Source organism: Motacilla alba, chromosome 1, assembly GCF_015832195.1.
Source record: "Motacilla alba alba isolate MOTALB_02 chromosome 1, Motacilla_alba_V1.0_pri, whole genome shotgun sequence".
Lineage (NCBI taxonomy): Eukaryota > Metazoa > Chordata > Aves > Passeriformes > Motacillidae > Motacilla > Motacilla alba.
Genome location: NC_052016.1, coordinates 64,998,924 through 65,246,406, shown reverse-complemented (window position 1 = coordinate 65,246,406; position 247,483 = coordinate 64,998,924). Strand labels below are relative to the sequence as shown.

The window sequence follows — 247,483 nt, the reverse complement described above, 5'->3', positions numbered from 1 at the left end:
AACCCTTTGATTCTTTTTTTGTGAGCCTAGTGGACATTCAGTGTTCAGGCCAGAGTCAATGCTGGCTGCTATATTATAGTGACCATTGCACCAATGTCAGAGATGATACAGTTTCCTATTTCACAGCAAAGATTGTGCCCACCCTTACTAAGAGGATCAGGCTGAGAACATATGTTCAGTCTCTAGCTTCCATGACCTCAGACGCTTTGTGCCTTTCTTCGAAGTATTGTTTAGCACATGACTGCCCTAAAACTTTCATAGTTAGCTTATCAAATAGCTGAGAGGGCTCACTCACCTGTATTCTGCAATATTTGCTATTCCTGCAAAATTTATGTCATCTGGAAACAGTTATAACACAGTATGCTTGCTTGCTTTGGAATTAGTGATGATAGTGGAGAATAACAGCAAATCCCTTTAGGATCTGAAGCTACCCTTTAAAGATAAGACACCTTTCAATCAGTGGAGTTTTAAACCACTGATTATTATCTTAATTTTTTAATGTTCTAAATTCTCAGTTATCCTGCCAAGAGGTACCAGATCAGATGCCATATAGAATATGCACATGTATCCACACTTGCTCTGTGAGCTTTTCATTTAAAGACTTCATCCCACACTATTTGCAGCTCACAGAATTCACAGAATTCACAGAAATCACAGAATGACTAGGTTAGATGGGACCTTAAAGAGCATTGAGTCCAACCTATGCCCCAACACCTCAACTAAACCATGGCACCAAGTGCCAGATCCAGGCTTTTCTTAAACACAGGCAAGGATGATTACTCCATCATCTCCCCAGGCAGACCATTCCAGAACTTTATGACTCTTTCCATGAAAAACCTTTTCCTAATACTCAACCTATATTTCCCTTGATGCAGCTTGAGACTGTGTCCTCTCCTTCTGCCAGTTGCTGCCTGGAGAAAGAGACCAACCCCCATCTGACTACAGCCACTTTTCAGGGAGTTGCAGAGAGTGAAAAGGTCACCCCTGAGTCTCCTTTTCTCCAGGCTAAACACCCTAGCACCCTCAGTCCTTCCTCACAGGGCTTGTGTTCCCAGCCCCTCACCAGCCTCCTGTCCTGTGAGCCTCAAGCACAAGCAACACACCTGCTCAGTTACTGTCTTGTTTCCCATTCTAGTCTCCTTAGAGTGCTGGAGAGTTGGATTCATACTGACCTTGTTCTTCCTAGGATCACATCTCTCAGCTATACAGGTGAAAGGATCTCTACTATGGAAGGTAAAAAACAGTTTTCTGTGGACTTTACTGCTGTAAAAGGGTTTAAAAAAATCAATCCTGACTTTGTGCCCTGGAAACAAAATAGAATATAAAACAGGAATAGAATTGTATCCCTAATCTTTGTAACTTTGACAACATTCAAGTAAATACATTGTGTATATCCAGTCTCTTTGAATCGTTTTTATAAGGTTGAAAACCCCCAGGTTTTACTCCAGTGCTATCCAGTAGTGTTAAAATAAATACTATATATTTTCACAGTAGTATGCTGTGCCTCAGATAACCAATCTAGACTTTCTCAGGTTAAAAGCTTCCCTACTGCCAGAAGAGGATAATGTCTGCACGTTTTGTTTTGTATAAAATATTCCCTTTATCCTCTATATAACTTGAACCTGCCATTTTTAGTAGGACTCAATAGGTAAGGGCTTTGAAACTCTCTTGGCACCTCTTTAAATGCCACTTTATACTGTCATGTTGTAAGAATCCAGTCCTTTTTCTTGTACTGACAAAAAAACTAAAACTACTTGCCTGCTCATGATCCTAGGCATTTTTTTCTATTCAAATTATCTCCCTGCTTCCTGTATCCTTTTTTTAACCTCTTTCCAACATTTCATTTACAGCCAAGGTGAAGCTGTTGATCAGTTGCTTGGGTAACCAGAGCCCATATTGCTACACCAGCCATAGAAGGACAAAGTTCCATGAGAGCTTTTTGCCTACTACTTTCTGGAGTAGGTTGTAAAATAGCCAATTCTGTGAATAATCTAATTTAAACCTCCAAATTCAGTTCCGTATTACTGCATGAGGTTTCTTTAAATCCTTGTTGCAAAGATTTGCAAACTCATTCTTTAGGTTGTTAAAGTAGAAACTTTTCTCTCTGTCAGTGCCTATGAAATAAAAATTTGGAAATCCCATTTTATATGTATATATAAAGTATACAAATTTTGTAAAGATTAGTTAGTCCTATCCTCCTGCTGCTTCTATTGTTTTGAAATCTGGATTTGTTTTGCAGGAAAGTAAAAAGTGAAATCACTTTGTGTGTGAACACCATGCCAAGGACAGCGATAGTTTTTAAAAGTGTGGTGATAGACGAGTAGTGATGCAAGATAATGCCAAATTGCACCACCTACACCGTACCACTTGACACATGAAAGTTATTTTTGTAACATCCTGGTGAATAGTAGCTTGCAGTCTCTTCCCTTCTCCTCTCCCTTGAGATCCACAATTTCTTGTGGAGGATATTTCAGTTCTCACCAAAAATGCAAACAAAGAGACAAAACATCAGTCATGTAACACAAGTCTACCCAGACTGTCCTTGTACTTCTGATGAGAAGACCACTTTTTCTCTTAAAAATATTCTTTCCACAGTCTGTTTCTATGCCGAACAACCTGATATAAAACCTGATATAAGTTAGAAATTCAGCAAGTCAGGAGGGGAGTTGTGTGGGTGTCTTAGCAATAGCGTTATTCTAAAAAAGAAATCACGCTCACATCAAGTGATGAAAAGCAACCCTGCTACTTGTGGGAGCAATATTAAAGACCACTAATTCTGTTTAGTTTTGGCCTTTAATGAGGTGGGATGCTCTTTATTGACAACTGGTTGGCTTGAGTTTCTTCAAAATTGGATTGAAATTCAAGTTTCTCTGAGAAAAAAAAGGGAGAAAATATGATTTGTATCAAAAGAAAAATAGAAACAGGTAAGAATAAAAAATAGTTTAGTATATTAAGACTGATTGGAAGTGGTTTCTTCAGAATTTTCCCAAACAATATGTCAATTAACATCTCACAAGCATTATCTTTAAAGGGAAAATTTGGCAAGGCAAGGCAACAAAGGGTACAAAATAGTTTATATGGAATTTGTATTATTGGTGAGCTGGGTGACAACACAGTACTCTGTTGCATCAAGAAGTGTTTTATTGTGTAGCATGAAGATGATGAGTTTTAACAAGTGAACATATTATGATGAAATAAAGGTGTTGCATTAATTTAATGGAAGGAGATGTATGTTATTCTCCATATTTCCCTCAGTCTACAGAGGTGCTACCAAGAACTCTGAGAGAAGGTATCACGAAAAAGAAATTAAAATAGACTGCTCTTGTTGGAATTACCTGTTGTATTTATTTATCATTTTTCAAATATTTTAAAATCACATTTGACAACCTATAATGGCAAGGGAAGCACCTTAGGACTACTAAGGTGTTTGTGCTCCCCTTTCCTCCTGTACCTGGGAGAGACTGCAATATGCATACTTAAATTAATGGCTGAAATTCAAGGATATGAATTTGTTGTGCAGGTCATTTATTTATAGCAAGCTGGCCAACGAACATGGCTCGAAGGGGTTGAAAATGCATTCTACATGCGTGAAAGGCAGCAGATGGATTTATTGACTTCAGATGCAGTCAGAGGACACAAAGTGACATTTATTCCTTAAGAAGCAGACACCACAGAATTTATCAGTCTGTGTATCTACACTAACGCAACAGATTGTGACTGAAAGGTTTAGCCTCCTTACGCGCTTGTGTTTAATTTAAATCTGTTATTATTGTGTTCAATGTTTATGTTTCTATCCTGCTAATCCGATTTTTTGCTTTTTTTTGTTTGTTTTGTTTTTATTATTTTTTACAAAGCACCCTGAATATGAAGTCTGTTCCATATTAAAGATTACTGACTTCCATTTGTCCTCCACCCCACTGGACTTTTTTTATTCCTTCAGGAAGAAAATCTAAGAACTGAGACCTCGTAGGTGTGATGTACAGCAAAACCTAGCAGATGGATGTCAGACATAAGCTAAGAAAGAACACAAGATAGCAAGTTTGGATTGCCCATTGTCTATCAGAAAGTTGTCTGGCATGATGCCTCTTCTGCCTTGCATGTCTCTCTGATTTTCTCCTGTCTTGAACAAATAAAAATGAGTATAATAACTTTTTTTGTTCTTCCTGTACTGCCTGGGCTTGCACAATTCTACTGTGTATTTCTTAACTATTTTTCCAGTTTTCTTCAAGTGGAGGTACTCTTAAACCTTCATTTTATCACTCTGCAAATCTTTTCTACTTTTTTTTTTTTCAAAATAGTTCCCTCATTTTTACTAAAATTTTCAATCAGATATTTCCTTGAGTTTTCAGAATAACCATGATCTAATAGAAATAAGCAAACAGAGCACCTCACTCTTAGGACTGAGCACAAACTATTTACAGTGCCTTTTATGGATGCCGAAAAATCACTATGCAGTACTGTAATCCATGCATGAAGAAGTAATTTCAGCTCCATTGCCTTCTATGGAGCTGCAGAAATGATAGTCTGATGGTCCTAAGAGTGTGAAAGAGTGTGTCTTTCTTATTTTCTCTTTATTTTGGTCTTCTTGTACTCTCTTGCTTACTTGAGGTGGAAAGGAATGGTATGGTTGAGTGAATTGGAAAGCTGTATGTGAAAAAGAAACCTATATACTCTTTTCAGTTCTTTGTTGATGGGAAAGCTATGCAGAAGCACAGAGCGCAGCACCACAGCACTCTCTCTGCTGGACACACACACTCCTTCTCTGTTCAGTCCTGTCTTCCCTTCCCTTTAACTAGCCTTCAGTAGACTCTCATTTGCATTTTCCCTCCTTTGAAAAGTCGTGTCCTTCCTGCTGCTCAGTTCCGCCAACATACCTCTCCTCATTACTTCCACTTCCCTTCCCACCCGGATAAATATAGCTGAATAACTGCGTGCCTCGGCCACTTTTACACTGTAGTTCCAGTCCCCTGTGACAACTCTCAGCAGCTCAGTCATACACTGTGCTCTGGAGAATTCAAAAGCACCAGCTACATGGAAGCAGGGGGAAGTGTGAAAGGAGATGCCACTCTGCCTGAGTACAGAAGGGGAAGAGTGCTGAAATCTTGCCTTTTTATGGCAAAACAAGGGTCAGAGCGATGGGACTGATCTTCCCATGCACACCTATGGCATGAACCAGATTTGAGTGGATGATTGAGGTCTTGCACCTCTCCCCCTTCTACACCCAGCAGGAGAGTAGATTAGAAAATAAAAAATAAGCCTGATGCACCCTTGAGGGAAAGTTAGCTGCTAAAATCAGTGATGAAGTACCTCTCTTTTGCTGTTTGTCCTCATTTCATTTGCTAAGTGAGAATTTTCCTGGGTCTGTGTGGTGTCTTAATTTAAAAATGTTCCCATTTTTTTGGCAGCTGCAGCTTCCTCAGCTTCAACGATTCAACGTGTAAAATTGCTATCAGCACTAGGCAGGCTCTGCATGCTTTTACCCTGTCTTCTTGGAGGGAGAATTATCAGGTGTCTTATCCCTGTAACTGCAGATTACTCAGGCTCCTGAAGAAAGTGGAGGCTATGGACTACTGCGGATAACCTGTGAAAACCGCTTCACTTCAAAGGAGTCGTAGCTGAGATAGTATGACACAAATAAGCAACATGTTTGATCTCATAGTAAACAACCAGCTTATGAAAATAGTCGTGGGGAGGGAAACCATCTTACAGCTTCTGCTGTAAGAAGACCCATTCAATATAATTAGGTAGAAAACACCAGCTCAGGGCAAAGCCTGCAGCTCTCCTTCCCAGCTCCAGAAAGTCTCTTCTCTCTCGAAGCCACAAGACTTAAAATAGGCTGGTAGGGCTCGTCTTCTTCACACTCCCACAGAAGACGTGTGAAAGGGCTGCTTCACTCCTTCAGAGGCCAAACAGAAAGATTGCAACAACCAGAGCAGAGTTTCTGAGGCTTCTTGAAGCTATGGCACTACTTTTTTTTTTTGCCATTAGCCTAGCAGGTTTGGGAGAGGGGGAGGGGGAGGGATGTTTTGCCTATATTAACACTAAGGGAGGTTCTGCAAAGTTCTGAATGTCAGTGCCTCGTTTGTCCCTGAATCTGTTGTAACCCAATGCAAAACAGGCTATTTGTGTGGCTTAGTAAGGAGCCAAATCATACAAGTTCTATTTATATGCCTAGATGAGTCTATGAAAAGGGTTAACTGTATCCCAAATACTTGGAATCATTAATCATTGCATCGTTAATAGCAGCAGCACCACTTTGCACCCATTCAGGCATCTGTTTTTCCATTGATTTCTCAAACAGAAAGTCTTTTATGCCCTGTTCAAAGGGTTTGGGTGTTGGGATGTTTTTCTGCAGCCTAGTACTGATAGTTGCTGGCTCTTAGAAAAAACACAGACCTGGTATTTAGATAAAAGTCTGCTTCTCTCTGGGACTCATGCTATAGGATTTGGCTGTCTGAAGCCAAGAAGGAGAGATATTTACTGAAGAGCTCTGGTGCATTGAGAAGCAGGATTTTGTGCTTCGCCCAAGAAAAGAACTCTACCTGGTAGTTTAAGGCATACAGGTCTAGAACAGATATTGCTGATGTAAGGAGCAAGTTTTCCTTCCTATGGCAGTTGTGAAGGGCATACTATGTGAGGCAGAAGGACAGCTGGAGCATCTGTAGCTCGGGTTGCATAATGCTTTCCCCTGTTAGGGATACCAGGGCCTTGTTTGAAGTGAGGTCTTTAAAAACACAGCAGGGGAATTCCTTAAAGTGTAGGTGATCTGAACACAGCTTTGCCACACCAGTGAGGGAAAGTATGCAGAGAAGACCAGAGCCAATTTTGTTTGTCAAGTGAGCCATGTTCATGCTGACTGACTTTTCTTCCGTTTTTGGATGGCAAGTATAAGGTAATAAGCCACTAAAAAGAGTGATGAAAATTATGAGTACCAAGAAATAGCAAGTGGTTTCTCATCTACTGAATATCTGGATGTACCTGTAGCTGGAATGAATCAGGAGATAAAAACATGTGATGAGGCACTGGCTCAGACTAGGCTTTTGCACAACAGGACCATATTGAGTTTGCACAGACTACCTTAATTTTGGCATTGCCTACCTCTATGACTGCTTCGTTTTGTAGCCTCAACATTCTTTTAAGGCAATTATTCCACCATATGCAGTGCACAGCTCATACTAGGAACTTGTGCAGCTTATTTGTGGAGGCACAGTCTGTCACAGGAAATGTTGAATACCATGTGGGTTAAGGAACATTAAAGAAGAGTCTCTTGAGGGACACATGGGTGGTATTCCCTGGAAAGCATCCCGAAGTATTTTTAGCTATGTATTTTCTCAATGTAGGATGAAAATAAGCCAAAAAAAAACCAGGCAAGATTTATCCTATGTACTGTATGAGTGTATGAGAGACTCGGCATTCAAAACTACAAGAGAATGGAACTCTTTAATCTCCAAGTAAAAGAAGAAAAAGACCATCACATTTCCTGCATATTTTTGTTAGGTGGTGCTTTCAAGGGTCTTCAAAGATTATCCAGTAGCACTGAATTTTGTGCTTTGAGGAGTTGGCCTTTTACTGTTCTATCTACTTTGAGGTTAATGACTCTTCATAAAGACATCAACATTTGTCGATTCACATAATAAAAGATGTGTGAAGTTCAGCAGATCAGGCATGAAGCTCCCCTTTCAGGGCTATTCCATGCCCTGAAACAGGTTTTTTAAATTAATTTTCAAAATGTAGAGAAATGACATAGAACCTGACCTGGCTATCACAGAGATATGTTCATCTGCCTCCATGATGATAAGAGGTCTCATTCCAGAATTATATTACAAAGATTGTGCTCATTATCTGTCCAGAATTTTTAAAGTCCTTGTTTCTTATGTTTCCTACATCATAAATTCTGATACTGTAATCCCAGACTGACCAAGGCATTCTTCCTTAAAAAGCAGTCCACCAAAATCCATTCCTGCACGGACCACACTGGCGTTTGTATTGCCTGGGTGTTATGGAACACTCCCTCCCAAGCTAATTTCAAAGCAGGTCTTTGTCACTGTAGCTTCTTCTGGCTTTTAATAATAGTATGAACATTGTGACCCAACGTCCAACCAACTCACCTTTATGGTTTCCAAAAATTTTCAGCCAGTTGACAAAGAAGTTATTCATTCTTTTACATCATTCATTTACTAAGACTATTACCATCCTTCAAATTAATTGGTGTGCCCAGCTCACACAGCACCCTCCCAAACCACAGAACTCAATGTAGGTCAAACTGGAGGGAATTTAACCTCTTCTAAATAATGCTCTACATCTAAAGACACACAACTTGACTTTGAAAGAACAAGTTCAAAGTAAACCATTCTTACCTCCAGCTCTTTTCTTGAAAGTGTTCCTGTTATGGCTGAAGAATTTCCTTTCCTTTTTTTTTCTTCTCAGAAATCACTGTCAAATTCAAAGGTATCCCAGGGCTTGGCATTTGTTATTGGAGAGAAGGCACAATGAGATTGCTCTTTGGTATCTCTATTTATACTCTCAGTCCAACTTGGCTCTCAAGCTGTGGGGTTTAACAACACAGTGAATTATTTTTTGGTAACTTAGTGTCAAATCTCAAAGCCACTGTAATCATAAGAATGCATTATGTGGGTGCAGAGTTATTCCACTGATTTGTTAACAATAAATTGAAGAGAGAATTTTGTCCTAGCAGATTAATGTAGATTTAATGTGGAGCAAGTAATTCTCTGTATAGGCAACTTTAACCTTATGCTGTCTTCCTGAAGCCAGCATAAAATAAACATAAAATTGTAAAGTGAATGTAAACACTGTGCTGTGTGCTCTAGCTAAACCAATTGAAATGTAATCATATGCTCTTGCCTGATTTTTATCAAATTTGTACTGCTAAATGATGTACAAGTGTGTAGAGCTGGTATTTAATGATCACAGAACCACTGTCTGAGTAGCCTACCAAAAACCACAACTCTGCAGTTAGAGAACTGAAGACATTTCATCTTAACATCTGCTCTTCACTGAGAATTACAAACACCCTCATCAGTGGAAGCTGTCATGTCTAATAAAAAGACAGCTTCAATCATTGCTATCTAGGAGATCATCGGGAGAATAAGATGGAAGATGCAGAAAACATGCATCAGCTATAGCCTTCTTAGTACTCTGGTATTTATTGTGACTTAGACCTCCTTTAATGACAAAATATATTGCTTTTGTGACAGGATAAGCATATTTGTATGCCTTTATTTGCTCTAATAAAATAGATTTTTTTCCCTAACCTAGAGAAAATATATAGTATTTCTGTGATTATAAACTCAAAAGATTCCCTGCTGATTATCTGGTCAGAAAAGATTATACACCATATATGCTACAGGACATTTTACTTGCTGTGGTGGGCTGACCCTGGCTGGATGCCAGATACTCACCAATACTACTCTTGCTCTCCTCTGCAGTTTGGCAAGGGAGAGAAAATATAATGAAGGGTTCATGGTTTGATATAGGGATAGGGAGAGATTGCTCACCAAATATCATCATGGGCAAAACAGACTTGAATTGAGAATATTAATTGAATTTATTACTAGCAAAATCAGAGCAAGACAGTAAAAAGTAAAATAAACCTTAAAAACACCTTACCCCCATTCCTCCCTCCTTTCCATCTCTATCTCTTCTCGCAATGGCTCAAAGAAACAGGGAGTGGGGATTAGGGTCAGTTTATCACATGTTGTTCCTGCCACTGCTCAGGGAGAGAAGTCCTTCCCCTGCTCCAGTGTGAGGCCCCCCCACAGGAGACAGTTCTCCACAGACTTCTCCAACGTGAGTCCATCCCATGGGCAACAGTTCTCTACAAACTGCTGAAACGCGGGTGACTCTTCCACAGATAAAGATATGTATTTTCTACAAAATTTTTATTTCAGTACAAAGTTTTGCATTTTTCTGTTTAGAAATACATTTGCTTATGTTCACCTCACCAGCCAATCCAAATAATTTGTTTCAATGATTTGCCATTTTCATTGTTTATCGTCCCTTTGGTCTTTATGACATCTACAAATGTTATCATTTAAAGCCTGCCTGTCTCTAATTCCTTCTCTGCTTGTTTCCATGGGATTCAGATGCTTTCATCTTAGAAACTGTTGCCTAATAAATCTGGCTGACCAGGAGCTGCTCAGTCTCTTCTAGGTTCATCAGATTGGTACTTTTCCATCCAAACCACAAACATTCCCACCTGGCACAGTTTCACCCACCAGGTCGCAAACATGAAACCTCCTCTAAGTTTCACAAACCTCACATAGGAAAAAAGTTGCTTGTAAATCGTATCACTGTTCTGACATTGTAGTAGTACAGAAAAACTTAAAGCACAAAGCATCTTCAAACTTTGTCCTTAATTTACCCTTTTGCTGTTCACCTGGTCAAAATGTATCTGCTAGTCCCCTTTGCCTCACTCCACCATTCCTCACAAGGGAATATTTAGCTCCTCAGGTATTTCACAGCCTGGTGGATCTGTTCACAGTGACAAGAACAAACAGATCTGTCTCCCAAGCTGCACAGCATCCCAGCAGGATGGACAAACCTGCCTTTCCCAGCATCCCACACCCTCTGTGGACTGGGCTGGCAGAACCCACCAGCAGTCACAATTCTTCCATCCAGTGACGAGAGATTTCCACGACTGTTGGAAAAATCTCACTAGTCTTATTTCACCACACTGTGAAGTAAGATTTTAGGACCAACTAGGTTCTAGGGAATATGGTTGGTCCTAAAATATCAAGGAGAGGGTGGAAGTTTACATAGCTGAATATGCTTTTATTTGGCAGTAATGGAGATTGGTAAATTCTATTAATAAACTCCTTAAAGCTGCAAGTCCCTAATAGTAGCACATACTTGTTCATTACACCTCACTGTAGTACTAAGAATATAAAAAATTTAACTGTGCAAATCTTCACTAAGAAAATAAAATATTTTTCCCTAAAACCAAATATTATTCACATGCAAAGTCTGTGGTAAATGACACAATGATGTCCATGTTCAGGACCCATTAACATCAATCTTTACCCCTGCACATTTCAGCTTTTCTAATCTAAAACATACAGAAATGTCCTTTTTGTTTAGTTTTTCATTTATCTAAACTAGGCTTGGTTATATCTAACCAATGTTAATTTGGAGTTCTCCCATTCCCTATGGCTATTTTGTGGATTAAGTCTACTTCTTTAAATTAGAAATATAACTTATAAATAAGGTTAAAGTAACAAAAAAAATTTTCTTTTCTGGTAAGTCATGTTACACCCTCTCTTTATTAGAAAGCAAAAATAGCTATACAAACAATCTGATGGGATCCCTTGAAAGTAATGTGGGAAGACTATTAGAGCAATGCCAGAATTTCAAATCCACATTAAGTTAATAGAATCTATGAAAAACTTTGTGGAGCGATTTGTCCCTGAGATAATTGAATTTAAATTACAGGATTTATAGCAAGAATTACTTTAATCTTGTTATACTTGACTCAATTGCTAAAAGCATCTGTTTTACTTAATATTGGTCTTTGTGGAGTTACTAACATATTTTATTTGTTACTGTCAGAAAAAATGTATCATTTTAGAAAAGTAAACAGGCACATCATTCTCTACTGTTCTCATAGTCATCTTCCTTCCTTCCTTTCATACCTTATTTATAGAGCAGATATTTCTCCTCTGAAATCTGTCAATTTGCAAGGTTCCTCACTGAAACTGTGTTCTTTCAGCATGGGCTAGAAGTGAAATAAATGGGACAAACTGCATCCTTGAAAGTAAACATATACCTCACTGGTTTGGCCTCAGAAATACTCTGGTTTTCAGCACTACATCCACCAACTCTTGGGGAAACTAGTTTTCTAGTTTTTTTTTTCTTTTCTGCTAGGACAACAGTATTGGTCTCAGTATCCCCTAGCCCATCTCCAAAGAAGACCAGGATCATGGATGTGAGTCCATCGTATAACTTATTCAGATTGGCCCCAAGAATGCATTCATACTCACCCACCACATTCACACATCCAGTTGCCTCTTCCTTTCATTTGTGCAAGCAATAAAACTCCTCTGGGAAAATTCTGTCTCTTTCTTCTATTAAGCAGGGGAGTTGGAGAAAAAAAAAAGATCTATTTTAATTTTTATTTGAATATGTACCTTGATAGACTTAGAGAGGAAAAATTACCAAGGTAGGAATGTTACATACTGATTTGCTGTAATTGGAAAGCAATGTTGTGCTTATTAGAACACAATAAAATAAATGGCTCCATCTAAGTGCCAGGCTATTGGGTGAGATAAATTCTTTCTTTTTTCCAAACAAATAATTTTGCCACCTGTTTTCTCCTTTTTCAGTGTTAGGAGCAAAGCTCTTTTCTCCCATTACTGTTTTTCATTAGTTTTTTTAGAGATTGTTTAACTAAAACCTCCACTTTAGTTCTGAGCATTTCAGAAGTAGTATATTTATTAATTTTTCTGTGATTTTAAAGTATCACATCAGTAACCTTCTTGCTTTACTAGTAATTTCTTTTTCTCTTTTAGAATAAATGTTTGTCAGAAAGTTGTATCTGCAAGGTCTGAATGAGTTCAAAGCAACGGATACAAAAGTTTGTGCCAGGCATCCCAAAGTGGGCAACCACAAATGCAAAGCTCCATCAGAGGTGTTTGGCTCATATGTAAAAACAAGACTAGAACACGTCCTGTGTTTAATTATTTCAGGTCTTGTATTAGGAAGTGAAACCTTAAAAAAGGATCAACAGAAGGAACTTGGGAATTACTGATCCATCACGTAAACTTATATTCCCTACAAAATAAAAATAAAATGTTTCTAATTACTTACAAGATAACAGGGAGGGGTGTAACTAATACAGGCTTTTCAAGGACAAATAATGTCAAACAAATCAGGCCTGTGGATGGGATAGACTCACTGAAGCGATTGAAACTGATGTGATATTTTCCTAGGAAACCCTGTTTCACCTGAAATATTCCCTGGTGCAACAGATCTGAAAAGATGCCACCAGGAGGAAGTCCTGCTTTACACACAAACAGGAAGGATATCTGAATACCCTCATCAGTGGTCAGGATGATCAATCAAGGAGTATGTCCATCACACCTGGGCAAACCCAGGCTGATGTTATTTAAGGTGAGGCCTCAGCTGGAGCATGGTGTCCAATGGGCGCTGCATTTCAAGCAAGCCACAAGCAACATCTCTGAAGTGTGAGCTGAGAGATCAATGATGAGAATGAAATTAGGTTGGTTGAGGGTAGAAGTGTAGAACCTCTAAACCCACCAAAAGTTATTAGTGAAGACCCATGGACCGATTTCCACATATTTATGGGGAATGAGATACAAATTGTAGGCAGCAGGTTTAGGTCATTTACTAACTACATCCTCTAGGAAGGATCTGAAGTCCTGGTCATCAGGGGTTGAAGAGATTAGAGTGAACCACTCTTTCCAAAGGTGTTTTTATGAAACGAAGCTATTGGTTCACCAAATAACCTTAAATTAATTAATTAGTATGTGGCCTCAGCTAGGAGCACTGGCAGAGGTGGTTAGTGAAGGTTAGCAGTGGTTTGAGCAAGCACTACCTATAGCCATCTGTGCTTTCCTGTAATTTTCCTTCTGACTTTCAGGGTATCTGTGACTTCAGCAGAAAGTCAGAGCAGTCAGAGGGGTGGGATGACTAAAACACCCTCTGTCCTCCCCGCCAGATGTCTCAGAATAAAGTCTATAAGAAAAATGCCATTCAACAATGTTAGTCCCTGATGTTTGCACTCAGAAAGAGGTGTTGAGGTGGTTCTCCATGCCAGCGGAACAAGCAGGAGGTGCTGACACTGGTGGGGGGTGGGAAATTTAGAAGGGGAAATAAAGTGCTGGGAGGAAAATGAAGTGGATGGTGGATTGCCCTTCCACAGCTCTGCTGCTGCTCCAGTAAAACACTTTTTCCCAAGGCTTTTTTTCTCAGTGGCTTCTTTCTTCCTGAAGCACTTAATTTAGAAAGTAATTCTTCCAGCTACATAAATAATTTCCCACTTGTAAAACCCAAAAATCAATGGAATTGTTTAAAACCATCCTGTTGCTTACAGGTGCTGAAGCAATTGTTAGATTAATGAGAGGAATAATAATAATGAAGAAGAATGCACATGTTGGAGGAAGTCCATGAAAGAAAATTGTAGGCTGAAAACATTTCTCAGGTGCCAATGTGAGTTCCAGGCAGTAGGCCCTGTACACTGGGAGAAGTGTAGAATTTGTTCAATGTAGATGCTCTTACAAACAGGAAGTAGTGGATTTCAAGGAAACTATCAGGATGTTACTGAAAAAAATATACCTTTATTTTGTAAATGACCCATTTTGTAACTTCAGTTCTATCTGAAGGATTACCAGAGAGGTATGTACATTTTGCTCTGCTTTTATTACATTTTTCATTTTAATGACCCAGTGCAGGTTGTTATCACCGGTCTGGCTGGCAGGAACTACCCAACTACCATGTTGATGAAATCATACCTTCAATTGTTATGCAAAATTATTTTTAAAAAAAGGCCAACTGACATGTTTACAGTGAAGAGAATGAAGAACAACATTTCCTTGAAGAATTTACTCCAATTAGGTTTGATACTATATGCCAAGTAAAGATGAAAGTTTCATGTTAGCATAAATTGATGAGAATTAGTGTATATTTGATATATCATGTATGCTAAACGTAATGCTGGAAAAATAAAAAAAGAAAATAAGAAGCTGGTGGAAAAATAAAAAAAGAAAATAAGAAGCTCATTCTTTTAGTGTCTTTCTACCTCAGCTTAGGAAAAAAAATTTGAAAGCTCCTTTTTCCATCCCCAGAGAAAAGAAATTCTTGAAGTGGTAGGGACCTTCTTGTGAATGTCCAATCACAGCACTGGAATCAAAGTTCATATATTTAAGTGTGTCCAATATATCCAAAATATTTTGCTTAGAAAATGCAGGCTATTTTCAATTCACTTCATGTTAAAAAAAGTCAATAATGAAACATTTGATTTGTTGTTCAAGTTTTCACTGAGTCATTGAGGGCAGGGAACAAAAAAGACAGAGGGAGAGGAGGCAACTTTGAACACCGCAGATAGACTAGACTACTACCAAGAAATTAAACCCCTAATGTCTAGACTGAGTTGAAAAAAATGGAAAATATTTAAAAAAACCCCAAAATAATCAAAATAAACAACATGACTTGGAACAAAATAAAAAAATCAGAATGAAATGAAATTGACCCCCAGGCTATGCTGGAGATGTTTTGATGCAGTTTGGTAGACCTGATGGGAGAACCACTACTCCTGCTCCAACTGCCTCCAAGGGTTCTTCTCCCAGTCCAAGGAGAAGGAAAGGAAACAGTTGCTCACTCCCTGTTCTAGCAGGCAGCTCCTCTACCCCTCACAAACATATCTTAGGTGTTTTTTTCCCCATAAGGATCAGTTGTCACATCCTTGCCTTGGGCCTGACTTCAGTTCCCTTCGTCCTCTGTAAATGCAGCAGTGTACCCCCAAACAAAAATACCCCAATGATCCTGTGTTTCTGACATCTGTCTTTAAATTCTTTGTTGGCTTTGACAGAATTACATTTTCCAGCAAAATCCTTGTCCTGTGATTTTCAACCAGTTCAGCCAAGCAGCAGAGAGATCTCAGTCTCATCAGGAACTGTGCTCTTCGACTCAGTGAGCAGAGGGAAATCACACAGGGCAGGGCTCCTTAGCAAAGACAGCAATCTGTCACCCTGACAGAAAGAACTGAAAAATCAGATTTGGCATTCAGGAGCCCAAAAGAACAGGGCTGAGCTGAATTGCATTGCATAGGTTGCACTTAGACCCAGCAGGATCTGTGCAGCAACTGATGCCTGCCCGTATTCAACAAGACCTTGAAATACACCTCCAACCTAAGTAGGTTGTTATAATCTTCTGGGGCCTATACTAGCTTTCCACTTATGGAAACCAAGGTTTGAACTCCAGGGAATGAAATGAGGTGAGCACAATTGCATATCTAGTCACAGGTATAAGATTCAGGACAGAAGAAACAGAAAAGGTGGCTGGAGGCACAGTGAGAATCTGAATTTAAGGGCAAAAGGGGTGTGAACTAAAAAAGTAACTTCAAAAGTCTCAGAGTTTTAAGAGACTCAATTTTTGTGGTTCAGCAAGCAAGGGAATGTGAGAAACTACATATGATATGTATTTCATGGCAGGTGACTTTGGCCACAAAGCTCCAGCATGACCAAGGCTAAAGAGGCCAGATGTGGAGAGGTATAAACAACCACCATGAGAGATCCTCTGGTGCATCATGAGGAAAGGAGGGGAGCTGACTAATGTTACTCTGACACTCCTTCTTAGTATAAAGCCCTTTATAACACGACATTCCTCAGCAGTCTATCACACTCAGGGAACAAAGGGAAGGAGACCAGACATCCTTGGGCAACTGTTGCTCACCATTAGCTTCAGAAAGCTGCCTTCCAAAAACCAAAATGCTCTAAGTCATCTTGTTTTCTTCCTTTTGAGGTTACACTCTTACCATCAAGGCAGTTCATCAACTCACTGCTGATAAACTTATTATCAACAAAAATAGTTCCTTTTTCTGCATCTGGAAGAAGTGCAGCAGTTTCGGTTCCTCAAATGAGGTGAGCTGCTGTAGCAATTCTTTGGGCCTGGCTCAGTGGCACCATCTCAACTTCATGGGAGTATTTTAGTTAAATAAGTAGATAAGTAGATGAGTAGATTCTTCTTTTTGCACCAATAGTACTCCTACATCTTTGTAAATAGATGGATTTTGCAAAAGCTAAAACTCGGATGTCAGTGTGCTTTTTTTTTTGGTATGAAAAAGCTTTAAAACACAAAGAAAATGTGAATACATAAAAAACCTTATTACAAATTCCTTTATTTTTTTCTTGTGAAATACAATTTCTTGTCAATGTTTGCTCTTACCAAGTAGATGATCTGAAGATAACTTGTTGTAACCAAAGTTGGTAGCTGCAAATTCAAAAGGGCAGGCTGAAAGTAGAGTGAAGAGCACTATTATTTTGGATGGTGACTAAGCTTCATTTTTTTCTCTCTTCTGCAGTTCTGCTTTTTCACACATCCCACTATTCCACAACAACAGGGAGGAAAAGATGAGTTAAAGTGTTGAGTTCAAAGGAGATACTACATCCACTTGAAGGGTTGCAACGCTCGGGCTGGTGTTCAAGGGGATGCTGGTATCTAATAAATGGAGAACATTGAAATATACACATTATGTATTAATAAAAGGTGTAATGGAGGGCAGAGAAATCCTGCTGCTCCATCAGGTTGGCGCGGTGGCCCTGGAAATTAGCACCCCACTGTGTCAGACACGTCCTACACATCCGTGCTGTCTGTTCCACCGTGGCCGTGCCGCGTCCCAGCTCCCGGGAGTTTGTCTTAACGTGCCCGTGGGACCCCCGGCGCCGCTGAGGAGGAACGAGGTGCCGTTTCACACCGAATTTGACATCCAAAGGGTGTCAAAAGCCCAGCACTGCGCTCTCGGAGCCTTTGCGGAGGAGTGGGGCCAGAGGGCTGTCCCAGCACCAGGGCCTTGAACCTGGCCCCTCGTGGCTCGGCTCGGGGCAGGGCGATGCGGGAGCAGCGATGCTCCCTGCGGGGCGCCGCGCAGCACCAGCCGGGCCCGTCGGGACCGCAGACTCCGCGCCCCGGGCCCGCACCGAGGCCAGCCGGGCCGGCCTGGGGGCCGGGGACGTGGCGTGTCCCCGCGGGGCAGGAGCGGCTCCGGCGCACCGAGGGGGTTTCTCCCCTCGCCGCGGCGCATCCTCGCCCGCCGGCCCCGCCGCGACGCCGACAGCAGGAGAGGCCGTAAACCGGCTTAGTCCAAGGCGATTTGCCCGTGATCCGCCGGGCTTGCCGGGCGGGAGGGGCCCGGGCGTGCGGGGCGGCCGGGACAGCGCGGCGGGCGGCGTGCGGGGGGCGGGAGCGGCGGTGATGTGAGCGGCGCGGCAGCTGCAGGCCGGCTCCCCCGGGAGCCGGGGCTGAGCCCGGTGGCCGTGGGAGGGAAAGGAGCCGGGCGGGGAGGGAGGAGGGGGCCTGGACATAGCCGGGGGAGAAAAGGGAGGAGCGGGGCCGGGGTGGGGGGAGGACGAGCGGCGGCGGGGAAGCGCTGCCAGCCGGAGCCGCGGCGGCGGCGGGAGGGAGGCGCAGCCCGGCGGACCCAGCTTCGCTGCCCGTCGGCGCTCTCCCCGCGGAGGTCGGGGATCTGCTGTAGGGTGATGGAGGAGCATGGGTACCCTTCCTATAGCGCGCGCAGCCCCGCCTGGGAGGAGCTGGTAGGTACATGCGTGCCTTGCCGTTGCACAGGCGTTTCCTACCCTTTTTCCTGCCTGTATTGTTCAGCCGGGGGGTCGGGCTATCATCCTTATCTGTGCCCTCCAGCCCCCCCTTCCCTTCTTCCGACCCCGCTCCACGCCAGAGCCCTGCCGCCGGAGCTCGTTCCCTCCCCGCGGGGAGCGGGAGGGTGGGAGCCTTTCGCCCCCGCCGTGTCTGGCCATTTGCTGACGAGCTCGTCCCTCTGGGAGACGGGGAGTTCATTGCCCTCTCTGAGTTTCACTGCCCGGGTGGAAAGCCTGGGATTAGCACCGAGAGCCTTGCCTTCAACTTTGCCGAGAGGGGTGGGTTGGATGTTGACACCGTTAAACTCCTTCTCCTAGCACAGCAAAAGCAACGTGTCCAAGCAGCGTTGGGAGGCAGCTTTCAGAAAGAGACGCACACTTTCCCCCCCTTCTTCTTCTGGAGCTAGGCTGGGAATTGCTCCCATCGCAGTGGCAGAGCAGGACGGGGTTGGGGGCACCCTGCCGTCACCCCGGCGTGTGGGGAAAGCGCGTGCCTTTGGGCCGCCGCGAGGGAAGGGGAGCGCTCAGACTGGCCAGGAGGAAAGCTGCGGCGAGGTGCCTTTGCGGTTTGTTTAAGCAACTGGAAGACCCTCCTTCCAACCAAAGGAAATCATGTCACCGGCATCCTCAGCAGGCGATAAAATCAGATTTCCCTTTTCAGGGCAGTCTAGTCCCGCTCCTGGGCTTTTCTCCATTGTGCAAACACACACATCAGGCAGTGAGAGCTAAAAATAGGCTTTGGGTAGCTGCTTGGGAGATTTCAGGCTATCTAAGAGGTCAAGGCTAGGCTGCCTCTGGCCCTGAACTTGGCGAGGCAACATGAAGCACGGACCCGTGCCACTGCCAAGCTCCCCTTTAGACTGCTGTACCATATTTTGCTAACTCATTTTGTTGGTCCAGGTTTTACTTGTAAACACAGTTTTAAAGAGCAAACAGGGGAGACCCATTCTTTACGTGGCTTGGTGTGCGCACCCTCAGGAAAGCAGCAGTGGAGCCCTGGAGATACCCACAACGAACTAAGTTCGCTCCCTTCCTTGTTAGGATTTGCAGCCCTCACAAATATATTTTTACTGTCCTAATATTTGTTGTTAAGTTGAACATCCCCCTTCGCTGCCCTCTGCAGTCCTCAAGCCCCGAAACTGTTGCTGGAGATGCAGCTGTGATAGGGAAAACAGCTGTATGTGTGTTCCGGTAACATGGAGCTGACATTGAAGGGATCAGGCAAGGGAAACCCGAGATTTTTGCCTGGAGAGATGAAGACATCGTGGGAGGAAGGCAGCGAAGTCAATTCCTGTGAATGCGTTATCCTATTAAACAGTGACATTTAAATTGCTGCCGTCATCCAAAACTCAGCTGAAACTCAGGAGGCAGATGGATTGCAGCCCCTCTCCGCTTGGAAATGCGGAGTCCTGGCTGAAGCATCCAAGCCCGTTTCCTTCTGTGCGCACGGCTTAGATAAACAAGGAGCACATCTTTTTTTTCTCTCCATTTCCCCCTCCCCCAGTAAGGGCCAGGATTTGGGTCATGTTTATCATTTCATTGCTGCATTTGTTAAAGAGTACATCCATGAATGCAGTTTTAAGGTTAACCACTGCACCGATTTCCTTTACAAGAGTCCAATTTCAGCTAATCCACTCAATCCTTTACCTGGTAACCTGCTGGTAAAATACATGGTCTTTGTGGCAAGAGCCACATTGTTCTTTCCATCTGCTCATAAGCAGGCTTTTTATCATGATGGGGGCAAAGGGAGATTTAGGTGGAGACCTGAATGATGAAAGGGAAAACATAGTATACTCTCTCCCCTGCTCTTAAAACATGAAACAAAGAGCAGTAAGATAGGGAAAACTAATTTTTTTCAGGTTTTGAATCTGTGAAAGTTAATAACCTAATAACCTATGCAAATTGTCAGATTATTGAGAAATGCTCATCCCTATTGCTATTCTTAGAAATAAGTTATGGACATTAAATGAAGTGACAAGTCCTTTGCCAATCAGGGTTGGACTTGTCTGTATACTACTTCAAATTTCTATAAAGTCCTTTCCTTAACTCACACCACACTTTTTAATGGAAAAGCTCCTCCTGAATTCAGTTGTGTAAGACCCCGTGATGGAGCTAAGTAAAAGTGACTTAAATTGTAAGCTTCACCCTGCATTCTTGCAAGGGAGGTTTGGTGGCTTTGTAGTAAAAACGTGTATAACACATGACTTACAAAGCTCTAGACACAATTTTCATATTTTATATGAGACCTGAGTCTTGGCTTTACCTTACTTTTGAAATGCATACATAAGTCCTAACACATTCACAAAGCATCTGTTTACTTTTATTAGCTGCCCTGGTTTGGACCTTTTCACTTCGAAGCATACAACACAGTTTAGTAGTTTCCCTAATATTGTAACCTACAGGTTACAGGATTCCCTTGGCTAATCCCAAACCAGCCACAAGTGATGCAGTTACTTTCTTTAACAGTGGTATGGATACATGTTGTTATATTTTGGCTTCCTCTTTGCTAAGTAAGGAAGTCCAGAAAGAATAGTATCACTAATTCAATCTGCAGAGGGAGTTCAGACAGGCAGATCTGAAATAAACTTGTTCAGAGTGAGGAGCCCAGTTAAAAACCATAGCTCACTAACCACAAAAATTAGGAAAGATTTGATAAAATCTTTTAAACATGGTGAATAATGCATTGTTAACCTGACACACTATTGACTCAAATTCCCTCAGAAGAACTTTCTGAGGTGAAGGATGGAAAAACATTACCCTTTAGTTTATAGATGCCCAAGTGACTTAGGAAAATATGTGAAAATGCTTTTTACAAAGGGAATGAGTTTTAGGGCTGAAATCAAACAGTGCAGTAATCTGTATAATAATCTCCAGTGCAGCTAGAGTGCATGTGTATTTAGATTTTTTTCTATATTGCATATGCATTTTAACGACACGTGTCCTATTGGGACTTAATGTGGTTGAATTAAAATGTTCTCACAGTGTACATATGTATATTAAATGTGCACAATATCACAGTGTAAATATGTGTGTATTGCATAAAGGGCAGTTTATCAGCTGATATTAATTGCCGTAGCACAAATGATGTCAGCAGAGCTGTTTTTTGTTGTTTGAGTATCTTCCTTTAAATGCCAACCTTTATGATTTTCACTCCCTTGCTTCAGTTAGGAAATTTAAGGTCATTACTAAGAAGTGTGAAAGTGTTAAGTGAAAGACAGAGCATGTGCAAATAGTGTACGTGTTTTTAAGGGCTGCATAGAGTCCCACATTCTTCAAGAGCCCAACTTGCAGAAGTCTAGTGGTACCTCTTGTGCCAGAGTATTTGTAGCTGTGGTCACTGGGCTGAAAGGTGCTATCCAATATTTCACATATTGAGTCTGACATTGATCACCTGGGAGAAATCCAGCTGTGAAGGGATAGAAGGGATGAAGTCAAGTTGTAAGTTCTTTTTGAGGCGAACTTCATTGCCACCTTAGGCAGCTTTATCTGGGTAGAGGCTGGAACTGGACCCTGATTATCTATTAATACCTTTGAAAAGAAGAACAAGTGGAAATAGTGATATCTTTAAAACTGTCTTTGTGCCTGGGCAATGTATATATTTGTAGAAACAACTTTCTATGCTAACGTGAGTGAGTAACTTGTGTATTTTCAACAATGCTTAACACTTGGTTTCTCCATTTTGGAGAACTCTGTACACATTACACAACTGCAGACTTCAGAGCCTGTAATTTCACAGAATCCACTATGTACTTCACAGAAACCATGTTCCCATATTCTTGTTGAAGTGTTTCTCGTGGGACATTTCCCATCATTTGCAGACTTAGGTTATTGCTACTAAAACCTTCACATTAAGTAACCTGAGAGAACATTCCTAGTACTTTTTTTTTCATAGCACTCTGAAGTTTACCAAGACACGAAGAAAGAGACTTGCTTGGAAGTGAAAGGCTAATGCTTTCTTTCTGGTAACCACACTTCTGTGTTTGGATAGTCAGGAGTGAGGAAGAGCACACTGAGGTAGCCCAGGTGAAGATGCATGGTGCCCTCTGCGTGGTGCAGAAAGTGTGCAGCTATTAGTGCTCATAGTTAAGCTCTAAAAATGAACAGAAGTTGAAGAATTGTATTTATTCTAACAGTAACCACTATTGTTCATCCAGCACTGTTTAATTCAGTTGAATTAAATGTAGCCAGTCTTGGTTGTGCTCCGTTAGCACCAAGTGTTTCTCAAATCACAGTTACTATTATGTGCAATATGTTAGGAAACTATATCTTGTTGTCTCCTTGCAATAATCAAGTGACATTTACCTTCAAAAGAATCAAGGAATTACAATGAGACATGTTCTGGCATAATTTGCTATTCCTGAAATTCAGATGGGGAAGAGGAAGAAAGGAGGGTGGAAAGACACAGTGTCCAAAACCACTGCTTTTACAATCTTTCTTCCTAGCTGTGCCCTAAATTTACCTACTGAGAGCAATGCATACTTGCATTGAGCATACCTGCTCAAGTTTGATCCCATGTTTTGAAATATGGAGAACTCCCTCTCAGGTGACGAGTGAGATAAGACATAATTAGTCCTTAGTTTCACAATCATTTTGAGATATTAATGATAGGATCTAGGCCGTATTAATATTTTGATAGAGCATGTAGGTAATTTGATCAAAATGTCTTTAAAATAGAACTTTTGAATCTTTAAAATAGATACTTTGAATTTTTAAATGTTATTTTTAATATTTTAAAAAATATAACCTCCACAATTGGTCCTATGTGGAGGTGGGTAGTAGAATTGTATTTGAAGTATCTGCTGCAGTAACACAGAACTAAGCCACAAGAACTCCAAGGCTTCATGGAAATATTGCTTCCCCCTACACTACTAGAAATAAAAACCCCAATAGAAGAAATGGGCTAAACTATGAAAACTCAGGACTATTTGAAATTCAGACTGTGGCAAGGTGTCTGCAGTGTAGGATAGGTTGTACAGTTGTTCACTTTTCCTCATTAAATGCTTTGTATTTAGGTACTGTGGCATTATATTAGCATGTTAAGAGATGTTAGTGCCCTTTCTGGAAATATAAATAGAATTGTGGGAATATAGAAGCCACAAGCATTGATTGCTTTCTTATGCCTAATCCGGTCCATGCAGCTAGGGTTTGTGTGTTTTATTTAGTATTGCTGTGATTTAAACACTTATTTTGAACACTGACTACATACAAGCCACAATAATTTCAAAGTCCCACAATTCAGAACATGTGGTGACATTTCGAGATTGTGCGAGCTGCCAGATCTGAGATGAAAAAGGAAAACTGACCCTTTCTTTCCTCAGAAGTAAGGGCTGCTCTTTCACAAAGATAAAAAGGAAGAGAATAACAAGAAAATTAAGCTATTACCAGAAAATCACTGGAAAGCAATAGATGCATTTACTAAAACCGTCCAAGGCTTTGGCGCTGACGGATAGTTACCGCGGGGTTGACTGGCTGGAGGAATAGCCTACAGATATGGAGCCCATCGCATCAGATGCCGTCCGTCCAAGTCCCGAAGAAACATCCTGCGCTCCCCAGGGAGAGCGGCACAGCCCCGGCCGGGACAGGGCAAGGTGCCGCGCGGCACCCGCCCGCTTTCGCCGTCCCTGCGCTCGGAGCCCGGCATCGCCGCCCTCCGAGTGTCACCGGCTGGCACAGCGCGCTCGGGGGGTGCCGGCCGGGGGCGGGCGGCGCTCGCTCCGGTGCCGCGCCGGTACACTCGAGGAAACCCTGGCAGGTGCGGGGGCGCCGGGCGCCCTCCCCGCTCCCAGCTCCCCTCCGCTTGTTTCGCCGGCCGGACTCGCCCCGGCGCTCACCTGCGGGGCGGGCACCTCATGCCGGGGGCGGCCCGGCCGGCACCGGTACCGGCGCCCCCTGGAGCCGGCGGCCGCCCCGGGCCGCTCCCGGTCGGCAGGGGCGCAGGGGGCCGGGCCCGTGCGCCCGGCTCCGCCCGCCGGCGGGTGGCCGTGCCCCGGTGGCCAGGAGCGGGCGGAGGCGGGCGGCGCGGCCCGCGGCCCCGGCCCGTGGGAGGGGGCGGCGGAAGATGGCGGCCGGGCGGGCGGGCGGCCCCGCTCCGCGGCGCTCCGGCAGAGCGCCGGCCGCCACCGCCCCCGTCCCGCCCCTCCGCGCCGCCTCTTTCCCCACCCTCCCGCGCCGCCTCCTCCTCCTCCTCCTCCCCGGGGAGGGGAGCGGCAGCGGCTGCCCTGGCTGAGCCGGGCTCGTGTGCTTTCTCTCGGTAGGAGTCCGGGAAGATGGCCGGGGCCGAGTCGGGGATGAGCGGCGCCGGGATCCCGCTGCAGCCCCAGCCCCAAGCCCCGGCGGCGGCGGCGGGGCCGGCGGACGAGTCGTCGGACAGCGAAGGGGAGCACGAGGGCCCCCAGAAACTCATCCGGAAAGTGTCCACCTCGGGCCAGATCCGCAGCAAGGTAAGGGGGGCAGGAGCCGGCCAGCCCCGCCGCCTTCACGGCCGGTTTCTCCATCGCCATCCCAAAGCGGGGCTAACCCGGAGCTGGGGACGGCCGCTGCATCCCGCCCGCATCCCCGGGAGCGGCGGCGGGGGGTGGGGGGGGCGGGGGGGTTGTGAGACAGCCGTGCCTCTTCCTTCCTTTCCTCTCCCCTCCTCCCCGTCCAGCTGTTGCGTCCACATCTGTCCCCGGCTGGCAGGAAGAGCCCCCCGGGGCTGCGGCGCTCCGCTTGGCCGGAGGGGAAGCTGCCTGCCCCGGCAGCCGCCCTGCCCTGCCGGGCGTCCTGGGTGTGGGGGAAGCGGCGGGCTGCCTCCCTCCCTCCCTCCCTCCTTCCCTCCGGCTCCTCTTCCTCGGCGGCGGGCACCGCTGCCGCGGGGATCCCGCCCTGCCACCCTGCGGCGCGGGTGGGCTGGCTCAGCGAGCCCTTCCTCACCCCTTTCCATACCCGCCGCCCACCCTTTTTAGTTCTCCTCCGGTGCCGGGGACCGCTGCCGTGCGCCCCGCCAGAGCGGCAGGCACCGAGCCCGCGGTGGCACGTCGGGCTCCTCTTCGGGAGTGCCGCCAAGGAGGGAAAGGCGGCTTCCACTTTGAAAGGCACCTCGCGGAAAGAGAAGTAAACTTCTATACATCCTCGCTCGTGGCACTGGATGCGTAAAGCAGCTGTCAAAATTTTAGGTTAATGCAGCTTTTTTGGCTGTCTCGGGCTGCCGAAGTTGTCCTAGTGGAATCAACTTTTTTCATGGATGGTGTATCTATTTAATTTTTCCCCCCTTGTAAAATCAACAAGCAGGCATTTGAAAGCATAAACATAATGAAACAGACTTACTTGCTGTGTAGAAGGATCCCATGACTTTCTACGAAGCGTGGCTCACAGTCAGTGATGGGGTCTGCGCAAAACCCCCTTGGAGAGAGCTTATTGATGCAATGACATGAAGAACAGGGTTTTTCTTGGAAATGTCTGTTTTGAGGGGCAAAGTGACTCCACGCAGGCCTGAACTGATCACACTTAGGGTTTGATTCCTACACAATAGGTCATGTGGTGTTGTTTCCTCTACAGAGCACCCATTAAAGTTAGCAGTTAGTGAAGTCCTGTCCGGTTGGTGCCGTTCTTCCCTTGGGCTTTTGCTCCATGCACTACGTGCAAAAGGCAGCCACTTTTAAACAGTGATTGTTAAACAGTAATGTTACTCCGTTAGGTGAGGTGGAAAGCAGTCTTTTCCTGAAACTTCCTAAACAAGATGTGTCATTCCATTTTGCTGCTAAATGTTAATTTTGCATTTACAGATGTTAGGCCTGGCTTACAGGTTACTATAGTAAATAATATACAACTGCTGCATTGTGTTGGAAATGTAGTTCTACACAAACTTTCAGCTTACCACCCTTTTGTGTCTTCAGAATGTTTCAAAAGTTACAGAGCACGATGCCTTTATTAGCTGTAGTGGTATTAAATGCATTTGAGTGTTTGCTCTCAGAGAGATTGATACTTGCATAAGGAAAACATGCCTGTTTTGAATGTTATCGGGACAGGTTGCCGAGATTGAGATCCCAGCCAATTCTTGCCAACTGTTAGAGATGGGTGGGATATTCTGTATCTGAAGGTTCTGAATGAATGCTGAGCTGGGATCGCCTGAAGATCTAAGACCGCTCTGCAAGTCTTGCTTTTGCTTATCTTAGCTTGAGTCCCAGTTCTATTTCTGTGAATCAGATATATATAGGAAAAACTGACTGCTGACATAATTGGAGTTAAAATGTTGCTTTACTGGTTGCAATTTACAATAATATGCAACTCCAAATATAAACATCTTCCTTTCAATTTAATTAAAAGTGATATATCATTGTTAAAGATGAGACCCCTGTTAAATAATTCAGTAGCACTTTATTTTATAACTCACAATGCATTATTTAAAAGTAGCTATATTTAGACAGACAACTCCCATTTAGTTTAAGGGTGTTGTATGTTTGCTGTTGTAGTAGTTGGTGATCAGTGGTTACATGAAACCACTAGAGCAAGGAACATCAGGGAGCTGCTCTTTTACCCAGCTAGTCCCTTTCATTCAAATTAGATTTGTTAAGCTTCACTTACTTGGTGGATGTGTTTGTAAGCTAAGGTTTTAATTAAATGGATTTGGTTTGTCTTACATCTAAGAATAGACTTTTGAAAGAACCCGAAGCATGTATATTACATTTATCATTGATGTTTGTGGGCCATTTAGGACTGTGCTATTTTTCTCCAGAGGTTGCTTATTTACTTACTTGAAGCATTTCAGCGACATGGTATTGATTCCTTAGCTCAGAGCTATACCCAAAAGTCTCCGCTGGTAATTGTTTTTGTTTTACTTAAGGAAGATGTTATTTTTAGATGTTTTGGTACAGTTGATCATTTGTGAAAGCTACCATATGGTGATACTTTGCAGACAGAATCACTCAGGAGTGGATTTTTTTCATGTGTGTATAACAAGATTTAGGAAATATATGTACAAGAGCAAACCCCTTTCACTAGCACAAACAGAAACCTAAAAACTTTTAACATCTGCAGTTCTCAGAGGCAGTTTTTACTCTTTGCTCTTTTCTTCCTAAATAAAACCAGTTAATTGTTTAGCTGAGGGCAGAGAGTGAATAACAGAATGAGAAGATGAAAAGCAAGAGTACTGTATTGGCAGATGTAATTACACCAAAGTTTATTGTTTGTTTGTGATATGCTAATGATTGGTTCACAGTTCTATTTAGAAGACTGTTGTTCAGTTTTGCCGTAGCTTACCCACACTGGATAGCAACTTCCTTAGCAAGCTGTTAACTTGATTTCAGTGCAACCACTTTTACAGTCAGTTGCTAAGAAAAACAGATTGGTGATACGGCTGGACATCATTGTAACTTCTGTTATTGGTGCAGTTTTAGTTTATGCATATCTATCTCTGAAATTTTTAGAATACTTTAAAGCATATCTGTGTCAAAATGGGGCCATTGTTAATTACCCCAAACAGAAAACTTGATGATCAACATGTGTTTGTGTCTGCCAACTTGAGGAGTAGGGAACAAGTAGTGGTGTAAAGGACTAAAGGACTATTCTTTAGGCTGTGTTGTTTGTTACTAGGAACTGTTTGCTAAAGCCCCATACTTGGCTGTAGAGTGACACTGTAGCAGTAGGTACCTTTAAGGGAATCAGGACCAAAACTGATTAGGACTTCTGTGAGATTAAAACCAGTATCTTTAAATGTCGTCCTGGAAGCTTTTGCATCTGTGGTTTGTATGTGTTCCATGGAGGAAACGCTAGTGAATAAATAGGTGACAGGTATCCTGTAAAGTTTGAGTATTTTTGAGCCAAAATCCCTAATAGAAACAACTCTTGGTTTTGTAATGTTTACTCATCTCTTCCCCTCATTTTGGGAGACCTGAATATTTAGCACATAAGACATGTCTTGGTGAAAAAAAAAGCAAAACAAAACAACACACATTTTAGGAATATGCGTTTTGGATTTTTGATAACTTTGGAAAACTGTAGTCAGACAGTTTTGAAGTAGTATATATGATGATATTGGGTTACAAGCAGGGTTTCGTTAGAGATTGAAGTAATGGAAAGTTCTCCATGTGTGTGTTAAATTTGGCTTCTTCATTTTTAAAGATGCTGGTTAAGACAGGCAGAGTCACTGCCTTCCTTAAACAGATGACTTCAGTTCTTGGGGCTACAGCCTGAAACTGCCTGTCATCAGCTGGCTTCTAGTTGCTTTAAAGTTAATCACTGTAGTGCAAAAAGCACATTCCTTAAAAAGATGGCCTTTCTTCAGTTCTTTATAGCAGAAACATGTCGAGAAGGGGAATTTCAAATTAGAGCTCACACTTTTTCTCTTTGAATTCTCCTCACCTTGAGGATCAGCAGAAGATTAATAAATGAAACAATCCCTTGGAAGTATAGTTGTCAGATGAGCACAGTTACAGCTCCCACTCTTGTCTTGAGTACTCTGCAAAAAACCTGCATATGAGGAGTAACACTTTTATCACTGACCTAGCTTCCTATTTTAATGGCTCCATCTCCAGTTAATGCAAAGCCTCTGTTGGATATGTGTTTTGCTCTCAAATCTCCATTGAGTATTTGGCCTGTGTTTATTTTTGCATGAAGCTGACATTCCGGAGCAGAAAGCACAATTTAGGAAATGCAAGAAAATGTGATGTATTGAGTAAGATAAATAGACTTGGCAGGTATGTGGGACAAAGCTTTCTTCCTCTCCTTCACCCCCAGTGGTTTTTGTTAGTAATGAAATTGCTGTAACATGGGAGGTATTCTGAAGCAAGACTGTTTTATAATTAGTGGAGATAATATAGTGTTGTTTAGTTAAATTGCAAGAGTTGTTACTAGAATTTCCTTATCTGAGTTATTTATATATTTTGTTAAGATCTTAAATCATTATGGAGTAATAAAAGTAAATTAATTAAATTCCTCAATGTGGTTTTGTTTGCCTTCGCACCAGCCATTTAGGAACTGAGCCTTCAAAAAGTTTCTAACCTTTTCCATATGGTGACTTTTGACAGTGCCAAGTCCCAGCAGTCACTTCCTGTTTGTTTCTGGTATACATTTCTCTCAGTTTACCATAGCTTGTTAATTCACCTAAATGTAAAGTGCTGTCAGTGATACCAGTGTTCAAACGCATGAGCATCATTCTTTGCAATGTGACCTGTTTTACCTTATTTTAATGGTTCCCAATTTACTCAAATAAGTAGTGGTTCATTCCTTTCTGGTTAAGGAAACATGATGTTTTTTAATGCACCAGAAGTTCTCAGGAAAATGCCATGGTAGCAAAGTTTAGCCCAGTGGACATCCTTTATATGCATTAGGATTGTGTGACTCTGCACAGGTTCAAAATGCACTGTAGTTCTGTAATGTGTTCTGCAACTGCAGTAATATGAATAGTGTCACTAGCAAGTGTCACTAGGAAGTGCACAGCAATCGTCCTCAAGTTCTTGGCACCTGGTAGTGTTCACAGAACAGACTGAAGGGTGCTACAGGATATCTGTCTTCAGTATTCGTATTTTCCATTATTTTCATCCTGCAGTTAAATTTATGGACTGTATATCCATCCTTAGTAAAATATCTCAGCAACTTTTTTTTTGCCCACAACTGTTGTAAAATCTGGCAATTTTTTTTCCTCTCAACACACCCTGGGTACTTTAACCTATTTTTTAAAATGAAATATTCATTAATGTGTATTCCTGATACATGCAACATACATATCTATGCACAGGGCAATATATTTAAGTTTTTATATATATATATTTTTATATATATATATAAATATATATATAATTCTGTTCTAGAGTATGCTTGGACAAAGCAAACCAGTTTCTAGCAATAAATGGTGTGCAATATTTGTTGCTTCTCACAATTGCTGTGTGTCTACATAAGCTTTCAAAATAGTCCATTAAAGGAAAGTTTCAGGCAAAGACATGATAGTTTGGGGAAGTTAAAAATGGCCGAACACACTATGTAGAAGTACGCAGGGTTAGAATGGAAAGAGTTACACTATTTAAGGCACAGTGGTCATTACCACTCCAAATTCTGACACATGTTTGTATAAAACTGAAATGAAATCTGCTAAGGCATTTTGGTGATGCATGTATTGGCAAAGCTTAAATTGCTAGCTAAGTACAAGAAAGGAGGAGCTTGTAACATTTTACAGTAGGGATTTGCAAACAGGTCTTCAAAGAATGTTGCTTTTGAGGTTTTTTTTTGGTGTTTGTTTCTGTGGCGTGTTTTGCTTTTTTTTTTTTTTTCCTTTTTTTTTTTTTTTTTTTTTTTGGTGGAATCTTTAAAGTATTAATGTTATTTTGAACTGTGAGATAACATGAATTACCCTTTTTTTCCCTCCCAGCCAGCTGGGTGAGCTGTGAAGGTGGAAAAAAGATAATCACACTTTCATCTTGTATTAAAGATTTTGGTTATTTTATGTTTTGTTCCAAGGAGCTGGAGAATGCTTTTCTGCAAAAAAGACTGTGTGAAACACTTTGAGTTATTTTGTACTTTAAGGAGAATTTCTGTTTTTCAAGAAGCAAAAAAAGAGACTTATTCAAGAATAAATGATAAGTGGGAATCCCTTTCTGAGATGCCTTATCTTGTGGACTTCATGTGCAGAGTCCTGGAGACATAGAACAGCCATGCCAGAGCTCAAGAAAGGACTATTCTATAGCTGGGTCTTTATCCATGTAAGGCCGTATAGACCATTTGCAAACATTTTGAATTGTTTCCAGCAGTTACGTCAGAATGCAGGATGCAGCACTGTTGTATGACTGCTGTATGACTACTGGATGACTAGCTGGACTAGCCAAATTAGTTTGGATATCTAAAGCAGAGTACCTAGAATTACAGTGGTTTTGTATTTGAAGTAGTGATTAAAAGAGCAGTCTGTCTGGGTATCACAAAGCTTTTTCTGGAGGGAACTGTTGAAATTCTCTTGACCAGCTGAAGACAATAAAAGGCAGCTTAGACCAATGTTCTTGCTCTGGAACACTCCAAAAAGCTATATATATATTTCTTTTAAAACAATGTTCCTCTGATTTTCTTTAAACTCTGACCAGCCATGCTTCTGGTAAGGGATCTATAGAAAAGCATATATAGTTTGTAGACCTCGAAGGTAATGTGTGGATTCATTGATGCTCAGAATATGGTGTTTTGAGTATAAAAGAATGCTCTGTAGTCATGCTGTTTTGGCTGTTTTCCTCTGACAGGGGTAATTAAGACATAGTTTGATGTCTTGTGAGAGCGCTTCAGTAGCTTACTTGCAAGGGAACCACAAGACCAGTATTTTGTTCTGGTTGGCCATTAAATTTTTGTGATTTTTTTATTATTTGTAAAGTAGGGGGAAATTATGTCAACAATTGCTTGAAGTTGTTGACAGCATGGCTAGTTTTGTTTGGTGTTTTTGTTTGGTCTGATATTTTGGTATCTGAACTTTTCCTGTATTAAGAGAGAGAACTCTTTGTTTCATCTTTGTATTTGCTACCTTTTTACATTGCAGTTCTGTCCTTTCCCCTCTAGCCTTGAAAAAATCAGGTACATTTTCCAAAATCTTCTTTTAAAAACCTAAGAACAGGGTACTAAATAGCCATGACTTTTAATTTGCTAGCAATGGCACAAAAAAAAAGAAAAAAAAATGTCTGGCTTGGGGGCATCCCTAAATTATATTCTCTATGTCATACTGGAAAGAAGCCTCGTTATTTCTTAATGTAAACGCTGCATTTATCACTGCAAACAAGCTTAATGCTGACCCAAAATAAATATTGCATTGGTATGCTGAAAATAAGACCACCACATTAGATGCTATTTAAAATGAATTAAGAGATTTATTTCTACTACACCATTTGTGCATGTACTGAAACACTTCAGTCACCCTGTGCACTTTTATGTGACTAATTACTTCTTAACGTTAATCTGGTGCTTAAGTGCTCGTCAGATGTGGGTCATAAAAATTTTGTGTATAAAGTCAGATCACAGTTGACTTAAAAAACTTTTACCATGTAGGAATTATCCTGATATATTGCACAATTAAGAAGAAAGAGTAAAAGAAAATATTTTTCTAGCTAAGTTTTTTGTTTGAATAATATCCCTGTTTAGGAATATTTCACCACTTAGATACTGAAAGCACATTAACAAAACCTGAGCTTGTACTCTTGGGAGAGTTAGCATTATTGTAATGAATTCAGCAAGCTTTTACATTTGATGAGAATTTATTTGTTTATTAGATGGGCAGCATGAGATTTATGATGATCTGGACAATTAATTTCCTTGCCTTTAAGCGCTTGGAGTTTGCAAATTGTGTGAGATCGCACTACTTTATTGTCACTTAGCAACCTGAATAGGGTTTTGAAAGTGAGTAGTAGCTTGTGGGTGGCAAGCGTCCCTATGGGTGGAAAGCAGCAGGAGCCCCTCTGTGGGCAGCCCCCAGGAGGATGTGTGTCCTGCGCTTGCCAGGGTCTTTCTAGATGTGCTCGCTGAGGGGAACCGGCTGTGCCCTCAGTGTCGTTTTGCACTTCTGGCATAGTTCCATGCTGGGAAGATCTGCTGAGGTTTTTCATGCCTGCAGAGATTTAAGTGGTTCTAAAGGACTGTCATGCTGCTCTGGTCAGTTATGTCCTGTTGTGTGGTTGCTTAAATTTAGTAACTGAGCTTGAACGGCTTCAGTTTGACTGCTGGTAGTCCTTACTGCTGCTGTGATCTTCTGGAGTGAGAGGAAGGTCAGTGGCTTCTCTGCTTGCTCTGGTTCAGCTAAGGATGTTGGAGAGGATCAGCATGGCTATCCAGCAGGCCCAGATGCCCGTCAGGCAGACTTCTTTCCTCCCTGTGCATACTCTCCGTTGACCGTGAGGATGGGCACATACTTCTGTGTTTGTTTTAACGCTCCCATAGAGACATCTTGCTTTGTGTTCTCTCCCTTCTTTCCTGCCTGCTGCTGTCATGGTTTCTTCAGGAATTTGAACAGACAAGGGGTGACATCCCTTTTCCTTTTAGTCTATGCCTCTGCAAGATTTCTCCCAATAGTTCCCACAAGGAGAGTAACTGCCAAAGACCATGAAGTTTGTTGGGTGTGGAGTCTTGGAGAGGGTGCAGATATATGAGTTTGCTTCTTTTAATAGATTCACCCTTCACTGCCTCCTCCTTCGGTGGTACTGATCAATCCTGGGAGCAGATGGTTCACTGTGGAGCTATTGACTTGAAAATTAATGCACCCTTTTTGCTGATTTTTCAGCTATTGTCGTTTTTTGCCTGAAGCGTCGGGGAGCTTCACATGAGTTACTCTCTAGACAAACATTGATTGGCCTCAGTCTCAGAGATCTATTAAAGTGAATAAAAGAGAGCACAAAGGGTAAAAGGGGGCTTGTGAGTCAAGGATCTGAAAGAATATAGTAGTGTTCATGGTGTAAACAGTATTTTTTAAAAATGATTGTATATAATGATACATTTATAATATGTGGATTCTGCCTGGGATGAATGCAGAAGAAGGGATGCAGATCTGTGATGGGGAGCTAGTGTGATTTACTTGGGTGTGAGGTGAAGAACCAATGTTTCTGATTAAATCTGAACTTTCAAGGAAGTAAAAAACATTTTCCCCATTTGCATAGATTTTCATTACAGACAAAACCAGGAATAACTTTCAGAACCATCTATCTGATGTTAAACTTTATTTTCTTTCTTTCTTTATTTTCTTTCTTTATTTCTGAGTGAAGTTGTTCAAGCAAAATGCTCATATAATGTAGAAGTTTGCATTACAAGGGTTTTACAGGGGGAAACCAGAATTTAGGAAAACCTCTTCTTGTGGCTCCATGGACTCTTGAATTTTTTGTAGGTTTGTTTGTTTGTTTTTAAAAATTTGATTTTAAATGAATGTTGGGCTAATAAACATGATTCTGTGGTGCTTCTAGAAGCAAAGAAAGAACTTTTACCTGTACAGAGTCCACTGGTTAACATTTTATAGCGAGAACATTGACCAAAATGTGCCTCAAAACTATGTGCAGATAAGATAAAATTTATAACTGAGATGGTTTGCTGCTAAGGCTGGTGGTCTCCAACCCTACCAATCCACTGGCAAATAATCTTTCAGAAATTTAAAGGCAGGTTGCACAAGTTAGGGTCTGTGTGTCTATCCTGTCTACTAGATGACAAGTTTTTCCCTTGCCCAACTTGGTAATTCTATAAAAGGCATTAAAAGAATCCTTCAGGCTTCAGAGGGTTGTCAGGTTTCTATCTGTGCTGCTCATGCTGCATTGCAAGACTCTGTTCTGCTTCTTCTTCAGCATTTCAAAGGAACTGAAGATACTAGTAAAGTACAGAACTTCTGATGAGCTCCTGTCAAAAGGAAGCTATTAAATGTGCTGGCAATATTAAGCCCTATGTTTAAAGACCTGTCTTTAAAAGTGCTTTTGGGTATTATCTCATGTTACCTGCTGTTGCCACGTAAATGCAACTGCTGTGAATAGCTTTTTTGTAAAAAAATCCCCATAATTTCTATTCTAGCTTCCTTAAGCTTTGCATTTTTCCACACTTGTGATCATGTGTGTGCTTCAGATGATCTTACTTCTTGCATAGAGAACAGTATTTAGAGCCTAGTAGTTCTGTGCGTGTGTGTATATGCATGCAAATCAATTCTTCATATTTTTTTGCTTACACTGTTTAGGGTAACAAAAAAAGAATTTTTTTTCATATTTGAAATATTTGGTAGCTGTGTGCACCACTGAGGAGATAAAAAGAGTTAACATCGTGGGTTCTACTCCTTCATCAACCAGGGATCTGCTGCCAACAGTTTTACAATGGGCTCATATTTCAAATTACCCTTTGAGATTTTGATAAATCTGTGTCCCTGAGAGGTTGTCTCACAGTGAGGTTTTGGAAATGACAGGGAAATCTTGTATTTTTCAATTTGAGTAAAAAGAAATAAAACTAAGTCATAGCCAGGGCAAGAGGCATATGAGCTTCTGCTGAATTTCCTTAAAAATGATTATGCCTTTTCTTTGAAATATACCCCAGGGTTATTTGTAGCTGATCTACAGTTTAAATTACTGTTTGTAAGTGTGAGAGGTTATAGAGAGGGACGTCTTATAGAAAAAAAAGTCTATGAATGTTACAGGATCACAAAGATAATCAGGGTTGGAAGACACTTTGAGAGGTGATCTGTCCCAGCCCCATGCTCAGAGCAGGGACGTGTACTAAGCTGTGTCTCTCTGAATGTCTCACAGATCAATAGATTGTGGTTCCTGATTTATTACAAATTAGGTATTCTCTCTTCCTTTCACACAATTGATGAGGATAACCTGTGTCTGCTGAGGAAGATTTGTCAGTATTTAAAGGCCTGATTAAATACCTTCAGGAGCAAAAACAAAAAACCCAAAACCCAACAAACACCCCCCTCCCCCCAAAAAAAAACCACCCACTAAAACAAATTTAAGAAAGGTCTTAAGGAAGGAAAGTGCCTTTCTTTTTCCCTCCCATAACATGTGGCAGGAGTGAAATGATGTGGTTGCTGTCTATTTATAGATTCAGTAATGTGCCAGTGTACACTTATTGCACCTAATTAAGAGTATTCTAAATAACTTGTTGTTTGCTTTAAGATACAGCTATATGATTGCAGATCAATGGCATGGAATTATGTCATGCCTTATCAAGGTCTAAAGTCTTTCTCCTCTCTCTAAATTAAACCTCCCTGTCCTGATTGCTTTTTTTGAAAAGTCTCCCTACTATGACTGTGATTTATTTGCTGTGAGACTGTTTGTATGCTGATTTAGTTAATATTTGAAAGCTAGATTTTGAAGAGGGACTCAGGGCTTGGAAAAGCTGGGATGTGCTGTAAAAAGAAATTGCAAGAATTTAAATAATTGTCCCCTTTTATTTTTTTTATTTGTTTGTTTGTGGTGTAATGCTGTATCACATTTGATAACCTAGGATTTGACAAAGGTACAGTTCATCAAGATGCAGTTGAGGGTGCCTGGATAGTGCTACATCATTTTCACCATTTTTCTAGCATCACTGGGTCTGGCCATGGAGGTTGATATTCACCTCTTGGAGGTGGTGAGAAATGACTCAGAAGTCATGAGTATGGTACAGAAAACGACCCAAATAAATGCAGCAACAAAATGCGTGGCACTGGGACTTGATAAAATGTAGACTTCTTGACTTCTTGGTCATTCATGTTCTGGTTATACTTTTAATGCTTTCCCTCTGGTAAGTTTTTTATCATGGAAATGGTTATCAAGCTTTTCAAGCTGTGCAGTTCAGTTGATAGACTATGTCTTTTGTTTGAACCCAAGCTTCATCTTTCATTTTATTTGACCTTCTACTGCATAAACTTTGTCGGTTGTTGCTAACACCACTCATCAGTTTTACCACAGCATATGATGATGGAGAAATATTTCAGCTCTTCTCCCCAAGGAGTTAAGCAATACTGAACCTCTGATTCTTGGTGTGTGCAGAATTTTGTCATGGATGGAAAAGCACGTGTGTTTTTCTTTCATTGGAGAGATATTTAGTGTAATTGAAACAAAAATAAATTTATAATAAGCTATATGACAAAAAATATGCAGTATCCACAGGAAAAAAAAGTAGCTGGTAGCACTGAATTTTGCTTGAAAAATTTGATCAATGATTAGGGCCTAAGAATGTATGCAGTGTTGTATTAGAAACACATCTAAAAGAACTTTTGTTCTTTAAGTAGTACACGGTGTATAAAATTATTATTCATCTTGATAGTTGCAAATAAAGAAAAATGTTCTGACACCTAAGGTTTAATGGTGGCTTTTGTTTTAATTTCTAAATTGCCTTATTCTTAGATGGAAAGGTTGACAATCACTGGCAGTATCTTACATTAGACTTAATTTTTCTGTTCTTTAGAGCCTCCTAAATTTCAATGAATCTGCAGTTAATTTTTACTCTAGGGAACGGAGCTTTCAGGGGGAATTTCTCTACATGCTATCTTAAAATTGCTTATTCTCAGTTTTAACAGACCTAGTATGATGTTTTTAATCAATAAAAATAAAATATTCCTTTTATATATTGGCAATAAAATGAATTCTAAACTGAAATAAAAATGTGATCTTGCATGTTTTATTGCTCAGAGATAATATATAGTGAAAGCTCATTTGAGAGTATTCAGGAAAAAACTCTGCTCATCATTGCAGTCTCTTGGCAACCTGTGCTGGGTTCATTGCATATAGGCAAGCAGCTGCCTAAGCATTGGTGGGAGGTTATCTTTGTTATTTTCACAAGTTGCATAGAGGAGAGTTTGATTTGAAATGTCAGCATCCTGGGATTTGAACAATGGGGATAGATCTGCTTAACGTTCCTAAAAGCTTCATTGTAAAAGAGTGCAGGATGCGAAGGGCACTCTGCACATTTCGTCAGTGCAGTTGAAATGGAATCTAATGTGTGGAACAGCTTCCTTTTGAAGGTAGATCAAAGCAGAGGCAGAGGGTTGTTTGCAAACAAGAAAGTAATTTAAGAACACATTTTTTGGGGTAATGTCTTGGAGTCCTGGAAGTACACATCCCAATGAATGCTTAACTGTCTGTCTCAGTGACCTCTAAGTCTTTTGGGCCTTGACATGGGCCTAATGTTGCAAATGAGCAGGACTGCTCTTACAGCTTCTAAGGGTGTCTTCATGTGTCATCACAGCCAACAGAAGCTTAAGTGAAGGCTTAGTGAAAGAGAGGGTGTTCAGTGCGTCAGCAAGGAGGGATGTAGTACTTAAATCACTCTAATGTAAGTCCCTGTTTCAGACAGACAACCGGACACACAGAAATAAGGAGTATCTCTGGAGTAGAAGAGTGAGAAGTGTGATTTTAGTGCTTTGTGCAGAGTTCTTAGTATGCGGCTAACATGCGCTCATAGGAAACAGATCACACTGTGAAATTTTATAGCAAATAAGCAGCAGGATTTAAGTGCCTGTAGATTTTGCTGGCCGCTGCACGCTTGTACCCAGAAGTACCATGGGGCAGCTTGCTCAGGAAAATGACCTGTGGGAGTTCTGTGCCCAGCTACATATCAGGTATTGCCTGTTGTAATGGCTTGGTGGCAGCTTTTCTCCAGGAAGAGAGGTACTTACAGGAAAGGCTTTATTCTGTGGGTGGATCTTAACAGGGACAATATTGCCTTTAGGGCAGTGTTTGTTCTCTGAAATTTTTCATTCTTTTTCTGTAATCCGTAGCTTCTGAGACACTCCTTGTTTGTTTTCCTTGTTTTCTTCAGGTGGGTCTCTTCCATGAATTTAGTATATTTGTATTTGCTACTGTTGGAGGCCAAATAAGCAGTCACATTTTTCTATCTTAAAAATCCATATACCCCTTTCCATCTTTCAGGAGTGAAATGATGATGTTCTAAGATTTATATGTGTTTTGAGGATAAGAACATGTTTTGATTTTAAAACATTTATTACCCTAATCATTTGCTACACAAACAGGGAAGGTATAGTAGTCTCATGGGACCTGCCGTGAGTGGGCTGTTTGAAGTTGTTTTCTGTTCTTGTGGCTTTTCTTTTCTGAAACAGCTGGATAGCTTCAAAGGGCCTGTGTTACAATGAACACCAGGGAAGGGTGCTGGGCCACAGTGATGATCAGATATGGCAGAACACTGATCAACAGCTACTTTCTTGGCTGGGACGAATGTCATGACCTATGGTGAAAGGAGCAGTGTAGGAATCTGTGCTCGGGCAGGATCTGTGCCAGCCTTTTTGGGTGTAAGTGGATGCTCTCACCTTTCTTTTTACAGCATGTACTTCACAACTACTTTTCCAGTAAAACTGTGCCGCTACATGTGGTGGTGGTGGTGGTGATGATGATTATTGCATCATGCTTTACCACTTTAGCTGATAATGTCAAGGACGTTTCTCTCTGGAGAAGAGCAGTGCCCAATGAGGTGCCCTTGGTAGCCCTAAATGAACTGCTTGCCTTCTGGATCCTGTGCAACTCTCTTGGGCTTTGTTCCTAACAGAGCTAATTAGTTGGGGTGTTACGTCATGCTAAAGCAGTTATCTTGATTCCAGTTCCGACATGCTTCATTTAGCAATAGCTCACATATCTCTTCAAAATACAACTTTGTATTGTTTAGGCCAGTCCCAAAATACTTAGGAGGAGAGATTTATAACAGGGTGGTCAGTTCTGCTTCCTTATTTCTTTGGTCTTTGCACAGTGCTGAATTAGCTCCTCATTTTGTGGAGACTTCTACACTGCTTTTGCAGGCCTGTTTTCTACTCCTCCTCTTTTTGCTTCTCTTTGTTTGTGTCACAGCCAAACTCACCTTTGTTCATCCTAACCAGTCCTTGGTGTTTTGCTCCCTCACTCAAAATAATGATTGCTGGAGGAGTACCCTGCCTTCCCTTCTCTCTGTGCTTATTTAGGAGTGTGGTAACTGGAAGATTACATGAGGAGGGAGAGGGTTTTGTGTACTTCCACTTGACCAGGAGAGGAGAATCCAAAACTTTATGTGTTCTGTGTAGGAACAGTATTTGCCTTTTACTGCCTGCATGGTACAATGAAGTACCACTAAGCAGTGTGCAGCAACACTCCAGAAGCATCTTGATAATCACATTACTTCATTCAGGATCTGAGATCAGTGGAAGCGGAAAATGGCAGGAGGGTTGGACCTAGATAATCCATAAGGTCCCTTCAACCCAAGCTGTTCGAGGACTCTACGATTCAATGAAGAACTGCTGTTTTCAGCCTCTTCTTTTTTTTTTTTTTTTTGTAACCTATGTCCCCAGTAAAGAGTTAGTGTAAAGTTCAAGCAGAAATAGATTCAAAGTGCCCTAGTCCAAGTAGAAATGCTGACACTTTGAGGTGGTCTAATTAGGATCAGAACTTCCTTGGTACAGAATTTTCCAATGTGTGTTTGTTGCCTTTTTATTTGTTTGTTTTGCTTTTAATTGTCCATTGACCTAAGAAATACAGTTATTGTCGCTAACAACACTGTTATAACACACAGTGACAGAACCCAGATAACTCAAAATTGTGCTGACACTTGATCCTTTACTCACACTATTGTTCCATAATATTTTTTCCTCCATGACATCATGAACTATGAAAGTGCCAACATTTTTTTTAACTGCTTAGCCTTTTCTTCCTTCATGCTATAACCTTTATGTTTAAAAATAAACATTTTCCTTGTTTTCTTTAATTAAAAAAAAAAATTAGTGTACATTTCAAGAGGAGACTGGTGGCCATCTGAGAATGTTTAACATCTCATGGTGCTTTACCACCAAATATTCCAAGCAGTTGTGACATACATTTATCTGCAGGGGTACAGTGACATTTTTCTCAGCAGCTGTATCCATGACAACAACTGGGAAGGTCCATGCTTCCCCTTTAGTTTTCAGAATAAAGTGAATTCTTACCTTCCTAATGAAAGGTCCAGAAGCAAAAGCTGTGCAATTTTAATTGTGGCATATTCTCTTCAGTCATTCAGTAATGACCACACCCAAGTGTTTTAGTATCAAGAAGTACAGAGAGAAGAACAAGTGTCTGTTTCATGACCTGCTATAACCAAGGAGGAATTGTGGAAGTATTTGAAAAATGAGGGTACTCAGGAAGTTTATTTTATTTTCAGTATGGAAGTCTGTACAAGGTATGTAACTTAAACACTTACGATCAGAGATATGCAGAAGAGTGTATCATTTCGAAAGGCGTTTTTCTACCACAACAGAACCACTCTCCCTGTATGCCTAACAATCAAAGTTGCTTCTGAGTAGTGCACTGTATGTCTGCCAATGTCATCTTTAAATTCAGTGAACAGTATGTCAAGTAGTACAGAAGCAGTCGTTGGGTCAGCTCTTCAAGAACACTCAGCACCCAGCAAATCCAAAGTGACTTATTTGCATGCCTAAATGGGACTTGCTGGTACTGAATGCTCTTGAAAATTTGAGAGTGTTTAAATCAGTTTGTTATCATGAACAGAGTAGAAGATGAAGAATAAAACAAGTAACTTTATTTTGCCTTCAACAGAAATCTGAGTTCAAGGACAAGGCTAATATTCACATCTGGTTAATATATGGGCTGCCAAAAAGCAGTAATTTCTTAGGAGATGAGATTTTGATTGCTGTGAAAATGAAGGTATGAGACTTATTGCTTTGGGAGACATAACATCCATTTTGACACCTCTTCATGGTGTCAAAGAACAGCATACTTTGTAGGCTGTTCTCACAAGTAGGTTCTGGACCTCCAAGAAGAGCCAAGTTATACCAGATTTTCAGATCACTTATTGCTTTAGGAAACAAGAAACACTATGACAGATGGTAGAAGTATTTAAATTGATTTATTCATAGTTACCTGTACAAATACTGTCTATTTTTTCCTCAGATGAATGAGAATGTGAGAAACAGGAAAGGAGACAGTTTGCTTACCTTTTTCTGTGTCTTGCTTCCTGCTGAGGAGTGCAGAGGGGAAGGGGAATTGGTACCTTTAGTTTCTGTTAAATTGCAGGAGGACAGGGAGGCCACAGAAATGACGGAACGAGATAGAAGGGCTTCTGAAGACATGTTCAGTTGAGGAAAACCCTAAGAATTGCCAAACTTCAAAGAGATTTACCTTTACCTCTTTTTAGGTGGCTAGGGAGAGGTTTGCATGCAAAGCTTTTAAATGTTTCTCTTGATAGTTCTGAATTTTCACTATTGATAGGTTTATTATACATTGTAATGAAGTATTATTTCCAGGGTTCAGAGTTGTTTTTTGCCTTTTGCTATGCTCACCTGGAGGAAAAGGAGGTGAAGGCTGGCTGGCTAATGGTTCTGTTATGCCACTGAGCATCAGTTCATTACTGTTTAGGCTAAGATCAAAAGTTTTTCCATTCCCAGGCAAGAAGAAGAGGCAGCTATGGCAAACTTAGGAATCCCAAAGGACAACCTGGATCCTCCTTTACAGAGAAATCATTCCCCAATGATTTCTCATCTCATCTTCCCTTGTCTGGAGAGGCTGTTACAAAGTCATCACATGGAAAATCTGTCTGTTTAACCATCAGGGCATACACAACCCTGGCTTATCTGATGATTTGTGAGAGAAGTTGGAGGCAAGATAGAAGCCCTTGGGAAGGGGAGAGAGAGCCATATTTACATGGGTTTTGGAGTGGAATAAAGAGAGGTCTTTTCTACCTCATTATGAAGCTTCTGAACTGTTCCATGATCAAAAGACTTCTTGCTGGAAATGGTGTTGGGATGATGTCTGTTTTGTTTTGAGCTCCCAGACTACCAGCAAAAGACCGCTGTACATCTCTCCCAGTGATTCAAACCCCAAACCTTTAATCTTTTCTTGTGAACAGCTTCTTGTGAATTTTAGTAAATGAAGTAAATGGAAGTTCTTAATCTTGGTAAATTCATGGGTATGATAGAGAATATGACCCTCTTATCCTTGCAGGAAATGAAGAAAGCCTTGGAAACAAATTAATTGAAGAAACAATTAAAAAGAGATCACTTCTGTTGCATGAGCATAGTTGCCTTTAAGAGAACTTTGATTTTGATTTTGCAAACAAAAGTGGCAGGGTAAGAACTGGCTGCCCTTTTTGAAATCTCAGTTGCCCAAGTGGTTTATTATTGTGGGACTTGTGAAATGTCCCTAGTCCACAGACACCTTCTATTGGAAGTGTTTAACCAGAAGAAATGTATGTACAGTAAGTGTCTATGAGTTTTCAATAAGATGACTCCAGAGAATGACCTTTTGAATGCAGCACGTTGGCTGGGCATCTGCCAGACATTTAAGGTTCCTTTCTGTTTCTCAGCTATGAGTGGCATGGTTGGAGGGGTCAGCTTCCCTTTTCTGGGGGGAACTGATGGGCAGCACCTGTCACAGTGAGTCAGCAGGCCTGGACTGGTGTTGGATGTGGCATTCCCGCACCTGTCAGGAACGGGTGCCAGCTAACCTTTGACAGTGTCAAAGGAAATAATGATTCAAGAATAGTGGCACACTCTACAGTCAGTATTTAACTGCTGTGTCCTGAGTTAGTGCCCCGGAAATCTCCTCCCATCCCTGTTATCGGGAGCGCTGTGCTTGCTTCTGTTCCACAGCTTCGTTTTCTTTTAGCTTCTACATTTGTTACATCATTTCATTGCGAATGATGTTTGGTTTATGCTGAATGCATACCTGATGGAACTACTCATTTGAGTTCTTGGTCTCTATGCCAATAAACAATATGCCTTGGCAGCACCCAGCATTTTTTCCCAGTGAACATGTCAATGGCTTCAGGGACTGGATGGCAGTAAAAACTCATGGATGACCTTGAAATAGGTGTATTTTTAATAATCGCTCCGCTTCATTGGTTTTTTTTTTCACTTTGTAGCTTTTTGTCCAACAAATTTATCAAAGCCAGAACCATAAGTTTTCTGAGAAAAAACTGTATGGAGCCATAATTCAGCAGTTCAATGAACTTCTTAGTTTCAAACCTTAATATTACTTCAGTGAATCAATTTATCACGAGAACAGGCTATTTCACTAGAAAGATCTGAAAGAGGGATAATTAACTCTGTAGCTGGTTCTGTCTGTCTGTCTTTTGTCCAATGGAGTCTGGAGGCAACTTAATAGACTATAAAATATTTAAAATTTAATTATCTAAAATTGCTTTCCTTAATTCCATTCACTTTACATGTTGTAACACTGAATTAGTATATATTCTGTTCAGAGCTGCTAATGAACTACATTCTCTTTACCTGGTTACTCCTAGGCTTCTCTAATGAAGTAATGAACTAATAACCTTCGGAGTTGAGTTACAGCAGATGTATCTGGAAAGGTGTCTGGTAATAATAGTGATAATAAACAAAACAGATCATCATCTCTTCTGTTACAGATAACAAACAGTGTAACAGTGGAAAAGAGTCTAAATTATGTGTTTTTTTTGGGGGGTTTCTTTTAGACAAAGGAGTCTATTTTTTGATATATATAATTCTCCAGCTAAACCTTCTGCCATTTAGGTTCACATTGTCCACATATCATGTCCATGCAACATTTATTAAGAAGTTTTTTTGAATAATTGCTTCATAAATGCAAATATTAATACATTTTTCATTATCTTTTATAATGCTTTGCCGTCAAGAAATTGCTTTATGATGCAAATAAATATAGATAATATCTGTCATCTGAAATGCTTTTAACCATCTGTCTAAATATAAAACCATAGTGCTTTTTGAGGTGAAAATAGATTGTCAGAAAAGCTATATGAAAAAATAATTAAAAAGCTATTTTGCTAAAGCAAAGTGTTTTACAAAAAAGTTGTGCAATATGTACAGCTAACAAAGTAATATAGAGAAAAGCAGCTTTTGTGTTGTGAATGGGATTATCTCTTCTATAATCTCTAGAAGGAATAGCTAAGATGGATTCATATCTTTTCGTTTCACTAATACCAAGGTTAGTCTTCTACCTTGTTACACACACTCCCTCTATAGCTAGTGAAAAAAAAGATGCTTCTCCAAAGCAATTACTCTCATTTGCAACCCCCATATTTTGGGCTTCCCTTTTATTTTTCATTACTTCCTTATATCGGGCCAGATTTTACTTTTTTCAGTCAGTAATGGGACTTGCTAACATGGAGCCTGATGGATGTCCGGGATTTCTGTAGGATATTGCTCCTTCCCTCATCCCTCTTCACAGTAATTTAGTTTGGGTGTGTAGTAGCCATTCCTTCTCTTCTGCTGTAATGTACATACCTGCTCCAAGTAGTTGGAGATGATCTATTCCACTTCCAAAAAAGGTGACAGGTTTGGTGCTCAGTAGGAAGGGAGTTACCAAGTCCTACCTAGCATTTAGGTCACCTCCTAAAATGCTGTATTAATTACCTTAGAAGAGCTGGTTAAATAAGAACCTGAACAAGGTAGTTGGGTATTTGGATAGCAAGAGCAATTCATTCACAAATAACTTTCTAAATGCTCACAGTCATGTTTTGACTCCCTGTTCAAGGAAATCTCACAGATCTAATCTTTCTCATGCCCTTTCCCACTACACAAAAATGACTTCTAATAGGGTAGTTCTAGCAGTTTAAGACTGATGTGTAGAAGTAGTGTCAAGTGTTTTGTGATTTATTTTGTTAATATCTTCGTGGAAGTTATGAATCAAAATAACACAGGAAAGGGAATTGCATTTTCATTTACTAAGTGTATCAATGAATTGAATTTACACAAGACTTAGGAGCTTAGCTGACTTCTGCAAAGGCAAGCACTGTATATTAGGCATTATTATTGTTATTTGCAAAACAGGGAAGATAGATCCTGTAAGGAACACTGGAGCAATTTTACTTTCCTTATGTATAAGTAAATAGATAATATGTGTAGAAGAGGCACATTTAATGAGAACAAGGGCAAGTGCCATTCCTTGGTGCTGGAATATAAATAACTGTTTTTTCTTTATTAGAAGGTTGCTTTAATCAACTCCTAGTTTAGACAAGAAAAGATATGATTTTTTTTTCTTAATGCAGGCACTAGTTTAAGATGTTAATAGAAGCTTTTAGGATGTGTAGACAAGTTAAGATGTCGTGTCAAGTGGTTGAGGTGACCTGGGAAGGCAGAGGGCTTTTGTTCGGTAAATATTACAGTATTTTCACTTCTTCATGTTGCTTCTATGCTTTTTCATACCCTTCCTTCACTCCAGTGCATTTGGACTTCAGTCACTTGTGTCATTGCATCCACCCTCCTTTTTTCTTTCTATGTGTCATTAACCTCCTTTTTCTGTATTTTGGATTCCCACCTGTGTCACTTAAATTTCTGTCCTTAAATTACCCATGGAATAGAGGTCATTGCAAGGAGGCTTTTTTGGGAACATGAAAGCTGCTGGGAGATGAGCAGAAATGCTTTCTTTTCTGTGTTTCATTTATTTTCTTCATAACCCCCCCATCTCTTACCTGACCCCTGGACAGGCAGTGAGGATGAGCAGGAATGGCTGCTCCCTCCTTCAAACTCCTGGATGGCTCCATCCCATGTTTCCCTCCAGTCTGAACCACGCCAATGCCGATAAGAAATGCAGATGTTTAAAAATATCTCAAATAGCTGAAAATATTTGGAGTGTAGCTTTTTATTTACTCGTAGATGGAAATTCTCTTTTCCTTCAAAGTGTTGTGCTCATGGAACATCCCAAACTGGATGCTGAAAATATTGCTTTATATAGCAGCATTTCACTCTGCAGTTTAACCAATCGGGTGAATTCTTTCTATATTAGATTATGTGGCGAGTGATAGATCTGACTGAGAGCAGTGGCATATAAAAACCTTGAGAGGCAGAATAGCCACAGTACATACTTGAAATCTTCTGTTTTGCAGATTTGTGGGAAAACTCCTGGGAAATAAGAGTTAGACTAGACTTTTGGTTTTGTTGAAGACATAGCTCTAGAGAATCAGTGAAGCAGTAAGTATTGTAGGAACATTAAGCTTGTTAACTCTTAGGTGTGTGTCTGTAAAACCAGATTTCTCTATAAAGGCAAATGTGTCGTAGAATGATGGATTTTAACTGAACTAACTTGAGAAGTAACATAAATTCAGTAAACTTTTGCAGTGAGCAGAATTTCTTCTAAAACAGATGTGTTTTATAATCAGATGTGTTTTATATGTTGGAAGAAATCACACTGGTTTCAGTATTTCTCAGGTCTTCTGGTCTTATGTCTATTAATGCTTTATGTTTTGTTTCATTGTTATTTTTATTACATTTTTATATTAATCTACAGCTGCCTGTCTTTCTCTGTGTAATGCATGCCATTATCTGTATCTGATTTACCTTAGTAATATCAAGTGGATATTTATGTAGCACCTGTCTCCTTTTATTTTCTTTATTGGAGGTATATAAATGTCACTTACCTGAAACTATTTTAAGTTCTTTCTCATACTGTTTTCTTCTCAAACTTTTCATACTCACCAATAATAGCAAAGATCCAGAATATTGCTGTGCAGGAATGAAACTTACATCTTTGTGTTGCTGGTAGAGGTACAAAAATATTATCCTAGTTTTATTTTGATCCCAGTTTTTATGACAATGAAAATTGTTAGTGATACATATTTAGTGTAAAACTTTGTATAATGAGTTATTACAAGAGAAATGCTTCATGGTTTGTGGCTGCCTTCATACTAATTTGCTTAATTATTATGTCAATTAAAAATACGTTTTGGCAACAGTTAGATCATCAGCTTTCTCTTGAATCTCTTTACACAAAAATCAAATACTTTAAATCTTACTTTGCTGAAATAACTGTGTATTTGACATTGTTGGAACAGGTATTTAGAACCTGTCAAGGAGAGTATTATACTATGTTGCTGAATACTTACTGATGTGTGCTAGTAGATAAATTGGTAGTTTAAAATACTTTATTTCCAAAGCACAAAGAAGCAAGATAAGTTGCCTGTTGAACAGATCGCTGCATTCTTCTTTTACCCATGCTCCTCTTAAATGTGACTATTAAATGTCAACTCTTAGCATTGTATAGTATTAAACAATTAAATAGGTTTGGTTTCCTGATGTCTATTATTATGCAGATTCGGTCTGCATTGCTATGAAGCAGGCATGTCCTCTCAATATCATCATCATCATCAAAAAAAATTCTTTAAATTAATTTCATTAAAGGTTTCTAGTAAACAACTGCAAAATACTAAACATAAAATTAAATAAAAGAAAAAAATTTCCCGTCTCAGTCTTGACTAAGTTTCCCATGTGAGTACTAGAAGAAATACTGTAAAAATGGGAAGCCCATTGGAATCAACATATCCCCACACGAGGAGGGGAAGGTTTATATTATCATATCTCGTTGTGTACTGTCATAGATGAACAGACAGACTTCCCAAAGATTAAGGCACATTAAGCACATGGGTTGTCTGTGTGACACTTATGTGGTTATGGAAGATCTGCTTGCTAGGATGTAGAGTGAAAATGCTGGATAAGGAAACAAAGGGAAAACCTGAAATGAATCCATCAAAAAAGTGCACAAGTAAATGCATTGCATTGTTTGCAGGAGGGTTTGGTTAGTTCAAACCTGTAGCAAAGTCTTGAAAACTATCAAGTCCATTATACAATGGAGCTTTTCCTGGTCCTGTGTTTGATACATCTGCCTTGCTAAAAAAGCTACTCCAGTGTACTTAACTAATGAAGTTGCATGACTTGCTTATATGTTTGAAATTCCATCTATTTTTTCTTCATCTCAGCTTCACTGAAGAGCATTTTTTATCAGAAAGCTTACCATTTTTCCATGGTTTGGGCAGAGTTTTGCAAAACCATTAGGAATTGCACTTTCCTCTGATTTCAAGTGTGGTTTTGCAAGTTCTTTTTCTTTTGTGTCTTCATTGCAATGTTTTCCGCTCAACTACTGGGGTGGTGAAGCCATACTGATTCTATTAATTATTGGTATCTGCATTCAGAGATGAATCTTAGAATCATACAATATTCTGAGTGGGAAGGGACTTAAAAATTAATGCCTCCCATGGTGCTTTGCTTTGAGGTTTTTTTTTGTTTGTTTTCTTTAAATTTTATTTTATTTTGGTGTTGCCATTTGCTTCTCTTAATTATGCTGGTGCAGTTTTGTGATTTTCTCTGTAAATGAGATCTTTGACATGATCTGGGATGAAAATAACTTAAGAATTATTGTTATTATTATTATTTTTAAGCTCACTTATTTCATTGATCCAGGCTGAATCACCATAGCTGACAGAGGGGTGGAATACAGGTCAGTGTATGAGTGATGGAAAATAGGAAGGAGAGGGTGAGCATCTTTAGGCTGAGTTTGCATGCAGGAGCCCACCTGCTGTGCAACAAAGTAGTCTCTTACCTTGTAAAGAAAGAGAGAGAGAGAGATGCCTCTGAAGGCCTCCAGAGGGAGATCCTGTCCACCTCAGCTGAAGTGCCTCAGTTTAAAGGGGATTGAGAGTAAAGCTTGTAGTATTATTAGGATTACCAGTAAGTTCCATACCAGCTGCTGCAGCTCCATCATTAAAAATGTCTAAAAGTATGTGGATTCATTTCCCATGAAAAAAATCGATTTAAATTTCCAAGTCATAATAATTTTTATTTCGACCTTATGATGCTAAATTTCACTCCTTATATTCAGATATTCCTATTTATAAACATAAAACTGCATGTCCCTAAATATATGTGAAACAGGGAAAATGTTTTATTTTTCATCTGTGCTCTATGTTGATATCCAGATTGCTATTTAAGGAAATACACTGTAAAGTAAGGCAAAACAGCTAAAAATAGGACCCACTAACTAATACACACTCATCCAAATAGAACATGAGGAAAACTTCCGTTGAGCATGCTGGAGATTAATTTTATATTTAAAAAAATTATGTTAAACTGGGGATAAACAAAGCCTTTCAACAGAGCAGGGGAGCTACACCAGTCTGTTAGTTTAAAACTAGCAAGGAAGTGGGGAAAGGAAGAGGGAGGTTTGTGCAGCCTGTGTGGTGAACTTGGTCTGGCTCAAAAATAATTGGGGAAAAAAATTGGGAAGCAGAACCAAGTGAGAGGAAAGCTGGGATGTTCTCTTAGGGTGTGTCTGTGTATCTATTGTTTTCATGTCATATCAGCCCAGTGGTGAACTTAGAGTATCTCCAGGTGAATTATTGGAATTTGGGAAATAAATTAGAGATTTCGTGGTGCCTTCAACTGCACTATCAGGACAAATACTTTAATTCTAGTTTTTATATTTTTGGTACACACGTTTTTTTAATCCTTTTTTTTCCTGTCAAAACAAATGTTTTTGTTTAGGTACAGCATTTTCTGCTCACTGGTGTTAAGTATTTTATTGGATTATTAAGTCTAATTTAAAAGGTCAGATAAAGGAGAAACAATCTATTTTGAAATGAGATGGGGGAAAAAGATATTAGCAAAAAAAGTAAATACATTTTGTTGAAAAGGCGGAAGATTAGAAGGAATGAGTAAGAGAGAAAGGCATGATCTGTGCTACCAGTGTTGGTTGCTATAACCGAGCAAGTTGAAACAGACCTGCAGTGTACCAGGAAGTGAAGACCAATTATTTGTAGAGCATGAATTATGTGAGAAGGAGAATAAAGTCCAATCTTTCTGCTTCATTTAACCCAAGTGCTGAAATTTGTACAAAGGCCTGGTTACCCTGCCTTTTTGGGTCTATCACTAGAGTAAGGATGAGGTTAAAATTTCCATCAAAATAAGGTAGTATTTTGGCAATAGAGTAGATTCTAGTATCTTGGATTGTGTAGTTAATTTAAATCACAGTTTAATAAGTGTACCTCCCTATTTTGGGCCTCTTGATAGTGTAATGTGTCTCCATCACTAGGTTCAGTTCTGCCTTTAGGAATACGAACAGTTTCTGCAGTACAAGAAGCACAGAACCACAGAATGCTTTGGGTCGAAGGCACATTAAAGATCATACAGTTCCAACCCACCACTGGATCCACTAGACCAGGTTGGTGAGAGCTCCTGGCCTTGAGCACTTCCAGGGATGGGGCATCCACAGTGGTACTGAGCAGCTGCTCTGGGTGGAGGTATGAGTCCAGAGGAGGGCCAACAGGCTGATGTCTGTCCTGTATTGGGAGCCCAGATCTGGATGCAGTATGAACAAAGGGAAGAATATTTGCCAACAGTGTAAGTATCTTTGCTTTATTTTTTTTTCCAGAAAACTACTTTTGGAGAAGTTTTAATTTATACATTTTTATAGGATATTCAAGGGAACAATTTTAGCTTGTATGGAACATAAAACAGAGGAAATAAATTCTCTTAACTGAGAAAAAAATGCAGATTAGATGACTGTTACGCATCAAGCAGATGATGTTTGGGGACTGGGGTGTTCTATTTCCTATTAGTTTTGTTTTGTTTTTTTTTAATTTAAAGCCTCTCCTAACCAGATTACCAAGCAGTGTTTCCTTATTCATCCAAAGGAGAACAACTGCATGCATGGGACTATATATAAAGTAACTCTTGTTTCATATTGCACTGAGACATTTTACAGTGTATGAAATTCTGATGTGCAGAGCTGAGCCAGTTGACTGTGCTGATCAATAAAAACATGAAACATGAATTGCTTGAGAAATAATTGAGTGTTTACAATTTGTAGAAAAGAAAGTGATGAATGCAAGCAAAAAGCAGTAACTTGTAGGAAATAGAGTAGATCACTCTGGAGACAGGCAGCTCTTGCTATTTGTTGTGAATACTCTGGTTTAATAATTATAACTCATGTTAATTCAGAAAGCAGGTGTTACGCTGATGAGAACAAATCCATTGTTATGTTTTGCCAGTTCTGTTGTGAATTTTTAGTTCAACTTCAGTAAATAAAGTCCCAGTGCAGCTAGTGGAAACCCTGGGGTAAGAGTCAAATGAAGCCCCCAGATTCTGCTCAGTTTCCCATAGTGCATGACACAGCTGGATGAAACTCTGCATCAGTGAAATGGTGGTGTTAACCCTTCCATTCCCACAGACTGGGAGCACAGCTCAAGTACATAAGATAAGGATCGTCCAGTGAATTGGAGATAAATTGGTACTGCACCCAAATCTACTGCTTGGTTTAATTTTAAAAACAATAGTTTATTTATACTGTTCTTTAACTCATCTTCTTCACCTACTGTCTGTAGTGGATGATGAAAAGTAGGGGGTCAGCACCTGACATGTGGAGTAAAAAGCCTGTGTTGTCAAGAAAAAGGAAATTTAAAAATACGGGGAGTGACATGTAAGGGTAGAATCTGAGAGCCTAATTATTTGAGGTGTAAGTAACAGTTAAAACTGATGCTCCTTATTTTGAAAGCACTTTCATTTTTGACATTTTTCTTATATGTTTTGATAGCTTTAAAAAATTTAAGCATTGAATCAAATAATAAAGCAATTGAGTTAGAGATGTAAAGAGGCCAGTGAGTAATCCCTGTAAGTAAAAAAGGGTAGAGTTGTTTCTGTGCTTCAATTGACTTTCAGATATTCACTTTCATAAATTTCTAAGCTATGGCCTATGAATTAATTAGTGCTTTTGGGGACTTTGGAGACAGGAATACAGTGTAGTAGCTCTCTTAATTTCCATGCTTGTCAGCATTGAGCAGCAGTGTGAAAAAGAGGACTAGGAATAAGAGTGGTTAATGTGCTCTGCTGTGGAAGCGGGCCACAGTCCAAATTAAATTAATCACATTTTGTTTATCTATGTATTTATTTATTTATTTACTATCTGATTCTCTTCATCCAAAATTTGCCTTATTCTTGGGATGCAGATTTTGAGAATGAGATGTAACTGAGATTTTGTCTCTGTGTGCATGTATGTAAATTAATTTATATGCATATTCAGATATACAGAAATATATACCGAATAAGCATAGCTGTGCTGCTTTTGGCTGGGATAGAGTGTTTTTTGGTGCCCAGTGTGGAGCTTGAAGGGTTCGAGATGACAACAGATTTGATAGGAGAGTGCTAGATTGAATTTTTAGTTGTTATTGCTGTTTAGCTATTAATTGGCTTCTATGTTTGCCATGGGGCTTGCTGGCCTGTTAGAGTCTAGTGCTCCTTAGTGGCTGCTTTTTGCAGTGACTGTCATGGTTTACCCCCAGCCAACAACTGAGCACCATGCTGCCGCTCACTCGCTCCTCTCCAGTGTTTAAAAAAAGACTGGATGTGGCACTCAGTGCCATGGTCTAGTTGAGGTGTTAGGGCGTGGGTTGGACTCTGAACTTGAAGATCTCTTCCAACCTAGTGATTCTGTGAGAAAACTCATGGGTCGAGACAAAAACAGTTTAATAGGTAAAGCAAAAGGCGCACACAAACAAAACAGAACAAGGAATTCATTCACCACTTCCCATGGGCAGGCAGATTTTCAGCCATCTCTAGGAAACAAGTGTTCCATGACATGTAATGATCTCTTAACACCATCATTCTGAATTTCTGCCCCTTCTTCCTTCTCCCCCAGGTTTCTGTGCAGAGTGTGACACTGTAGAGATCATCCAAAGGATGGCAACAAAGATGGTGGAGGGCATTGAGGTCACTTGGTCTGTTCAGCCTGGAGAAGAGGAGACTGAGGGGAGACCACATTGCAGTTACAACTTCCTTGTGAAGGGAAGAGGAGGGGCAGGCACTGGAACAGCCTCCCCAGGGAAGTGGGCATAGGCCCAAGGCTGGCAGAGTTGAAGAAGCATTTGAATACTGCTCTCAGGCACACTGTGTGACTCTTGGAGATGGTCCTGTGCAGTGCTGGGAGTTGGACTCAATGATCCTTGAGGGTCCCTTCCAGCTCAGCATATTTCTGTGATTTTGTTACATGTTATGGGATATTCCTTTGGCTGGGAGGGATCAGCTGTCCAGGCTGTGTCCCCTCCCAGCTCTTCGTGTGCCCTTAGCTCACTCATTCTTGGGGTGGCATGAGCAGCAGAAAAGCCCTTTACGCCGTGTCAGCACTGCTCAACTGTAACAAAAACATACCTGTTTTAATACTCTTTTCAACAAAAAATTAAGGCGTAGCACCTTCCTACCTACTGTGAAGAACATAAACTTTATCTCAGCCCAAACCAGGTCATTAGTTTTTATAGATATTTTGAGATTTTTTTTTGCCTTATAAGCGTACATGGAGCCTTCTATACACATATAGACTGTACACCAACATACATAACATGTGTCTGTGTGTGTATATATCTGTGCATTCTAAATGTGTGCATTAGGCACTCATGGAAATGTTTAGGGAATTTAGGGGTGTTAGGGTTTGTGACGTATTTTGCCAGCAGAGGTGCATGTGAGGTTTTTTTTGTTCTCTATTTTCACCCCCAAAAAAAGTCATTGAGATGAATCGACATGTAGTGGCATCCCTGCTTTATCTCAAAGAGAAGACTGTTTGGACATGATTGTTGGTTAGAAAGGCCATGTCTTCATTACAGCTTTTAAACAGATGTGTAATTGGTGGATAGGGTTGACTGCTTTCTGTCAGTATTCTGTGAGTCACTACAGATGAAAGTTGACAGCATCTTCTGGATCATGGTTGTTTTCCAATTATCCATTTCCAGTGTCTTGCCTTTCATTTAATTAACCTTTGTTTTTTTTTTTTTTGTATGTGTATGTGTGGTTAAGACTGAGTTATTAGAGATCTAACTGTCCCCTTAGTTACTGAATTTTCCTTGTAGATGTGTATCTATGTCTATATATATCTATCTATATAAATCTTATATATAAGAATCTGCTTAGCTACTGTTAAGTAATAATCAATTTTCCGTCTGTTCTGGAGGCTGAATAGCTAGTTAGAAATGAGAATTGAAGTTAACTTTTCTTTGAGTCTGGAAGTGAGAGAGTAAACAGAGTCATGGCTTCAAATGATCTTACTGCATTAACTGGGATCCTGTCAGTTCATTGTAAGAAAATATTAAAACCATTAAAGTGGGTCTGAGGGCAAATGCATTTTCTTAAACAAACTGCTGATTAATACTGATATGAGATCCAGTGATGGAGTCAACTGAGTAGGATAATCAGACTGATAAATGGAAATTACCTTTTCGTATATCAACTTGATTGGTTAGCTCAAATAATTTTAAGACATGTTTTAGAAACAAGTCTTTAGTGTAGTATTTTGTGAAGTCATTAGTACAATGTTCCTCATAACTCATACTAATCTTCATAGTTTAGCATTGTGCCTGCTTTCCATCTAAAACACCTTTACTTCCAACCCACAATCCTTTTCAAAGCCAGTTGTGTGCTGAGTTAAAAGATATATAAACCATAGTCTGATCTCTGGTTCAGATTTAATCTTAAATTCATTGTGCAGTGTATTCTGGGTGGTGTGAGAAGATAATTGGTTTTGTATATTTTTGATCATCTCAATTTTATTGTGCTCATAGTCGGCTGAATGATATTACTCATATTCTACCTTGATTTTGCTCCTTTATTTTGATAACTATTATAGGGAAAAAAACCCAAACCTTTAAAAACTTTATCTTTGCCTGTTTTAGTTTGCTGAGTTAAGAACTCAGTGAGAACTCTGTAAGGCACTATATACACTTCAAGCATTGGTCAGAGATATTAAACACAAGTTTAATAAGTGATCTGTTTCTCTGTTATCTGCTGTATTAATTTTGTCTTCTGTGTTACATTTGTATGTGTACAGCAGCAGACACTTTCACCTAACAACTGGTAGCATCTGGAGGAGTCATCCATGTAAAATTAATGTTACTTTTTTTTTCCCTAAGAAAAAACACCTGTTTAAATAGCTAGAATATTCAAACAGACTTATTTTTAAAATTGATTTCTACTCACTGCTGCCCAGTGATCATTCTGTACATCATTCCTTTGATCGGAATGTTTTTTTATGTCAAATTGATGTTTTGGTGAAAAGCTGCTTGTAAATACAGAATGACATAAAAATGTAAATTATTGAATGTTAGAAAAAGCTATTTTTAAAACTCTGCTTTAATGTTCCAGTGGTTTACTTTAAGGAACAAACAGTTCATTTTTAAACATCCTGCTAGATGCAACTTTTACCAAATGAGCTGGACTGGGATTTTTTTACATGTGTCTCTTCATTGCTCTCATACCTGTCCTCATACCTTCCCTTTTGGGCGTACAACTGTATTTCCAGCGTGTGAGGGTGTGTGAAGGCTGACAGATTTTTTAAGCTTGCCTGCTGTGATCTGGAGCATGAGATTAAAGGTTGGCTCCCAGCAGAAGGAGTACTTGACATTCTTGGCTTTATTAGACATATGACTGTACATTTTGAAAAGAGTTTAAAATGGCATAGATTTAAATATTCAATCCATCAGCGCATTTGCTTGGCCCATGTAACATTTCTAATGAAGAGAGAGTGCAAGAAATCAGAGAATGTATTTTCAACCATTGATCAAGTTAATCTTAGATTTCCAGCTCTTCAGAATTATTGTTATTGAGACTCTTAGAGCAGTATTTTTTTTCCTGAAAAATAATTCAGATCTATTTGGGTTTTAGGGGTTCTTTTTTTTTTCTTTTAACATATTAGTAAAGAATTGTTCTTCCTATTCTCATATCTTTGCCTGAGAGCCCCTTAATTTCACAATTACGATAATTTGAAGGGAAGGGGTTTACATATTCCATTCCAAGGGAGCTCCTGCCTTCCTTAGCAGACACCTGTCTTTCAAACCAAGACAATTTGATTTAATCACTGAAACATATATAAAACAGCATAAAGTAATTTTTACTTCAGGAAGGTCTAATGTAGTTCTGCTAATTCTGTGTATGTATTTTTTGTGGATGACCATTATATTCTCCTCTTCCTGTTTTCACTTTAACCATCAAATGTGGGAATTGGTACAGTCACTCCCTTCTGAAAGTGTAGAGACCTCAGATAAAAACAACTTACAGTGGTTATCAATCTGCTGAGGCATGACCACTAAGATACCTACAAATACTATTTTCAGCTACTTCAATCCCAGTATTAATACACTTTATTAAAGAGGAAAAATGTCAGAAATAAGTGGTTTGAGTCTGATCTTTCCTATGGACCATTTCCTTATTCATCTTCAAAGGGAGGAAGTAGCCAGGCAGTGTAGGAGCAAAGTAGAAATGAACACGTATAATGTACATGCAAAAATCCCAGGAGTCAAATGTAATGGTGAATACCTACAGTGGGTAGTAATAAATAAAGCCTAGATATTTTTATTTATTTATCACTGTTTTGCAGTGACTCTAATCCCTGCACTGGGTGCATCATCAATCTTTCTGGTAATTTGCATGCAGACAGAATTCTGCAGAAACAAGTCATCTGCTTGGATTTTCACTGTCAGGACTGACTTTCATTTGCCTTGATCAAAATAAATCTTGAAATTTACTGTAACCTAACCTCTTGATCTAAATGTTACATTTATAATTAGCTTTGTGTTTGTGAGTTGGTTTGGGGTGGTGATGAGGGTGGCTTGTGTTTGGTTGTTTATTGTTTGCTTGTTTTATTTTATTTGACTAAGATACGGTATTTTTCATGCAGAGAATCCAACTGACATTTAAGCATGAATATCAGATATTGGAGTTTGTAACTCAGAGAGAAAATTGGCAAAGTAAAGCAAACAATAAAAAAGGCAAGGCAGAAATTAGTCTAGACCAGCAAAAATGACAGTCACAGCTAATATTCATCTTTCCTAATATTGAGCCAGTCACTTCCACTTTATAATCAGCAGAGAGAAATGGGCATCATTAGGATGATGTCTGGTCTGGTTTAGACACTTCAGGATAAAGCACATAAAATATTTCTATGATATAAATATATCAAAGAATATAGATATATATATGTATGTGTATATGTATGTATGTATATATATGTGTGTGTGTATATATATATATATATATATGAGATTTATAAATATATCAAAGAAAAGTGTTTTCTGACCTTTTCTCCACTGTCTACCCAGGCAGCCTTGGGGGATTGGTTGTGATAGATCCCGCAGTGCTGCCTCCTACCTGCATCCTGTTTAAAGCTTTTGCAGGGAGAACAAAAGGGTATGAAGAGCGGTGCTTTGTCCACGCAGTCCGAGGGCAAGATCCTGCACCTGTGTTGGGGCAGCCCCAGATATGAGTAAAGACTGGGAGAAGAAGTCACTGGGAGTGGCCCTGCAGAGAAGGACTTGGAGATTCCTGTAGGTGAAAAGCTGGACATGACATGCTGGACCTGAGCTAACAGGTCCAGAAGGCCAACCACATCCTGGCCAGCATCAAAAGTGGTGTGGCCAGCAGGTCGAGAGAGAGGCTTCTCCTCTGCCCTTGTGAGACCATACCTGGAGAGCTGCATCCAGCTCTGGGGTCCTCAGCACAAAGTTGTGCACCTTGTACAGTGGGTCCAGAGGAGGGCCACAAAGATGGAAACCTTCCCTACAACAGAGCAGGCTGTGAGAGCTGAGGTTGTTCAACATGCAGAAGACTCCAGGGGGACTTTATTGCAGCTTTACAGACCCTTAAGGGGGCTTATAAAATGGAGAGAGAGGGACTTTTTGTAGAGGCAGATTGTGACAGGACAAGAGGCAATGATTTTAAATGGTAAGAGGGCTGGCTTGGATTAGATGTTAGAAAGAAAAGTGGGTGGTGAAGCACTAGTGCAGGTTCTCCAGAAAAGTTGTGAATGCCCCATTGCTGTAAGTATTCAAGGCCAGATAGGATGGGACTTGGAGCAACCTGATCTAGTGAAAGGTGTTCTGCCCATAGCAGTGGGATTGAACTAAAGGGTCTTTAAAGTCCCTTCCAACCCACTCCAGTCTATGATCTTTATCATATTGCTTCAAGTCAGGCCTGTGGTACAATTGCAGGTAGGATTCTGAGTTGCAAAGGAAGCAGCCTAATGACTCACAAAATAAAACTCATTAGAGAAAAAAGTTGTATAACTTTCAACAATAGGGAGAAATCTAATGAACTGATGACGTATTTTCTGTCTTTGTCATGTTAGTTGAGTTCATCCCATCTTCCAAAAGGAGATTCAGCTGTACTCCTCAGTACATGTTGAAAGCACAGTTAAACGTCAGCTACTTTTTTTCTTGGGTGTATTAGTCTAGAGAAAGAGCCTGTGTCTCTTTTGTGACTGAATATTCTATTGACTAAATTATTTCTCTGCTGCATGTGAAAAATGACAGATGATTTCCTCTTGCATAGTGTTAGATTTTCTTTCCCATACCACTGCTGGGGAATATTTATGAGAGGGGTAATGGACATACTAGTCCCCTTTTATTGTCCCCGTCATTACATGTGGGCCACTGATTACAATAGGGGGAACAGCTGTGTAGCATTTCTCCACATCCACATTGTGTCTGGGTCCAGCTGTGTCACTTCTGTGCTCTCCAATTCCTGTTGTGTGGAATCATAGAATGGTGTGTGTCCAAAGGGACCTTAGAGATCATCTGATTCCAACCCTCCTGCCATGGGCAGGGACATCTTTCACTAGATCAGCTTGTTTGGTGTCCCATCCAACCTGGCCTTCAACACTTCCAGGAATGGGGTATCAGCAGCTTCTCTGGGCAACCTGTTCCAGTGCCTCACCACCACCCCAGTAAAGAATATCTTCCTCATATTTAATCTCAACCTATTCTCTTCCTGTTTAAAGCCATTCTCCCTTGTCCTATTCAATTGGATATTCAACAGCACAAATTTAATTTTAGGGACAGCTGAGACCTTGGATTGCAATTCTCAAAGACTTTAATTGACCAAATCATGGCTGTATCAGAGACTGCCTTCTGTCTATGCTTAGCAAAATAAGTTTAATTCTAGTAGCTACTCAGACATTGAGAGGAAAGTGCTTGAACTTCAAGAGTAGTTTCTAGGCTAAAGATGTGCATTTTGTCCCCGTCCCATGATATGAGTAGATGTGCAGGGGAACACAAATCCCTCTTGAATCATTAAAAACAGTGCTGTCTCTTTTAGGACAGTCTAATGGTGTATTGACATTTCAGAGCAGCGAATTCCCTATGATTCAGAGCCAAATCAAACCTGTTGAAAGCATTTAAATAATTAAAGTTTTGAATAAAGTTGTCTCTGTGTGGATGTTTTGTAATGCTAAGAGGATGATTTGACAGGATTACTGAAAAGTCAGTCAAATGCATTTTTGAAACAATTAATCATCATCTTCTATAGTCCACATTTTCTGGTGAAGAAAGGGTCCTGCTTTCTCACTGTGTTTAATATTTTGGGCTCAAGAACAAGAAGATTTCAGTGTCACATGTTACATAAAGTTTGGAGTCTTTGACTGTGTGACACCTCTCTGCCTTCCCCCTCTTCCTCCCTCCGCTCCTCCTGCCAAGCTGTTTGAAGCTGCATTGTAGAATATTTTCCATAGAAACCTCCATGGAGATGTCTTTGTGCAGTTTTCTTTGTGGTTCAACACTTGGGATCAAAATTTTGCTGGTTCTCGGTGGCAGCGGGTGCGCTTTCAGTAGCTACCAATTCCGAGATTGTCTCTCTCTCACAGCTGGCTCCCTCTGCTTTCCCTGCCTTATCTTTGGGCACGCAGAGGAAAAATCAACCATGCACAAGAAATTATACAGCCTCAGACAACTTTATTTTAATTGCACATGGTTGATAGGCCAGGAATAATATGAGATGGAAAAGGAAGAAAAGAAACATTGCACAGATGTGGCAGTATCATTCCAGTGAGGTGAATTTGGGATTTGTACATTATCTGGCCCACAGCTACTGCTTGAATTCAGACTGCTGCTGCCTGATGAACTACACTTTTAATTATTTTTTAAGGGCATCAAGAGTCTGCAGTTGATGTCCTTTTATTCTTGTCTAGGTTGTTTAACACTTTTCATTAAAAAATATTTTTGTACCTCTATTAAGTCTATTATTTATTGCAGGCCTTTGGAAATCAGCAGAGATAATTGCAAAGCCAAAAAAACTGCTTTTTCTTTGTCGCTTGAAATCCTAGAGTGTTTTTTTTAGCTAAGTTACAAAAGATTGAAAACAGATACTCTTTTTCTCTTGTTGCTTTTGTTGTCTGCAGAATTTTGGCAGCTTGTCAAAACACTGCCTGAGCACAAATATTCTTATCAAAATCTGGTTCCACACCTTCTGTCCGCAGTGTATGATGCTTTACTGGGAAGGAGAGAGGAAATGGCATCACTTGGAAGAAGAAAGTTGTATCTCTTCTTCAAGAAGGGCAGGGCTTTTTGTTGATGTTATGTTACAATACATGGTTAACAAATGGACAGGACTCCAAAGGTTTGGCAAGAGTGAAGGCAAGGTGCTGGGGCTGTAGTCTGAAAGTGCCATGTCTCACCATGTGTGTAGGGAGGCCAGAGATTACAAGGATAGGGAAGCTGATCTTGTGAATTAGATGAGCGATATCCAAAGGAAGCCATATATGAGCCTCACTTCCTCTTTAAAGGATTATTAAAACAACTTCAGCATGGATGGCCACTAAAATTGCAAAGTTGTCTGCATTTTGGGTGTTATTTATGGCAAAATTGGACTGCCACCATTTCTCCTCAGTACATGGGAACTTTACATGGGAAGTCCATCTGTGAACTACACAAATGAGTAGTCTGTAAAATTGTGACTGGGGACAAGTTTTGAAGTTCTGTCCCCAGCTCTATCAGTGATTCACTGCCCTTACTTATACAAGAGGGAAGTTATGTTCTTATTACACAGGGCAGATAAGAAGATAACGTGCACTGATGCTTGAATGATGTGATGATGAAAAGTGTCTTCTTAAAAGGAAATTAACAGTTCTGAAGCCAACAGAAAGACTTGGTAGTGTAGCATCCCCAAATGAGCAGGATAAAAATAAATAAATTATTTTCTTGTTCTTTGGGCAACTTATATTCTTCTCACTGTCTCACCTGCCGGAACCTGAGGCTTCAGTGGAAAGAATTAGTGTATCATTTTGTAATTGCAAATCTGTAAAAATACTTTTAGCATTTACAGAGCTAAGTAACTGCTCAGGAAAACTCTTCTGGTTTAGTTAGTTTCTTAGTGCTTGATTTTGTCACTTAAAAAATTGTTCAGTGAATATAATGTGACAATATTTTTGAAACAATGATAGAGCCAGTATAGATACTTGTTTCTTTGCTTCTCTTTCCTGTATAATTGTAAAATGTTTCTCATGGTCCAAATAGTAACATTTGTGTTGCTACTGCTGATTGTATAATCAGGGCTTTTAGCTTCCTGTAAGAAAAGTGGGAGTGGATTTTTTTAAAATTGTTTTGTGTAAATAGTAAAGTGCTACAGAGTATAATTAAATGTCTCTGCTGGCCTGTCTTACTTCAGGAGATAGATTCTCTATTTGTTTTTGGTGTTGTGGGTAGGAGTAGATATTCTGCAGGCTGCAAGGGGATTGTATCAAACTTTCTCTCAGGATTCTTTCAGCTAAAGCACTTTACCAAGAAATTCTAGTAATGATTTTAGTAGGAAAAAATTCTATTTATAGCTCAGCTGTCTCTACTTACATGTTTTGGTGAGGTTTTTTTGTTGTTGTTAAGTTCCTAGAGAGCTCTAGGAATGAAGGGAAAGTACATCTACCAAAGTCTTCCTTAAACAGACTTTTTATCTTCTGCTTATTCTGCAGAGAATACATACCTGTTTTTAGGCAGTCTTCTAATAGGGATAAGCAGCTTCCTGTTATAAACTCATGACCTCACTCTGTTTCATGGAGAATGGGGCTTGTAATCGAGTGTACACTGTATTGTAGAGTTGATCCTCCTCTTCTCTGTATTTAGTTAATTCTTAGAAAAGAAGTCTTTTGCTTAGCAAAAGAAAATTTCTGTGGAAGAGAGAAGATAATAAATTATTTGATTCAATCACTTTCTGGTCTCCCAGTGAAATGTCTGTGCTTGGGACAGTGCACTCTGAAGAATTGTTTTGTGAGGCAGTTCTCCAAGCTGCACATGTATATCCAAACCTGTTTAGTTTCTGAACCACCATTTATTGTTTGACTGGACTAAATTTGTTTATAAACCTCTTGGAATTTGGTTACTTACTGTATAATAAGAATTACCCTATGCCTGAAGATGCAGAGGGGGGAGAACATTAACTTCATGTCTCTTTATTTCCTTGGTGAACTTCTTTTTCTTTTTCTTTTTCTCCTCTTTTCTTTTCTTTTCTTTTTCTTTTCTTTTCTTTTCTTTTCTTTTCTTTTCTTTTCTTTTCTTTTCTTTTCTTTTCTTTTCTTTTCTTTTCTTTTCTTTTCTTTTCTTTTCTTTTCTTTTCTTTTCTTCTCTTCTCCTGCTCCTTCTCATGCTCCTCATCCTTCTTCTTTTCTCATTTTATGGAGTGGGTAAATAATTTTTAATCTGATTTGAAAGAGAATTTGATTCTTTAGATATGCCCTTGTCTGTGGCACCCTAACTGAACATTGGCAGACTTGTTCATTATAAAAGGAAGTGAGAGAGCAAATTAATGTCTCTCCCTTTAATGGTTTTCATATAATGACTTGTGAAGCATTCAGATTCTTTCAGTTCTCTTGGTTGAGTTAGAACTTCCTTTCAATAGAAATTTGGGCACTGAAGGGTAGTAGGGTAGCTGACAAACTACAGAGTGTGGATATGGGAAAGGAAAATGAAAGATGGAATACAAAAGTTTTAATTTTGTTGTTTGGTAAGAGAACTGGTCCTTTGGAGCGAAACCTTTGATAGAATTGCTGAGCCACAGAAAAAACCCAAAAAGTGTATTAATGATATATGTTTGTGATTAGGGTGATGTCTTAAAGCTTAATTTTTTTTTAGCAATATTGTGCCTTTTCTTCCTTTCCTTAAACACTTGACCCCCTTGTGTAGATGGTTTAATCAGCATAATTTAAGTACTGTAATCTATTGGGTAGACCTTTTTCAAATTTCTTAGGTCTTGCAGAAGAAAATTATTTGGTTTTCTGACCAAAGAGGTCAGGAAGATCTGCTTAATGAGAACAGAAAATTCTTTTGGTACTTCACGTGACCCAGGGTACAGGATTTAGACTTCTTTAGATCTCAGTCACATGTTAAATTGGTTATACATGACATACATACGTGAAACTTTAGTCAATAAACTAAAGCACAACTTTCCAAAGATGTACCCTACTCTGGCAAAATTGCAGAACCAGGCATTAGGTGCAAAGTAGCACCACTTCTAACTCTGACTTGAGTAACTACTTGAACTATCATTCATTTTAAAATATTGCTCTATTGTGGCTTTGCTTGTCATCTGCCAATAGGAGAAGACTCCAAGGAAAATCATTTAAATCACTGGTGAGATACCAAATTTTGTTGACGTAATACAATAAGTCTCTGGCTCTTAACAATCAACTGTACATAGTAGGTAAAGAAGATCATGCCAGCTCTTCAGTTCCTTCTTATAGTGCTTAAAATCCTTAAAATCTTTTGCAGTCTCTGCAGGCACAGCTTATACCTTGTGTTCCCAGGCAAATATGTAGAATGATACACCCTATAGTGTATTTTGTTTATATGTACTGTTGACATTTCAAAATTTAATTGAAAAATCTGTTCAGATACTGCTGGTACTGGCTATTGTGAGAGTCCATTTTTCAGTATGACCTTCAAATTCTTAGAATCTGTATGTACCCCATATTGCTTTTTTAGAAGTCACGTTTCCATTTATATTTTTCCCAAGCAAAGTTTCCCAGCCACTTTTACAACCATGCAAGACTGACTTCTTGTCTTGTGATGAGCATGTCATGAGGGATTGTCAAAATGTTTTAGAACATGTTGCTTTTCCGTACCCATGGGTGTTGTATTTTTTTGTATTTTAGTAAGAAAAATAATTTGACCATTATTCTTTGGCTCTTTCTTTACCCTTCTTTTCAACAACAAGGCTGATGTTTTTCTCCTTCTATTTCCCTGATGTTTTTCTCCCTGTATTTCCCTGACTTTTCAAGTTTATTGCTGATGTTCTGTCACGAATTGTGTCATGTTGCAAGCAAACATGAAGAACTGATGTTTTTTTCCATTCATTTTTGGGAAGGTGAGTGAAGGGGTTTGGAGTCTTCTGCAGCTACTGCTTGGCAGCTTTAATTTTCCCTTCTCTCCCTTCTCCAGCATGAGAAATCTTCATCTCCCTGAAGCAAAATAAGATCTGAAGGGTTGGGGCTTTTTTTCCTTCACTGCAGTTTTTTTATCATGTATTAATTTTGTTTTAATGACTTGCTGCAAATAGAAGAAAAATCCAGTGGAAAAGCTTTCCATTTGAAGCAGAGTCTTGGTTAGAATTAGATTAAATGATGAAATGATTGTTGTTTAATGGCCAAACAATTTCAGGGATAAATGTCATACTGCAAAAAAATAACCTCTTTAGTGTCCTTTGGTTATGTTAAGGTTATAAGCTCATTTGCCTATGTCTCTGTAGTCTGCAAGTCAGTGTCAGCAGAGATAGCAAGTACAGGCCATAATTACTGGTTTGTGGCAGGATGTTGAGTGTGAAAATAACTGGGTGTCATTGAAGAGGTTAGATTAACAGTTAGAGCTGACAAGATATAATTGCTTATGAACCACTTTCTTTAACAATGAACACTGTGTTACTTGAGGCTGTTTCTTTGAATAGTGTCTGTGTCTGGCTGTGGAACTGGTTTTAATTAGAGCTTGAAACAGCTGAGAATTAAGTGCTCATTTATTTTTAGCCAGGATAAATATTAACTAAAAGAGATTTTTCCTCAGAATAATATGAATAAAGGGCAACGTCAGACAAATATTTGAAAAGGGAGATACTGGTAGCTTAATTGAGTTTGAAACAAAGGACTTCAAGCTCATAGTGTGTGTGTGTGTGTGTATATATATATATATATATATATAGTCTTAATTGATTTCACCTTGATAGTGCTGACCACAGAAATTATCACAGTTCAACATGATTTTCTTGATTGCATCAGTGTGTGGACTCTCAATAGGCCTTTTCACTTGTCTACTCTTGCATGGCAAGCTGGAGCTGTTATTAGTAAAGTTTAAGCCTCACTTTGTCATAGCTGCCTTACTAGGTGCAGGTTTGGGAATGAAGGTTTGTTAGATCAGGGATGCTGGTGGATGCTAACAAAGTTTTGAGATTTTAAAGTTTTGACAATTGGCATATACAAAGAGGCCCCAGTTAATTTAATTTCTTATATTGTTCTGGACTAGATTTTATGATTATCTAGTAATGCCTGTTTCTTCTTTGTTTTTCCCTTTTGTGGATCAGTACTCAACTTGCTGCACTTCACAGGAGCTTGATTTCTTCTGAGACATCAGTCACTGTGATGGCTCTCTTTGGGCATGCAGAATCTGTGATGGTTTTGTGACCATCTTGTGCTGATGTCTTTGTATCAAAACTCGTGCAGTGGGAAAGAACCCCTGAAAGACTGTAAAAGCTCTTCCCATATTCGGAGTGGTGACCAATGATGGCTCACAACACAGAATTGATCGCTGTCTAGCTGGGTGCTATGTCAATTCTTCTGGAAGGTTGTTATGCCTTTTTCATAGACCTGGGATGACTATGCCTGGTCTACAACATGAAAGCTTCACCACATAGCCACATCCTATTTTGTATTTGGCATTAATATGGTGGATATACAATGCTTGAAACATTTCGTATGACAGTCTGGAGTATGTAACAAAGGTGGTGATGTCCAGTCCATGCTCCATGGTCCAAATGCAAATTAGCCTCATGTTTTATTTAAAATGTAGTATGGAAAAAGTTTTGTCACTCCTTGAGTGGATAGATTTTATATGATATTTTACAGATTGGTCAGCTAATGGTCAACATTCTTATGTTGTTTGCATTAATGTTTTATTCTCTGGAATCCATTTATTTTATTGAAAAGTAGCTCAACTTTCTACTTGAATTTAAAGAAAATTTGTCAATGCTTTTAAGGAAAGCATCAATTTTGGACTTATCCCTCTTTTCCTCAGTCTTTGAAACAACCGGTGAATGCAGAAATATTTTACAAAAAAATCTTGGGGACCTTTGGAATGGATTTTCAAATGCAATCATTTTACCTCTTCTTTCTCACTCTGATTGATCTCTTCATCTCTCTCTACGTAGTCTGTACCTTCCATGGTTATGTGTCAAGATAGGTCTTGAACCAGTTTTAGGAGAATTGTATAGCCACAGAGTGATTTGGTTTGAATTGGAAGGGACCTTCTAAAGATCAGCTAGTTCCAACCCCCCTGCAAAAAGCCTCTCACTCGAGCAGGTTGCTCGCATCCAACCTGACCTCAAGTGCTTACAGGGATAGGGCATCCACAGCTCCTCTGGGAAACCTGTGGCATTGTCTCATCACCCTCATTGTAAAAAATACCTTCTTTATTTCTAATCTGAATCTACCCTTTTGTAATTTAAAATCATCGTCTCATGTCCCATAATTTTTTTCAATACAACTTCAGTAAAGCTACATCTGACCCCCATTTTTTTTTAGCTTTTGGGCTCAAAAAAAAAAAAAAAAAAAAAGAAAAAAAAAGAAAAAAAAAAGAAATCACAGAAGTCTAAAGTCCTGATGTTTGGACTTGTAGACAACTTGTACAGATTAATACAAAGCAGCATTTCAAAACAGTATAGTTGAACTTGAGCAATCCTGTGCTCAATGAAGTTTAAATTTCATTCATTTCAGTGTATTTTACCTTAGTAAAAATACTGGTCTGAACAGAATGTCTGCATTTTAAACTAGTATGCTTCCTTGGCAAGATCCAGATGAGGGTTTACTTTGCACTTTTAAATGAGACTTCATCTTTTAAAAATTTCAATCTACGCTCAAGGCATCATAGGTTGGTTGGTAGAGGAAGAACCTATAGTGGGTAAAAAGCCATCAGGGCTGAAAAGTTGCCAGAAGTCTCCTCAGTGCTGATTTTAACCGGGCTCCTGTGAGATTTGTGCAGTCAGTACCAGAGCAGCAGGGGACTGGCAGAGAATGTGCAGTTCATCACTGGATACTGCTTTGGAGTTCTTCTACTCTTAGTGAGTAGGTAGTCCTGAAAATGTGAGATTACTTTCTCAGATACAAGAAACACTTTCCCAGAAACCTGATCGTGCTTTAGAAATACAGGAACAGGCTACCCCTTAGTGCTTTGAGGCAGACAAGGAGCATGAAACTTTTAACCTTGACATGTCTAATGTACTTTCCGTGTGCTTCTGAGGAATAGCTGACCTGGTTAATGTTGATAGGTGGAAATTCAGAGCTACTGTATTGAGGAAGTCTGCATTGTTATCAAAGGATACTTTTCTTTCCTGGTCACAAGCTGGAGTACCACACAGAAAGTTTAACTGTTAGGATATTAAAGCTGTGCTTTCCAATTCTGTTGGCACCATCAGCATGTCTTTTCCTGGGAAGGAATCTCAAGGTGAAACTTTTGAATGGTTTGTATTTCCTTTGTAGTGACAAAATTATGCTTCTGTAGCCTTTTGATGGGGACACATGGGTGAGAGAAAGGTGCTGCCGCTTTGTTAAGGAATTAGAATGGAATGTGCATTTGCAAAATGAAAAGTGAACTAAGGTATTTGATGGCCACACTCTTATCTGCCTTTTCCTGTATGCATTCTCTTTTTTTTTTTTTTTTTCTTTTGTTCTGTTTTATTAAGATATTTCTGAGAGCAAGGAATCCAAGCCTGTGAATATTGGGAAAGATGGGTGGCATAATGAGCTGTTTAATGAACATTTTGAGAGTGAAAGGGACTCTTTCTTAGGATCCTTTGCCAGGAAACATCTTGCTTTGTTTGTGTGTGAAGCCCTGTTGGCAGCACTGCCTACACTGGTGTGTGCATTGTGCAGTGTTAGAAAGCTTGATGTGAAATGTGTAGAGTTCATCAGAATTGCTCCAGCTTGGGTGGCTTGCACAGGAGACAGTCCTTCAGGAAGAGAGTGCTCCAGCATAGGTCTTCCATGGGGTCACAAGTGTTGCCAGGAAATCTGCTCAACCATGGGCTCCTCACTCCACCAGGCCACAGGTCCTGCCTGGAGCCTGCACCAGTGTGGGTTTCTCACTGACTCACAGGGCAGCCACCTGCTCTGGTGTGGGGTCCTCTGCGGGCTGCAGATGGATCTGTGCTCCCCCTGGGATCCCCATGGGCTGCAGGGGCACAGCTGCCTCACCATGGGCTGCACCACAGGGTGCAGGGAAATCTCTGCTCTGGTGCCTGGGGCACCTCCTCCCTCTGCTTCTGCACTGACCTGCGTGTGTTTGCAGGGCTGTTTCCCCCACATTCTCAGTCCTCTCTTCTGGAGAGTTCTAGCTAATGTTGAGTTCATGGAGACCTGAGACAGTGCATAAATTCTCTAGCTTTTATAATATTCAGGTAAAAAGCTGGGCTGTCCAGCTAGTGAGAAAAACATCAAGCCGAATAGTTGGAGGACTTGACAAATAACCAATCATTTCTTGAGGACAGGTAGACATAAATACTTGCTTTACTGAAGTTGTTGGTGAACGTGCTTCTGTACAAAAATACACTTCCAAAATCATTATAGCAACATGTAAAAATACAAGTATTTAATAGTAAAACCTCTGTAAATTCAGATGACTGTATTGTAGGTTAACTTGAGTGACTGCGCTTTTAAAGTGTAGGTAGCCCTTTAATTTAAGATGTAGGTACTACTGGGCACATCCCTAAATCAGGTACTTGATTTGATGCTTTGCTTTGGATTAAAACTCTGAAATTCTGTCTATCTGAGCTTCCATATATTATCTACGGTAGATTGTCTATCCTCGTTATAATTTTTAATTTCTGTTTAGATTTGAACAACTTTGCAGGTATTAATCTAAACAGTCTTAAAACATTCTTTCTGGGGGTCCTGCAGCTAAAATTGTGCTTTTCATCTGAACAGTTCAGGTGAAAATTGTCTGCTTTGTGTAAAATTTTTAAACACAAACAGAAAGGTTTTATATTTGGAAAGAAACTGTGTATTGTACTCTTGAAAGTCTCTGATTACAGTTATACTTTCTCCCTTGTGTGAAGCAAAGCAATGCTCCCACATGGGGAGGCTATGTAGTAAATTGAGAAGCTGTGGTCATTTGTGCAGGCACTGAACTCATTTCCAGAACACAGAAGAATAAAACAACTTTCTTAAATGATTTAGGAAGATATATTAAAAACATTTAATAAAACAAGATACTATTTAACGCTGCATTAAATTCATCATGCCATGCAGTCTTTTCACTTCTCATCTGGTGTGAATGCTTTTTAAAAAATGATGGTTCTCTTCTAAACATTCAGTAGACTGCAGTAGATATTTATATTGCATAAAAATTATTTGAAGCTTCTGCCAATAGCAGCTGCCTGTCTTAAATTCTGGATATTTGAATGTCTCCCATGGCTATTGTATCTGAATGAATCATCAAAATAACTAAATTTATCTTTTCCCTGTTCTATGAATAAAAACATATTTTTTGCTATTTTTAACTCTGAAACGAAAGTATAAAAGAGAAGTGAGAAGTTACTTAAGGCAATCATTAAGATGCCTATTGCAGATGGGACCTGAGTTCCTGTTCCCGTATCACAAGTCATGCCTTTGCCACCCTGGTCCTTACAGGCTTCTTACACAATTTTGTAAAATTCATAATTTTTCAGTACTGTTTGCACTCCATAAGAAGACTGTAGTCATTAATTTACTTTCAGTTTGGACATAAAATTGTGCAGTGTATAAATGGTTTCCATCCACTCTTTGTTTCAGGTTCCTTGTTTGTGAGGTGACATTATCAAAGAGCCACTGAAGCTTCTAAATTGACTCAAACACAGTTGTACATGTGAGCATTTGGAAGAGATGTGAGGTGTTATTTTTAGAAATATTGTGACAAAGGCAATCTAAGAAAAACAGGTGCAGAATATAAACATTATTTGCAGAGGTTTTTTTTGATTTTTTTTTCCTTAAGACCAAATGCCATAGAATAACAACTTTTGACACTCTTATGTTCTTGGATCAAGTCTAATTCTACTGAGAATAACTTTTACATAAATATATAAGCATTTTATTATCTACAACAGAAGTGAAAGCTTGTGAAACAGTAATTTTGTTTCCTAATTATTTATGATTGACATTTTGGCCTTGATTGCTTGTCATTTAGAAGAAAGTTTGAGAATCATATTTCAGAAGATAGATTTTAATTCCTAAGAGTTTATACATGTAAGCTGCTATTAAATATGCAGTGTACTAGGTCTATTGTCTCCATTTCTATTTAAAGAAAGAATTAAAAAAGAAGAGGTTTTTTGAAATGCAATTATTTTTGTTTTTCTATTTGTCTAGTGTGCGAAACTTCCTTTTTATTTGATTCTTTCAGACTACAAACAACAAACATAATTTGCCAACCAGTAACTTGCCAAAGAAAATCTGTTTCCAGCATTGTCTGAAACAGCTGTTCCTAACATGGAAAACCATATGATTTTAGTCTGTTGCATTGTTTTTTGTAATAAAAACCCCCAACATTCTGAGTTTAGGTCACAAGAAAGTGAGATGTGATAAGCTGTTCTGGACTAGTCTAAAGTACAGTAGGCAACAGATGGAGTAACACAGATGGTTAATTCTTCATGTGTGTCTGACTTAACATGAGGTTCTGGAGTGCTCCCAGATTTGCATCTAAGTGGGGTATGCAGAAATGGAGATTTTTCTGTTCATACACTTGAGCTGAGAATAGGAATGTGGGAAGATGAAATAGGGTGTTGTGAATAGCTGTGTATGTCCTGGGATAAAAAGGTACTTAAAAGGGAAGCTGAACTGTGAATTCTTCCAGCCTTCCTCCTCCCATCAAAAAAAAAAGGATTTTTTGCTATTGACTTGGAGAAGACCTTGAATGAAATCTGGGCATAACAGATTGCTGTGTCTGCCTTTGGGAGTGCTGTGTCAATGCAGAAAAGGAAGAAGCTGTGTTTCCAGTTAGGAGTTCCTGCTGGCAAAAAGAGGAATTTGGCAGCTATACTTAGAATTGCTTCCCTGTTCATGACAGTAGTATCCAGATGTATAAGGCAGAGTGTCATGTGCTTTTGTTGTGCCTTAAACAGATGTAATCCTCTCATTGGCATTAAATAGCTCAGCTACTCAGGGCAGCATCTATTTGGGATTGTCTGCAGCCCAGACATTAGAGTGTTAAACTGGTAAAAAGGGGTTATGGGGTTTTTTGCCATAGTTCATTTTAAATAAAGAAAAATTCTAGCACCCAAAGTACTTGTGGAGGTTAAAAGAGACTTGAGGAGTCATAAACTCATGTCCTAAAACCAGATTATTAATTGATGAATGAGTGTCAAATACAGCATTACACATTCAAAACTAAGTTTTTTTGGGTACTGGTGGTTATTTTAAGGTAAGTGGCATGTTGAGAGTGTAAGAACAATAGTGACAGGAAACTCAAAATGTACAGATGTAAAGCTGGTGTGGTAATTCACAAGGTTTTGTGGTCTAAATACATCTATAAAACTATTCTTTTTATTTAATTCTGAAAGTAAAACTGCGGGGTTTGGTTTTTCGGGGTTTTTTTGATAGAATGCTTTCTGAGAAAGTGTCTGTTGACTCATGGAGTCATGCTGATTTTTCAGAAGCCCTTTGGACATTGCTAAGTGTTTTTTGCCAAGTGGTGCACCTTCAGCTTTGCTGTAGGCAGCTGCCTCATGACTAAACAGTTTCTAGTGAAGTTCCTCCCTCTAAAAGGGACATGCAGCTGAAGAATGGAGTGCAATCATGGGTTTCTTGCATCATGGGACACATTAAACTGTGATCTGCTGGACCACCAGTGCTTCTGTATGTCCGTCAATATAAGTGATTTCGATGGCTTTTCTGCTTTCCTGGGGGTATGGTTGTAGGTTTGTGCATGTTCATGCTGACATCACCTGCCAGATCTGACACTTCTGGGATATTTTGGGAATCCCAAGCCTGTTTCAATGTATCTGGACCAGGCAGATGTGGCCCAATGTGGGCACTTGCAGAATCAAAGCTTTAGCTTCCTATACAGTACTTTACTATTTGGAAGCTGAGGAGTCTGAAGAACCAGGTGGTGAGGGGTTTTATTCAGTCATGTTTTGGGACCTTAAATAGAACTTATTTTGTCCCAAGCCAGAAAAATTAGCTTCTTATTCCACCAGCTGAAATGTCTATGGAGGGTATTTGTTAGCTATCAGGATCATGCTCTGGTTTGGTTTTGGTTTTCTTGAGAGAAAATCTTTCACTTTTTGGGTACTTTTTCACCCAAAGGCACAGTATCTGTAAGAAAGTTTGCTTCTGTATGTCCCCCTTCATGCTTGGTGGATGTGAGGAGAGCAGAAGAGAGACACTTCTTAAAACTTGTGTTGGACAGTGTGTTTTAATGAATGTAGATTTTAGAAGTGTTTGGTACACAGGATAAGAGGATTTGAAAGCTATAAGGATGTGCTCCTTATTTATCGTCAGTGCTGATTGGTGTGGTTGTACTTCCAAAAGTGCAAAACCAGTACCTGCATCAGTTGTGGTACTTAGAGATACTTTAAAGTAGCAGGTATACTTTCAATTACTGTAGAAGTCCTCTTTTGCTTCAGTAGAAGCATAAAACATTGTAGAAAAATGCAATAAACAAATAACTTAGGAACATAGCCTCCAGTGTGGTTCCCTAATTTGTCAGGAAGCCCTTAATTTCGCTTGTCCCCATTAATTGCTGGTGTGCTGTGATGAACAATCAGACATCATTGGGATGGGTGGCAGTGCAGACATTTGCATCCTTCTGTATTATTTATTTTAATTTTGATAATATATTTGAGGCTGTTACTCATGTGTAGGGTGCAATCTTGTATAACATTCAGGTTCTCTTGGTTATACTTTCTGTGGTTTTACTACATGGAAAATTATTACAAGGATGTCTCAAAGTTATGTTAATGGCTGAAAATCAGCAGTTTTACTCAAATGTTTCATATTTAGGAAGCATACGTACATGAGGTTTGTCTTACTGTGTGTTGCAGTGTTGGACTGTCAGTAGTGTGATCGTATAAACATTGCTTTTGCCTTAGGGCCTTTTTTCCCTTCTTTCTTCTATGTCCCCATGGTTTTTAGTTGTTCACTTACCTTCCAGACCTATGATGAAATCCAGTATCATTTCTGTTGCTATTTTCCTCCCCCGTAGAGAGATTTATGCATGTAAGGTATGTAGCCTGTACACTGCTGCTAATATGTAGTTTCTAATGAAAAAAAGCTAGCTTTTCTTATTATTATTTTTGACATTTATCCCCATCTTCGATCTTTGCTGAATGGGATTGTGCTTCTTGCAAAATGCTGTGGCTATTCACTGAATTAATATTTCCAGATATGTCTGTATGGGACAACTAGAATTTCTGGAAGAAGTGTCCTCAGTGATGTGCCTGATTGCTAAGCTGTTTTGTTAAATATGACTTTTATCTGTATATGGTTTTTATTGAAGAAATTTCTGTCAAAATCTCAATTCCTTTTTTGCTGCTCTCATTTTTATTGATAATAGAAGGTCCATATTAAACACTGAATTTTTCCAATAGGTCCTGTTGTATCTTTTTTCATGCTTGTATTTTCTAGGACAGCGTAAGAGGGACCAATAACTTCTCTAGTTTATCACTTGAGAATGGAAACCTTGGCACATCAGCGTAATCAGAAACGTGACTATGTGAATCATGAGCATTAAATAGACTTGAGACATGCTTAGGGATTTGAGGGGGAGATCAATTTTTTAAAAAAAAAAATTGCCTTTTTTCACTTTACCTTCGGCATTTTGCCTGTTTGACTCTTAGCAATGTCAGAATTTTCCCCACCAGGAAACCTCTCTATAACACTAGTGACAGATAGTTTTTGTTTAGGAGTATTTACGCATGCTGTGCATTCTTTGGGAGCACGGTATTTATGATTCTCTTTACGGAGCCACGTTCTGTTCGTGCTTACCCGCGCACGCACCCTCTGTTAACGGGGCAGTGGGAGTGACACGGCTGCAGAGAAGGAATGGTTTTTGTAAAGTGGAGAAGTGGAGGTTTTGGCAGCTGCCTTTGGCTCTTGCCCGTCAGCTTTCATCTTTAACCCTACACTAGGCATGAACTCTGCTCTTTCTCCTAACTGTGCAGGGGGTTCTTGCTCTCTGTGTCCTGTGTTAATTGAATTTGTAAAAACATATAAGCAAACACTTCCAGGTCCTCTGTGGAAAAGCTTGCTATTAAGCTTTAAGCATTACTAATGCAGCTGTTAAAATGCCAGCTGTCCATCAGCAGTGGGTGTTTTCATGGGAATGAAAAAATCATGCTTCTAAGAGATGTACGGTAGAGTCTTTGCCATTTGGCTGTGGACAAAGTGGTGTTTTCTTGGTGATGTTTGCTCTTTTTGAGTAATGAAGTTTAAGGCTTCATCTCACTTCCGACTGATCACTTGACTGATCATCATATGATCACTGATCATATGCATGAGACATGCACCTTGTCCCCCTTGTGGAAAAGTAACAGAGATTGGGAATGGATATTTTATAGATACGAAACAAATGTAGCATGACCTGTGCACTTCACTACTGATGTTTTGTTTTGTTTTGGGGTTTTTTTTTGAGAAAGAAATCGCTCCACTTAAACTCAAAGCTTAACTAAATCCTCCCACAACGGGTCACATTTTAGCCTTGGCCTCTGTTTCCTGTGACCATGATGCTTGGAGATGTAAGGTTGAGTTATTCCATCATCTTGACATAGCCCTGTGCTGCTGGCTATTATCCAGAAACCTTAAAGAAATATTTTTTCCCCTAAAAATAACAGCTTTTGATATTTTAATTTTTTTTTCTGTGCAGAGATGTGATAATACAATCTGGTTGAGGCCAGATTGCATGTTGCCTGAATAAATTAGGTTTGGTATAGCACTGCTTAGCCCCATTTTTCTTGTACTGTGAGCTAATATTTTTTTGTTGTGTATGTCAGAAGTTAACTTCCTAAACACTCTTGAAAGTACTCCTTCTAGCTTGGTGTTTTATGCCATGAAAAAAATTGGAATTTTACTTTTGATTGCAATTTTAATTGTGTTGAACATTTATAGCAGCTATTGAATGTGTTGGCTGGCCAATTAGAAGTGTTCTGAGGTGCCTGTTCTCTCTACAAAAGTTCACCTCCCACCACTGAACCAAGTAGATTATGGAATCTTGCCAGAGAGAAATCTTAAGGGAAAAACACTGTGTTCAGAAAATGCTGCTGTATTCGGAATCCTAGGACTTGTTCTAAAAATAAACTTAATTGAAAAGATTTGTTTTCTTTTCTAATGTGGTTTACATCACTGTTTTATTAATATTTAAATAACAGAATGTCGTAACCCAGAGTACAGAAATACTTCTGTACAGAGCTCCCACCAGAATCTTGGAAACCTTACATGAAGCATTATGATGTTTATTTTGCCACTGGCAATTTTCTTGGTTTAATGTTGCAGTACAAAGGAAGATGAAACTCTGGGCTTTCTCCCGAATGAAAACCAGATGATTAATGGGTTAAAAAGGAAAGTAATTAATTTTGCTAAGTCAATGTGCATAGTCCTGAATAAGGCTTTATTTGCCACGGTATACTTGTGCGAATCTTTGGAAATTACTTGGACATTTTTTTTGCTTGAACCACACCTTACAACCTGACAAGAAGCTGAATATAGATCATGTAAATTTTGATAAATTACATTTTTTATTTGCAATTATTTTACTATATTAGACAAAAATTGCCTAGCTTCCTATCTATTTCCAAATAATTATTGTTTTTCAATACTTTGAAGAGAAATAATTGGATTGATGCAAAGTTCAATGACTGGCTTGTAAATGAAAATCAATTTTTCCGAAGGAAAACATTATTTTTAGTAACTTTGAAGTTGTAGCTTCAACTGAAAGCACTGAGCAGGCTGGCCTCTCTTCCAGTGGCTACCTATATTAATGTCTATCTGTTTAGTGTATTGATTGATTTTTCCTTTTTCCCCTCCTATATTATCCTCCCATAACCTGCTATGCTTATTATAAGTAGTCATGACAAAAAATAGGTGCTTGATAAATTCAAATGCAATGAATCTAAGGTCAGTTTGACATTATCAGGAGTTTGCTTATGAACAGGTTTATGACATAGGTTTTATCTTAGAAAGCTTGGGTGGGAGTACAGAGCAATATGGGGACCAGCCAGGGATTTCTGTTTGTCTCTTGAGTACTAAAGTAACAGTAAAGCAGTGAGCAGTGGTGCTTTATAGTCATTCTTCAAACCGTTACTTTGTATGTGTGTATAGAAGTTTCAGTTTTGTTATTATTTGATAATTCAGTGTATAAACTTGAGGATTTTCTCTGAATCATTTTTAGCTATGTGAGAAAATAAGAGCAGACTAAAAATGATGGCAAAAGTGAAAGCTTTTCTTAAGGCCAAAAGAAATAATGTTAATTACACTTTCTAAAGTAAATCATTACTTGAATTTGATAAAAATGAGCCATTTGGAGACTGTACATTTGTTTCAGCTCCAAGCATCCACCATTGACTGTTCCATTTGAAGCAATGTTGAATGAAGTTGAAGAGGCAAAACTTTTAATGGGCTTTCCCCCCCTAAACTTTCAGTTGTAATTCTGCTGATTTTAATGGAAGTTATACCACCTTATTATATTTTAAGGACATTTTATCAGCGTTTTAAAATACTGAATTGTGTAACTTGGCAGTGTGACTTACCAGCAGATGGAGACAGAAAGTAAACCAGACTGCAGTCACCTCCACTTAAAAGAACAGTATATTTTCATTTTCAGCTGTTCAGTGCTTCAGATTAGCTGCTATTTTTAGCAAAGTGTAGTAAGATTTAGCTGTTTGCCAGAGATCTTATCTCTTCCTGTGTTAGATCACTTAGGTGAAATCAATGAGACTATGGCCTTTCTTTTTCGTTTTATGTTCCCCATCTTATTCTGTGCATTCCCCATCATATATATCTGGCATACAATGAGGAATGTTCTTGCTCTGATTTTTCCTCTCATCCCCTCCCAAAACCAGTATTTCCCTGCTTTTTACAGGAGTAGAATGTGTGTGGTGTGCAGTTCCTTGATCTTGCCGTGAAATTGTCCATGACTTTTCAAATTTCCAGGAAGTTCCTCAAACTTCCCATGAAGTTGCTTACAGGTGGTGATTTTTGTCCCAATTGCCACTTAGGATTTTTTGGTGAGTGGTTTGAACCTACTGATTCCAGATGAAGACAGGTGCCACAAGAGGAAGATATTCCTTTGTTGTGGGACAAACCCCCTGTCTTGTCTCCCAGTGTCACTTACAGAGGAGATATGGCTTCGCTGTGTGCAGGTACACACTTGCAGCATAGAGGATTTTTTAAAGACTTAAGTGTATCACTTGTGCTCAGCAGCTCACACTCATGTGTCTATATGAAAACTTCTTTTTCCATAGTTCAGCAACACTGCAAACCTTTTGCCATGTTTACCACATATGAATTTTGCTTTATGTCTGGAGGTAAATGTTCAAAAAGTCTCTATTTCCTTAGGAAGCTAATATTACATTAATTTTTAAATGGTCTTCTGATTAAGGATATCATTGAGTTGAAGTAAAGACAATTAAATACAATTTCTGAAGATCTATTGAAGTAATAATCTGTCATAAAGCATGCGATTACTGCAAGCATGAGGTGAAAGTTTAATTTGAAATTGTGACAGAAATGCACACATTGCATCCAAACTTTTCCATTTTTTAAAAGGTTATAATATGCTCTAATTCAAAGCAAAGGTTCTAATATGCTCTAATTCACAATTGGAAAGGAGCAATTAACTTAAGTGAAACACTTTTGTGTTTTTTGGTGAAAAATAGGAAGAAGTGTTAGAGCCTTCAGAATTTTCAGTGTGTTTTTGTATTCATTTTCCAAATAATTTCTTCTTGCTGATTCTAAATTAGGGGTTGGTTATTTGTTTTTAATTTAAAATGGCCTGATAGGTTGAAATTAGCCAAGTTACACAAAATTGCTATTGGTTTCCTGGTTGCATAAGCCTACCAGGAAGGTTGTAAGAGGTCATGCTGCTGGGGAGAGCGTGGCTGCAGTTTGGGTGTGCTCTGGCTGAACTAATCAGAAAAAAAATGTTTGTAAAGCAGGGAGTGGTTCTGTGTTAGTTTTTGCATGAGGAGAGGAACTACTTGCATCTATATTTCTGTTTTCTAAGGCAATGAGAGAAGGCTCAGTGAATCAGGTTATGTAGTGTCTTTTGCATTGCAATATGACTTTCATTTATAGGAACCTATTATATCTGTCTTTAGGTTTCTGTAGTCCCATAGGCACAGAGTTTTATGAAATTTGCAGAAGCAGTTCTAGGTACCTGCTGTTCCACATATTTTGTTACAAGTAATGTAGCAAATTGAGGAAGTGATAATTCTTCAAATATAGTTAAATCCTATTCTTGTGTTTGCTGTAATACTTTCAGCAAACTTCATGCAAAGTCCTCTGCAAGAGGGGATGTACTTGAAATTGTCTCCTGCCTTTCCCTTGGAATCAGCATTCCTGTTGAAGAGTGGGAAGATGGATAACCTATATATTCTTTCAGCTGTGAAAGGTGGATCTAGCTCTCTTGGGGGTCAAACTGGTATGGAGGAAGCAATTTAGCAAAGCAGCTGTCATACCCCTAATTTTACTGTGTAGATAGAGATGCAAATTTCTGATGTCAGTAAATAGAATATAGTGATTTTTTAATTTCACAGTTAGGCATATGACAGATCAGTGGAAAAAAAGCCCTGTTCTCTACATGTTTGAAGGCTTTTATTAACTACTCCGGGAGTCTACGTTATTGGGGTAACTAAGAAAAAAAGAGCAGAAAAATTGCACAAACCCCTGTTTCGTTAGATGCCCCAGAGTATGGAAACTATGAACAAACAAGAACTAAAATTACACATTGATGGCTTTATCACACCTCTACTTCCTTCTGAAATTATGATGTTTCTGTTACAAACCTCACACACTTCTCATAATGTTTTCAGATATTTTTTGATTACAAAATTTATCTTCCATTAGAGTTTGTCAAAAAAGATTGTCTTGTGATATGAGTAGTCCCTTTTTCAGAACAATTGATCATAAAATATTTTGAACCAGCCATGAAAAATCATTTATTTTGGTAAACTGTGGGTCTTCTAACTTTCCTTTTTAAATACATGGTTGTGTTCTGTGTTAGAAAAACACAGAAGGAGGTGTAAGAATAATACATCTGCTGGAGATCATGGCTATAAAGCTGTGTCTTCTAATAAGCAAAAAGTAGTGCTTTCTCTATGAGTTATGATAATTTGGTTTACATCCATTGCAGGATGCATTGAAAATAATCTGGCACACTGTAAAGAACAAGGAGATCAAAGGCTGTGTACAAAGGCTAAATAATGACTTCCTTGCCTTCTTTGATGGTGGAGGCATTGTCTTCTCCTCAACGTCTACAATACAAGTCATGGGAAACGGGGGTGCTGGAAGATGTTAAAGGCATTCCAGGATTACTAAATGAATCTTTTGGGACGGTTTTTGATTTTGGAAAGTTGATCCCAGTAGCTGTTTTGTAAAGAAAAACCCCAACATTTCTGTACACTGAGATACATAATTGAAAATGCCCAAGTTTTGTAGACTTGTTTCAAAATCATAACTGCCCAACCAATGAATAGTATCAAACATGTAGAGAACAGGGCTTTTTTTCCACTGATGTGTCATGTGTCTAACCGTGGAATAAAAACCCCAGTATTTTCTATTTACTGCCATCAGAAATTTGCATCTCTATCTACACAGTAAAGTTAGGGGTTTGACAGCTGCCTTGCTAAATCGCTTCCTCCATTTCTGTTCGATCCACAAGAGACCCAGGTCTACCTTTCATAGCTGAAAGAATATATTCCTAGGTTATCCATCAGTGCTCAGTTTGCTGGTCTAGGGTACTCTGTGCTCTGAATCAGTTTATTTTTTCAAACAGGTATATTATTTCTGAGCAAAAGGATGGCTTTTACTGCTGTATTAAATAATGTAGTCTTTAATTCTGAAGTATTTTTTGTGGAAGAGTACAGTCTGCACTAGCATTTTATGGGTCTTATTTCAGTGTTCTTACATTCTATGCTTTGCATTTCTTAAAGATTTGTGGACAGTTGATATTGGAGTTGTTGTCCTGGAAATGGAACGTGAGGGTCTTTAAACTGGATACTGGCTCAAACTAATTGAAACCATTTCAGGCTATTTATAACTGAAACCATTCTGGCTATTTATAATTATCAAGTGAATGGAATATACAGTCTCATAATTATTTACCATTGATTTGACTTTAATTTGTCAAATTTGACAGTTCAAAAAATCATTTTGGACATGATTCCTTCAAGGGAAGGATTAGAATTACACAAGTGCTCGTAGGGAAATCTTCAGCCAGTGTCTGCACATCTTCATAGAGGTTTGGGATCTGTGAATCCCAAGAGAAACTTCTTGTTTGTGAGGAAGGATTCAGAGTGTGATTAACGTTTTCATCAGGAACCTAAACAAAGTATCAAAAACCACCAAAAGCTTTCTAGTATAGTTTGTTAAAATTATTTCCTAGTACAATTCATAATTCTTCAGACAACCGATGTAGCTTACACTGGCAAAAATTCAGTTTGCTAGTATATGTGTGAATTTCACAGCATCTGTGAAAGTCTGTTGTCATACAGACACGTGTCATTACAGCTCTACCTCTTTCCAGTGCAACTAAAGTTGACTGGTTTTAAAAGTGCTATTTTAAAAACCTTGGGGGAAGCTGTCAGTAGATTTTTCTTCTGTCTCTTTTCTTTCTTCTGGGTTTTGAATGTTTCCTGCTGTAGCTCCTATGAGTTCACAGCCCTCATGTGCTCCCAACTGGCAGCTAATTTTCAGCTCTTGAGCAATTGGTAACAGAAAGTTTCACACTGGTATCTTTAGAAGAGTGAAGAAGTGATGTGGCCCCATAACCACTGCCTGTTCTCTACTGTTCTGAATTTTGTTATCTTTATCTTTCCTTGGTTTTATAAACTTTAATTTCCTCACATTCTAGGTTTGTTTTAAATATTTTAAAATATGTGAATATATCTATTAATTATTTTATTATAGTCTTTCAGGTACTTCAAGAGGGCTTCAAACTGATGAGGATGTTCTTTAATCAGTACAGTAACCATTTCATAGTCTCCAGAGTGCTTAGCACAACCAGTCATATCATGCCTCTGATTTTTGCTCTAGCAATGTAACATACATCTTAAGAAGTCTTTGTGTGATGACTATGTCCAGGCAGAATTTCACATCTTTCCTACTTCTCACAATGTGACTGATAGTCTATGCTGCTGTAGCCTTGGGAGGTACAAGGAAATTGCAACAGAAAGATAAGAAATTCAACTGTTTCCCACATGCAGCAGTTAAATATATTAACAACGGAGTATTTTGCCCCTTCTATTTGGTTCATTTGTGAATGAAAACATGAAAGAGAATTTTGTAATTGGAGCAAGACTGGCAGATGCCTGCATTTTAAGGCAGTGCCAGAAAAGGCTATGTGACTCCCTAGTGCCCTTAAGAGTCGAGTTCTTTCTTGATCTGGCTGGGCATGTCCTTGGTTACCTACCAACCAAACTAGTTACCTTCTCTCAGCCCTGAGACCTGCATGGCTTCGGCTGTGCAGGGGTGGCTTTGCTGCATTTATGGCACCCCAGGGAGGAAACTCTTACCACTCTCAGTGAGGTTTAAAGCATGAAGATTGACAGATTTGGATATAGTGTAGAAGGGGACCCCTTGGCATTTGTGTAGTCTTTTCATCTGAGTTGTCTATAACAGTTGGAGGCAGAGTAAGACACTACCCTACTTTCAGCAGATAAGATTGGAACTTTCAGTGATCAGATTCAGGCTAAGATAGTTTTTGTTTGGTTTTTTTTTGCAAGAGACCTCTCATGAAGTTGGGAGAAGGAACAGGATCTGTGGCATCATTTAGTGGGTTATTTTGGGATTTGAAATGGTCATTTTGCATGAAGAAAACAAGATACATTATTTTTTTCCCTGAGCCAGAATAGATGATTCCTAAACAATATGGTATATTGATTTACAGATGTAATGATATCTCTGATTTAACTTATGTATTTTGTGATCGGGGTCTTTTTTGTAGAAATAGATTCCTAAGAAAATGCATTAAAACTATTTCATATCAGTCATCAAGAATGCCCAACTTGACTCATTTATCTAGCATTAAGCAAGGATATCCAATATGACATGGGAAGTGAGATCACAGAAGTTCATAAAAAGTAATGAAATATTTCCTTGGTTCATTTACAAGAGTGGGCTGTAACATGAAAAATTCCACTTACAGGAGCAGCTTCATGATTTGAATGGGTTATTGCATAAAATACAAGCAGGGTAACTGGTTGTGGGAAGTGAGTCAATTCAGTAGTTTGAGAATGGGATTTGGATTTTGATCGGCTGTTCTGTTGGTGCTGACTCACTGTGACCTTACGCAAGTCAGTGAAGTTTTCTACATATCAGCAACTCAGCCTAAAAATATGCTGTTCCTCTCACCTTTGCCTGCAGGCTTTCACTGTTGCAAATAAAAGGGCAGAAGTACCTAAAAAAATTAAGAAATTTTTGAATCTTGTTCTTAAAACACTCTCTAGTTTCTCTAAATTGCATTTTCCTATTTTATTACTGTTTTGCAATGTCTTTCTCTGCTGCACTTCGGAGAGTTTTATAAGGGAAGGAATTGTCTCTTTGCCTTATTTTTCAATGAAAGCTTCTGTTTTGTAAAATAATTAGCAAACGCACAAACTGAAAACATGACTATCTTTTCTAATCCCCTTTGATTATGTTTAACACTGGCATTTTAGTTACCATGTTACTTGTGCCAGAACAAACTCCTCAGCCTCATCTGGCTTAAGGGGAGGGTATTAACAACAAATTAGTTCCTACATGATAATATTTGATTATTTAATATTAATTAATATTTTAATATTTAAAAAGTAAAGTCATTCAGATAAAGTGAGATAACATTGTATTGATTAACGAGGCAATTTGAAATTCTTGATTAAAAACCTCTCCTTTTTCAGAGAGAGTTAATTTGGCAAATGAGTTTTGTGCTGTTGAATTTTGTTGGTAGCTGCTGCTGCTGCTACCCTCAATTTGTCTGCTCCATCGTTTTTTGTCATGAGATACCTTGCCACATTCTGAGCTTTTTTATTTCTTCCAGTGTTGATTTAATGAATCATCCTGACAGCAAAAAAGTTTGTTAGCTGGGGATTAAGGCAAACAGGAAGGTGATGCTTTTGCTTGGGGGTAGGAGTGACTGCACATTGGGTTACTGCTTGGCTGTTACACTTCTGTGTCAAACACTCCCATCATGTGCAGCAACTTTCAAGCCTGGGCAAGCCCTTAACACTACTTCTTTTGGTTTTAGTACTGTTCCCGGATTGTAGGAAGGCAGGAGTTTGACTTGGTAATGTATTACTTGCGAAAGTACTGAGGGGAAAAATGCCTGGAGAGGAACAAGTCAGTGGGTTATAGTTCAGCTTGGCTTGGCAACTTCAAGACTCCTTTCATTTCCTGGCTGTATTCTTTTGGCAAGCTCTGACTGTATAACAGTTATCAAATACATTTCGGACCCCAATATGTGTAAAAATAATTCATATTTGCAATGTATTCTATTATATATCAAAAATAGAATATATGAGAGTAAAACAATAGAAAGTGTGTGAATCAATGTAGCTGAATAACAACAAAAGATATGGTACAATCAGTTTGTTATAATGCTTAGCTGAGCTGTATCTTCTATGTACTTAGAGCTATTTATAGACCAAGGAACCACTTCACCTTTTTTTCTTCTCTGTTATGTTGTGTACAGAAAAAATCTAATAAATATTTATATACTTAAAAAAGGCAAGTGACTTTCACAAGACCAACTTTTTTGAGTTATGATACTGGCTGATGCAACTAAGGGAAAAAAAGATTTACTATAATTTACACTAAAAAAAATAGGAATTGTCTTATCCTTTAATAACAGTAAAGCCTGAGCATCCTCTTTCATGTAGAGAAAATTCAAAAACATATGTAGGAATAGAAGCTATTAATCATATATGACTTAGCAACTTGACTGAGCAAAAATCTTTACGCTTCTTTAATTTAGCAATTGAAAATGTTAACTTTCAGTAAATGACTGCCAAAGCTCGTCTATGTATGTTCTCACTAAACGTTAATTTGAGGTGGTTTTCTATAACAAAACCTGTGTAGAATGAAAGGATAAATTGCCACACTTCCCTGAGTCTCAAAAATTTCAGGTTTTGATACTGCAGTTGTCCACGTGTATGTATGTTCTATAAAGTGTTTATGCTATAAATACTCAAAAACCTACTGCAGAAATGCACTTATTGCACGCAGCCTGAGTGCTTGCACTGCTGTGTGCTGCTGGGCTGCACTTGCATCACACGACTACCCCCGCGTGGTCATTTGCCATAGAGCAATTTTTATGAAAAGAAAGCTCTTGTCAATTACTTCAACTTAAAAGGGGGAGATAATTTTTAGAGGAACACTGTGTTTGTGTTTTATCTTTATATTTGTTTAAGACATTAGATAGAGAGTGTTGGGAAACTGCAAAACTCAGCATGTGTTATCCTTTTCACATAATAGTGTGACAAAATATTGCTTAGGCAGTTGCTAGAGGAACTACCTTTTACAACAGTTTTTATGGCTTCATTAGAGAAACGACACCTGAAAATTTCAGGCATAGATTCTAAACCAGTTTTATTAAGTTGTAAAACATAAACCAGAATGTATACAAATAATATATACATGAGATTTTCATTGGTATCAGCTATTCTGTATTATACTATTCCCATAATACTAGGCACAATATTTATTCTCAAAGCAGTTTTTATGTGCAGAAACAGGATATACATTGGAAGTGTCCATGACATTCTCCTATGTAAGAGAGTGGAGTGAAAAACAAGAGTACTCAAGAAAGAAACTTCAAAAATGTTCATTGTTTCCTAGGGATTTCTTAGTGCAGTTATAGAAGGTACTTTCTAGGATTAATTATAGTATTTGCCAACCCTTGAGACCTGGACTGAACCTGATGCATTTTTCATGTAGAAATTAGCATTGTGTACTATGCCAGGGCAGTTTGTGGAGAGGGATTTTTCTTCTGCCAGTTTCAAAAACCTGTCTCGATCTTCATTAAATACAAAAAGGTGGTTAGGGGTCATAATTTCTTTTTCAAATTCTGATTTTTAGATAAGAATACATGAATCATTCTTAAGAGGTATGAAAAAAATCTGTATTAATATTATACAACAATTGTTCTGAAATAAACAGTGCTTTTTGCTTTTTCATTTTTTCCCCAGGTTTACGGTTCGTGTATCCATTTATACTCTAAGTGGTCTCAGTTCATATGTTATTATTTTTCATGCTAGAGGAATGTTAGTGGAATTTTAAAATTGGTTGTATTTTTACTTTTTTGTGGAACTTCTTCAGACAGCTGTTTAGAACCAGCTTCCAGCTATCCTTAGAACTGGAATGTTCTACTTTGGTATAAAATATATCTCCTCACTACTGGTAAACAGTCTCTTGTTTAATACTGGTGAGGCTTGCTTATCCAGAAAGATGTCCCTATGCTTGATAGTGCACCTTCTCTCTGTGGTTCAACATTGGTCCTGTTTGCTTTTTGAAGATGTTTCTAGGTTGGTGAGTTAAACAGCTCAACTGGATTGTATGGTATCAGGGACACCACGTGTCCAATAACAAATTCATGCAGAGACTCCAAAGTATAGTTTTTCTCAATCATTGATTATTCATAATGAACACTGTTGTTCCTGTGAATAGCTGTTGATTGTTCATAGCATATCTGAATGGCTGCTGTAAATTGGAGGATATAGTCGCACGCTGCAAGAGATCCTTGTTGATCTGTGTGTGACTTTTCCCATCATTATCAATGATCTTCGACTTAATAATCTTTTTATCCCTTGCCCTTCTTTTGTGCCAGTTCTGCCTAAAGAATCCTCTTTCTCATTTCACTCATATCACACCACCTTTCTCCTCTTAACTGTCTATGTCTACTTTTGGCATACAAACAGTAATATAACTTTCATTGGGCCCTAGTTTAAAACTGACATATTCCTTTCTCAGGGTGTTTTACTAAATCTTTTTCAGATCTGGATTATTTAAAGCTGCTCTTTGGGATGGTAATTCCTTGTTTCGTGCCCTGGACCAGGTTCAGCCCATTTTTGGGAGCATTAAACAGATGCTCCAAGTCACAGCAGGGACATCTTGCCTTCATCTTTGGTGTTTAAGGCAGCAGCAAGTAAAACTACTATGTTCTTTAAAAAAACCTACTAACATAGAAAGAAAACGGTTCCCTGCCTTCAGTCACTGTGCTTTATATATCAGAATATTAACTTTTAGTTATGTTTTTCATTAACCTATCATCCCATTAAAGTTGAGTCTTTAATAGAGGATTATAAGTAATACCAATTAAAAATGATCTATATTGGAACTGTAAAATTTGCAACAATATCCAGCCTAACTAGACAGTTGGAAAGTGTACAGATGGCTTAATTGTTTGAGAAGCATCTCTGGTGAGATAGAAAAAAAAAGGGGGAAAGGAAAAAGAAATGGAGTATTAATCACATTTATTCCCAGACTTCTTGCTGGTATAAGACCATATCAGGAATCTGGTTGGAAGAATTGAGTAATAAGTTCAGATGATTACTCAGATGACTCAGAAATTGACTCTTGGTATGGGTGCTTTGACTTTGTTGTCACATCTCTTTCATCCAGGTCTCTGTGATCATCACCTCTGTCTACTGTCTGAAACCAATTAATAAACTCACAGTACCTCTGTCAAAGGGCATTTTCAACTAGTCTTTTTTTCTTAAATTATTCCACTTCAAGGGGTTTTCTAACAAGAAAAGTATTATAAAAAGTAGCTCAAATTACTTTTCTTGGAATTAAGATAGTGTAAGACTACAATTACCTAGCCTCATCTTTGGAACCTGGCTAATTTACAAGAGAGTGAGAATCATCCTGTTGTTTTAAAATTTTTATCATACAGCTTCAATCTGATTAATATATTTTTTATTATTTTTAGCTGGTTTTCTATGGCTTTCTCTGCGTGTGGAGAAAGTTCTAATGTATCTCAGCCTCCAGTGCAAAGATAATGGGATGCTCTGGCCCAGAAGTTTTAGTGAATTTAGTGCTCAGGAGACCTGGCCTGCCTTTCTGCTCCAAATTACTGGTCCCAAGGCATGCATGTTATGCATCAATCATTGCAGCATCTAAGGGTATTGTCACAGTTCAGACTTAACTATTGGCTGCTCGACCTGAAACACTTCACAGTGGCTGCACCCTCCCTTCCATGATTGTCACAGCATAGGAGAAAGCAAAATTTTCTAGCGTGTATCTTGCAAAGGCCTCCAGCTCTTGTTGAAGGGAAAAGATAGCAACTCCAGATGTCCCTTAAGTACTTTATGCTTAGAAATGAGATGAATCTCAGGACTTGTACCTGTATTAAACACAAGTAAGCAATTATGAGGATAAAAGTATTTTAAGCAGAATAGAGTAGATACCAAAGAAACATGATCTGGAAATCTTAGAGGAAATCTGATTAACCATATATATTTTTTAAAAAAAATATTTTTCCATGCTTTTCACATTTATAATAAATAGGACAATTGATCTGCATTCCAGAGGAGAGTAGAGTTCTCACTCATAAATGCTGTTGAAGATGCTGTGAGACACTTCATTGAGAAGTTTCAGAGCATAATCATGTTTACCTCTAGGGCTGTATGTTAATCTTAGTACATAACAGGACAGAAGACTTCAATAACATACATCTTCTGTGGAAAACAATTTTCTACCTTTGTTCTGTTTAAAAATACTTCTAGATGTAAATTTGGTTTGGGCATTGATGGGTTGATTGTGAATTACTTGGATCAAAAAGCAGAACAACCTTATTACTCATTTAAAAGCTGTGTGTTCATATTATTTTCTCCTTCTGAAAAGTTAGTGTGATTTTAACAAAAGAAAGTTGAAGTGTACCAAGTAAAGAACCATAACCATTGTCCTATTGAATGCCTCGTCAATAAAAAGTACTGTGAGTTAGTAACAACCTTTGAGTTAATTTGTTGATGTTTTGCATCTGCATCATTGTCCTACCAAAGCACTTTATGAGTTTAAAGGGTAACAAAAAAAGTTTACACAAGGGAATCAATTTTAGTGGTAAAGAATCTCTGTAACTGAGGGCTTTACGAACCCCTTAGGAAAAAGTCATCGGAATAGTTCAAGGATAGCTGGCAAAGACAGATGAAGACTTCATTCAAATAGAAAGAAAAAAAGGGCAGTATATGTTTGTAATGACAGATCATGTGAAAATTCAGATTTTAGAGCCCCCATTATTCTGTCTAGGGATTCTATGGTTGGAAACTGAACATGTGAAATTATCTTTACAGAAGCTGTGAATGCAGGCTTATGACCAGCTGTTTAATTTCTGTGCTCTCCAATTCCTGCGGCATGGAATCATGGAATGGTAGTGTGTGTTCAAAGGGACCTTAAAGATCTTCTGGTTCCACCCCCCATGCCATGGGCAGGGACACCTTTCACTAGACCAGGCTGCTCAAAGCCCCATCCAACCTGGCCTTGAACACTGCCAGGGATGGGGATTCTACAGCTTCTTTGGGCAACCTGTTCCAGTGTCTCAGCACCGTCACAGTAAAGAATTTCTTCCTTGTATCCAATCTAAATCTATCCTGTTTCAGTTTCATTCCCCTTTGTCTGCCATGTCCTGACACTACATGCTCTTGTAAAAAGTCCCTCTTTCATAAGCTCCCTTTAAATACTGAAACTCATCAGCACAGGTAATAAACTGTTTCCTAAATTTATAATGGTTCAGTAGGTACACGTGTAATATTTATACATAGCTGCATAAACAAGTGAATGTACCAGCAGAATGTCTCTGGTTACAGAAGGCAGCTAGTGGCCTGGAAGTAAACTTCAGATCTGTTTGGCACTTACTCAGTACTACATCACAAACTTTAATTTTCTTCTGAATATACCAAGCTATGAAATACTCATCTACTAAATTTAATAACTCCGAAAGAATTAAAATGCAGTAACTGGGACTGGAATTTCTGGTCCAGATTTGGCCTCCAGACATTGTCTAGAACTAGTAGATTTTCATAGAAGAAAATCTGCATTGGGAAAAAATTGTGCAAGGTGTAGGTTCCTCAGTAATATTTGTAAGGAATTCTAGGAAAAGCAATCTTAGAAAAAAGATGCAGTTTTGCTCCAAGGGCTTTCATATTTAGAACTAATAGAAATTAAAGACGGAGAGAACGAGTTTGTCATGTCCTAGTCTTGAGAGCAGTGTACTGCGTGGGTGAACAGGACACTTATCAAAAAACTTACATTAGAAGGAATTGTACAAAAACTGGGAGCAATGACAAGTGATCCAGAATGAATTTAGAGAAGCAGTCATGCATGGGTGGGATTAGGAATGCCAAAGCCCACCTGCGCTAGAGTCTAGCAAAGGGTGTGAAGGCGAACAAGCAGGTCTTCTACAGGTACATCAGTAGAAGAAGGAAGAGTGGGGCAAACTCATGGCTGTTGCTAAATGAGGCACAGGACCAGGTAATAAAGACATGAAAGAAGCCAAGTTACTCAATGCCTACTTTACCTTGATCTTTACTGTTCACACCAGCCCTCTGAAATCCCAGGTGCCTGTGACCAGTTGGAAAGTGGTGGAAGGTGAAGGAACATCAAGTTTGGGAACACTTAAACTGCATGAACACAAGACCAGTGGTCCTTCTGGGCTACACGTCTCTGTGCTGAGGGAGCTGCTTGATGGCATTCCAAGGCCATTCTCCATTACCTTTCCAAGGTCGTAGCCACTAGGGGAGGTTCCCTAGCACTGGAAAAAAGCAAATGTCACTCATATTCAAGAAAAGGGAGGAGGATCTGGGGAAGTACAGACCAGCTGCCTCATCTCTGTTCCTTGGAAGGTGATGGAGCAAATGTGTGGTGCATAGTGGCACAAAGTTCAGTTAGAGGTCAGTCACTACTGGTTTACTTCTGGGGTTGTTACTGGGGTCAGTGCTGTGTAACATCTCCACTAAGGCCTGGATGATAATGCAGGGTTTATCTGCAGAGTGTACGGACAATACAAAATAAGGAGAAATATCTGATGTGCCAGATGGCTGTGCTCCCATTCAGAGAGGGACAGGCTGCAGGAATCGGCCAACAGAAACCTCATGAAGTTCAACAAAGGCAATGTCTTACATTTGAGGAGGAAGAATCCTATCCCACTGTAGCAGTGGGCAGGCTGGGAGCTGACTGATTGGAAAGCAGAGTGGCAGGTCTTCATGCGACAATGAAGACCAACAGGGTGCTGGGCTGTGTTTGGGAGAATTGCCAGCAGGTCAAGGGAGATGATCTTCTACTCGTCCCTGGTGAGGACACACCCAGAGTGCTGTGCCCATTCTGGGCTGCTCAGTACAAGTCAGACATGGCCATGCTGGAGGGAGCCCAGTGGCAGGCCACAACGATGATTAAGAGGCTGGAGCATCTTTGATATGACAAGGGGCTGAGAGATCTGTGACTTCTTATCCTGAAGAAGAGAAGGCTGAAAGGGATCATATGAATAAATACAAATATCTGAGGAGTGTAAGGAAAACAGTCAGGCTCAGTGGTACCCAGTGACAGGACAAGAGGCAACGGGCACAGATTGAAATACAGAAACCACAACATTTAAACACAAGAAAAAACTATTTTTGACTTTTTTTTTACCGTCCCTCTTTTGAGGGACATTTAATTGAACACTAAGACAGGTTGAACATTTGCCTGGGAAAGTTGTGGAATCTCTGTCCTTGGAGATACTCAGATATATGTATGGAGATACATAGATATCCTTGGTGAACTACTCCAGGTGACTGCTTTGTGAGGTGGGCTGGACTACATGGATTTCCAAAGATCCTCTCCAGCCTCAACTGTTCTGTGATTCTGCAACAGCCATGCTCCGTAATTGTACATATATTGAATGAACCTGAACCAACAGTACTGGAATAATTTAGAGAACGAGTATTTAGAAAGTTGTGTGCTACGTCGTGTCTCAAAATGCAGGTTTTTGTCCTGCAGCTTTGTTTACAAGTCTGTGTTTTTCAACATTCTTTCCTAAGAATGGGAATTGTTAATGACTTTATAGTTTCACTTTTATTACTTCTGAAGTCCCAATCGTTAAAATAGCCATTTATGAAGATTTTTTATTAAAATGAAATGTCACCTCTGCAGTTGAGAGAGAGTCTAGATTATTCTGGCAAAAGGAAGAAAATCTCTCCAGCTGAATGCTTTGACTCTTTGAGTTTTATTTTTTATATTTTTTATTCATGAAATATGTACCATCTATATTCTTCTGTCTCAAAACCAGTTAGACTTAGTTGGTTTAAATCTCTCTGCTCAGAGCATGTGTAATGTGTAATTTAAAAGGAACAACTACTGAAACTCCAAATGATAGCAGTGAAATACTGCTCAATGTTAGAGTTGCTGTGTTACAACACCAAAACTCTTAAATCTTTGGCACAAAGTTTCAATCCTATGAAGTGTTCTGTCCATTTTCAGTGGACTGCAGCTGTTTCATGCCCTGATTAATGAGAACAGAGAGTGAGAGCAACATGCTGTACATGAGTGGAAATTAGGAGTTTAAATACTTGAACTGCAGATAAAGTTTCTTCTTCATTCTCAGTCTAGTATCAACTTTATATCTAAAACTGGGTATTTGTTTATTTTTTTATTTTTTTTTAATTCCAAGTGTAATGTTTTATCCTAATATGGCAATATCTTACTCATATTTGTTATGTGCTATAACCTCTATTTTTAAATCAGTCTGCTAATTGCATTTCACATTGCTACTAAGATATTTTTATTATGGCAATTTCTGTAATTTCATATTTACTTCATGTCTTACTGCATTACCATGTGTTTCAATTAGAGGACGTTGAAAGCTATAAAAAAATTATTATTTATTTTAACAATAGTAGTGCAAGAATCTGTTTCCTTAGCATCGGCTGGAAAGGGATCATGAAGGGAATACAAGGTTGAGGAAGAAGGACACTGCACAGCTGTATAATTGCATTTATTTGTATTGGAATTTTACTTAGGCTTGAGTCAATCCACATAAATGACCCCAAAATATGGAGTATAAGAACTTTGAAGAAACAGTGTTTATTGTTACACAGAAATGGTGGTGCTTAATCACAAATTAGTGTTTTTGTGGGGTGTGTGACAGGCTTTCATTCTGAGATTTTGGAAAGCTGTTTTCTTACAGCTAGTTGGTTTGTTTTTTCCTTTATAGGAAGGGATAACTGTCATCAACAGTGACAGACCAAGCATGTGCAACTTGCTGCATTTTGTGATTTCTGTCACTGGTGTAACCTGGAGGATGTGTTAGCAGCAACAGCCTGGGGTATCTCTGTTAAGGCAAGTGTGCTTTAGGCACCCCATGATACAGCTCCATTTGCTCCACTGAGCTACCAGTTCTCGGTGGTACTTGTTTTGTTAAGATTTTCTTGATATTAAAATGATGTTAGTTCATCAGCCTACTGATTTTCAAATTTATTTTGATGCTTTTTAGCTGTATAAATTCATAGATTAATTGTTTGGTTTTAATTTTTGAATGTTAGGCTCCCTTCACTGTGAACAGGAATCTTCAATAAAAATGTAACCTTGCAGTAAGCTGCTGCTGAAGTTTTTATTCTTGGTAGATAAAATCTATTTTTATTTTGACATAACTAATGAAAAATCTGTCAGCCTAAGTGACAGTAATGGAAGCTGCTATACAGAGATTGTCAAGAAAATCACAGGCTTGGAGTTCCCGAGTCATAATTTTAATATAAATCAAGTGTTTGATTGTCACATTTTTAATAATAAAAATAATTTTCAATCCACTGAACACATGGAATATTTTAAGGAGCGCTGAGTTACTATGAGCTGTGAGATTTTACCTTGTAAAGTAATGAAGGCACTGTCTGCCTAAAGCCTTACCTCTGCAGATGGTGAAAATGTTCCAATACTGAAAAGAAGGGGTTTGGTTTTATCTTGGTACTCAACTTGGCAAAGTCACAGGAATAGGAAGTATTACAAGAGAGAGTTAATATCAAAGAGTATAATCATATCATCTCTCTGTCTTTATTTTTTTTTTTTCTTTAATTGTCTGTCGAGAATCCAAATACTCATTGTTATGGTAAATGAAGGCCTAGGCCCACTTGCAAATACAAATATCAGACTTGGAAGCAAAAGAGATGCTGTCTACATAGCAGTAGAAACTCAACCTGTGACATTTTTTGCTCGGCTGCACGATGATCCACTTTCAGTAGTGGAATAGAAAAGGCTGTTCAGGAACGGCATGTGACTCTGGTGGCTGTGCATTCCCATGGTACTTCCTCATGGCAAATTAAAAGGACCACTTACAGCTACACTGTCCTTGAATTTGTCTATTCTCTTCTTTTTTGTGCTTCTGATGTTGTCTGCCTGTATAATCTCTTCTGACAGCAAGCTTCATAAAATCACTACCTGCTATGTAAAGATATGCTACTTTTTATCTTTGCTAAGCTGATCTCAATGTAGTTTAGTCACATTCCTCCTTGTTATAATGTAGTGTGATGGCTTTGGTGAGCTATAGTTCTGCAATCACCTTACTTTTCCTTAATGCTTTTTAAAATATTCTTCATATCACTCCCTTGGTTGTCTGCTCTTCAATCTCTCTTGTTGTGAGGCAGCTACTGTTCTGTGAATCATTTGTGTCGTCTTCTCTGTACCCCATTTCATGAGTTAGAGAGAGCAGAACTGTCTGACACAACAGTGTTATAGAGCAGCAAAATCATATTCTGTCGTGGGTTTGTTACTTTTCTTAGTGATAGGCAAAATTGCATGGCATTTCTGGCTGTGGTTTAGCTTAGAGAACTGTGAATTGTGACTCACAGATCTCTTCTTTACTCAAAGATGATTTGAGAATGTTAATGAGGTTTAGCTTTTTCCTTGAAACAGCTTTCAGTTCACAACATGCCCCTTTTCCCAATTTAGTTCTAATAACATTTCTTCTGTTCTTTGGAGGGAAGCCTTGTCAAAGGATTTCTGAAAAATCCAGGTCTACAGAGTCCTAATTTATTTACTTGCTTTCCTCTACACCTCTTGAACACCTGCCTACAATGGTGGGTAGCAGAGCAGTATTTTCCTTCACAAAAGCTCTGTTGCCTTTTTCTGGTTGGATACATTTGGGCTTGTCAATATTCTTTTTTATGGTCTCTACTATCCTGCCAGGAGTGAATGTTAGTATCAGTGGCCCTTTTGGGACCCTCAAGGCTTCCAGGTCAATGCCACCTGGCCCACATGACTTAGTGATTTGTCTGGTCTAGTACTTCCCTACATGCCCTCTATGTTGATGCAGCTGTTCTGATGTTGTAGAGAACATGCTGTGTGAGATACCACCTCATCATCTTCATTGGTGAAGACAGATGCTGAGGATTTGATGAGCTTCTTTCCTGTGGCCTTCTTCCTTATCCTTGAGTACTCTTTTCACACTTCTGTTGGAGAATGATCCTGCCAACCTGCTAGCTGTGTTTCATCTTTCAAGCTTTTATGAACATTTTAGTCTCAGCATGAGCATCTGTTGTAAGGTTATCTTAAAATTCTTCTTCACGCTCCTAATTTCCTGTTTGCATCTAAGTGCCCTGTTCTATGGCCTTTCCTGTTCTCATTTTTATCCTCCTCACTTTCAGAAATTTCCTCATGTTCTCTTATTCACTCTGCTGACACATTTTGAGCAGCATGTCCACTTATTTACATGAAAAGCAGTAGAGGGTAGAATTTAATCATTTAGTGGTTTAGTTTGTAGTTGCCAGTAATGGATCCACAATTAGTTTATTATTTTCTACATTCAGAATATTTTCTCCTTTCTTTCTGTCTTTCTGGCAGCAGCTGAAGTAAAAAATTTACCTTTGCAGAAATGTGGGCCTTTACAACATGAGTGAATGAGAAGTAAGGCAATGTAGTTGGCTTTCTTTTAAATAAAAGGTTGATTTGTTGGTTTGACTTTTTGGGTGTTATATGCTGGACATTTAAAAATCTGCTGATACAAAAGAGGATGTTTCTCATTTTTAGTGACCCAAATACCCACAAATCCAATTTGTTTTTTGTCTTTTTTTTTTTTTTTGAGATTTTAGAGCTGCAAAGTTACATTTGATGTTCTTGGATAATTGGACACATGTACTCCTTAATTTTATGAAAAACGGCTGTGATTTTTATAATTAGATTTCTTCTGGAAGATACCACAGTGAAACACTGTGATGTTGTAAGTGTAATATTGTCAATCATTTTCTTTACTAATGGCTAAAATAGTAAAGATTTTTAGTGATTCTGTTCTATTCTGTTCTAATTACAGTCCTATACTTCTGGAGGGACAGAAGTATTACTAGATGTATTACTAGATGACACGAGATGCAGGATGGGGAAGTTTAGAGGTTTTGACAAGCTGATGAGGGGTAGTTCTGTAAAAGGGAGAAGTAGTGTGGGATTGTGGGATCTGTACTTCTTGTTTCTCCTAAATTACAGTAGGAAAGAAGTTAACGTAATTGGAGTGATTATTGCTTATGCTTCAGCTTTAATGTCCAGCTGGGATTAATTATAAAAAGGCTTCTCAGAACACTGAGATCTTGGAGCACTGTCTTAATTGCCGTGGGGAGAAGAATAAGAACTTCTTTCTTAAAGTGTAGCTATAACCTGATCATTGCTTTTGAAAAACTTAACATGACCTGTGCATAGGAAATAATGAGGACTCAAATTCAACAACCTTGGAGGTCCCTTCCAATCTCAAATTACTGGAAATGCTCTTACTTGGTATAGACTTAGGAAAGCATTATTAGCAGATTACTTAACGACTCATTGGCAGATGGAATTTTAAACATTTTAGAGTCTAAATAATGTTAATTAAGGGTATTGGGCTTAAAGCTTTGTGCTCAGTTTTGATGCCTGCAGCCATGGATTTTTCTATTTAAGATGGTCAGACCTCAGCCCAATATAGTTATTTGTGGTAAAATGTAAATTTCATGTGTGTACTTCATTAATGAAGTACTTCTACTTCTTGGGTAAATATTTACCAGATTTTTTAAAAAATTGTGATGCAAAAATATGTAGAGCCTGCAAGGTTATTTACTGCCAGCTTTAGGAAGCTAATTTCAAATGGCTGAGTTGCAAAATAGATTTAATTTTGAAGGTTTGCTGTTAGGGACATTGGTGTTTAAGGAGTAAGCAGAAATAGGAGACAGTGGCATAGTAGGGATAAAAATGACAAGATAGAGTTAACTAATTCTTTAGTGAGTAATAAATCAAGGTTTAGGGAGTGTTATTTTTTTTTAACACAGTTTAAAAGTCATAGAAGTATTAAGCATAATATATGTTCTGCATCTCCTAGTATACCTAGTGCACTTTAGGGAGTATGGATTTCCTTCCATTTTGGAAATTTTCCCAGTAAGTCAGTGTCTGTCATTAATGTGGAGTACCTTGGAACTTCTCTAATCTTAACATCTTCTGACCCTTGAGAAACACACAAGTCATCTGCTCCTGTCCTTGTGATGAGCTTCCAAAATCTCAGCGTGTGATGTGAGGCACGGGTGCTGCATGGCTACAACAGACAGCTTTGAAAAAGTGCTTGTATTTGCTAACTGATTAAATCTATTTATATCATGGAAAACTAGCTTATCTTGGGGTCTGATCAGAAAATTGCAAAGTGTCTTAAAATGGTGTGTGGTGAGCAGACCCTTTCCATGGGGAATTGCTATCCCTTAGCTAGAGCAGGAGGGCTGAGGCTAAATCCACTGGTCCAGGCTGTTGGCATGTGAAGCCAACTGTGACAAATCTAAACTTTCAGCTACAATGTTTGATTGGAGAGTGTTGCTTTTTTGAGAGCATTAATTCAATTGCTTTGTGATCATTGGATCACATTTTTGGTTTGTGACGTTAGGACTGTCTAAATGAAGGGTGGGATCTCTGTACTTAACAGCAATGTTTCTCATTTCGAGGAAATGGTAGGAACAGTAAAGTGCTTTCTGCTTTTTCTGTGTTTTTATTACTTGCATTAAAGTTGAAGAGAATTTCACATCTGATAATAGAAGATGCTTATAAACTTTAGGTCAGGTCTTGGTTAAGTTTTCAGAAGCTCTAGAATAACTTCAAATGATGTTTGTCCCACATTATCTAGAAATTGTATTATAAGATTCTTATCACATTATTTCATTACAAATGGGAAATAATCTGGAAATAGCAATTTTGCAATATAATATCCAAACATACTTGCTTTTTCTCCTACCTCTTGTGTGCTTCACCACTGAAGAAAATATGAGACTCATGCAATTATTATTCGGTGTTCATGTAGTTTTGTTTGATTAGGTGGAGAATTTCTCTAATCAGATGAATCCCATACACACTGGTGCAAACAGCATACACCTTCAAAATATACTAATTTGCTTCTTACTCATTTCAAAAAAAATGGGATTTATATAGACAGGATTCAGTATGCAATGGAAAGGTTTGGATCAGAGAGTTATTTTTTGCCTAAAAAGATTTGCATGGTAAAAATATCCCTATCTGTTACTGTTCTCACACTTTCCAGATAATAATTATCTCTAATGGTTAGCTGATTTCATGCTGAAGGCTTCAGTTCAGCAACACACTCAAAATCTTGCGTGACTTGCATCAAAGTGGATTATTCCCTCTATTTTAAAGTAATTCTTGTGCTTGAATCAGAGACATTTAAGTACCCTGTTGAATTAGTGTCTGTATGGAAATTGTTTTTCTCCTCAACATAATCAATTTTGGAACTGGAAATTACCTTCTGTTGGTGGTTTTAGTATTTTTTCCCATGTTGTGCCACCATCAGTTGTTGCTCAGTTTAATATTTGTGGCTTTGCAGCTATCCAGACAATTGAATTATTTGGTGTGTGTCTTCAGAATAATTATATGCCTCTTGACTGCCTTTGCAGTTTACATGTAAAATTAGCATTTTGCCAACATTGTCATTCTTTAAAAAATAGCAATGCAAAATCTGGTGGTCCAAAGAATTAGTCTCTATTTAATGTAAATAAATAAAATTTAAATTTACAGTTATATTGAGTGTAACACAAATTTTAAAAACCATAACTTTAATCTATATGTGCAGCTGTTTCTACATGTTTCTATATTTTAATATTTTTCAGACAAGTATAAAAGAAGGATTACTACTGAAGCAAACCAGCTCTTTTCAGAGGTGGAAAAAGCGTTATTTCAAACTTCGAGGTCGTACCCTTTACTATGCTAAGGATTCAAAGGTAATTCTGTGGTGTTAGTGTCTAATGCCTTTTACTTGTGACTTCAGTTTTATCTACGTTTATAAGTTTAATGCATTTAATAATAATAATGATAATAATAATTTAATGATTTGTTCACAGTTGTTTTATGTAAAAACTGCTGTATGTAGGATTTAATTGGTTAAATTAGCTGTAAGGAAGATTGGTAATTTTTCTTGGTTTTTTTCATATGAAGTTTATCATAGTTATTTTAACCTTTTTGTCTATTCAGACAAATAATAAAGTCATTTTAAGGGGTCGTGGGGTTTTTTGTGGCTCTCAGACAGTCAAAAAAAGTAATAACTGGATAATGCTTAAAAGTTATCACAAAGGCTGCATTCCCGTAGAAATAGTTATGAGAAATCAAGATAGGCTGATTTTCTGACAAAACTGATATATAAGGGAAAAAGCTGTTTCCCATCTATTGAATTTTTTTGGTGGGAGAATTGGGCAGAGGGGAATACTTATCTTCTCTTTGAAAGGCATTTCCTTCCTCCCTCCCAAGGCTGGGGCCAAGAGCATTTTGGCTGTCTCAGATTGCGCTGTTTCATAGCTGTGGGTGTTGCAGCATCTCATGGGAGCTGTAGGTGAGGGGCTTCAGGTCTCCATCATTGTCTATAGCCTTGTTTTCTCCACAAAACTCTTTAAGTAAAGGCACAGAGATCTCACCTTATGGGACTGTAGGAGTGCAGCTGCATGGTGCACTGTTGTGTGGCTATAATGAATCAAGGAATGCACCATTGCTTCAGGGAGCCCAGCACTGCAGGACCTTTGTTGTCAAATCTCTCAGCAACTGGTGAGACCACAAGCAGTTTATATACAAGATAAGCATGGCAGATGAGAGCTCTGAGAAGAGCAACCTCAAATCACAGGATGATGCTGAGATGTTTTGAAAATGTGAGCCTACCATGTTAGATGAGGAATATGGAGTATTTTGGGTCTCTGTTGGTCTCACTCCAAGAGGTCTGTGCCCTTGTTATCTTGGGAACCATGCAACTGTTGTAGCATGTCCAGAGGAGAGACCCAAAGATGAGGAGAGGGCTGGAGCACCTCTCTTATGAAGACAGACTGACAGATCTGGGACCTTGTAGTAGCCTTCTAGTACCTAGAAAGAGTAGAAGGGAGCTGCACAGAGGCTTTTTACAAGGGCACGTCATCATAGGACAAGGGGAAATAACTTTAAACTGAAAAAGGATCCATAATATCCATATTTGGATATTAGGTAGGAAGATGCTCTTTACTGTGAGGGTGGTGAGATACTGGCATAGGCTGCTCAGGGAAGCTGTGGATGCCCTGTCCCTGGAAATGTTCAAGGCCAGGTTGGATGGGGCTTTGAGCAGCCTGGACAATGGCAGGGGGTTTGGAGGTAGATGATCTTTAAGGTCCCTTCCAACTAAAACCATTCTGTGATTCTATGGTAAAGATGAGAAAAGAAGGTGTTACGAGTAGGAAATTGTGCCGATACTCAAAGGCATGCTGAATCCAGACATGCTGAAACTCGCCCAATATTGATTCTCCTCCCTGTGGCACGAAAGAGGAAAAACATGTTAGGGCTAAAAAAATAGGCATTTTTAAGTGCTGGACTGCTCTTCTGTGCTACAAAACCCATCATGAGCATAACAGAACCTAACTGATCCTTTGCCAGAGGCTGGAGTGTTTAGAGTAGACATAAATTTCTCTTTGAACGTCAGACAAAGGAGTGGAGGGGATCAGTTCAGCCCTTTAAGATGCATCTTCTCATATGGATACTATATCATAGCTTCCTACATGACTTTAGGGTTCCATCCTAAAACTAAATAATTAGTTTACATTTTGCTGTGTTTGAATCTCTTTCCTCTGACACCACATTTATGCTGCACAGTAGACACTCTAAAGCTTCATCTATGTAAGAAAACCCCCTTCTTTTAAAAGAGATTTTAAGGCAATATAATTATTGAGCCCTTTTTTATGCTCTCATGTACCACTTAGAATAGCTAGTGGGACTGTGTTTAGGGCCAGTTATGAAATTTTATCACATCATCAGTGTGTTCTATTTTTTTCACTACTTTTATTTTCTATTTTTATTTTCTAATTGGAATAGACGCAATGAAATTAAAGCACATTTTGTAAGCATAGCTGAAAGTGTACTCAGACTTAATTTAATGCTTCTATGTTCTTTTCCCTTCACAGTCTCTAATATTTGATGAAGTTGACCTGTCAGATGCCAGTGTAGCTGAATCAAGCACAAAAAATGTCAACAACAGCTTCACGGTATGGAACAATTTTAACACTGTTTTTGTAGGCTGTGGATAGTCTGTTACTAAAAAATTGAGGATCCTCTCAATTGCTTAGTTTCTCCTGTTTGGAAATAAAATTTCTTTTTTTTGGAAATGGTTTAATGTATGAGAATACCACGTCAGCTATAGAACATTTTATTTCAGTGAGCAGAAATGTGAGATGACGGTTGTTTCTAAAGATGATGATAGAAGGCCTTAAAAAGACAAGATTCAGTACTTAGTGCTTATTATGGGTTTGGGCTATATTTTCTCTTAGAGGTGACATACTGAATTAAATCAAATATAATTGTGTTTTTGTTTTAATTTTCTTAACATTTTTGGTTTCTTCCTATATTGAAATGTATTTTATTTTCTTCGCTGCCAATCATACCCATATACGTTTCTAAGTCACATGGAAAAGCTGTCCCGACAGTTGCGCCTTGATTCTGATACTGCTGTAAGAACATAGAGTATTGATAAATCCCTATTTCTGTAAGTTCACAGGTGTTTTTTACTCAAATGATCCTTTATTTATTGTTCAACTGTCTGTTAGAACTAAGTGTTAATGTCTGACACAATTCCTCTGCTGATTCTTAACTTCTGGAGAAAAAGATCTTGAACATGAGTTACTTATGAGGAATATCATTGGTGAAGTTGTCCTTTTGAAGGATATCTTGAGATGTCCCACTGACTGTAATGGCTTCATTTTCCTTAACTGCATGTCTCTATTAAAAGGTTAATTTTTAATTTTCCTGACGATTTAAATTTCCCAGGTGACCCATATTCATTCATATTACCAGCCTTGGTTTTTCTTCTCCAAAGCAGTCAAAAGCAAGCCTCATGAGAGGTTCATAGTTTCTTCTTGCTGTGGGATCTCCCAGGCAGCTGCTGAAGCAGTCAGAGCACTTCAAAGACATGCTTGTGTTGGCCTTGACAGCCCAGTGTGTTGTGTCAATCTAAGCTGCTTTGCTAAGAATGCAATTAAAAAGACCATGAGAGAGTCTAAGGTGAGGTGATGGCTGTGTAAGGTACTAGCCTGTCTTTTGGAAAGGTTCTTTCTGTTGACGAAAAGTTCTGCTTCTTCAGAAAAATGGGATGCTTGGGCTTTTTCCCTTTTTTCTTTTTTTCTTTTTTTTTTCTTTTTTTTTTTTTCTTGTTCAATACTTGGTGTTTTGGTATCCTTGGTATCTTTTGTAATCCTCTAGGCCCATTCAGCATCTCATTCTTCACCAAAAGCATGTTTTGCTTCTAGTATCAAGACTTCTGGGGAAGACAGTAGTGAGAAAAGAAATCTCTGGCTACAGCTTTAACAGCTTCAGAGACACTGTTTATTTTCATGTCCTGGGTACTTTAGAGCAAACAGTGTTTTCTCTAAGGAGTCCTCAAATTAATTTTGAAAAATTATTTGGATGTAAAGCTCTCCTGGATTGAAGAGTCGTCTGATTTGACTGTGAAATATGGTAATAGTTGTCATCTTGCTTAATCTTTTGGCTTCTTTCTTAGTGTTTGCCTAACCCAGTCTCCCAGCAACACAGCTCTGTGGAGTGAGACATCTCTGACCTTGCCTGCACTGGGCTGGACTCAGGGGCTGGGGGTGGAGTGGGTGGTTAGCTCTCCAGCAGCATTCCTTATAAATAAAAAGAAACTTTTCTTTTTGCCTTTTTATTTGCTTCCATCTTAAAAAGGTAATTCTGCCTTTCTTAAAATTATGGGTCTTTTTATTTATGTTCTAAGTGATCTGTTAGAATTCTCTTTGTTAAAAAAAGCAAAAATTAAATCCTTAGCATTAGCCTTCTCTAGTTTATGTACTCCTCTTGTTTCTTTGTCCAAGTAGATAATATTTTTAACAAGAACTGATGTAGATGGAATATATACCAAAGGACAAATTTTCCAGGAAAACACACCTTTACAAATTTATATTAAAAAAAGATTTTAATTTTTTTGTTTAAAAACCATTTTGTCATTTCACTTAAATCCCACCCTCTCCCCTCAATTTCCCACCCCCAGCTTGTAGAAATTACTGGTTTGCCTTCTTTTGCCTTTTCTAGTTTGTCTGTTTGAAGGCAGAGGTGTGTGTGTCAAGTTTTTCCATTCTCTTATTTTGGATAAAACTCAAGTCCTAAAATTAGTCATAACACACAGATTTAAGGTTGAGTTTATTTGCAATGCGCAAGCTTGCAGAATATTTTATGTAACTAAATACCACTGTTTGCTCACTGGAATTACTTTTGCTATCTCTCTGCAAACAAGTTGAGGTTAAAGGGAAATTTGAGGTACACAATATCTGCTAATTAAAATACAGAGCTGATAACTTGAATCAGCTCATCTGTTTCATTTTTTTCCTTACTGCTGATGATATTGCCTTTCAGTGAATGATCAACTCACTTCTAGCAATAAGTTTCTAGTGTACAACCTTGCCTCTTAAGAGTTTAAAAGTGTTTTGTAGTTCTGAGCATCTTTACCTAGAGGTTAATAGGTAACCTAGAAGGAATGGTGTCCCTTGACTTCAGAGCCTTTACATAAGACACTCAAGGCTGGATTCTTGGTACCAGTGTCCCAAGTCTATGGGAAGAGGATGAAGAGGTTCCAGCATCCAGTGAGAAATTTGCATCACCCTCTCCACCAGCCACATCAGAAACCCAGGGGGGATTTGCTCAGCCCGTGGCCAGTTCAGTGGCATGGGTGAGTGCTGAGTCCTCATAGTGATATTGCGCACTCTGCAGAAGATGTTTTTCCCCAGAACTTTGCTTCTGCCTCAGGGGGTGGTTTATGTTGTCTCAGCATAGCCAGAGGAGTGTAGTTGCTCAGCATGTTACCCCTTTGGGGAGGCTCCTGGGATGAATCAGTCTCCCACCCTTAATGCACAGAAGCAGATGGGGCAGTGACCAGTTCTGCTGAGAGCTGTAATTCCGTGTGCATTTTGTTTTGCAGGAATGGAAGCTGGCTTATTGGTACCTTAAGTGCATTTAGAAAAGCCCTCTTTATTGTTCTCAAAACGAGATTCGAGACCAAATGGGGCTGAAGAGTGTTCTCTGGTGTGCAGGCGTGGGCTTATAGAGCAGTAGTGGTGTGCTTTTGTTCTAACAGGTATAAGGGATGGGTTTTTAAAATGCTACAAGGATTCTTGAACAGGCATATTCAGACAGTGAAGTTCCTCAAGGCAACAAAGGTGACTACGGATTGTGATTTAAAAGGAAATTATCTTAGGTGAAATTTGGGGTTAAATTTCTACCTCTGCCTTGCTTTTGATGCTGAAGAACTGATGCACATTGCTGAGGAAAAAAATCTGTAGATGTTAAGCATGCTACCCCTCAGTAGTTGAGCCACATGGTTGTATAAAATGCTCTGGGTTACTATAAATCTGTGTTAGAGTCTCATGTTAAAAACACAGGCTTCATGTGGCAGCACCTTTATTTTAATCTATCCAAACTTTTGTTTGAAACTCTTAATTCAGTTATGAGTTTTTTGATGGTAAATGTGATGGAAAATAATAATATGGTGGGACTTGACGATGGATTTACAGGCCCCTAAATTTAGGTATCTAAAATAAAATTAATAGGTTTTAAAAGCAGATTTCTGTAATTGCTCAGTTCAGTTTAGACTCCAGTGATTTATTAACTGATTCTCCCTTAGCTACAATAGCAGCTTTGTCATCCAGGGCACCTAAATGTAAGCCCTTGCTTTCAGCTTTCTGAATTAGGTGCTGAATCAAGTGCTTTTTGTTGAATATGCATCTTCTGAAAACTGTCATCTTGAGTGGGAGGTAGCTGCAGTAGGCAGATCTGCTATCCTGGAAAGCCAACTCTGATTTTCAGTAATTAGAGACTGGCTGGAAAGGAGACTTTATGTTCCAGCTAATAACGCTGATTACTAGGATTCTGGATATGCTTGCAGAAATGTCTAACATAGTACATTTTTGCTGATATATTGGTTTTAGCAAGGCTTTAGACCATATAGACCGTAGAGTCCTGATTATTTATTCTGTGAAAAAAATACTTCCTTGGAGAACTTTTAAAGTGCTGGGCTTTAATAAAGTTTTCTCACCTGGTGTTATGATGCAAAGGCAGTAGAAATGTATAAACTATTTCAGTTTTATATTTCGTATTTTTTATTACCTTCATTTGATTTAACTATTTTCCAAGGTAAATAATATTTGTCAACAGTCTTCTATACTCTTACCTATTCTTGCTGTTCTCCTGATTGTTACTCTGCAGCATCACCTTGTAAGTGACATGACATGCTTGACACTCAAGGAAGCCCAAGTCACAGACATCTGGGATTATTTTACAAATTATTGCTCATTTACATTCCTTATGGATCCCAAGTTTTGTCTTTTTTCTGCAGTGGCATAGTGTGAATTTTTGTGTCCCCTATTTTGGTACTGAGATCCTTCTTTTGTTAATTTGGAGCTATCTGTAACTCATAAATATTTAATCTGAGCTTTTGTGGTGCGTATTTCTTTGTTTCTACTAATGCTGAAATTTTTCAAGTCACTGTACTCTCTACTTAATACATTGCTTGGCTCACTTTGAAGTGCCTTGGAGATCAAGAGGGGGAACCAAGTAATCAAAATTTTGTGCTGTCTGCAAATATTCCTGTATTGCTACTTTACACTTCTCTTCCAGTTTAAGAATCATGCCACAAAATTTTGTTGGAGAATAATAAGCTGCTTATTATCTATTAATCTTTTTTTCATATTAAAAATTATTTTTATTCATTCTTACTTTTTTACATACCTTAGCTTTTCATCTCATTGCATGATGGTCTTTTCAGTTTCATAATTGGTCTTTTCAGTTCCATGACTGAATTAAACATGATTATGGATCAGCCTGATGTTTTAACTTTTCTGAACAGAAGTACTTAATGTTGTTCAATTTAATCCCTTTAATTAATTAATTCCTTTATGGGTTGTTTTTTTAAATGTAATTTTTCTTATTATATTAAAAAAGACCCAAACAAAACATGAATGGCATTTCATTAAACTTAGTCCCTGAATGTAACTTTGTTGCAAATTTTTTTTTTCTGAATTCCACTTTTTGTGGTCAGACATATGGGTTCACTTGGACTGAAAAGTAGGGAATTCAGCTTAATATATTTTAAACAACAACAAAAAATCTTTTTGCAGCTGTCTGTGGTTTTCTTGATATTCTGTAAACTCGGATATATTTAAAAATATTTATATATGCTCATTATTTTTGGATATATTATTTTTAGAAGATTAGGATTTTTCTGTATGTTAGTGAAACCAAATCTTCTGTTGGAGCAACTGTACTTCAAGTTTGGTTAAAATTTATATTGTCTTCTTCTAGTTTCTCTGGTTTTCTTACAGACCTTTGATGACCTTATTTCCTATCCATGTTTCTGAATGCAGCATATCCTATATCTTGGTTTGGGATGTAAAGTTTATTGGCATTTGAATTATGTGGAACCAGCTGAAAGGATAAAGTAATTATTTTCATCTTTGTGCAGCTGCTGTTTTCAGTGGGAGGTGACCCAGTTGTACTGGAATCCCAATTCTTGCGATTTGTCAAGATTTCAAGTTGAATATTGCAACCAGTCCCGAAAGGCAGATTGCTTTTAGCACTTTATTTCAGTCCTGTTGCTTCTGACATCAGTCAGTTCTGTTTGCATCATGGAGATTAGCTGCTCCTAATTGATTTTAGAGAACTAACTTGTAATATTCACTCTGGGCTTGGGAGACAGACTGTGTTGCCAGAGTTTTGCAGTATATTTCAGAGATAGTGTTAATTTCTCTGAACTTGGACGTATTTTGATTCTTTCTTGCCACTGAGATATTTTCAGAGTTGTTGAGACTTTTTTTCAGGGACTACAGAAACTTCAGGGAATGTGAGAATTGCTTGACCTCCCCCAAGCCACATCAGGAAGAAAGAAGACAAGCCTTTTCCCAAGAAGTTTAAAACCTTTCATCTTTAGGTTTGGGCACTCCTTCTGTCTTTTCAAATATTAAGAGACAAAGAGAGGTATTCCTAAAGCTGGGAATAATTATGCTAAAACTTTTTTTTTTCTTTTTTAAATTTAAATAAGCTGATATCAGTTCAATTTTATACTGACTCTTGATTTGCCCAGAGTTCAGGCTCTTGAGCCCTATTTAAGTGCAGAAAGCTTATGGTTCTAGTGGAGGTATTCCTCTGCTGCTGTCCTACATGTTTATGAAATCCAATTTACTGCAGTTGCATCTCAGTAACATCAGGAGGTGGTTTCTTCACTGATAGTCTCAAGCCACTTTCAGATGTTCTTCTGTCTCAGTCTGGTTTGTTTTTTTTCAAAGGGCTGCTCACCTAAAGGTTACACATGTTTTTCTCTTCTTTTTCCTTTCTGCTGCTTTTCTTTCACTGTCTTTCTTCTTTAGTTTGGTGAAATCATCTTGCTACTCCTGTTTTGGCAGGCTTCTAAGATCCTGGGGTCAGTAACTACCCTTGAAGTTCCAAACCTGATGTGGACTCCCTTGATTTCAGCTATTGCTAAGCAAACACTGCCTTGTTTGTAGCCTGCATTGATTAATCTTTCTGGTTTGCTCTGTAAGAATCTCTGAAGCACAGCTATCTGTATTTTTCTTTTCTCTGTAAAAATCTATTTTGAGTAAATGTCTATAAATAGTCTGTGTTGATGTTCCCTTGAAGGGAGACACTCTTGCTTGACTTCTCCCTTTAATAAAGCACAGGGACGTGCAAGGAATGGATTTGTGTTTGAAAACATGTTTCTGGTTTTTATCCTTTAGATCTGCTATAATCTCCTGGATTTGGGTATGTTTTGAAATTTCCTGTGCATTCCAGTTGCATGTTGATGTTAACAGTATATACTGATGATGCTGGGAGTTCAGACACATTTGTAGAAGTCTGCTTTAAGTACTGTCCCCCGGTGAGCTGAATCCACATCTCAGAGGCACTGTATTTTAAATTTTGCCATTGCGATTATCAGATGGGTCAGTGCATGGCACTGTTTAAAGATGGGGTAATGGCACATCCAGATGTTCCCCATGCCCTGTTGGCAGTGTAGAGCAGGGCTGACAGGTCCTGCAGTGATATCTGCAAAGGTGTGGGGACCTCTTCTTGACTCCAGGAGGTAGAACATGGCTGGAAATGGCTCAAGTTCCTCTGCTGGCTTCACCAGCGTGACTCAGCTTTGCGCCAGTAGCTGACTCTTGGAATGGATTTAGCTTTTCCTTGGTTGTGAGCTATCTGCTGTTTCATAGAGATGGTGATTAGCCTCTAAGTGATGTAGGCTTTTTGATGCTCCCAGCCTGAGCAACACCCAAACCACAGAAAGAGAGGGGAAGTGCTTTGGATTCCATTTTGCTCAATTTTCTACTCAGGGTTGGGATTTTTTTTTTTCTATATTCAGGCAGTTTAGCAGTAAGACAAAAACTGAAATAGCAAATTAATATGCTTAGGAAAGGAAAAATTAGACAAAAGCAATTAGTGTGTACTTGTGATGCATTTAGGGTTTTTTCTTCCATTTAGCACTTGCTCATTTCCCCTCCCCCTCCCCTACCATCCTCTGATGGTGACAAAAAAATGTAATGAAGCTGAGAGCTCTTTCCAAGTTCTAAGATCCTTATCTCTGACTTGATGCACTGTCCCTTTCCCTAAAGTGTCTGGAGATGTTGAAGCTTTAAGTTTCATTATGAAAAAGCAATAAAGCATTTCAGCTGTGATGCTAAAAATCCATAGATAAGTTGCTTGAGATTGATCTGTTACAAGGAAGATGAACACTTTTCAGCGAGAAAAAAGGAGATACTTTAAAATGTGACCATTCTGGTCTATATTGTACATTTTGATTTAACTTGCATTTGCCTGGAGGTTGTTTTCCACACATTTCATGCTTGGCAGAAATTTTTCAAAAATAGCTTGCAGAAAATTTCTGTTTTTCACTGGTGAAGCATTTGGGATGTGTGAAGAATAAGCCAGATTTCTTTCTTCCTGCATTTTTACACATAACTTATTCTCTGACGTTTCTTTCTATTCATGCTTTAGAAGTGGTTAAAATACCTGGATAAACCTCAGAAAGTATCCTTCACTGCAGTTCCTGTTTACCAGATAATTTTATAAATAAAGTCACTGGTGTAAACTTTGAAAAAATTTCCTGTTTCTTGTGAACAAGGATCCCTGGCTTTAGGCAGCTGAACGATGTTTAAACAGGAATCTGCTATTACAGACAGGAAAAAAAAAATAGTCCTTTGCTGGTTTATTTTGTATAAATTTGCACCTAGTGCCATTAAATATATATGGCACTATATAAACATATAACTGCGTGTTTTCCCTAAAGCTGAGAAGGCATCGCATCTGATAGATGTCTAGTGAGCTGGTGAAACCAAAGCTTAGGGCACAGCAGTGTGAAACTAATGTGCTGAAGAAATCTTTATGTAAGGACTTTAAAGAAACATGCAGGCCTTGAACTAACTATATATAGCAGTTTCCAGTTTACGTTTACAAGAATGGTTTATTGGTTTTGCTATATTTAAATGCTGATTTAAAATAAATTTCTAATGCTTTGGTCCAAATCCATGGAACTTTCCTACCCTGCTTCTTGTAACTGTCTTTTTATGAAGTTATACTTCATAAAGCAGGAAAAATGTTTTTCTGTTAGCAGTTGGTTGAATTTGAATACATGAGGTCGATTTGGGGAACGGGATTTCTGACAAAGTGATCTTTGCTGGATACTTTTGCAGTTCAAGGCTGGACACATAACTGGATGACTTGATTTACCTGGATTCTTTTTTCACAGAATCATGGAGTGATTTGTGGGTTGGAAGTGGCCTCTGAAGGCCATCTGGTCCATCCCCTTTGCTCGGGCAGGGCTACCTAGTCCAGGCTGTATCTAGGTGGCTTTTTAGTATCTCCAAGGATGGAGACTTCACAACTTTCTTGAACAACCAATGCCAGTGCTCAGTCACCCTCACTGTAAAACATTGTTTACTGATATTCACAGAGAGCCTCTTGTGTCTCAGTTTGTGCCCATTACCTCCTGGCTTTTCACTGGGCACCACTGGAAAGAGCCTGGCTCTGTCCTTTTTGCACCTTCCTTTCAGAGATTTACATATATAAGATGCCCCTGAACCTTCTCCAGGCTGAACAGTTGTAGGTCCCTCAGGCTCTCCTCACATATGCCATACTCCAGTCCCTTCACTGGAATGTCTGCAGTATGTCCATGTCTGTCTTGTACTGAGTAGCCCAGAACTGGACACAGCGCTCCAGGTGAGGCCTCACCAGGGCTGAGGAGAGGGGCAGGTTCACTCCCTGGACCAGCATCTTAGGATACCCCTGGCCTATTTTGCTGCAAGGGCATGTAGCTGGTTTATGCTGCATTTGTTGTGCAAATGCACAACGTACCCCAGGGTACATTGGTGCCTGGGGTTGTTCCTTCCCAGGTCCAGGACTTGGGACATCTTGTTGAACCTGATGGGTGACTGCCAGCTCATTTCTCTAGCCTGTTGAAGTCCCTCTGGATGGCAGTGTGACCCTTGGGTGTATCAGCTACTCCTTCCCAGTTTTCTGTCATCAGTAAATCTGCAGAGGGTACAGTCTACCACATCATCCAGATCGTTAATGAAGATGTTAAACAGGCCTGGTCCCAGTATTGTCCCCTGAGGTGCACTGCTAATTACTGGCCTCCCTCCAGCCACGCTCAGTGCTGCTGATCACCACCCTTTGGGCCTGGCCATGCAACCACTTTTCAACACACCTCAACAGTCTGCTCATCCAGCCTATACTTGATCAGCTTCTCTAGGAGGGTCTTAGGGGATAGTGCTGAAAGCTTAACTGAAGGCAAGGTGAATATCCACCTTTGTCTCCTCATCTACCAGGCCAGTCATTTCATCACAGGTTACAAAAACATGACTTCCACTTGGTGAATGAATCCATGCTGACTGTTCCCAACTGCTTTCTTGTCCATGTGCCTGATTGTATTCTGGGTGATGCGCCTTCATTTTTGCTCTGTGTGTTGTAAGACAAGCTACCTAAATTACCAAGGCTGGATTCTACTGCAGAAGGAAGTCCCTTTACCTTTTTCAATTATGTAACCATTTTTGTCCTGTCTTTTAGCTAAGCTCACTTGTTCTGGTGTTCCATTGCTGTAAGAGGTGCTATGTGGGACTAAGCCTTTTCTTTTTCCTCCTAAGAGTTTTACTGTGGGAGCCAAAACCACACATTACATCAATATTTGTGAGCTTGGGAACAGTGAAATAGGAGAAGACCAAGAAAAAGAGGGAAGCAACATTTTAGTGGAGAAGACAGAGCTAATTGTTCTGATTATAAATTCTGTATTGTAGTCAGGCAAATGTAATACCCATTTATTACCCACCTTGCTTTTAACTCCTCCCCTGTCTTTGTAATTTATACTTTTGCCTGGCTTGACTCATCCTGAAAAATAATGGTGACAATTCTCCATAAAGTACCAACTAACTACACCTTTGACAGTGACAGTACTGTTATAATTTATTTAGTATCCAGAAACCAAGAAATTATGAATACCCTAGAAAGACATCCAGCTGTTATCACTGCGATTTTTGCAGACAAGTTCTGGAAGGTGTGGGAGCATCAATGACCCCAGCAGTCCACTTCTACCATTGGTAGAGGTGTCTTCACCTGCCACACTCATACAGACCCACCTGCACAAGAACAGGGGAATGGAAAAGCAAGAGAGGCAGAGCATGTTGTCCTAGTATTTGCCCATACTGACTCGCCAACATCTTTAAGCACTGAGAAGTTAGGAAGCATTTAATGTTACACTCCTGCCCCAGGCATTGAATATAGTCCCTAAGAAGAGAGTTGGGGTGCTCTCTCTGTATCATCCTCTCTTCATTATTTCCAAAAGATATTTTAAAAGTATCTGTCCAGAGAACTGGAAAACCATTTCCCCACCCCTTTCAGATTCTATGTGACATTTCTACATTAGTAATTTACTTCAAGATCAGCCATACAAAGTGCTATTAGTGTAATGTCTGATAATAGTTCAGAGTGGCAGAAGGTACCTTAATGCAAATATCATGTTGCAGGAAGCAGAATGCTTTACAGTAGCTGCTTTGTAGCTACTTAGGTATAGAGCACTGTTCTCTTGATTAGTAAACTCTGTGTCTTCATTTTGAATTACTAAAAGAAGCCAGAACTGGAGCCAGCAAGCTTTGGGAACTGTATTTTCTTGTATATTGCTGATAGTAAAAAAAAAAATTAGAATAAAAATTAAGCAATAGGCTTTATTTAAACTCTCTGTGATTTTATTTTATAGATTATAAGAATAAACCCACTGGGTTGAAGGCATGTAGAATGTTACAGGTTAGGTTATGCCCACTGAGAGAAGAAAGGGCTTTCAAATTTACTCTGAATTTGATGACAATTTTATTTCCTTTCAAGCTTGTTCCTAATAAGTGTTGTCTGAAAGAAAAGTTGTAGTAGTGGTCCCAAACTTGACTGTAGAAATGTCATCCAAGTAATTTCAAGATGTGTTTGTACATATATATATATATATATATATATATATATATATATATATATATGAGTATATATGTATTTTTAGAAGCCAAATTATCGTAGTGTTTGTGTGAAAATCCAAATTTAAGGCAAGACCTGTGTGGTAGCAGAGTGAACAGTGATCTCTTGTTCTCTTCCTCATTCCCCATTCAAAAAAATCCCCCTACTTTTCTGAACAGAACAAAAACATTATTGCAGTAATGGGTAGTTTTACTTCCCATTCAGACATTGTTGATTTCCTTGGATTTTTTAGGGTTTGTGTTGGTTGTCTTCAACTTTTAAGACTGTATATGCTCACTCTTTCTGAATGCCTACTGCATTAAAAGTGTTTTTTATTCCAACTACCTCTATTTTATTACTTTCCAATATACTGCAGTATCTGCTCTTGGTAATGGTCTTTTCCAAAATCAGCAGTGACTTTTTGGCTACTTGACAATGGTGAAAAGTTTCAAAGAAAGGTAATCTTATTTATTTTTTAAGACCTTTTGACTGTCTTCATCTTTTGTGATTTGTCTCATGCTTTGTCAGCATATGAAATGTTGGCACCTGAGTTCCTTCAAGATGTAAGAGTGTTCTTATTCTTATGTTGCCTCAGTGGTCTCCCAGTGGTTCCTGTAACACATCCTTTGCATTGTGTTATAGAGCCTTTCTTTCTTTTTCTTTCTTTCTTTCTTTCTTTCTTTCTTTCTTTCTTTCTTTCTTTCTTTCTTTCTTTCTTTCTTTCTTTCTTTCTTTCTTTCTTTCTTTCTTTCTGTCGAGAGTTCAGCATATTCAGAGCAGTAAACAAACAGTAATATTTGGAACATTGGAGATCAAAAGGTGATATGTAATTGGAGAAAAGGTGCTGACTTGGATCAGTAGAAGAGAATATATAGGACTCTGAATAGGAATACATTCAATGAGATAAAATTACTAGTTAAATTCAAATTTACATGGCAGGAAAATTGTTTTGAGCTCAGTTACATCCATTTAATTTGGATTATGTCTGTATACAGGTTCAGCTGCTTTTAGTGAATGAACTTCAAACATCCCACTTAGTTAATCATAGCATTGTATAAGCATTCAGAAGAAAGCATACCATCTGTATAAATGCAAATAAGAAGGTTTAGGAAGTCAATCTCAATTTAGGATAAACAAGAACAGCTATACTGACTTAGTGTAAAGCTCATAAAACAAGTTGAATCAAAGTATAATAGTAATAGTAACAGATACTAAAGAGTGAAGTAGAAACAGCAGAGCATATACAATGATTCTTACCTTTGAGTCACTTGCCAACATTGACTTATTGTTGGACTTTTGAAGACCTGATAAGTTGAAGATTTCAGATGTTGTCTTTTATAGTATATGATTATATTTATCTGTGATGAATTTTTCAAATGCCTTTTTGGACATTTTTACTTTTCGTCTCCTCAGCATCCTTTGGGAATACTTCTCAAGTCTAAAGAATGCTTTGCATTTAGGGAAAAACACTTGTTTTTTGCTAACAGTTTCCTTGGCTCCCTCAGTTCTTATGTTACATGAAATATCTAAAATATAGTGAGAGTACATTTTCAGCATGATTTTGTAGACTGAAATAGATGAGAAGCTAAAGGGACTTCTTAGTTCCTATTTTATTTTATTTTATTTTATTAAAAAATTTTCAAGCATTGTTGATACTTCTTGCATATAATGCATTTTGTCTTTTTTCATGTTACTGTGTACCTTCTTGGAGTTTGTTGTTGCAAATATGAAAATCAAAGAGAATATGTAGTTTAATTGTATTTACAAATATGTACATCTTCCAACTTCCCACTTTATTTTTGTAGCAATAATATTGATCCTATATTCATGTGATTGACAGTATCCTATTGAGGTGTTAGATTGCTTCAATGCTATGAACTTTATTAAGTTTTTTGCACTTTGATTTTATTAAGAAGCTGGAATATATGAATTTCTGGTGTGTTTACATGCATTGGTTAGCAGTGTTTGGTGATGTGATTCGATTGCCAATAAATGGGTGTGCAGGGCATTTTGAGAGGAAGTTTGGTGTCCCACCTAGGTTATTTATAGCTACTGTTCTGGTCCACTGTCATACTTACCCCACCCCTGCCAAAACCTTTGGTACCAAAGGGTGTCTTCATTGGCACTGGGTAACTAGGTGTGAGCAACTGAACCAGGGCCTTAATTTTGGCAGGGGGGAAGGGTGGAGGGATGCACAGTGGATTGTGACCAGTGCTATTGAAGACAGAAGTAATATATATCTAAGTATTACTTGAAAAGATCAAGATTAGTCAGGAGTTTTCAGCAATAAATGCAGCAGTTGTTGCTTAATGGCATTTCACAACGTCTGGTTACCAGTTAGAATCAGTAATAACTGTGGCAGCAGGATGGACATAATGTGCCGAGTTTCGGGTAGATTTTTCATTATTTAATCTGTATTATAATCTCATGCTATATAATAGGAAATAATCTGTGGGTTGTATGTGCCCAAATAAGATTTCTGTGTCCACTGAAACCTGGAAATTTCAGCAGAATGCTGATTGTTGTTGGAGCCGGGGTTATATTATGATTTAATGACTTTTCTTGGCTTCATTGGATGACCTGGCCTAGAAAAACATTTTGAAGTAATAAAGCGTCTGTTTGGCTCCAAACTAATGAGAGAAGCATTGCTCTTTGCATAAACTGTTCTTTAGGAAAAGCCATGGAGACCTACTAATAAACCTTATTAAATAGCTTAAGCAAGATTGAAGGAAACAGAAAACAAAGAAACTATTCCCTTCCATGTGAAGTGAGTACATTAAAAAAAAAAAAAAAAAAAAAGGCAAGCCCAAAGCGTTTTTGCCTCCCCTCCATGTGACTTGCAGCCTGCTGCACTTCAGTTACGTCGCCTCTGAGAGATGTTAAAGTGCAGCTCAGTTTAATGAAGGAGTGGATAGGACAAATCAAGGCTAGAGACAATTTACGGCAGGGACTGGGTAAGTAACTGCAGCTGTAGATAAATGTTTACTCATTTTGTGCAAATGTTGTAATGTCTAGCTTGTAGCATTTAAAAGAATACTCAGAATTCCCATTTTTTGGTGGTCCCTTCTCTGTTTTATTTAATTTGCAAGTGTTGGTGGTACATACTATGCAATAGATTAATGCACAATACTGATAAAGAATTTAATTTTATTTTTCAGACTTTCTACAACAAAACAAATAACTTTCTTTATTTTCTTGTACTTGTTTTAAATTCTTTGCCATGTAAGTAAGTGCTTTATCTATTTTAATGCAGTGCTCAAAATAAATTCAGTGGGAGTTAGCTGATAGTTTCTGCTGCCTTCCTGTTATTTTGATTATTTTTCTACTGTTTAGGGAGAGGGGAGAGCAGCTTGTACTCTGAACCTCCTTGATACAGTATGTTCAGATTTCTATAATCCAACTCTAGACCACTGAAAAATTCGCAGCATCAACTTGTTCCAGGAATTCATTCAATCGTCCTAGTAGGATATGATTTCAACTGTTTGCTTTTGTTCTCTGTGCTTTTTTATAAAGATTTGTATGTGTTCTTTTACTGAGTTGATATAGTTGGATATAAAAAGTGCTGTTTTAAAATTTTCTATGTATAAACTTGTGTAAATATATTATCAATATACAAGATAGTGAAATATGATGACAACTTTTGTGTTTGTTTAAGACTTCCAGGCATTTGATTTTGATATGTTTTTGTCTCTAGCAATTGGAATGGACCTTGCAGTTGCTATGATGCAGTTATGAAATAGGATTGCAGTCTTAGTCAAATAGTAATTTACAGAATGGCTGTTTTAGCATTTCAGTGCCTGCCATTTGAGCATTTGAATCCCAGTGCATAGACAAAAAGCTGAGGAGGGGTAATGATCAATGTAGATTCCAGAGACCTGTACCAAAGCCTGATTTGAAACTTGGGAACTGTACAAGGAAAAGCAAACTCTTTTGTTGCTGGTAGTGAATTTAAGAAAATATTTTCAAGTGTTTAGGATCTTGCCTTGTAGGGCGTGTCATCCTTTTGCATCATCTTACGGGGAAGAGTTCATTAAATATCATAGCCTGTCATGATATTTACTATCTGGATTAATCAGGATGTGTTATCTTTTTCAGATAATCACTCCATTTAGGAGGCTAATACTGTGTGCTGAGAACAGAAAAGAAATGGAGGACTGGATAAGCTCTCTGAAGTCCGTTCAGTCCAGAGAACACTATGAGGTAAGCTGACATCCCTCTTGGTGCGACCTGTTCTGGCTCAACAGATCAAGCAGGACACGGAACTGCAGTAGTGTGAAAAGTGTGTCTAATGTCAGAGTGAAGCTTCACCGTAAGAACTTCACAAAATGAGAGCTTATTATGACACTTGGATTTAGAATTTTGGAGGGAGAGCAGGGTAAATACCCTTTGGAAAATCCTTTTGGGGAGCATTTCACTGTCATCCCCTGTAATATGGAACCGTGCGTAATGTCAGTCACCGTAGCTGTGTTCTGTACTTGCAAATTTGTCTTAACTTCTCCTTTACTAGACCGCACAGTTTAATGTGGAACATTTCTCAGGGATGCATAACTGGTACGCCTGCTCCCACGCCCGACCCACCTTCTGCAACGTGTGCAGAGAGAGCCTCTCTGGAGTCACTTCTCACGGCCTGTCTTGTGAAGGTAAAATAATGATTGCTTCCCCTTGGTTATCATGCTATGGGTGTAGACAGATGGCTGCAAGTTCAGTATGAGTGATGATCCTGAAAATGAGTAACAAAAGAGCCTGAAGGGAGAAACTCTACATGAGAGTGACCCTCCTCCGGGCAGAGGGACTGCTAAAGATCTGCCTCACCTTCCTGTTGCTCCAGGTGCCTTTTTCAGTGTTCAGAATAGAACACTTCTCTCTGTTGCAGCAACCAGTTTGGAGTGTACAGGGTGGAGGGTTTGCAAGAAAAGATAGGATTTATTTGATTTGCACATCAAAATTGTAGAACCAAATAATCTTAATGGTTTGCAGAATCAGCATTTCTCTGAACAAAAAATTGTGATGGTATTTTCTGCTCCAAGACTAGAAGCATTCTTAACACGGAACAAAGTGTTATGACCCTTGCCCTCCAATTCTTGTTTTCTCTGTTGCTGCTGCCTGATCCTGCAGTACACAATGATTTACTGCTTTAAAAATTCTCTCATGCTGTGAGGGGGTAGAGATGTAGATGACTGCATTTGATGGATCAACAGGAGAAATCCAGCACAAAGAAAAAGGAAAACTTCGGTATTTAGCTAGAAATTATATTTATTAACAAATAATTATAGTATTTGTTAAATAAATAAATCAGTTTTTTTTATTCCTGCAAGTTCTGTGGAAAAGTGGTAACAATTCTGCTTGTGTTAGGAGACAGCAGAAAATAAAGCATCTGTGTGACCTTATGAGATATATGAAACGTAGAGATATTTAATTACTGAAATAGCTGACTGCCCAGAAAAGAGTTACAGTTTCACCATTCATAATTTGATTTCTTTGGATGATGTAACCCAACAGCAAATGCGTTTCTGTTATTGATGCTGTTATAATACTTGAGGATAATAATATGTATTAAGGAAATCTTACAAAGGGAACATTAACCCATTGTCCTAAATTGTCTGTGCTTTTAATGTAGCTAATGGTGCAGTTGCCAAGGAACAGGGCAAACCCATTTTGTAGAAATTAGAAGAAGCATGGTTACTTCCAGCCTCTCTGGTGTTTTCCACTGTGAATAAGTCCTTTGGACAGTTTAAAGGCAATTATGGTATTCTCAATGTCTGATACTGACAGATGGAAGTATCATGTGCTTAACTAAAATGCAGTTGTATTGCCTCTGTGTACAAATACAGTTGTGTTTGCTCGGGCAAAGGAAAGGAATGGCTTTCATAAAGAATTTATCCATTCCTAAGTTAATATTATAGCTACTTTAAAAGGGTAATTTGTTGAAAATTATCAATGTTAATGTCTGTAGTTCACCGTTTTATGTTTTTCCAGTGTCTAATTTTGCATCTAAGTATGTTTTAATATACAGGGTGTTGGCATTAACTTTACATTAGGGAAGTTCCCATAATTTCCAGATTTGGAGCTTGCCACCTTTCTGTATAACTAATGACAAACTAATGCTACATTTATCCACATTTCTGATGCCAGTTATTAAAAGTAGCTTGTGAAAGTGATTTGGATTTCGTTTCACTGTTCCACAGTTTCATAATAAAGTATGACCTGGAATGTTTTATATGTAGATACTGTGATATTCTTTTGTCTATTGATAAGTTTACCTCCTCTAACTTCTTAGCTTCTATTTTATATCTATTTTCTTCTTTTTTAAAATAAAATAAGATCTTTAGTTATATATCAAATCTAAATCGTTTGACATTTGACTCTTTTACTGTAATACTTTATACTTTCTCTGCAATTATGTATGCATGTTAAAACCCATCATCCTTAATTTCTTCATCTAAAAATGCATTTTTGTTTGATACTTGCTTCTGCTGTGTACACTTCTAATGCATTTAATCATCTATTTTTTTCTTTATCTTACCTCTATTAGGAGTCTATACAGTTTGAGGGGACAATCTGGAAAGTTTGGAGTCTTAATATTACCCACACTTGTTCTGTGCTGCTTTTCCCCATTACCTAATTTTAAAAACCTGTTTAAATATTCATGCCTGGCTTTTCAAACCTCCAGCACTGCTTTATACTGGGAATCCATTTATATCTATACAAAATTCAATTATTTGTGTGGCCATTGATCCCAGGCTGCTCTATTATGCCTTGTATTGAAAAGCATGAGAGGCTCTTTCAAGAGATAATTGAGCTCTTCCTCCTGTTAGTGGGTTGGGTTACTGGCACACCAAGTTGTCTTGAAAGTAGCTTAGAGTCTTTGGGGTCTGATTCTTGACTCTTAACTAAGGTAAAAATAAACCCTATTGCTCTTGCAGCTCTTGATAGTTTGGTTGTCCTGTAATATTTTATTCTCTTAAAATTGCTGTTTCCCTGCATGACTGCTTTTTTAAAAGTCTGACCACAAATCAAGCTGCAGTTCTTTTGGTGATGATGGGTGACTTTTTCTTGAGGGCACCTTCCATCCCTGCTGCCTTTTGCAAAGGTTGGCCAAATTAATTGCAGGCCACCCTGAAGACACCCTAAGACTTGGGGAAACAAATGTAGAAAAAGATGGTAGGTTAATACCTTTGCCAGGTAAAAGACTAGTGTGAACTTGCACCATTTTAGAAGTCAAAGAACTGGTATGTATATCAATCTGAAGATGTAAGTTATAACAAACCGGGCTTCATTCTTTCTACTGCTCAACAAGCAATTGACTTCTAAAAAAATTAATCAGACTCTCCTTTGAGATGCAATGCTGTTCCTCCAACAGGTTCTTTCTTTTGTCTTCTCAAAAGATAATCTACTTTTCCAGTGTTGTCTCTGTGTTGTGTTGCTCTAGCTAAAGGACTGATCTCTGCAATGTTCATCCAGTCTTTACTAGGACAGACTAATTATGATCTCTGTGCCTTGCTTTAGGAATTATTCCAAATCAGCTGAATCAAGAAAAGGTTTTGGTTTTTATGTTCCTCAGAGCGTAGCTTCAATATGGAATGTTTAGGCAAAGAAGCTTAAAGAATGATAAATCATTATCTACAGAAACTCTTCCAGAGCTCTGTAACCTCAGTAACTCTGCATCAATACTGCATTTCTGTCTAAGTCATTGCCAGTGGAACACTGCGTTTATGATTATTCTCAGAAATTTATTTTTTCATGTAGCATTTTGTTTATCATGACAGGATCTTGATTGTTGAATATCAAGTATAGCTAACAAGTGAGAGAAACCTCTCTCTTAAACTGAATTCTCCTGTGATGAATCGCACAATGTTGTAAGAACACTTTAGGATGATGAAGTCAATCAGTAAGAAAATACTGGGATTAAATTACCTCTGCAAATGCACTTTGTGCACTTTGCCTTTTTCCATAATGGCTGTGGGGTTTTACCCACAAAACTCTGTTGTTCTTAGCCATTGCCCAGGGAATTGTATGGGCACTACTTGCACAATCATTGCCTTCGATACTTTTGCCATATTTTCTGCAGTCTGGAGAGTGAATGAAGCAGCAAGAAAGGGAAGGGATGTTTGTTGTTAAAGAATGAAGGAGTAGTATAAAACAGTTCTGTGACTTTATGTCACATGTACCATTCTGTGATGCTGGGGAAAACATTTAAATAAGATTTTTGATCAAATCAGTAATTGTGCATTCTTTATAACCGGCAACCTGTATCATTTTTAACAGAAAAATGCTGTTTTCTATCACTGCAAAAATCACTTGAAGCTGTTCTGAAGTACTGTATATCTTCAAGATGCTTTGAAGATATACAGTATTGAAAAAGAGTCTTAATTGTAGTAGTAGTACTACTGGGCACAACAACAACAACAACAATAATAATTTATAATAATTATTACTAATAATGAATAATGATGAATAATAATGAACAATAATAGCAATAACCATTATTATTATTATTATTACTACTACTACTACTACTATTTTTAAAGGCCAGGAAGAAATTAATATTGATGGCTAAAAATCAGTATTGCATTACCTTTCAGTCAATAAGGCAAATACCTGTTGAAAATTATTATGAAGCAGAGTATGGCACTACCCCATACTTATTGAGAACCATGCATTACATGCAGTGACTGAGGGTCCTGTTCTCTAAAAGTGTGTGGTCATACAACCAATGACTGCACACCTGCATTCAGAAACTATATTGCAATGTTAAATTTCCTAAGTAACTTTTCTCATATTTTAGCTTTCATTGGCGAAGTAATGGCAGTTGATGTCCAGCCATATGTCTGCATATTTTCCGAAAGATTTGAGGTATCAGACTGATTCATGAATGGGATTCAGGGTAATCTGAATCTGAAAAGAAGTTAGGACATAGTGGCAACTAATATTGAGGTTTGATTCAAAATTTTCCTCTCTTTGCTTGGAAGTTGCATCTGTGTCTTAAGGTTATTGTTGTTGGTAATATTTAATGTTCAGATTAACATATATTGTTGTTTCATGATACTGAGGTTGCAGGGGGTGACCCAAAGAGTCTGATCTGAAATTTGGTTGGTAGGTTATTTGTAACAAAGCAAACATTACCTGTCACTTGCCATCTATAGAGTGGCTTGTTGCAGCTCTTCAGAGCCTGGGATTGATTTTGTCCTTGCCTTGTTGACAAAGAAGCTGAATACAGGGATCATAAGATCAAGTTAAATCATAGCTCAGTAGGGTTTGAACATTCTGTTATTTTGTAATTTGTAATTTTCTATTCCCCCTCATCCCTGATTTGTTGTATTTTGATCTGTGTGGCACAGCAAGTGCTTATCATTTGTGAGTAAAGAGCTGAATTCAGTGGCGTATCTTCTCTGAAACATGCAAATGGTGAAAACTGCTCATGGTCCATCACTAGAAAAGACAGCCTTTATTCCTGTGCTTCTGTGAGAGTTGACTTCATTAGATGTTTGGAACCAGCTTAGGTTGGCAAATGCACAGTGTGATGCTGAGCTGCTTAGAAAAAGTGAGTCGACCCTGTTAATTGACATTTATGGGATATTTGCATGCTTTGAGTCTGTGTTGGTCTTGCTCCAACAAGTCCATGCCTTTCTTAGGTTGGGAGCCATTGACCTATTTGAGTGACTCCATAGGAGTACCATGGAGATAATCAGAGGGCTGGAGCACCTCTCCAGTGAGGAAAGGCTGAAGAGTTGGGATTGTTCAGCCTGGAAAAAAGAAGGTTTCGGAGTGGTGTAATTGCATCCTTACATTACCTGGAGGGAGCCTGCAAGAAAGATGGAGAGAGACTTTTTACAATGACATGTAGGGACAGGACAAGGGAAATGGCTTCAAACTGAGAGTAGGTTGAGATTAGATAGTAGGGAAAATTCTTTACTATGATGATGGTGAGATGCTTGATCCCTGGAAGTGTTCAAGACCAGGCTGGGTGGAGCACTGAGCAACCTGGTTTAGTAAAAGATGTCCCAGTCCACGGCAGGGGGGGTTGGAACTAAATTATCTTTCAATATCTCCTTCAACCCAAATAATTCTATTATTATATGAATGCTGCTTTTTGAAATGACTGGGAGAGTTACTGTAAAAGCAATGAAACTTCTTTGTTTTCCTTCCTTCTCTTTCTTTCTAGAAAGTAAGAAAGTGAGAGTTGAGCACTTACTTTCACACATCTCCCAGAACATTGAGGATTGCTCAGATGTTGCTTACATAGTCTCAATTCACTTTTTAAATTGATCTGGCAATGGATCAATGGAATTAAAATGGAAAATTTATTATTCACAAGACATTTTGTACCATGGCTTAATGTTTTTTAATGGTAGATAAGCGATGGGCCAAAGCCTTGATAATTTCCTGTCAAATATTTGTTTGAAAGGAGACTACTACTTGTGATCTACTGGCTAGTTCTCATAAACCTTTAATGGTCTTTGCCAAAATAATTTATATAATGCACTCTAAATAGAATTACTTCATGCACTTCCAGTAGGAGAAATACCCACGGTTTGGGTGCGTCAGTCTGTTTGGTCTAATATGGTATCATTAGCTAGGCATATTGAGTTGAACAAAATTCAAATAGTTGTTAGGTTGTCAGAATGTCTGCCTAACTACACACTTGTGCTGGGTATTCCAATTAGCAGACCTTTAATAAAGAATGCAGTAAGAAGTAAGGTTCTTCCTGATGTGATATAGGCTCTTGGAAAATTTTGTAATCCCCAGTATCCTGAATAAAAATATCACCACATAAACCCTTCATTTTCTCATGTTCTGAGAAAAATAGGCCCAGTGTAGTGCCCCAACTGCATCTTTTGAGCAAAGAAGCAGAGCTCCTGATTCAAAATACTTTTATAAAACAGTCTCCCATAGTTTCCTGCAAATTTAAGTCAGATATCTGAGTCATGTTACAGGAGAAATGGAAAAGGCAAACCCATAGTTAAAGATATATTGTACCTTGCACCTGAAAAAATGGGGACCAGTGTGGGTTTCAGGGCACATTTAGCATGGGCTACAGCTAAGCAGTTAAACCTGGTTTGGAGAGATAAAGCTGGAGTGATTATGAATTGAATTTTCTTTTAGTAGTTTTGTGCCATGTGTACAATGCTAAGTGATATGTACTTGGCTATTTTATGGGATATCTGTGTTTAATTTTTTTAAAGGTGCGTATCACTGAAATACAGCAAATAACACTGGGTATATATGTTTATCTGTGTCTTGCAGTGTGTAAGTTTAAAGCACATAAAAGATGTGCAGTCCGAGCAACAAATAACTGCAAATGGACTACATTAGCATCAATTGGAAAAGACATCATTGAAGATGAAGATGGTGTAAGTACTATTCATATTTACAGTATTTTCCAAAGCGGTTTCTTCTTTAGGAAAAAAAAAAGCCCAAGCACAGAAATATTGCCATGTGACCCATTGAAGTTAATGGTAGGTGGCTATTTTCCTGAGCACTGTTCAAAGATTAACGTGGTATTTAGAACAAAAGTTGCATTCCTGTCTCACAAGACAAGTCTAGCAACTGTGGGCACTAGATTGCAGATGTATTACAAGGTTTTAAACGCCACATGCGGAGAAACTCTGCAGCTGGAGAATTGCTCCCAGAAGTTCCTACTGCTCTTAAGCAAAGGTGGTATTTTCCACTGTTACCACGCTGTTTTGGCAATGTATTTTTTGTCCTCTTTCCCTGGAGAAGTTCCCCAGGAGACCCGTTTGGAATTGACTGAAATGGGAGGGGATTTTGGCGATGAAAGCAGGAATTTTAAAATTAGCAGGAGAAACAACAAAAGCCTTTGAGAGGTTGATTGTGATAAATGGACTATTTTTACAAACACAGCTGTGTATGAACCACTGGTGTGAAGCTTCTTCTTAGAAGGCTGTTACTAAGTTGAACACCTGAGTGTCCTGAGTTGCCCATGGTATTAATGGGACAAAGAGTGCACTGAGTAAAGCTTTGCAGTGCATTTGGGACTGCTTTAGAGAGCCGTGACTTACCAGCCATGGTGAGTGGGTAAGTGAAGCGACAGAGGAATTCTGCTGTCCTGCCTATTTTTATGAATTTTAGGTATTTTTAATTGGTTTGTGTCATGTAGTCAACATAACCAAGTGGGAACTTGTTTGTATGACAGTCTATGGACTTAACTGCCCCGTTGTGTTACGGTTTATTGCTACCATGAGTGAGACAGGTCTCCCTTCTTCAGGTGTCATGTTTTCTGCCTAGCATGTGGAACATCAGAGTGGTCCATTCATTGCAGTTTCCTTATGAGCATCAATGTCCCTTATCCTGGCTGACCAGCATACCTGCTTCTTTGACGAAAGGGTACAGCTCTGAGAAATAGTTTAAATCCACCAGTATTTGAGAGACAAAGGCCTTTAATTGCTCTTTCTGGGTGCTTAACTCTAATGACTCCTTCTCCACAGATAGCGATGCCTCACCAGTGGCTAGAGGGAAACCTGCCCGTCAGTGCCAAATGTGCAGTCTGTGACAAGACTTGTGGCAGTGTTCTACGCCTGCAAGATTGGAAGTGCCTTTGGTGTAAAGCTATGGTAGGTGTGCTGAGCCACATCCAAGCATTTCGCAGTTCGATGGCTTTAGTGCTTGCCATTATTTTTGTTTTTTCATTTCACAACCTGCTTTTGGATTAAGTAGGAGCTGGCAGCTTCTGCAAACTCAGGTCTCTCTAGCATTCAGGATTTCTGATGACTGTCCTACTTGCACAATCAATTTTAAATACACCCGCAGATGCAGCTTTTCTTTAATAGGTGCTGTCATCTCCATTGTGTTTTCTCTGCTTTCTTCTAGCTGTTAACTGAATGTTCAGGTGCCTGTTCCTTATGCCTAATATTCATATGTTATTTCCTTGTGGTTTTTTATTGTAGATATTGCTCTATTAATATATTAATAATATGTTATATTCGTATTTATTAATGTAGTAGGATGTTTATTAGTGCAAAATCTTTACTTTCTCTTCTTCAGGGCAATCTGTAGGTTGCTGGTTGAAATTCTCTAACTCACTACTGTTATTTCCCCTATATATAGTTTTCTCTTAAATGTATCAGCTTGTCTAAAAAGATGAGTTTCTTATGCAAGTTAGCAGTTTATTTATTGTTGAAGCTTCTGGCGTGTAGGTGTCCAAGGCTCTGTGAATGAACCATAGAAAATGATTGGCATCTCCAGAGGTGACTTGAAATTTAGGTGAAATTCAGCCACCTCTGCATGTGTCTCTCTTTCCAATATCTATGGAAAAGACCCAGCTCTGGGAGATGGGTCTGGCTTGGTAGGTATGCTAGCTTTAAAGCAGATATGTCTTCCAGAGCAGCCCCAGTGGACCAGGCAGGTTCAAAGCTATTGTTTAGCCTGCTGCCATCAGCACAGATGCTGGGAGCTTGCTTCTTCCTTCCTTGTGGGGCAAGTGATTCCCTTGAAAGGACGATTCTTATCTCCTATAGGAGTAGCTGAAGATGAAGATCTCCAAAATAATGTTTTGTTGAATTAGTAACAAGACTCTGTGGTTGAACATTTGGGGTTTTTTCCTAGTCTCACTCCTTTTCCCTCTACACCTAAATGTTAAAAATGAGTCGTTTTTTGTTACATGGATAACATAATATCAGTTGTATTTTCACCTCAAAATTCCACTACAGGAAAATAAATGTTTGTTTCTTTTATAGGTTCACACGGCCTGTAAAGATCTGTACCCTCGTAAATGTCCACTTGGCCAATGTAAGGTATCGATCATCCCTCCAACAGCACTAAACAGTATAGACTCCGATGGTACGTAGTACTGTAGTGTGTGCAGTGGTACCTCTGGAATTCCAGTCCCTATTGAGATCCATGCAAATAAACAAGGCTAAAATCCTTCTGCTGAACAGGTGAATGCAGTTTGCAAATTTAGAGAGAAGTATAATTTTCTGTGTAGATTTTTAGAGCGTTATTCAACTGGCATGTTTTTTAAAGTTGTCTCAGCAGAAATTTTCTTCCAGTTTACTTATGATCCTTAGAAACATTTTGAGTGAATGATCAGAGTGCTCGGATGAAATGGGCTGATGCCAGCCTAGCATACACCACTCCTTCTGTGAGTTCTCAAATTTTGGATAATTTTGCATTATGCAGAGACAAGTTAGTTGAAAAGCTCAGATCCAACAACTACTTTACCAGGCTTTAGAGGAAGCAATTCCATAGCTTCTCTAATTTATTTTTTTTAAAGATAAGCAGTGTAAAAATCCTGCAACACACAGATAAAACCCAGCAAATGCTCAAAACTCAGGGATGCTTTATGGTGGTCCAGGATAGAGACACATCAACAACAGGAGACTGCACTTCAAGGCAGAGAGTGGATTTAAAAAAGAAGGATCACAAAATCTTAACAACTTTATTTATAGTTTGTGTCAATGGTAAAGTAGACCAACCCCATGAACACAAATAAATTAATTTTGTTACATGAAGTTAGTAAAAGTGATTGTGTATGCTGCATATATTTACTCTGTTTATTTGCTTTGTGGTATCTTAGACATCATGCTGTCATTTATTGCTCATGCCAGGAACATCGTTCAATATGTGAAATTAGTTTTCTTGGCATTTAAATGAATTAATCAAACCTTATTTGAAATTAGACATTATGATAATGTGGAATTAAATTAGCATCCCTTAATGAAATTTTTTATTTGTAGCTTTAGTATTTTTTTAGTGATTGAAAACAACATAATCATTTTAATACTGCCAGAGACAAATGTCAAAACCTATAGATGTGATGTCTGATTTTGGAGTGTTGCTGGGAAACCATCACCTCCATGGGCTGGTCATGTTAGCAACAATAGTGTCCATTAGTCTTCCTGACTAAGGACCTTGCAGAGAGCCTGTTGTAATTAGTTGAGACCTGCACTGGCTTTAATAAGCTTTGAATCACAGCTGAAGGTCTTCTGCTGTTCAGTGATTCTGTTATACTGAATAGTATAACCTCAGTCTGAAAAAAGGGCTCTTACGTGAAGTCTCACCTGGGAGGAACTGAGTACAAGTAACTTTTAAAATCTGTGAGTACTCTTAAAAAGCTCATACAGACATGAATGATCCAGTTCAACCCAGTAAAGTTAAAGCAAAATAAGATTGAAAACCAAACACTTGTAACTGAAATATATATTCAATTATGTGATAATAATCTGTGAAGATGAGACTTAAGAAGTATTCTAAATGGTTAACAGCAGCTGAAAAACAATAAAGCTATTGTCTTCAGGATTTTACTAAATCTAGGTGCTGAAAATACCAGAAACAAATAAACAAAAAAAGAACTGGTAAATCTTGTGTAATTATGTTTTCCTTGCAGGACTAATACTCAGTTTAGCATTTACATTATGCATGAAAATATGTACTCCTTTTGTCCTTCATCCCTATCTTCCTCTTTCCCATGATTTCTTTTTGTGTTGTTCATATTAGGAAACCTTATTTATTTCATTCTTTCTAACTATGTTTACAGGTTTCTGGAAAGCCACATGCCCGCCATCCTGTGCCAGTCCTCTTTTAGTTTTTGTTAACTCAAAGAGTGGAGACAATCAGGGAGTAAAGTTTCTTCGTCGATTCAAACAGTCGTTAAATCCAGCTCAGGTCTTCGATTTAATGAATGGAGGACCTCACTTAGGGTAATGACCTTGGAAAACTTGAGCAAGCCTTTCCACAAGGGAATTAGGTGCCAAGTATAGTGTTGTGTTCCCCTTGTTATATCCCCTTGTTGCTATAATTCTATCACCAATATCTACTCTGACTTCCTAATTAAATCTAAGAGACAATAGAATTTCAAGATAAATTCCGGTGTGTGAAGGATTTGTAGGATAACATTTTCCTTCTAGAAAAGCTCGAAAATTCAAAACCAAAAGCTCTTGGCCAGCTTTGACTTCTGTTAACTGGTAAGCCTCAAAACTGTTACAAATGTGCAGATGTTTTTCTGTGTCACAGCAACTTAGATTTTGCCTTAATGCACAGTTGCCCAGGTGCTTTTCTTCCATTTCACATGCATAATTCTCATATTCCTCTGGCCTTTTTGTGTGTAGCTATGGAATAAGACTATTGTCTAAATGTGCTCTGTATCTTTTAAAATTCTGAACACAAATGTCAGCGGGGAGTCTGTAGTGGCTTAATGGACAAGTACATGAAAAATTTTTCACCTGAAAAGTATGTCCAAAATATGGTTTATGCAACATATGGAAATAGTCAAGAAAATTACCATCCCAAAGAATTTGGAACAAGAACACAATTAAAACCAGGCATTTCTCCCCAAAATCTAAGGGTTGATTGTTGGAGAGATAGCGATGAAATTTGCATGGTGGTGGCCACAACTCAATCATCTTTGCACATTAATGAAGATTAAATTCATGCCCATATTTCTGTTCTAACTCAATTCCATTCAGATATAGTGATGTGGTTAAATGGCCTAATACTATCAGTTATAGCAACTAGAAGCACTAATTTTTCTTCACTTAAAGATGCAGAATTATACTTAATGATAAAAAGTAGATGGATCAAATCCACAAAGATTCAGTATGAGCAGTGCATAACTAATACAATTGATTACAGCTGTGGATTATATTAATTAGTACTGTGTTATGGACACATCATAATAACTCTGAATTGTAATATTCTTTTCATTATAACCCTGATAATCTGAGCTGAATCCAAGTCACTTTTAGCTAGAATTTTGTACATGTAATTATAATGACAGGTAGCATTTGTCTTAATTGATTAGACAGTGTTTGAAAGGAGACAGTATGAAAAATATGTTTGCAAGTTCTCTTCCTTCATATAGTTCTGCCATGGCTGAGGTGGCTCACTTTGATTTTGCACAGAGATTGCAGTTCATGTCAAGTGCTTTTAAGTATTTCTCCCAAACAGTTTCCAAGGAGAGATCCTTAGCAGTAATTCCATCAGGTTGCATTGATGTCTTCTTTTTTTCTAGTTGATTTAAAAAGCAGAGGTGCATTCTATGAGACAGTGTATTTCTAGGGGTTTTCTTCTCTTTCTCAGGATAAAATAAATTGCTCTGGTTTCAACATTTTTACCCCTTAAATATCTGCTTCCTTTGTTCTGACTAGGTATGTGCCCACCCCATTGAAGTGACATGATTTTCTCCAGAAAAAATATAAATACTTCAAAAATTTGTGATCTTGATATGTTGCTTTTGGAAAATGGTTCAGAAATGATACATATTCTGGAAAATAACATGCATTAAAAAGAAATATCTTTGTTGTTAGTATTTTAAGGGTTTATACTTTCCATTTTTTATTTTTCTTTTTTTTTAGTTTAAGTCCCTGTTGTTTTTACCTTTTGCCTGCTTCTTCACATCTCATTCCCTTTTCCCTCTGTGTGTCATTTTTCTGCATTTTCTGTCTCTCTTGTCCTCCTTTTCTATACTGTCCAAATGTTGTATTCTGGAGATCTTAAAAGTCAGAGAACAGGAGGAAGAGCAATAGGAAGTGAAAGCAGCATATGGCTTTAAGGATATAATATAATATACTTGTATTATTTGTCTTATATTGTTGTGATTACCTTATGTTTAAGAATTGCTTAAATGGTCCTTACATTTAGTTAGCCCTGTACCCACAAAAGCCCACTCGTATTGTGGAGCACATCCTGTCATTGTGTCTTTCCCTCTTCTCGTGAAAAATCCCCAGTGGTGCATTTTGCTTCTGGCTGGAGTGAGAAGCATGGAGCAGTTGCAGTTTTATCACTTAAATTTGGGGTTTTTTTTAAATATTACTAAAATCAATAAAATCAGACTTAAAAAATCCTGAAAACAATATCAGGGGATTTTTTTAAAGAATAACTTGGCATGTTATTTATCAGAAATGTCAGTATAAGTGGAATATTCAGCAACAGATGGGCTGCAGATAAGTTAATTAAGTAGATGGTTGGATCCCCATACCCCACAACAATATCATAAAGATGCTGTGCACAATATTTTCTTGTAACAATTGCTAATGAATGTCACTGCTCTCTTGGTAATGGATGTAACTAGCTCTGCATTTTCTCCGCAGTTTGCGATTATTTCAGAAGTTTGACAACTTCAGGATTCTTGTGTGTGGTGGCGATGGAAGCGTGGGTTGGGTCTTGTCAGAAATTGATAAGCTCAGCTTGCACAAGCAGGCAAGTGTGCATATTTACTTCCCTTGCCTAGACTGACTAGGCTTAGTTTTGTGTGCTTACCTTTTCCTTGACTTGGTTCTTTGTTGTATCTCTGTGTATGGAGCAAACTCAATAGTTGCTGTTTAATGAAAGTTTTCACTGTTATAAAAAGGACGAGTTGTAGCAGAATAGCACAATTTGATTTACAGGCTTTAGACATCAGCTATCAAATTAACATTTGTTGGTTGAAATAACATGCATTTGTAACCATTTGTATTTTCTTTCTAGTTTTCAAGAGTAGATTTGTTCCTGTGTTGTGTTTCAGTGTCAGTTAGGAGTGTTACCCCTTGGTACTGGAAATGACCTTGCCCGTGTCCTTGGTTGGGGAGGATCCTGTGATGATGATACGCAACTTCCTCAGATTTTGGAAAAACTAGAACGAGCCAGCACGAAAATGTTAGACAGGTAAACCTAAATGTGCATGTGCATCACTTACTGTGAGATTCAAATTGTATTTATTTGGGTTTCTGATGGCCTAAAATCCATCTTGGAGACTGGGTGTTCAGTGGATTTGTTTTTTGAGTGCAGGTCTTAATCATGAAGAAAGCTGCAGTTGTGATGGGGACAGCTCTTTAGCCTACTTTTTAAATTAAAGAGTCAGAGGGATGAGTGGTTGATGGCACTGGGTAGTGTGCTGGCCAAATATGTTCAAAAGTTGACAGTTTATCACATGGCTGAAGGAGCTGCCTGTTATAAGAAGTTGTGAGCATTAAGAAATTGTGTAGATTCAAAACTGATTTGAGCAGTTTTATGGACTCCATGCATGCTTATTAAACACCATTAATGGTAGCTTCTTTATTTAGAAAACACCTGAGCTCTCTGTCCTTGGATGTGGGCAAAAGTCACCTTGTGTGCTTTCATCCTTTCCTGAGGCATCAGCTGTTGACAGGATGCTGGGCTAATTGGATCCATGACTAGTATTTCTGTTTGAGGCAGTTTCTTAGTAAAAAAAATGAGATCTTCCCACTCCTAGTTTCGTGTAGTTTTCATCCATAAAGGAAGGCAGCAACCCCATTAAAAAGAAAAATCAGAGATGGTGGTGATCATGTTGTTCCAATGGAAGTCTAGCACTGTTTCTGAGAGGAGTATTTCTTACGCTGTTCCTTTCTCTCCTGAGTGTTTCTTTTTTTGCTCTAGTTACAAACACTTGAATGTCATCGTAAGGGATTTTACTTTAGGTTATTTTTACGAAATAGAGACAAAAGCCCTTTTTTTTTTAAGCTTTTCTGTAGACTACTTGATTGCTTTACAGCAAAGTATGCAGAGAAATGCTTGTTACTGATCCTCAGATTCTGAAAAACATGTAGATTAAATCAAATTTCCCTTTTTCTGTAGTGAAAAAATGCTCTGTTTCATTTTTTGGTCTAATTTCAGTAGACTTGCTCCCAAGACCCATCTGCAGTGATTACTTGCTCTTTTCAGCAAGCTTTGAAGGATGGTGTTGCTATTGATGCTTTGTACCATCTGTGGTCAAGTGCTGTCCTGTACCACACAAAAAAATATATATACATCAAGGAAGACACTTCATCATTTGCTTTGTTCTCATGCCTGCCTCCTCTAGCTGAGATAGAAAGCTAATGTCACCTAAACAATTTTTCTTTAGGAAGATGTCTAGTTTCCTTTGACTTCGGCAGTATGTTTGCACAAGTTCTTTTGTAATGTGAGTGGTTTTTTCCAGAAAATCTTTATTTCCTGTATTGAATATCCCATGAGTTTTTCACAGATGAGACTGATAATCAAATCACTAAAAAATAATCTGAGTAGTAAAACAAATTATTACCTTTAATCTCTAATTTAATCTCTCTTAAGTCTCTCTAATTATTTCACCCATATAGTTTACAACTACAAATTAAGTTGCTTTTTTTTATACATAGCTATTCTGTGGTGTGACAATGAATTTTGTTTTTGTTAATGAAGCGGAAAGAATTTAAAACTAACAGCCTGGAAACTTATGTTTCTTTCAGGTGGAGTATAATGTCATATGAACTGAAATTACCAGCAAAGCCTTCTATTCTTCCTGTGACTGCAGAAGAGTCAGAGGAGTGCCAGGTGCACTTTTGTTTTGTTGTTTTGTGTACTTAACTTGGAGCTTCTGGGATGACAGTAGCCATAATTGAAGCATTTGTTGAAAAGTAGATGTTTTGTGATCTGCTAACTGAACTAAATTAAGGCCTTTCCTTGCTGTGTATCTCAAGTAAGTAAGGTTTCCAGTTCTATATTATTTACCTAGAAGGAATGAAGGTAAGGAGTTTCCAGCAAAGCTGTCTGAAAAATTTCTTCCTGAATATATATGTATATTCTAATATGTATTAAAAGTGTATTTATATAGCATGTTAAACAAGAATGTAATATAGTATCATATTATTATGTAATATAATAATACTATATATTTTAGATAATTCTTATATATAAGTATATATTTATATATAATTTTGTATATAATAGTATAATTTAGTGCTATGTTACTTTACAATGATGTATATACTATGATAATATACATAAATATTTAAAAAACATTTTTTAAATGTATAAAAGCAAATGTCTGCTATGGTGAGTTTAGATTAAGCTCTGAGAAAAAGCCCTCACCATTTTGGAGGCAAGACAGAAGTGTCTTGCAGCTTGAGTTTGATCAGGTGGTATCACAACTTTCTCTTTGTTCATTGGGAGAGCTCAAAATCCCTAGTATCATCAAAGAAGAACTTAGCCTGTCCTTCCGACTAGATTTGTCTTGTACTAGCTGATGAGGTTTCAATTTTGAGAGAGGGAGATGCTTTAATCAAATTAATTGGCATGAAAAGTCTGACTGAAAATGAGAAAATAATATATTCCCAAGAAAGTTAATGCATATCAACTGCAGCTCAAAAGTACTTGAGAAGCCATAATTAATCAGCAGTCTCTTGAACAATTTAATAATTCAGGCTCTTTTAATTGGCAAGGAGGTTATAACCTTTGACAGATTGCTGGATACAGAGATGCAAAAAGGCTGGGATTTTAAGGGGGTTGCTTTGCACACAGCTCTGCTTTTGGTGTCAGCAATGCAGATCAAGGCTTTATTGCCTCTAATTTTTCAAGAGAGTTAAAATTTTCAAGTGTGTCTTCATCATCATTTTGTTCTAGTTATTTCTGGCTTTCAAACTTTTTTTTTAGCTCCTTCTGAAAATGGAAGGAACTCCTTGCTCATATAAAACTTCTTTTTTAGCAAATGTATTCTGTAGGCTATATTACCTGTCATTACTTGAGTTGGACAAAACCATTTGCTTTTGAGTACCCTGTTCAATCTCTATTTTAATGGGATTTTTTACATTGCTTACTGAGTTAGGCTATTTCAGAAAAAAAAAAAAAAAGTAAAAATTGACATTACAGGAGGTGTTGGATTATGCCACAGTTTGAAAAGCAAAATGGAAGTACATACTTGATTGTTTTCTTTTTCCCTTTCATTCCTCCTGCAGTTTCAGGAGACTAATTCCACTTGGTTTCCAGAAATCTTGTACTGATGTTTGAAAAACAGTAGTTCATTCTTACAGATCAGATATTTATGTTTTGTTTTCTCCTTTGAAATGAAAACTGATTCAAAGTCAGAGTCCTACGATGAAGGCTGGGTTTTGGGAGAAAAACTGAAGTGGTATATCTGCCTGCTCAAAATCAAAATGCTGTGAGATTTCAAGAGATTCTTAAATGGAGCTGTCAGAACTGCATTTATTTTTAGCTTTGGATTTGGAATTTTCTTAGAGTTTTCTTCTAAAATTGAGGTCTGGATCCAGAGCTATTTTGAGATAGGATATGGTGTATCAGGATGCATTTTTGATCCAGTCCAAATATTTTCCTGAGTATTTTGTAATTTGTAATTTTTAATGTTCTTGTACAGACTAAGCCCTAAATGCTTTGCTCCTTGAGGATTTGTTTTATTAACATTATACCAATTTGGCAGTCTTTGTCAGTTGTGGTTCTTGTGAAGTGAGAGCCCACCTGACAGTAAAGTGAAAATTTCAGATTATACCTACAAACTTTAGACTTGTTCTTATTGAGAATTTGTTTAAAGAAAGCTTTGCTTGTTTTAGAAGTATAAGTTGTTAGATTATAATAATGTAGGGTATAAATCTGAGAAGGTAGATTATTTTCTGCCTCACAGACTGATTTTAGCCTAGAAACAACTTAGTGTTTTCTCTACAGGTGTGGCTCAAGTTCCCAGATGCAGTCTAACTTTGAATATTAAACATCTGATACATAAAATACAGTGTACATGTAGAATCTTCATTGCCAGACACTTGGCCTTGTATTAGATCTGAAATGGAAATCCTGCTGTTTTTGAGGTGTTTGAACTCACTACTTGATGGTAAACTGCTGGAATGTGTGGAAATTGAAGCCTCTTTTCTCTCTATTTTCAGATATCTGCTTATGAGGATTCAGTTGCTGCTCATCTTGCAAAAATTCTCAATTCTGATCAGCATTCAGTTGTCATATCATCTGCCAAGTGAGTCAATCAGTTTTATGTACGATGTGGGGGATAAATTTCTTGTGTAACATCATCACCATAATAGCATTCTGTCTAAGCCTGATTTTCTTATGGATGGCCAACTGGCTTGGCTTAATATATCTTGATTTAAATCTTTTAGAGTGGATATTCTTTTCTGTGAAATTTTTAGATGGTGCAGTTGTAATGGATGGCTTAATACTAAATTTAAAAAATAATCACACAATATCTATATAAAATGATGTTAAATCGTTCTGAATCAGTGCATGGCTTAAATACAAAACTTACTGTTATTAATGCATAGATGTGATCTACTTCACACTGCATTTCTTTTGGCTATTTTTTGTAATGCATATATTTAGAGGACAAACAATTTCATCAGTGTGCAGCAGAGCTTTAGCTTAAGTAGCTTTGTTGTAGCCCTGTCTATATCAGTTCAATCAATAATGATATAGAACATTAATGGGATTTTTTTTCCCCAAACTAAAACATTTTGAAATGAGAAAAATTGGCAAATCATGGACATCATCTGAAATCAGAACTGTTCTGTGTATACCTTCTCTATGAAAAAAATCTTAAGTTTTGCAATATGCAAAAGACCAGTCATAGAATCTTTAAAAATACATCTGAATATCATCACATCTTTTTTTTTCTCATAAAAGCAAGTTAACAAAATTTCATTTTTAAACTATACATAGCACATGTAGGAGATTAAACTGCAGGATATTATTAACACCAGATTCTAAATTGGTTATGTACCTTGTTAAATCCATTTAATTTGTCAGAAAAATGTCAACCAAATGAACAGTACTAAGCAATTATCCTCACTTCATTAGTAAGTTTGCTGTCTGTCTGCAGTGCAGGTAACAAGAACCAAGTCTTGTTCTGATTTACACAGTGAAAATTCATTGCAGCCACTGTAGTTTGCACAGATAGGCTTCAAAAGCACAAGCTGTGCAATGAGATGTGTGTGGCCATATGCTTTCATCTAAGAAGTGCTTCCTTAAAGTCAGTAGATTTTCTTCATGGTTTTTAAGCTCCAACTTTGCATGTGAATTCGCATGACTGTGTTTGAAGTTACCAAAGGGATTGCAAGTTTGCAAACTCCTCTCCTAGGGAAGGTCTACAAGCAAGGGAATGGATCAAATCAGTCATGTTTATTTCAGATAAGAGGCTGAGATACAAAGTATGCCAAGGCTTAAGTGAAAGAGTTTTTGTTTTAAAGCTTATCAGTTCAGTTTTGGAAGCTATGGAAAAGAGTGTCATCTGATTTGCAAGTATGATCATGGAGTTCAGTTTCCAATAAGAATTATTTATAGCAGTGTACATATAAATAAATTGCCATAAGAATTTAATATTCAAACATATCTATTTAATTTCATTTGATTTCTTCCCTCTCCTTTTTTTTACCTGAAGAATATTATGTGAGACTGTAAAGGACTTTGTTGCCAAAATAGGGAAGACTTACGAAAAACCAATGGAAAATGCAGAGGAAGCTGATGCCATGGCCATTAAAGTAAGATTATGACTACATTCAGGTTTAAAGTCTTTGGGTTCTTAAAGTTTATAGCTCATGGATGTTTAATTTTCACATTGCTCTAGAATGCCCAGCTTGGCTTTCATTTCAACCAGTGAGTTCAAAATTCTTCTCTTCTTATTGCATATAGTTAATTATTTCCAAACCATCTTTAAACTCTGAGATCTCTTTAAACTGTTTACACTTTCTTTCTTCATAAAGGATAAAGTTCATGGTAGCATACATAGAGATAAAAGGATTTCCTTTTGCATTCGTTATACTTCTAGGGATTAAGTTAGCTACAGGAAAACAATGGGATAATGAAGAGTATGCTGCGAGAATGAAGGGGAGACAGACCATAATGTTAAAAATAGTGGTTTAAGCTGCAAAATACAGAGATCATGTTGCAAAAACATTGGGAAAGAAAACAACAGAAGGATTTGGTATGAGACACAAAATTTACATGAGCTGAAAAGAAAAGAAGAAACCGAAATCCTTGGCAATCCCAGAGTCAGAAAATGTACTTGCTAAGTGGCAATTTGTGGTTCACGTTTCTATCCAATGCACATTTTAGAAAATTAGCTTTTCTTTTTAACTGTTCCAAGGCCAGAGAGTGTATTCTTTCTCTTAGGTGCAGAAAATACTTTCTTTTCCTATGTACCTAGAGAGAACAATTACTTAGTGTTGGGGAGAGGCATTTGACAGTGTCTGATTCTGGCTTGAGCCACTTGCTCTGTGACAACTCACTTGCTTAAATATACAGCTGTATTGCAGAAAAACCCCCGTGTGTCTCAGTCTAACAGCAGATAGATACCTCTCAAAATTGAGGTACTGAAAAACCATGTATGGGCAAACCTCTGGTGATTTTCTGTGCTGCAAGTCATTGGGAGAGGTGTAGGATGCAATCTGTACAGTTATGGGGCAGGCTGAGTTTAGCATGGAGTATTATTTGAATCTAAGTGTAGGGGGTTTGTATTACAGTTGATCTAATCTGGTCGATTGTCACAGGGTCTGCAAAAAGCCCATGCATATGGGCCCATGCATATGCCATGAGACATACTCATAATCTGATATTCCGAAACGTTGAACCTCATTTTGGATTTTACATAAGGAATTACATGGACACTAACGACACCTGCAGTTTCAAATATTATCTGGTATATTTCCTGATAATATTCACATGTTCACTGTTGATTTTTTTTTTTTTTTTTTAACGTGTGTGTGTTTTCCACCTTGTCTTAGTGCTCAGAGCTAAATGAAAAGCTGGACCTATTGCTCCAGGCCCTTCACACCGAAGCCCAGGCTGCTCCCATTCTCCCAGGCATTGCTCCCCCCATCGTGGAAGAAGAACCGGAGGAGTTCTCAAGTGAAGAATCCTTGTCTGAAAGTAAAGAGCAATTAGCAGAGTGTGTCTCAAAGTCTTCCCAGAAGCTCTTCAAACCAAGGCAACAGTTAATGCTCCGAGCAAACAGCTTGAAGAAGGCTGTGAGGCAGATCATTGAACAAGCAGAAAAAGGTGCACATCAGCAACATTTTGATCCAGACTGGTAGAATAGGATAGGATAATGATGTTTGTTTGCTTGTCTAATTTGAATAAGTTTTCATTATAAAATTTGATTTCTGTATTTTTACATAGATAAAATTATGTGCTTATTACAAGCTGCAAGGAAAAGAAATGCAGCTTGTTTGAATATTGATGACTTTGCAGGTGTGACTACTTATGTATGTGTGTGTGTGTGAATGTATAAAAAGCTTTTAACTATTAGCCTCTATAAAATGAAAATTTCTGACAGCAAATCTTTATCAACTGGTAAAGAATTGACTGACTCTTTCACTGAATTGATGATGGAACTCTTTTGTTGATATTTTAAAACTAAAAGCTACCAAAAAAAGTCCCTATTTTGATGTATGCAGTTTTTCTTTAGAATCCTTGAGACTTTGTCTTTTCTCTTAATAACAGTTGTGGATGAGCAGAATGCTCATAGTGAAGAACAAGTGAACCAGTCTCCAGTAGAATACAGCAAAGAATTGGATGAATCCAAAGAAGAGGAAAAAGAGGAAGATACAAAGGAACTTGAGTCTCCATCAAGTGAGTAAATTAGGAATAAAATAGAAGTATTCTACCTCCTTATATTTGTATTTGAAGCATGGTTGGTTCCATAATTAAAAATACTAGCATCCTGTTTGACTGGAAACTACTCACAAATTCTAATAGATTTGAATAAATAAAAGGTAAATGAAAAATGTGGGAAATAATAGATGAACAGTCTTTTGGAATGTATTTACAAAGCTGAGGAGGCACCTGTTGGGGAGAGAAGTGCCTGAATTTAATCTGTGTTTAATCAGTGTTTACATTCACCTTTCTACATGAACCTGAGCAAAGACTAGAGCCTAGGTGATGGTGGCAATAGCATGTCTCAGTTGTAGACTGAGATTCTCAAGCTACATAGAAATTTTAGGAAAGCTGCATCTTAGCAGTGGAAATTTCAGTCTTTTCCATATTATCAAAATGGACAGTGATGCCCTGCTGGTGAGGCCAGAAGATGATCTGTGAGTCATGGAGAAACAGTGGTAGCTGGTAGGCATCAAAGCCCATCCTCTAGATACTTGGTAAGCAACTTTTTGGGGGAAAATAAGAAAAATATTTTGGGATTTGTATCTCCTTTTTTCACCCTAACCCACACTAAAATCCTCAAAAGTTGTCCTCACAAGGCTCTGTTCTGAAGCTGGTGCCTGTGTCTGTAGCTCCTACTTTGGAAATTAGACATTGGACTGTTTGGGCTTCTGTTGGCCCAGGATCTCACATTTTCTCCAGAAACACCTCAGGCTTTCTCCAGTGATTGTCTCTTTACTGGTCCCTTTTTTTTCTCTTGGTTATAGGAATCAATGCCTGTTGCTTGCCCCTTTTCCATAGTAGCTCATAGAAGATGCTGGCCCCACAGATGACCCAATCCTACTGCCATAACTGTATAATAAAGATGTTCAGGTCTAGAAGTTTATTGAATTTCTTGTTTCTTGACGGTATAATTTCTGCAACTAATGGGGAGCTGTATTATTCTTCTGTGTGTGGAATAGAGTGCATATTAACGCTGTCACTGGACAATAGATGTTTAGGGACAAAGCATGGAACATGAATTCAATTATCTGCGCTGAAACATCAGTTTTACTCATTAGGCCTCTGTTGTTTTTATCAGAGCATTCACAGCAAAAGTTTATCTTTATTGCAGTTATTCCCATGAGTCTCATCTGTCAAATAAAGAGCAGCTGCTCTGCTGATTTTCCTATTTAATACAACTGCCTTGTTTGCAAGTGCAGAGAGAACAGACTGTGTGAACAGTGTTGTTAATTTTTCAGTAGTATTATGAAAAATGAATGTTAATTTTGTTCTGAGTATTCTATTTTATCCTCCAAGGATTTTCCTGGTCATTTGATGAAGATAATGTTTTTCCATATATTAATATCTTCATCTAAATATTTAATGATTCTTGTTAGATATCACTTGACGTTTTTATTCCTTTTTATTTTTTGACATTATTACAGTGGTTTGTCATGCATCAATATAAATCGATGTGCTGTATTGCTACCATGCAATGTTGTAGCATTTTGTGATAACTGCTATGGCTGTTGTGCAGGTGTTAAAGTCAGAAGGAGATGACTTTAGTCTACTTGGTCAGTCCTTTGATATAAAACAATCCAGAAAAATTTACCCAATTTTTCTTGTGCTGTGTATAATAATTTCTGTTTGACTTCAGCAAGTCATTCAGAAAGGTGTGTCATCTTACTCATGGATACAAGAAAGTGAAGAATTTGCCATTCCCCTTACAGTTCTATGTTAGATTATCATCACTTAAAAAAATCCCCGGGAATGGGTAAATCCTGGCCTGAAGTGATGTGAACACAATGACTAAATCCTTGTTCTAATTAATCCTTTTGTCTCTAGATATTCCCACTCAACATTTTCTTTCCATTCGTGTCTTCATACAGTACACCTATTGCTCTCAGGCTAAGTTACGATTGACATGACCTGATTTGTCTCACTCCTGCCACTGAAAAGGATTCAATCTATGCTTCCCACCACATTCCTGGTGCTGTTTCCCTGCTACTGTCTTGGTGCTTGTCCTACTAATTCTATTTTTGCTGGATTAGTTTTCATATTTTGAGTGGAAAAATCACATTATCTTGAAATTATTTCATTTTTTTTGTTCTGAGCTTCTTCAGATGGTAAAGTTTGGTGTTGTCCTAAGCTGAAGTCGTTTTAACATGTGAGATAATTTGAAGCAGAGATAGCCAAAAGTGTCTGCCTGTGACCATCTGTTGTGCAAAAGCTTTCTACATGCACATGGAAATGCTATGACAAAGCATTTGGTAATACCCAAACCTTTTTCCTTGGGGCACCGGTTTCTGGGTATGTCTGACAGGGCTGAATTGCACAAAGATTAACTTTCCCAGGCTGAAGCAGGCACTGGTATATTCTCTGAGGCTGCATGAAACCAGTTCTGCCAGGAGAGTAAATGACAGCACCCGAGGTCAGCCCTCTGCAAAGCCAGTCTTTCTTGGTTGACTCCAGAGGCAGCCAAAGGATAACTGGCCTCACTGAGCTTCCAGTTACTCTTTGTGAATATCTTCTCTTTCCCCTTGATTTTCTTCCCTTTCCTTTTTCTGAGCCTTTGTCAATAACAGCTACTAAACATTGGTATCTGTCAAGGTTTTACTGATCCAACTTCCAAAGAATTTCAATAAATTAGTTAATTATTTGGGAAATTGCTGGTTTGATTGCTTTCTGAGTTTTCCTGTGAAAAAAAGATGATGGAAAACTGATGTCCTCCACAATGTCTCTAAATGCAGAAGGCAAAGGTGGACACAGCTTTTTCCCTTCCCTTGCAGTTTTCAGTTTGGCTGTAAATAAAGACGTCAGAGTTTTCTCTGATTTTTTCAGCATCTGATGCAGGCATGGGCCCATTTTAGCTGCTTGAAGAAAATAGTGTAGGTGTTGATAAGATAGATATTCTGACCTATAGGCCATGGAACTACCTATATTAAAATTGTTATAAATGACAATATGTTGTATAATATGTATATAAGTAAACATAGATGAAATTTAAGTTTAAATTTAATTATTTCAGTAGTATGTTTATCAGAAGCTTACTGCAGTGTTAAATACTGTTGCATTTTAAGGTGGATATAATACAATTTATAAACGTATTTCCCTTTAATAGGTATAATATTTTTGCTGGTGGCTTGAAGTATAAGTTGGGAACTCATCATGTGGAGTGCCGTGCACACTTGCTCATTCTAATTTGTGTTTTTCACTTGATCTGTTTCTGAGTTTTTTTACTGTATTCAGAAGAAAAACTGTGGTGTGAGGGGGAAGGACTTCTGTCATGGAGTGGTAACAGATTAAATTAATGCTTCTGATATATTTTCAGGGATGTAAAAATTATGTACTGGTAATGTCATAATAGGTCTAATTAGTGTTCTTACTTCTGATTTTCATGCACAGCTAAGACTGCACCAAGATCTCCTGATAGACGTACAAGCCGAGGTATCCATTCTCAGACAGGTTCCTTCTCTGCTCCAGCTTTGGCAGCAAGCAAGGAAAACCTCCCAGTACTTAACACAAGGATTATCTGTCCAGGTGAGCTTGCTGTCAAATAATAACTTTTACTTCATGCGCTGAATTTGTTTGAACCGACATACACATCTTTGTGTGGTGCTGTATAGGAGAAAATGCAGAATAATGTACAATATTTCTGATCCTTTGGCACAACACCAGAAGTAGCAGAAGTGCCTCATTTGATTCTGGAGGGTGAAAAGTAAAATTCCGGTTCGTAGAACTGCCGAGTGGTTTGGGTTGGAAGAGACCTTTAAAGATGATCTAGTATAGCCCTCTGTCATGGGCTTGACATCTTTCACTAGATCAGGTTTCTCAGAAAAGCATTCAGCCTGACCTTGGACACTTCCAGTGGCAGGGCTTGTACAGCTTCTCTGGGCAACCTCTTCCCATGTCTCACTACCCTCATCCCAAACATTTTCCTCCTTTTGTCCAATCTAAACCTACCCTATTGGGGTTTTAAACCACTGCCCTTTCTCCTGTCACTGCAGGCCCTGGTGAAAAGTCTCTCAGTCTTTCTTATAAACCTGCTCTATATTTTGAAAGGGCACAATAAATTCTCCCTGGAGCCTTCTTCTCTCCAGGCTGAACAACCCCAGCTCTCTTAGCCTGTCTTCACAGGAGAGGTGCTCCAGCCCTGTGATCATCTTTAGGGCCCTCTGTAGACTTGTTCCAGCAGGTCCACGTCCATCTTAAGTCAGGTCCCCAGAGCTGATGCAGCACTGCAGGTGGGGTCTCATCAGAGCAAAGGGGCAGGATCCCCTCCCTCACCCTGCTGGCCATGCTGCTCTGGATGCAGCCCAGGACAGGTTTGGCTTGCTGGGCCACAAGCTCATATTGCCAGGTCACATCCAATTTTTCATCCACAGATACCCCCAAATTCTTCTATCATTTATCCTAACCAATGGATTAGGATGAAGAGGCTGAGGGACAAAGCTATGTAAAGTTCAACCCCCCAGAGTAAGAACTGTGATATCTCTCTGGAAGTGGATAACTGAAACCACGCAAAGCTGCTCTGTAAAACAGTTGGGAAAAAAATCTGTTCTTACCTAAATTCAATTGACAGATGAAAAACTATCTGTTCTGCTCCAAATGGAATTAATACTAGAGAGCACTAGCAAAACTCTGTTTTAATTACCTTTATTAGTAGAGCTAAAACACAGTGGAACCAAGCTTACGTTTTTTTTCTTTAGGCAAATTTAAGTGAAAGCTGTTAGTATTTTGCTTTGTTTACATGCATTACAGAGTATATTGTAGAGTGAAATTGATATTAGTCAAAGCAGGCATGTTGAGGCCATGATCTTTTCACAAATTAAGTTAAACGATGGCTCTGCCAGTTGTAAAAATAGTGAGAATATTCCTTATGTATGCTTCCAAAGGACAGGACAAAAGAAAAATCATGGACAGTTAGGAGATGAAGATTAAACTGAATGAAAAGCTCTCTCAGTCTTTTTGGATGTTAGGCCACCCACCTGGTTACTATACCAGCCAGTGAGTGTTGGCCTGAAACCCTAAATTTTCTTTGTTTTTTTCTTTCTCCATGGTGGTACCTGAGAGAGCCACCACAATGCAGCATAGCTGCCTTTCTGTTTAAGAGAGCCAGAGACCTGAAAAGATACCCAGTTTTGGTAAAAAATGAGACAGAATCACAAACTTTCCCTATACAGATTTAATGAATTTTGTTTCTCAGTATGTGGCTTATATTATATGTTTGTCTATTTATCAAATACAATTTTTTTTTATTATTTTCTTTCTGTTTTGTTGTTTTTTTCATTTTTTCCTTTTTTAATCAGGTTTAAGGGCTGGTCTAGCTGCTTCCATTGCAGGAAGTTCAATTATTAGCAAAATGTTGCTAGCAAACATCGATCCATTTGGTGCTACGCCGTTTATTGACCCGGATCCAGATTCCTTGTAAGAAATATTTTTTTTCTAAATGTACTATTTTGCTTTCCCTAAGGGCATCCTTCTCACATTTTTGTAGTCTCTAATTTTTTTGCATTATGAAGTTCTTGTTTGCCATCATTTGGCAGTACATCTCAATGTCTGAAAACAAGCTGGATTGTACTGGGTTAGTTATGAGCAGTGCAGATTTTTTTGCAGCAGCTGAAAATAAGGGGAGACATTTGCTCACTTATCCTTTGCTCACTTGGAGGAGGAGGACAGTAATCTTTCAGAGCTGGGTTTTTCAGCCCAAACCAGTTTACTTTGGAACATTCAGAGGAAAGATCTCTTGAAGTATTTTAGTTCATGTTCTGTTCTGTGACCAATCACAGTTTTGGTCAAAGATGTTTGCATGTCCAGGTTCTGTACAAATTTACACCTGATTTTCTCTTTTCCTCTAACAGGGAGGGATATTCAGAAAAATGTGTCATGAACAACTACTTTGGAATTGGGTTAGATGCAAAAATTTCATTAGAATTTAATAACAAGCGAGAAGAGCACCCCGAAAAATGCAGGTAATATAATTACTCTGTCAATAACAGAGCCAAGATGTTTCCATTCTTTTCTTTTTCTTACCTCTTTATATGAATTTCTTAATTTTTTTCTACAAATAATGTGTGTATGTCACAATAATGACACAATAATGTGTGTATGTCAAAATGTGAATCTTGTTTTGCCTGCTTTCAGAAGTCGGACGAAAAACATGATGTGGTATGGAGTTCTTGGCACAAAAGAGCTATTGCAGAGAACTTACAAGAACTTAGAACAAAAAGTTCAACTTGAGGTAAATTTTATTTATGGAGAGAGTTGCTGGCACAATGTGTAGTGAAGAATTAGTGCTTATTTTTGCAACCTGTTACCGTTCTTACATCAACCCAAGTTGACCTCAAAGGCACTGTGTAAAGATGTGCTATGTAAAAATTGGTCCTCCAAGTCATGTTCTTGAGTAAAATGACAGTACTTTAAGATCATAAACCACCCAGTATTATGTTTCTGGTAATTACTGTGTTGAAAAAAGATAATAAATTGTGTAGGTAGGATATATTTCCTAATGTTCACTGTATCAAAAGACAGACAAGGTTTTAATGGCAACCACAGAAATGACCATAAAATAAAGAGAATAAAAGACATAAGGAATCTAATCCTTCAGGTACAGTTTAAAGTATATGAAAGCTACACATACAGGAAGAGCACATAAATAGTAAAAAAATCCTGACAAAAGGGAGAAGATTCTGAATATGCATTGCAAGAAGCCCAGCTACACCAGTAGAGACTTTCTCCAATATTCACATAAAAAAGCAAGATATTATCAAAACAACAACAAATTCCATGTCTAAACACAGTTCTTATTTGGCTTTTAAGTTCTAACATAAAATCCATGTCTTCCACATGGTACTGGGAACTTAAAAGAGATATAAATGATTCCCAAAGCAGAAAAAAAGTACAGGATGGTTACTGTTCTTTTCACCCAAAGAATATCTAAGGTGGATTTTGGCAGAGAACATATATAATTTCTCTTTTTATTTCAGGCTAACTATTCATATGGAAGTTTATGATATTTATAGGAAGGTAACTTTTTAAGTTGAAAGAGTAATTTTAGGTTACTGGAGCTCTTTCTCACTCTGAGATTTAGGAGGATTTTGTCTGGTAGCAGCAGATTGCTGTTAGCTAAGGATTGAGTAATTGTCAAGAAATTACGCAGTAGTTAGCAAATATAATGCCAGGAGAGAATGTTATGTATACTGCAGATAGAATTCTAATTTAAGGATCTTTTGAATTGGATTCAAATAAGATTCAATAATACTGTTGACCTTTCCATATTTTTTTAATATTCCTGTAAGTAAGTCAGCAAATAAAAATTTCACATTTACTGTTGTCTTGCCTATTATTGGCTATATTATGCCTGCATATTCAGGCCCTAGAGGCAGACTTCTACTGTAATACAAATGGCTGTACAGCATCTATTAATATCGCACCATATTTTGGATACTGACACATCTTGATGAAAATGTTACATTCTGTCTTGCTGCTAAGATTAAATCACAAAAAGAGAGCTCTAAGCACATTCTGGAAATAATTTGCATCTCTTTCTCCTAAAAAAGATGCTACAGATTTTGTCCTTATTTCTTTAGATTTTCTTTGTCATTTGAATAATTTTAAGATCCTTGTGTGGACTGGTAATGTGCAGTCATCTAGCAATCTTCATTAAAGGCAGCTTGAGTGGCAACTTCATGGTCCATAAGGTGACACCTGGGTCTAACTTGCTTCAATTCCATGCCTGTGGCACTGCTGCAGGACTGCACTTTTGACTCCCAGTGGAATGGTTTGAGATCATTGGGCTTCCCCCTGCAGGCAGTTGTACTGCTGTAAGTCAACAGTGATTTCACTTATGTCTGTAAACTTACTCTTGGCCAAAAGTGAGACTGAGGCCATCCCATGATCGTGTTGAGCAGGACATGGAATTGCTCATGTGTTTTGAGAGATAAAACAGTAAGAAGGAGGGACTGGGTGGTCGGAAATAAGAGTGACCTCTTACCTGCAAAATCAACAACTCCCATCTAAAGCCAGGGTGGCACCTGTGGGGTCAGTCCCAGATGTGTCTGGGAGGAGAGTGAAGTTTTTTTTACAGGAAGTCAACAATACAGGAGAGTGAAGTTATTTTTACAGGAAGTCAACAATACATGCAAACACTTACAGCTAACCACATGTTTGTGGCTATGCCAGAAATATTCTTGGATATTCTTGACACCCACCCACCCCCGCCCCCCGCCCCGGGTTAAATGGATTTGACTGAATAACAAGTTGCAATTGCAATTTTGGGAATGCTGGTATAGGATGGAAGACTAATTCCTAAATGTATAAATGAATCTTTTTGTATGTCCTTGGCAATCTCAGGGAGATTGGTTTTCTTACTGCAAAAAGATTTTTAATCCTTGATGGACAGCCCATGGTCAAAGTGCATGAGACATTTCATAACAAGGGATGTCAAAATGTTTCTTTCAAGATTCATGGAGGACCACTGCTGTAGATACTACAGCATGTAGATCTACATATTTTTCACCTCTGCAGAAGTCAGTGCTAAGACTGGAAAGGAGAGGTTTGCTTTAGAGGTGCTTCATTGCATGGAGAGAGTAGTCTTGTACCAGACCTCCTAAAAACTTTGTCCTCCCCTGCCAGCTCTGTTGAAGCTTCATGTGCTAAAAATTACTCTTTACTGATTACTTTTATTGTATTATTTAAGTACTGAAGGAGCTATTATCCTTTACAGTGTGACGGACAGTACATCCCCCTTCCAAGCCTGCAGGGTATAGCTGTGCTAAACATTCCCAGCTATGCTGGTGGGACTAATTTCTGGGGTGGAACCAAAGAAGATGATGTAAGTAGCATTAAAGACACTTAACCTTCTGGGCAAAACCAGCAATAAATAAAATGAACTGCTCTTCTCACTTGATTTTTAATAGTAGTAGCATACAGTTTAGATAACAACTCTTATTTGAGAAGGATGTTTCAGTTCAAACTGTAAAGTCTTACTCTTTTTTTAATTGAAAATATGTTCCATGATCTTTTACTCTCCATTGTCTTCTGTCATGTCCATTCTAGCAGAATGTTCATAATAAAGCATAATGATTTTGTTTTTTAAATGGCTCTATGAGTATTTTTAGAAATTAATTTTATAAACAGAGGCACAAGTAATTTCTCTCTGTATTATTTTACAGATGCCTGCAAATAAGGTTTCTCAAAGCATAGATTCTTCTGTTTGCTATAGTCTGACAACAAGCAAGGCAGACAGGATAATCAGTCAAACTTTATACCTTAATTTTCCTCCTAAATTTCAAACAGCTTTGCTGTGAGGGATGGTGATTCATACTGATGCATTTAGTGACTGATAATTTAGTGGGGGTAGTAAACTGGTTTTTGAATGTTATTTTAAATGAACCTTTAAAATACTTTAAGGTACCTTTTTTCCCATTCTTTCTTTCCACTCCTAAGAAACATTTCACCACATTGATCCCTACCTGCCTTATAACCTGGAACAATGTTACTGCCCCTACCCACTTCACTCACAGCTCACCAATTGTTATTACTAGCAGATTATCCTAATCTTCATGTCCTGATTTAGTGTGTGATGTCTGAATTACCTAAAACTGCAGTTGCAAAGTGGCTTGTGATTTTGATGTAGACAATCCAGGACTCTTTTGCCAAAAAAGTTTTATGTTTCTTGTGAGTTTTTATCCTTTCATTTTTTAATGCATACATACAAACATACCTATATATAACATATGTTAATATCTATTATATATAATTGCATGTTTATATTATATAATACATATATAATTGCATATGTATATATATATGTATACATATGTAAAAGTTTAAAAAGAAATTTAGACTTGTTTTAGTGTCCTTTTCTTATTTTTGGTATATGTCAGAGAATGGAAATTCTGTTTATATTTGGCAATGGATATCTAAAGCTTTTTTATATAGTCCATGTTCATAGTCAGAACTTGAAAGCTGCTCTAACATCTGCTCAGCCCCTGTTCAGGAAGGTTTTTTTCTCCCTGGACTGCTTCAGTGAGAGAGAAGATTTGCTCCAGCCTTCATACTGGTATACAGCAAATGTGTGTGTCCTGGAGCAGTTTTACTGATATCACTAGTTTTCTAGTGAGCAGATGTGCCAGGAGAGTGATATGTTTGTTCTGGCCAAAGTCAGGAGCACAATTCACTGCTTTAATGCAGTCTTGAATGACTCTTCATCAAGAGGTGGTGGTGGTGGTCTGAAGTACTGCTGGTTCTGCTTGTCTGGACAAATGAAAGATGTTGCCTTGACAGCTCTGATGATTGCTGAAACATTAGCGTGAGCCAAGCAGGGCATCTGCACCCTGACTGGCTTGAGCACGGCATGTAATTTAGGTGTCCAGAAGACAGGCTGGAAACTTGACCTGCAACAGGAAAGGATTAAATTTCAATGTTGATCCACAGAGATTGATTTGCCTTTAAAAGTAAAAAAAAGGAGAAAAAAGGGATTGGTTTTCGGTACAGATATTACTGGTGGAGAGACACAGCAGAAGACTTGGTTGAGTTTTTCCTGTACTTTTGCTGAAATGGCAACACAAAAGAAATGAAATTTTACAACTACTTTTTCTTAGCACATGCCAGAACTAGCCCTGTAAATGTCAGTTACTGGATCAGGAATTCTCCACACTTTTTATCATGGAACAGCAGAATCACCATCTTGGTTCTTTTCAAGATGTTAATATATTCCTGTGAAAAACGGAAAAAAATTCATGGAAACTGGAAAAAAAATTGGATGGAGAAACTGTGATTTTCTCCAGTCTGGTCTCAGGTGTTACTGGTACAGCTTACTCTGCCTAAGGTGCCAACTGAGGGAGTCCAAGTACTGCTCAGAGGGGTGATCTCCCTACCCATTAAACTCTTACTGGAGTGATTTCTCCTGCTGATTTTTCTCCCTCATTGCTCCCTATTGCATATCAATATGAAATGGCCAAGCTCCAAGTGACCTTAGCATGCTGTCACCTGCCAGACCCAGCTGAAGTCCAGCCTGAGATCTGCCCTGAGGCTGAATTCCCTGGCAGCACACCAGGTGGAGAGACTTCCTGTGCTTTATGTGAGCCTGTGGAAATTCTGCACCTTGCTGCACAGAAGGACAGCTCTTCCATACAGAAGTGGTTTTGTTGTTTACAGTGGATAATTATAGACAGCACAAACAGGATTGTCTTCAGTATCAAAGCTCAGTTAAGCAAAGCAGAGCATGGACTTGGATGTTGGTTTCCAGAGAATTCAGAATATAAACAGATAAGCACTTCTGAGAAGAAAAGGAAAGCATTTATTTCTCTTACCTTCTCTTACTTTCAAGAACCTCTTAGATATTAAGTACATTACCCAAGCAGAGATTTTAATTGGCCCTTCATCTTGCCTTGAAAAACATTTTTACTCTGCATTCTGAAACATGCCATCTGTCCTATATAAGGATATGCCTTGTCATTCTGATATTTCAAATGGTATCAGCATTGCTGTTTTAAATGATATTTGCCTGTTGTCTGTGGTGTCTTACTCCTGTGACTTTGAAGAAACATTATAGTTATTCTACTGTGAAGAATTTAGAGCATTTAAATATTGAAAACAAATCTGTAAATGAATCTGTGTTTCATAGCAATCTAAGCACTGGATTTGCAATCAAAAATGGAATACTTTCTTTTCCTCACAGATATTTGGAGCTCCGTCGTTTGATGATAAAATCTTAGAAGTTGTTGCTGTATTTGGCAGCATGCAGATGGCAGTGTCCAGAGTCATCAAACTGCAGCACCACAGGATAGCTCAGGTTTGTTTCTTACTTGCAAGCATGCAGGATGGTTGGCAGCAGTTTGGGATTCTGGCAAGTAGCGGGATTCTCGATGACCACCACCCTATACATTAATAAAGCACTGACACTGTTTTGCTTTTAGTGGGTAACAAATTGTCTCCAATGATGAATGAAGTATAGGAGTGCTTAATTCCTGAGACAGTTCTGGAGAGAAGCCACAGCTCCTCGTAATCAACAGATTACAGGTGGCCTGTCAGTCTCACCAGTATTTATTGCCCTGTAAAATCATGTGTTTGTTCTTTTCCAGTGTCGCTCAGTAAAGATCACCATACTTGGTGATGAAGGGGTTCCAGTGCAAGTCGATGGAGAGGCATGGATCCAGCCCCCGGGAGTTATTAAGATCATACATAAAAACAGAGCTCAGATGCTAACACGAGACAGAGTACGTTGCAGAAAGAGCTACCATTGCTAACATTGCTTTCTGTAATAATTTGTTTCAGTTATAATGTGAACAAAACAGTACTTATAAAAATGTTTTATAACTATTTAAATAATTCATACAGTTACTTACAGTGATATAATTTCTATAGCGACCTGGATAGAGAATGATTGTTTTGTATAAGTGGCAAAGTTTTGTTAACTTTTATTTGTTTCATTAGTGCTAATCCTATATTCTTATTAATATATAGTAAGAATGGTCAACATTTTATCTATTCCTCCCTCCCTCCCCTTCTACCGCTTCTTTCTTTTTCTCCAGGTGTGTTATACCAGTCACATACTGGAAATTCTAGCAGTTGCATAAATAGCAAAGTTCTATACTGTCCATTTTCCAGAATAGCTTTCTGCAGATTTCTCTCTCTGTCCTGCCAATCCTCCCTCTCCCCCATGAGCCAGTCTCAGACAGAAGAGACACAAGTACAACCTAGTCACAAAGCCACTGGAGAGCTCATGCTTGTCTAGGGCTATTGTGTGAAAGGTACAACTGCCCCTCAGTTCTCCATCCACTAGCTGCATCCTGAATTTAGGGTGGAGTTCAGGTGGAGTTTGAACTCTATTTTAGTAAATTTGGTTTTTCTCCACCATTTTTAATATTTGAATTTTGTATCAGTTTTGAATTTCTATCTTGCTATCCACACAAAATGTACTTGTGTTAGAGAATCACAAAATTCTAGAATTATTTATGTTGGAAAATACCTCTGAGATCATTGAGTCCAACCATTATTGCTGTTTTAGTGTTGTTAATGGTTTGGAAGACGCGTTTTGAAGATTATGGGAAGAAAACAGATAACAAGCTTTCAGAAGTGGCTTACTCTCTATACTAAGTTTTAAAAACTTCAGGTGTAAAATTATTATTTAATGAGGTAGTATTATTTATATAAAATTAAATCAAGCAAGTTTATTTGTTAAGTTAATTTTAAGTAAAATAATATATAATTTAAATTTATGTGACATTGTAAAATTCAAGTTTTTATTGAGAAAGAATACTCCCAAGTGCTGTCAATTGAATGTATAATTAATTTTGATTAGGCCTTTGAAAACACCCTGAAGTCTTGGGAGGACAAACAGAAGTATGATTCCTGCAAACCTGTCATTCGATCTCCCTTGTACCCTCAGCAAGCTGTTGAGTTGGCTACAGAAGAAGAAGTTGCACAGATCCAGTTGTGCTCACAAGCTGCAGAAGAACTTATTACCAGGTACAGTAAAGTTAATAAACTGGACTGGCAACCTAGACACCAAGACTGAATTATTAATGCAAATTCATACAGAGACTTAGAAGTGTACATTTTCCCTGGTTTTTAATTAAAATTTTGTTGCCACTATATCAGTTGGTTTTTTCTAATTTAAAAACTTTCTTTTATTTTTAAGGCTCAAGTTCTTTTTGTGTGCTATTCCTATGTATTTTTTAAATTTTTATTTATTTGGCTTTGTGTTGTTTTTTTTTTCTTGTAAAAACCAAATTTCTGAAGTAGCAACAGAAATGGAAAACTGGAAAGCTTCTTTGCAAAAATTGAAGCTTCTCTTTTTATGACAAAGCAAAAATATAATTTGGAATTACTGGAAACAACCCCATTAGAAGTCAACTTTAGAAGTCAGCTGGATGGACACTTCAGTCATTCATATACACTGAGATAAATAAAAACTTTTTTTATAAAATCAGAACATTTTATAAAGCTGCTATTCATTTTATCATAGCAACTAATTATCTTTAGCATCTAAATCACCAGTAATATAAGAAAGGAAGGGCTGCATACTCTCTTTATACTGCAGTCATAGACAAATAATTTAGTTTATCAATTACCCAAGGTGAAGTTTAGCCAAGACATCTTAAAAACATTACTGTTCTAGAGATGGTCTGGAGCTTGTACTTACAGTTGGACCTCCCACAATCTTAAATGACTGCAGCCAATTTTCATGTCACATCTGAACGATATGCCTTGTGAAATAGGTGTAAGGGTTTTTAAGATAATTTCAAGTAAGTTATTGCAATGTGCTAGAGTTTTCCTCTGTAGTTTACTTGAATTATAAGAACCAACATTTTCGGTCTGTTTTTTTAAATAGCATTAGTGTTCTAAGACAAATAAATGTATCTCAGTATTTTGTAGCATCATAAATAATCTGTGTGATGGACATAATTTCTATGAGGTGCTATATTGCTTGAAGAAATACTTGCCTTTCAATTTTTGTTATAAAGGACTATAATTTTCTAAGTGTTTTGTGAAACATGTTTTGTATTTTCTCATCTGATGAAGTTGTATACTCAAAAATTATTCTTTAAGAAATTAAGAAACATTAATCTCCTTTTTAAATGTTTTTGTAGGATCTGTGAAGCAGCAAAAGTACACGGCCTCTTGGAGCAGGAGCTTGCTCATGCTGTTAATGCATGTTCACATGCATTAAATAAAGCCAACCCAAGGTTTCCTGAGGTAAAGAACTGAGATTTATATAAATAAGCTATAACATCTGGGTGCACAAGCTTGTGGCATGGGGACTGTCCCCTGTCCCCATTTGAAAACAAGTTGGATGAGAAGGCAGAAGATGCAGTTTCTGCATTCCCCACTGTCCTCCCCACCTGGTACTGTGCAGGCAAATCTTCAGAGAGGGTGGAGGCATGACAGAGGCTGAACCAGATCTGTTACTACATAAAGGCCATTTTCTGTGGATGCTTTCACAGAAATTTTCATGCTTAATTGCTATCCAAGTGCTATACAGAGAAAGCAAAGGGGCTGAGGGGAATGAGTTTCCTGGTTTCTCTCTTCACACTAGATAATCTGGGTGTTTTCTGGGATTGGACCCAGAACTGATGAATTAGGTAGAGGCTGTCCATATCTAACCTAAATGGACATAGGGTAAGTATGTTAGTTGACCTTTGCTTCTTGAAGTATGGTTAGTATGGTTAGGAGCTTGCTTCTGCTGAGGATAGGGTGAAAAATTGAAGTCAGTAGTCATTGTTAAATGAAATTCACAAGTTTTCTGTTGGCCTTTGTCATACGTGGATTGATATGGTGGCTGATCACCTGATGATCTTCAGGATTCTATTAATGTCATACTAAATGAAGTTGAGGAAAAGACAGCAAATAGAGACTACATTTTTGGTTTCTATTCTCAGTGCTGAACAGGTTGTCAGTTTAGAGCTAAACTGATGTATTTCTCCTAGGAGAAGGCACTAAAGATCTGTACTGTAAGGTGAAAGTATTTATTCTCAGTCTGACTTGCATCACTTCAAAGAATGTTTATGCTTCTTATTCCCCAGAGCCTTACCAGAAACACTGCCATGGAGATTGCTGTCAATGTGAAGGCCTTACACAATGAAACAGAATCTCTGCTAGTAGGAAGAGTTCCTTTGGTAAGGTCACAAAGGACATGGTTTTATTCCTTCATTCACGTCATCTGTGATTTGTTCTTTGCTGATTTTAAATTGGGGCCAAGTGAGGGCACACTGCAAGAAGCTCTGCAAGATTGATAGGAGAAGATTACACTGCATTTGTGGTTGAATCAGAATGAGTTTTGAAATCTTCACGTAGGGTGGCATCCCTCTTGCCTTACTTGAGATAGCTAAGTCATTGCTTGGACTCTTGTTAAAAGTCAGGGGAGGGAAATAGGTATCCTTGGGAGGCTGATTTACACTCTTGGAGGCCTATGTTAGAAAAAGATTATTTATCTTCTGGAGATATAACATTTAAGAGAACTTCTGGAGAACTATTATGTGACCATCTTCAGATGGTCATCACATCTTCAGAGTTTAAGGGGAGCCTGGGGTGAGAGATATTTAGACTCATACAGTCAACTTCTACAGACCTAATCTGGGCAAGTAAATATCACTCTTGTTCTAATACCAGTCAGGAGTTATTTTATAATCTTTAACTGGTAAGTATTCAGTAAGCCTCTAATGGTACTTGAAGACTTTGCATCTTCTCTGGCAAGCATTTGTGCCTAAAATGATCAAGATTTCTCAACAATTGTATCTGGCTGTATAATTAGAAAATTTCTCTATTGACATTGTGAAGAGAGGAAAGATGTCAGGTCTTCTATGCTGGTCCAGTTTTACATTAAGAAGATAGTCAGTAGGAGCAATTACATTTTCTTTAGATTCAAAAGCAGATTAATTACTAGCTTTTTTATATAAGTGTTGTAATTAAAAATGGATATTAATAGGAATATTTTCATTTAGCTGAATTAGGATGTAATACTTACTGCAGGTATGCATACCATACAAACAAGTGATAAATCTGTTTTAGAGTAATCAAAAGTAAATATAGTCTAAAGGCTAATAATTGTTTAAGTTACAGAAATAGTCAAAGATTAGGCTCACATGTTTTATTTTGCATTGATTTCGAAAGAAAAGTTTTTTAATTAGATGTTTTTGTCCAAGAAAAGGGAAAAACACCTGCTGATTTTTTTTCAAATTGCTATTGCTAATCCCATATAGTTAAGATTTAGCGGGGAATTAAAATAGAGGTTTTTTTTTAATTAAATTGATTTACAAAAGTAATTACAAGAAAACATTTAAGTTGGTGATGCCATACTAGGACTGGTGAAATTTATTGAGACAGTTTGGAAATAATGTTATTATGGAAACCTTCCTATTGAAACATTACCTTTTCTGTAGCAAGTTGTGATCTCATTGTGTTGTTGGGCTGGGCCCTTGTTCAGGCTCCAAAGCTTAATTTGATTCATTTTTCTGTTTCTGGATTTTTACACGTTGTACTTCTGCTTCTCATTACGGTTGTGCAAATGTCTTCATGAGGCTACATCAGGCCCTTTGTTTAGTAAAAAGGCTGTTTGGAAGGTACCAAGACAATATTCCAGAGGTGTCCATTACACTCATTTGACATTGTCCTCACTTAGATGAGTATTTCACAGTCAGAGTAACAAGGCACCCTGGTTAAGCTTATTGCTGTGTATTTTATAAATGTTGAAGCTGCTTGTATGTTGATCCCTCATTCTATTAAAACAGAGAGAGATTAAGTGTAAGATGTTGCTTGATGCATCAGCACTCCCATCATAAACTCTTCTTCTAAGGGTCTTTCTCCTCTGACAAGGACAGACATTCTTTTTTTGTATCTTCCTCTACTTTTTTGGCGTCTTCACTAGTCCCACGTCCCTCTTTCTTGTGGTCACAGCTCTTGAGAGCAGTAAACTCATGTCTTTGGTGTTTATGCTATTTGGTTTAACCCCAGCCAGCAGCTAAACTAGCTTGGTAAACTGCTTCTTTGGCAGCCATTTACTGGCTATTGAGTTTACAGCTCCTGAGGAAGAGAAAAAAACTGTAAATTAACATAAAACAACTCTGTGGTTCTTTCCACGTCCTGCAAGAACTATGATTAACAAATTCATACAGCAGTAGGAGCATTAAATCAAAACAAATGGTAAAATACAATTTTTAGTGAAATGATAACATAGGATCACAGAATGATTTAAGGTGGATATGACCTTAAAGATCTTCCAGTTCCAACTCCCCTGCCATGAGCAGGGACACCTTCTATGAGATCAGGCTGCTCAAGATGGGATGATGAAGGTGATTTTTGGAATCTCTCAGATGCTTATGGCTGGAATACAGTTTGGAAAAAATGAAAAATACTATATTTCGTCTATATGACCCTGTGTCCATTTTTTTAATTTTAAAAAGCATTTCCAGTCTGGAACGGAGCACAGTTTTCAAATGCATTAAGGAAAAAGTATGACAGACTGTTTCATTTCAACAGAATAAAATTATCTAAATTCACTGAAATAAAATATTTTCAAATCAAAAATTTAAATAGAGAAGGAAATAAAAAAAATCCTTTATTTTTACTTCTTCATTCATAGTGTCAATTTTTATCTTGTATATAAGATTTTCATAGATGTTGTAGGAGGGGAATTTGCTCTGAATTGCTGACCAGAATTATTATTTTGGATTTATTTCAGAAGCACCATCAGATGAGCATTTTTTTGTCCCCAGGCAAAATGTTTTCCTCTGGGAATCAAGCAATTAGATAAGTACTTGTTGAGAAAGACAGAATTCTTTGCTTCATTCTTTTACAGAAAATAGATGACTTGAGTAATTTCTCAGAAATGAAAACACAAGAAAAGTTGTAACTTCTTCAAAGACAAGTGGCTTTTTCCCTGTGCTCCAAATTAACTGAAGTGTTCAAGTGGCAAAAAAAAAAAAAAAAAAGATAAGTCAAAAGAAAGATCAAAATCTGCTAATGGACACTGAATTCTCTGAGCTTTATCAGAGAAAATAACACGATAGCAAAGGGAGCTTATATTTCCAGTATCACTATACTAGACATTACGATCTTATGAAAGATGGTCTCTCCTTTGAAAGATGGGAACATATGCAAACTACTGAAGCAAGGGAAAGACATTTTTGTTAGGTAGGATAAATTAATGGGGTTTGTAATTTATCACTAAACTCCAACAATGTCAAAATATTTTTCCAGCACTTGAGATCCAAGATTTTCTTATAACTCCATTTAAAAAATGCATTCACTAGGATGTAAGAGAATTAGATCTTCCCAGAAGGATATTCTGCACTGCTTTAGGACTACTTTTCCTTTAAAGAGATAAATAGATGTTCAGATTGCTTTTGTCTTCACCATTTGTTGACACTCACCATGAAGTAGTCATCTGTCTGTGTGTGGTAACAAGATATCTAACTTGAATGTTAAACCTCATGAAACTGAAAGTCCTATTTTTCTGGCCTGTTTATAAGCAGCAGTTAGAAGCTCCCCATGAAGAACTGTTGTCTGATGCTTTGCACAGTGTGGAAGTAGAGTTGAGAAAACTTGCTGAGATTCCTTGGCTTTATTATGTTTTTCAACCAAATGATGATGAGGTAAGTTTGAGTAACATGTTCTGATTTTAACTGAGCTTAATGTTCTTTTGATAGGGAAAAGTAAATTACAATTTTTCACGATCTCTTGAGGCACTTTCAGTAGTGTTGCTGGATTATTTCTGTCTGCTGTGAACAACCTTCTAAGCTTAGTGCTTCTTTTTGGTGTTTTCTTCCCTTTTGTGAATGTAAAGGTTTTGATTGATAAATACATGAAACATATATTTTTAATTTATATTTATTAATACAAACATGTATTGAGTTAAATCCCAACATTATTCTTTACAGAAGTAAATTCAGGTCTTACTTTTTGAGATTTGCTATAAATTACCATCACAAGCATATAATTTAACTGTTGTTTTCTCTTGATTAAAGGTAACTATGCCTCTTTTCTCATGCAGGATCCCCCTCTGGATTATGCTAAAAGGAATAATAGAAGTACAGTGTTTCGTATAGTGCCAAAGTTTAAAAAAGAAAAAATTCAGAAGCATAAGACCAGCCCTCAGCCTGGTATGTGTTTTGAAATTGCAAGAAAAGTAGTAGCATTTGCAGTAAATGTGATTTTATGGGATTTTTTTGGTAAGAGGTGACATGACTTACCTAAGACTAAAGTCAAAGTGGAAAGCACCTGAGCTAACTGGCATCTTCATTAGGATAAATATTTCTTTCAGTGCATTTGGAAAGCATTCAATAGGACCCCAATACTCCCAAGTGAACCAAAGAACTACTGTGAAAATACTTTAAAAGTTTTATCATGCAACAGGATCTGTGTCTTCGCTGGTGGTTACATTTGATTTACTCATAGCTGTACAAGCCATGGGTAAACACATTGTTTCCCTGTGATGCTCCAATTTAGGTTTTTCAGGTTAGTTTTAGGTGTGAATTAACTTTTATCACACTGGTTTAATTAACCAGTTAGTCTTAATATTTGGGTGGGTTATAGGTTCAGTAAGTGAGACAGCTCAAACAAAAAATCATGATAGTCAATACTCATTTTTTAATTAGAAGTTGAACAAACTCCACCCTCCTCTCTTCCCATTTTTATTTGTGAGCTTGCTTCCTTAAGATTATGTCCAGGACGTAATCAGTGATTAGATGGTCCTAAAACTGTTTCTATGTCTTTATTCTTTCAATGAACAGTTGATCACAATCTACAAAATCTTGCAGTTGTTGATCAGATTTAAGTTTCAGATTAGACATCAGATTTCTCTCTATTATAAAGTGAAGCAATCAGCATTGAATGAAGTTGCAAAATTATAGCAATAAGTAGCATAACTATTTTTTAATATATGTGGTCTTAATGGGACTAATGTGGGCAACTAACCTTAGAGAACAATGTTTTACAGAGAGCTTCTTAATGGCCTGTGTAACACAGTACCTTAAAGAGTACTTTTTGTCTTAATTAAGAATACTAGAATCTGTTAATTAAACCTGGACTTGCTTGCTGCCATTGCTATATTTGAGGTGCGGTTGCTGTTTTAATTTTACATGTTAATTAGTTTTTGAAGGCTTCTCCTCTCCCTGGATGACTACTAATAAATTAATGGCGTAAAGCAGAACAACATTAGACTTTGCATCACTGATCCTAAGCTGGTTTAATGTGAATTCATTGGGACATGAGGTTTTAAAGGCTTTACTGAAGAAACTAGAGTAAAGCTGAAAGCATGGCTGCAAAGCAAAGAACCCCAACTTTGTTTAGATACTTTCTTGTGTTAAGTGCTAACCTGTAACCTGCATGTAAAAAGAAAATTGTCAGTTTTTGTGGAAAAGACACCTCTAACCTTTCCCTTTGCTAGCACGGCAATTCTACTCTGTTTTCCACTCTCTTTGGCCTAACCTTTGCTTGTGATGCATTTGAGCATGTAGAAATTAAGGGGGTTTTGCTCTTAACTTTGGTAGTTCAAAAATGGGGCACAGATGAAGTTGCTGCTTGGCTGGATCTGCTCAGTTTGGGAGAGTACAAAGAAATCTTCATCAGCCATGACATCCGAGGCTCTGAGCTTTTACATCTGGAAAGGCGAGACCTTAAGGTATTTCCTTTGTGCTACTTTTCTGCTATTGACCATTTTCTTTGACAAAACAACCACCAACTTTTCTTCTTTCCCTGCACTTGTCATTGCTTGTAGCTTGGCTTACACTGTGCAAATATGCAATAAACTAATACGTGCTGTCCTTGGGCCTGACTTTCTGCAGTGCTGACTTGAACTCACAACCGAGAATATTTGTGTTATCCAAAATTTCTTTTCCTTTTTTTCCCCCCCACTTTATGCAGAATGATATGATGCAGTAGATGCGGTTTATGTCAGAAGGCATAGGAGAAGCACATTTGATATCTTACAGGCATCTGTGTAATACAGTGTTTTCTTCAAGAGTTCACTGTTTCCATTAACATGATCAGTACGGATCAGTTGATGGTGGCTATAATTATTTTGAATCTATCTCCTGCAGGGGCTGATCCGCTCCACATGATTTGTTGTGTACATATTGGACATAGTGGGTGTGAGAGAGATAAGCAGCTTAATAAATTGCAGTATTTGGCTTACATGGTCTTGGTGTTTGTGTGTCAAAATAGGTTTTCTCATCGGTGACCAACCTCTGATTTTGGCTGTATAGATTTTTTAAAAAGAGTATTTTATTTCGTCTCAAAATTGTAAAACCTTTTTCCTCTGAGGTCGGATAGATAAATTTTGCAGGGAGAAAGACAAATTTTGCAGGGAGAAACATTATCCATCAGTTTGAGGCTGTTATTTGAGCTTGCTGGTCCTTTTCAGGAATGACCTAAGTGCATCCATTACATGTAATAGTGGTTATATCTTTGGGGATTCATTAAATGACTTTTTCCAGGAACTCAGTAGTAATGAGTTCTTGGTAATGGGTTTTGCAACTGCTTTTAGCACATAAGAGAGGAAATAGGATATGGTATAAATTGCAAACATTTACATTTAGAGTGCAAGTCATTGTTCTAGCCACAGTGCAGTAGTCTCCAGGTAGAGACAGTATTTTCATACAAATGTGTTATTTTATGTAAAGTTTTTTATATAGTGTGAAATCCTGGTGTTATAAGGTAGTGCTTGTATTGTGTGACTGTTGCAATAGAAAGCAGCTGCTGAAAATAGCTGTGTTTGACATAATCTGTTTGGCTGTTGTGTATTATTTTACTCTTTGGTATTAGATTGCCTAAGCTTCTTTCCATGGAAGTTAAATTCTTTTCTTCCAGGATAGTTTCTGACAGGGAGGGACAGTTTCAGGACAGTCCCTCCCTGCAAAACTTTAGAAACAGCAGACTGTCCAAGCAATCCAACACAGTGTTCCAGTGATGGGTGTTGCAACTCCCTGTTCTGAATGAGTGCTGAACAAATTTAAAATTCAACTGAGAAAATCACCATCATACAATGCATAGGTTTGCTAAAATACTAAGAAAATTTTAAAAGTCCAGCTTGTTGGAATAAATTGTGGTGGGGAAGATCAGTGTTAAACGGGACATGGCTTCTGGCCATGCCTTATTTCTCCTGAGTACCAATTTGACTGCATGCCCAGTGGACTGGCACTTAAACCAAGTAAATATCTGCAGCAGGGTAATTATCAACCCGTTATCCCTGTTGCTAGGGCTCATGTTGGTTCAGTGTATGTAAAATCCCATCACAAAGGTCTGTGCCATGAAATATCTAAAGGCTTGTCTTAGAGGGCCTGCAGAGAGCCTGCTGTCTCCTCTATGCAATGCTGCCTGGAGACACGTAGGACGAGGAGCTGCTCTCCACAAGTTGCCAAGGGCATGCCCTGAGCTAACCAAAATCTCGCTCCAAAATCGCCCCATGTGCTCGTTAGCAGATGCAGAGAGCTTCCAAATCAGTGCTGTTCATAAGCTAGGCCAGGTTTTTGGGCAGGCATGGCTTGCACTCTGTGTAACACCACTGAACTTAAATAGCAGAGTTTAGTGCTCATCCTGCTGATTACAGAGCAGGGTCTCTGCAGGGAGCCAATTAAGGTTGGCTCAGGCAGCCTGCAGTTTTCTCCAGTGACCTGAAATGGTGTCAAGATGTGTAATGTGGTACTTGGGAAATGAGGAACGTGTCACAAGCTGCCCTGTGAATATTTCCTCCCTTTGGCTATCAAGGTGTGCAGATGAGCCTTCAGTGCTCTTGCAAGCTATAATCTGTCTGCAGCCTCTCCTCCACGGCAAGGCCTGTGGTTCCTGACAAGCTAAACGAGATCACCATTGATTCATGAGCTCCTAACTTATGTGCAATACATTTACCTCTATTACCCTTCGTGTCTGCAGCAGGAAGAATTGCTGCCTGTTTTAATTGAATCCTTTGAGCCCACCTTTCTTTTTGTGGTCAAAAGTAGAGATAAAAAGCAGAATGGAGAAGGATTTGATGAAACACTCTTCCTTTGCATGCATCACTGGAACAGATTGATATGCTGACAGAAGAACTGGGCACCTCTAATTGTATTTGTGCATAGCTTGTGGATCCCATTCTCAGGGAGCTCTGTGTGGCAACTGGCAAATGAAAAACCAGAATACCTCTTTCCACCCAGTCCTTGCAGTAATGATCTTTCTCCAGCCTCTTATGCCTGATTTCATTTAGGGGGATCTCAGAAATTTACACTCATATGGTTTTTTTTGTTTGATGAATGGCTGGGCAGCAAATTGTGTATTATTCTGCAGAAACTGTAGAAAAAAGGTGTAGTTGTGACTTTTTTTTAACCTTATTTTACAAGCAAAATTATTAAAAACTAGAGTGATTTTTCTGAAATAAATATTGGCATTCTTAGCACTGATAACCATGTTCCTATGCAGGCAGCTTAGTCACAATCAGAACTGCAACACATTTGGTAGGACGAGGGGATGATGTCTCCATAAAGCTCCAAAGCAATGTTGATTTCCTTGGAGAAAGGCTTTCCATGCCACAGATCAACTTGATAAGCAGTGCCAGTCAAACTAAAATCTGTGACAAGGACTGTGACACTTCATCCCTGTGTTTTGCAGTAGCATGTTTTGAAAAAGTTCTTTTATGGAAAAAGTTTTGTAAGATTTGTTAGATTTCAGACATGTTAAATGGCTTTTTACACTGGGGATGCAAGTAGGGTAGATTTTACATTTAGAAGATGTTATTATTAAGGATTCTTATATAAATTGTTTGCTAGTGGTGGTACATTTGACCAAAAAATGTCCAGGAAATAGCACGGTGGTTAGGAAGAGCAGGAGGAGAGGTGATATTGTAGTTCTAAGGCCATATCTGGGAAAAAAGAAAGTTTTTTCTTTCAGACTCTGTCTAGAGTTTCTTCTTCAAAACTGTAGTTTAGTCAAATTGCATTTTTGTTAACTAGATATCAATTAGATATGAACAGATTATGTCTCATGCAAACATATGCAGAGATATTTGAGGCTCTTGTTCTTTGAATGATGCATGATGTGCTGATGTAGCAGATCCTTTTAGTCTGAGATGAGAAAATTTCAGAAAACTTTTCTGCATGAGCAGTAAACTGAGAATACCAAATAGCATCTAGTGTCATGACTGTATAAATTCTAGTTTCCACCAACCTGAAAACTATTATAAAAGCATAAAAATTCAGAGTTTTTTGTTGGGGTTTTTTTCCCTTTGGAAGTGTAGCAGAAAGGGGTCCCCAATATTTTTGATGAGGCACTTGAGACTTGCTGTTGTGATATGCATTACAGAAACTTCAGCTGGAAAAGAAATAAACCCAAAATCTCTTGCCTCTGAATCAAAGGTGTTGTGAAATGCTTTACAAAGGCTGGTGGGACAAGTGGCTGAATTTTTTTTTTGGAATTTCATATGTTTCTTTCTTCTGATTTTGAACTCTGGCAGCATCTCACTATATTGCTTATCCAACAGAAGTTCTAATCATGAAAATATATTTGTTCTGAAGAATTTATAAGTTCTTAACCTTTAAATTGTGTGGTTTGTTGTGGTTTGGAAAGTATCCTTATGGGTTTTCCCTTATGTAGAATTTCTTCCACATAGCAACTAGGCTATTTCATTAGTTTTAGTAGTCATGTGTGGCTTTTTTTGATTCGCTTGAGAATTAAGTTTAACATAAAAAGGACAATATTACAGAAATGTAAAATTATAAATATTACTGTCATTTTAGGATGAATTTGACTACTACCTACATTACCTATCTTAAATTAAAAATTAGTACTACATTTGTTTATAAGTGAGATGACTATTAGTGAAAGTAAAATATAAATTTATGTTATGTGGAAAGTCATGAGGTTTTTTCCAGGTAGTTTATGAACAGCACTAGCTTTGGGAACTTTTATGAACAAACTGAACTCCTTAATGCTGACACCTTTGTGCCAAAGTCCTGCAAAGGATGACTGTCTATTTATAGTGCTATATCTATTATAGTGCTGATAGTTTTCTAAACTGAAGAAATAACCAAGTATTTTTATCTCTAACATAATCAGAATTCAGTCTTGACTCTCTGAAAATTAAACCATCTGCTTAATCATGACTGCGGTACCTTTATAATAAAATAATTAATTCATGGCCATTTTCCCACCCCTTTCTTCTGAAATGAAATGCATGCTACCATTTTAAAGTAATATAGAATACAGATTTTTCTGAAGTCTCTGTGGCTGTAGAAATGTAGATACAGTCTTTGTGTTGAGTAGGTACAGAATAATATATATGGTTTCATTTTCCACTCTTTATGAGAAAAAATTTTTCAAGCTGCCTAATTACACTCCCTTCTTTTGAATGTCTCTTTAATGGAAAAAATCTTCCTATTAAAATGAATTTATTTGTATTTCAGAAAAATAGTGACACTTTTCTAGTATTTTTTTTAGTTATTTAACCATAATCTAGTTATGTAAGGTTTATTCTACAAATAACTATGTGTTTGACTCTGCTGATTGCTCAACACCACTAAAACATGGATTTTAAAGACTTTTTCATAGCTGAGTTTTATGGATAAGGGAAGCAGATTTCCACCAGGCTCGAGCTGAAAATTCATTAGTGTGGCAGGAGATCATTAGCACAGCTGGGCATCCCATTCTGTTTCTCTGATCATTGGACCAGCCAAAATTGAAAAAGGATGCTGCTAAAGCTATTACTAATACTGGAAGAAGTTTGCTACAAAAAATTCTTGTCTGTTGTTGCGTACAGAGATGGGTCTGGAAACCAATAATAGAAACATTTCAGCTGATGTGAATGATTTTGTGGCTACAAGGAGATTTACTCTTGTGCTTTTTACATTTCCTTTGGGATATGACTATCATGTTTCTGAGAATTTTTCTTCCAGCTCTCTAATCAGGAACATCCATGCTAGGAGATGTAACCTTTTTGGAATGAAAAACAAAGGCTTACTCTTTCTATTGCTCTCTAAAGGGAAGTTGTCCTACATGCCTGTAGCCATTACACCCACTTTCCCTTGAGAAACTGGGGGATATGTGTGTTTGTCAATTAAAGCAGACATCATAGGGCCTCAGATCAAGTGACATTGCTGGACAGAAGTTCCAATGCATCACATTCTACCAAGCATTTGGTTGCTGTGTTAGAGAGGAGGGGGAGATTGTTCTCTTTATTTTGCCAGAAATTGTGAAAGGTGTTTGTATTTATAATTCAAGCCAAAGATGATTTTGATGTATATTGAAGTGCCCTGGGTTGTCACTGTTGCAGGTAAGTAATTTTTTGTCAGCCAGACAGAGAGGGATTCATTGTATGCTCTCAGCAGTCCTTTTGTAAGGCAACTCTTGCTAACTCTTCCTGGTTACTGTTGATTGCAGTGAGCACATTTCTAGACATCTGTTGCATGGATAGGTCATAATCAATGGGGTTTCTTTTTCCTGTTTTTAAAGTAAATGTCCTTCTTTTTCTTCTTCTCTTTTTTTCTTTTTCTGTTTTTAAATTTTCTGTAGGACCTGGGGATAACGAAAGTGGGTCATATGAAGCGAATTCTCCAGGGAATTAAAGAGCTCAGCAAGAACACCCCTTTGTCTGAAGTGTAATTATGCTGGTGCTTTTCTTAAAGAGAGAAGAGCAAGTTGCTGGAGAAGCAAAGCTGTTGCAGGCACTTGGCTGTCCTTGTAGTTTATGGAAGAATAAGCTGTATTTGTACAGGCTAGCATCTCTGAATTCTTGTGCGGTGAAGAACTTGCAGCAAGAGTACAAAAGGATTTGTGCCAAAACAAAAAGGAAAAGGTGATATGTTCTGCGAAGATGTTTTCTTGGCGTGCAAATTGGCCAGTTTGGATAAGCCCAGTTTGGTTAATTGATCGGTTGCTGGTGAACTGCAATGACTGGAAAATATAATCAAGGAATGATTGCTTTGCTTACATGCAGCTCAGTATGCCTCTCTTTATGCTGCAGCAAGATGCCACTGTACAGCATGAGGTCATCTGGTTTTCCTTCCGAGGCGTAGCTCTGTGAAGCCTCCTGTGCAGGAGACCAGGAAGTTTGGAAGGTTCAACACGGAGCCTGGCAGTGCCGCAGGTATCCAGCACTCGCTGGCCATGCAGAAGAGGGGAGAGATACCTCATGATACCATGAACGCAAACTATAATGCATGGTGTGCCTGCCTGAATTGTCTGTTGTTCTGTTGCATGACACATCTGATACTTTAAACACTTGAACAACTTTTTTATCGGTTTGAATGAGATTTAATTTATTGCTACTTGAGTGTCTTTTTTTTTTTTTTTCTCCAATTTCAGGCACTTTTCTATTCTTCAGTGTTGTGTTATGCCTAAAATGCGTTCTACGGCAAAGGGTGTGTGGGTGTGGAAACTTAGCATTTGTGCCATATTCAGCAGATTATATATGATTGAAACACTGTACAGTTAGATTTTTAAATATATCATGTACAGAAGGTTTATCAGGTAACTAACTTATGAGAATTTTTGAAAGACCGGTACCTCACAAAAACATCAATTGGCTTCCTGCATGGAAAATGATAAAGAATCTTCTCAATGGTGCATTTTAATGTAGTTATTCAGTTATCTTAAACATCTGTAGCATATTTGAACTTGTAGGCACTAATGGTTTTATTTATTCTATTGTTCAAAAGCAGGTTTAAATATTAATGAAATTTTCTTAAAGAAAAATTTAATTTTATTTATCATACATAAGAAGATATTTAAAATGTAGCAGCTGATTTGATTTTTGTGGGGTAAACTTTTACTTGTTGCTAATTAACTATTAATTTAAAAATGCATCTGTGTGCATTTTTTAAAAGGGTATTAGTTTGTTTCTTGACAGCACTCCACCATCAGTAGACCATAAAAATTAAAAAAACCCAGACTATAAGGTTTTAGGCTATGCATGCTAAGATGGATCACATGCAAGATAGTAACCCATGAGTATAAACAGGTTAAAAAAATTAAAACCATCTTTGTTTAGATATTGCTCTATACCAGAGTTTGTAAGTTTATTTACACTTTACTGAAATGAAACAGGTTAATAATTTAATTTCCTGGTTAACTTTTCACAAAAGTATTAATCTAGCCAGAAAATAAATTTGAGATATCTACAAAAGAAATCCTACCTAAATGTTTGACATGAGATGACTTTGCACCACCTGCCAGAAAACTTGCACAGAATTGCTCTCTCCTTGCTGTTTCTAGCAATGTGTCATTGCAGCACAAAGAATACTTGACTTTCACTTAATCAAGTAGCTTTGATATTTCTTGCATGTTAAAGAGTATCTTAACATCTATTTATGTTTTCCTCATGGGCAGCAGAGTAAGGTTTCATTTGGTTTTTACCAAAATTATTTCCTTGTATAAAGGGCCAATGTCAAGTACTGCATCCTGGTTTTGCCCTCCATTTCTCATGCATATGACCAGAGATGTTCCATGGCAAGTAGATGGGACTCATCCCCTGGAAAGTATGATCTATTATACTCATTGTTTTATTGGAGAAAAAAAAATCAAAATAATCAAAACAGGCTTAATTTTTATCTTATTTTCTTTCTTTGAGTTCTTGCTGCTGTAGGTTCAACAGGCACCACTCTGGGAGTTCTGTGGACATAATGATTATTCTGGTAAACAAACAAAAGTAAAAGGCAATTTTCTAGTAGGTTTTGCATAAAAAAAACCAAACCAAAGTGCATTTGCCAAATTATATGACTTTCAGGCTGTTGTATGAAAAGCATATGAAAAAAATGGAAAGCTAGGCAAACAATGGAAAGTTTGTTTGTTTTGGTTCTATTTTAAAGTACTTGACATTCACCCCTTTAATGACGTTCAGGTGACATCTGCCAAGTCTTTGTAAGCTTTATTTTCTTTTCTCTTTGATTCTTCATAAGCTACACCGTATTTTAACATGTGGCAGCATTTTAGCATATTGACATTACAGTAGACAATATAGCTTATCTTCTGGTCTATTCAAGGATGTAATACATAGCAGAACTTTCTTTGCTTTCCTGATTGTAAGATACAATCTCTTTACAACTTTCAGCCTTGCTGTATGTAATGCATTGAGATGGGCTGTGGAACCAGATCTCTTCAAGTCACTGTAGAGGTCTATGCTGAGTATGTTAAAGAACGGGAGCTGCTTTTGGGCAGGGAAAATGGGAAAATTTTGTTTGTAACACAATTTCTTAAGGCACTCCTCAAATTACCTCAGTATAGGACAACTGACTGATCAATGTTCATTTTTCTAAATGACCACCAAAGAATTTAACTTTGATTGTCCTAAGCAGTTTTATAAACATGTGAATAGGAAAAAACTGTAAGTATCATTTATGCTGTATTTATTAGATGCCCAGGAGAGCAAATTTTATGCAACTCTATGCCTTAGACTAGTGTTGGCTATGAAGTGCAAATGCATCTGACAAGGAGGCTCAGAATATTTTTATAGGGGTTCTCCGGAGGTCGTGGGTTGTAGCTGTGTTTAAGTGATGTGGCTTTTTAGATTATCTGAACCCAGTGTAACTCTCTCATGGTTATTCTAAGTATTGGGTTTTTTTCCTTACTGCTGTAAAAGCCCCAGCTCCTAGAACTAATTACATTTTTTTTTAAATGAACTGTAAAAGCCCCAGCTCCTAGAACTAATTACATTTTTTTTAAATGAACTGTATTCTCCCTAATTTAATCCTGCCGTAAAAAGTGCTTCAAAGCACACATCCCAATATCTCAACAAAACCAAGGTAAACACATCCCTAAAAGCAGTTAGCTTTTCAGAAAACAAGATCCTGTGGAGCCTGATTCAGCATGCTAGATTTATCAAGACAATCCCTATACAGAGTTTACTGGATTAAATTTTTCCTCTCCAGTCAAATACATGCTATTTCTGTGGTCAGTATACATTAAAGCCTGAAGGGAGTGCAGAGTAATCTGCATTTTTTTGTAGTGGCTGGTATTCATATAGATGAAAGCTCTATACCTCAGAGAGAGGAACACAAGAGCTGCATGCTTTAAAATTGCAGCAGGTTGCTAAATATGAGTTGCTGTTTTGTCATTTTCAAATAGGATTTTCTCAGTTCACTGTATTTGATTGCTGTAGCAACCTCTGATTTAGGTCATGCAAGTTTTGCCTTGATAAAGCCTCATGACTTCTTTTTAGAAACTGAATGAAATCAAGCCAACTCATGGTTTTAGGTGTTGGGGATGTTTTGCAATAATTCAAAGAAAGAAGATTTAAAAATCAATTTTTTATAAGGTGGCAAGGGAAAATTTTCTTTGATACATATTTATGTCTCTCCCCTTAAACACTATTTTTTTTCTCCTGAATGTCTATTTCTTTCAAAGAAAGATGCTTTGAACTTGGAAGAACAGTAAAGTGTAAAGCATGTGATCAAAAATCCTGCCAGACGATTTCATTCCAGTATTTCTTGTTTTGGGACTGGAATTAACATGCTTGGTCCTGTAAATAACAAATAGAAATCACCTTTATCTCTCTATCCCTGCCCAAAATAATTAATACTGCAATGCTGCATAGCTGTAATTCAAAGGAGAGGTATTGATTTTTTTTTTCTTCATAAACGTCCATTTTATATTTTCCCATGCTTTTTTTGTAGAGAAATAGATAACCTGCCAATTTTACTTTTTAATTGAACTTGCTCATGCTATTAATGAAAATTTCATAAAGCCTTGGTAATGAGCATTACTTCAAGGGTAAAATTATCAGTGATTTTCAATGCATGTGGTCTTCATTTCAGGAAGACTGGCAGGAGACCCTTTTCACATGTAATGGAAAATTAATATATACAGCAAATATGAGAGGATGTTCCATAGTCCTAATTTAAAAACAGTTGTAGTAATGTACTTGCAAGACAAAACCCCCTATGGTGACTCTGTTTTGCTTGATGCTTCCTGTTAATGATTGCATTAGTAGTGTTTACAGCTATTTCTGCAGTGCTCTCTGTGTGCCCCTAAATATTAAGTTCTTGCCTATGAGTTCTTGCCTATGAGTTCAACAGTTCTGGTAATTAATAAGTAGCAGTGCAAAAAGTCTTTGTGAAAGATAAAGTCACAAGGAATGTATCTCACTGAGGATAACTGAGCTGGAGCAATTTGTTTAGCTCACAACCAGGAAATCATCTTGTCACTTGTATGAGTGAGAGCCACAGAAAATAAAATTAAAGAAGTAATTTTAAATTTATTTTTTCACCCCAATAACTTAAGTACCTCTCAACTGCAGCATCCTGTCTACATTTATAACACAGGCTGTCCTGTATTTTTTTATTCTGTTTTCATGGATTGTATGTTTTGTGGTATGATTTTCATATCATCAAGGTTTGATGCTGCTTATTCTAACTGCAAGGATTTAATGTTTGCAAGAACTGTACATAACTGTATTGCTGTCTTAAGGAACAAGTTTTTGATGACTTGAGGAAGCTGAGGAGTTGGGACAGGATTTAAGCTTTGGACAGGACTTTAAATATCTCTGCTTTCTCTTCAGAGATGAATAGTAGCATCAGCAGGATTGACAAAGCAACATTTGGTAATTATGAATATAAACTCTTTACTGGTTGTATAAATTTCTGTATTTATATCTAGAGTATAATGTGGAATGGATCTTTTTTACAAAAAGAAAAAAATTTCTAGTTGTTTTCTACTACTGTTGCATTAGTAGAATTTACATTTCTTAGCTCTGTTAAGTGTTAACTTATGTACTTGAAATGTTTGTTTCTGCCATACCGAAGACCAGTGTGTTTCTCAGAAATTATAATCCACTTGGAAGCCATCTGGAGACCTTGAGAGGACTATTTCTGTAGCCAGTTGGAGTTAATACCAAAATTCATAACAACTTCTGTAGGCTTAATAGTAATCACCCTCAGTACTTTACCTGAAAAAAAGAATTTTGAAAGGTTTGTGGTTTTTTTCAACGCATAGAATTAATCTTAAAATATCATCCATTGTGATATGTAAATTTAAAAATATTAGCATTGTTAACACTTTTGCAAAGAAGCAAAATGCTGATGAATACACACCCAAGAGTATTCCTGGACAAATTTTAATTAATTTAGCTGTAGTGGTTAAAGACCTATCACCTTCAGAACACTCAACAGAAAATTCATATGTGTACATGGTAGAATTACGAACATGTGTTTTAAATAATTAAAGATTTGTTTCCCATTTGACAAAAACTTGATGAGCTCTCTGATGGGATTTTGAGTTCCTATAACCTATTGCTTGTATTAGTGGGGCAGAAGAAGCTGGTGCCTCATTTATGTTTAACACCAGTCATGCCTTCATTCAAGTTTTTAGGTTGCTTCCCAGCTCCTGTGTCTGGATGAGCTCCCAGCTTCTGGCAAGATGAGACCCTTGCATGTGTCTCCATGGTTTCTGTTCAGAAGAGCTGGACAGGCAGGCCAGGAAAAAGTTGTAGGGTGCTCGAGGAAAGACACACCAAGGCTTCAGGCTCCAAAGCCTAGCATAGCCATGGTGGACTAAAATCTTTTAAGTTATATTTTTACAGTCCCTGCTGGAAGCTCCATCTAACAATTAACAAGAGCTACCAGAGTGCCCTTGGACAGAGACGTGTTATGGCTAGCTCTACCAGCTGTATCAGACATTGAAAATACTGAACCTTGTGGTAGCTATTGGTGGGACAATATCCAAATAGCCAGTGAGTATTTTATTCTGTGGAACGTAGACTTTGGAAAAATATAGTTTGTAGTATTATTCAAAGACTAGTGTTAGGATTGAAAAGCTACTGAATATAAATGCAATGTGGTGCAAAATTTTAAGTCATTTGCAACTATCTTTTTCCAAATTCATTGGAAGCAACTATTTTAGGGAGCTGTGTTTGATCCAGGTAGACAAGAGGGTGTGAACTGGAAGGTGGGAACAGGAAGAAATGAACTCAAATTGGATGGTTTGTTTTCATTATGGGAACTGTGTGTAAAGCCAAAAACAAAATCTCCACAGTGCCCCAAATCCCTTCCATGACATTGTAAATGGAATAGCATTTTAAGTCCCAAATTTTTTAAACTAATGCATTAATTGGATAAAAAACCAGTTTAATTAATAACCTGACAGTGTCATTAACAGGGAAAGAGTTAGAGACACAACTGTTTTTCTCCTGGTGTTAGTTGAAGTAAGTTCTGTTTGGGACTAATTCTCTTTGCAGTCAGTCAATAATTTTGTGAATGGGGAGATTGAGGGAAGCCCTTCAAAGCTGCTTGGTCTTGCTTTTCAGAGAGAGAGAGAGCATGTGTGCTGAACAGTAGAGCCTGGAGGCTTTTAATGAGAATTTCAAGGATACAAGATATTCTAGTTGGATAGTTTAGGAAGGTTTACAAGGAGCACACAAGCATGCAGATTCTCACTGTGAAGGTTCCTAGCAGCACTGTCCTCTCACAAGATGCCATGTCTATACATTGAAGCAGGCATTTGGACTGTGTCCCTAGCCACATTCCAGAGGATTTTCTACAGGCATCTGTCACCTGTGGTGTCTGTACTTTCTGTCTTGGTTTTATGTCTCCTTTAATCGGGTACCTTGAAAAATGTGGTTGTCCATATTTGACAAAAATTACCATTTTTCCCACTCAAGGAGCACAGCTTGTGAACCTGTCCTGAAATAATTTGTTTCACTAGCCACTTTTTTACATCATATCCATTGAATCCTAAAAGAGCTGAAACTCTTTTAGGCACCTCCCTAGAGCTGCCAGTTACCTTAGGAATTTAATATGCTTGTATGTCAATGGGATCATCAAAGGGCAAGGTGATATTCATAGTGGCAGATGAGACATGCAATAGATGGGATTTGCACATAAGGAGTACAAGCTGTTCAGATGCTCCTGAAAGGTGAAGGGGGCCTGATCTCTGCACCTTCCCTCTGGCTCTTCTTTGTTGCTGTCATCACACACAAATAATTTAATGTCATATAATATTAGCAGCTTCTTGTCTTCATTCATGGTGACAGCAAACCTATCAGTCACTACTAATGAAACTTCTCACTGTCACATCTGTCTGTCTAGAGCAGGTATCTTCAAATATTGAGCACTATGGAGTTGCATTAATGTATTTTTAATGTATGTTCTGGCATTTAAGAAAAATAAATTTCATCTAAAGGTATTTCAAAGGTTCTGAGAGGATCCCAGCCCAGCTTGGGTGGTTTCTGTCATTAGCCAGGCTTGTGACTTACACTGGTATTCCAGTCAAGTTCATCTGTTAGTTAAATCTGTTGTAACATCCACTTACATGCATGAGTGGATGCATGAACTACACATGGAAGCGTTGCAGAGATGGTGGGACACTGTCTTGTTCTCGCATAACTCATATATTTGGGTCTAAATGGCAGTTTGCAGCAAAGAGCTGAAACATGTGATTTCCACTCAATCCAAACCTATATTCAGTTGAAAACGAAAACATCAAACGTGGTTTGCCTGGGTCTAGGTAAAATCTGGTGTGTACTCAGTAGTTTCTGCCCTTTGTTTCCCCTTCTTCATTCCACAAGGAAGTCCATCATCTTTGCAATCATATAAATCTTTTGGGACCCTAGGCATATGCTGTGTTTTAAACAGTACTTTAGGCCCCTTGGAGATTGTTCTTGTATTTCACTTACAGCATTTACATGTAAGCCTACAGATGATTTTCTTGGAGAGAAATTGCTCCTCACATAAAAGCGATCCTCAAATTGATCATGGGTAGGCTTTTACATGCCATACCCATGAATGTCATTCTCTTGCCAGTATTTGTGTGGATGGATGTAGATATGTAGTACCTAGTTCATAGTGAGAGCACACCTGTACATAGAGATGTATATACATACCCTGGTTTTGCCCAATATAACAATGCCAACTTGTGTGTAGAGCCAAAAAAAACCTTAAAACTATACAGTGCTTGAGATGCTGCATTGTTTTTATTATAGTATTTTTTATATCAGATAAATTGCAGGATGTTTACAGATGCTTATTAATATTTAACTTATACAATGGGGTGACAGGATGTTTATGATTGTTGTCAGCTAAAGAATTGTATATGATTCTGGGTGAAATTTTGGCTTTTTTGAAATCCTTGGCAAAACTCCCATTGATCTCATTGGGGCCAAGATTAAACTCCTCTGAATCTATTGTTTACTGGCTATTTTCCTACTGTGATAATTTTTTTAATGAGTGAAATGTATTTATTTTTTCCCAATGTGAAATCTGCAGTTTCTATTTGGATTTTTCTGTGGAACCTGCAAACTACAACACAGGTGGGAATATATGCCTCAAAGACTGTACAGAATTTTTCATTGATCTGGTCCTTGAATACGCCTAAGAAAATACCTTCTAAAATAACTTTTCTAAGATTTAATACAGAATCATCTAAAAAAAGATCACCTTTCATGCCTCTCCTCTCTCACAAAGAGGGAATACAATGTGGCAGGTGAATGGGAAGAAGTATTCATTGATAAATAAAAAGTAGTCCTGTCTGTTTTCTGTACCTACGGATCTCATGCAGCTCACCTGTCTCTGCAGATCTGGTATGAGACACTTGAAGTACCTTATCCAAAAGTACCTTATTGGGGAAAAAATATTACATAGTAAGTATGTGGCTTTAAGCTTCTCATCAAGACATGGAGGTATCTTCAGAGCCAGTGTGTTGAATAACTTTTTATATTCCCTAGATCAATTAAAATTATGAAAATATTAAGTGGTAAGGCAAGTCAGACAACTGCTTGACATTAGAGAAATCACTTGTCTAGAGGCAGAAGGAACAGTTCTTTAATAGCACAAGGAGGAAATATACCATAATGCAGCGCTTCCTAAATCCCTTTCCAGGGTATCTTTTAATTACGTATGCTCAAAGTGTATTCTTCCTGTAAAAAAACCCATATGGCTGTGAAACAGCTAAGCAGATGCATCCTAATTTCTTCATCTAAGGCTAAAATACCATTTTCAAATAAGAGCTGTCATGCACTTTGAAATACATATGTTGGGAACAGGTTAGTTTATATTTATCATAGATAGTCATCCCAGGGATAGTCGGACATGTAAAATGAGGTAGTTATGTCAAGGTTATCAAAAGCTGAAGAAATAACATAGCAGACACCTTCCTTCACAAGGCTCTTTCTGAAGACATCTGTGCAAATGTCCACCACTTCCAGGAGTCTTTTCCTGTAATTTTGTTTAAGAAAGGATCATATTCAGATTCCTATCCTTCCCCTTGCTAATAAGGCAGGAAGTTTGCACCTTGTTGAACGTTCTAGGAGTTTGTTGGCTGTAGAAACAGACCTCAAAAGAATAAACATTTGAGGCAATCAGTAGGCTTGCGGAGGATGCACAGGGCTCTGTCTGGGCTCCTTAGTCTGCTAATGTGGCTCTGATCACAGGTTACTGGGGGAAAAGCTCCTATGGTGCTCCTGCTTCACTTGGTGGCAAGGCTCCGTGGTTGTCAGTGGGGCAGATGGGTGCCAAGCGAGCAGACACCTTTCCTTTTGTGTGTTGGTTGGCTTTCTGCGATTCTAATCAGGGCTGGAGTTCAGGACACACCTTTGTTTGTCTGCAAGGCCATGTGATAGCTGAGGAAATGAGGAGGAAGTGGCTGAAGGTCTGGATTCTGCCTTTGGTTTCCTGCCAGTGGAGCTGGTGTAAGACTGGGGGTAGTGTAGTTAACCTTTGAGTGCCTCACTTTCTCCACCCAAGGGAATAGGGATGCTCACCACCTCTGTACAGCCCCCTCGAGTCCTGTAGGAGAGCAGTGTTATGTAAACCGCTGAGTTTTACCCACACTATTATATGTAGTAAAAATAAATTATTTCTGTTCATAACACTGCAAGAATTGCTTTTCCTAGTTCCAGTTGTCTTTGATGACCTACTATGTCCTGGGCAGTCAGTTTTAAAGCTTAGCAATTGCTCTAATACTTAGAATTACACACATAGCAGGCTCTGTTTGCTGCAGAAAAGAGTAAAACTGCCTGACAAAACTTGCCAATGAAGTATATCTAACAGAGCAGGGGTGTAACTTTTGGCTTTATTTACTTGTAATAATGGTAAGGAACAGTGAATTTTGTTTGTTTACATACTGTTTACAATGGCACAGTTTTATTTTTAATATATAAAAACAATTGAGGTATTTATTGCATATACTATTTTAAAGATGTTTTATGTGTTTTCACCTTTGGAATATATTGTTACATTTCCTTGTACAGATAATTTGGGTGGCTTTGTTAATATAGTTAGTAATTTTTATGACTACTAAGTGACCAGTTTTCTGTGCCTTTTTATTGTTGGATGCATGATTACATATTTATTATTGTATGGAAGTCACTGAGATGTGTATTTTTGTATTCTGCTGGAAGCAATGGTTGATTTTATTGTACATGATAAGAGATGCCTTCCATAACAGGCACTCGTATGAGATCTTCCTTCTCAAATAAACAGAATGCATTCAATGTACATAAGTCCTTGAATTTATTTTGTGTCTAGAAATCACTGGAAATGTTTGAACATCATGGCACTGAATTTTAGATGCTATCTACTCAAAATGTGGGCTGCTACCAATGTCATCAAATCTAAACCAGAATTCCCCGTTGAAATTAATGCAATGGCAACTCCTTGGCACAATCTGAGACTTTGGAATTTAAAAGAAAACTCAAAACTACATAAAATTTGGATGAATGAATATTGAGCGTTATTTCTACTCAGTTTGCCAGGGACTGCCTGAAAATTGTTTTAAATTAGGGTCTTTGAATACAGCTTTTATACATCCTCTACATGGCTACGTGCAAACACAGATGCAAGTAGGTCACTGTGCATGTAGATGTTTACATTTGCAGGGAATCTTCCGCTGGATCTTGCTGCCACACAGCGTATTAAGTGTAAAATCAGATTGCATTTGCATCTGTGGTAACAACAGCCATCAAAACAGAACATTCAGTAGCGCCCGTTTTTCCATGGGTGAGTGGCAGTAAAGCAAACGCATTTTCCTCAGCAGTAGGGGCTGTGCCTCGCTGGCACCAGCCCTGACAAACACTCACGGAGGTTGATTCCAGAGGGCCATTCTGCAGGCAAGCATCAGCTGCCGTGTTGTAGGTCAGTGGGCTACTAGGCTGGTACCTAGCACGTGACATGATGTGAAAGTAACCACAGTCAGTGGCACATACAGAAGGAAAATTGCAGTGTGTAGGAACCTAAGTCAGCTCATGAAGGCTGTAATCTTGTGATCTATGAAGCTGACTTGTGGTTGGGATCCCCTTGTCCTGAATGATCATACATTGGAGAGGTAATTTTATGGATAACGCAGAAAGCTTACAGGTCAGTGCTGGGGAGGTTCAATGCACCATGAATTCCAGGTGCTTACAGTTCTCTTAGGATTGAAGCCTGTACTTTAATTTTAGATGTGTTTTGGGAGGATTCAATTTCTTTAACCAAACTGAAATGGTTGGTTTCAATAATCAAAGCTGTGGTATAAAGGAGAGACTGTAGTAGGAGAAATAACTCATGGGGTAAAGCTGGTGGCACCACTAGGGATGGCACTCAGCAGTACATGGGGAGACGGGGTGTGATGGCATTTGGACACTGGGAACTCTCCAGAATTTCTTCTAGTAGCTAGACTGCACAGTAAGGTAGGCTTCCCACAGTTCATCTTGACCATAAATCAGTTTTCTGTGAATAAGAAGTAAAAGAATGTGAAAAAAAGAGGTGGATTATAAGCCTTAACCTGAAAGATACACTGAGGAAGGTTTTTAATAATTTTGAGAAAAGTTTGGTAAATGAATAAACTGTTCATACCATATATTAATACTTGTGGCATAAATGGAATCAATTCATTCATCTCAGTGGCATCAAATAGCTGATGATGAAGTCTGAAACTGTGCTAACTTTTAACTCTTATCACTAAATAAATGAAAATTTGAAAAAAAGAGAAGGCTGTAGACAGGCAAGCATTGAAATTGCAAGTGCTGAAGCAAATCTAACAGAGTTATTGCCCAGAGTTATTTTATCAAAAAGGGCTACATGGATGTCTTGTCTAAAACAAAATACAGCAGCAAGTTATTTAAAGAGGTTTAGTGGGGATGGCATGAAAAACTACAAGGGCAAAAATGAACTGGTGCAGTATTAACATTTCATGTTAATATTAAAATATTGGAACAGTGAGCATGGTAAAAAGTGAGAAACAAAGATTATTTTTAAATTATGCCATTCAGGCCACTGAAAGTTTGTGTTTAGATTAAAATCTGCCCATTCTGGAGGCAGATATAGGAGTATAGCATTAGCCTGAATTGGCCGTGGATTTAGCTAGTTGTTTGCCCCATTTCCTTTGGAGTTACTGCAGACTTTTTCCTAATTACGCAAATGCCATTCTGATCATATTTATAATTATACTTTTTCAAAATAAAATATATCAATGGAGTCACAACCTCGATCATCCCCAGCCATCCAATGGTAAGGAGATGTCATGGATTGAATCTGTCTTGAAAGCATGACAAAACACAAGGCAGGTGCAATAGCTTCTGTCCTGGCCAAATGCTTGCAGATGAGTGAAAGCAGCATCTGGCCCATGCCCTCCTCCTTCAAATGACAACCGAGGGGATCTACACGGAAGTGCATCTTTCTTTTTATAGAGGGAGAGATGAGAGATGTAATGGTGATGAAATGGGACATCCTGGGATGTGGCAGATGCCTCACTGAGGCAGCAGGATTTTTTGTTCTAGCTTTAGTTTCCATTTCCTTTCCCTGACAGCAGTGCGCAGCTGTGCCTGCACTTGCCACTCTGAACTCATTCCTCCCCTCTGCCCTTTTGCTGCTATTTGCATCTCCCATGGCTCAAAGGCTTCAGCCCTTCTCAGGTACCTACCGTCATTTCCTAATTACACTTTGCCAAGTTCAATTTCCTTTCTTCAATTTCATTTAAAAAAAAAAAAAATCATCCATCTGCTGCCTAGTGCCAATAATGTAATAGCAGATATGTCAGTCAGGCTATCCTCTGAGTGGAGCAGTTCATTAATTAGAATCAGACATGTAATACCTCTGAATCCCTAACACATGGCCCTTGTAACAATAATAATAGTCATCTGCTAATGGTGTCACAATTCAACCTATGGTGTGTTTTCCCTGCCTCTGAGGGAGCACAGCTTTGCTCAGACTTCCTGGGCACAGTGTTTCCAACCTGCTGTTGAAGCCATCAGTACTCTGAAGGTCAAGTCACCCAAGAGCCTGCAAGTGGTGTAAGAGTATGTTCTTCTGATTTATGCCTGATGACTTGTTTTCCAACTAACTTGCTTAAAAGCATTAATACATTCAATCAGAAATCCTAGGGGGCTATTTTCAGGTGAATAAAAAGGAAAAAATGTTCAAGAAGTTGAAGATGCCATGGAAGTGTTCCAAAAACATGGGGCTTTTTGAGTGAGAGGAAGCTGCTTTTTTAAGTATTGTAGATTCAGAGGTCACTTCAGAGTACCTGCACTGAAAGCTGGATAGTAAAGTTTTCATTTTCTTTCTCCTTCACCAGCTTCTGTAAACTGTGGGAGCAGCAGGTGGGTTCTGGGGCCAACTCCTCATTCAAGGCAGAGTCACAGTTTAGAGGAGACTGCCTTACCTGGAGTGTGTGGGCGACCCCTTCCTGAAATTAAAACCCACGCACTTGAATAGAACAGCAAGTTATAAAATGAGTTTTCTTTTTCAAGCCCTGACTTTCTACAAAGATGAGGCTTACATAATTCTGCTCTGGTATTCCATCTCTCACTTCCTCTTTTTTGGGCCTTCACCTTCCACACCATGGTGTTTTGGGCATCTTCTTTCAGGTACTCCACAGACTGTAAACCCAAGGAAATGTAGGGACAGGGCCAATGCTCCAGATCAAGAGGAGGGAGAGCAGCAAACAGCATTGACTGCCTTGTAAAATATTTTTCCAGATGCCAGTTAAATTCACATCTTTCATTTATTATCTTACCTCATCAAAAGAAAATAATTGAATGAGTTTATATATTAATAAAAATCAAGTATGTTCCCTAGAGAATTTATAAAGGAACTAGGCACCTACACAGGGAGAGATGGAGGTGACAATACCTGTGCCAACTCTGCTCCATCGAAACATAATGAACAGCATAAATTTTACAGCTGCAGTGTAAAAGCTTCACAGAGTTGTCTTAGGAAGGTATATACTGCTTTACAAATCAAATGTTCTCAGAATTAAAACTTCAATATATCTCTCTGTGACCACTTGGCCATAAAAATGATTACTCTGTAATTCCCAGAATCGTAAGCCTATTTAAATTATTTACAGCAGTATTAATTAAATCTTTCAAATGTTGTGGAAAGAGTAGCCTGGGCAAATGAGCTTAAATTGTTGAAAACTACAATTACAATTAATTATGTCAGGCCAATCAATCACCATTTATTTCTCAGTCAATAAAAACTACTGTTAATGGCTGATTAAGCTCAATTAAGATTTGATGGAAGCACTAGTTTTTAAATAGAAGTTAAATTATTGTATCATTTACTAGCAGGATCAAAAATATATCATGACTTATTTTTTCAAAATAAATCCCCTCTCAAAACATATATATTTTGAAAATAAGAGTCAATGGCCTCAGTTTTCTTAGCTGGCTGGGCAAGCTAGGGTTTTATTAAAGACTTTTTCCCTTGCTGGATTAAATGGAGAAAAACTTGAATCATAAACCCTTGTGGTTCTTTTACATCTGTTTAGCTAATACCCAGTTTAAATGCTTCTGATATCCAGACTAATCCCTGGGGGAGTGGAAAGAAATAATACTTTTTCCTGATTTAGAGAGGACTGCTATCCTCTGTAGACCTACTCGCTTTGTTATTTGTGGGAATATGACCAGCAGGTTGCCTTTGGTTTGGTGGAGGGGGTTTGCCTGGAGGAATCACAGTGCTGAAAAGATGTTACATGACATTTGACCCATCCGTTCATGTTCCCATTCTAGCTTCCAGGCTCACTTGTTGCTGCCATCAGTTTCCCACCTCCCAAATTAAACAGAGAAAAATGAGGCTTTTGGGGTGCATGCCATGTTAAAATTCTGTTGCACCTCAGTTTTTTGGCACTGACTGACTTTGATATGTAAGGTATCAGTGAGCATAAGATATGTGTAATGATGCTCTTGAAATTTGTTAAATCACTTCCTATTTCATCAAAGCTTTGTTTGCTTAAAATATTAACTGATTCTTTCTTTTGTTTATTTAGTGGTTCGAGGCCTGTGGTTAATCAAAGTTTTCCTTTTGCACTGACTCTTTTTACTGGCCAGAATAGAAGTCATTCTTTGAGAGATACACAAATTGCAACAACAGTTGGAGGAGGACTTTCCCAGAAGACATTAAATACCACAGACAAAAGGCAGTTTCTATGTCCGAATCCCACATTTTGCTGGTCAGCTGCATCTCTTACCTTCCTTCCTCCTCTGGCCTCGGTGTCTTTGAAGGTACCCAATGCCAGCACTGATGGTGTCTCTTCCTTCCAACACAGGATTAGTGTTTTACAGAAGCGATGAAGTTTTAGCATGACTAGCACGATGTATAAAATGGATGCACAACTTGTGTAAATTGTACTTTTCGTCTTCTCTTTCACGCAGAAATGGATGGGATTGCCCATTTCCTTTAAAAGCAGGCCACCTAGTGCTTGCAGAGGTTCAGCACAGAGAGAAGCCCACTGCCAGCACGTTGGTTTGCTCCCTCCCTCATTTGCACTCCCTTCAAACCATGGAGCTGCTCACCTACTTTTCAAAACACACTGTGCCACCATGCATCTTAAAATAGCAGAAACTTTAGGTTGTTGATTTCACAGGCCTGTTTCCTGTCTGGCTCTCTGCTACTTGCTTTGCTCCAGCACTGGGCTTTGTCAGACCCCTCTGTCAACCAGCATTAATGCCCTAATATGGCCAAGAAGCATCAAGGAACGTGACAATGTGGTTGGGATCAGCTGGATTAATGAACAAAGCCAAGGGTAGAAGGATCTAGCACCATGAGTGGCCCAGTGAGGAGGCAGTACTGGGAGAAAAGAGGAGAGACAAAAGAGAGAGGGAGGACAATATTCCTTTCACCACCACCAGCAAGCTGTTAGAAACTGCATCCTCAGGTTCACCAGAGAAAAAGAGAATTAAGGTAGAAACACTGACAGTTTCTCATCCTCCAGACTGACACCAGGGCACTGTAAGAGAAAAAAAAAAATATGCCCCGGTCTTTTACATGGACTATTAAAAATGATGAGCCAGTAGTAGCCATACTGGAATGTGACATCTCCAAAGAAAGCAGGAAGGCACAGCCTGGAATGGTGTTACCAATTCTGTAACCAGGGTCCCAGGAAGATACTCTATCCCAGCACTTTGCTGGAGTTTCCTTTCCTCCTCCCAGTGAGACAAGGAGAAGACCCAGACACCTGCTGTTATTAATAGTCCTGTGGCACTTCTTACAGAATGTCTAAATTCTGGTGAAGGTAAATCCTGTCCAAATTTTGCTTTGGATAAATCGGATAAATCTCTCTTCGATAGGTGAGTTTGGGGTGTTTTGTGCATGCGTATGAAGTGTAAATACTGAGCAATGCAGCCCCGGATATTGTACAGCACAGCTAAATTCAGTCCTGCATGGCTGCCAATGTATTTGGCAATATTCTCCTTTTATTGTAGGGGTTTAGCGTTTTAATTAAAATGAAAAATCAGGAATTCTTCATTCTAATCTGTTTTTAAAGATGCATAGAGTTCTTATTTTTATTAAAAATGAAGAAAAAAGGAAATGTAAGACTAGCTAGAGGATCAGTTTTTATCATTAACAAGGACATTTCTGGAAAAGCAATGTCTTAGACTGTAAAACTTGAGAAAATTACTAAATGACAGAAGTTATAAATAAATGTTTTCTATATTTGGTCTGCATTGGATAATGGGCACCTTCATATATCTTTTTTTAACTACAGCCAAGAATACAGGCTGGACTGCTGGATCTGGGATGGAAATCCTGACATTTCTATAGTGGTAGGAAATTTAATAGAAGAAGAGTTCTAAACAAGCTTCTTTCAAAACAAAAAGAAAAACCTGCAATCTTGCTCCTCAGTGCTTTGTCCTGTTGGCAGAACTTTACTTTTGACTTAGGATCATTTCACATTAGCTCTGTATCACCCTGACAAGTCTTCTTCACCTGCAGTGTGCATCATTATCTTTCCTGAAAAGAACTGGAGAAGATCCACACTAAAAAGCCTCAGCAGAACACTTTATTTTAATGACTATAATGTATTTTCTCTAGCACAGTGTGTATTTTTCACTCATATACGCATATATAATACCCTCAAATACACCATATATCTCTGCTGTTACAATTAATTATTCATATTAATTATAGATATTAATTTCAAATGTTCAAATATTTTAAAACTCATCGCCTATAAAGCTGTAATTAAGTTTACTTGGAAATCCAGCTTCATAATCAATCATCAATATCTATCAGGTTTCTGCAATCTCATCAAATGACTTTACATTAAAAAATTATCCTCCCCTGGCACACCTGAGACCGAAGGGGACCAAAAAAACCAGCCTTGAATTAAAAACAAGCCAAAAGACAGGAAGCTATAATTTGTACTCTGCATCCTGGCACATTTCTCATTTCGCATACCAGCTATCAGGAATGGCCTTGTGTGTTCTAAAACTGTCCCTCATAAAAAAACCCCAACTTCTATTTTTGTGATAGGGAAAAATGAGCCCTAAAGCTGCAAAGCTGCAAAAGGCTCCTCCTCCCTGGATAATGACGGAGACAGGAGGAGAAAGGGTGCCTTCAAGCAAACCTGTCTTGCCAGAGCCTGAGGGAAGCAAGATGGGAAAATAAAACATTGGATTGCTTCCTAACAGGAGACACATGCAAAGTCCTCCATGATTCTTCTGAAACCCTAGAGTTCTTCCCCACACAAATCATTCATATCCATCAGCTCCCAACCACAAAAAAATCCTTTCGATGGCCTGAAAAATGAACACATTTTGCCAATGAATAAGCAAATGTAACAATGTAACTTCATTTTATGGTACAAAACCAGTAAAGTTGGGCTTGTAGGGGAGTGGAAATCCATTTCCATTTTTCTCCTTTGGTATGACATGTTTTAAAGGGTATAAGGAATCCATCATCAATATGTTATTGTAACTTACCCTTCAGTGGCTTTATTAGACTCAAAAAGAATTGGGTTGTTCAACACTTATGACTCTCACAGACCTTTTAGCATAAAGTAAAGAGATATAAATATTATCAATGCTTCACCCACTAATTTCTTTCCTGTATCCCATCCTCATTGCCCCTAGGGAACTGAAAATCACAGCTGATCAATCCTTATGTAACTTTTAGTATCAGGAAAATTTTCAGTAAACCTTTTGACTGCAATCTCTCAAGATAACCAACTTGCAGGGACAAGCCTCAGCACTTCCATGTATTCGAAGCTGATGAAATTTAAAGCTACTGGTAATTCTGGAAACTTTTTGGCAGACAAGGAAAAAAATAAATTAATACTTTTACAGCCCAGCTTTCAGGATCAAATTCTGATTTATCTATAGCACATCTGTTTTATTATGTAATGTATGACCCAGGCAGTTATCTGAAAGCAAATATTAATTCTTGTTTTCCATTAATTTATAGGCAGAACAATGTCTTATCAACTGTAAATGATGACACATTGTTGAAGTTCAATCAATTTGGTTTTAAAACACTTTTATTATGTTTTCAAATATTCCTAATGCAGTTTCTTTCAACTGAGCAAAGGGGCAATGGATTAGTCCCCTTTTGACTGATGAAAAGGATTTTGACTTTATATAATAAAATATATATATATATATATATATATATATACACATCCACAGCTTTAAAACATAAGTGACCACAAAGAAGATACTTTCCTTTCAACAAAGTTAAAAATTAACTTTCTTAATTAGAAGAATAACTAATACTTCAGTGGTACGTGGTCCAAAAGGTTGGACCATGAACTGTGGTTCAACAGTAGTAGGTCCAAAATACCCAGTAAAATACAACGTTACCAGGATGTGTACTTTTAGGCTACACTTTGACTTTTGAAAAACTCAATTTACTGTCTCAATCAAGTGAGCTTCAATTTAAAAGCAGTTTAAAAATTAAATTTATCTAATTCTCAGTAGGCCATGTAAATGTAATATTTCTGAGCTGAGAAATGTACCTAGAAAAATTTAATTGGGAAAATGTAATTGCCTTCAGTGAAGGTAGCTCAGAAACAGCTACTCAGAAATCTTACAGTGGTAGGGAAGAACTCACAGCATTTCTTTCAGTTATTTCTGTTCTGTGTTTCATTTTGGCCAAGATTTTGTGTCTTCAAACAGTAATTTACAAAGAAGTCCTTGGAAAGGATTGTACAGTGACTTTTTCACAATGGCAACCCCCACATGATAAAAAATTCCCTCTCTCTGACATAAGGTTTTCAGGATCCCTTGTATTACAGCAATATTTTACACAACCATGTGGATGGAGGAATGAGGCACTTCTAGTTTGTCTTAGGTGATGGTTTCCTTGTCACTCCTAGTTTGTTTTTTGTTTTGTTTTGTTTTGGTTTTTTTTTGAGAGAGAGAGAACTGAAAACAAAATTTGGGAGAAGCTATCAATACTCCTATTTTGCTGATAGGTCCACCCAAGACATGTAAGGACTTGACTTGGCAGTTTCCAGTCAATATTTTTGATGGAAAAAGATAATAACACTATAATTAAAGTGTGCTCATGTTTAAAGAGCATTTCTATTATAGACGGAATCAGAAGGGAAATTATTCTCTGAGTATGTGACAACACTGAGGAAACTGAGAATCAGAAGGACTTAAATGACACACAGCAGCAGTTATTCATGTGTGGAATATAAACAAGACAAGCCAAATGGTCATATCAAGACTGACTTAAACCTTAAACATATGCTCGAGTTATTCCATCTGAGATGAAGAGCACATTTCAGGATATGTTGCAGCAGCACACAGCAAACTGTGTAACAACTCCTGCAGAAAGGAAGGAGAAAGCACATCATAAACATGACACTGAACTATTTTCATTGTGGGAAAATACTCACTATGAAAATGACTTCTAGTTCAAGAATAAACTCTGTAAAACCAGTAATAAACTGGGCCATGCTTAGAAAATATAAAGGTCACTGAAAACTGACATTGAATTAATTTGGAATCCAGATGCTCTAGCATCTCCACAGTAGCTGAATTCAAGAGAGAAAATGAGTCATATTTGTTTACATGTGGAAGGCACAAGATTTGAAATGTGTCTCAGTAAAGCATCTGGTTTTCCTCTAATTTCACAGCAGGAATATTAGAGACTACTTACATAGATGAAGTTGCAGAAAATTTAATTACCATTGAACATTTACAAGGAAATTCACTGTTCCCTGGAGTTACCACAGTTGTGGTAAGGATGGTATATGACATCTCTGGGCTTTAAAGAAGAAGTATAGGCAGCAACTGTAAACAAACAAGGGATGCATATAGTGTGTACAATGTCTGCAGATCTCAGGAATTATAACATTTATCCTATGATAGAAATTATCTAAACATTTGAAAATACCTTTTTTGATGAGGCCATAACCATGAATTACAGGAGGGCAAAGATGTAGTTTTTTTTTTTACAAACTGATCTGATACCTTTCCAGATATACACCAAAAGGGAAAAATAACTGGAGCATTACAAGAATCCTGCAATAATGTTTAGTTTAGGGTTACATTGATTAAACAGCTCAGAACTTGAGCACAGCTAGTTCTGACAGAGAAGGGTGCTCTCCATATCGGTGTTGACCTCCGCATCACCAATTTCCCAATAAAGATCAGTATCACTTCCCTAGTCCAGAAGATGTTTTGTGCCTTGTTATTGCATTTTGGCAAGCTTATCTTAAAACTTCGCAAATATGGGCCAAAGACAAGGGGACAGTGTGTTATCTGATAGCAGACAAGTGTTTATTCCAATCTCTCACTGTACTGCCTGCAGTAACTGTGTAACTCTTGTTAGCAGGGCATACACACACAGGCAGATGCCATGAGGTATTGCTGGCACGCAAGGTTATTTGAATGACAATCACAAAACCAGCAATGAGGGACACTCTGAAAACTCCCTCATGGGCTTGGGTATCATCATTAATCCTCAAGGAAAATTTTTGGATTTAATCTGCTCATACAAGCAATAGATATGTGCCTAAGTCACAAGGCAAAAGCTGAAGAAAGAAACACATAAGCAACAGAAACTACAGTAGAGCTACATCCTCTCCTGACAGGAGTCAATTATTGAGAGAGTGTTTGGCCATCTTCTAATTGAACAGATTGGCACTGGAAATTCTGGACTGGCCTGGTTCCATCAAAACTTTCTCTAGCCACGATCTGGCTGTGGCTGCTGGCCAGGCTGGCTTCTTACTGTAGTTCAGCTGACCGGCTATACAGCGTCCTGGCATCAGGCCGGCTGCTCAGTTGGTTTCTTGGCTTCCCAGACTTGTCAGCTGGCAAAGAAATAGATTGTTCCATTTTTGCCAGAAAGACTGCAGAGCCAACACGTTTTGTTCCAGCACTCAATGAAACAAAATATTGACAAGCTGGAATTTCCTGTAGAATAAAAATTTTACTTCCCAGCCAGCTCCAATTATTATTGTATGGTCTTGTGTAACACAGTGACGGCGTTTATCACATCCTCTAACAAACACAATGCACAGAAAGGATGTGAATTCAGGGAGCTTTTCCAAGGCTTTGGATAATAATCTCATAGCATCTGCAAGCATCTCTATGGAGTACAATGCATCTTTTGATAAGGTTAGCGTGTGATGCTTTCCATTCTACAGTGAAAGGGCTCCTAGGCTGGCTCTCAGAACTCGTCTGTCAGCAGGACATGACGGGCCAGTTCAGTGCAGAATTGTGGATGACATCCTTTATGCATATTGTTCTGGAAACTTACTTACATTACAGATCAAACTCCAGGGAAAGAGGAACCATTAAGAACTGCAGAATAGTTACATATATGAAGTTTATTGGGTTTTCACTGTTGAAAAAAGAATGAGTTAAAATACTCACAAATATGCAAATAAAAATGACTCCTCAAACATGTCACTGGAAACAATGTATTTGAGAAGGATTTGGTGAAGAGAAACCAAAAAATGCCATTACATTATACCATAATGCCATGAACCCAACCCTTGCTGGAGACAAATGCTATAGTCCAGCCCAGGTTTATGACAAGATGACTCATAGAATTACCCACTGAGACGCAGAGTTGCAGTTTTGGAGGTGTCAGGGGTGTTTTCAAGGAGTGTTTTCAAGGAGACACTGAACAGGCACTAAACGGCAAAGCAAGTCAATGCCTGGGTGTGCACTTGCAGCAGAACAAGACCATTTAAGCTGTGTCTGCTCTCGGCTGTGCCTGTGCTGTCCTCAGTGCCACGCTGACACATTTACTATGTTGGTGAACTGGATCAGCAAAACGGAAGGAAAGCAGGTTGCTCTCCGGTCCTCTCGGTTCAATCTCATTTATCGCTTGATTTCACAAATGTTCACGCTGGCACAGGCCAGAAGCAGGAGCAGGGAGCTGGGCTGCAGAGCTGAAGGGTATGTTACAAACAGATAAGCCGCTAGAAGTCATTCATGAAATTATTACATTGTGAGCTACGAGCTTTAGATTTTTATTTTGAGGGGGTGGGGAGGGAAGAAGGAGAGTGGAATATTTTCAAGCATGGCAGATCCTTCCCAGCATGCTGCAAGGGGATCAATGGAAAAGGCTTACACAGGTTTTAAGACTGGAAGAATATGCTCCTCCTGTTAAAGGCAGGAATAATACTATAAATTACTCATCTGCCCTTGTGAAGGCAATCCTTATTATAATAAGTGTAGCTTATAGGATATAATTTCAGGTCTGGCACGAACTTAATAAAGCTTTAGTTACAGAGGGACATTTTCCAGAGGTAGTATCATCAAAAAACCCCAACAAAACAATACTGACACAATCATGAGACTGTGTTGTTTCCATGTACTGAGGGGGAAAATATAAGTAAGTGAATAGTAAAAAATTGGACAAAATAAAAGTCACATAAAGCCACAGACTATTTCTTCAACATCTTCCATAGATCTTCAACACATTTTATAGAACTGGCATTCAATACCTGAGAGACATGACATATAACTCACTCTGAGACAGCCTCTGAGCAAGTTGTTCCAAGCCAGTGATCCTGAAATACCAAGCTTAATAGACAGGTGCAGCCAGTGAGTCAGGACAGTACCAGGGACATGAAGGTAGTTTTGACAAAAAAGATTCTAAAGATGCCTATTTGTCATACCAGATGAGCAGGCAGAAAACATCAGAGACGCATGGTCAGCTCTGCCTGATGCTGATTCCCTTCATGGGGCCTGATCCTGACCCCCACACGTGGACTGGCGTTCCAGCCTGGACTAGACCTACCTCTGTCCCCACAGGTGACTGATGCCCCAGGGCTGGGGCTGTCCTGAACTTGCCCTCCTCTCAGGCTGGGCTCAGTGGGATGTGCTCTGACTGGTCAGACCCTTCCTAGAAAAATACAAAATTCACAGGACACAAAATACCAGAGCCCATAAACCAAAACTGTATTTCTTCATAATTAATATAAATTTTAAGAAGTGTTGGCTGACCAGACAAGTTTCCTGTGCTTTACCATAGGCAGTATGGTAAAGTAAATTTTACATTTAAATAAATTGTAAAAAGTAATTTTAAAAAATCATTATTTCAAAGCTATCCCCATTTTTATTATTGATAAAAAAAGAAGAATTTTTTTGTGACCAACAATGGCATGCCATGGGTTATGTTTCATAGTTTCCTGATGAGGGTAAACTTTGATTTTTCTCAAGGTTTTGGCAGGGAGCCATAGGAACTCATTATTCTGAACAGTCTAAGGGGAATTCTAAAACAAAGGGTATAAAAGGCCTGAATTTATTTTTAAAATATGCTTTTTCATGTTTACATTGCTTCTACAGCTATTCTGTTTTGTAATATTTTACTTACTGTTGATACATAAAAAACAATGATGTATTAAAAACAACAAAACCCTCTTACAGAATTTTTATCTTTCTCGAAAATTAAGAAGTATATTTAATGATGGAGTTGGTCAAAAGGAGATATTTTGTTGTTAAGCTCAAGATGAGCAAACTGTTAAAATGTCTTTATTCAAAAGACAGTGTATTTCCAAATCAGGCTGGTCTCAACAGGCACTGAAATGACTACCATCTTGAGTTAAATTTGAGGCTATTATTAATTTACTTTTTCTCCATCCCATAGGGACCCGCAGACGCTGAAGTATGAGGAACATTTTATTCGTCCCACTCGTGGCATAGTGTGACACAGTTTAGAACCAATCTTTAGTTTCTTATAGCTGTGTAGTTTTTGCATGGCTTTGTTGTACAGTTAGTAGCTTTTAGGGTAAATGAAAATGTAGTTCACCCACCCGTTGGCAAAAATGAATATGGACCCCCTGACTTCTGAAGTGTCTAAAATGATTGTAGAACTCAAACAGCCCTTCATGAGAGACTAAACAGAAATAAAAGCCACAGCTTAAGTAAAAACAGAAGGTAGGCAGAAGCAGGAACTATCTAGAAGAGTAAGGCAGAACCAGTAGCAAAAAAAGCCCTCATAGATTTTTAATAGGTCTTAGGTGGTATCCAGAAGAAAAGTGCCATTTATGAGGGGGCTAGGGTAGTTTCTCTCTGTTTGTCTTTGTTTCTGTAAAATGGGGCAGGTTAGAGCTTGAAACAGCCCAGCACCAAAAAAGCTACAAGGGTAGCATTTTTTTAATGACTTTTTCCTTCCCTAACCTCTTCCCTATTACACGAAGTTTGGGATTTTTTTTTTTTTTTGGTCTGAATGCAGCTTTGGGGTCACTTTCTTTCTGCGTCGCAGAAGCTGCTGCAGGCACAGGCTGCCTCGTCCCCACCTGCGGAACTCCGCTTCTGTCCTTCCCGAGCTTCGCCCTCACATGCCGGGTCTCTGGAAGGCCTGTCCCGATTGCCGGAGCCTCTCCTTTGTGTGGGGACAGAGCTGTCAGCCCACACTGCTGTGCATGGTTCAACACACCTCCTGGCTGTGTCCCTGCTGCCAGCTTAGTGCCTGGACGAGCTGCTGCTGCTGCTGGAACGGCGTTTTGTGCTGGGAAGCAACACGAGATTACCGCTTCCATCCAAATGGAAAGAAATCCCAGGCCCCAACAGCACCTACACCTACACACACAGGGGAACAACTCATGAGGAGGTGAGAATCAATTGCCCATCTGCTGGCTAAATGCACACCTGCCCTGAGGAATCCGCAGCACGGGATTTAGCAAGGCAGTGTGAAAGAACGGGGGGCAGGGATTTTCAGACAGGGTCTTAGAGTTTTGTCTGTGCCTCGTCCGACTAAAACCCGGCTGCCGCCTCCAACCCACGCCCCGTGCTGAGGCCGCCGGCCGGCCATGAGAGGCGACCCCGAGCAAGCGGGCGGCAGTCCCCAACCCCGACGGAGCAGGCAGGAACAGCCCAGCGCCCTGGCAGGCACACGGCTCCCAGGCGCTTTGCAAAGGCCGTGCCCGCGGCCGGGCACTCCAGCGGGGAGGGGCTGGGACAGGGCAGGAGCCGGGACAGGGACAGGGAGCGCAGGGGGCCCCTCGGGGCGCGGCCGGCACGGGCCCTGCGCGCGCCCCGCCGCCGCCTCGGCTGTTTCCGGGGCGGCCGCCGTTTTCCCGCCAATGGGAGCGCGCGGCGGCGGCGGCTGCGGGGGCGGGGCTGGGCGGGAAGCGTCGCGAGAGTGGGGGCGGAGCGGGGCGGGGCGGGCCCGGAGGGGGCGGGGCCCGCGGCGGCGGCTGGGGCGGGGGCGGCGGGTCCGGTCGGGCGCTCCGGGGCCGCTGCGCTGCGGGGCCATGGCCGCGGGCGGCGGGCGCTGAGCGCTGAGGAGGGCGGCGGGCGCTGAGGAGGCGGCGGTCACAGCCACAGGTACGGAGCGCCCGCTCTTCTTCCCACCCCCTGCGGCCGCTCCCCTGCGGGCCGCCCTACTGGGGAGCTCGGGCGCAGGGCGGGGCGCCGCCGGCGGCCTGTCAGCTGGGGCTCGCTGCCACAGGTCGCCCGGGGGCTCCCGGGGAAGCGCATCTTCCGCCGCCCTTGCCAGGGAAGAATCCCCTGGGCCAGCGCGGCTCCCGCGGGCCCCGCCGGTCGCCTGGAGCGGGCCAGGGGCGAGGCCGGGGTCCCCTGGGCCGCAGCGCGGGGTGAGCAGAGGTGAGGAGCGGGGAACGCGGCGCTTCGGCTCCGGGACCGAGCGTGCGGGGCTCGCGGTCGCGCGTCCCCCCGGCGTCCCCGTGGGCCAGCTCTGTCCGTCCGCTGTCTCCGGTGGGGACGGACTGACCCGTGCTGGTGCAGTCGTAGTGGGTGCACGGAGGCTCCGTGGCTTTGCGTTCCCTCCTGCGTTGTTTGGGGTTGTGGTCGGTGCGCACGAGTTAAGTAAGTTCAGCCTGTTCTCAACATTTCGCTGTAGAAGTGTCTCCTCACCCTCCCTCCCTCCCGCCCGCCGCATGTCCTCCTCCCAGTTCCTCTTCTCCCTCAAGGGAGGAGGAACAAGGAGCGTTCCTCCTTTGCTTTCTTGGCTCTTTTGAGGGGCTGTCTTTGGCTCTCTTATTACAAGCGAAGTACTTTTCTCTGGTTTCCAGAAGAAATCCAATATGCAAAAGGGAAAGAAAAAGGATAAACTGTAGATCCGAACTGTATTTAAAGATACAGCCTTCTCCTCTCTGATGTATTGCCAGAGTGAGATAGGGAGGAAAAAATCCCACTTACATTGTATCTGGAAAAGATCAGTGATACTGAAATAAATGGTAACGATGCTCGAAATTTATCCAGGTTACACTTGAGAAGAGTCTTACATGGCTTCATGTTTGTGAGATTATTTCAGAATCATACAGTTAGACTTTAGTGGTAGATACCACCTACATTTAATTAATCTTTGAGAACTAAACAAGGTATTCTCTGGTGAAATTTTCTCTAGGTGGGAATAAGTGTTCTTGAGAAAGTGCGGCAGTTTAAAAAGTAATAGCCCCACCTTACTTGGTGTGGTTCTGTTATGTGCAAGATACACAACAGACTGAAGTACAGAAACTTAAAGTTGATTGCATAAGCCACAAAATCCAGACCAGTGGATATCCCTACATCGAGTACATCAGGGAACATTTTTTTTCCCAGGAAGTGTTTGAGAGTTGAGACCCAGGACTGGGGGCAAGCTGTGGGTGATGACTAGCTAGTAATGATCTAGGAGAAGAAAATGATTGATTCTTTTGAAATTGCTGCTTCTGTGTCACAGAAATACAATGTAAGAGAATCAAAACCAAGCAAGAAGAAGAGGACCCAGCCTGTCATTATTGCTTACCATAAATGATGCATTTTGCTCACTTTTGATGTGTTCTGCTCGTGTGAGTGGCTGTGGTTAAGACAACTTGTGTTTCATACCTGGACTTTTTCAAGACTGCCGACCTGATCAGTGAAACTAATAAAGCATTAGAAATGAGAAATAGAAAAGGATCCGTTAGACTATTCTGCCTGCTTCTCAGTGTAGTCTTGCTTAATTTGTTTTTTAATAGCAGTTGTTTGGTAAAGTTATAAATACACATGCAGGAAAACCAGGGACTCAGGCCCAACCAATACGGATTTACAAAAGGAAGGTTCTTCTTGACCAATCTCATCTCCTTCTATGACAAAGTGACCCGCTTAGATGAGGGAAAGGCTGTGGATGGTCTGTCTTGACTTCAGTAAAGCGTTTGACACCGTCTCCCACAGCATCCTGCTAGAAAACCTGGCAGCTCATGGCTTGGATGGGAGTACTCTTCTGTGCATAAAAATCTGGCTGGATATCTGGGCCCAGAGCATGGTGGTGAATGGAGCTAAGCCCTGCTGGAGGCCGGTCACTAGTGGTGTCCCCAGGGGTCTGTTCTGAGGCACGTCCTCTTTAACATCTTCACTGATGATCTGGACGTGGGGATTGGGTGCACCCTCAGTAAATTTGCTGACAGCACCAAGCTGGATGGGAGCGGTGATCTGATTGAGAGCAGGAGGGCTCGACATGGAGACCTGGTCAGGCTGGATCAGTGCACTGAGGTTCAGCAAGGCTGAGTGCCGGGTCTTGCCCTTGGGTCACAGCAACCCCACTCCATGCTGCAGGCTGGGGGAAGAGTGGCTGTAAAACTGTTTCGTAGAAAGGAGCTTGCGTGCTCTGGTGTACAGTAGCTGAACATGAGCCAGGGTGTGCCCAGGTGGCCAAGGAGGCCAGTGGCATCCTGGCCTGTAATAGCAGTAGTGTGGCCAGCAGGAGCCAGGCAGGGATTGTCCCCCTGTACTTGGCACTGGTAAGGCCACACCTTGAGTGCTGTGTTTGGCTTTGGGCCCCTCAGTTCCAAAAGGACATTGAGACACTGGAGTGCATCTAGAGAAGGGCAGCAAGGCTCATGAAAGGTGTAGAAGACATCTTATGAGGAGTGTCTCGGAGTGCTTTGCCTGGAAAAGAGGAGGCATGGGGGAGATCACATCGCACTCTATAACCACCTGAAACAAGGGTGTAGTGAGGTGGTGGCCAGTCTCTTCTGCCGTGCCTGCAGTGAGAGGACCAGAGGAAATGGATGGTTGGGCTAGATAGTCATGCAGGCCTCTTCCAGCCTTGATGGCTTTGTGATTCTAAAAGAGCGTTGTTCTTAAGGATTTTTAAATTTCATATTTGGATTGAATCATTCAAAGCTCAGTGTTTCATTAAGCCTAGCTTTTGCAAATCATCATCAGAGTTCTCTAGGCTGACTCCGGTCCGTGTGCTGAAGACAAAAAAAAGAGTACATTTCTTTAAAAGAAAGATGTCTGCTTTTGCTCTAGTACTGCTAAAAACACCTCCTTTTTAAAACATGATATAGATTTACTATTGTCATTGGCTGGAACCTTTTATTTGAAATTTAATTTTAATAAGGCCATATTACATATATTTAAAATTTATTGTTCAAGTTTGTCATAACCTGTATGTGTTTAACATAGGTGTGCACGTGTCCACATATGCCTCTCTAGCAATTGAGGAGATTTACTCAGCACATTTACAGAGAAAAGATAAAGTTTCTTTTTTTCTGCCAGCTGAGGTTTGTCAATACACACTGACTTAAAGTAAATTTAGGCATGGGGTAGACTTACACAAAGAGATTAAATCCATGGCAAATTTCTTGTTGGATTCCCTTAAGCTGATTATTTGATTTTGCTCCTTACATATATTCAAACAAGGATACGTGCATATGGAAAGCTAGCTAAATGCTTATTACATGCTCTGATGAGAAGACTGTTATTCAGCATATCACTGGAAAACTGGGTTTATGAATTTATAGAGTTCCTTGGGCTAGAAGGGACCTTTAAAGCCCATCTTGTCCAATTACCCTGCCGAGAGCAGGGGTATCTACGGCTAGATCAGGTTGCTCAGAGCTCTGCCCAGCCTGACCTTGAATGTTTCCAGGGATGGGGCACCTACAACGTCCAGACAGCCTGTGTCAGTACCTCACCACCTTCATTGTAGAAGATTTCTTGTATCTAATCTAAACCTACCCTCTTCTACTTTAAAGCCATTCTTCCTTGTTCTTTTACAACAGGTGCTGCTAAAAAGTTTGTCCCTGTCATTCTTATAAGCCCCATTGAAACATTGAAAGGTTCCTGTAAGGTCTTCCCAGAGCCTTCTCTAGACTGAACAACTCCCACTCTCCCATCCTGTCTTCGTAGCAGAGGTGCTCCATCCCTCTGATCGTTTTTGTGTCTCTGCTTTGGACCTGCTCCAGCAGGTCCATGTGTTTCCTGTGCTGAGGACCCCAGAGCTGGATGCAGCACTGCAGGTGGGGTTTCACCAGAGCAGAGCATCACCCTGCTGGCTACTCCTGCAGGCCAGGATGTGGTTGGGCTTGTGTTGTTGTGTTTTTGGTTTGCACTTGCACATTGCTGGTTCATGTCCATCTTCTTGTCCACCACCACCCTCAAGTCATTCTTCTCAGGGCTGTTCTTAATCAGTTCATTCTACAGCTTGTATTGACACTGGAAATTTTCCCAACCCAGGTATAGGACCTTGAGTGTGGTCTTGTTGAACCTGATAAATTTCATATGGATCCACTGCTCGAGCTTGTCCATGTCCTTCTGGATAATATCCCATCCCCCAGGCATGTCAACCACACCACTCAGCTTGGTGTTGTCTGCAGGTTTGCTGAGGGTGCGCCTGATTCGCTCGGTCTATGTCATTAATGAAGATACTAAATAACACTGGTCCTGCTGTGAGCTGCTGCAGGACACCACTTGTCACCAGTGTCCATCTGGACACTGAATTGTTAACTACTCTCTTCTGGATGGGTCCATCCAACCAGCTTCTTATCCACTGAACATTCCACCCATCAAATCCATATCTCTCCAATTTGGAGAGAAGAATGGAGGATTGTGTCAAAAGCCTTGTGGCTGTCCAGATAGAGGACATCTGTAGCTCTTTCCTTGTCCCCTGATGCAGTCACCCCATCATAGAAGGCCACTGAGCTGGTCAGGCAGGACTTGCCCTTGGTGACACTGTGCTGGCTGTCCTGAATCACCTCCCTGTCTCCATGTGTCTTAGCACAGCTTCTAGGAGCATCTGTTCCATGATCTTCTCAGGCACAGAGAAGATCTGAGGTGAGACCAACAGGTCAGTAGTTCCCAGGATCTGCCTTTCTACCCTTTGTTAAGGTGGGTACAATGTTTCCCATTTTCCAGCCACCTGATTGCCATGACTTTTCAGATGTAATGGAGTGACTTGTTAACTACATCAGACAATTCTCTCAGAACTCTGGGATGTGTCTCCACATGTCATATAGAGTTACGTACGTTCAGGTTCCACAGGTGTTTGCAAACCTGATCTTCTCTTTGCTTCTCCAGCCCATCCTCTGGAGAGGTGTGGGAAGAAAGGTTGCCAGTGAAGACTGAGGCAAAAAAGTTGTTAGATACCTCAGCCATCTCATCTGTTGTTACTAGTTTGCCAGTTGCGGTCATCGGTGGGAGTGCATTTTCTTTGACCTTCCATTTCTCTCTGACATACCTGTAGAACACCTTCTTATTCTTTGCATCCCATGCCAAGTTCAGCCTCAGCCTCACCTTGGCCTTCTAACCTCATCCCTGCAAAACTAGGCAGCGTCCTTGTACTCTTCCCAGAATACCTGTCCCCGCTTCTGCTGCCTGTTCATCTCTTACTTGCCCTGTAGTTTGAGCTCAGCTGCTCTTAGTTTGGTCTCAACTCAGCAATGCCAGTCCCACGCCTTCCTTTCCTGTTTTCTTACACCCATGGACACTCTTGGGCTTCATTGAAAGCATCCTTAAAGATCTGCCAGCTCTGTCCTGCTCCCATATGTCTGAGGACAGTTTCCCAGGAGAGCCTATGGATTTAGCTCCTTGAACAGCCAGAAGTGTGCTCTTCCAAAATTTAGGATCCTGAATGTACTCTTTGCCTGTTCCATGTCCCTCAGGGCTCCAAACACCACCAATGTGTGACTCCTATGGCCCAGGCTTTCACCAATCTTGTCGCAACTGATTAAATCACTTAGGTTGTGACTAACAGGTCCAGTGTTGCATCCCTTCTGGTCAGGATTGCCTTGTTATGTGTCTTAAAAAACTATTCTCCATGCATTCCAGGAGTCTCCTCCTAAAACAGCTTTCTGTGCTACTTCTTCAGTAGATTTTGGGGTGGTTGAAGGCCTCCAGCAGGACAAGAGCCTGTGAGCACAATGCCTTCTGTAGCTGGAGCAGTCAGGCTTCCTCAGTAGCCTTCCCTGGATCAACCACCAGGTTGACTTGATGCTTTGTTTTGTTTCTTTTGCCAATATGCTTTCAGCCTGCTCATGACTGTTCTTCAGAGACATCTCTTCACACTCTATCCATTTCTTGTTGTAGGGAGCAACCTTCAGCCACTCCTTCCTAGCCTGTCCCTTCTTTCTTAACAGCCTGTAGCCGTCCACAGCCACACTCCAGCTGTGGAAGTTTTCCCTCCAAGTTTCAGTAATGGCAACTAAGTTGTATCTTCCTAGCAGCACAGAGGCTTCCAACTCTGCTTGTGTGTTGCCTGTGCTGTGTGCATTTAAGGTGATGCAACTTGCTAAAAAGGTAAAGATGGTGTGGGTGTTCGGTAATTAGTTGTGTGATCAATTTTTTCCCTTTTTTTCATGTCTGACGATAGTTACTCAGTAACAGGAAAGTCCTCTTCCTCTTGTATCTGATGCTTCTGCCATTGATTTCCTTTTTTAAGTTAACAATAGGAGGAAATTAAATTTAATAGTCAAATTCAATATCCAGAAGTAAAAGCAATTTTAAACGGTAGGTTTTATTTATACAAATGAGCTGCTTCCAGGCTGTTTTATTGTCAGAGCTTTCACTTCCTTTTCAGTTAGTGCTAATGGTTGTTCACATCGTTGAACCATTGTTGTATTGAAAATGGATAACAGTTTTACATATTAAAAAGAAAACCTTCAGGTTTTGCTGCATTGGTGGACAAGTGGGACACTTCAGATTTCTCTGAAGTGCATGACAGAGAGCAGAAATGCTATAATATAGGTATATTATAGCTATAATATAGGTATATGAATATTATATTAATATACCTATATATTAATATAGGTGCTATAATACAGGTATATTAATATTATAGCTATATTATAATATATTATATAATTATATAAATATAATATAAATAATATATCTATAATTATATAAATATATTATATAATATACCTATATTAAAGCTATAATATAGGTATATTAATATTATAGCTATATTATAATATAGCTATAATATAGGTATATTAATATAGATATATATATTAGGACCTGTATTATTCACGTGCGGAAGGACAGGATGCAGAGAAGACAGAACATTGTGTTGTTACGGTGATAAACCTGTATGGTTTCTGTCTAGGATTTTTCAGTCTTCATACTGTGATTTAAAAGTCTTTCTCATAGGTAGGGGACCCTACAGGTTGATGTTCAGGTCTCCAGAATTTAGTAGCAGATGACACAGGAAAATACTTAACCTGAAGGCAGTTTACAGTGTAACTGCGAACTTCCGTACCTGAGTAAACACTGCAACACCCAGCAAGGTTAAAAGGTCATCTCCATGGTGTGCTATGTTGGGCTTTGTTAAAATTGCTGCAAGGAGGGATCTATCCAAAAATGTAGAGCTGAAGCATCTGTGTCAAATCCCAACTTTTTCTGTAGATGGCTTTTTCTTAGGACAAGGAGCATCTAAGAGTATTTCCCCAATATGCTTTGGAGTTTTACTGGGCTAGCCATATAAGATAGAGCAGTAGGGACAGGTGAAGTGGATATCTTTCTATTGCCCAATACTGTTGTGTGGATTTTTTTATTTTAGACACATGAGTTTTGGAAGAATCATTGTTGTGTTTAGTCTTCTATCCACAGTTTACCATGAAATTAGTTTTTTATTTGTATTTATTATACTTATATCTATAATCTGTGGATCATGCACCTGGCTGCTTCATGTAATTATCTGAATTTTCCAAACTTTAAACATCCAATGGAGAGAAGCTGTGTCTGGAGATGAAAATGTTGCCGTTTATTTGCCTGAGTGTAACTTCTTTTCTAAGATTCTAGCAAGTTCATCTTCATGAAGGAAAGCAGAAGTCAAAGTGAAATATATTCACATTGTACAGAATAAGAATCTCTTAGGTACAGATGTACCTAATAATAATCTCTTGCCATTGTGTTCTTGAAGAAGTTTAATAATCTCTTGCTATTTTATTCTTGAAGAAGTTTTATTTTTAGAGGTGCTGGTGTGGAGAAAGGTAGTACTTGATGACACTACTGATCTTCTTATTTAAATAACTTATGCTCACGACCAAACCTATATAAAATTTTATTTCCCATATAAAGGTTAAATACGTGCTTGAGATGAGATCAACAAAACCGGTCTGGTCAGTTGTGTGAAGACCCATACTCTGATGTCGTGATGTTTATTTTCTTTATCTTTGTAGTCATTTTTACGTGCACTTGCTCCTTGCCTCATTTATTTATATAGTCTAGGAGTTCTTTTTCGTATTAAAGTGTGTGACCATGGGAAAAGATGAAGTATTAAAGCTTCCATAGAACTTAAAAGCTCACCACATGCTTTCTGTCTTTAACACTCTATATTTATTGCCTGTTTTGGTGAATGCAAAGATTAATGAAACAAACGGGATCCATTGCTGCTGGTTAAAGAGGGAAACTTGAAAAAATACTTTCATAGTAGGTTTTTTATCTTCTTGTTGTTAGAATTAGACTTAGGCTGAATAAGGGCAGCTGACTCGAGCAGGAACTCTTGTGACCTACTCGGTTGAGAGCTCTGCTAAATGCATGTGGTCTGCTGTGTTTTACCAGCAGAGCCTGGGCTGCCCAGAGCAGAGCCAGGGAACGAGAGTGATGATCCATGTTAGCCTGTAGTACCTCAGGGGGACAATAAAAAATATTACTGCTGTGAATAATAAAATATTACTGCTGTGAATAATAAAATATTACTGCTGTGAAGTGCTCCATGGCTGGGCCCACTGGGTGCCACGGTGGGCGAGTTGTGCATTTGCCTTCCAAAATTGTTAAAGGGTGGTTGCAGTGCATTGTATTGTATAGGAACCCGCTGAAAAACCTTCCAGCATATGAGCAACAGTGAATCAAAATTTAATGTAATGTTCCTCCCCACCCCCAGTGCAGCCTTGAAATTCTAGTTAAAGGAAAACAATGAAACTGCTAAGTGTCTGTATTCTGCATTTCATGCCTGATTTTGAAGGTCATTAAGGCAGTACTTTTTATAAAGGCAGCTGTCAGTATGGATGGTGTGCTGTTTAATCTTTAAATGCTTTTTAATTGTTTTTATTGGTTCTTGTTTTGTCTACTTGCATTTTTAGAGTGGATGTGAACTAAATGGATAAATATAAAGTAATCAAATATAAATGCTTTTTGCAGGCACTTTTGAGCTGACGTCTTTCATTGAATACCAGGATTGGTAAGATCATGGACACATACGCCAGGGCTCAGGGCACTCGCATGAAATCAAGAATATCTGTTGAAAAGGTAATTATGTGTGTTTAAATTAAAAAAAAGTACTTCTGAGTTTCTTTATCTAATAATGAAGCAAGTGAACTGGTTTATTTGGGTTTTTTGTGTGTGGGGGTTTTTCAATATGTTTTAATTTTGGTTGTTTGATGTTTCAAGGAGACAAAGAAGATGCTTTTGCTTTGCATTCTGGTGTATTTAGTGTAACTGAACTGAGAGATAGCATCATTTAAGGAAATGCTTTTGTCTTTTAAGATGATGTGATAAAATTGTGATGTATTAATTTCCTAGAATCGCCTTGTTTATTAGAATATAGCTTTTATTTTAGAGCAGACTTTTTGTGTTTATATATAATAAATTAAAATATGACTACATAGTCTTACTGAATTCTGTGAAGCCTGTATTAGGGCTTACTTGTAATATCCTTCGATCTTGGTGTCCCGTCTGATTTATCCTAATGTTTTTGCATTAACATTTAGGAAATGCATTGGTGAAAAAGAAAAATATATCTAGCACTTACAAAGGATGTTAGGGGGGATTTCTAATATTAAATTTATTTATTTTTTAAAATTTTGTCACTTCAACTTGGAGAACATAAATACTCTTCCTAAAATTTTCTTACAACTTCTATAAGCGCTTAATAAAGTGAAAGTTGCAGTTTATCTTGAAGGAATAAATTTATTTATCTAACTGTATTTCTCTAAGTAGTTGAACACAGATGAGTAATTTTCTAGGTCTTCTTTGGCTATTAATAAACTTCCTTATTTGCAAGTTGCTGCAACAGTAAGAGGAGAAACTGAGCAAGGAAGCATCCTATCACGTGAAAATTACAGTATTTTATTTCAGGAGCAGATTTTGTTGTTTTAAAGAAACGGTGTCTGTGGTGTATGTCCTGTTTGAAGGCAGAGGAAAGGTGGTGTGAGACAGCCAAGCTGGTAGTCAGTTGTTCCAGGTCCTGAATGGAATGTTGACTGCCATACATTATGCAGTTTGTAATTATGGGTGATAATCTTTCACTTTAAGACACATGGTATAAAACGTTGTATTTTATTGGTTTATGAGAACTCTTCAGTTCAAAAAGAGATCTTCAACTCTAATCAAGTAATTTTGCATCCTTAATCTGAACATAAACTTACTTTTAAAAGACTTTTTAAAATCTGCCCTTTATTTGTTTTTCTGTTTCAATTTATTAAACAAAACAAATACCACCCTCCCTGCCCCACCAGATTTTTAGACCTGTGGGTTACAGAAGCATCTGTCTAATAATGACAGTGACTCCTTACTGAGTCTAATAGTTGCTTAAAATATTACTGCTGTGAAGTGCTCCATTGATTGCTCTTAAGCATTCTTGACTGTGTGGTTCTAGAAACATTAATTCAACCCTTCCTGCAGAATTCTGCATCTTCCTGCAGCCAGACTCCATTGATCTATGGCTGCCTGCTCTTGATGTTTACCTGTGAGGTGTCTATTTAGATTGTGGTGTGGAACTTTCATTCTCTTAGAGCCAGGCAGTGTGGTGGTCAGAACTGCACTGTGTTTCACCTTCTGTTGATTTACAGAAGATTGCAGTCTGAGTCCTGTCCTCTTCGTAATACTGTGTCACAGCTAACAGGAATTGTTGCAGTAGTAGCTCTTAAAAGTCAATGCACAGTTATGGTGTGCATATTTAAAGCCTTAGTTTCTATTTTTACAAAATTTCCTCAGAATATTCAGTCCCTTTAAATCTTAGAGCAGATGAAATCAGGAAGAGCTGCTTTGTTATTTAAGAGCAGAGAAAGTGTGACTGTCCAGCACTGCACTTAGTTCTCTAGAGATTGTGGCATCTTAAAGGTTGTTTGAAATGCTAGAAAGCAGTTATTTTATAAAACATTTCATGAGACCAAATATCTCTTCCAATGTACAGTGATGGATTTGTTGATAATGACTTCTCTATTTGTTGGAACAATGCAAATCTTTGAATTGCTCAGCTGAGCTAGAGCTGTGACAAGAATTTCCACTGTTCGTGTCTGAGCTCCTTGACAGTATTTTTGGTTTTCCCCTGGCAAAACTTAGTAAATTTGAAATCTGTGCTTGTGATCAAATAGGATTTCTGGCAAGAATTTATGTGAGGAAAGAATACTAAGTCCTAGAGGCCTACCAAATAGAGCTTTACAGATTGCTTGGGTGTTCTTTGCCCGTATGTTTATGTACGTTGGAAGTGTAGTAGTTATAAAAGAAATTACATCCTTTCGTTGGAGATGACCTCTTGTCCTTATCTAAACTGAGCTGATAGTCTTGGGAGCTTGCTAGTTTTCAGTTTTTAATGTAGTTGCATCTCCTAGTTCAGGATTGTGAGAGAACCTTTGTCATTGTCTGTTGGATAGGAGAATTTCTCTGAAATTCAGGGTCCAGTCCTCTGCTGTCACAAGCACAATTCTGATAACGATAAGAATATCAAAAGCTTACTAAATATAGCCTCTCAGTTAATGAGGGCTTTAAAACACTTCCCCCCAAACCTACTTCTGGTTTTGTTTTGGCTTTTTAAACCACACTGCAGTAATAACTAAGACTTATAAATTTCAGGCTAAAGCTATTCACAGCAAATTTATACCTGTTCGTTTATGCATATCCTTATTCTTCTGCTTAAATAATTTCTATTCCTTTGCTGATGTTCACCCTTCTTATTTTTTTACAATGGGTGATCTGTCCTCTGTTAGCCTTGGTTTTTGGAAACTGTGTAAACTAAGGTTTTAGTCTGCTTCTGTATGAAAGCCTCTGCATTCCAGTGATTATCCTTCATAGTCCTAGTTTCTCTGCTTGTTATGAGTTAATCTTCTTTTTACATGTGGATAATACTGTATGTGCAATTACACAGGATGTCCTTCTCAGTGACTCTGATGTCAGTTCTTTCACTAAAGGATGCATGCTTGCTATTTTCAGTGCAGTATCATATTGGCTGTTCATTCATTGCTATGCCATGATCAAGAAATCAATTAAGGTATTTTATTTCCCAGCTTGTGAGTTTGCAATTCAATTTTAAAGCTTGCTTTTAGTTTTTAAGGACATAAATTTGTGTTTCTTGTGGTTGTTTTTTAAAAGTCATGCTGAGCAAGTTCTGTATGATTTGTTGCTCTCCTTCTTAGCTGATGACACCTGCTTACTCCAAATTATCAGCAGTCTTTATTTCATGTTTACTTTTTTTCCTCATTAAATTTATTAATGATGATGATGCTTGGCATCAGTCTCAAGATAAATTTTGAAGAAGTTGCTTACTGACCTATATCAACTCTTCTCAAAACCTTCCTTTTATTAGCGCCATCCAGGCAAAGTCTTCATTTCCAAAACCAGCTCTTTTAGTTAATTCTGTCTTTGTCTGGTTTTGTTAATGCTTCATATATTTAAGTGATCTACAGAAGTCCAGATAGATGGGATTTTTTCTTCTGTGTATATAGTGTGCCTGTTAATTTCCTGTTAATGTGCCTGTTAATAATGGTTATTATTTTCACATTCTGAGTTTTTTTTATATTCCTTAATATGATCTGGAAAACATATCTCACTTCACTCCTCCTCATTTTAGCTATGGGTATTTTATCTCTTCAGTTGCATAGCGCCGCCGTGGGCTACCAGAAGTGCATGTAGCCTTGAATGCTGGTCCTTCTAGACCTTAGGGAGATTTTTCCAATTGTTTCATCTTTCTTCTTCTCCCAGTTCAACTTAATATTCTCCAAAATGTTGAATTGACCTTTACCTCAGTAGTTTCTCGTTTCTCATACCGTGCTCTGGTTCTTAGTTACCCATTCTGCCTTTCAGATGTTGAACTAGGGAAAGGTACTTGTTTGTAAATGAGGTGTGTGTAATAGTTTGCAGCTTTAGAAAAGCCAACTAGAGAATAACAATGATCCCTTCAGTGCTCAAACTGGAGCACTGTTGGCTTGCAGAAAATTAGCAAGTCATGTTGTATGAATTTCTTTTTTTCCCTAATTACTATTTTGAATGTTGTGACTGATTAAATTATTATAAAAGCTGAAAATTAGACATTTCAACATGCTTGTTTGGCTTCACAAGTTACTTTTGTACAAGATGAATGAAGGAATTACCAGGGAACAGTCTTTATGCAACAATTGGTATTGCAGCCTCCTGTAAATTTGGAAGATGCAGAGAATCAGAGAAAGGCAGTGACAGCATTCTTAGTAAAGTACAGAGTAGTAGCTAAACATGTGGGGGCAAGGGAATAGATAAAAGTGGAAATTAGGTGAGCGCTTCATTAATTTATTTCAAATGACCCAATAACTGCCTAAAATACTATATGAAATAGTTCAGCTGTTACTTTTCTATAAAAGTTACTGTTTTGACTTCCTTAGTGTCACTTGACCTTGGCTGTCAGTGTGGCAGTCCAAGCCTTGTTGGCTAGTATTCTGAAAGGTATTTTGGCAATTTCAAAGATCCTGGAGTTCTGTTTTACTTTTGTCTGTTCATTCTAGAAGTGCTTCCCTAATTTCGTGTTGCCATGAGCATAACCACAGTGACACTGGCCCTGCTCTAATAATTTGGCTTTCAACATAGTACCATTTGATACTGCTTTTTATACAGAGTAAAAATAAAATCTTTATTGAGGTTTAACTGTAATATGTAAAATCACTTTTTACTATAAAGGGATTGTTTTTGTTGTGGGAGTACCAGAAATGTGAAACATTCTCTGTCCAAATTTGGCTATTTAGCACTTCTACTATTGTTTGAGAAGCTAGGCAAATTTGAAATACTTTGTCATAAGTTGGACACACTGATTTCTCATGTCATTTTTAACAGGGCAGTCTTATAGAGAATAATTATTGGGTTAATAATTTTTAACCATCTGATGTTTTTATTTGTCTTCTTAACCTTCCAGTTTGCTAGAGAAGATGAAAATTTTAAATTAAAAAAAGAAGAGATTGCTGACTTCCTAAAAACAATTCAGATGTTATTGTCCTTTTTTTAGAAGCTGAGTGAACCAGTTTTTGTTGTTCTGTAGTCTTATTTGCCTTCATAGTGTTGATTCTTTTGTTCTGCTATGCTTTGTTACCCTGGAATAAAGTCTTGGATTCTTCAGCCTTTTTTAGCCATCCCTGAGTGCTTGCATGTCCCCATGAGTGTGATTACAAGAAATGTTACAAGAAGTATTTACATGGGATTAAGTTACAGTTGTTTCATATTCTTCATGGAATGGGAAAGAGTGTATGTAGATTTTCTTGGGCATTTTTGTTTGTTTTTTCTTCCCCTCTGACTTCTGAAGCCACCTCCACTACTTCTCTTGGCTAAAATTGCTTTTTATCCTATTTAAGGAAAAGGTGATGGAAAAGTTCCATATAGAGGTTACAATGCAAGGAATAGATGGGATTTTAATTTCTTCTTGCATTCATCTGTTCTTTTTTCCCGTGTATTCTCATCTTTCTTTTTATTTTTTTTTTAAATGGAGAATGTCAAACTATTTTGGTATAAAAGTATTGCTTGAAGAAAATGTACGTGCTTCAGCTTAATGTCCTGAAGTAAATTCAAACTTTATACCTGGTGATTTATGTACAAAATAATTTGAAATAATTATCAGAATAGCAAAACTTCTGGAGAGCAGAGAATAGATGGATGGACCATTTATCTGCAACTGAACATGCAATTTTCTTAAATTTTTTTCATTGTTTTTCAGAGTTTTGGTGAAAGTATCCTGCACTCTATGAAGTCACTGCTACACAGCAGGAAAGAGTTATGCAATGTATCAGCAGAGGAATGCTTAAATCAGGAAGAACAAGATAATTTTATTGAGGTTTGCCATAATATTCCCACTTTTTTATATTTTGTGGCTATGGTAGAAAGCAATGTCTCTTGAAACAGTATGGAAAGCTGCAGGATAGTAAATAGGAACAATGCTGCAAGTTACTGGCCTTAAAATTTATGCCCCCTATTGTCATTCTTGAATTTAGTCACTGGAGTCTTAAAAAGGCTGTAACATTTCAAGGTGACATTTCTCTGCTTCGGAGGATTTGTGAAACTAGAAAAACCAGGGTGTGTAAATAGATGACTTGGGTGTACTGCATTTGTGAGCACTGCTGTGATTAAGGTTGTATAGATGATATCCTAACAAAGTAGCAGAATGCTTTGATTGAGGTCTGAAGATTAAAGCTGAAGCCTCAGAATTGCAGGTCTAGACTTATTTTATATGATTATGAATGGTCTGAAAGCTGGACAAGGTCTGGATGAAGTAGACCTGACAGAATGTGGGACTGTCTAGGTAAATCTGAAGCTATAAGGAGGAATTACTAGAACTGTTTGAGTTACAAGGGTAACAGCAACTTCCCCAAAGGGAAAAGAAAAAAGTAAAAGCAATGTATACCATGTACCTTGTATTGTGGGTTTTACAAGACTTCTAATTAGTAGTTAACAGGTCTCACAAGGAGCTTAGAGGAGAGGCTGACCTGAACAGGCCCTGCAGAGAACCTGAGATAGGGAGAAGTGAAGCAAAGGCAGCTGAGGAAGTGGTTAGGAGAGACTGATAATTGCATAAGCAGTAGCAAGAGGCAGATTGATGAGTTGGGTTTGCCTGGATAACACCAGAGGTTGTGTAACTGAATGGATACAGTCAAGGGTTGAGAATGGATACAGTCAAGGGTTGAGACATTTGGGAAGCAGGCAAGAAACTGAATTTGTGAAGGTTGAAAGCTATGACAGATTAAGGTAAGGAGGAAGAGCTATGCAGTGGAGGTGTGAGCAAAATCTTGTCTTTATCTGATGAGGTAGACCATGCTTTAGAATCAATGAAAGTTTTCTTTTGTCTTGTAGAAAATACCTGACAAATAGCTGGGAACATGTTTTATATGCCTGCAGTGATGGTCCCTGTGGCAAAAGATAGCTGACTATATTTAGTTACATTATGAGATCTACCAATTAAGAGCCCTCTGGTTGAAATGAAATACCTGTCACAGAACAGGTATTTTTTCCTTATGAAAATACAGGAAAAGGTACTTGTATGGAATATGATGTTAGAAATATGATGGCTTCAGATAGCCTTCAAATACAGTGTCTCATACACTTATTTTTAGTTTAAAGAAAGGACTTGTGTTACTGATGACCTTTTCCTTGGCCTACTCCCCAACAACTTTTGAACTGATGTACTAACTTCTGACATGTTCAAGGTATTAAAAGGTGATTTTTTTTTTCTGTGAAAACTGGAGTTTGGCTACAACAAAGAGATCCAGATTAGCCTCGTCATTGAGGCAAACATGGACAGACTCAGTAGTGGTCTCCTTGACAGCTGTCTGCTGATCTCACAGTGTAATACTGCCCTTCATTTGTGTGAAGCTATGACTCCTGCTCACTGCCTTGTCACTCACAGTGAGTTATCCCATTTGAGAAGATAAGGGTTGGAATCATTATCTTGAGGAAGAGGAAGGGACATGTAAGAAGACAAAAAAAAAACCCCACCCATTAAAGAAAACAAAGCAAAACTGCCAAAAAATCCCAAACAGCCACAAACTCTAGAGCCTCTCAAAATGTTCTTTAGAGAACTAGGTTTTTTTCCTCAGGTAGCTTGTTTGATGTTTTGCCCCTTCTGTGTAGTAATTCAGTTCATATTGTGCTGATAAAAGTTCATACTGTACAGATAAAAAATGTAGAAGTTGAAGAATGTCTTGCAGGTGTTGTGCAGATGAATTGTGTAGGAGTTGAAGAGTAACGTTGCTCAAACGGGATTGTTTCACAGTTAACACAGTGAATACGGTGCTGCAGAGGTGTAATTTGTCTGGAGCTATTTGGAATGCTATGGGGAAGCATTATTTCCTTTATGATCTTGTCATACCTGACATAAGGATAAGTGGATTTAAGCAGGAAGATGTTAACTGGAAGAATAAGATCTTTTTTTCAACATGAAACCCCGTGAAATAAACAAGACAGAATTTTTCATAGTATGATTTCAGTTGAAAATAAAGTTTGGGTTTCTTTTTTACTCACACTTTGAAAGGACAAATTCAAAACACAAAAAAAGTTCAAAATAGAATTGTGGCCATTTCTTTTTCCTAGCTCTGTACTTACAGAGATTCTTTGTTTATAAAAGCAGGTAGCTGAACCAGTTAATAATATATCAATATAAACATAGTGATGTTCTTTGGAGTAACTGGAGTAGCTGCTGCGAATTTATGAGTTATGGTTTAAAAATCAGTCTATTGCATAGTGCTCTGAAAAAATGGGAAGCATATAAAACTAAATTTCAGACATCAGTGGAAGTATTTAGTCTCTGCAAAGCTTATTTTCTGACACCCTTGTTTTGAAAATAAATGTCTTGGTTTTTTTTCTTTTTTTTGAGTATGCAGATGGCCTCTGGATTTGTTGTTAGGGAAATAAATGAGAACTAAGGAAATCTAATGTATGAAGCAGAGTTTGAGCAATGACTGACTTTCTTCAGTCTTTTCGTTTTGAATGGTACAAAACACCTGTAGACAGAAAAGAGGAACAAGATGTGATAAAATATCTCCCTAGTTCAAAAGCACAAAGCAAACAGCTGAGGTAAAACTGTTATTTCTGGCATACTTTAGGTTCCTGAGCCTGACAAGACCTTTTTTTTTTTTTTTTTTGGTAGGTTGAATATTTTAATTCTTTTATGTTAGGGTTCGTTTACTGGGCAATGGCATGCGAACATGTGGCTTAAGTAATCTGTTGTGTTTTGGCCTCAGGCTCATCAATTTACATGGTAAATTGCATAATGTGTTGGCTTTATGCTTTATTCAGTATATCCAAATGTATAACAGTTTATCAGCATGGACGGATTTCAGACTGGAACTGAATGTGCCCAGCCTGAAGCAAGGACGGATGAGCACCGATCTTTGCAAAATCATCTTTATTTCAACAGATGTAATGAGGCTTATATGTGCTGCTCTGTATCTACCAGCCACTAGAATAATTCCTGTGTAGTGAGTTTGAAATGTTGTGAATGTTCTTCAGTCTGATCTGACCTTTCTCAAGTCAAATAGTATAGCATTACCATTCTTTATGTATGACTGTGTGCTGCTGTTTGAGCAAGCTGTGCTGCCCTAAGGTATGGTTTTTTGGCAGTAGAATGAAGCTTTAACTTAAAGTCTGCTGAATTTTTAACTCTTAAATATCTGCAGCCAACAAAAAAAAGTTACTGTACTTGACTGAATTCTTGTATTTATTTTACAGATTACATTTATAGGTTTTGCGGAAGGGATGGGAACTGCTCACTTGCAGGTGCAGTATATATCTATCTATATGGGAAAATTCCTTCTAAGTAGCTCCTAAATTTTTAGATGGAGGAATTTGGTGTTCAAGAAATGGAATAGATGTATCCTAAGTATTTAAAAGCCTAAGTTTCAAATGTCATTGAAAGGTTGAAAAGAATTATTTTAATATGATAATCAGTGTTATATATATATATATATATATATATATATATATATATATATATATATATATATATATATATTTACAATATTACCTGGGTCAGTCTTTGTATTAGGATGCTCTAGAACAACTTAAATGCAATGCAGGAGGGTGTTCGGGCGGGAAAGGCCTCCGTTGCTTGTTTTTTTGGTGGGTGCTTTTTTCTTGGTTTGAGTTTTGTTGTTGTTGTTAAAAACTTGTGTGTATCAGTATTTTGATTTGTTATCTTATTCTTAGTTGAGTGGTGCTTATTGATATGGTGCAGTTGCACATGTGAAATGAAACTAAACTTTACTGATCTGACCTCTAGCTGTGAATTGCTGATGGGGGTTTCGAAGTCAGTTTTATGGTTATGTCTTAAGATGTTATTCTGGAGATTTAGATAAGGAAATATTTTTTTAAAAAGGTGGAGTGTAGCAAACTACAAGGGTTATGATGTGCCATTTTCATAAGTAAAGGATTTAGACTTCCTGTGCAATTTACTTATCAGTATAATTCGTAACATACATGTTCACAGTAAAATTCCATGTTTCTGCTCTGTCTAGATCTTAGTAGAGATTGCTTGTAATAGTTTGTTGCTGTTTTAAAATGTAAAACATTTAAAAAATGAAGAAACTTTAGATCCATTTGTGTTCCATATTAGATCAATGTTGCTAATTCTTCAAATTATAATACTAGACATTCTTTCAAGTCTGTGTAAGAGCTGTTTGATTGTTTGGAGTTAGATGGAATGTAGAGAAACAGGTTTATGGAGATTTGCTTTGAACCGTAGGGATCAGTAGTGTTTGGACTGTTGGAAAAAAATTTGGAACTCTTTTGTAGGCCTCTTCTATATTAGACAATCTAAAGGTTGTCCAAGGTCATGTTAAAGAAGTGCCTTGCTCATGTTTTTGTGATAGGGAGCTAGAACAGTGTTCCAGTGAAGCACACAAAGATCATGTAGAGATCCATTGAGAACCATCATTTGCTGAGGTCAGTGCAGCTGGGTATTTTGTATGACCTGCAGCTGCTTTTCAACACTTTGAAGATTTTGCATTATGACTTCTAGGCATCTTCCAAGTATGGACTGAATTAAATCTTGTTTGCACAAGCTTTACATCACAGTTTGAGAGAGTAAGTGGGGGACAGAGTGAGAAGTAGCAAAGAAAAGAAAAACTTCACCAGAATTAGCAGCTGTTAGGATTAGGGGAGGTGTGAAATCAACCCCTTTGTCATTTGCATGCTCTTTTTTTGATTTTGTATTCTCAATGTTTTTTATTTAAATTCAGGAGTTATCAGCTGTTTCTGTAGAGCTTCCAGATGTTCTGAAATCTCTCCAGTTGCGCAAACTAAAAGAAAATGAGGCTGTGTTTCTAAAAGACATAAAGAAAACCTTGGCAAAACCTTATGTCATGAAACATCAGGTAAAATTTTTGTGTCTTCCTGTATGTCAGAAGCATTACATTTTGCCTTCTAAAGAGTCTAGTCGTATTACACACTGTCTTGCTTTTGATTTTGGGCCAACTTAGCCACAGTAGTATTAATATTATATTTCTGTTGTTTCATGAAAACTAACTGTTGTATTGTTTACAGAACATACTTAACAAATATTTAATTATGCTGCTGATCCCATGCTTCTGCTAGGCTATAGTCCCTTTCACTGGCAATTTGGAAAGAATATGAAATTTGTCAACTTACCTATCTCTGCTCTGCTCAGATAGTTTTCATCTTCAGCAGACTTTTTTTGTTGAAACAGAGGTGCCCAAAATTAAGGGAATGTCCAGTGTTCATAAAACTCAGTGATCGCTTTTCTTAAAAAAAAAATATAAATGCTGTTAATGATAGAATTTCCATTGTTTTATTTCTATATTGTTCCCATTATTACCATGCTAATTATATTCTTTCCAATTGCAAACATTGCATATAAGGTTAAAGGTACCTCAAAGAAACAGATATCCTATAAACTGAAATATTATATGGCATAAACATGCTCTGAAATACTGTGTTCCTCCACAAATTTTTAACGTGAATTCTTAATAGAGTCTTGGGTACATGTTATTATGGGTGTGTTACATTATTGCAATGATTTATTCAGAATGCAGACCTTACAAAAATGAAGAAGTCATTCTAGCTATCACTCTACACAAACTGTTGAATTAATTTCCTTGTATTTAAAATATTTTAAAATTATTTGCTCTTCATAAAAATGCACTGAATGAATCCCTTGAAGATTACTGTGTTTGTTTTCTTGTTGCTCTCTTTTTCAAGAATCAGCTTCCCGAAGTGTTTTGTGTGATGAGATTGTCTCCTTCATTCCCAAGGATCAAAGCTGATTATATTTTCACCTTGCTAAGCAAGTATACTGCAGGCATAAGATATGCAGTGGAAATCAACTCTTCAGAAAAACATCAAACAGAGACCACCCATGGAGAAGATGATGACACCAATCAGTCTGTTTCTTCAATTGAGGATGATTTTGTCACTGCTTTCGAACACTTAGATGAAGATGAACCTTCAAAGATACTAAGTACTGGTAAGTTCTTGCATACTTGTAGAAGTTGGAATTTGAAATTTAGGCTTTTAGGATTTAATAAAAAAGTAAATGTAAATAAATTGTAATTTATTTTTACATTAATCATGCTTTGTAAAGGGATATTATGCAATTGAAAAATTAATTTTTTGCTCTTTTCACAAGTTTACCAACTCATGAACAAAAGATTCTAATCTCAGTGTCAGATGGATATCAAATAAAATCTTGTTCTACTTTGTGTGCTAAAAAATACATTAATTTGTCAGTGATTAGGTTTGTATAATAAGATTTAAAGAAAATGAAAGATGGCTTTAATCATGAAAGATGAGCTAGCGTTTTGCAACAATAGTAAACCCAGAAGGTGCCATTAAAATATGTTCAGTTTGCTGTAGTTCTGTGGAAATTTTTCATTTTGAAGCAATCTCTTTTTACATTTTTGGTTTTTTTTCAGGTACATGCAGCTTTACTTCTCAAAACCATCGAGATGCTGCTTCACAGACTGTCCCTGCCCAATGTTTAGAAGCTGTTGACTCAAAGATTGTTGTGGGCTCTGCACATCGAAAATCATCTGCCAGATCTTCTACTTTGATTGATATTTTGGGACTTAAGGAGCGGTCCTCAGTAAAGAATTCAGTTACAACCTCAATTTCTGATCCCTGGATACAAAGGAGTTTCTATAAGCCATATAATCCTTCGGATCAAAGTGTTAATTTTTTACGTAAAACATTGTTTTCTTCCTCTCCAGCTGAATCCTCTGAGTCAGATTGCTCCAGCCCAAGCCCCATCATCTTCTTAGATGAAGAAGGGTATCAAAAAAGCTTGAAGGCAAAACTTCAGCTGCCAAAAATTCCTGTAGTAAAAGATGGTATAGAGGATTCAGACTCAGAAGTGAGTGAATTTTTTGATAGTTTTGATCAGTTTGATGAACTGGAACAAGCCTTGGAAAACTCTTGTAAAATTATTAGGGATCCCATCCTAGGGAATCCTGCCCAGAAAAGGAGGACTGCACATGAAAAATTATCTTCTGCAAGCATTGCAATGAATCCTCAGAAATTCAAGTTTGATCGTCCCACTCTCCCAGCCAATGTAAAGAAACCGACTCCTCGTAAGCCAGAATCGCCGTACAGCAGCATCTTCGAGGTCCCGGATTCTCCTCGCCCCGTTAGAACATCAGGGGAAGAGAACGGAGGCTTCTTCAGCCCCATTAGAACATCGGCCTTCAGCCCGCTAGGGAGTTGTGGTTCTTCCGAGTGCTTGTGTCGAATTAATCTTGGTGGAGAGGGGACAAATCAAAGTCACCGTGACGCAGCTTATAACAGCTATTCAGCATATGCTGACAGTGTTTCATGTGAAATACTGGGTTCTGTTCTTTTTTCTGAGTCCTCATCAGAACAAATGTGTGCAGAGAATGATTCAAAACACAAAAAGGTGACTTTAAAAGAGAAGAAAAGGCAAGCTGCAGATCTCAAAATGAAAACTAGTAAGGAACCAGAGAAGCAAACAAAATCTAAACATAAGTCACTAATGATAAGAGATAGCATTCAAAAGTTTGCCACTGAATTGGTTGAAAAAAGTTTTGGCAGTGCATTTAAGGACCTCCAAAAAGGTGTTTCTTCATGCACAAATGCACTTTGCCATTTGGCTGCTAGGTTGACTTCTTCAGTCTTTCAAATGGCTTTTTATGAGATTGGAAGGCGTAGAGCAATCTCGCTGAAGGAGCGTGCCATTAATGGCATAGCAAACTTTTTGGTGAGTGAAGCTATAACTGGTGCTTTGAAAGAATTGCGTCAGGTAAAGAAACAAATATTTAATAACACTGTTGCACGGTTTGCAGCAGACCTTGCTGAAGAACTTGTGTTTGAAGGAATCATGGAAGTATGCCAGTTTTCATATCCATCAACACCTACTGCACAGCCCTCATCATTTGATTATGAAAACAAAGTGGTAAGATCATATGCCCGAGATTTGTCTGAATCTGTCATTCAGGAGGCATTTATTGAACTATCTCAGGTTGATGTGACCTTCACAACACAAGCAGCCATTAGTGTTTCCATGGACAATATCAAATATGTAAGTGCAGAAAGTATGTTAGACTCAACACAGACTTCCACAGTTTCTCCTAATTTTAATGATAGGGTAGCACAAAAGCCAATCCAAGACTCCAAGAAGGAATATACAGTACAGCAAGCTCTATTTTGTACCTCTGGTGTTGTGAGTTCAATACCTGTGCCCTTGGCTGGAAGAGCCCTTTGTCAGCAACAGGTTTCCTCTGAGGCTTACAAAGTGAAAGTATCCACTATTCCAAATACTGATGACAGTACAAAAATACTCAGAGACTCCACTCATCCCTTTTTCACAAGCAGAACGAGAGAGGAGGAAGTCGCTTCTTTCAGAAATATTTATTTAACTTCTGATCACAGTCAAAGTACGGAAAGTACTCCATCCCTCTTCTGTAACCAGAATGATCCCAAACTAACAAATAACAGATCTGGAATGAACAATAATTCAGAATTAACAAGTGGGTCAAAAGGCATTAATACTTTCTCTGGAACTATGGTAGATATGATAGTAAATGAAGCTTATGAAACCATAACCTCATCTAGAGTAACAAAAGCAGTAGAAGAGTATTCAGATTTTTTAACAAGAAAAGTAATAGATAAAAAACCTTATGTGCAAGGTACTGGTGAAGGCTCCCCCAAGAGCAAGTTTGCAGATCATTTGGTCAAATGTGTCATAAAACAATCTGTGGAAGAAAGTAAAACTGTGTTATGCAACACCCATGAGAATTTAACATGTGATGCAAGCTCACAGACTTACAGAGATACCAATCAAAAAGAACAATGTGTGATAAAGAAGCAAGACGCTGAGAAACAAAATAATGTTTCTATAATTGTGGAACAACAACAGTTGCCTTTGAATAATCCATGTAAATTTCTTACTCCAACTCATTCTCTTCAGTGTATTTTAGAATCTAAAGATTGTTGGCAGGAACAAAAAGGAAACAATTTTTCTTCACCACCGCCTTGTTCCACTGTGACTTTTGCTAGGCACGTTCTAGAGGACTGTACTGACACAGGAAGCTGCTCAATAACATGCTTAAACAAGCCTTCCAAAAAAAGCGATACCCAGAAACTATCAGCAGGAGCTTTGAATTACAGGCAGACTGATTGTTTTCTGCACGCAAATAGCTTTCCTTCAGAGATGTTTGGCAGTGAAGGTGCTTTGCAGATGGAAGAAAAATCAAGCCTCAAACATGGAAATACCTGTTTAATGCCCGATACACCCCCACCAACTCCTCTAGTACCATGTCAAGGTAGTTCTGAAAGGAACCTAAGAAAACTATCCAAGAAACTCAAGGGAGAATTAGCAAAGGAATTTGCGCCTGCAACACCACCTTCTACACCCTACAATCCATCCACTGCTGATTTGTCTGAAACTGAGCACGACTCTTTGGAAAATGAGGAATTTATGCTGAAGCTCATGTGGTCACTTTCTGAAGAAGTGGAAAGTAGTGAAGATGAAGGTCATTCTGAAATGCCTGTTGAGAAAGAGGAGCATTCAGCAAAAACAATTCAGTATGCAGATTGCCTAGCTAGCCACATAATTTCAGTAGCAACTGAAATGGCTGCTTCCCATTTAGGTGGCAAAACAAATGAAAGAGAAGCTGTCAGGCAGGCTCAGTTAGGGATGCAAAGGAAAATATGTAGATATTCAGCATTTGTAAATATCCCAGAAGAGACGTGTAATTCCTTGTGGAATTATGCAGGTGATGTGGCAGGAAAAGTCATCAATGAGGCCAAGAAAGTAGTGAAATCAAGGCATTACAAGCTGTTGAGGTTGAAGCGGGTTAACTGCCAGGTGGATTGCTTTTATGTGAATAAAGGCGATAAAGATGGTAATTCAAAAGAATGGGGTGGCCCAGTACAGGAGCGGTGGCTGGGGGAGAGAGATTCATCTGGGCTTTCTTTACCACAAGGTTCAGGCACGACAGGTTTGACTTCCAAGTACCCAAGCTGTGAAAGTGTGACTGACGAGTACGCAGATCATGTTATTCGTGTTCTGAAAAGAGAAGGAGGTAATGCTGAGCTGTTGGTGGATCAGTACGCCAGCAGACTTGCTTACAGGTCTATCAAATCGGGCTTGCAGCAAGCTGCCAGAAAAACCAAATTCAGATACAGCAGAAAGACATTTCCTGGGCAAAATGCACAGGTAAATGGTAAGCTGGAGCTGATCAAAGCAGGGAATAAAGATGCAGTACAGCAAGTGAAAAGCAGCATTCATCACTGTGAAAGCCAGATGTTCGAGAGGAGTGTCTGTGCACAGAGAATGGAATGTACAGAGTTGTTACATTTTTCCGAATCCCTCGCTCACAGTATCACTTGTGATGTCAGGAAGAAACTGAAAATGTCGGGAGCATGTTTGCCAAAGTCTCTTACAGATTCCTGTCTGTATAAAAAGACTGAATTCGATGAAGTCACAGGGGATCTCATTAAAACAAGGTTTTCTAAAACGTTTCTTCCTTTCTCCCCAGATCATAAACTCTATCACAGTACAGGTAATATAAATGAAAATGGCTACAGTGAAGGTATAATTCAAGCTATAGAAGAATATGCTAGGAAAGTAGCAGATGATACTCTAGAAATGAGTTTAGAGTCAGCTGTTCTCCATGTGGCTGAAAACAGAAAAAATGGGGATAAGCTCTTGCACACTGAGAAACTGTCTCCTTTTTCTGGAACTGTCTGTAGATGCTGCAGTATGAAGGAACATCGGTACTGTACAGAAAGTATGTCCCATCATCTACCTGCACAAGGATCCTGCATTCCAGTGAGGCATTTTCTTCATTCTGGATTGGGTGGTGCCTGTCAAAATTCAAGAGTGTTTCAGCTCGATATTCCCAAAATTCATGTTGATGTAGAACAGAGGACAGTGTTTTCTGACAAGGGGGCTACTGCAGCCGTAGAGAAAGGAGAAAGAGAGCTGAGTTACACAAGTCTGACAGCTGACAGTGGTATTGGACAAGATGGAGTCAGTTTTGCTGAAAGCCTTACTACTGAAATAATGACATCCGCTATGACTAATATTGGTCAGGCAGTTACCATAAGGTAATATTAATTTTCTCTTATTGTTGCATTTTGTACCAGAAAAAGGATTGTTAATACAAATATGTGCCCAGAAGGAATTTTAAGATAGATTTTCTTAGAAAGATACACCTCATGTTCTGAATGTTTTCTTTTTGTTCTTCTGGTTATATTTAAATGACTCAGAACTAGGGGGAAAAAAAGTTTTTTTCCACCTATGTGAGCTTGAAACCAAGGATACTATGTATGTCAGCACATATGTTCCAGTAGGTGTCTAATAAGTGGAACTTTCTGTTTCAACTTCAAAATAGTACCTACAGTTGTACATACTAGTCCTTACAGGTTTTGTTCATCTATGAGCCCTGACAGAATCCAGGTTTGTTCCGTGTTCATACTTCCTCTTCAACATCTGATGCTGGTCAAATGAGTCATTGCTTTGTAGTATGAAGACTTCATTTTTTTTTATTATGGCTATGTTTGTGATAGTGTCTTTACCACTAGAAAAAAAAAAAAAAGAAAGAAAACCAACCCGTTACTTTAAGAAAAAGCAACTTACTAAACTACACTTTAGCTTATAAAATAGTATTACAATAATGAAGGAAATTACTTTGAAATTCTTGTGTATTTAGCAAAGAGTAACATACTGTTTCCTTTATTAGGCCTATGACTAGGAAATATTTGCTGCAGTAAATCTGTGGCAAACAACTGTTTCCTAAAACAGATTGTGCTGTGATCAGAGTGAAATCTTTTCAGGTCCAAGAGGAATCCGTACCCTTTTTTCTTTTTTCATTTTGAAGTAATAGTCATATTCCTACTATTTTTTTTTGAGGGGAATTCCTTACACTGGTTTCTTTCCCTGGTGTTTAGAGGGGCATCATGATGAACAATAAATTGATTTTTGTATGTTCAGTGACTAAAGGCCACAGTGGGACTGAACTAAATTTTTCAAGGTTTGATATGAAACACATACATACTAAGAGCATAAAAGTGCTCTTGAGTATATTGTTGTTCTTTGCACAACAGGGTTGAGTCTTTACTTAGTGTGTGACAAAAGGAGAAAGTCATGTGGTGGTGTTTTTCTATACCTATGGTATCAAAGATGACATTTTATTTAAAAATTCTAATTATAATATGCCAACAGCAAAATGCAGGATTCAAAGCGGTACTGTTTATTATTAAATTTGGAGCAAGGAAGCATTATTAGAATTTTGATGTGACAGAATTTATAAATGTTTCTTCTGTTGTCATCTAGCGTGTGATATGTAATGCATATGATCCTTGAGAAACTGCCTTGTGTAATGTAGACAACTGGTGCTGGTACAACTGTAAATAAAAATGAGAAAAATAACCTTTTTTATTACCCTGATGGGTTCCAGTTAAGGAACATATTTGTGCAAATTCATGCTCACTGGAGCAAGGTGTTAGGAACGATGTCATTGTGTTAGGAATGATGTGGTTAAGGTTGCCTTTTTAAATAGCGAATGTAACTGTGGCTGCTTGCTATGTAGGAGTAGGCTGATCATTTTTCTTGAACTTCCTACTGCTTCATATATACATATATATAGATAATCACAGTGTGCACATGAAAGTTAGTTCATAACTGCATGTTCTAATTTTGTACGTTTTTTTGTTTGGGGTTTTTTTGTTTGTTTGTTTTTAATAAGGAATTCAAACTTCTTTAAATGAATTTTTTAAAGTGTCTTCTGAAGATTAACTTCTATGGGATATGGTTGCTTGATTGGTTTTTGGATAAAAAAGTGAAACTTACTTCCTGAGGGGAAAAATTTTGTACAAATCATGCATTGCTACACTTTCTTGAAGGAGAAAAACAAATCTTTTTTTGCAGAAAAGTTTCTGAAAATAGAATCCTAATATTTTAGTCACCACTTTATACTTAAGCACTTTGCCCTCAGAAGCAGACCACTTAAGTGCTTGTACTGAAGGCAGGCCAGGGAAAATAGCCAGACTGTTCTAGGGTGAACAAGTTCAGAAATGGTAAGTCTTCTACTTGACAATTGTACCTTGATACAGGCTGCAAGGCTACAGTGCCTTCTGTGCTTCGTAGAAAATAATATTCCAAATGAGAGAATTCTTTGTACCACTCTCTTTGATTTCTAATGCAAGAATTCCAAATAGCAATCCCTGATGTAAGCCTGTTGATGTTTCAGAATAATTTGGTTGCACTATTTCTTGTGTTAAGAATGGGACACAAATTAAGGGATTCTCCACCTTTTCTTTTCCAATGGAATTTAATGTCTTTGGAATGGGGTTAAATTGCTGTGAATGAACTAAACACAGATCACCATGAAATGCAGTGATGTTTTTGTCTTAAATTTTTGTTTAGCTCTGTTGGAAGAGAAGGATTTCACTCTGTTGAATCTGTTGTTAGCCAGCAGATGAGTCTTAGTATTGGTGATGATAGCACTGGGAGTTGGTCCAATCTAAGTTTTGAAGATGAACATCCTGATGAGAGCAGCAGTTTTCTTCACCTAAGTGACAGGTAATTATAAAGATGTTAGTATAGTTAAACAGTTACCTTGACATCAAATAACTTGCCATCAAGTGATACTTCTCCTGGGATTTGGGGAAGAAGAGATTATTTTTGTCTTCAACACACAATGACTTTTTTACTAAAAACGGCTCTAATATCATTATTTTGTTTTCTTACAAAATGTTGTTGGCCATGAATGTTCATATTCTGCAAAATATATGGAGAGTGCATTGTCAATGATGCCAGGGAATCACATCAAGTAAAACTGTACATAAATTTAAATATTAGCAAAAGATGTAAGCATTTTAAAAACAACCTGTGTAAAATACAGCTTGAGAATACAGTTTATAAGTTGTGCCCTAAAATATTAAAACCTAATCTTTGAGAAAATGTTTTCTATAAATTCATTTATTTTTGAAAAAAAGTAATGGCTTAATTTGCATGATGAGCTTTTACAGCTATTTTTGTCTTTTTTGGGACTTTTTATAAGCTGCTCTAACTGACATTGGTGGAGTATTTATATACTGCCAAACATAGACTTGCAGGTGTGTAATGCTGGAACTTACCTGTTCAGGTTAGTAACTTTTTCTACAGAACTTCTCACTGTACTGTTCCTGGCTGATTGATAACTAACAAGGATTAGAATGGCAGTTCTAAAATTTGCAATGTCTTTGCCTGTTTCCAGGGAGAATTACACTGAGAGTTGTGGCCCCAGCTTTTATATAAGGAGTGTATGAGGAACGAATAAACTTAGATTTTTGTGATTGCTATAAAAAAGTTCAGCATTTCTGTTGAAGAATAGCAGAAATGGGAGAGAGATTTTTTTCTTCAGTTAGTACTTCCAGCACTGCTGAGATTAAAGAAAGTATGGGAGACATGCTTGTTTAAGTAATATATAAATAGGTTATTTGGTCCCAGTGTGAAACTACTCGGTTAAATGTCTACAGTATTTTTCATGTTTTGCTTAGCTAAATAATTTAATCAAACCACTACTACAATTTATCACTCATACACCTTAATAATTTTGTAAAAGAATGCATTAACTGAGAGTTATTTTAGTAAAACATCATCTCTTGAATAAGTGAAAATGATTATGAAAATCTGAGTATAAGGGTATGTTGGCAGTTACACAATAAAATATGGATTAGTTGATAATGGGGAAAAGTATAAAAAAATTCTGGACCAGTAGTGCCTGTATTGTGTTTGTAATTTGTTTATCATTCCCAAAACAGATGTAAGTGAAAATAAGGTAATTTTTATATCTTGGAAGAAAATCTGTGGCTCCTTAGAGGAGGAATGACCTGAGGTAACATGTTAGTCACAGAAGAGGAGGCATAATTTGGATAGTAAGATGTTGATGGAGGGAACAGGCATGTGCAAATTGATCAGCTGGTTTTACAGAACTAATTGTGGCTTGGTAACAGCACATGTGTTCATCTGTGTTGCTGAGGTTTAGCAGGTGGAAGCAAGAATCTGGGGTTGTTGCCTTGTGTAAAAAAAGATAGCCAGGGGGAGATCTGTAACAAGACCAGATTCAGTAATAAGACCCTGTTGTGGACCCCAGCTGGCAACTAAGCCCCTCCTAGCCATTCAGTCACTCCTGCCAAGGTGGGATGGGGGCAAGAATTGGAAGAGTGTGAGAACACTCATGGGTTGAGATAAAGACAGTTTAACAGGTAAAGCAAAAGCCATGCACAAGCAAAGCAAAACAAGAAATTAATTCACTGCATCCTGTGGGCAGCTCCATTAAGATGAAAAGTATTTAGAGAACTTGCTAGTTAGTTATGCAGGGAAGTGCTTGCGTCTTCTGCTTTTCATGCCTAAACCTGGTGAATTAAATTGAGAATTAAAAGTTCTTAAGCTTTCTCTCTAGTTGATTTGTAGGTATAAGCAGAGGCATAGACATAGGCTTTTCATCCAGCATCCAGGTTGGGTTATAACTCAGAGCAAAAGCCTCTTCCTTTTCATGTTATTCTTCTGCTGGCTCTTGTTGAAGAGCTGCATGAACCATTACAGAGGCATTATAATGCCTTTGTCTGTTTATTGCTTGTTTTGTGGTTACAGAAGTTTATTTTAAAGACTGCTAATTCGGCTGTTAATTAGGAAAAGGTCTCATCCCTTTCTCATGATTATTTCAGACCAAGATTGACCTCTGTAAAGTGCATTGTCTCTTACCTAATCAGAACAGTAGTGTGCAGAGGTTACTCTGTTAGATTACAAATTCTTTATCCTTTAGTCTGTGGACCAGCACAGCTTTTACTTCTATTTTTGTTTTGCATTTGTAACTTCCAGTGAAAGAGGCACTGTGAGTGTAAAGTATTGACACCAATAGGCTATATTAATTTTTTTATGCCTGTATTTTAACGATTTTAAGCCAAATTTAATATTTCATATGAAGTGTGATAGTCTCACACAGTAGCTTGAGAAATATTTTTTAGACCAGGTTTGTATTCTCTGCAAATTGGTTTCTTCAGAAGCTTCTGCTCTTTAATTTTCTTTTTTCTTGTTAGTATAACAAGAGAATTCTTAATTTTCTTTGGATGTGTAGTCTAAATAAGCAATAATATACTGAAAAAGGCACTTGCAACTTCTTAAACTTTTTTCATGTTATTTGAGTGTGTTTAAATTGTAGACTTGCTAACCTGCTGTTCACTGTTTTGAAATTGGGCTCCAAGCAGGCATGCTGGAGAGCAAGAGACACTGATAGGTGATAATGTTACTGGCAAACACTTGAAAGAGATCAGTGTCTGTCTCTTGAAATGTTTTCTTCCCCCATTCTGCTGTTTGCCATGAGTGGAAATTACCTTCAACAGTCACATAAAATTTAAGTGGAGAAAGCATCTTCCTGCAGCAGTTGTTCTCTGCAGTTACTCCACAGCTTCTTGTGCCATCTCTAGTAGGCAGTCTGCTTTCTTGAAGAATGTTGGATATTTGGAACTCTTGTTCTTGGAAGGCTTCCAGACATGCTCTGGGGGTGGTAGGGAGTTGGGGAATGAGATTTAATCATATGAGTTGCTCAGTGTTGTACATATTGACAGGCTTAACAAACTGTGCTATTTATAATGACTGAAATTAATGAGTGTAAGAACATGCTCAGTTTTTTCAGTTCTTTGCATTGGGTTGAATGTAGTCATAGAATAAATACAGTATTTTTGTGAACTGTGAGTGAAGTAATCTCTTCAGTATTGTTTTCATCGATTTAAAAAACTCCTTTTTTTAAAAGATCAACTTGCAGAACAATATTAAAAATTTTAAAAAAAACTTACTCTAGGAATTCCTTCTCATCAGGCTGTTGGAGATCGTTACTGGGCTTTTGGAGTGAGATGGAAAGATTTTGTATGTCAAGTTGTCTTCACAATGCATAATTTTATTAACTGTTAGCTGCTCCTTAGGCAAGTAATACAGACGTAATCCATTTTCTTATGAATAATCCTTTTGAAATTGTTAGCTTTTAGAAATAACAAGCAATGTGCTTAGACCTAGAATTCCTGCTAGCATTGATCTGAAAAATTAATGAGTACAAATTAATACTTTCACTAGTGTACTGAAACCTGCTAGTTTTGCATTATTGTGCACATTGCTGCTCTGGACAGCACTGAGAGTCATGTTAGTTCCAGTAAACCTAGAAAATTTCAGTGCTCTTGCATTAAATGTCTTGACAAAAGAGTTGTAAGGAAAATGAAGGTTCTAGTTTGAGCTATTGTTCTTTTCTAGTTCAGCTGTCTTCTCTTCTTCTCCTGGCAGTAATGGTAACAGCAGTAGCTGGAGCAGTCTTGGTTTAGAAGGGGATATGTATGAGGAGAATTTATCCTTTCCAACATCAGACAGGTTGGTTGAGTTGAGAAATATAAACCAGATGGGTTCCTCATAATTAATGCATGAAATCATCATTTTTGAAAATAAAAATACAGTACATTTTTTATGCTGATACATTATTCACACTCTTCTCACTTAATCACAATATGATTTTTTCATTAATCCACCCTGAATGATTAAATTTTTCTGTGCTAAAACTGATTAATGTATTTTGCTTGCAAAAGGGTCCCTTTTTTGCATGTTCTTGCCTGCAGTTTTATAAGTCTTTACATTTACTTTTTTTTCATGCAGACTAGAGCTTGCTTCCTACAGGATTTCTGGGTTTTTTTCCCTTTAGCTTGTGTAAACTTTCAGAATTGTATAGTAATTGGTTTTATAGACCACTTAGGCTTACCTATAGCTATTCATGGCTGTGACATAAGATGGCTGAACCTTTTTACATATGAAGCAAAACTATTAAAATCAATGAGTAGCATCTTTAACACCTTTCTCATTTCTCTCTTGTCTCCTTCTCCTAAGAGAAAATCTTGTGACGTTGATGATAAATCTGTTTACAACATGAAATGGTGTGAGAAGCAAAGCTGCTTTTCATGATCACTCCTTAATTATTTTATGATTTTCTTTTTGTTTAACCTTCATTACAGTCTTAGAATTTACTGCATTTACTGCATATATTGGATTGTATTCATATTTTTGTTTTCTTAATTAAAATACAGTGATGGAACAGAAGATAAAGATGAAGATTCCAAGGATGCTGTAGAAGGTAATGTCAGTTCCTGCATATACTACTGTTCTTGTCCTGTGCACTGTACATTAATTTTTTGTTAATTCTTTGCCTTTGTAGTCTGCAAAACAAGGTGACAACTGTATTATCCCTATTCATCATACTGAATGTCAGTCAAGCATCAGAATGTTCGATTAATGCCCTACATAATCCTCTTAATACACTGAAATTTGCAGCCTTTGGGAAGTGCTAGTTACTTACTGATGCTTACATGAATTTAATAACATAAGGTAGGGAACTTTGATCAGCTTGTTGAAAGTGTGAATTTCTATGCAGAGCTTAACTTTAAAACAAAATATTTGTTAAGGAGCCATGGCCATGCATCCGCATGGCTGCATTCAAAATGCTGAAGAAATTACTCAAACTGGGCACATTAATCTTGGGAGAGAGTCATGAAAAACAGTAAAAATCTTGGATTTGATGTATTTGCTATTTTCTCCTTCTTCATAGTGAAGTATAACATAAGGTCTATCCAGAATCTTGTTACAACTTTGTGGTTTGTTAGAAGATCTCTGTGGTCTGGTTCCAGTATGATTGATGTGCCAAAGTTTATTAACTGAAATGAAAACAGCCAATACACAGTGTGTGAAGATGGTTTTAAGATGAGCTGATGTTAGAACAAGTTGTAACAGAGCTCTTCTTTGTGTTGGGTATGTTCTGAAGATAAAATAAGCATTTCCAGGAAACTCTGCTACTTCCTTACAGAGGATATTGTGCCTTGTTGCACATCTTCAAGTAGTCTTAGTGTAAGCAGAAAGATGTGTGGATTTTTGGTTGGTTTGGAGTTTTTTTCTCTCTTTTTAAGCTCCTGGAAAATATATATAAGTAACCAACATCTCTTAATTGTATTAAATGAGATGTGACTCTAAGGATGTAAGAAAATAAAACTATATTATGAAGTATTTTTTTTTTCTCAGAATAATTTTAATTAAAATATTTTCTGTTCTGTAGGTTTCATCTGCTTTGTCAATATGGTTTTGCTTTCTTTTGGTCTCAACTTTAAAAAGTTCAGGCATCTTAAATACTCAAATTGCTCAATTAGGATAGTGATTGAATTTTTTCTTTACGTGGTTTAGGTGTCACTGCTGTCTGTAGTGCAGTAGAATGCTTTACACTGTATTAAGGATTTTTTAGTGAAATTTTTCCAATGTAAGTTCCTCATCTTCTCAGTACTGTTTTGAAAAGGCTCTTTCTGTTGTGTAATTGTAAAAAAAACCAGTTTAAACAGTGTGCTAGGTAGAACACTTTGTACCTAGTCTTGTACATTTGGAAGTTCTGTTCATGTCATACCTGGAAATGTCTGGCTTTTTCAAGCTGACTGTGCCTTGGTCACCAAAGAATTTGAATCAAAGCCTTATTATCAAAGGTACATCTATTTCATTATAGTAAAAAATGTACCAAAATTTCCCAGCAATGTTACCACAATGCTTTCCATCCACTGTCATAATTTTTTAAAAAATTGTTCTTTCTCTTATAAAGAAGTTAAATTTTGGGGCTCCTAGACAAATAATCTGTTATCCACTGAAAGCACTGTTTGACAGTTCTGCTAGTTAATTTTCTCTTGCTTTTACTTCTGGGGGAATATGTTTCAACTTGCTTGACTTTGCCTCTTAGGAATGAATACCTTATGTACTTCAATTTTCATAACCTTAGTTGGAAGAGTATTGAGATTGAGCTAAACTCAACATGAATAAATGTTTTTGTTGCTAATATATTCCATGTTTTTAGAATCAAGTTCAGTAGTCTGGAAGCAATGACTCCAACTGGGAGAGCACTACATACGTGCCTAGTTGTTTCTGGGAGTGTGGCAAAGGATCTCTGTGGTAGCTGGCTGAAGAAACTCAGCTTGGGAAAAGAAGTTGACAATGCTGTAGTTCCTAATTGTTATTAACACAACTACTCTCCCAATGCTGTACAAATTTTTGGAACTTAAGCTGTAAAAGAAATGTTGAAAAACTGGATATTAGTTTTAAATAATAGTAAAACCAGCAGTATATTTTTGAAAAGTTCAAGAGGCAGTCTGATCAGTGCAGGAAAGAATTGAGAAATACACACTTCTTAAAATTAATTAGATGAAGGCATAGAAAAAATAGCAGCTAGAAATGGAAGGAGCTGATGGACCATGTGAGAGCCATTGCTGTTCTCTTTATGAAAGTCTGTGCTAAATTTCTTGTCATTTGGAATATACATTATAGTTTAGGTATCTTTTAAAATGTAGCTATGTTTGCACACAGTTGTAAATGGGATAAACAGTGCTTCCTAATGGGAAAGTTCTGAAACACTTGAGACCAATCTAATTTTTTCCTTTCATATTATCTGTGTATACTAAATTAAGGGTTTTTTTAAGATAATGCAGTCTATAAACAGTGAACTACAGAGATTTTTTGAAACAATTTGAAGCTATAGATTTGCTTATTTTGTATTTAATGTTAGGTTTGGAGCAAGTGCGAAAGACTTTATCAATAATGAATATTGATCTGGAACCAAATCTAGTGGACCCACAGCTCAGAGCAGCACTCCAGTGGCTGGCAGCTTCTGAAACAGAGGTGTCTGATCTTCACTTCCGCGACACTGCTGCAAGGGAATTCGTCTGTGTAAGTACTGGGGCTTGATGGGTGGTGGGAAAAGGGAAGGATTTCCTTGACTTCCATTTGCTGTGATACCAGCTGCTATTACTTCATTGGGTGTTCACTGCTGAGGAAAATCATTATTTAAATCCTGAGAGGTCAAAGTGGAACAGCATGTTTTGCCTGTGTATATACCATACGTAAACCAGTATTCATCAAAGCTGATTTTTCACTTTTCCACTTACAAGTGTTTTACTCCAAAAAGGATGCAATTACATCATTTCTGTTTGGTGAAAATTATATTTTGTCAAGAATTTTATACTTAGTATTTAATTGTTTATAAATTGAATCTTTACAAGAATTTGGTCATGCAATTTTTTTTTCTAACTTAATGTGTTCTGCTTAGGGTTGTTTTGTTTTGGTTTGTGGGGTTTTTTGTTTATGTTTTGTTGGGTTTTTTTAATAGCAAAGACACATTTTCTTGTGAGAAAGAAGTTTAGTTTTGAAGTAAATATTATGTCTTTTTTCTGTAAGCTACTAAAACCAAAACTACTAAAAAGAACTCTCAGTGAGATAGTTTTATTCTTAGGTGGCTTTACTTTTGTTTTATTAATCAAACTTTCAAAGAACTGGGCATTAGCAATTTGTGTGTCTTTGGAAAGGCTCAGTATTTTTGTATAAATACTGTCCTGAGTATTTCCATCAGAAACATATGAGAGAAACTTACTATTCCAATAAAACCATAAAACCTATTCTTTCATGGCTGCACACCAAACTACACATGATAATCTGGATTTTCTTACATTAAACCTATATTTTTTAATCAACCAAGAAATTACTTTGACATTACCTTGTTATGGAAAGGCTAACTTAATAGATATATAGGCATTGTCTCTAATGATGAGATTCATAGGAATGATAACTATAAAATATTTGTATTTTGTGACCTGATAATGTGAAAAAGTGTTAACATGATGCCATTAGTAGCATTTTAACAATTACAGTCTTGGCAAAAATTACTTACTGTACTTACCAGTGTATTAAGGAAGAAGAAGTTTGCTCTCAGTGTGAAACTTAATATTGACTCTTCAACTTGGGGCTTTTCAAAGCTTACATCATCATTTGAGCAGAAAAGTGGAGTTACTGGGAGGTAAAGGTCAGTATGACAAAACAGACTCCCAGAGCTGGATGGATGTGTGCACTGATGGTGCTTAGTTACTGGAGACCTGTATAAGAATGTGAAAGGTGCCTAAAAGCCAGTCCAGATCATACGTGGTCTGCATTCTCCTAAGAGAGGCTCCTGCCTTCCTCACACAAAGAGAATGATAATTTTGGAGTGATTTTCTGCCTATGTAACTGTATGGAATGTGTATTTGATTTTGAGACTAGGAAGTTTTGCATTCTTTTTTGAAATAACCCAGAAAGTTTGCAAACGTTATTTTTGGCATGTAGAAATACATGTCCTATGCTCCTTTTCTGGAGCTTGGTATATTTGATTTAGAATTATTCCAAGAATATATTTGGCTGTACATTAGTTCTGACAGAATGGACTTTGTGCTTTTGTAAACTGCAGGCAGTTTGAGAATACTTTTCTCCATTTCTGTGCTATTTGAAATTGGTTTAGTCCTTATATTAATTGTTTCTTCTTTGTTACCATTTATAAGTGCCTTAACACAAAGAAGAAAATACATCACTTTTTCTGTTCTCACATGCTTGGCTGAGCATTCTCTGGAGGTTTTTGAAGGTTTTATCAATCAGTTGGGGTTAGGGATAATAGTCATTTGGACCTCATGAAATTTTTTGCCTTCTCTTGATGATCTGTTCATCTGTTTCAAGCTTGTTGCAAATACTCAGGTAGAATAGCGGTAGGTCCCACAAGTGTTAATAATAATTTATTTTCTGTGTACCTGAGACACGTGTATCTAACAATATACCATGAAAGACACAAAAGAGATAGCAGGCACCTCTATTTTAATTTTTTCCATGAGTCTCTCATTCTTTGGCCAGCTCTGAGTTAAGAGACTACAGAGCTGTGGTGCTGAGATTGAAGCCAATGCTCCAGGACACGCAGGAAAGATACTATTAGCCGGCTGTGTATCTGACCACGACTCCAGCTACCTTAATAAGAGGACATAACGAGAAGAGCACTCTGGAAAGTAGCAGTGTCTGTTATGTGTGCCCTCCTAAAAAATGATAATATTTTTCTACTTGACACTTCAGTTATAAATTGATACTGAGTTGACACCTGAAGGTAAGACCTTCCAGCAGGCAGTGGTCATGCAGTTCTGAAAATGCTACAGTAGTTAATTGTTTCAGTTAGTTTTATAGAGTATTTTTAGTTGTCCAGATGCAGTTACGTTAAAATAAATTGAGATTTTGTTTCCCTCCCCGGAGGCAGAGAAAGATTACATGTTTTTTATTCCATCCTACTTCCCAATCGGAATGATCTCCGACCCAGACCGAATTAAATTGGCAGCAGTCATTCCCGGCTCTTGCAGAGCGGAGCGAGCCCCTGCAGAGGGCGCTGCAGCCCAGCAGGACACCATGGCCGCGGTGCTGGTCCCTCGGCGGCCGCGGCGTGGGGACATCTCCTGGGGACCCTCGGGAGCCACCCGGCTTCCCGAAGGGGCAGCCCGCCGGGGCTTAGAGCTCCTCGGAATCAGCTGTTTGTTGTATAAGCAGCTGGTGAGGTCTGGAAGGGAGGAAAGGTTTGTGTTAGCTGATCGCAGCAGGGTAGTGAGCCACCGATGTGATGTGGCTGCAGAAAAGGCAGAAGCACTCCTGGCGTGTATCAGGCAGGGTATTTCTGGCCACACTCTTACTTAAGGGTACTTGTTATGCTCAGCAAGGCAGAAAGACGCTAAATACCTCTATATGGAACAAAATACATTTGTTAGGAGGGTAACAAGAAGTCAGTAAATTAGAATAGATCTTGATTTCTGTGAGATGCCTGACAATGTGGATATGCAAGTGCCTGGATTAAAAAATCATTTGTATTCCATTTTTAATGAGACTTTACCTACCTGTTTTAAGATTCTTATTTTGAGTGAACTCTAATACTTCACTTGTCTGGCAGTAAGAAACAGATTGGTCATTTAAAGAAATAGTGAGATTAAACCTAAAATTAAAATTTAGGTGCCAGTTCTGTAGTTTTATCTTGGTGGAAAACTTATTTGGACTGAAGTTTTATATTTTATTTGCTGAAGTAGATATTTGGACATTAGCCACACTTTCCTCTGGCAGAGGAAAGAAAAATGACCATTCTTTTATAAACCCAACAAGCATCATTTACAAAATTGCATGTTGTAGACTATAAAACTCCTACTTCCTGTCCTCTGCTTTAAAATTCACTGAAATAACTACGGATTTCAGTCTCTTCTTATATAGAAAAGATGTCCTTAATTTCCACTGAGAAAAGTTTCCAGTGTTCAGAATAAATTATGCTTAGGATTAGACGGAATATTTTGCTTGTTCAAGTTAATGGTTTTCTCAAGAAGTTAATTGTTTGATACATGTTTTTATGCCCATGTTCTTTCTGTCAGTCCTATCACCTGCCTTGTTGCAGTTGGAACATCAGCTAGGTAAAGAAGCAGGGAAAGACTGTCTTCCTTTTTGGTTTTTTTAGAACTTTATATTGCAGTATGACAGGTCTTGCAGTAAAAACTATATGAATTTTTAATTTTGTAGCTGTGAAAAATATTTCCCTGAGCACTGTGTATTACTTTTTTAAAACTTAATATATGGAATGTCTTGGTAGGGGCTACAAAAGGGGGTAGAAATTTGCAGCTCCAAAGAATAAGTAGGGTGTCTAAACTGTGTTTACAAAATTCAGCATTGACAGGTGTCCAGAGAGCTACAGAGAATACTTTGTTTGTGTTGGTATTTGTTTATTTATTTAAACTAAAAACTGTTAGGTTTTTTTACTCTTGGGCAAGCTGTCAAATTAATTCTTTCTTTAGGTTAGGCTTTCTTACACATATAGCTGAGCTTGGCACATCAGCAATGGAAGATTTTTTTCTTGGGATCCTGGGGGAAAAGAAATGTTTTCAGCTACACTGATCTCTGCTCCTGAGTGGTAGTTTAACTTAATCATCACCTTTTCCTCCTCCCCAAGATGTTATAATTTCCCAACTCTGAAGAAACTGTTTTCATTGAGGGTAGTGTCTGTGCCACCCCAACCACACTATATGTTGTGAAAGGAAAATCCACATCCTTTTATTAAGACAGAATTTTGTCTTTTTATACATGCATTATTGGCATGGGAGGGGTGGCAAATGTCTTAATCTTGTGTTCAGAATTTCCTGTTTTCTGCAGTCTTGATGAACCACAGCCCTCATACCTGTGGCACCACATAATTTGAAAATGGTGCTCCCTCCAGAAGAAAGTTTTATGAAGACTGCCCGAAAAAAAAAGTGCTCGATTCTTGCGGAAGTTTTTGTTTTTATAGATGTGGGAATAATGATTAACTCATTACAACTGATCTCTTATGACTTCATGTTTCAAGAATAACTTCTGTAACTTAATCAGGATGTCCTAGTCAAAATATTTTGTGTTCCCCTGTTTCCCCTTTAGCTTTCTAGAAGACTGAGAGAAAGAGATTGGAAAGTTGGAGATCTCTTGCAAGCAGTGCTGAAATACTGTGAAATGATAGAGACGGCATCTGATGGAGAGCAAGCTCTGAGTAAATCTTTGGTCAGTTGGCTTCTGGAAAATGTCTGAAAAATCCAAAGATACAACACTCTTCGCTTCATTCCTGTTCTGAAAGGAGATAGAAGGAACGCAGATGTGTAAAGTAAAATTCAACTAGTGAATGTTTAAGTAATAGTCAGCATTAAAAGGCTTTGAGGTGAAAGTCAAAATAGCTGTGCTGTGCTTTGTGATACTGTGCACATGGTATGTTTATTCAGTCCATAATCGGTGTTGTCCACACACGCATAAATTGTATTTACTGCTGTGTTCATACCACTGAGATATTTATGAATAACCCTTGTCTATGATCGTAGTCTAAGGAGACAGTCTCAGACATGATATTCAGGATTCCCCTTGTGCCAGGATGGCTCTCTCTCCCACTCCTATGTGTGCTATATTCACAGCAGGACTAAGAGCACTGATTTCAGCAAGAATCTGCTCTGGAATACCTTGCTGTAGACAGTGGAAAAAAATATTCATCTTGGCCAGGTGTTACATGCCCAAGAACAGCATTGCCAGGAAGAACATCATGACCCGCCCAAGCAGCCCCTTAATACAATCTGGCCTCATAGCCAGCTTTATCAGTTTTAACTTGATGTTAAGATGGGAGAGTCTGCTCTGAAATTGCTGAGGTGCAAATGCATGCATTTGTTGACTCCTCTAGAGCTGGTAACTTCTGGTAGAAGGGCAGAGTGAGAAGTTGAGCATAATTTAGTATGTAATTCTTTAGCAAGGTTTCCTGAAGCTTGCCAGTCAGATTTAAATTGCTAAATTTTTTACTGAGGCTTTTTGTATGCAGATACTTTTATGACACTAGTTCCATGTCAAAGAATTTGTACATTAGTCTCTCACGCAGATGTGTTAAAAATAGAAGATAGAAATTTCTGAGGATTTTGGCCACCTTTTTGTATAGTTTTAATTCCTTTCAAAGCAGCCACATACGAATTTTCTTTTAATGAATAAAGACAATTTTGTTACTCAGTGAGCATGGAAGTGTTTAGCAAAGAAAGCTAATAAAAATGTAAAGGGGAAATTTCTTGCAAATTGATTTTTCATTTTTTGTTAACTACCTTCACTGAATTTTTTTAAAGGCACTTTTAATTTAATATTTTTAGCAGTCTTGTCAGGTTTCTCACCAATGCTGCTGATTTGCCTTTCTGTCTGAAGGGAAATCTGAACCTTCACTTATCCTGTGGTTTGAAAATGTTTTTTGGGACTTGTTTTTTTTTATATATCCTTTGAGAGAAAAAGGCACGTGCTGGTGATTACCAGGCTGCCACCTAAAACTTGGCAAATAATCACAGAGCGTTACTGATTTTGGATGAACAAAAAAATCTTAATAGCTTTTTCACAGAAAAATATACTGTTGATATGGTGCACAGTTTTGTGATCCCACACAAGGAGAGATATGTTCTCCAAATCGGTTCCTGATTTTGATGGCATATGTACAATTCTGATTACCCCTACCCCATGAATTGCTATGAAGTGTCACACTGGTAAACTCAAGAGCACTGTTCTTGCAGTGTCTTTGTGTTTCAGGAAAGCATTCCACTGGTCTCTTTGCAGAGACATGGTTGGTTTTAGTCCTCTTTTGTCATCTGGATTTCTGCCTTGGATCTCACGAAGTTCACCTTTCTCACAGAGCCAAAGATTTTTCATGTTTTTGTACATGCACATACAGGTGTTCACACATGTGAATACACACAGGTTTGTTTATCTGTATGTGTATGAGATCTCACCGCTGTGAACTCCTGGTGCAAACTTCTACCACTAAATTAAATTTCTGTTATGCTCAGTTTATTTCCTCACTTCATATATCATTTTACTGATTGAAAAGTCAATGTATGTGGCAAAAAGACCAAAAGCCACTTCAAAGTCTTTTGTATTGTTATAGGTAATATAATCCAGGCATCAGGAATTCTTTTTCTCCAGAGCCCAAAGCATGTCAGGGGAAGTTATTTAATTCCTATATTTGGAAGATAGTTCTAGTAGCAAATATTTTTTAAGAATTGTACAAAGGTTGTCTGAATTTTTTCTTCCTCTCCCAAACCCCCTGTATTCCTTTCCCCCCCCCCCCCTTTTTTTTTCTTTCTTTTTAATGTTGATTTACAGTATTGTTTTAGATAAAAATTTGAAATAATTCCCTGGCTATAACACTTTCCCCTTAACACAGCAATAATCTACTTGTACAAATTTACCTATAAAATTGAAATGTCAAGGAAATAAAATGCTAAAAGCAGTGCCTCATGACTAAATTTTTCTCACCAAGCAGAATTTCAGGACATGAGGATACAGTACAGTATAGTAAAGTGTTTCAGTACAGTGAGGAAGATATTGAAAGTATTGCAAATGTATAAAACCATACTTTTAAAAAAACCTACAACATAACAAAAAAAAACCACGGTAAGAACAGCCATTTTTTAAACTCGTTTATTCAAAATGATGGATTTTGTAAAGTTGGTGCAGTGCTTTTTCATTTCATTTACTTTTTTGGAGAAAGGCAGAAGATCGCTCTAGTCACAAAGCTTACAACTATTCACAAAGTTAAATGGACAACAGTTGCACTGAAAAATATTTTTATAAATGGAATCCTGTTTTCAGACTGGATCAAATATGTTGTGTAAATATTGATTGGTGTTACATTAAGGAAGACATGGTTTTATTATCCTCTGAGGAAAGTAGCATAGTTTCCAAATTTTCATGGGAAAAATGGTATAAAGTACTTCATTTTTACTGGAAACAAGCCAAAAAAAACAAAACCAGTTTTCTACACAAAATGTTTTAAATTTGTTCGGAATGACTTGACTTTCCTCCTTCTGTATAAAGTTAAAAAGCATTACTCTAGCCTGGCAAAATTATTACAATTGAATAATTTTAATAATCTTTGAAAACTGTACTGTGACTGTATCTAACTGGTGCTGTCTGCCATATTAGTGAGAAAGATGTTCCTTGCTAATGCAAGTCTTAAATTACACTTTCACTGAGTTTGTTTAAAACTCCTGACCACAAATACAGAAATGTAAGTGAAAACTCTAAAAACATGAAGGGCCACATTCTGGTCCCTTTAAAGCATACAACTCTGCTTTATAAGCAAACATAATAAGGTAGAGTTTATTTCATCTTGCATTTTTTCTGTATGGGAAACCCTGGCAATTTAATTTTTATGTTCAGGAAAATATATCCTAGGATGTTACTGTTTCAGAAATCACCCAAACACTTCATAAATACATTTGGTGTTCAAAGAAATGGAAGTGTTGTGATGTTTTGTAAGAATCTGTAGAAAAAGCACTTTGAGAAACAGTCCCTCTGTAAAGCCAGTTAGAAGTGGCCATATTTAAAACTAGCTAAAACATTCAGAATGGGGTGCATAAATAATACAAAGTATGCATAAAGCCTTAAAATAGAAACTGAACAAAACTCAAACCCATATTCTAAAATTAAGGAGGATTTGCTGTCTCAAAACAAGGATGTGAAAAGGCAGCTCAGATGATGTACGTGAATGCGATTTCTGTAGTATCTTTGTTCTTGAGTTTTAGAAGATTGTGTAAGCTTTTTTAGAAAAAAGCCAACCAAAACCCCAAGACCCAGAACCCCACATTCCGAGACTAATTAGGTCTCTCAAAAATGGTATCAAATTTTAAGTGTTACACTTTCTAATGTAACTTTGTCTGGGACCTTTTCTATGAAGAGAGACAAATTGCTGGAGATGGGAACACAGTGAGTAGTAAACACCAGCGCAAGCCCCTGTAGTTCTAGACAGTCGATTTGCAAAGAAAAATACAAGATTCAGGAATGATTTTCATTGTAAGAAATTTGGCTTTTCAGCAAGAGCCACTACTGTCAAGCATTTACTGTACTTGAGCTCTGAAGAGGCAGGTACAGAGCCCAGCCACTGTAGTCACTTTATTTTGTATCATCTTTGTACATTCCTGTTGTATAGCTGGTGTTGTAGTTTTAGAGGGCCTTTGTTCTAATGTCTGAACAGTATTTAATAATAAAATTTATTATAGTTTGCTGGAACTGCTGCTTATTTGTGCAGTGTTACAGTAATTCACAGCCCAGTTAGTGATGCAATTGTATACCAAAAGCAGTTTGAATTGTTTATGTAACTGTACTCAATGAATATGAAGGTCTTGTACTGTATAATGGTGACAAGTTTTACCATTTTAGTAACTTAACTATATTCAATTTTCAGATTATGAACTCCAGGTTGCACTAAATTCGTCCTTGTTTTAGCAGTGGCTTAAAATAAAACACATTTCACTGGCTTTGAGAGTGCTGTCGTTTCTTGTAAATTCATGGAATATTATTTTTCATTTCAGCAAACATAGCTGAGAGCGGTCTTGGTCGGTGGCTGTTGAGGAAGGCACTTGAGGAAGGGTGTAGTAAACAGTGCATCAGCAGATGGCATACTTCTTACAGAGTTAAATTATCCTGCAAGGGGTGAGGATCCTGCTTTACTGTCTTTGGGTTGAAAGGTGAGCCCACAGTTCCACTGACATGCAGTAAAGTGTCACATGGACTACTCACAGCACAAGGGGGATGTAAGAACCAGTCAGCTCCATCTTGCCTGGAAGCTGGGTTAGTAAGGTTGCCTTGGTATTTCCATGTGGACTGAGGTTGCTTTGTCCAGCTATTCGGGAAACTAGACTAGAACTCAGCTTTAGTCTTCTGGACAAATCTAAGAATACTCTGCTAGTGGAAATGTATGAAACAGGACATTTTACAGGCTTCTTCTCTATCCTCAAGTTTTTGGAGTCTTGTGAAATCCCCCAAACAGCATATTGTCAAGTACCCTAAAATAGTAAGGCAGAGCAGAGATGATGTGTACAGTACCATTTCTAAGATTTAGAAGTACTACTGTTGCAGGTAGCTGTCTTTTGATGTACTACTATTCTCAGCTTGGTTTCATTTCAAGAATTAGGAATTTTTTGCTGAAGTTACATTAAAACCAGTAAGCGTGAGTAACTCTTCTTGATTATTTTTGCAATGGTTTTTTAAAGGAGGTTTCTTTAGTATTTTGAGATTGCTTCCAAAAGGAGCATTCTTGTATTTCATTACCATATCTGTTTCAAAGATTTTTTATTTGGGTAATGCCTCATGGTCAATCACATGGAAAATATATGTTAACTGAAGCAAGTAAATAACTTACTCTTCAAATACTGTATGTGCAAAAAAAGGCAAGTAGTGAGTTGGAAACAAGGAAAAGATTTTCATACAGGGAAAGAAGATATTCATGTGGAAGATAAATCTGAGCTTTTTTTCTTCCTGCCTTGGACTTTATTTTTCTTTCATTCAGCAGTCTGGTTCTGGCCGGCTTCTTTCAACCACAGAACAGTATCCATGCACTTTGTTTAACCTTGGTGTATTAAATTGAGAGTTAAGTCTCCAGCTAGTCCATAGTCTTCGCCCAACATGTGTGCTACTCCATCTCTTGCTGCTGTTGGTCAGACCTTCCTTTCAGTCCCTAGCCTGAGCTTCTGGTGTGACTGAATTCCATGCTGGCTATTGCACTGAGCCTCCGATTGGAAGGTGGCTACGGAAAGTGAGTCATGCCAAGGCTGCAGAAATGTACCCAGATCACTGACCTTACTGGTTATTGAGCACCATATTAATCAAATGCTGTCTCTTTCCCCTGCTGTTGAGGCAAACCATGAAGCGTGTGACTGCTAGGGGCCAGGGAACCAACAGTGACAAGCACAAGGCCATGTCTGTGGTGAGGGTACTGGCTATCACACAGCATCTTTCCAAAGAAATGGCAAAAACTGAAATTAGGACCTTTAGTCAGAACATATAGTCTGCATTGCCTTTGTCCCTCTGAAAATTGCTGCTGCTTGTAGCACTGTGAGGGAGCTCTGTGTGCATTTACTTGGGTTGATTTGTTTGTTTTTTATTAAGAAAGGGCAAAAGAGAACACTTGTGCAACTCATTTGACTTAGGTTTTTGGAATTCCACTGCTTCAAACAGGAATCAGATGAATATTGAGAAAAGAAAGTGTGTGATAATGTGGTACTTCTCTCTGCTATTTGCCCCTGTAGCCCACTCAATTCCAATCTCATATTTTGTACAGCCTCCACCTCATTTAACTTCTAAGTTAAATCAGAGGCTTTTCCTACACTTTCCCTGTGGCTGTTGCTGGTTTCTACCTGTTTTCTGTCCCTTGTCAAATCTTGTAGTGCAGCTGTCATCTTCAGCTTCTCTTTTGACCCTTCTCTGTTGTCCTGATGTGACTTCTGGCCTTCTTATTCTTGTCTGGTGGAAGTGGTTAAAAACCAGCAAGGGGAGTCTTAGCTGTGAGGCTATGGAACAAGGCTTGCCTACCAGAAATCATCAAGCAGTGAAGAAGAGCTAAACTTGCTTTTGGCTGGGTTTTTCACTCCTGTAGGAAAGTAATCTGTGGTTGCTTTGGTTTGGAACCCAATTTACTGCTTGCAAAATCCTTGGATTTTATGCTGATCTAAAAGCAACTTTTAAGTTGATACTGAAGTATAATGTAACTCAAACATACTCCATAATTCGTGTTGCTGTATGTGCAGTGTGCTGCTGCCTGGCTTCCAGACTCAGGGCAGAACTCAGTCCTTTGGAAAACTGGCAAGATCCCAGTTGTTTCACCCGTTGCATCAGGTCTCAATTTAGATAAACAGTAACCTTTAATAGCAAATAGTCAGGACCTAAGAAGGTCATATTTTCATATTATTGCCCCATAGTATTGTGCTGTGAACAGATGCTGCAACTGGATTAATAACCACACAAAATCAGACATGATGCTGTGAAAATGCTAACAATATGGACAGAAATACAGCAAAGAACCATCTGCTTCTGCTGAAAGTTGTAGTTCAGAGGAAATGCGTGATGTTTCTGTAGGAAATTAGAATATGGCTCAGTGGAGACCAAGTTGTAAAAGCAGAGAAATTATGTCAAGAGAAATGGCAATACTCAGGTGTCCTGTGGAACTCTTCACAGTATCTTATGCAGTATATATCCAAGAGTTGGAGTTCACAGCTAAATTCATTGGAGTTAAAAGGCACTGGGAAGAGGACAGCATCCAAGCTAACTGTTACAGGACTGTGAGATGCTTAATTAATATTTCTGGTAACAGATCATACACATTTTTCTTTCTTCTAGCTTAGGAGGTGCAGAACTTGGCTTGCGTCCTAATTTATTGCTGTAAACCACGATGTGAAAATTTTTTCTTCAGGGCAATCAGAGTCTTTAAAGGGTTAAGCCTGAAACATCCTGACAAGCTTAGTACATGCTGGCATCTTCAACAAAACCTCTTTTCTTGCGCCCGCCTGAGAAAATAAAGAGGTGGGTGTTGGAAATTCCCCAAGGAGTCCTCATCAGTATGATCAAAGTGCTTGTGAGAGGCTGCTAGAGACATGGTTTCAGAGAATTTGGTAATTTTTGTTTAAAATTATCTTGTGAGATTTTTTTGTTTTCTGCAAGTGTTGGAATGGCACTGCTTATGGTATATGCCCGTCTTGTAGTCTGTGTGTTAAAAATATTACTTAATTTATTTTTCCTCCATATATTAGCTTGCCACAACTGTTAAGAAAAAATTTAGGTACACAAAAAAGTCATCCTTCCTGCTGCTATCTTAATTACACTGGATGAATGATTTAGATTAATTTGGGAAATAACCATTAATCTGAATACATGGCAGCCATGAGAAAGTTCGTTGTTTCCATCGTTCATTTTCAATTTTCTTTCTTAAAATGTAAACATTTTCCAGTAATTAGATTGGAAGTGCAGTAAAGCTAAAGCTCATGAAATTGTCTCTAATTAACAAGGAGAAAATGAAAGAGAATGAACTGTGGTCGCAACACAGTCTTGACCCTGGACCTCACTTAATTTGAACTTAAGTTCATTTCCTACCAACTGTCAAAAGACAGTTTGCAAGTTTGCTTGCAAGTCAAATGTTCAAACCCAGTAGTGCCCTAAATTCCATATCTGTTTTTGAATGTGCAGTTTCTACAGTCTTGAGTTGTTCAGAAGAGTAAAGGCTGCAAAGGTTTTCCTTCTTTTTGGTTGTAGTGTCCTTACTGGGTGGGACTTTTTAACTAGTCCACCTTCTCAGTCTAACTAGTACCTTTCAGCAGGTGTTATGGATGGCATTGACCCCACACAGCATCCTTGGCACCTATTCCATGTAATTTCTGCATCTTGCTTCCCTGACTTGGTTTTTATACTACTCTCTGTTTCTAAAAGGTCTCCCAATCTCAAGTCCTATTCTGCAGACACTTCATTGACCCTGAAGAAGGTTTGATACCCTCAAAGAAGGTGAAATCTGTTGGAAGGAGTCAGTCTGTAAAATAGAACAATGATCCTGGGCTCTTCTGAAGAGTTTTGGATATTCACAATGACTTCTCGTATTTACCAAATCCCACACTAGTTAGCATTTTTATTACTCTCCTTACCATTTCAGATACTTTCCTGTAATAATGCTTGCAAACTGTGGGCCTTTTCAGGCAAATCTGAAAATCACTCAGGGACTGTCCCAGATGGGTTGCATGTAGAAAAATCCTCATCATTTGGAAGGTAATCACTTTGTAAGTTCTGTCTGGGTCCCCCAACATAAGGACATGGACCTGCTGGAGTAGGTGCAGAAGAGGCCACTAACATGATCACATGGCTGGAGCACCTCTCCTGTGAAGATAGAGACCTGTGGCTGTTCAGCCTGGAGAAGGCTCTGGGGAGGCCTTTACAGCATCTTCCAGTACCTAAAGGGGTCTGCCAGAGAGCTGGGAGGGGGCTTTTTACAAGGGCATGTAGTGATAGGAAAAAGAGGAATGGCTTTAAACTGAAAGAGGAGAGATTTAGTCAGATATCTGGAAGAAATTTTTCACTCTGAGGGTGGTGAGATGCTGGAGCAGGTTGCCCAGAGAATTTGTGGATGCCCTATCCCTGGAATTGTTCAAGGACAGGTTGAGCAACCTGGTCTAGTGGAAGGTGGTCCTACCCTCAGCAGAGGGGTTGAAACTGGATGAGTTTTAAGGTCCCTTCTGACCAAAACCATCCTATCCTAAGTACCTGACTGGGTTTTTTTTACCTTTCTGTGGGGAGTCAAAAGGATAAAAAGTCTCGCCCTGTTCTAAATGATGACTCCCCTTCAAGGCAGTGGCCAACCCATGGCTACATGAAAGTCTAGGAATTCCCAAAGATAACACTAGAAATAAAAGAATCTAATATTTCACATGATATTATCCCTCTTTGTTTTGTTTTCCCAAGGGCATGACTTTTTAATAAAAGCCACAGCAGTAAAGACTGCATTAAGATGTATGATGTATGATTATAACACTGTGATTGCCTGGAATAAGGGAATTCTCTGCTCAGCTCTGACAGGAGACTTCTGGAAGATCTTTTGGGTAGGTCTACTGTCTTACTCTTCTTTGTTTCTCATTTTGCGAAGCTGACTGATGCCTCCTGCTCTGTGCTCAGGGATGTGGTGGGAATTATCTCCCTCTCTTCTCTATGCAAACAAGTCTCCTGCCAAGTTGAATTTGATTGATAAGGCTCCAGGGAAAGAGGTCATTGGCAGAGGATGGTGTGTGGCAGATGGATGTTAACAGGCATGTTAGGTGGTCATGTGTTAATTTAGGTGCAGAGAGCTAATTTAACAGCTAATTAACCACCCCTTGAGAAGACCTGAAATAACCATTTCAGAATTGCAGTCCTCTCCCATTGAGAATGTGTTGGTCAGGGGTTGACATGATTGAAAATTGCAGAATAAAGGGTAAAAATGTTCTTCATGTTATGTTTGAAAGGTTTAAAAATAGTTTAGGTAGAGTTACATAAATAACTGGGTATTTCCTCTTGGTGTTTGGGAGTTCAGACTGAAAATTCTCCTTGTTAGCCTTAAAATGTGTTCTGATGCCTGCAGCCCCTCCAGAGAATGGTTCTTCCTACACTCTATTTACAGCTGAGCAGAAGAGAGGCCTCTGGGATGGTGCTGAAGCACATATTATGGCAACAGGGAGATAAAACCATCCTGGCTGTGCTACTCACCTGACAAATACCATGCTCTCAAGAAAGCCACAAAAATGTTTTGAAGAAAGCAGCATAACCACTCTCCTGCTGGTGGTTTGGTGAACCTCACGGGGCGGCCCACAATCGGATGTCGGCCATACTTTCCAAGCAGCAGCAGGGCTGGTCAGTGGTTTGACATGAATGCAACCAGGCTTGTGCTTTGGCTCCAGGTAATGCCACCACAACCTGTTTAGAATGTTTGCTGTGTTTATGGTTAGCGATGGATGTTTTGGCCAGACCGGAGCATCACAAGCACCTTCATGATGAACTCCTTCACGCAAATTGCCCCAGTCATCGTCTTTATGCCTGAATCTCATGTAAATGCTAAATGCTGGAATTTTGACCCTCATAGAAATACAGAGCTTTGATGCCAAAGGCTTGCATGGTAGCAGACTTTGCCAGGTTTTCAGGCAAGGCCAGTATGTTAAATTACACTAAATGTAGTGCATGCTTCTCTCTGTAGCTTGATAGCTGTAATTTGTTAGCTAGAAATGCACTATTACATACATGCTGAGGTTTTGTGGATTTCCTGGCTTCGTTGTTACAATGAGGACAAGTGATTAATCATGTAACATGTCTAGTGAGGAGTGAGTACATCCGGTCCTGTTTTTATTGCTGTTTTATTTTACTCTCTTTTTCTGTGCCTCTCTAGCTTACACATAGCTTTTGTACCAGTTCTTCTGCTCACCTTTAATCTTTGTACTAATCACCAAAAATTTAAACTGCCTTTCAAGGAAAAGAATGACACAAAAAATGAGGCTTTTAAATGCTAAGAAAATTGTCTATACTCAGATCTACTTTTTTCTTTGGAGATGTATTCTCTTAGTAGGTAAGAAGTTTTAATTGTTCATGTTTTTACATTAAGGATGAACATAGAACCCTGGATGCAGAAAGTAAAATTGTGGGTTTTAACATTTTCTGAAGTAAATATTTCCCATCAGGTCCTTATTGTGAACTGTATCTGTGAGATAGATGTGTCTTTATTTTCAGCAGCCTTAAGTGATCTTCACATCTTCCTGCCTCCCACCCTAACTTGACCGAAAACACTGTCAGAGAGACTCAGCATCTGCAATATCCCATAAGTAATGTCCTGGGACCATTTAGAGGATATTGGCCCATTTTTAGTTCTTTACATTTTTCTACATCTTCTTTTAATAACTTTGCTCTGGAAATTGCAGTAAAACCTGGCTCCTAACTGAATTTTCTTTGAAAAATCTTTGCTTTGTTTTAAAACCCTGTCACCTTTCTCTTCACCACAGTAAGAGTGGCAATTCCAGACTGTCGGAATTTTTTATGGTTTTATGATTTCAGTGCTAGAATTAAAGAAAATGCAGATTTACCCAGCTGTGAAGATGACAGAGGTGGGTTTCTGCAAAGGGGATTTTCCCATTTGATAAGTGTTGCAAGAGAGTGAGAAGAGCCATTGGCCAAGAGGTGAATGAGGTTACCCACAGGCACCAGTGGTGCACCCAATATGGCTCAGTTGCTGAACTGTGGGTATATGGGTCAGTGAAGAGGAAGAGATTACTGGAAAAACAAAGAGGTGTTGGAGCTGGGGAATTCTAAGTAGCAGCAAAAATAGGCAACATAATGTGTCAGAGTTTGAATGCAAAAATGAAACCAGACACCTTTGCTGTGAGTGCTCGATAACAAATCTTTGGAGAAAGGCATGGATCTCTTAGCTTGTGCACATGCACCTCCAGCCAGCGTGCAACCAAAGAAGAAAACATCACACTTTGCAGAACCAGAAATAAAAGTCCAGATAGAGATAAAACTACAGGCCTGGTAAAGCCCAATAGCAGTAACAGATTTTCAAAGATGGGTGTGCTTACTACTTATGTCATCAAATTTGGCATTGTCTACTTTATGCCTGTCTGCTTGTTCCTCAGATTGGCTATAAGCATAAGCTCACGTTTAGCTGAACACCTGAACTGCTATGAATGTGTGAACACACAGGTTTAAGCCCAGCTGAAGATGTGTACATGGTATAAACAGAGTTCTGCATATCTTTCTCTAGGATATGAACTCTGCCACTGGAAGCTTGTCAGTCCACAGTTTTTAGCTCTTTAGAGGATGTGTGCAGTGTCACCAATCCCAGCTTTTGTCAGGATTTTTTAGGTGGAGAGAGAAGGAAGATGAACAGCGTTCTCAAGTTTGCAGTTTCACAAAGCTTTTGGAGAGATGCATTTGTGTAGGCATCACAGATGGCTGCAGTCTAAGGATTTAAATGATGAAAATCCTGGTCCTAATTTCCAATTAAGCAATTATTTAAACTGGAATTTATAGTTATTGGAAAGCCTTTTAAGACTGATGGCATTATGTAAATACAGGAAGGTTTTTGGAAGAATCATGCGGGAGGATGGCACCTTTGCTATTGATTGCTGCTAGAAACATAAAATGAAGCTGACAAGGCTTGTTGTTCCCATGGCTGTTCTTACCTTGAGCTTTTATAAAAGCTAATGCATCTGACAAATCAAGATGACTTATGGATGGCTGAGATGGAGGTATCTGGCATCCTTACTACTTAACAGTGAGGTCATTTTCTACAGAAACTTACACATACCCTCCAAGGTCTGCCCTCTGTAAAAGAGGTCAGTAAAATGCATTTGTCAAAATGACTGCCTATTTGGAAAATTGCCACTTTCATACACTAATGGGTATGAATCAAGAGGAAAATAAATAGCTAGGACTCCTTACTGGCTTATTAGCTTCTTTTAGGTTTCAGAGTCAGAAATAAACACACAGTGGTGTCATTAGATTTACTTTATGAGACCAAAAAAAAAATTACTATCAGAATTTAATATCAGTGTGTTTATGTAGACAAAATCTATTTCTTCTGTTAGGGGCTAATTTTACAGCACTTAACTCCTCAAAAACATGCAGGACAATGTCCTTGGCCTGTATATAAAAACCAGCATTTGACAATATAGTAGTATGTACGGCTTCATGCTGAAAATGGTCTTATCAGCCCATTAGAGAGTTGCAGACATCTCTCAGCTCAAAGCCCACTGCTTTGAAAGACTAGAAGAAGACTACCTCTCTTGGTTTGCCTGTCCTCAGGTATGAAGGCAGCTTGAGACCATTGATAGACAGGCTGAGGACCTGCCATGAGTCCTGTTGTATGCAAACTTTTGCAGTGAACTTCTGAATGGCTGAGAGGATGAAATACCTGATCTGCTGCTGGATATCTTTATTTTCTAATAACACCTCCCCTCCATTCCTTTCAGTGTGGCTGACAGCAGAAAGCTCCAGGCAATGAATAGTCAGGCCAAGATCTGTATGCTAAGGTGGACCTGGAAAGACATTTTCCAAAGCATTTAATGCTTCATTTCAGGAATGGGCCTGGGACCCCCTTTTGGCTGCTCTAACACAACTGTTTATGCATTTTCTCCAAAGCAGCTTAAATGAGACATGTAAAATACATAAGCAGGCCTAGAAGGGAGGCCAAGACATTCTCTGTCTTCAGGGAAGAAGCCAATTTATAGTGCTACAGTCAGACTGCTCCTCTTATTTCTGTTGCTCATTCTGACATTCACAGGGTATTTTGCAGCAAGGCTTGGTTAGAACTGTAAAGTCAAATTTTACTGCAGCAGTGCAAGTGCCTTGGTGATTTAAACCCCCCTCAGAAGAGACTGGCATAGAATAAAGTGCATTCTTTCTGGGAGCAATGTTCCTACCAAGAAGCAAGTATGGGAAGCGAGAGATGTCTCCGTTGTCTATGGATCTCCTAAAGGATGTGTCCACATCCTTTAGACATTGCTTCAGCAGAATGGTGATTCACCTTGCACTTATGTTGGAATCAGCTGCTCTAAGTTCCCTGTAGGACTCAGGGAAAACAAAACCTCCTTCTGGAGCATGATTTGTCTCATTTCTTGGAGACCTTTGAAAACAGAGTAAATGTCTCTATTTCTCTTAACAATCACAGAAACAGAGAATCATAGAATTGTTAAGGTTGAAAAAGACCTCTAACATCACAGAGTCCAAACATTAACCCAGTACTGTCAAGTCCATTACTAAACCATGTCCCTAAGTGCCAGATCCACATATTTTTGAATGCTTCCAAGGATGGAGATTCCACCACTTCCCTGGGTGGCCTCTTCCAATGCTTGACCATCCTGCCAGTGAAGAAAATTATCTTCACATCCAATTTAAACCTTTCCAGGCACAAATTCAGGCCATTTACTCTTTTCCTGTCACTTGTTACCTAGGAGAAGAGACTGACTCCCATCTTCATACAGCTTCCTTTAAGGTGGTTTTAGAGAGTGATAAAGTCTTCCTTGCGCCGCCTTTTCTCCAAATTAAACAGCCCCAACTCCCTCAGTCACCCCCCATAAAACTTGTTTTTCAGTCCTTTCACCAGCTTAAAACCATAAGGGAGTCTGGATTACTAGTTAACGTGTTGATATATATCACAGAATCATGGAATAGTCCAGGTTGAAAGAGAACTTGAGAGATCATCTAGTCCAATATTCTGGGAGAAAGGGAACCTAAATGCACCCTATCTATATATCAAATCTATATATCAAATATATATATCTATACATCTATATCTATATCTATATCTATCACCCTGTCTGGTCACAACTGGCAAACCTCCAGTGATGGGAACACCAGCATGCCCCTGTGCAGGTTGTTGCAATGAATGATGACATTCACTGTATAATTTTTCTTTCTTGTACTGGGATGATTATATAGTAGTTGTTTGATGTTAGTAGAGCTGATTCCCACTCTGAGTTTCTGGGCCTTTGGATTAAGT

General features: G+C 38.4%; 2 protein-coding genes across 12 annotated transcripts; both read left to right on the top strand.

Annotated features, from left to right (window-relative positions):
- The first annotated feature begins 18,089 nt into the window (after positions 1–18,089).
- DGKH (diacylglycerol kinase eta) lies at positions 18,090–176,768 on the top strand. Of its 5 annotated transcripts, XM_038150753.1 has the most exons (31): positions 18,090–18,284; positions 24,602–24,787; positions 98,734–98,844; positions 101,032–101,112; positions 116,699–116,803; positions 117,111–117,243; positions 123,848–123,954; positions 125,050–125,175; positions 126,298–126,400; positions 128,097–128,259; positions 130,648–130,756; positions 131,061–131,200; positions 132,760–132,844; positions 135,181–135,266; positions 136,683–136,782; positions 138,025–138,298; positions 138,743–138,871; positions 142,283–142,417; positions 144,187–144,304; positions 144,739–144,849; positions 145,022–145,118; positions 147,603–147,710; positions 150,561–150,674; positions 150,964–151,098; positions 152,184–152,350; positions 153,475–153,580; positions 154,408–154,500; positions 157,855–157,974; positions 158,373–158,481; positions 159,871–160,001; positions 165,857–176,768. In XM_038150753.1, the coding sequence occupies exons 1-31, from the start codon at positions 18,228–18,230 to the stop codon at positions 165,944–165,946; spliced, it is 3,729 nt and encodes a 1,242-aa protein (XP_038006681.1). In that variant the 5' UTR covers positions 18,090–18,227; the 3' UTR covers positions 165,947–176,768. The 5 variants fall into 5 exon arrangements, with proteins under 5 accessions (XP_038006681.1, XP_038006691.1, XP_038006710.1 ...); XM_038150763.1 differs by lacking the exon at positions 159,871–160,001; XM_038150782.1 differs by lacking the exons at positions 18,090–18,284; positions 24,602–24,787; positions 98,734–98,844 and having other exon boundaries at positions 101,086–101,112; positions 117,142–117,243.
- Positions 176,769–192,140: 15,372 nt separating this feature from the next.
- On the top strand, positions 192,141–236,969 carry AKAP11 (A-kinase anchoring protein 11). 7 transcript variants are annotated; one of them, XM_038133591.1, is made up of 12 exons: positions 192,141–192,263; positions 201,279–201,386; positions 207,025–207,141; positions 210,528–210,575; positions 212,036–212,170; positions 213,015–213,279; positions 213,728–218,378; positions 220,744–220,854; positions 224,590–224,673; positions 225,378–225,424; positions 227,879–228,039; positions 232,585–236,969. In XM_038133591.1, the coding sequence occupies exons 2-12, from the start codon at positions 201,327–201,329 to the stop codon at positions 232,729–232,731; spliced, it is 5,826 nt and encodes a 1,941-aa protein (XP_037989519.1). In that variant the 5' UTR covers positions 192,141–192,263; positions 201,279–201,326; the 3' UTR covers positions 232,732–236,969. The 7 variants fall into 7 exon arrangements, with proteins under 7 accessions (XP_037989519.1, XP_037989509.1, XP_037989502.1 ...); XM_038133581.1 differs by having other exon boundaries at positions 224,560–224,673; XM_038133574.1 differs by having other exon boundaries at positions 220,699–220,854.
- The last annotated feature ends 10,514 nt before the right edge of the window (positions 236,970–247,483 follow it).

Coding starts and splice junctions, on each gene's coding strand:
- DGKH (XM_038150753.1), top strand. CDS start 18,228: ATGGAGGAGCATGGGTACCCTTCCTATAGCGCGCGCAGCCCCGCCTGG. Junction 126,401..128,096: donor AAACAGTATAGACTCCGATG/GTACGTAGTACT, acceptor CTATGTTTACAG/GTTTCTGGAAAGCCACATGC. Junction 132,845..135,180: donor AAGAGTCAGAGGAGTGCCAG/GTGCACTTTTGT, acceptor CTCTATTTTCAG/ATATCTGCTTATGAGGATTC.
- AKAP11 (XM_038133557.1), top strand. CDS start 201,327: ATGGACACATACGCCAGGGCTCAGGGCACTCGCATGAAATCAAGAATA. Junction 201,387..207,024: donor CAAGAATATCTGTTGAAAAG/GTAATTATGTGT, acceptor ATTGTTTTTCAG/AGTTTTGGTGAAAGTATCCT. Junction 213,280..213,727: donor TTCAAAGATACTAAGTACTG/GTAAGTTCTTGC, acceptor GTTTTTTTTCAG/GTACATGCAGCTTTACTTCT.